We start from the raw sequence: 274,465 nt of genomic DNA on the forward strand, positions 1-274,465 counted from the left end.
GCCTGCTGGAGCCATCTCAGGAGGGCACATGGGAGCCCGCACCCCCGACGGTGCCCGCAGCCCCTCCAGAGCAACCCCAGCTTCAGCCCCTCTGCCCAAGACAATAGGAGTGACAGGTTGGAGATGGACTGGCCCAGCCAGGGGAGAGGAGGCTCGTGCTGGGAGCGGCCGGGCCGGGTAGGGTACACCCCGTGCTGGGGGGATGGAGAAGCACAGGCCCCAACTGTTGACGGACTGGGGCCGGGGCTGGCCCTGGGGACCGCAGCTCCTCCTGGGACCAAGGGCTTTCGACAGAGCGACTTTCTAGAGAAGGGGCTGTCGTCATGTCATTAAGTCATTGCAAAGGGTCTTAATCGAATCCCCGCCCGCCCGCAGGACCGCGTCAAAAAGACTTTGGAGAGGAAAGAAGGCTCGGACAATTGACTGGGGCCTTCCACCTCACTGGCGGCCCCGGGGTGGGGTCTGCAGGGCTCTGTCCCGCTCCCGCTCTTTCACCCCGAAGCCGGGCTGGTCTCCTCTCCAGGCCTCGGGGACCTCTGTCTCGTCCCCAGAGGGCCCGGGGAGACCAGTACTGCCCCGTTCCAGGGACAGGTCATGGGGAGAGAAGGCTCCTTCCCACTACTGCTGAAAGAAGTCTGAGAGACATCCCCCCAAGTCTCAACGGTGCAGCCCCGGAGAACCCCGCGTACGGGGCCAGACACAGAGGTCTGGGAAGCCATGCAGTGTGGGAGTGAGGTTCAGAGCTTCTGAAGCCAGGGAGCCCACATGCCTCTGTGCCAGCTTGCCCACCCACCCAAAGCCAATTGGGCAGAGTCCCCCCACGTGGATGGGAGGGGCTGCGAGTGGAGCCAGGCAGGGCTGCAGCGGGACGTTCCTGGGCACCCCACAGCAACTGCGCAGGCCCGTGTTCCCAGGGGTCCCCACCTGTCAGAGTCCCACTGTGCCCCCGCTCCTCCTCCTTCGACTTGTCTTTTTCAAGATGCAGATTTAAAAACATCCTCGTTGTCTTGCCCAACAACCTATGCCGGGGGCTGGAGGAGAGCAAGCCCATACCCCCCACACCACACCCTCCCAGGGTCTCCAGCAGCCCCAGCGAGCAGCACCCCAGGGCCCAGTCCCATGTGCAGGGCGCAGGCTGTGGCACACGGCGGCCGCTGACCCTCGGAGCTGGGCTGTCCCTCCCAGGGCCAGAGGACCCTGTTCAGAGGGGGCTTCCTGGCCTCGCCGTCTCCAGGGAGCCTCGACGTGCACCTGCAGGACCGTGATCAGCTCCCCCTCAAAGGGACATTCACTTGTGTCCAGGGTGTGGTCACTAAGGGCCTAATGGGGACACCCACACCCACCTGCAGAGCCAAACCGCTTTCCTGGAGCTGCTCCCTGAAGCCCTAACTCTGCTCCTGGTCGCCCTCGGAGCAGGCTGGCCCCAGAGCCCCAGAAAGACCTGCAGGCTTGTGGGAGGAAGCCATAGCTCAGAGGGCACCTCCTCATGTGCTCTAAGGCCCAGGCACACCCTCCAACCTGGCCGGCCGCACCCCAGGCCACCAGGTGGATGCACCCAGGTGGGCAGAACAAATGGGCAAATGAATGAGTCAGCTGGAAACATTGCCAAGGACAGACACAGACACCCCACTGTTCTGGCTCTGACTCCCCGCCCCCTCACCACTCAGAGCACCGCCGCCCCCTCAAACTGAGCGGTGGGGGCGGGGGTGCTGAGCTGCTATGGGAGGCAAGAGGCCAGCGGGCGGTCAGTGTGGTTCCCTGGCACCCACCAACACACTCCTCCCTACCCGCCTGCCCCGCTGCCACCACCAGCCTCAAGGTGAAGCAGGAAGAGCCATGCCCTGAAAATTCTCCACAAAACCCTGCGTGTGTCCACGCGGCTTCGGTTACCGGCGCCTGACTGGCCGGCCTCCCGCAAGTCCTGCCAAGGCCTGGCACCGTGGCCCCAGCCGCCCCACTCCCTGCCAGCGAGCCTGGGGCCTGAGGGCGCGGGCAGATTGCTTTCCCATTGCCAGCTCAGCTCTGTGCCCCCCAGGAAAAGGCCTCATTGTTTCCCTCCATCCCCGCCTGGCTCGGAGACACCAGGGCTCCGGGTTTCGAGGTCACCCGGCCTCGCAGAATCCACCTGCAGCCGCACCAGCTTCCAGGAAACCGAATCCCAGCGGCAGATGACAGCCGCAGGCAAGAGGACAGAGCGCCCATTCAGCCTCCACTGGAGCTGCCCGGCCCGACCTGGCGGCCGCCTGCCCCACCTGGGCCCCCCCTTGCTGGTGCCACCCCCACGCCTGGGCACTGGCCTCCCAGAGCCAGCGCTACCCAGAGGCATGCCTGGGGGCCACAGCCCAGGACAGAGGGCTTGGGTGTGCCCCCCCTGGGGGCCCGGGACAGGCGTGATGGTGGGTGGGGACAGTGGGGTTGGGCCCAGGACCCCACAGACAGCAGGTAGCCCGGGACGGGCTGTGGGGGCCTGTCTAAGCCAAATGTCAGGGAAACAGTCCCCCCACCGGGGCCCAACACAAGTCGGTCCGGTCTCGCCCACTTCTCTGAGGGAGACCCGACCAGCGTGTCTGCCACCCAGGCTGTCCTCGTCCACCCGGGGACGCCCTCTGAGTGAGCAGCCAGAGGTGGAGGCCAGGGCCGAGCTTTAGCCTGTGGGGAGGCAGGTGGGCCAGAGAGCCTGGGAGCAGAGGGCAGAGGACAGAGGGCAGAGGGCAGCCTCCAGCCCCAGACCCGCTTCCTGGGGGCCCGCGGAGGGGACAATCCAGGAGGCCAGGTGATGCATGCGCGGCACTGAGACAGAAGGCGCCCGCCCCTCCCCTTGTCGGCACCCTGCGGGGGTCACCCAGAGTGAGTTGGGGTCCTGAGGCCACCAGCAGCCCCAGAATGTCTTTCTGGGCTGCCCCTCGTCACCCACCCCCACCCCCAGCCCCAGCGCCAGCCCCAACCCTGGCCTCCCCACGTGAGTACAGCCACAGGCCCCAGGCCAGGCCAGGCTTGACCCCCAGGCCAAAGGATGCCACCTCCCCTCTAGCAGGTCTGCAGTTCTGTCCCCCGCCTGGAGTCCTTCGTGTGGGCCAGGTAAGAAGAGGATGGTGGGACAGGCAGGGGAGCAGAGGCAGCCTCCAGGCAGTGCCGACCCACATGGCAGTGCAGGGCACAGCCAGGCTCCCCAGCTGGGACCCGGGTCCCAGGCTGCTCCCAGGCCGGCCCACACACGTTCTGGAGCCTCAGGCCCTGGCCTGCACTCGGCCCAGCCCCAGGGCTCGCCGAAGGCCAGCCCATGCTGCCCGTCACCCAGCTCTTCTGCCTGGCTGGTCACCCTGAAAGGAACACCCTGTGGCCGGGAGGCATGGGTCCCAGCCCTGAGCCAGCACGGAAAGCAGGGATGGAAACCCAGGTAGAAGGAAGCCCGTCTCCAGGCCCAGCCCCCCACTTTCCCACCTGCCCCCCCAGCAGCTACCCCACCCCCTCCCAATCACCAACCCTGGCAGGGCCACCGCCACCTCTGCCACCCGCCATCGGCTGAGTGGGCCCCCTTCTTCCCCAACTCCAGTTAGCCAACTCCTACTCATCCCACAAAGCTCCAGGCCAGGGGCCCCTCCTCCATGAAGTCTTCCTGAAGAGCCAGCCTAACGTCGCCCAGGCTCTGCCCTCACAGCCCGAGGCACCCACTGCAGACCCTGTCTGAGCCCTTCCCAGCCGGTCTCCGCCGCAGGCAGGACCAGCCCAACCGCCTGCTCACTGGTCCACTGCTGGCGGCCGCCTCGGACCTGACCCTGGAAGCAGCATTCGATCCCGCCGAGGACCGTGGAGGACAGGGAGGGGCACTCTGCCACCGGCACCCTGTCCCCATGGACCAGCTGTATCACAGTCCCGCAGGAGCCCCCGAGGTCCACCCCAGATGCGCACCCACCCTGCAGGCCCAGCCAGCCTGCGACGGCACATGTTGAAGGCAACCTCGGGACCCGGGTCTCCCCATCTCCCCGAGCCCCCCCTGCTCCTCTGGGGCCGTGCCTGCGGGTGTTGGGAGAAGCTCGTGCTCGGCCCAAAGGAAGACCCAGCGTGCCCGTTGGCACGACTGTCCCCGCTTTGCTCTCGAGGCATCTCAAACGGAGCAGGCTGTGCTCCGCCCCATTGAGCACACCTGTCCAAGGGACTCAGTGTCAAACGCTGGTCCCCGGACCCCCAATCTCCAAGAAAGGCAGGTGGCAGACCGCGTTTCACTGGAGCGTATCGACTACTCGGCTTCCAGCTGGCTGTGTCTGAGAGCGAATTAGCGCCCCAGAAGGAAGAGCCTGAAGACCTCCTCTGGGAGCCCAGGCATCGACTTCCGGGGCAATTTTAGAGATCGGGTCCCTGCCCAGGGGACATCTGAGGGCCCCACAAATCCCCACTCCGCCCAACACAGCCTTAGGACCTGGTGCCGACCTGTGTCTCCAGTGAAACTAGACGGAATCCCAGACGCCCCCCGCCCAGCTGACCCCAAGATGAGCAATGGTCCCCCTCGTCCCCCTCGCCTCCCTCCGCCTCGTTCAGGACTTAGCCCCGCCTGCCTCCCCCAGAAAGCCTCGCCGGCTCTGTCAGGCTGGGTCAGGGTCCCCTTGCCCCACACACTGCCCCTTCGGATATGCCAGGAGCTGGTGACGAAGGGCGAGGAGGGACGGCAACCAGCAGGGCCGTCAGGCTGAACAGGATCACCAAGACCCTTGTTTCTCCACCTGGGGAAACTGAGGCCCGGAGGTAGCCATGTATGGCTGTCTCACACTGTCACCCCAGGCCTTTGGGGGTGTCCAGAGCCTGAGCAATGATGCTGAAGAGGCCCAGGCATCTGTCTCAGGGACCCCAGTCCCGCCTCCCACATCCAGGGGCCTCAGGCCTCTGAGGACCTCGAAGGCTGCCCTCGCCCACTCGGAATTTGGGGAGGGCCTGGCCCTAAGCGAGGGACGGAAGACCCTCCACCATGTGGACAAGCAGCCCAGGAGGGGAGTCTCAGCAGCCTTGCCCAGGAAGTGCGTAGGGTAGTAAAAGGCCCAGGGGGGCGGGGCCCACACCCAGGGGCCTGAAGGCCGGCCACAGGGTACCCAAGGCCTGGGTACAGGGCTTGGTAGCTCCGGGTCTTGGAGGCCCTCATCCTGCACAGCAGAGCAGAGCCCAGGCCTCCGGGTGCTCAGGGGGCCGGCAGGCCTGGGCCGCAGAGGCCGAGGGTCATGCTGGCGAGGGCGGGGCCAGGTCGGGGGTCCAGCCAGCTTTAATGTGCTGACAAAGCCTCATTTGCAGGTCAATGCGGCGGCACACTCGCCTCTCCCCGCGCCCCGCGCCCTTTGTCCGGCCGCGCCTGCTCCTCTCGCCAGATGGCCGCGGAAATGCTAATTTCGGCAGCCCCCTCCCGTCCCCCCCCACCCTGGCGTTTAATTGCGCCTTTGCAGATGGGCCTCGAGTGTGCGCTTCATGCAGATGAGCAGGGCCTGGCCACCGCTGAGCCCGCAGGCCGCCCTGGGACCCTGGGCCACGGCCCTGCGTGGGGGCGGGGAGGGCCGAGGGAAGGGGTGCCGGCACCTGCCCCCCAGCGCACCGCTGGGCACGAGCGGGCACCCAGCGGGCCAGGCTCGGGGAGCACGCTTTTCTCTTTTCATTTCTCCAAAATGGGATCTTAAGTGATTCTGAATGAAAACAAATTGGTTGCTTTCTTCTCCAAACAGACGTGCCCGGCATGGTGGGGGCTGCCAGAGAGGGGACAGGAACCGAGCGGGGAGGGTGGCCACAGGACCCCTGCCCAGGCCAGGACCCTGGCCCTGGCGGGCACGGAGCTGCCGGGAACAACCAGGACGCCAGTGTCAAGCCAGACACAGACGTCCAGGCCGACAGGCAGGGAGGCGGGCAGGTCCCCGCCTCTGCTACTACCTGTCTGCAGCACCAGCGGGAGCCGAGGCCCCCCGTGCCCGCACCCAGCCTCTGGCCCCAAGGAGGGGGCATTCTCTGCCGCCAGGTTCCCACACAGGGGGCAGGAGCAGGCCGGGCCAGCAGCAGGACTGAGCTCAGTGTCTGGTTGGAAGGAAGGAAGGAATGAATGGGGGAATGGATGGGGGAATGAATGAATCAATCAATGGGGGAGTGATGGAGAAGGTTGCTCTGTGACCTTCAGTGTTCGAGCAGCAAACCTAAAGCCCTGTGCCTTGGGAGGGGTGGCCCGGCTCCCCGCCAGCTGTGAAGCAGGGAGAGGGCCGCTTCCCAGGCCCGCAAATTGTCCAGACACAGAACTCAGGCCCAGTGGCCGTTGCAACGAAAAGGACCCGCTTGTCCTCAGATGTTGCTGTATTCCCGCGAGCTGCTCAGACAGAGCACGGCCTTCAGCCCGGGGCTGGGGTTGGCCGGCCTAGTGGAGCGGCCCAGCTGCCACCAGCCCAGGCCCTGGCACCAGGCTGCAAGCCCCCTGCCTGGGGCACCCTCCCTATCCCTCTGCCTGCTCCTCCCCCAGGACACCTGGGGGCCGATAGATCCCTGGGCTGCTCGGCCTGATGGTTCCGAGCCCCGGTCACCTGGCTCCCCAGCCTGGCTGGCACCCCACTGGCCTCAGGGCCCGTCCCGGGGGCACCACAGGGCTTACACTGCGACAGACACCCAGGCCAGGACCAGAGGGCCCAGCCGACCCCCAATACCTGGCCTGCTGGCCCTGGATCTGTGCCAACCCAGTGACAGACCATGGGCAGGGGACAGTGGCTGGGGGACGCACAGCCAGGAAGCACCGTGGAAGTTTCCATGGATGGAGACCACTTCCTATCAGTGTGGAAATGAGGAAGAGGTGTCCCCCCACCTCCCCTTTCGTTTCTTTCCAGGAAATGACATTTACACACCCCTGCGACACAAACACGGTTGGGCCCGAACCCGCCGCCCTCGCTGCGTTAACCAGAGACGCCCACCCTCCCCCTGGGCAGCTGAACCCCCTCCGCCTCCACCCGTGGGCGGTCCCAGGGCGGCAGCCTGGCCCACCTCAGCGGCCACCCGCTCTGTGCTCAGGGACAGCTTCTCCAGGGCGCCTGCCCGTGTCCCCTCCTCCTCTCGCAGCCCCTGCAACAGCAGCAGCCGCGACCCTGAACCCGGGAGAGCCCGGCCCTTCCTCACTCGTGCAGAGCTGCCAGAGTGGTCTGCACACCTCGCATCCCGGCTAAATGTTTTCAAGTTAAAACACCACAGGGACACACACGTGACCATTCTAAGGCTTTAAAATAGGTACCAAGTGTGCGCTTCAGGCCCAAAATGTAGTGTGGGCCCCCAAATTGTGCTGAGCCCCAAACTGCCACCCCCGCTCCCCTCCGGGCCGGAGAGTCTAGCTGTGGGAACTTTCACGTTCTTTCCCCGTGTTTGTCTGTTTCTGGTCCTCCCCGGAGGACAGTTGCACCGATTTCGGAGAGAGGGCAGCCAGGGAAACGGCGATGTGAGAGAGAAACGTGGATTGGCGGCCTCCTCCACGCGCCCCGACCGGGGACAGAACCCCAAACCTTTTGGTGTGGGGGACGACACTCCAACCACTGGGCCAACCACGTGACCTGAGGAAACAGTGACGCAGCCGCCAGTGGCTGCCTGAGGGGTCCGGGGCCGGAGTCCTATGGGCACCTCAGTCACGACCCCCGGCCGGGGCCAGGGCAGGCCCACCCCGTGCCGCATTCCACTCCAGCCTCCTCTCAGTTCCAGCAAAATTCCAAAGTATATTGTTGTTATTGTTATTATTTTGCAATTATGTGACATTTTTTAAATGCCTGGAGTGTTTTTTCGGCCATGTGCGTTAGCTCCTTCTCACTCTGTCGCCAGGCCGGTCAGCATGGCCCGGCCAAGACTCCGAGAGGCCCAAACCCAAGTCTGAGCCACACAGCATGGGGGGGCGGAGCTCCGGCCCTGGGTCGCCCTGCAGCATCTCAGCTGCAGCCCCCCACCACCAGGCTTTTATTTGGATTTAGGGATGTGTTGGGGGGTGAGAAGGAAAAGCAGAGATATGATGAGAGAGAAAAAAAGGAAAGGAAAGCCAGTCAGGCCCCAGAGGTGGCAGTAAGGACAAGCAGTTCCGAGGGGCACGGGCCTGGCAGAGTGGCCCTGCGGAGGCCCTGGCAGCCGCTCCCCCTCCCCCTGCACCCCAGGTTCTCAAGGAGCCTAGGCCTCCATTCTCAGGGTGCATGGGGGCTAGGCCTGAGACAGCACCTGGCTCCAGAGCCCCATTCCCAGGAGACCATCCCGGACTGTCTTGGGTGGGCGGGGGTCCCCAGGCACTGCTGGAGGCCTTCCTGAAGTGTGGGAGGCCCTGGGGCCTGAATTAGTCATGAGCCTCCGTCCCCAAGCCCACCCCCAGCCTCAGAAGCAGGCCCCGCGGCCCTGCCAGCACCCTCACTCAGAGCCAAGCCCGGAGAGGGTACCTGGGTAGCCCTGCGGCCGGCCCCACCTGGAAGCCCAGCGTGGTGATGGGTTGAACTGTGTCTCCCTAAAAGTTGAATGTGGGAACCCTAAAACCCAGTGCTTCAGAATGCGACCTCGTTTGGACAGAGGGCCTTTGCAGAGGTGATGAAGTTGAAATGAAGTTATATGGGTGGACGTGTTCTTACAAGAGGAGATCAGGACGCAGACACACACACGGAGGGACCCCCATGTGGGGACACAGGGAGGGGACAGCCGTCCGCACGCCCAGGAGAGAGGCCTCGGGGGGACCAGCCCCATGAACACTGGGTCTTGGCTTCCAGCCTCCTGTACGGGGGCGGGGGGGGGGGGGGGGGCAGTGAATTGTTGTTTAAGATCCCGTGTGTGGGACTCAGTTATAGCAGACCCAGCAAACTGATACACCAGCGTCCCACCCACCCCAACGGAACAGAGGGGACATGCCTGTCCTGTCTGGACCCGGGGTGGACAGCGACCTCACCTAGACCTGCGGAGCAACCTCCTGTGCCCATGGCAGCGCTGAGGCCTCTCTGGCCCAGGGCTCTCAGCTGCCTCCCGGCGCTGTTATCCAGTAGCGCGGTCCCCACACCCCGGGGCCCATCATGAACAGGAGAGTCCCCCAAAATGCGTCTTCCAGAGCCAAGACAAAGAAAGCCACATGCAGGGTGGGTGGCTGTGTGCCCTTCGTGCAAAGTGATGACAGAGGGCGTTTGTGGGTGGCTGGAGAAGCTGGGTGCCCTGGAGGGCGGGGTCTGCGGGGGCCGGGGCCACGCCCCCACTCCAGGCCTCTTCCAGGCCCACTGAGTCAGCTGGTTAACCCACTCGCGTGGCACCGGGAGTCTCCGTATCTGTTTCCCACCAGTACGTGTTCAATTAAATGCTGCTTGGGTGCCAGCGAGGCCTCGGAAGGGTGCGTTTCGGGGGAGTTTTTCCATGTTCCTTCCTGTCCTCAAAACCAAAGGCAGTCAGCGCGTTTCCGAAGACACCCTCCTGGTCTGGGGTGGAAGAAAAAGGAAAGAGCACAGCACCACGCAACAAAAGCGTAAGAGACAAAAGGGAGGTCCCCGGGGCCTTTGTACGGCATCCTGCCTCCCGCCCGCATGGGGACGACTCACCCCGAGTGAACCGGCCGGCCCCATTGTGGGGGCCGGGACGGGCTCCGCGCTGGGCAGAAATGCAAATCCCCCTTCCCCCTTTGATTCCAATATTTAAATTGTCAAATATATATGTGCGGCCATTGAATGGCGGCTGACCTCCCTTATTTTCATAGCAGCGACGCGGAAGCCACGGGCGGCGGTTAATCTAGCTGGCAGGGGCCCCCACGGGCTTGGGGGGCGGGGAATAATCCTTTTATTCAGACATTTGGCTTAAAAGAATAACAAGGAGAAAAAGCTGGACCATAATTGCATTGCCTGGAAAACAGAGAGGTTTCCTCTCGCTCGCCCGCTCTCTAACGAGCTTTCTTGTTCCTTCCTCAGAGAACCGAGGCTCCAGGCCAGATGCTTTTTCCCAGCACAGAAGTCAGGAGAGCGCTCCTTCGCTGTGGCCCCCACTCCTCCCCCACCCCACCTCCCAGGGGATTTTCCGAGTGCGGTGGCCCATTCATTCATTCACTCACTCATTCATTCCGTAAACTCCACGGGAAGACCCACTACAGCCCAGCTTGGCCAGGTGCAGGCTCGGCCTGTGCGACCTGTGCGACCAGACGCCCCAACTGCAGCAGGCTTCCAGAACCTTCCATCAGGGCAAAATGGAGTCCTGATGGCCTTTGGGGGCACCAGAAAACACCACGCCCCACCCGTGCGTTTGGGGGTCCCTCTGCACCTCCCTGCGGGGCCCCAGGCGATGTGCACCTGGGAAGGGGGCTGAGGAGGGGGGACTTCTCCCTGGGCCAGCAGGGCCGGGTCTGAGACCCTCGCCTGGTGCTAAGTCCTGCTCCTGGGCCCCGGGCTCCCAGAGGGCCCTGGCCCAGCCCATCAGCGGGGCTGGGTCTTTAACATTTAAAGAGCTCCCCGGACGTTTCAAGAACTGCCCGACACGGTTTCCTGTGATGCGCGTGCTGTGGGGACATCTGTCCTGTGCGCCGATAATAAAGTCGCCGGGCTCAGAATGAACTCCTCGGCTCGGCTTTGAATCAGGGCTCACATATGGTTGGTAATTAGCTGGCTATCTCTCGGAGTTAAATGATTTTTTTCCCTCCCCCATTCGCATCCATAATAGACGCGAACAGAGTTGTTATTGTCCTCTGTTGCGGGACATTCTGCGCCTGAATGAGCGGGGGCTGCTGTGTCGTCGCGGATTTGCCATATGGTTGCGCGGAGCCGGGAAGAATGGGCCACTGTGTGTTCGCCCGGGACGCCGCGGCGCGGGCCGTGCCAGCCGGGCGGAGCCGGGTGCCCGACAGCGCAGGAGGAGCGGGCGCCACGGCCGCCCGCGGGCGCACCGTTGCGGCGCCGGAAACCCGTGGGCCGGGCGGGCAGCGCGTGCGCAGGGACCGGCGCCGAGCGTGCAGGGTCTGCTCCCCGCGGAGGGCGCACGGAGGACGCGGGAGGCACGCGCCGACGGGCGCCCGGCGGACGGAGGCCCCGCGCCGCCTCGGGCCCTCGCGCCCGTGCGGGCCGCCGCGGGGGCCGGCACTGCGGCTGCAGCGGCCCCATTGTGAGCCCGGCGAGACAATGGGCGGCCCGAGGAGGCACCTGCTCGCCTGAAAGGCCCATAAATCGCCGCCGCGTCCAGCTGCCTTCCTGCCCCTCCCCGCGGACCAGCGAGCCCAGCGCGGCCGCGCCCGGAGGGGGAGGCTCCCGCCCGGGGCCGCCGCGCACAGCCGTCAGTCCGGCAGGGCAGCCTGGCACCAGGGCTCATTCCCTCCCGCCCTCGTGCCGCGCCCGGCTCCCAGCCCGCCTCGTCAGAGTCTTGCGCCCACGGCCACTGTCCCCTCGGATGGCCAGCACCCTCTCGCCTCGTGTGTCCTGCAGGACACCCAGGCACCCAGCGGTGCTCTCTCCAGCTTGCCTTTGACCCAGATTCTTGGGCTTTTGTTGTTAGTGTTGCCGCTGTTTATAATATTGGGAATCGGGGAAAGCGCCCTCCTGGGAGCACCAGGCTCCCAGCTGCTCCCCCAGGGCCGGCGGGAAAACATCCCCGCCGCTGCCCCCCAGGGCTGCTGCGCTGCCCCATTTCGCTAAACTGAAGTCCTGGCCCAGTTGGGGACTTGCTAGCCCTTAAATGCAGGGGCCCACACCCTCCCCCACCCGTCCTGGTTGCCAGGCCTGGGGGTCCTGCACTTCCCAACCACCGCCCTGCTAAGAAGCTGAGCTGAGGCCTCCAGCTGGGACACTGTCTGCATCTCCCCAGACGCTGCCTCAAACACCTTTGGTGCCGCAAACCTCCCTCCTGGGAGGCAGGAGGCTGTGGCTGAGGCAAGCAGGAAGTGGTCAGGGGCCACTGCTGGCGGTCATGCCGCCTGGGATGTGCCCAGAAGCCACCTGGGTGTGCCCAGGAGCAGGGAAGGCTCGCCTTGGGGCACAGGCCTGCTCCAGACAGCCAACTGGAGGCAGGCACTGGAGACGGGCCACCCCTGAGTAGAGGGCCCAGCCCGTGTGGCCCCTGGCCTTGGACAAGGGCGCTGAGGCCAGCTTCTTCCGCCTCGGGCAGTGTCCCCTCCCTGCGCTGGCCGGACATCCTGGCTGCCTCTGCAGGGGAGGAGCAGGACCTGGGCTCCCGGGTGTGTCCTTGGCACCACACAGCTCTCAGGGACCTCCAGGTGTGGGCACACGGGTTGGGCGGGGGTTTCCTTCCAGGAAAAGGCATCCAGTTCCCAGATCTCCAGCCAGGCCAGGCCTGTGCCAGCGGCTGGCACGGTGCACCCCGGCCACCGCCGCGTCCCTGGGCCTGGGGGAGCTGGCCGAGGTGGGTGCTGGCAGAGGGGCACACCTCCCGTCCCGCCCCCCGCTGTCCCCAGCTCTGGATTTTAATCATCTTGAAGTGGCAGCTAGTGCTGTCTCTCATCACCCTCCATCCCCTAACGAAGGGCCAGCACTTCCTGCTCCCTCTCCTCTCCCGACATGGGAAAAGAATGTTTTTCCACTTCCTTTGATGTCTTTTACAAGTTCATCTCATTTCCTGCCTGGGCATTTCTGACCTCGAGAGACTCCCACCAGCCAGGCTGCCCGGATGGTCCCCTCCTCGGTGCCCCGCCCAGACGGTCCCTCTCTGTGCAGTGGCCCAGCCAACTCAATTTCCTCCCACCTGCCCCACCTTCTTCCCAGGCCTCCGAGGGGGCAGCCCCCACTGGTCCTGCTCGAGTTCCCCAGGGAAGGCTTCTCGCTAGGGGTCCGTCTCCCCAAGGCAACTCGAAGAGACCTGCTTCCCCAGGGCCCGCGCTCTTCGCTCCCCTGCACCGCCCCTTTTGGGCAGGCCGGTTCTGTCCGGTTCTGTTCGTTTGGTCTGCTCAGTGGGGCGAACCAGGTGGAGGTGTGAGGGGGACATGGGCCACAGGGCCTCTTGTGCCCTGAACCCACAGGAGCCCCTCGAGCAAGCGTGGCAGCCCGGTAGAGCAGGAGGGCGGGGGCTGCCCCCAAACCTGGCTCCAGGAGCCCCCAAAGTGGCAGATGTAAAAGGAGAGCAAACCCCTGCGATGAGGCACCGGAAAGGAAACAAAGCAGGAAAAAACAAACAAGTCCTTTCACAGAATTCAAATGCTCTCCCTCTTGCTCTCTCTCTCCTTCCCCCCCAACCCCCAGGGCTCCAGACACCAGCAGAAGCTGTGTCTGTGGCACGAGCAGGACCCTGGGTGCTGGCGCCTAGACCCAGACGCTGCCCCTGGGGTGTGACAGGCTGCCGAGGGGCCTCCCAGCGCAGGAGCACATGAGCCGAGGACAGTTTGCACAGAGGACAGAGGAGACAGACCCTGCCATTGTCCGAGCCGTTCCCTTAGACCTGCGGGTTCAGGCCTTCCGAGACCCAGTCAAGGACGGCCTCGGGGGCCAGCTGGCCCGGAGCAGAGGGGCTGTTGGGGGCAGATTGTAAGCCATGGGTGGCTTCATGGGCTCAAAAGAACGTTGGATCTAGACCGGCCCTCAGAGACTCCCCAGTACACCACTCTCAGAGGGGAAACCGAGGCTCGGAGAGGGGAGAGGACTCATGCTTTGCTTCCCTCCGCACAGATGGACTCGAGGGGGCAGCAGGTGCCAGGCCCCGGCGAAGAGGGAGTCTCCAACCGGAGACAGCCAGGAAGACGCCCTCCTCCATCCCTGCTCCAAATGGCACTCCAAGAGGCAGGGCTGGTGCAACCCCCCTCCCAGTGTTGGCCACGTCAGCCACAAGGCAGCCAGCCTGACCCGAGGCCCTGCCCACGGGCCGGAGGACGGCCTCACCCCTACCCCCAAGGGGGATTCTGGGGGCAGCCCCTGACCATCACACCCAGGAAGTAGCTGAGGGCAGGTGGCAGTTTCCAGGAACACGGGGTGGTGTGTGTTCACAGACAGACAGCAGGGGAGACCCCATGTGCCCCTGGGGAGGTCAGTCCCCCGCAGATGTGCCTCCTGCTACCTGCGTGAGATGGTCTGCCTGTGGGATGGCACCATTTTGTCACAGCCGCGGTCACTGAAGAGGACCAATGGCTCCAAAGAGGTTCAGAAAAGCAGGGCCACGTCGACCAGCCTGGACTCCAGGGTGCACACGGAGCGTCCCCACCAGCAGGGACCGTCCAGCAAGCAGCGTGTGCCACGGTGCTGCCAGAAGGAAGCGAGGCCCACGGTGGGGGGCGGCGATGTGAGCGGGCATCCCTGGGCCGGTGCCCCAGGCAGCGTCTCTTGGGAAACTTGGTGTGGCAGTGGCAGCGGGCGGCCTGGGTCTTGTGTCGTTTCAAACAAAGCACAGGGCCTCCCCTGGGAGCGAGCAGCACTCTCCTAGAATAACGGGGCGGGGGGCTCTCCGGACACGCTGCCCTGAAGGTGGGGCCCTGGGGCACCTTCCAGGTTGACGCCGGCCCTAGTGGCAAGAATGGACCTGCCCGTGGGAGGAGCAGAGGTCTGAGGTCACTTTAAAAATAATAAATTAATTAAATTAAATTAAAATAAAATAAACATAAATAATAACAGTTGGGAGAGGGAAACAGACGGACCAGCTCAGGAGACCTTGGGATTCTGCTCCGCTCACTTTGGCTTTGCCACTTCCCGTAATTTTTTTAAAGGAGATACAAGAGATACTATTGCGAGTGCTGAGAAAAACATAAAAACAGCAACAGAGTTAACAGAAACAGAAATTATGTATCTGTCTGTGCACGTGTATGTTGTACATTACAATATACACAGAAGAAGGCAGAGAGGGCTGGCGCAGGTGCCCTTATCAGGCGTTGCCATGGCGCTGGCTCCAGAGCGGTGGGTGGGAGGAGGGGTCCGCGCTGTCCCGGCCTCTCCCTGGATCCAGCTCTGATGTCTGAGCAAGAAGCCATTCCTGGCGTTCGGTCCGTTCAAACACAAGAAGTGCTCCGCGACCTTCCTTTCTGTGTGTTCCTGACAATCCGTGCTAAAGGAAGACGAGCGTGGTTTTAACTTAGGTAGCGATCGCTTGGTGGGTCCTGAAGGCGAGCCCCGGAGATGTGCTGGGTCAGCGCTGGGCACTGCCCAGAAGGGTGTGTGGCCGGAGGGCCGCAAGCTCTTTGGGGAAGCCGGATGGATCCCCTTCCTTGGACGCCAGAGGGCTTGGTAGAGCAGCTGCTTAGCGGGAGGAGGCAGAGGCGGCTGGCACCTTCCCTTCCCAGGCTATGTGGTTAGAGATGTCGCAGCTCACCGGAACCCAGCCGCCATGCCAGGAGGAAGCCCAAGCGGCCTGTGGAGAAACCCCAGGAAAGGGACCAAGGCGCCAGCTGGTGCTGGTTGGTTCCCCAGGCGTGGGCCTGGGCCAGTTCAGAAGGCCGTCAAGCCTCCCTGACTGCCCCCGGCGGGTGGGGCCAAGCTCCCCCCACATTCCTGACTCAGCATCGCAGCACCGGCAGGGAAGGGGAGAAGCTGCGCTTCCGTCTCCCCCCCAACCCCCAGGGTCCTGGAACTGGGAGGGTCCCTCACAGCTGTATGTTCAAGGCAAGGGCCCGGGCTTTGTCCCGGAGCACCCCACGGTCCCTGGAGTCAGGTCACCGAGGAGAGGGTGTGCCTCTGCTTGCCCAAGCAGGTCCTGGAGGAAACTGGGCTGAGCCTTAGCCTCCCGCAGCCCTGCCTTGCCCTGCGGCTGGGACAGCCCGCCCCAGACAGCGGCCCATGGGCACAGTGACAGGTGAAGGAGAGGTGTAGGGGACACATGTCATTTCATTTGCCGGCCGCTAGTCACGGCACTTGTGCCTCAGGATGGTTCACCCCCAGGGCGGGATGGACAAACGGCCACCATGCCCGTCGGTGTGTCCAGGGTCAGGGTCACCACACACCAGCCACACGAGAAACGCTGGCTGCCCCGCTCTCTCCCCGGCCCCTGTGCTCTGCCCGCAGCCCGTGTCCCCGCCTCACCCTAGACACATTGGAAAGCCCCTGTGAACAGGACAGCAGACAGGAGAACGCCTGAGAGGGCGGGGCCCCGCACACCCAGCAGGACCCGGCTCCCAGCCCCTCGGCGGGCCGCCAGGTTCAGCACCTGTGGGGTGCTGACGCAGCGTCAGAGAGGGGGTCCCCCTCCTGGACACATGCCCAGTTTCCAGGACAACCCCAAGCAGTGAGGTGGGATCTTCAGAGAAAGCGTCTGGGTCAGCGCTGTTGACTTCATGCTGCGTAACAAAAACCCCATGGCTCCCAGCCACACGCAGAGCTCCCAGCGTGCAGGCCCCATCCTGGGGGACAGTCCCACCCCCACACAGCCGGGCCCCGCCGCACCGTGAAGGGACACCACACCCTAGCTCAGGTGGCTTCTGCTCCCCAGTGGCCCGTGTCACACCAACTACACATTGGCGGCCAGAGCGACCCACGCGGCCAAGTCCAATGACAACGGGTGGGAGCTGTGGCCCTCGGAGGTGGCCCGCCCCAGCCAGGTGGCAGGCAGGCCCTGAGCTACAGCCACTGACATCACCGTCCAGTTTTAAGGGTGCTTGTCCCTGTTGTGCCTGAATCCGAATGGGCCTCCTTTTTCTCTTAAACTCACTGAAAACTGGTGGTCGGTGCAGCGTGCGTGGGAGGAAAGTCCGAAAACCAGCGTCTCGGGACAGACCTCTCCCTCCCCTGGTGAGTCACCACAGAGGTCGGCGTGCTCCACCGTATGACCCAGCGCCGCCTGTCCCCACCCACGGAATACACAGCACCACGGGGCTCAGATAGACCTGTGTTAACCATGGATCTGATTTTTTTTAAGAAACAGTCCCCTCCAGACAGCACCGGGGAGGGCGGCTGGGCTGTGGGGCTGGTACTTTGCCAGTGAGTGACCCCCGGCCACCCGCCCTGCACTTCTGAGCCACTGACCTCGCCCAGTGCCGTGGCGGGGAGCACGCAGCCTGGCGGGCAGGAGGCCTGCAGAAACTAAACGTGTCCTGGGGCCTGCAGGGCCTGGCTGAGGGCGGAGGTCCGGGCGGGGTAGCCTGAATTATAACGTGTGTCCAAAGGGGGGGGGGCTTTGACCCTGGGCTCTCCCACTCCCTAGGGAGGGTTTCTCCGCTCAGGCTGGGAGAACGGCCCACATTCACACTTACAAGTGAACGGACTCCTCAGGGGCACCCCCACCCCACCCAGGCCATCAGAGAACCCTGCCAGGTCTCCCTCCCAGTACACTCACAGCTCTCCCGCCTCTCCAGCCCGCTGCCCACTGGAGTGCTACAGGCCTCAGGGCCTTTGCACCGGCTGCTCCCTCTGCCTGAGCCGATCTTCTCCCACTTCATCCTCACATGTCCCAGCCCTGCCTCAGCCAAGCTCAGCTGTCCCCTGCTGGGGCCACAGGGGCTTCCTGGCCTGGCCTGCTCTCATACCTGCCTGCTGCCCCTCACTGAGCAGGTGGTGTTCTGTCACCTGCCATGGCAGGGGCGGCTCCCATGGGCTGGGATCTGTGTCCCTCTCATTCCCTGCTGGGTCTCTGGTGCCCGAAGCAGTGGTTGGCACACTGGACGCAACTGGGTATTTGCCAAACTGGTATCTTGCCTGCATGGACGCAGGAGCCCCTCATTGGCCCCACGTCCCCACCACCCAGCAGCCTCGGCCTCTGTCACCCCTGCTTCGGTGCCTCCAGGCCCCCCCCCACTGCCTGCAGATGAAATCCGCCCTTTGGCCCCAGCCCATCAGACCCGGAAGGTCCAGCAGACCAGCGGGAAAGGGCGGGGGCGGGGAGCCTGACAGGCACACCGACAAGGCACCCTGTCAATGACTGATGTCTAGGCCACGTGCAGGTCCCACACCCACCTATGGCCAGGCAGATGGGGGTCCAGAGGACCTGGCCCCCGGGGAGACCCCCAGCAGCACCCCCGCCACACAGGGGCTCCCCCTTGGCCTTTGTCCTCGCTCAGTGCCAAGCCCCATCCTGCCTTTGTGCGCCCAGGCCTCGTGCCCGGCCCACTGCAGCCCAGGACAGCCCCTCCTCAGCCTCTGCCTGGCTGTCCCTGCTTTGTTGGTTTACAGGTCACAGTATCCATGGTTTGCCCTCCCGGCCGGGTCCCCAGGAAGCAGCCTCTCACTGGAGCCCAGCACTGGGCCCAGCCCCAGCGGCACTCCCTGCAGCCCACCCCGTGTGCTGGGCCTGCCCACCGGGCATCACAGGCACGAGCTCTGCTCTCTAGGGCCTGGCTCTTCTCCCTGCCCTGGGTCTGCCCTCCAAGGGACAGGAGAGAGCGGAGCTTCAGGCTGCAGAGCCCAGCAACTCAGCAGGGCAGAGGCCAGTGTGTCTCGGCCCTGCCCAAGGCAGCAGCTCGGCCTTGGACAGGTCACTCTCTGCCTCAGTTTCCTCCTTAGACAAGCGGGGACCAAGGTGGGGTCCCATGTTTGGCAGGGCCTCGCTGAAGGTGAACTGTGCTCAGCACTCGCCTGGCACAGAGCGAGGACCCAACGCGGGAAGCCCTCGCAGCTCCTCGTCCTGGTTGTCACGGTCACTGTCGTTATTATCCTCTCATGGGTCCCCGGTGGAGCAGGGCTCCGACATGACAGGGAGCAGACCCACCCCGGTGTGTGCCCTGGGGTCGGGCCAGGCCTGGAAACAGCCAGGAAAGGGCCCATCCGGGCAGCGGGGCACTCACAGACCAGCAAAGGGCCACCAGGTTCCCTCACCGGGGATGTCCGAGGCAGGACGCTGAGGCCCACAGAGGAAAAGGAGGGCTTGCCAGGGCCACCTGTGCCCAGAGTCACACGTGAGACTCACAACCCAGTGCTTTTTCCCTATGGGGCGACCTCTGGGTGCCCCTTGCCAGCTCCAGCCCCAGGAAGAAAGCTGCTCGGGAAAGAACACGGTGGTCACCTTCAGTCACGCAGCCCTCACGGTGCTGCAGAGACAGCCGCCCTTGAGGTGCCGCCCGAAGGAAGAGGCCTCTGTGGCCATTGTGTTTGGGGACTGCAGGGTGCCCACCCCTCCAGGTTCTGTAATCAGTAACACTTTTTAAATGGGGGGGTCCCCGCAGGTCCCCTCCCCACCTCCCCTGTCACACGGGGGGTCGGAGCAGGTCTGCGGGTCCGCTCCCCCAGCAGGGGCTTGGGCCTGAGTCAGGTCTGTGCCATCTGATTCCGCATTCCGGGGCAACCAGGCTGATTCCGAGCTGAAGGGGGCAGGGGCCCCACTCTCGTTGGGGGGTGGGGTGAGCCTCCTCCGCATCTGGCCCCAGCGGGGCCTCATGGCAGTTGCGGTGGGTTAACTACAAGGCCACGTGTGTCCGAAACCGACGGCTGCACCCAGCCTTTGTCCCTGACCATGGGGGACATCAGCCCCCAAACTGGTCACAGAGTACATGAGTCCTCCGCTTCTTCGGGCACCAGCAAAAATGCTGCTGGCCCTCTGTGTTTTGCTGTTTTACGTCACCCTCTCCATTGTAAGCCATAATTGTAAGAGGTTTGTAGGTCAGCTATTTTTTTTAAAAATGCCTCTCCTTTGTGATTGAAAGGAAGAACTTTGAAACCAGAAGGCTAGTGGGTGCCTGAGGTCCCCAAGTCCAAGGGTGGACGCAGCCTGGAGTTCTTCCACAGAAGTCTTGAAGGAGCCCACCAGCTTCCCCCTTGTCCTCCCCTCCCCTGCCCAGCAGGCCTGTGGGCCGCCCCTCCCCCAGTGCAGGGAACCCTTCAGGGGTCTCTGCAAACCCTGGAGCAGCTGGGGCTCCACTTTGTGTGGGTGGGTCCCTGGGGGACCACAGACAGGAGGGAGGTCTGCAATGGACCAGCTCCTGTGGGTGCCCATCTGAAGCCCACGCGGGCTCAGCACAGGGCAGCTGGGTGTGGCGGTTCCCTTGGAGTGAGCCCACGTCTCAGGGCTCACCCCACACCTGTGTGTGTGTGTTTGTGTGTTTGTGTGTGCAGAACGAACGCAGAGCCGGGCGGGGCCGCTCATCCCTAAATTAGGAGCCTGCAGCAGGTGGGCGCCAGCCAGCCTGCCTGGAGACCATCCCCCTCTTTGGGGCTGCCCCTGGGTGTTAATCTATCTCCCTAGCTTTTGGGGAGGCCGGGGGGGAAGCTGGAGTCAGCACAAGCACACACAGAGCTGAGATGCAGCATCTTTTGGCCTCTTTATTTAGAACCCGGCAGAAGAAGAGGGGCCGGGGCAGTGGTGCGGTCGGCTCAGGAACCGTTTTTAACAGAGTCGTCTTCAAGTTTAAAGTAACCCTAATAATAAAAGACACAGCGAAAGCGCGAAGAGACTGCAAGCTAGGTGGGCTGGTGCGGCAGGCAGGCAGCTACGGCTTGTGAGCGACCCCCCCAGAGCCCGCTACAAAAATAAATTTACATTTGTGTATAACCAGATGCGGGTGACGTGCCTTTGGCATAACCAATAACCCAGCTACCGCGTGGCAGAGCGGCCCACGCCTCGACATAAATAGAAAATATAAGTTAGTATAACTTTTTTTTTTTAAACTTTTTCTACAAATATACATGTTTTTTTCTTTTTTTTTCTTTTTTTCATTTTTTTGCACTGAGTTTCAGCAGAGATTAAACATTTTATATAAATGACTCTTAAAGCTTTACACCTTGGGACCAGTGTACTCTCCGTGCGGATACATTTAGATATAAGAGTTATTAATACATTGCACAGTATTCAAACTTTAAACGAAACCGAACGCCGCCGGTGGCAGCTGCCGCCGGTTGCTGCTACATGGACGGTCCCAGCCGAGGCCCAGCGCTCTTCTCCTGTCCGCTGCCCAGCGGGTTCCCTCAGGGCTCTTTGGGTGTGAGGCTGCGGAAGACAGGGAGACAGGCACCGTGAGGGGAGCGGGAGACCACAGTGACCGAGAGGGGACCCTCCCCGAGCCCCCAGCCGCCGCACTCACCTCATCGCAGCCGCTTGCGCGGGGTTTGCTCCGGGGAGCCCACGGCTGGAGCGCCGCCAGGAGCGTTGCATCCCGCGGGGACCTCGTTGGACGGCTTGGCCTCGGTTGCAGATCTCTTGCGCTTGGCAAAGAAATCTGCGGCGACAGCGCGCGCGGCGGGTCAGGGCGGGGCGGGCTGGAGAACCCAAGAGGGGGCCGGAGTGGGGGCGCCGTCCCCGCCCGCGCCAAGGTCCGCGGCGGGTCAGCTTTGTTTACGTCGCCGCGCGATGTGCTGTGTAAGCATTTCCCCTCGTCCCGCAGCCAAGCCCCCCGGGGCTGCCGCGCGCACTTAACCCCCTCCGCGCCGCGATGGCCACGCCCGGCCGCGCCCGGGGAGGGACCCCCGTGGCGGGGGACAGGACCGCGCTCTGAGAGGGCCGGAGCGCGCCGTCCCCTCCCTCCCGCTTTAGCGAGCGGCCCGAGAGCACAACAGGGCGGGGACCGCGGGCAGGCGCAGCCGCGCCCTTCGCGCCGCGGGCCCTTTAATGCCACGGGAGGAGGCGGGGACCCACCGAGGCCCCCAAGGGCCGGGGAGCACGGCCAGCTGGACAAAGCAAGGCCGGACCAGGCTGGGGCGGGGCGGGGCTGAGCGGGACTCACCAGAGATCAGAGGCCCCGGCAGCTTCTTGATCGCAGCGCCTCCGGCGGCGGCGGCGGCGGCCGCAGTGGTGGCAGTGGCCGCGGCGGTGGCTGCTGCGGCGGCGTTGGCCGCAGTGCCCGCCGCGGGGCGCCCCGAAATTCCTGAGTGCAGCGGCTCAGCCAGAGGCTCCTGGCTGCGCGGCGGCGGTCCCGCCTCCTGCTCAGCGCTCTCTGGCGGCGCAGCGGCCGGGGCCGGGGCCGGAGCCACGGCCGGGCCGCTGGCCGGAGCCGCCGGCGCCTCCTCCAGGCCGTCGAGGGGCTCGTCAGCCGACGGCCCAGGGGGCGGGTTAGCGCCCGCGCCCTCCGGGCGGGGCCGGGGTGCCAGGAACAGGCGGCAGCGCCCCACCTGCACCGTCTCGCGGTAGAAGGCGGGCACGGACTCGCTGTCCACCTCGGTCCACTGCAGGCGCCCGGGGCCCCGCAGCGGCACGTCCTGCTGGAAGTTGTAGTCCCAGCGGCGCTGGTCCTCGGCATTCAGCTCGGCGAGGCGCATCTGCAGCTCGCGGCTCAGCTCCTCGTGGTCCACCGGCCCAAAGAGGCTACGGCAGGCGCTGCTGCGCACTATCTGGGGATAGGCGCGGCGGGAGACAAGGCGCTCCATTGCCAATTCGCTGCAGAGATACACGTCGGACATGGCCAGGGGCCGCACGGGCCCCGGCCGCGGGAGAGGAGAGGAGAGGAGAGGAAGAGGAGGAGAAGGAGAAGAGGAGGGCGAAGGCCGGGCGCAAGGGAGACCCCGCGCACTCGGAGTCTGCATTTGCAAAGGGACGCGGCGGGCGCGGCGGCTACCTGGCTGTCGGGCCGTGGACGGCTCCGGAGTCTCGCTCGCTCAGTCGTTGGGCTGGCGGCCGCGCCCCCTCGATGCCTGTCCTCGCTCGCTCGAGTGGCTTTGGCCTGGTTGGCACAGACCGAGCGCAGAGCACTTGGCTGTGGAACGCCCAGCCCTCGCACGCCCCTTTATACTCGAGGGTCCCACGCCCACAACTCGCGGGCCCCGCCGCGATTAGCATAAAGTAGTATTTTCAGTTTCAACAACACGGCCTCGATTGGCCCGCGCCGCTCCCCCCACTCGGCCCGCGGCCCGGCCCCCGCGCGCCGCCCATTGGCCGCCAGCACACACCCACCCGGGGCGGGCGGGGCGAGCGGGCGGATTGGCGGGGCGCGGGCGCGGGGAGCGGGCTTGAGGGGCGGGGCCAGAGTTAAAGGGTGCTGCGGGCGGTAACGTGACACCGCGGCGCCCCGCCCCCTCGCCCCATTTTCCCCCGCCCCCCGTTGGCTCCTTTGTCTGCCCGCGGGGGCTGCGCCGCAGCAGTGGCTCGAGCGCCCCCCGTCGGCCGGTGCGCCCTCCCTGGCGCGGCGAACGACGGCCCTCGGCCGGCCCGGAGTCCGGCCAAGACCGACTCGCCCCTCGAGGGTACCCAACCCGCCGCCAGCTCTTGCCATTGGGCCAGCTGACAGGGCTCTAACCCGCCGCAGCCAACTCGCCCCTGGCTGGAGCGAGATGGGGTCTTCGGCTGCCCTCGCGCGGCCTGCTGCGCCCGGAGCTTGTGTCTCTTAGGGCTCCGCGCACCTGGAGACCTATCACACCTGCTGGCGCTAAAGCCCTGGAGCAGGAAGAAGGGGGCCAGAGGGAGGGGGTCAGCTCCCCTGTTTCACCGCGGCGGCGGCGAAGTGTGGGACACCTTGAGTCCTGGACCTCCTGGACCTGGAGCCCCAGTCCGAAGCCTGTAGCGCGTGGGGCCCTCCCAGCCCTGTCCTGCCACTGTCGGGCCGGCACCCTCAGGCCTGGGCCAGGCCGCTCCAGGCTGTGCGGGGCACGTCAGACAACTGCGCAGGCTGGTGGAGGCTGTCGCGCTGGGTGGGGTACTGCACAGGGCCCTGGAGGCTTCTCCGTTGGGGTGGGCCTTGCCTGGCTTGGCTAATCCTCTGTGCCAGCCTGGTCCCTTGTCACTTGGAGAGCACCCAACTGCCGTGGAGCCCTGCTCTGCTACATGAGCTGCACCTCTCCACTTTCATGCTGGGGGGTGGTAACCCCCCAGGCGTGCCCAGAAAATATTGGTTGTTGGGGAAAGACACCCCTAAGAATGAAGGGGCATACCACCCAAAAGGGTTGGGGAGGCTGACCCAGAGAGGGGGAGTGCCCGCCAGGGCCCATGGCCCTCTTCCCCACATAGTGCTCCTTGTCGCAGCCCCTGGTCCTCCCAGTGACCGTCCCCACCAGGCTGGGCTATGGAGGACCTTGACTTCCTGCTGCTTTCTCCTTGGCCCAGCCTGTCCTGGGGCCTAGAGCCAAGGACCCAAGGAGCGCCAAGCTGTCGGCCCCTTTCCACCGCAAGCCAGCCCAACCCCACCCAGCCTTCGGCTGCTGGGGCTGCAGGTGGCTTCCAGCACACCTGGATCGGACACCGTGAACGAGTGTGGTTGTGCTGCAGGACGGCTCGGGCAGTCGAGGCTTGAAGTGAGGGGGGCAAACAGGAGAGGGTACCGACCCAGGGGAGGGACAGGCGGGCTGCCACTCAGGGTTCTTGAAAGCAGAAACAAGGCGATTTGGGGTGTTGATTTCTTTATTTTCTGTGCACTGTGTTCTGATTTCCCTCGACAAGCCCGGGCGCCGCTGTTTTTCCGTCTTCAGGAAATGAGAGAAACTGACTACAGCTTGACCATGGCTGGCTCCCCAGGCCCATGGGCCTCTGGTGTCACCTGGCCTGGGGACAGAGGGAGGCAGGGCCTTCCCAGCCCATGCTCAGGGCCACAGAAGGCAGTGACCACAGAATACGGAAGTACACAGTCCCCCACATGGCCAGAGAGGTCAGGGTGCCCTGGTCCGCCGCCAGCCCAGGCCCATCCTCCAGGTCCTCTCCCGTCCTCAAGAAAGGAAGACACATGCTCTGGACCAGCACCCAGCCTGCCCCTGCGCTGATGGGCTGGGGACCACCGACCGCCCCCACCCAAACCCTCCATGACTGCCAGAGGTTCCAGCAGGAAGGCCCCAGGACCCCCCACAGCGAGAAGCCCAGCAGCATGTGACACTGAGTCCTGCCTCCAAGGACTGGAAGTGACACATTTCCACATGCCTCGTGTCACGCAATGTGGCCGTGGCTGGGCCTCACCTGTTTTACCGGAAAGGAGCTGAGGGGGCCCCACAGCAAAGTTGAGGCCGGACCCTCCCCCAGCTTCCCGGCTTCATCTTGTCTCTCCGGGGCCATGGGACCACCTCCTTCTGAGCAGAGGTGGCCTTCTCTGAGTCTGTGACCCTGAATTTAATCAGGAAGGGTACCCACTGGCTTACTGAACCTCGGGGTCCCAGGTCTGGGGCTGGGCCCCGCCCTCTCCCACCAGGGACACAGCTGGCGGAGGACAGCAGTGGGGCTGAGGGCTGGGAGCCGGAGGCCCCTTCCACCCCAAGGGGCCCAAGCAGGCCAACATCTGTGTGGATGCAACAACCAAGCTCCACGACTGTAATGAAAAATATTTCTGAGGGAAGAAAGGAAGCAAAAGAAACAATGTTTCTACCTGTTGCTTCAAACAGCTGGTCCCCAGGACCAGCCGGGATGGCCCCCGACTGCCGCAGTGCCCCAATTCCTGCATGCCTGGGCATGGGGGAGCCCTTTGTGGGGGTGTCAGAAGCAACCACCCCCCTGCTGGCCTCTTGCACGCACACTTGTGATTCTGACCCCCTCCAGCCAAGCGGTCCTGCGTTCACCCAAGCCGCTCTTTTCCTCCGGGCACGTGCACAGGCCTCCAGCCTTGGAGGCAAACTGGAGCCAGGGCTCTGCTCCGCAGCCCTCCCCTCTCCCCAAAGCTAACCAGTGGGGAGCGGGGGAAGGACACCTGAGACAGCAGAGCCCCGGGGGGCAGAAGCCCACGCAGAGCAGGGCCACCGACCAGCGCCCTCCACGCACCCGGCCGGCGGTGAGGCAGTGCGAAGCAAACGCTCGTTTGGTCCCAATCGGCTGGTGTGGGAGGTGTACTCCGAAGTCGGGCGTGGGAGTTTTCGAGATGGGGAAACGGAGGTTCGGGAAGGTGAGCGCTCAGTGGTCAGGACGGTGAGCCCACACCCAGCCCCTCACGGAGTTCAGCTCTCCCCGCAGGGCTGGATATCTGGGACCCTTTCACAGGTCCGGAGGCCGAGGCTGGATTCGCCGATTCTGGCCGCGGGGAGGCTGCCCCGTCCCCGGCCCCATGCTGCCCCCTGGTGTCCGGCGGCTGCAGCAGCGCCTCGCGGCTGCCCAACCCTCCTTTCTCCCCGGGAGCCCCACGGAGCTGCTCTGGAAACCCACTGCGGCAGCCTGCGTGGCGGGGCGGACCCCTCCAGTGCTCCCGGCACCCTGCAGGGGCGTCTGTGTCTGCGCCCCTCCGGCGGCCTCTCTGGCGCTGGCCAGGGCGGCGCCTACTGAGGGGCCGCAGGGGGAACGCAAACCAAGACAACGTCAGCCACCCCACGCCTGCCCCGCGTGGCCATGCTCCCGGCCTCACGAATCCTTCCAAGAGCCCGCAAAGGGGGGCATGTTGATGCCCGTTTTGTGAGGCAGGGACCCAAGACTCGGAGAGGATGTGCCCCAGCCCACCCAGCACTCGGTGGGGGCAGACCCGTGCCTGCCCCCAGCCCTGAGCCCTCCACGGGGCTTCGGCGGGGGGCTCGTGGGCACGGCAGCAGGGGCGGGGAAGGGAGTCCAGGGTCCCGGGGTTAACCTCCCGACAGCCCCCAAGTCCCGGAGCCAGGGCTGGGCCTCCGTGACAGCACAGCCCTGCACGCACGTCCCCCTCCACGGTGACCACGCTCCCGCCAGGCCCCTCTGCCTTCCCCTGGGCAGGGCTCGACCTGTCCCCCTCGCACCCCACCAGGGAAAAGCCCTCACTGCCTCATCCAACAGCCCCCCAGCATTCGAGGGGTGCCCACGCGGCCCTGGACCCTGGACAGACTTGGTGAGACTCCCTGGAAGGCCCCGGCCCCTGGGCCTCCCCTCTCCTCCTACGAGGGGCCTGGAGGCCCCGAGGGTGTGGGGAGTTACAGATTAACCAGCCAGCCCCCAGCGACAGGCGGAGGCCGGCTCTGCGCCCGAGCAGGGGGAGGCTTTCCGGCGCCTTGGCGGGGGCCCAGCTCCTGCGCCAGAACCTTCCTCCCGCACCGAGTTCCCGCGCTCCGCTCGCTCGCCCCGCCCCGGCCCCCCCAGCACGGGCTGTTCTCGCGGCGGCTGCCAGGCACGTCCTCCGCAGGTGCCGGCCTCCCTCCCGGGACGCGTCCGCAGGCCGCGCGGCGCGATTCGACAGCTCTGGTTGCAGGGCTGCCTTGTGCGCGCGGTCCCGGTCCGGTCCTCACGCCCCGGCATCGGTGGGCCGGGGGGAGGGGCGGCGGGAACAGGGAGCAGACCCAAACCCCACCCTGCCCAGGGCCGCTGGCCCTCGGGTCTCAAGCAGGGGGCCCCTCGGAACTGGTTCGGGAACTTTTCTGGTTTCGACACTGAGCATCCCAGGAGACCCCGGACCATTGGCCATCTCCGCTCCCGCCAGACCCTCCCAGGGCCGGAGTGGGGAGCAGGCGCGGGGCGGGGGGGGGGGGGCGGTCTCCGAGTGAGCAGGGACTTGCCTCAACCACTCTCTGTGGCCACGTCCGAGCCCCCTGGGGCTCCCTCCCCAGGCCCAGGCCCAGCACACAGCCTGGCCAGCGAAAGGAAACGGCACGAAAAACAAGTCCTGGAGGAGCAGACCCCTCCCCCCTGGACCGCATGCCCGCTGTGCGCGCCCCACCCCCGACTTGCTGCCTGGTCTTCCTGAGCTAGGAGGGACCCCCATGAGTCAACATCTTCTGCCTGTGGGTACACCAGGGACCCCCCCCCCCCGCCACGTGGTGTTCAGAGAAGCCAGAAGTGCCAGGGAGGAGAGGTGAGGGTCCCCGTGAACTGGGGTCCTTCCCCCACAGCTGGGGCCGGCCCTGCAGTTCTGGGGGAAGGAGAGGCAGACCTCCCCAGCCCCGGGCATCCTAGGCCTTGGCAGAGGCCTCGTTGTGGACGTCAGCTGAGCACCTACAAGTGGGCGGACACTGGGCAAGACCCCCGCCCCCACAGCAGGTCCCCGCGGTGAGCAGTGGGCCCCAGGCCTCTGCCTGTCCAGGGCCGGGGAGGAGGAGAGCCGCCCCCACTTCGTTCGCTCCCCCGTGCATTCACTCATCACGTCTTCCCAAGCCCTCCCAGCCGAGTTTACCAAACTAGGATAGGAGGTAAAAGAGGCCAGGGCTGCACAGAAATGGGGGCTCAGACGAAGGGGTGCCCATCCCCTCCCTCCCCCGACAGCCTGGGCACGGAGGGGTGGGGGCTGAGGCAGGGGCGGCAGTCCCTGGGCCGCTTGCCAGACCAGTCCGGCCACCTCCCCGCCCGCCAGCCTGCGCCAGGCTCTGGGGCGCAAAGCTGGGCGCCTGCTGCCCCCTGGTGTCCACAGACGGCATCGCCGCCAGCAGCCTATGGGCCCACGGGTGGGGGACTGGGAAAGAGAACCCCAACCCCACGCTGCCCCCTGCTCCCACCTCACTTGTCCGCACCACATGGGTGACTTGGGCAAGGGCCTCAGTCTCTGTGACCCCCAGTCTCCTTAAGTCTAAGATGGGGGCGTCTGCCCAGCACAGCCAGTCTCAGCTGTGTAGTGGGGAGCTTCATTTTCAAAAGAAAACCCTAACCTCCCTCGGTGTTGGGTGGGGGGCTGTCACTCACACCTTAGTGGGAAATAGCATCAGAGGGGCCGGGAGCCAGGGGGCCAAGGAGCAGGGAGGGGAGAAGGGGTAGATCCAGGCTGAAGAGAAGGCCGGCCCCTCCCCCTCCTTTTCCCCTCCCCTCCCCCCTCTTCCTCTCTCTTTCCCCCCTCCTCCCCTCCCGCCTTCCCCCCAGCGGCCCTCCAGCCCTCCGCCCCTTCCTCCTTCCCTCCCTCCTCCCCCAGCTCCTCCTCTTCCTCTTCCTGCCCTGTCCCCCTACAACTGCCGGCCTGCGAGCGCCCTCTGCCTTCCCTCGCTGTCAGTGCCGCTGGTCGAAGCCCCGACCCTGCAGAGCTGGGGCTGACGTGGCCCCCATTAGGCCCACACCCGCCCACCCCTGCTGGCCCCAGTCCTGCGGCCTGGGTGGCCACGAGAGGCACCCACTGGGACCCTGGGCTCCAGCTCCCTCGAACCCCCAAGACAGCTCCTGTGTCCAGGCAGGAGCAAGGCCCGGGGAGCAGCAGTGAGCCAACCGGCCTGAGGGGTGTGTGCGCGCCCCACAATGTCCATCCGCAGCCACACCCCCAAATAGACTACCACCCAAGGGAACCCTGGGGTCCCTCTCCAAGCCGCCCACAGCCAGGTACAAACTCGGAACCTTCACAGCTCCTGGGGTGACCCATACCAGGATGGCCCGGAGTGGGGAACAGCAGGAGCCCCCATCAGGGCCCACTCCAGGTTGGGGGGAAGAGGAGGAGCCCAGGCCTGGGTGGGGGCTGTCACAGCCAGTGGTGCTTGAGTTCCAGCGGGGCCTGGAGAGGCTGCAGGTCCCAGGAGCTGGTTGCCTCTGGAAATGCCAAGGGCTCCAGCTCGATCCCAGGGTCCTTTGATTGAGTCGTGCGGCCAGCAGAGGTTGGGAGGGAGGTGAGGTGGGCCTGGTGCCAGGGCTCGGGGGCCCTGGGATTCGGGGTTAGGATGGAGGACGGAGTGAGTGCTGGTGGGGGAAGACAGGCTGCGGTCCAGGGACGGGGGGCCGGTGCAGCCCACGCTCTCGTAGGGGACCGGGTTCTGGCTGGTGGCACCTGGCTTGTCCCTCCTGGCCGCTCCCTGCCAGCAGCATTCACTGGAGGGTGGGGAAGGGGCAGGGCAGGGCTGCCACCCGGCAACCCTGTGGGCTTTGGAGCTGGGCAGAGCGACTCCCTCTTCCCAGCTGTGTGACCTTGGGCAAGTGGCTTCCCCTCTCTGTGCCTCTGCTTCCTCATCTGTAGGGCTCCTGATGGGCTCAGAGGCCACGTCCTCTGGGTCCGGCCCAGGGCCCTCCCTTGGAGGAGGCCGCAGCACCACGCCACCCTCGGTCTCTCCCTGCAGCCCAGAGGGGCGGGCCGGGCGCAGCCCAGCACCAGAGACCACCCAGTTGCCCTAGTAATGAAAACTGGACTGTTGCGCCCTGGCCGTGCACTCACAGGTTAGAGCATCATCCCAATACACTCGGGGCTGCCGGTTCGATCCCCGTCAGGGCACGTACAGGGAGTTGATGTTTTTCTCTCCCTTCCTCTCTCTCTCTCAAATCAATAAATGAAAAACATTTAAAAAACTGGACAGTTGCTGAACCCGGGGTTATGGGCTGGCGGGGAGACTCCAACACCAACAAGGCACTGCCCCTCCCCCTTGACCTGCAGCCCCTAACAATGGCCTGACGGGAGGAAACATTATTTGCATAATAAGCAGCCTGGACAATGCTGGCAACAGCTGCCGCCCCCAGGGATCAGAGGAGTCTGGGGCACAGACTTCTAGGACTGAGGAGAGTGTCCCCACCGAGCAACCACCTCCCCCAGCTGCATGCATGGCGGGGGCGGCAGCTGCTGGCAGCCCCATGCCTCGCCCTTCTTGTGGGAATCATCTCGTGTGATCCTAGGCACCCCATGAGGCAGGGTTCCTCTTGTCCCCATTTCACAGGTGGGGAAATTGAGGCTTGAGAAGACGGGACCCTCGTCGAGGTGAGTCATGGAGAGGCCACCCGGCAGGGCTGACTGCAGAGCTGGTCCAGTCCTGGCTTGGCCCCTGCTGGCAGCGTGCCACTGGCCGCCCCTCACTGTCTGTCAGGTCAGGGCCTGGCCTGGGGGTGTCCGATCAGTGTCCTCGTCCGTGTCCACCTGCCCAGCCAGCAGACACGCATCTCCCCAGGACCTCGGGGTGCCCTTCCGTCCAGGGGCTCCAGGCCAGTGGGTGGAGGCAGAAATAGGTGAACAAACCAGGTTTCCTGGGCTGCCGGCCAGTGGCCCCATGAGGCAGGGGTCCAGGGTATGGTCAGGGCCGTGACTGGTGCCAAGTCCCGCAGGGCAGCTCCTGCTTCTCTGGTTTGCAAAGTGTGGGCAGGACCCTGCTGGCCTGGAGCCGAGCAGCAGACCCCAGGCCCTGGGGCAGGAGCCCCCCAGCACCCAGCAGCGGGGTCCCAGGCGCCCAGAGCAGAGCAGTAGGGAGGCTGGGCTGAACCTTCTGGAGATGCCCGTGTGGCTGTCCCCAGCAGAAACTAAGTGACTTGGCTCGCTGAAACTGCCACCCAGGCAGGAGGAGGTGACCAGAGGACAGTGGGTCGCTCTAGGATGCGAAGAGTGCATGGTTTCGCGTCCCCTCCTGGCTTCCGGAAGTCCTGCCTGCTTCTTTCTGGACTCGGCTGAGTCTCCAGTGGCTGGAGGTTCTGGAAGACACTGGGTGTGGGGTGGGAGCTCAGAGCACCAGGCGGTCCCTTCTAGCGGCCGCCTCACCTGCCTCGGTTTCCCCCAGCCCGGCCTGGCGAACAGGTGCATGGCTGCTCTCTGAGCCCAGCTTTCCTGTGACGTTCAAAGGCCACCCCTGCCAGACCCCAGGCTGCCTGTCCACACCGTCACGCCCGTCGGGGCCCTTGCCCCTCTGGCTCCCTGGACAGGCAGCCCTCCTTTGGAACTGCTGTTCCTACCCCCGTCCAGAAGCCCAGGGACAGCATCCCTGGAGGGGCCTGGAAGTGGGGCCCCAAGAACTTGTGCACCCCAAGCCTCTTCCCTTCCTCCAAGTCCAGAGGGACCCATGGGGAGCCCCACGTCCAGGAAATGCCACAGCCCCAGGCAAGCCAGGTTGGTGGTACCTGGGTGAGGGCCCTGCTCCCCTATCTTCTGGCTGCAGAAGGAAGGGGACGTGGCCACTCCGCAGTGTACCCAGCTGTCACCCGAGGGCCCCGAGCTCTGTCTGTAGGCCTGTCAGCCGGACGCAGCTCCCAGCAGCTTCCCCATCAAGGCTTCATTGCTGTCAGTTGTGGCCGTCAGCTGGCGTGAGCCCTGCAGGGCCCAGCGCTCGGAGGGTGCAAGGTGTGCCCTCGCCCATCCGCAACCCCAGGCCTCTGCCCTCCCTCCTGGACACGAGTGCCTGGACCCCTGGAGGCCGGTGGAGAAAGCCCCACTGGCTGGCAGAGCCTCCACCTGGGATGCGGCTGTGCAGGCTGAAGACGTCAGTGCCACAGACCCACCTGCAGGGTAAAATGGAAGTGATGCATAGCTGGGAAGGGCCAGTCCCCGCACCCTCCAAGAAGCCCCTGCCCAGGAGTCTTCACAGACCCCAGTTCTGGAAGGTTCCTCGGCACCTGCCAGCCCAGCCGTTAACCCCATCACCTCCGAGATGGAGCTGCACAGGTTGGGGCGTGCCGTGTAACTGTGACTTCAAGGACACCAAGCTGGAGTCGGACTGCCCAGGACCGGATCACCTGACGATGGGAAGCAGCAACCTGCTGCTGCTGTTGCTGCTGCCAGGGCCGACCGCCCCCTGCTGGCGGAGGCTTGAAACTGCACCTCACCGGGGCTCAGACGCTGCGGGGCCTGCAGGGGACCCACATCCCACCCTGCCACCTGCCCTGGCCCAGCCCCAGCCCCAACTTTGTTGGCACCCCTGAAGAGGTGATCTTTAAGGTGGCCCCCTGAGGAATATAAGAGTAACACGCGCTGTTCAAAGTACTTTCCTCGGGGCCCCTCCTCAACCCATGCAAGGGTCCATCTGCAGCCAGGGCCCTAAGTACTCTCCGCTCGCTCGGGCACTGAGCCCCAGCAGCTCCTGCCCAGAAGCCCTTCCCCCAGCCCCTGCTCAGCTGACGGCAGCTCCCCCGTGCAGGCCCACTCCCAACCTTCAGGACACCTGTCAGCCCTTCCTGCTGCAGAGCCCCACCCCTCACACCCTCCACTGCCACCTCCCATTCCTGTCCCCATCACCCCCGTTGGGGCCGCCCACCCCGATGAGCACATGGCCCAGGGGTTCCTTCCAGGACACAAGGCAAGCTCAGAGCCCAGCGACGGCTGCCCCGTGCACAGAGCAAGGCCGGCGTGCGGTTTCCTTCCATACCACATACGCCGGGTACCCCGGCCCTCTCCCACACACACGTGTGTGCGCGCACACACACACATGTGCGCACACAGGCACTCCAATGCTGGCCACACGAGGACAGTCCAACCTGTGGGCAAACTAGCCCAAGCACCTGGCCCAGAGCCGAGCACACAGTAGGTGCTCAATAAATCTGTGGGTTTCCGCAAGGCTGCCTGTGTTACAATCCGTCACCTGCTCAGACGTCCTCTGGCCCGGTGGATCCCGCAGCTCGGGGACGCCCCAGGGCCTTGCCGTGACCTGCAGGACACCCTGAGGCCTGGACCTCACCCAGACTCTGCACCCCCGAGCACACCGTTGTCCCCACCCCATCAGCAGTGCTCCACGTCTAAACACCCCAAGCTTGGGCTCCGTCCATGCCATTCCCTCCCGTGGCATTGCCCTCCCTCACTGGGGGTCTGCAGTCATAGGCTCTATGGAGGCGTCGCCTCCTCCAAGAAGCCCTCCTCCCCCCCCCACCTCAGGTTACTCCGGTCAGCCTGGAGTGGCCAGATCTGGCAGATTTTCTCCAAGGGGGCCCCAAGGCTGGGATGGCGTGGGGTGGGGGTTCTGGGGGCTGCAGGACCCCCCTTTTGTTGAGTAGCCCAGTGAGCAAGTCACCCATGCTGGCCCACAGCCAAAGCTGCTCGCTCTGGCGGAAGAGCACCTGTATGGCCAGGGTCCGGGTACTCCTCTGTGCTCGGCAGGCCACTTTCCCATACTTCCTCAGGGCCAGGAAGCTCCCGCCCTCACTGAGCCAGCCCACAGCACTCAGGCTGGATCTGATCCCTCTGCTTCAATTTCACACCACCCATGGGCCCCACTTGACGCAGGAGGAAGGAAGAGGTGAGTAACCAGTCCCTTCCTGCCCACCCCTCCAGGGCCCTGGCCTCCCCTGCCTGTCCCTGGACCAGCAGGAGACTCCTGCCCCCACCTCTGCCCCAGAAACCAGGAGGAGCCAAGTGAGGTCCAACTCCGGGCAAGGCCCGGAACTTGGTGACTTGTGGGCTCTGGAGCCTCCTGGGGACAGTCCCTGTCCCCTGGAGCATGGAGCCACAGGCTCCAACCGCCCCTCCCCAGGAGCCCTGAATCTGACATGCCCGCCTGAGACTGCTGTCTCCACCCGCTTCCCCGGGCCCTTCCAGCAGCGCCTGGCTGGCTCGCCTGCCCCACCCTGGGCTCCCTCGCTCTCGGCACCTCTGACACTGGCAGAGAACGGGATGCCCTGTCCTCAGATGCAAATACACCCCCATTGGCCCTGTTGGGACTGAAATCTTCCTCGAACATGGTCCACTATATAGAGAGGAGTGGAGCATGAGCCACCCCCACTCTGGACTTTGGCCAGCCCTCCCGCCCTCCCTGGGCACCGCAAGTGAAATGGGGGACGCAGACATCCCTGTCACCCCAGCAGCCTCCTGGTTTGTCAGGGCAGGTTCCCAAAAGCGCTTGTCTCCCTGCCCCTCCTCTGGATCTCTATGGCCCCTCCCTGCCCCCTCTTTTCCCTCCACTTCCTCTATCCCCTCCATCCCCTCCCCACCCCATGCCGGGCCTGGACGCCCAGGGCTGCTCAGAGGCCAAGTTCCTGCCTCGCACGCAGACCTGAGGGAAACAGAGCGCTTGCCAGTCCTGGGAGGGAGGGGCACGAACAGGAGGCGGGGACATGGGGTGGCGCCACGGGGCAGGCCCTCTGGGCGCATGTTGAACTCTCCTGAGTCCAGCAGGGAGGCCAGGCACAGTAGGGGGGGTGTCCCACGCATCTCCCCCAGAAGGTGGGTGTCTCCAGTCCCTCTGGGAGGACTGGAGTCTCGGGTCGCCCTGAGAGGGTGAGACCCAGAGCTGAGCCCCTGCCGGGCGAGGTCTCACCCAGATGGGCTCAGCCCACAGGACACAGGGCTGGTCGGGCGCCCAGGCTGAGCCCTGCCAAAGCAGGGACCTGAGGTCACCGGGGTGAGGGCGGCCCCCACCCTGCCCTCCACTCCCTGCACCCTGAGATGGCTGAGCATAAGCCAGGGACCCCTCCTTGCTGTCACCCTGCACCACGCCTCGGGGACGCGGCTCTGCAGGCCACCCCGGGGCCCCGCCGTGCAGCCCACTGTTCACTTGGCAGGGCTCTGCAGCGGGCTCCGTGAGGCCGCACATCGGGGTCCAGTGATGGGGCGGCGGGCAGAAAGGGCCCAGCTGCCGCAGATGAGGCAGAGCGGCCCTGCCGGGGGCGCCTGGAAGGCTGCGTGTATTCCCCCCGCCACCCCACCCCACGCCACTTTAGAAGCCCCTCGGGCTCTGGCTGGAGGAGCCAGGAAGGTAGGCCTTCCACTGAAAGCTGCTCCGGAGTGGTGGGGGTGCCCTATGGGCCTCGGAGCCCCTGGCCCTGGCACAGGGACCCACGCCGGCCCCGTGCCATCAGGAGCCACCAACCTGGGCTTCAGTCAGCACCCACTCCAGCCCTGGCTGGCTCTTCAAGTGGGGTGTGGAGGCCTTCCTGGGGGGCCTGTCTCCAGTCCCATGGGGGCTGTGCCCAGACACCAGAGGAGTCGGTTGTGGAGAGAGAGGGCCACCTGTCACCTTCCCCAGGAGCAAGCCTGGCCCAAGGTCACAGAGTGGGTGACTGGAGAGCCCAGGCAGGGGTCCCCCGGCACTGCGTCCTCCCTGGGCACCCCCGCCAGGCTGGGCACCAGCCGCCCCCACCGGCGACTCGGCACCCGCCCCCGCACAGCAGGACTTTTACCCCTGGGCAGGTCCGCCAGCCTCCCACTTGGACCCCGGCAGGGTCTCCAGCAGCACGTGCCCAGGATGCGGGGCCCATCTGCTGCTCAGGTGGGCGCCCTGGGCCGGCCCTGGGTCCTCCTCCTCACCTATGTGCTGGCCTCCGTGGAATTCAGCTGCCTGTTTATGCAGTTCTCCGTCCTGCCGGTGAGTGCCGCTCAGGCAGCCCGCCCCACGGGCCCTCTCAGTCCCTCTCAGTGTCCACCCGTGCCGGGGCAGGGGCGGGGGTGGGAGCCTGATGCTGCCGGCCCCTCCTGCTGGGAAGCCCTTGCCACACTGCAGCTGAGTGAGGGACCCAGGGACTGTGCCTCCTGACCCCTGACCCCCATCTACACGTTCTGGACACTGGCCGCTCGGCCCGCCCAGGGGAGGGGCTGTAGGGAGCCACATGTGCTCACTGCCCTCTGGCTCCCGGCCGCTAACTTTGCCCTATTGATACCCGCCCCCCTCACCTGCTTAGCTCACCTTCTAGCTGCACTCAGGCCTCTGCTGACACCTGCCACATACCTGCCGCCATGTCCCTCCATCCCTGGTCCCAGCTGGCCCAGGCTCGGGCAGCCAGCCTGCACCCCGCACAGGGCATCAGGTGGGGCCTGCCCCCGCCAGGGCGCCAGGGCAGCACCGTGCACCTCCTTCCTCTGCTGACCCCACACCTGGCCTGGGTGGGGCTGTGGCACTAGCCCCTGGGCACTTTCAGAAGTTTCTCCCGGGACCTGGGGGTCTGGTGGGGAAGGGGTGCCGCCTCTGTCACCAATTCCTGCATTGGCTGTGGCTCCAGGCCAACCGGTGGGCCCAACAGCCCACCCCAGGGCCCAGCACACTTTCACCGAATGGCCCGGTCCGAGCCACCTCCCCCCTCAGCAGCCCGGCAGCCTGGGCAGGCACCTTGATGTCCACGCCATGACAAGGGTCCCTCAGAGGGGCGGTGTGGGGAGTGATGGGTGAACAGTTAAAACCCTCAGAAGAGCTGGGCGCCCCGCGAGGCAGCCCCTGTGGGTGGGGGCGCCTGCGTTCATTTGTTCCGTGTTGCCCACTGGGCAGCCGCTAGGTGTGCCCTGTTCCTGGAACTCAGAACACAGCGGAGCACATCGGGGACTGGCTGGGCTGGCGGTCTGCCGAGCTGTGTCTGTGTGCGGTGGGGGCGGGGCGGTGATGCCTGCTCACACCCAGCGATGCCGGGTAGACTGTGCTATGGAAAAGGCAGGGGGGCCTGAGGGTGCGTGGCGAGCTTCGGGGAAGCAAAGGCTTAAAGGAGACAAGGTGTGAGCCTGGCCGGTGCAAAGGCCCGGGGGCAGCAGTGAGGTCGGTGGGGGGATGGACGGGAGGGAGCTGAGGCCGGAGAGGGGCGTGGGGTCTCCAGAGGGATGATGGAGGACGACAGAGTGCGGCAGGAGTCGGCCCAGTGGTCAGGGCTGAGCCCCAAGAGTTGCTAATGGACTGACGGGGGCCTGCACAGAAGAAGGATGTCAGGTGACGCCGGGGGTCTGGACCTGCACCCTTGGGAGGGAGACTAGCGCCCGTGCTGGAGGACACTGGGTGGAGAGCCAGCCGCAGTTCAGGACAGAGCTGCTGGGACAGGGGCCACTGTCTTCCCCAGCCTCCGCTGCACAGCCCGCAGGCTCGTGGGGATCACGGAACACGGTGTTCCCCAGGCTGGGCTCCCCTGGGGGAGCAGAGGCGGAGGTCAGAGGTCAGGTTCGCGGGAAAAACCAGGAGCGCCCAGAGCAGATGGGACCTTGGAGATGGGAGAAGAGGGATACGCTCGGGCGGTGGGGGAGGAGCAGGAGCCCCCAGGTGGATGGGGCAAGGGGGCAACGGTGAGCCTGGGCAGCCCTTCCTAGAGGCCCTGTGGCCAAAAGGAACAAGGGGAGGGGCGGAGAGTGGCAAAGAGAGAGCAGAGTCCCTCCTCGGACAGGAGAACGAAGCAGGAAGGGGAGATCTCCCAGAACCAGCCCTTGAGGGGGCCAGAGGCTGGGATGGGCTGGGGGAAGGGGTGGGCACAGTGGGCGCAGGACAGAGAACGGACTCGCCAGGGTCACACATGACTGACTGCACCCAGGACAGACAGACAGCCCGGCCAGGCTGCCCAGTGCGGGGAGGAGCAGACAGTGGTGGTGGGGACAGCCCAGGACCCTGGGACCGAGGAAGCTGCCCTGGGGGCGGGGGCACACGCGAGACAGAAAGCGTGCGGTGGCTGTCCCAGAGGGAGCTTAGGGAGGGCACAGGTGAGCTCGGGGACGCAGTGTCCTCATTTCCTGGGGCTGCTGTGACGAAGCCCCGAAACCCTGCCTGAGAGAGTCGGAAATCTACTGTCTCACCGTTCTGGGGGCCCGAAATCCAAACCCAGGCGCTGCTGGCCCGGAGTGAAGCCTGAGGGGGTTCCCCCCACCACCACGTCCAGCATCTGGTGGCAGCAGACGTCCCTGGCTGTGGCCGTGTGTCCAAGTCCCCCTCACACAGGACACAGTCGCACTGGATGGGGGCCCGCCCCAACGACCTTGCTGTAGCCGGGTCACCTCTGCGAAGACTCCTTCCAGAGGAGGCTCCCTTCTGTCTGAAGTGCTCAGGGCGAAAACCTCAGCAGAGCTATGGGGGAGGCCCACTCCAGCCCATTCTAAGTGGGGTCCCTGGAGGGAGGGGTCCAGAGCTCTGAGGTCTGCAGGGTAAGGAGCAGCTACAGGAGTGCTGAAGTCACACAGACCTGGTCCCCGCCTCCTCAGGTCCCCTGGAGGGACACTGGTCACTGCCTTTCACTCCCCAGACCGGCTTCCTGCAGGAGCAGGCCCGGGTCCTGCTGGGAAGCGGGCTGCCCCCCGGAGGTCATCGGGGCACTGCAGATGTCACCACGCAGCACTGAGTGAATGGAGCCCAAAGGGTGGGAGCTGGGTGCCCCCCCACCCACGTGAGCTCTACCCCACGGAGGGGAAGGGGGGCCGGCCACTGCCTTCACCAAACCTCCACACAGCCCTCCCCAGGCCCAGAGCCGGAGCCCCCACCGGCTTCCTGCTCTGAGATGAGCCCCTGAGTCCCCCCATCCCCAGGCCTACTGCCAGGCACTCAGGGACAAACCCACGGTTTCCTCCCAGCCTGTTCGGGGCCACCCCTCCCAGCCCCTGACCAGGGGCCACGCCTGTGTTTCAGTACCTGTCCCGGAGGCTGGGCCTGGACTCCGTCACCTTCGGCTACCTGCAGACCACCTTCGGCATGCTGCAGCTGCTGGGGGGGCCCGTGTTCGGCAGGTACCTGGGGCAGGGTCCTGCCAGGTCCCCGACCTCACGCCGGGCCCCCCAGGGTGACCACGGCAGCGCCTGTTTCACAGAGGGTCACGCTGAGGCGCAGAAGCGCTGGAGTCCCTTTTGGGCTGGGTGGGGTGTCCCCCGCCCGGGACTTCCACTAATTCTGGTTTGTGAGAGAGGGTTGGATGGGCCAGACTCCCCCGGCCCCAGTGAGCTGGGCTGACAAATGACTTTTCTGGAAAAGGCAATTCTGGGGACTAGGACTCTGACACCCCACCTCCCCGAACCACACACTGGTCGGGTCCTCCTGCGAAGGCCGCAGTGGACGGAGCAGCGGGGCAGGGTCCGACCCTCAGAACAACTGCAGAGCGAGCGGCACTCGGCCGGGAGGGGGGAGAGCGCGAAGGGAGAGCGGCTTTCCCACAACGCACGCGTCCTGCCCCTTCCCATCCTACAAGTCACCTCGCAGGGCGTGGGGTTGCCCGTCTGGGGCGGACACCCCGAGGTCACTGACAGCTGCCCCTTTGGAAGGGTGGGGGATCCGAAGCCCTGGCAGGAGGGAGGCCCAGCAGCCCACCAGGGGCGGGTGCCCAGGCCTTCCCCTGCCCACCCTCACAGCACGAGGATCTACCAGACCAACCTTGCGGGAGCCCGGCAGTCCCAGGGCTGGGCGTGGGCACCGAGAGGGGGACCTGCGCGACGTCCGTGAGGGTCACAGGTGTGGCGCCCCCCAGGTTTGCGGATCAGCGAGGGGCGCGGGCCGCGTTCACGGTCTCCTTCCTGGCGGCCTCCACGCTCTACCTGCTCCTGACGGCTGCCTGCAGCCCGGCCCTGCCCGGCGTGGCCTTGCTCTTCGCCTCGCGCCTGCCGGCCGTGTTCATCCACATGCTGCCAGGTAGGCCGGGCGGGGGCCTGCGGCGGGGACCCGGCCGGGGCGGCGTGGGGGCGTGGCGTGCGGCGGAGTGGGACAGGTCAGAGGGCAAGAGTGGTGTGGGGTGTGACTTGGCGGGTGGGGGGCAGGTCTGGGGTGCAGGAAGAGATTGGGGGCGTGGTCAATGGGGGCACGTCTGAGGTGCAAGGGGAGGTTGAGGGCGTGGCCTGGACGGTGGAGGGGCCATGTGGGGGCGTGGCCTAGGCCGCCCCGGGGTCCTCCGGGGGACCAGGCCGTTCAGCCCCTGCTTCACCCGCAGCGGCCCAGATGGTCGTCGCCGACCTGTCCGCGCCCGAAGAGCGGCCCGCGGCTCTGGGCCGGCTCGGCCTCTGCTTTGGCGTCGGCACCATCTTCGGCTCCCTGCTCGGCGGGACCCTGAGCGCGGCTTGCGGGTGAGTGGTGCGGCGGGAACCGGCCGGGGACGGTGGGGGTGCGGGTCCGGACGCCGAGGCTGGTCGCGCTCTGGGCCCGAGGCCGGGCCCCACAGCCGCCCGGGCCTCGGCTTCCCCACCTGCAAGACCCCCGGGCTGCGGCGGGCGGAGGGCGCCTCGCGCGGGGAAGGAGCCGGCAGGGGCGGGAGTGGCCAGCAGGGGGCGCCGCCGCCCCGCGCAGCCGCCCGGCCAGGTGCGGCAGGCCCAGTTCCCTTCAGGTCGCTGATCCCTGGGCGGTCCCAGGTTATTAAGGAACCTAATCTCCTAAAGGAAACCGAAAGGCAGGCCCTGGGGGCAACGTCCTGGGAAAACGGGACCGGCCCCTGGGGCCCTGCGATGGGGACGCTGGACCTCCAGCCTCTAGAGGGGGCGACAGCAGCTTGTGTGTGTGAATGAAGGCCTCCATCGCCCACACACACACACACACACACACACACACACAAGTCTGAGGTCTTCCCCTCCAGAAGTGGTGCCGCTGCGTGGAGCTGGCTGCGCCGCGGCCTGGGCACACCTGCCAGGAGAAGGGCTTCACCTTGGCCCCCGGAAACCTGGCCCTGGAGGGGCCCAGGGCCTCCCTTCCGCTGCTGGAGACCAGCACCCCTAGGCCGCCCCGCCCTCATTTACCCCTTCCCGGAAGCACCCCAGCACCCACTCAAAATCAACTTCTTCATGGGAGTGACCTTGCCCTTCACCTGCCTTCGGGCCCAAGTCTGTGGTTTGGACTGAGGGGCCATGGCTCCCCGGCCCTGTTGCGGGCACAGGGCGCTACCTGCTCCCTGACCGGAGGCCCTGTGCCAGCCGGTCACCCCGACCCGGCCCTCCCTGCGCAGGCCTGGGCGAGCTGAACTGGGACGGGGCTCAGGAGGGGAGCCCTCCTGGTGTGTGACCTCACAGACACGCACACACCTGCCGCACGGCGGGGCGGTGGGCCCGCCCTCTGTTGGCACCCAGTGCCCCCACCTTGGACTCTGTGCCAGCTGCTAGGCCTCTGGGGGGCGCAGTTTCCACAGGCTTCTGAGTGCCCCAGACGAGGCCCAACAGTGGTGGAGGCAGCTGGGTAACGGCCGAGCCCCAGGGATTGGGGGACAGACAGGCATGGTGGCTTTGTCACACGGTACCTCCCTGGAGGGAGGTCTCTGTGCCCACCCATGCCCCCCACCCTAGCATTTAAATCAGAGCCTGGGTCTCGGGACTCTCTCGGCTGAGCGCCTCGGGCAGGAGGGCAGGACCGTTTCGTGCCCGCTTCCTCGCCCATGTTTATTGAGCGCCTGCTAAGCGCCCCTGGGATGCTGGATTCTGGATGCAGTGGCGGACGCAACAGGCCGAGGTCTCAGATGAAATGAATCGGCCATGTCACCCCGTAGCGTCAGGGTGAGCTGCGAGGTGTAAGAACACAGCAGGATTGGGGCAGGTGGTCCCTCGACCTGGAGGGAGTGAGAGCGGAGGCAGGGAGGGGACGGAGGGGCAGGCAGGCCGTGAAGCCCTGGGCAGCACCAGCCAGCCGGTGTCACCCAGGTGCCGCGCTGCAAATGTGGGGGCTGGGGCCAGTGCAGGGGGCCCAGCGAGGTCGCTGGGGTGCTGGGCCAGGCTGGGCCAGGGCGGAGGGAGCGAGCAGAGGGAAGGTTCTGGCCCACTTGGTTTTGCTAGTGAGCGGGGTGCGCATGTGAACTCAGGGCTGAGCCAGTCTCGGACTGGCCCTGGGGCGCTGCTGTGGGCCTGGCTGGGGTGTCAGCGGCCCCGAATGCCAGCGGGAAGAGGCGGGGGTCTCCTCAGGCTAAGTCTGATGCCCCGTAGGGCTCCTTGAGGGGACAGGCTGCAGGGTGAGGGAGCCTGGGGGTTGGATAGAGCAGGGCTACATGTTCCTGGGATGTTTCTGAGCCCTGGAAGGTGGCTCAGATGGGGGTGGGAGAGCAGGTGTCCAAGAGGAGACACAGTGAGGACCAGAAGGAAAAGAGATCATGAGAACTTCCTGGAAGGCCAGGGGCATGTGGGTGGAGGAGGGGTGGGCCCTCCATGCCCACAGGGCCAAGAGTGAGCACAGATTCCGCCTGCACAGGTGCCGCCTGCCTTCTCGCTGGGCGGGGGCCGGAGGCTGGCTCCATAACCCAATGGACCCGGATTGGGGGAGAGGATCTACGTCTCCCAGGGAGAGAATAAAGATGGCTGGGCTGTGAGTGGGAAAGGGGCTTCAGAGGAGTGAAGACAGAGCGGGGGCGGGAGAGGCCCCCCACCCAGGGCAGAGGGGGCTTTCTCAGCCTCCCCGACTGGCACCTTCCCTCACCTCACCAGGGGTGCTCACCTGGGAAACAGGCCCTCAGAGCCTCGGCCTCCCCTCCCATCACCGCCTGCCTCCTTCTCCAGCCCAGCTGCTGACCCAGAGGTTACCACTTCTCTCTCCCTCCCAGCAGCTACCAAGACAGCCACCGCCCCTGCCCTCTCCTTCCAGAACATTCCATTAACTCCCTTCTTTCATCCCAAGATCTAAGGACCTTTACGTCCTTGGAATGTCCTTTGATGGGTGAGCGTACTGAGGCCCCCCAGGGTGGGGGGCATGGAGCTGCCTCTTTGTCCAAGGCCCAGGGGAAGGGGCTGCCGGTACCCCGTCTCCCTGACCTGCCTCCCCGATACCCCCGCCCTGTCCAGAAAGGCCCCAGCCATACCCCCTCCTGCATGGGGAGCAGGTGGAGGGAGGAAGTGGCCTTGGCAGCCCCATGCAGAGGCGCTGGTATAACTGGTTTGGGCCCCACCTGGAGCTGGGGCTGGGAAGCCTGGCTGGCTGTGGGGCGGGGGCAGCTCTGTGCCGGTGGCCCTGAGCCCAGCCCTCGCAGCCTGGAGCAGCTCTGTCACACTCGCCCACCAGGAGGGTGGTGTGGTGTATCTCACGGGTGGGCGGCACCAGCCTGCGAGCCTAGCTGACTCGGGTCCTGGGGGGCAGGTTCCAGGTATTCAAGGAAGTGGGGAGCCTCTTATCAGGGCTGCTGGTGGCCACCTGATTGTTGGGGGTCATTGGCTGGCCCCCCTGCTCCTCTGAGTGCTGAGGGGCTGCCCAGCTCCTCCTCAGGGCCCAGCCCTCCAGCCCCCTGCCCTCCCTCTCTGGGTGGGCAGGGCAGACCCTGGGCTTCCAAGGTCGCAGGTTCGGACTTGACCCCTGGATGGGTTCAAGGCTATACCCACCCTGGGCCTGGAGTTGGCGGGAAGGAGGGCCAAATCAGGCCAAGGAGGTACCCTAAGCTCAAAGCAAGCAGGGGTGGGGGCATCTGCGGCTCCCCAGTGTCAGGGCTAGGGGAGGCCGCCTGCCATCTCCGGGCCCCCAGCACGGCCCCACAGGAAGTCATGCGTACCACTTGCAGAGGCCTGGGACAGTGTGAGCGCTGGGCGGGATGAGGGTCCGGCCAGAACACCCTGCGGTCAGGCAGAGATGGGTCTCAGTGTCCGCACGGGCTGGCCCCCCAGCCCCAGGCACTAACTGGCTGCTGGGTCACTGGCTCTGACCCCCAGGGGGCCCTCCAGACTGAGCAGGTATTTATCAGGAAGCGAAACGGCCTCCCAAGACGGAGTCCTGGCCCTGGGTCTGAGACGGGGACCCTTATCAGCCAGTGCGGTGCTGATGGAAGGTTTCCGGCTGGTGACACAGCCGCTTCCTCTGCGAGTTAATGAGTAGGCTTCCGGGGCTGTCCCGAACGGCACTGGTGCAGGAGTGACTCACGACCTGTCAGGCCCGCCGCCCGCCCCGCCTGCAGCTCAGGTGGCTCACCGAGGCCGAGCAGCACCAGGCCAGCCCGGTGTCTGCCCCCCCAGCCCAGGGGTCACAGGCCCTGCAGGTGACCCGGGTGCAGGCGCTAGGAAGCACACACAGGGCTCCAGGCGAGGCTGGGGTCTCGGCCTCCACCTGAGACAGGAAGCCAGCCGTTGCAGGAGCGGCTGTGTCCCAGGCCGAGGGGAAGTCCGTGCAAAGGCCCGGGGGCAGGCAGGGGCTTGGGGCCTGCAGGAGGCCTGTGTGGTCAGGGGAGGGTCAGGTGCTTGGGGCACACAGAGGGCTGCCAAGAGCAAGGCTGGACACGGCTTTGGGGCATTTTTCTGGACCTGAAAGCCAGAGGGGGTCTGAACCAGGAGTGGCCCCACCAGCAGGAAACCCCAGTGGGTACGGTTCCCTTCTGTGGTCCTGGCCACAGTGTTCTAGGGTCCACCGTGCCACAGGGTCCTTCCCCTGGGGCAAGGTGGCTTCTCCACTCCAAGCCCCATGTGGACGTCCGGCGACATTCTACAGCCCCTCACATGCACGTGTCCCATGAAGCTGGGTCCCGGCTGCCCCAGCCTGTCAGACAGGAGAGGGGTGCTGGGAGGCCCTGGGCCCTCCCCACAGCCAGGCCAGGGGACCCCGCCTTCGTTCTGTCGCCTCTCGGAGCCTCAGGGCAGGTGGGGAAGGCAGCTCCAGCTCCAGGAGGAATGGACACAGGCACAGGGTCCTCGCTGGGTGGGCACACTCCAGGCCTCGAGGTCAGGGTGAACAGGGCGCCACAAGGGACCTCAGGACAGCCAGGTGCCCCAGGGACTCATGCAACCTTGGGGGTGTCCCGGGAGGGTGGCCCTCCTGTGCATCCTGAGGGAAGGAGGTCCCCCATCAAGATGACCACAGAGAAGGACTCGGGTGTCCTTTCATGGCGCCCCTGAGGCGGGCCGGCCAGCCTCCTGCCCATCCTTTCAACCCAAAATAAAAGGCCAGGAGGACGAAGGCGCCCGGCGCGGAGCCCAGCATGATCGGTGTTCAGTTTCTGCAGAGGGCCTGGTGAGCCCCAGCACCCCCCCCCCCCCGGTGACCTCGCTCTGCAAGGGTCCCCAGGGCAGGAGGCGCCCCAGCTGTGGACAGGAGGCTGGTGGGCACTCCAGGCAAGGAGACCCTCCATGCAGGGGCCTGAGCTGAAGCCGCCTCCCCCCAACCTGCCTCCCCCTGCCCCACCTTTGTCCCGCTCTCCTTGGCATTTTGTCCTAGGAGGGCCCTGAGCGGGGAGGACAGCCCCTACTCCTTCCCAGGGCCCTTGGGGTCCCTGAGCCCCTTCGGTCACTGGCCACTGCGCAAGGCCCCACCGAGATTCCCAGAGAAGCGGCCTGGCTCCACCTCTCGGTTGTCACCAGCCTCCCAAAATAGCCATCTAAGTGGCCGCCTCTGCTCCCCCACATTTCCGGGGCATCTGGCAGAGAAAGCAGCTTTTGTCCCCGTCGGCCCCAAGCAGTGACGTCTGGGCCTCGGAGGCCAGAGTCCTGAAGAAAGGTCCCTTCTCTCTGGGGCCAGCCGCTCGGCCCTGCTCACGTCACCGATCAGTTGCTGCCGGCCAGAGGAGGAGGCTGCGGGGCCACTCTGGGGTCCAGTGCCCACTGACCTTCCATCTGCCAGTCCACGACCTGCCAGTCCGCAGATTGGGGCCGTGCAGTGAGAAAGCCTTAACAGCCGGCCTCGGGGCGCTGGGCATTGGGGGTAGGGAGACAGAGACAGACCTGTGGGGTGGGGCCAGCAGTACACGCAGGCTGGACAAGTGCCAGCGCCACTGCTGAGTGAGTCCCGGCAGTTCCCGGCCTGAGAAACAAGGGCGGCCGGGGCACTGGGGCCACCGACATCCCCGGTCCCACAAGTGTGTGGCAGAGTCTTGCCCGCCCATGGCTCCCTAGGGGGCTCGGCGAGGATGTGCATGCACCGGCGCTGCACGGTTTGTGTGTGCATGTGTGTGCTGTATGTGTACCCGTGTGTGCGTGTGGTGCATGGTTTGTGTGCACGTGTGTGTACATGTGTGTGGTGTGCCGTGCGGTTGGTGTGTGCGCACACCTGTGCTCAGCGGGTCAGGAGCTGAGTTCCCGCCTGCAGCCTGTGCCGGAGACACTCCCCCAGGAGTGAGAGTGTGGGCTGGGGAGCAGGCGAGGGGCGGGGTGGGCACTGACGGACAGAGACACCAGGAGGGGGGGCGAACACACAACCCAACACGCAGAGGGTGCTGAGTAAAATTGCACACTTGAAACCGACATAATTGTATTAACCAGTGTCACCCGGTACACTCAATTAAAAATAATTCTAACTTAGCGAGGATTGAAAGTGGAGGGAACGGTCTGGGCCGCAGCCCTGGGTGGTGCTGGCAGGAGGGAAGTGCCCGAGGGAGGTGTCCTGGGTTTTGCTGGGCCAAACCCTCCCAAGGTCCAGCGCACTTGTCCCCCCAGGAAGGGGGAATGGGAAGGGGCCTCCTCGGCCCAGATGAGGCCACGTGGGCTCTGTGTGACCACGCCTGTCACCCCAGGATTCAGTGTCCACCCTTCGTGGCTTTTGTGGCCAACCTCCTGGGAGCGGTCCTCAGCTTTACCTGCATCCCCACCAGCACCAAAAGGGCCAGCGCCCACGGCCAGGCTGCCCCAGCAGGTGAGTCCCCCTGGGCACGGTGCTCCTGAAGCTCAGCCAGCACAGCATGAGGCTCCGGCCCTGCAGCCTGTGCCCTGGGCCTCCTACTGGGGCAGGGCTCCCTGGGGTGGGAGCTGCCCAGACCCTGGCCTGCCTGCACAGTGGCTTCCTGTTCCAGGAGCGGGGCTATGTGCCCCTCAGGGTGCTGACACCCTCGGAGCCAAGCCAGGTGTGGCCACAAAGGGGACCCTTGTCCAGGCAGCGTGGAGACTGAGGTCCAAGGCAGTGGAGGGTTACGAGAGGGCCCCGGGGGGTGCCAGGAGTGAGCACGGGCAGGGCGGGTGCCGAAGTGGCAGCAGGGCATTGCCAGGTCAGGGTGTGTGAGGTTCTAGGGGCCTCCCCTGGGGCAGAGGCGAGGGTGCTGCGGTGGGGAGGGGGCCCCCAGGGCGTCCCCAGCCTAACCCCTGCATGGAGGCACAGAGACAGACCGGTGCCCTGCCCCGTGACCGAGAGCACGTCTGGGACAGAGAGAGCTGCCCCCCGCCACCACCATGGGAACCGTCCTGAGACCGGCCTCCGGGGCAGCGGCTGGGATGGAAGAGGGTGGTGTGGGGACAGGGCTGGGGGCCTGGCCTACAAGGTGCAGAGGATCGGGTGACGTGAAGGAGGCCCAGGAGAACAGGCAGAGCCGGGCACGGCCAAGCTCCGCTGGGAGGCCAGTGACCCAGCGGTGCTCAAAAGTGTCCCCTGGGTGGCTCAGCACCGAGAGTGGCCCTACTCCCCAGGCAGGGGCTGCCTCACCGGTTTGTCACACCCTTGCCCAGGCATGGGTGAGGTCCCTCGGTGCCCAGGTCCAGGCCAGTTTGTCAGAGTGGAGGCACTGTGCTTTCTGAGCCCCTCCTGGAATCCCGGGATCCCCGGGCCAGTGGGGGCTGAGGGGCCTGTCCCGGGGGTGGGGTGAGCTGCCCAGGCTCCTGTTCCCATGAACAGGCATCCGAGGCCGCTGGGGAGAAACTGGGAGAGTTTGTGCCCGTGACGGGTGTGGGGAGAAGGCAGGGATGAGGGGCCACCCCCACCTCCTGGGCCTGGACCCCGGCATTTAGGCTGAGGGGGGCAAAGACCTACGGCGTGGGCCTGACAGGTCTCTCGGGTGTCCTAGGCGGCCCCCAGGCCAGTGTGTTTGACCTGAAGGCCATCAGTCGCCTGCTGCTTCAGCCTAGCGTCCTGCCGGTGTTCCTGGTCAAAGTGGTCTCCGGCTTCCCCTCCGGTGAGTCCTGGGCTGTCCCCGGGCAGCCCCGACGCAGGCCCCGAGGACAGAGGTCCGTGTCCAGGGCCTCGCCCCGCCCCTCGGCCTTGTGCTGCCTGCTCTGGCTCGCTCCCTTCAGGCCCCACCTGGGCCATATCCAGCCACATCTGTCCCAGAGGGGAAACAGTCCCGAGGCATGGAGGTGTGGAGGCTCCGTGTCCTCCGTGTCCTCCCCGTCCTGCAGCCACTCAGGCCCCCTTGAAGCCCCTGTCACTCTGTCCTGGCTGCCCAGCCTGTGACCTCCCGGTCCTCTCGGACAGTCTGAGAGATGGAGCCAGAGCTGATGACGAGCACATACGTGGCCCACTCCTGAGTCCTGGCCAGCTGGGGGGGGGGGGGGTGGACCCTGAGGAGTCCCTGGTGGCCATCGCGCCCCTGGCCCCTGCCCCGTGCCGCCACACAGAACGTTCGGTCTCCCGGCAACGCCGTGCTGAAGCTCCCAGGCCTACCGAGCCCACTGAGCTCCCTCCCGGCCCCAGGCCGGCCCGCTGGGGCTCAGGGACTGGACCATGTCACCAGTCTAGTGAAAGGGGCCTTTGGGGGCCCCTGGTGGGCCTGGGCCAGACCCTGTCCCACGTCAGCCCTGGGACCCCCCTCCATCAACTGCCCTCGCTGGGGTGCCACCCGTCTGGGGGTGCATCCAGCCCTTTCCTGCTGCCCATGCAACAGCCCCTAGGGGCAGCGTGTCCCAGCCGAACTCGAGGAAGGCTCCCTGATCCGGCGGGTGCCTGGCGCCTGCCCTGAAGCGGTCCCTGTGGTCAGGCCCCCGCACCCTGGCTGGCCAGCCCGGGCTGCCGGCCGGCCTTGACCCCACTGCCTCGCCCAGGGCTCTTCATGGTCATGTTCTCCATCATCTCCATGGACTTCTTCCAACTGGAGGCCGCCCAGGCCGGCTACCTCATGTCCTTCTTTGGGGTTCTCCTGATGGTGAGTGCGGGGCCCCAGGCATGGGCTGGGGGCCCCAGGCACGACTCAGTTTCCCTTGGCGCTGGGCTCTGCACTGTCATCCTCCTCTCCTGCCTCTCCGAGCCCCCTCCACACCCCCAGCGGGTCGCCTCTGCCCTCGGGCTCCCATGGCTCTGCACCCACTGTGGGCCCACCTGCCGGGGTCCCATCTTAGAGGGCAGCAGGGACTGGGGCACCCTTGGCCTGCGGTCGGCGGCGGCATGTCTGGGGACCCCAGTTCACTGAGTGCACCTCTGAGCGCCCGGCAGCAGACGGGACATGGAGATGGGTAGACCCAGTGGTGGGGTGCAAGGAAGGAGAATCGGGGCTGCCGGCCAGCCGTGTGCTGACAGGCCAGATCCCCCTGCGCCCTGTGTCCCCGAGTCCACGTTTCTGCGTCTGTCAGTGCGGGAGCCGTAGCCCTGCTGGCGGGGTCGGCGGGCTGAGTAGATGGGCTGACATGGCAAAGCGGTGGGCCAGCGCCGGGCACCCTGGGGGCCCCATCCAAGCAGCACTCTGGCTCGGACACTGCTGTCACCGTGCGTCACCCTGAGCTGGCTGCTCGGTGTCAAAAACCGCCCTAGAAGCAGTTTGCAGCGTCCTGTCTGCCAGCCCCCTGGACCCCCAGCTCCAGGCCCAGCCAAGCCCAGCTCCTCCTGGGCATCTGGGCCCAGCCCCGGGGCAGTGGGGACAGGTGGTGACGTGCTGCCACCACCCAGGATGTCTGCCTAACAGCCGGAGCGCAAAAGGGGCTGTGCTAGGTCCTACTGGGGCCGGGAGGGGCTCTCGGCCTCTCTGGAAGCACTCGGCATTCCTGCCACCTCCCAGCCTTCTGCTCCCCTTGCTCCTGGCCCAGGACTGGTGTAGACCCCGGTGCTGAAATAGCTCCCCGGGAGGGCCCAGCCCTAACCAGCCGTGGGCAGAGTGGGGAACTTGGAGGACAGGGAGAGAGAGAGAGAGAGAGAGAGAGAGAGAGAGAGAGAGAGAGAGAAGCAGGGGGAAGGAAAGAGAGGCTGGGGTTGCAGGGAAAAGAGAAAGAGAGGGAGAGAGAGAAAGAGAAAACATGGCCCTGGCTGGTGTGTGGCTCAGTGGACTGAGTGCCGGCCTGCAAACCACAGAGTCGCCGGTTCGATTCCCAGTCAGGGCACACACCTGCACTGTGGGCAGGTCCCCAGTGGGTGGTGTGCGAAAGGCAACCACACATTGATGTTTCCCTTCTCTTTCTCCCTCCCTTCCCCTCTGTCTAATCTTTCAAAAAGAAAACGCCCAAAATAATAATAAAATAGCAATAACATCCAACATAATAAAATTAAATATTAATAATAATAATATCGAATTAACATTATTGATTTTAATGATGTTGATATTATTTTAATATTATTAATGTTATTGTTTTAATATTAAAATAATATTAAACTTGAAAATAAATATTATTGTGGCCAATACTAAAATAGTAACAATAACACCCAAAATAATAAAATTAAATATTAATAATAATTAATAATATTAGTTTTAACAACATTAAAATTTTAATAATAAAAATAACGTTAATGTTTTAATATTAAAATGTTGAATTTAAAATAAATATTATTGTGGCCGATAATAAAATAGTAACAATAACACCCAAAGCTGGGTTCCCAGGCCTTGTTATGAACGTCTGCCTGGAGACCAAGCCTGTGCACGGAGGAAGGAGGGAGCCCAGTGGGGCCCAGTGTGCCAGAGCCCCAGGGTGGGGTGGGGGTGGGTGCCATGGAGGCCCCAAGCAGGGGTAGGGGTGGGGCAGGGGGCTGGGTTTTTTGTCTGCAGAGAAAGGCCTGAAGCCTCCTTCCTCAGGCAGCTTCTTGTGCACCCCCTGCACCCCTGCCACCTCTGCAGCCTGCCCAAGGAAGGGATGGTCCCCCGAGGGTCTGGAAAGGCCACCCATCTGGTCCCTTGCAGCTGGGCTCACACCTGCTGCTTCCTCCAGACCATTTCCTGCCCTACCCTGGGGGGCTGTCAGACCCCGAGGGGGCTACAGCAGCCCCTGCCCCCACTCCCTGTGTAGGTTGGGGGTGGGGGCTGGCGAGGCATGGTAGCCCAGGTAGTCCTAACATGAGGGGACAGCAAGCAGACCCCTCTCCCCAGTGGGCCTCTGGCCCTCTGTCCCTTGCAGGCCCTCCTGCAGGAGCTCCCCACTCAGCTCATCCGTGCCCCATACTCAGCCACCGTCAGGGTAACTAGCAGCTGGGAGGAAGACAGCAGGGGGCGCTGTGTGAGGTAAGGCCCTGGTGGGGGCCTTAGGGGAGCAAACTGCAGGTGAGAGAGCCTTGGGTCACAGAGGGGCTGCAAGTGCGCTGGCCCTCAGGTGGAAATACACTCTGGCTTGAAGGGAGAGACCCAGGCTCTGAAAACACTATAGGGGGTGGTCTGCACGCCAAGAACAACCGGATTTACTCGAGTGCAGTGGGGCCGCAGGAAGGGGACCCTCGGAGGTGGGCGGCGGGGTGACCTGGCAGGACAGGAGCTGTGGGGAGGGTCAGGAGGAAGGGAGACCTGGGCGCGTTTGCTGGCTGGACAAGTCCAGGCCTTTCTCAGTGGATACGTCAGGGGCTTGGTCTCTGGGTCTAGACGAAACGCTGAGGCCCAAATGCGGACAAGAAGGGAGGCAAAGCCGAGTGCAAAAGCAGGGATTTCTTCTCAGAAGGATGCTTATGGTTCTGATTTGAGGCAGTTTCGTTATGCCAGGCAGGCGGGCTGGTGCCTGCCATTCCACAGGGCTGGGCCGACCCAGGACCCCAGCCCAGGCCGGCGCTGCCCCCAGCCTGCCCGCCCCCTGGGGTGCGCTGCTCCAAGCCCAGAGTGCCGGAGCTTCCTGCCTGCCAGGTACAGGATGGGAAAGGCCCAGATGGAGACTTTGCTCGCCCGGGCCTGGGCGTGGCCTTGGGCCTGGGCCTGCCCTCTGAGTCACGTCCCTGGTGAATGTCCCTGGGAGAAGAGCTGCCACGGGCAGGAAGGGCAGCACAGAGAAAGTGTCCCCTCTTCAACCAGCTCCTGGGGCGCAGCAGGGAGTGAAGGGCTCAGGGACAGGGGGGCACAGCAGGTGGCCTCGGAGAGACTGCCCCCTGCCCCTGGGGACCTCGCCTGACCAGGCCCAGGACTGGCACTTGCTGATGGGTGCCCCGCCCCCTGCCCAGCTTGGGACCCTGAGCTGATGATGTCAGCCCTCTGGGCCTCAGTTTATCCAGTTGCAACTGGGGTGGTGACCTCGCAGGGTATGGGGAGGACACAGAGCTCCTGGCCCAGCATAGGCACGGCCCTCGGTAGACAGGACTGGGCCTCGGTCAGGCCAGATGGGCTCAGGATGCACCGGGCATGCGGGCACCGGGCTCAGCCCCCGTGCAACCACCCCTCCTCCGAGCTGCGGCTCCGCGCCGTGAGACGGGCGGGCCCTGCCGCCCCGGTGAGAAGACAAAGGTCTGAGGAAGCAAAGTTGGGGCGGGGACACATGGGGGCCAGGTGACACCAGAGGGGCCTTCACAGGACCACAGGGGTCCCCAGGCCGAGCATTTTCAAATGGTAAAGACAGATTTGCCCCACCCATGGTCCCCCAGCCCCCCAGCAGCCCCCTCAGCCCCCCAACACTAACATGTCTGTCATGACTGAGACTAAAGGGTGAGGCTGGTTCTGAACGCAAGAACTGGACCTGTGAGTAGCTGGCTGTGCATGCGTGTGGAAGCATGTGCATGCAGGAGCCACCCGGCCCCTCCCCCATCTCCCAGGGACTGGGCTGCAGACCTTGTGGTCCCCAGCGGGGGACGGGGCAGCCGCGGTCCAGACCCTCCTCTGTCCCCTCAGGTCGTCCAGGGCCTAGTCGTCGGGCGGCTAAGCAGCCGCTTCTCGGAGGCAGCGCTGCTCCGGGCCAGCGTGCTGGTGTTCAGCGTGGTGGGACTGGCCATGGTGAGAGCAGCCCCGCCCAGGGCCACCCTAACGGGACCTCAGGGAAGGGCCCTCCTGCCATAGTCCCAGGGGACCCCCGTCACCGTGGCCCCTGCCCTGTCCCGTGCCAGGCGATGATGTCCGACGTCTCCCACTTCTGCCTCCTGATGCCTGGCCTGGTCTTCAGCCTTTGTACCCTCAACGTGGTCACGGACAGCATGCTGACCAAGGCTGTCTCGGCATCGGACACAGGTGAGCGCAGCCGGGCCCTCTGAGAGGTGGCCTGCCCGGACCCCAGCCCTCCTCCCCGGGGAGCCTGCTGGCGGTCTCCAGCGGCATAGCTGTCTGGTTTGGGGCCGGGGCCGCCTGACCCCCTGGGCACTGCAGCCTAGTCTTAGTGAGCGGGGTGGGTGGGGTGGGCTGCAAGAGGGCTCAGGTGAGAATATAGCCACCAACCAGGCCAGCTGGGTCCAGCCAGCCCTGCACCCGGCCCTGCAGACCAGTCCAGGGCCAGACCTGGGGGCCAGAAAAAGGCTTCCTGCAGGCGGTGTTTGGCTGGGCTCTAAAGCCTGGGCTGGATCTCACCAGAAAGAAGGAGGGAAAGATGGCATTCCAGGTCCGCCCCAGCTATGCAAAGGAGTGGAGGCGTGCGTCTGAAAGGCTCTCACAGAAGCCGGTTAGGAAGAAAGCCCAGTGGGCAGGGCATGGGGCCCGAGGCGTGGGCTTCCTGCCACGCCAGAGCCCGCTCCAGCCTTCTCTTCCCTCCCAGAGCAGCACCCAGGGGCTCGTGGGTGCCTCCTGGGTGGGTGGACGAGTGAACAAATGGACAGCTACTTACGTCTAGGAAGCCGCAGGCCTCTGGGGGGACACGGGGGTCCCTGGGCTGACAGTGTCCAGGCTCCAGCCCCTACCCTCTCCGGGCCGTGGTGCAGGCCCAGTGCAGGGGCTCCCACAGGCTCCTATGGAGGCTTCCTTGGCAGCGGGGCTAGAGAGCCCAGTGGCCTGGCTGGCCCTCGGTCCACTCACCTGTCTGGCGGGTGGGGGCTGACGGAGGTCAGGTGGCCTGAGGGGAACAGGGGTGGCTGAGGAGAACCAGGCCTCTTCTCAGGGCAGCCTTGGGAGCCTCCAAAGCCTCTCAGACTGTGGCTGTGGGGTCTGGGAGGCCAGGCTGGGCCTGGAGGGCTTCCTGGAGGGGGTGGGCCAGCCCTTTGGAGAGGCCTGGAGGAACAGGCCCAGAGGATGAGGGTAGGGCCTGGCCTCTTGGTGCTGAGGCCCCGCCCTCCTCCCGGAAAGAGCCGGAGAGCTGGTTCCCAGTGCTAGCCTGGGAACCTCGACCACAGAGGGGGCGGTAAATTGCTCCCTGGTGTCTGTGGGCGATGGGAGAGGCTGCTCCTCCGTTTCCCCCAAGGCCCTGAGCTGGGGTGGGGCCTCGCCAGGCAGCTGCCCCCTCACCCAGCCAGGCTGTCCAGCTCCGGAGGCCTGGGCTCCGACCCTGCTGGAGCAGAACTGACAGCACCGGGCACAGTGGACAGAGGGGTGTGCAGATGGGGGTCAGGGAGTCAGGTGTGCAGGCAGCCAGCTGGACCTAGGACGTGGGGCCACAGGCAGGGGGGCCCCTCTTAAGACTCTGAAGGCCTTCCCAGCCCTGAGAGGTTCGTCCCCTCTAGTTCCTAGGGGGGTAGGTGGGCCGTGGCAGGACACTGGGGACATCATGGCCTGCTCTGCACCCCAGCCCCAGCCCTCACCCAGTGGCTCACCTTCTGCTGCCAGGCCCACATCCCCAGTATCTGCCATCTCCCTGGTGGCCTGGCCGGTGACGGTGACCAGTCCCGGCCCCTCCTGTGCCAGGGTACCTTCTGTGGCAGGGTGCAAGTGTCCAGGGGGGCCCCTCCATGGCTGAGCAGTCCATGGGGAGCCCCAGGCCTCTGGGGGGATGGGGGGTCCCGGGCTGACAGCGTCCATGGGGAGCACTCCCGCAGGCCCTGGGGGAGGGGCTGGGGAGACAGAGGAGGCCTCTGCCACATCCTGGAAGTGGGCGGCCGGGGTGGTGACGCTGAGGGACCCACCCAGGCCTGACTCACACCCCCCATCCCACAGGGACCATGCTGGGCCTCTGCGCCGCTGTGCAGCCACTGACCCGCACCCTGGGGCCCACCGTGGGTGGCCTGCTGTACCGCGCCTTCGGCGTCTCCATCTTCGGCTACGTGCAGTTTGCCGTCAACTTCCTCGTCCTCCTGGTACTCTGGAGGCAGCCGCTGCCCCGCCAGACGAACAAAGTCCAGTGACCTTGGCCCCTAGGCACAAATGGGCAATAAACTCCCAGGACCTCTTCCGGTCTCATTTCTGCAGGGGGCCGTCCAGGCCTGCCTGCAGCTGGCTGGGCAGGGCCTACGCAGCTGGAGATGGAGCCTGGGATGCGGGAGGGCTTCCTGGAGGAGGGGCCTGCTGCTGGGCCCCAGGGCTCTGGGGAGGGCAGAGTCACCCAAGTTTGTCCTTGTGAGAGAAGGGCCCTGCCCCCTGCATACCCTCAGCACGCCAGTGAGAGCTCCCCTGTACTGCTTCCCAGGCTTCCAGAGACGGGAGCCCTCTGCCCACAGGCCCTCAAAAGTTGTTCCTGTTCATGCAAGGAAATGTGTTCTAACTTTTTAATTGATTTGATGAGAGAGAGAGGCATTGGTTTTGTTCTTCCACTTATTGGTGCATCCATTGGCTGCTTCCTGCATGTGCCCTGACCGTGGATCGAACCGGAAACCTTGGCAGGTCGGCACGATGTTCTAACCAACTGAGCCACCTGGCCAGGGCTGTGGGGTGTTTTTTCCCTCATCCGTGTTGGGGAGCCCAGCAGGTGGACCCAGACAGCCAGGCCGGAGAACTGGGGCACACCATCAACCCCCTAACACCCCCACCCTGGCTCTCTGGAGAAGGGGCACTGGGCATGGGAGGCCAGCGGCTGCTGTGACCGGTGACTGGTGTGGAAAGACCCTGGGCGGGGCCTGCAGTGCCCCCAAGATGGTGCAGGCCACCCCTCCCCTCCCCACAGGCGAGCTCTACAGGAAACTGTCAGAGCTCAGAGCCCTCAACTTCAGAAGCCCACAGTCCCACCTGGAGGGGCCTCCAAGGGCCAGAGCGCACCTCCTGCTGGACCCTGAGGGCAGGACTCTCACCCCTGACCCGGGTCATCTGTCCAGTGAGCGGGAGAGGTCTCCCAGGTAGGGTGGCAACCAGTGGGGTCAGGGGGACCCTCCCCACAGGCACGGGGGCTTTCTAACTGGTCTTTCCAGAGACAATGCCTGGCACGGGACGGTTCCTTCTCCGGACCCGGCTCCCAGCCTCCCAGTGAAGGGGCAGCCGCGGGTGTGTCTGACCCTGGAGCCCAGCTCGGAGGCCTGTGGCAGCTGCCCCTCCCCAAGGGCAGGGCGGGCAACTACCATTGGGGCCCAGTTTTGGTCCTTCGTTCTCCCCCCTGCTGCCTCCCCTCCCAGCACCAGTCCACCAGGAAGATTCTGAAATGAAGGCCCCTCCCCAGCTGGAAACCTCAGCTCTGTGGCACCCCCTGGCCTGTTCCTCACCCATGCAGCTTCCGGGTGGGGGGGCACTGCCCCAAGCCCACCCCACCCCCAGACAGCAGGGTGGGAGGTCCCGCCCTCTCAGACTCCTCAAGCCTCTCCACACCAATGTCACAGTCCAGGGCCACTCAGACGCCTCAGCCTCCTGCCACATCACTGGAAATGCCACGGGCCTCCCCGAACCTTCCTGAACCTTGCTGGCCTGACCTTTAGGGCCTTGGCCAGTGGAGCCTGGGAGTGGGGCTGCCCAGGCTGGATGCGGCCCAGCCTGGACTGGGGTCAGGTGGGGGCGGGCACCAGAGGGCTGAGCCACCGGTGGTGGTGTGTGGGTGGGAGGGGGCAGCTGGAGCTGGAGGGGAGGTGTGGGCTGACCTCTGGGGGGGGCCTTTGTGACTGACCTCCCACCCCGAGCAAGCATTGCCAGCAGCCCTGCCACCCTACTCCCACCAGGATGGGAAGTTAGCCAGGCCGAGCGCCAAAGTGCTTCCTGCCTCGGGAGAGGCTGCTTGGCGAGGAGGGTGCCAACCTGGCCATCCGCCCATTCAAGCACGCCCCCTGCCCTTCAGACTGATTCGTGCCCCAGATGGGCGCCGGGCCGCAACCCAGCCATTCCCAGGAACGGCACTGCACCACGCGGGCGGGTAGAAAAAAGAACAGGTCCAGTAGTTTATTCGGAATGGCAGATGCAAAAAACAAAATATTAAGACACACAGTTTGACGACAAATAACCATCAAAATAAATACATAGATAATCCAATAATTTAACGCGCCCGCGCAGCGGGGCAGGGCTCCGAGAATCCCCAAGGGAAGGCCCCCTTTTGCGGGGCAGGGACACAGCCTGGCCTCAGTCCTTGCGGCGGCGGGTGGGTGGGTTCCGGCCATCCCCAGCACCTCCTGGGCTCCTGCCTGCGGCGCGGCCCCGCCCGACTCGTCCAGTGTGGGGCTCCTGTGGGCAGAGGTGGGGTCAGGGAGCTGTGCCCGAGTTGGAGCGGGCTGGGGCCCCCACTGCGGTTCCCCTGGGGGCCCAGACACGGCAGGTGCCAGCGACGCCTCTTGACACGTGTCCCCGAGCCCTCGCGACTGCGTGGCAGTCGGTCCCCTCTCCAAAGTGTCCCCCCTACCCTCGAGGGGCGGGACCTCCCTCCCCACCGCCATCTGCAGACCCGGGATGGCAGGGGGCGCGCGCCGGAGGCACTCACCGCGGCGGGCTCAGGGCGCACGGGCTGTCCGGGGCTCGGGGGCCGCGGCAGGGGTGGCGCGCTCCCGGCGGCTGCGGACGTCCTGCAGGGCGCGGCGGTTCTGGAAGTCGATGAGCGCCAGAGTGATGGCTGCGTTCCAGCAGCTCTCGCCCGCGCAGCGGAAGTCGATCTCCTTGCGGTCGGTGGTGACGATCGTGAAGTAGACGTACTTGCCAGTGCGCTCCACGCAGTCCACCTTGAGGATGGAGTGGAAGCGCAGCTCCTTGGGGCGCGCGCCTGGGCCGGCGGGGAAGAGGCTCAGGCAGTCCGTGGTGAGCACGCCGCGCTTCTTCTTCCACAGCTGGAAGAGGCTGTCACTGCGCTTCTCCAGCTCGCCCTCGCGCAGCACTTCGCCCGGGGTCTTCATGTCAGCGGAGCGGGGCGGGGCGGGGCAGGAAGCGTGCTCGGACGGCGGCGACAGGAGCTAAGCGCCGCAACCGGCCCGGCTCTGGCTTTATAGCAACCCCGCCCCGCCCCGCCCGGGCACGCCCCCTCGAGACCACGCCCCGGGTCCGCCTCGGCGCCCCGTTCCCCTGCGCCCACCCGTCCCTGGACCCCCCAAGCCTCGCCACCCTGGCTGCCCGCCGCATCCCCGCTTGCGGTCGCCCCTCCTTCGTGTCTGCAACTCGACAAACGCCCCTCCCGTGCTCCGGCATCCCGGTGCCCCAGACCCATGGGAGGACACGCGGTCCCCACCCCACCCCGGACGCCGGCCCCGTGGAGAAACGTCCGGCCCTGCCCGCGGTGACTCACCGCCCCGGAGCCCCGGGAAGCGCCCGCAGCCGGGGCCGGCCCAGGGCGGGGGACCGGGGGTGCCCAGACCCCCACCCTCCAGGCGCCCTGACGCTGAGCTCTGCCCCTGTAGCACTCTGGGGGCAGAAGGGGCCGCGGCCCCCCCACCCCAGTTCCTCCCACACCCTGGGGCCCTTCCCGGGGAGACCTTCCGATGTCTCCGCCACAACAAGCCTGGGCGCCCATCTCGCCCCCCCGCGGGCCTGGCCCACCCAGAGAGCAAATGCTCTGACCCCCACTTCTCTTGTCTGTGGGGTGCAGACAGGGGCACTTTCTGGAGGGTGCTAGAACAGCTCCTCGTGCTGCTCAATAAATGTGAGGGGTGGAGGCCGTTCCGGTCTCCCTCCCGGGGTTCTCCAACTCGGTGTCCTGACCGACCCGGGCAGCGCGAGATGGTGCGGGAGGCTCGGCCAGGGCCCCGCGGGCCAGCGGGGGCGGCTGAGTCATCGCCTGCCAGGCGGGGCACAGCCGTTTTTTCATTCACCCTCTTCCTTTAAAGGGTTTAACAGGAGCAGGAACTGATCGCTGACTCCTCCTGGTTCCCAGGGGTGGGGGTGGAGACGGCCAGGGGATTTTTGGGGTGCACAGCCACTCCAGGGCCAGCCTCCAACACCCACCGCAGCTGTGACCTGCCGGAGCAGCGCAGGGTGGGGGTGGAGAGGACCAGCCCACCTCCACGTGCAGGGTCCCTGCACAATAAAAACACGGGTCTCCTGGTTCCGCATTAAAAACTTCACAACGGTGAGAGACAGCAGAGTGTCCAACTAAGTGCGAGACCTCCTGGGTGCAGGCCAGTGAAGCTGGTCCTGGGACCAGCCCTGCCCCCCCTGCCCTCGCTGTACAGCCCCAGGCCAGTCCCCTGACCTCTTGGAGGGTCACCGTGAGAAATAAGGGGGCTTGCTTGGCTTGGAAAGGGGGCCAGGGCCAGGCCCGTGCGAGTGGCATCCAGGGGCGGCCACCCAGTGGTCCACCCGGCCCCCACCCTGGCCGTGTGGCCAGAGGACTGGTTGGGGGTTGGGAGAGCAGGACAGGACATCTGAGCGAGTTCCGATGGTGCCCAGGACTCTGACCTGTGGGGGGGAGGGGGCAGGACAAGCATGGGGGCCAGGGGGTCAACGTTCTGCCAAGACGGGAGAGGGCGAGCAAGTTTGGGGGCAGGAGACCAGCAACAGGCTGGGTGAGACTGCTGACACCCCACTCCTGGCACTTGGCCACTGAGGGGCCTGCGCTGGCCTGGGTGGTCGTGGGATGCTGAACAGTGACATCAGGTCCTCTGGGCAGGGGGACACCCAGAGTAGATAAGGGGGTGCTGCCTGACACTGCCCCTGGGGAGCCACCGTGAGCCCACCCCCAGGAGTCCACTGCCTGCCCTCCCCCGCTCGGGGGCCAGTGGACCCGGAGCTCTGGGCAGACGCTGCTTAGGCACCTGCTGTCCTACTGTGCGCCTGCGGGTCTGGCTGGTGCTAGAACTCCCAGGAGAGAGGGTCCCTGTGAGTATGCGGTGTGTGTGTGGGTGCTGGGGCCGTGGGACCAAGGAGACAGCTTGGAGGGATCTGTGGGGAGGAAGGGGCTCCTGAGGAGACAGGGTGAGCGAGGGGTCCTGAGAGTCGGTAGGGGTCCGTGCGCGGGCCTCTGCCCAGCCTCTCTGCATGGACCCAGAGGCCACCCCAGGGGACAGGCCCACCCCACAGGTGTAGCTGGGGAGGCCCCAGGGAAAGGGGACTGGGGGAAAGGTCGACAGTGGCAGAGCAGAGGCGGAGCCTGAAGTGGTTGGAGGAGGAGGCTGTGATGACTGGGAGGCTCACTCCCCCTGCCCTGCCTAGCACTGTTCTCTGCCCCTTGGCCTGGGCTCTCTGGGGAGGGTGGAGGGGACAGTGTCCTCTGGGTGGTGCCCTGACAGGTGGCATCAGCAGGAGCTGAGAGGACAGGTCGTGGTGGGATGGGAGGGGGCAGGGACCCCAGGGGGAGGGCTGGTGGGAATCTGCCAGGCCCTAGGGCCGAGGCCCACTGACCTGACCAGAGGCTGGGGAGGGGCGGCTGAGTCATCCCCCGCCTGGGCAGCTGCTCCCGCATCCCTGCTCCTGCCAGGGCCAGACCAGCAGGAACATTGGAGCCAGGGAGGGCCAGGTGCCCCCTACCCCACAGGCCCCTCCGAGACACAGCTGACCCCTGTGCCCACTTCTCCCGAGTCAGGGACAGGGCAGTGAGCTCAGAACACTGCCTGAGGAACTTTGTGGGGGCCCTCCTGGGGCCACCAGGATGGCTTCCCACCAGGGTCCCCACCCCACGGGGAGCTGCAGCCCAGGGGTCTGGGCCAGGTGGATGCTGGAAAAGCAGCCACTGGTGCTACGTCTCTGGGGCTGTGGCAAGCATTTTCAGAGAATGAGAAGGTCTGAGAGGAGGTAGCTGGCTGACACGCAGTCACCCAGATGGCCAGCAGGGGTCAAGGCCATTCCACGGCACCTCAAGGCCTGGGGAAGGAAATAGCCCCCCTCGCCCCCCAACAAGTGGCTGATTGGGGTTCTACGTTGGGACCTTTGGTGGCTGGTTCTCAGCATGGGGAGAGGGCTGTGCCAGGCTGCACCTCGTCGGGGGCACCAGGCAGCTGAGGTCAAGTTTACTAATATTTACCCACGGATGACGTCTGGAATGTGGGGGGCTCCCCCATGCCCCTGACAGAGGCTGGTCCTCAAACCTCTGGCCAGGGACACCTGCAGGGACCCCGTCCAGCTGGGAGAGGATGTCAGGCAGCCGGGAGGAAGGAGGGCACCTCTTCGAAACTCTGAGTGAGGTCATCCCGCAGCAGTGAGGAGCCAAGCCCCAAGGCCGAGACCCACCCAGCCCAGCAAAGGCCTGTGAGGGAGCTGTGTGTCGGAGTGGAGCGCCTGGGGCTCGATGCCACCCCTTCCGGGGTGGGGGAAGCTCAGAGCTCCCTAGCCTGACCCTCACCTCTGGCCTCCTCCAGGAAGCCCTCTCAGATTGCCAGCTCCCACCAACTGTGTAAACGCTGAGCCCTGGGGTCCCTGAGCCCAGGGAGGGCAGGGAAGGGGCCCAAGCTGCCTGGAACCAAAGCACCTGAGAAGCAGCCTGATGCCACCTGACCTGGGCCCGAGTGCCCACTGGCCACAGCCTGTGACTTGGGCCTGCCCTCTTCTAGAAGCAGCAACCTGGGAAAGCGAGAGGGCCCAGGGCTGGGCACGGGAGGCCTGCCCCCACCTGCTTTCCAGCTCTTACTGTCAGCCTGGCCTCAGCCCCTCAGGTTGTGTCCCTTGAGGCTCCCTGAGACCCTCAGCTGCACCTGAAGGGCAGCAGGGCCTCATGAGGCCCTGGGGGGTCTGATGAGAAAGTGGTGCCACGGGGCGCACACTCACCCGCCCCGGCTCCCTGGCAGGCTCCACTTGCCCCTCAGCACCCTGCTCCCAAGGCACTACCCACCCCTGGGATGCAGGGACAGTCTTGTTCTTTGGGGCCCTGCTCAGGAGGTGCTCTGGAAAGCAGCGGAACTAAAAGGTATCCAACTCGCTGCCTGAACACCCAACTCTGGTCGGAGCAGCCGAAGTGGCTGGAGACCTGTGCTCGTTGTTAAAACCTGAAGACTGGGGAGGGGCCTAGAGTAGGGGGCTGGGGCCAGGTGTTCCCGAAACCCAGCGGACTGCCAGGGCCCAGCTCGTGAGGACAGGGGACCTCCCTGGAAGACTGGAGGAAGGAGTGGACGAGTGGAGGAGTGACACGCAGGGAGAGGTGACCAAGTTGGGGCCCGGAACACCATCACATGCCTTGGAGACACTGAGCCGGGGCCACAGGATGCAGGGGCTGGAGTGACGCAGCACAGCCCAGCAACGCCTGGGCACTGTGCAGCTGGAAGAGGGGGCTGGGCTGGACTGGCCAGTCGAGGGAGCACAGCCCTGCTGACTCCTTGGTTTCTCAGATCCAGAGGCCACAGGTGACTTTCAGAGCTGGGTTTTTGAGGGTGAGCAGCAACTCTGCACGGTGCCCCCACCCTCCCGGGCACGGACGAGGAGGGACGTTCCGCATGTTCTGAGGACGTCTGGAAATGTGGGTGGAGATGCCACCCAGTCCAGGGGCACAGCCGGAGGCTGGGTCCCCCAGTCCTGGAGTCCTCAGTGGGAGTGGACCGGTGGGGGACAGCAGGAGTGGCCTCAGAACAGTGCCCCCGCAGGGCTCCCACTTGGAAGGCCAGAGGCCTGGGCAACCCCTCTCCCCGCCTCCTCTGCTATCACCTGGCCACCCCCCGCCCTGCCCGTCCACTGATCCTCCTGCCTGGGTATCCTAGCCATCTGCCTGAGTATCTTGGGGACGTGGTGACCAGTGACCACATGCTTGCTGGCTTCCGGAGGCCTGCAGGCCCACAGGTCTCTGGGGCTGCAGTCTGACGGTGTCCCCAGCTCTCTGTTGGATGCCCCTGGGCCTTGCCTAGGACCTCAGCAAGGCCCTCTGCCCCCAACCAGGACCCGGGTGGCTGTCTCATTTCCTTTCTTCTCAGAGCTCCCCCAGCCCTGCCCTCTGAGAGGACCCGAGGACCTGCCCTGGGGGTGCACCTGAGTCCACCACTCCTCCCCACTGCAGAGCTAAGGGAGGGGCCCAGGAGGGCAGGGCTTGTCCAGATCAGAGGGGAAGGGGCTGGACCCCGCCTGCTCCCAGGAGGCCCGGGGTCCTGACCCTGAGGAGAACAGCTCGAGGAACCCTGCTGGAATCTTCCAGCTGCAGTCAAAAGTGGGGTCTGGTTGAGACCCAGGTCCTCCCACACCCCACACCTCACAGTGGCCTAAGGCTGGGGAAGACCCCAGGCCTGGCCACTGCCTGCCCACACCCCAAAGGTCTGTCCCCCAGTGGGCAGGCTCCAGGGGGGGCTGGTGAAGGCAGCCAGCCTGTCCCTAGGGACTCTGGAGAGGATGGCAGCTCTGGCCCAGCACGTGCTGGTAGAACGGCCATGGGGTGCTGCTGGGCTCCCGGGCCCGCTTCTCCTGGGCCAGGTCCCCAGGAAGCAGGGCCGGCACAGCGGGCTCCTGTTGTCATGGCAAGTAACATCCGGCCACCGCCCACAGCACACTGAGTCAGCACTGCCGGGCTGGGCCAGTGATTGCTGACACCTGGGGCAGGTGGGGCTCTGCCTGTCTGCGGCAAGGCTGAAATTGAAAGGGCACTCCCGGGCCAGAGGCCGGCGGAACCCAGGCTTCCCTCGGAGCAGCTGTGTGACCCGAGGACAGAGTCCCAGGCAGACAAGGTGCCCGAGAACCACACCACATTCCAAGGAACTGAAGGCCGAGCCAGGACCAGCCCGAGGAGTCCCAGAGCCTGCGTTGCTGGGTACTGCCGTCTGCCAGCGTCTCCGGGGTCTGGGGTCTAAGCACCCCCGGCCCCGACTAGGCCCGAGGTTGAGGTGGGGAAGATGAGTCCGCCTCCAGAGGAAGGGAGCTGGGACGTCGTTCTGATTGGAAGGGGCCAAAGTCCAGGTGTGGCCAGGCTGACAGCTGGGTGGGCCAGCTGGCAGGGCGCCCAGGGCGGCCTGCGCTGGGGCAACGCTGCAGGAAATGACCTGGTGAGGGAGGACACTCCAGCTGCCCGCTCCCCGGGGGCTTCCTCAGTAGCCCATCCTGAGGGGAAAGGGATGGGACCTAGCAGGGGTGGACAGAGGTCAGCACCACCACCAAGCCTGGCCTGGCCGAAGCCGAGGGCCCCACCCCCCTCCCTAGCCCTCTCCTGGGCTCAGGGAGACTGCTGGGCGGCTGGAGGGGGTGGACACGCTGGGCCAAGAGCCAACACGGTAGACTGGCTGCCAGGGTGGAAGAGCCACCTGCTGAACTGCCTGCCCACGGCAGGTGTGGACAGAGGCCCCCTGCCAGGCTGTGGGTGGCCACAACTCCTGACTCAAGGGGAACACCAGAATTTTATGTGAACCACCCCAATTCGGGGCTTCTGAAAAATCAGCTCCATGGAGGTGTAATTCACACCCAGGAGCCACGTGTACCCACCTGAGGCAATTCCAGTGGACACACCTGTGCAACCACTTCCTTCTCCCAGACAGCACCCTGCCCCCAACAGGTACTGTGCAGATTATGAAGGTCACAGAAATCAGTCACCCACCTGCCCTCCCTCTCTGCAGGTGGGGCTCCTGCAGCTGGGATCACTCTGTTGTAGGATACACAGCACTGCTAGCTCCCCCCATCTCTAACTCCTGGCACCTGGCGGAAGCACCTACCCAGGGAGGTCCTGCTCCCAAGTCCCGCAGGTCTGGGGACAAAGCCGGGCGCCCCTCGGAAGTAAGTGCGGCTAGAAGGGGCTCAGAAAGGGCAATTGGGCCCAGGGCTAGTCTTAGGTGACAGCCAAGACCCAGGCCTGAGGAACAGGCACCAAAACAGGCCCCACAACCTCAAACAGAACAGGGTGGCTTGGAGAGTCACCCTGAGAATTGAGGGAGGGCGAGGGCAGCAGAGGCCAAAGGAGTGGGAAGTGGCCCTGGACACCTTCCTGGACCCTTGGAAGCAGCATGATGTCCAGGCCCAGAGCAGGGAGCTGGCGAGGCTGGGCCATCGACCCCCTGGCTCGGCTTACAGCAGCCCAGGGGTCATTGGGGACAGAGGAAGCAGCAGCCGGACGGGCAGGGTGGGGTCCTATAGTGGCTACAACTCCCAGGCAGAGCTGGCCCCAACTGGGCCAGGCTGGCACCCATCTGGAGCTGTGGCTAGTGCCACCCTCCTCACTGCCTGTGGCTGGGACTCTGGGCAAAGCTCTCGGGAGCTCCCTGACTTCCTAGCACAAATGGCAAGGCCCAGACCTGCCTCTGGAGGCTCCGCAGTGTCCCCGAGGCCCCAAGAGCCAGGAGGGGCCTGCCCCTGGACAGGTCCTGGGCTCCTGGCCACTGGAAGCCCACCTTCCCTTTCCCGTGACCACCCGAGAGGAGCAGATGTGGGCCAGGCGGAGGACGAGCTCGAGACAGGCCCGGGTGCGGCCTGGCAGAGCGCAGCCTCTCGGGGCTTCGGGCCTCCCTCCCAGTGCTGTCGCACAGCCCACGCCGTGTCCTCGCACACCCACCCCACAGGGGCCCCACGGGTTTGCCCAGGGCCCCAAACTCACCCAGAAGTGGCGTGGGCCTGGAGACCCACCAGCTGAACTAAACACAGCCTGGGAAACAAAACAGAAAACCCCAAACAGGAGTCCCGAATCTGCCCACACTCAGGCTCCAACCACATCTGTGAGCCCCACCCGCCTGCCCCAGGGCCCCCCACAGAGAGACTGCGCAGGCCCTGGGCCCATGTTTCACAACTTTAATAGAATATTCTAACTGTTCTGTACAAATTGAAAACGGAGTATTCAGTTACAAATGTATCTTGAGTAAGGCTGAGCGCTCTCCAGGCCTGGTCACAGTGTGGACCCGGCATCCTGGCTGCCAGGGACCGCGGCCACACACTCAGAAACCCCACACACCAGCCAAGGACAGGTCACGCTGAGCCCAGGGCTTTTAAGACAAGGTGGACGTGGGCGGGCAACTGGGAGCTGCTGAGACAAGACACTTACACAGGATGGCTGGCCCCACCCACAGCCCCACCCGGCTGAGGGTGCCCGCGGCAGGGGCAGGGAGACGGGCTCCGCCAGGGCAGAGGGTGGCAGGAGGAAACGAAGTGCGTTCTTCCACACAGGCCCCACTCCCAGGGAGCTGCCACCCTCCTGCCAGTCAGGTTACAGGGCTCCAGTCACAAACGCGGCTTCAGACACTCCAGGACAGGGGCCCGCAGCACAAAAGGACAAATAAATACGAGGATGACCACACAAGCTCTGCCTCAGCGCCGTGGGCACCACGGCCCCCGCCCCACCCCCACCCCGAGAAAAACGAGAACTGCAGAACGAACACACCAAGGAGAACGGACCCTGCTCTCCGGCTCCTCCAAGGCATCAGACACAGAAGACAGGTAGCTGGAAACGAAGCGTGTGGTATCTTCAAATGAGACAGGAGCAGAAGCTCCCCAGACGTCTGCCCTGGGCTCAGGCGACCTTCTACCCCACCCCCATGGTCTACGGGCCCTCAAGCCAGGCCTGGGAAAGTCTACGAGTTGCACCCAAGGCCGAGGAGGGTGCGGGCGTTAAACCTCCTACTTCTGAAATGCATTTAAGCTGCCACTGCACAGGTTAAGCAAAACCATAAGGACAAAGGGAGAGGGAGCGTGAACACCATGCACGAGGAGACAGGTCCGGTGCGGGCGCCGCCGGGACAGGGTCTCACTGCTGCTTGCACTCGGAGGGCTGGCCGGGCTCCTTCTGCCAAGACAGAGACCAGACTTCAGAGGACTGCCCGCCCCTGCCAAGCATCCCCCACCCACCAGGAAAACCCAGGGGCCACGGCTCAGTTAGTTCACTCTAACCGGAACAACGGTTACTGCAAGTCCACTTTTAAAACAGTAACAAAAGAGAAGCAAACTTCCCACCACCAACATCTCAGCTGCCTGCTGCTTTTGCTTACAAACACGCTCACGAGAGCCTCTTAACACGGCGGTGCAACAGGAGAGTCTCCGGCCAAAAGCAGCTCCTTGGGGCACAGGACCAACCAAGTCACAGGAGACCAGGTTCCAAGGCTGCAGAGCAGCCCAGACCTCTGGGGGCCCCACTGTGCCGACTGCCTGTGAGTCATTGGCACGCATTCCACATTCCACCCCCACCGCAGGACAGGACCAACACCTCCCCTGGAAGGGCCCCTGCTCAGCCCCCGACGCCCACAAGAGGGCCCCTTCCCCTGGGCCCGCTCGCCTGGCCAACATGGGGTGTCCCCAGATCTAGGCATCAGGACCTCTAGAGACAAGCCCCGCACCCCAAGTACCCTAGTGGAAATCCTATCTCCCCAGGAAAGGAACCAGGGGAGCCCACGACCCCAGAACCACTTCAGTGTGACCTCTCACATGCGCCCAGCACTGGCACGCAGTGTGGGGGCCCCCGCGGCAAGTCCCCACCCCCATCCGAGCTAAGTGCGCACCCCGGTGTGCCTGTGGGGTCTGAGAAGGACCCGCACTATGGGGCAGCAGGGAAACACCTGGGATTACACGACCGACCCCCCCCCCCCGCCCCCGGTGCCAGCCAGGGTGACAGCTCACTCTTTGGGAAACCCCACTTGAGAGACAAGACCGCACAAGCAAAGGGCGCACAGGGACAGAACAACAGTCCCGGAGTTCGGGGTGATGGACAGGGCACAGGACAAGCTGGCACCTACAGAGCTGGCCCTGGGGCTCTGCCAGCACTGGCCAGGGCCAACGGTGGGCCACTGTGGGACGGGGCCCAGGAAAGGTGCTCAGGGAAGGTCTGTGGGGCAACACGGGGGCCTGGGGCTCGTGTGCAGGACAGGAGAGACTTTCCATTCGACACCTCTACAGGAATGACACGTGCCACGTAACACAGTGCTGAGTCCTGTCACACGCAGCATGTGTCACCTTCTTGTCCAACATGAGACTGCAGAGGGACAGTTCTCAGTGAGACCAAGGACCAGGAGGGACTGTCGGGACACCGGTGGATTCTGGCCTGTGGCGCGGGACAAGACCCCAGTGCAAGCCGAACCCCAGTGCAAGCCGAACCCCGTTTCACATCACAAAGTCTAACGACAGCTGGGCCACTCAACGCTGGTCATCAAGGAAGGGGAGCTGGCGTCCCAAAGGCACACACTGAGAGCCCAAACCCTGCCTGTCCCGGGACCAGGAGCCCAGCCTGAGCACGCGCTCAGCCCCTGTCCCGAGGCCGGCTGGATGCTTCCTGATGCTCCAGAGTTACTGGCAGGTGCGGGAGTGGGCTTCGGGGACAGCCTGGCAGACAAAGGGTGGCAGCAATTTAAACACACAAGTAAAGGACCAGCCCCGACCCTTAAAGCATCAAAGAGCACTTCACCTAAGATGTACCTTCAGCCCAGACCTGTGCCCCGCATGGGGGAGGCAGGAGGACAATGCAGACAGACCCTCACAGGTGCTGGTCTGAGCGAGCGCCAGGACCAGGCTCCTTCCGAGCGAGTGGACACACGCGAAGTCCCAGCTTCCACAGGCACAGCTCTGAGGAACTGGCTGCCTTCTGGCCAAGGGGAGACCTGTCACTTCCCAGATACCCCACCTGTGCTAGTCTCTCAGCATCTGTTCCCAGGCCCCACCACTACACTCCCCGTCCCAGGAGCAATCCCCGCTCCCAGGAGCAAGCACTGACCACTCCATACCAAGAGGGGCCCAGCGGTCCGCAGGACCCACAGCTGGTGCTGACCATAGGGAAGCGGAACCTCGGCCAAGCCATCAGTGTGCACTAACGCTCACTCGGCCTGAGCCCGCAGCTGCACAGGTAAGAAATTCTGGCAGTCCAGTCACTCCTTCACTACCTACCGGTCTGCATGACGCCTAAATTCTACAGGATTAAACCATCAACAGGTGCATGTCCAGAAAAGTCACATCTCCTACTGCCAATTCCTACTGCCCCCCAGGGGTGGCAGGGGCACAAGGGCCAGCAGGGAGGGGCAAGGGCAGGGAGCCCAGGACCGCCGCCTCCAGGACTGCCGGTCCACTGGCTCATGGGTCCCCCGCCGGCTGCCCGCCCCCCCCAGAACCCCTTTCTCTTTGTGTCCTCTCCCCCGAGGGCAGCCTGTCATCAGGAAAAACACCACACCAGTGGCCCCTTGGCTGCACAGTCGACAAAGAACACTGGGCCCTGCAAGCAGGAGCCGGTGCGGCCCCCGTCAGTTGGCTCCAGAAGCACACACGACACCCCCGCACGTGTGCGCCGGCATGGCAGCGCCCTCTGTACCCACAGCCATGACGAGGCATCAGTATCAAGCACAGACTGACATTTGGAAGTTAGGAATGAATGGAGTTCCACCTTACCTAGAAACCCATGAATGATTAACAGATAAAAATTACACCTAAACGGGAAAAAAACGGAAAGGAGCTGTCAGCAGGGAAGAAAATGAGGGCACACGACCACACAGGGAGCAGCAGCGCCGCTCTCTCAAGGACCACAGGGCAGCGCCACGTGCACCGAGCGCAGCCGCCTGCACTCACCCCCGACTTCCCTCTTCTCCTTTGCAGGGCAGACTCCGCCAAGTCCCTCTGCAGAGTGTGCACCAAAGGACAGAGGTGTCACAGAGGACCAGCCCCGCGTCTCTGACTGCACGCGGCTGACAGTTCCAGCACTTGGCCCACTCCTACTCATTTCTCACCGGCTCCTGACAAAGCCACTGGGAGGGCCTCATGAAGGGTGGGGACCGACAGTCCTCTACCTCCTGCGGGTTATCTGTGACCACTCAGTGCAAACGCTCTCCCAGAAAAGAGACGTGAGGAAAGAGGACAGACACCAGGAGAAAGCAGGAACAGGAGCGAGGTGCCTGCTGCCAGTGAGATGCAGCCAGGGCAGACAGCGTTCCAAGTCCCAAGCACGTACAGCGCACTACCCTCGGCCCTACAGCCAACCACGGACGCTGCGGTGGCCCGAGGGCAGAGCAACAGCAGGGCCCACTCGCCTGGGACTCTGGCACGGCAGGGTGCGGTGTCATCACCACCCAGTTCTGTTAACTGACAGATACCCCTCACCTCTCATCCCCCAAGTGTGACCCACTCAGGCTGCACCACAGGTCTGTGTCACCCCGTGGCCCCTCACCAGCTGCCACTCAGAGGCGAGCACAGGTGTGCTTTCAGCAGTCACCCTGGGAGGGACAGGCCGACTCACAAAGGTGAGCATTGCTCTGAGCACATTTAACAAGTGTCCCCGCCCCCCTGCAGCAGGAACTTCCGTTAAGTGCGCGTGCAGACACATACACAGGGTGGCAGACAGACCCAGGACCAGGTCACTGCACGGACAGCTTGGGGTACAGCCCACTTTGTGCAAAGACGAGGAAACGCACAGGCCACATCCAGTTAACCAGACACACGCTCGGCAACACCAGGTGAGGTCAGTGTTCTGCAGCCCGCGAGAGCTAACCAGGAGGCAGGTGAGCTAGGAGGAGCCTTCTGCCGGCACGCCAGAGGGGCGGCTCTGCAGTCCGCGTGTGCGCCAAGCAGCGGAGCACCTCGAGTTAAGCTAACCTGAGACCAGGAGTAAAACTCGGACTCACAGGGAAAGTTAATGGGGCTACCCACTCGTTTTTGTCAGATTTTCTCCTTAAAGCTCCCAGTCTGTTTTAAATTATGAGACATCTAGAGATAATTTGTGATAGTTCTCAGCCCAAATACGATGGTAAATTATAGTTACAATTCCATCGTAGTCTCTTCATTTCAAAAACGGTAACAGCGCCCCCCCAAACCCCTCCTTTGCATCCTTCCAAAAATAAACACGCAAGAGTGCATGCCTGTCAGTTAACCCATCACCTTCAGAGAAGGAGAGCTGGGAAGGGCAAGGTCTGGAGCGAGGCTCCGCCCACGAGTGTGCCTGAGGAAGCGCCGGGCAGCCCTGCGCTGCCATCTGCACTGGGCACGCAGGCCGCACCAGGCGTTGAGCCCAGGGGCCCTCCGAGAAACCGCACTTCGGGACTAGAGTGGACATGTGCGCAGCCCTCACACCTGCAGTCTGGGCGGCCCCGGAACCACTCACCTTGGGGTTCACCTCAGCATCGTCCTCGTCTTCTCCCTCCTCATCTCCTTCTAGTTCCTGCAACAAGAGGAGCAAACAGGACCTCAGTTCTCGTGGACCCATGGGCCACAAGTTAAAGCGATACTTCAACTTAGAAGGAATCAATTATCATCTTCCACAAGGAATGAAGTCACTTCTTTGGATACTTAGTTTTTTCTGCGTATCTTTGCTTCATAGATAACCCTGAAATCAACATATTGGTAAAAAGTGGATTCTGCTGGTTAAATGACTATTTCCTAAGATCCTTTTCACCAGCTGAATACGGGGTCAAAACAGGACACTGCTGTGGCATTTGTCATCTCTCCCGAGTTTTCAGCAGGGCCCATGGCTCAAAGGCAACATCACACAAACACCATAACAAAGCCTTGGGGTCTGACACGCTGTCCGCTCCAGCAGAGGAAGCCGAAGGCAACCTTGGGGCAATGACGCTGCTGCATATGAGCTGGTCTTACCTCCTCTTCTCCTTCTTCACCTTCTTCAAACTGAAAAAGAAACACGTTACTAGGTTTTGAAAGCATGGCAGCAACCCAAGCCAGACACAATCCCTGTCTAGTCCCCCACTGGTCAGGACTAAGAAGACAGGAAGTCCAGCTGCCTGAGCAGAGGGCAGCGGGGCTCCGGGCCCAGTTCTCAGGGGCCGTCTGCTGCCGGGCAAGTCCAGGCACAGGGACACTGTGAGCCAGGTGGGGCCAGCACGGTAGGAACGCTGGCCCATGAGCCCTGCCTCGTTAATAGGAAGCAGGTGCCTGGAAACCAGTCAAAACAAGGACTAAGGATGGGGGTGAAGAAAGGAGACTGTGAGCCTGGGTGTGCCCCGGGTCCAACTAGGATGCTGGCTGATCTCAGCAAACCAGTAACTGGCGTGTCATTTCCTATCTCCAGCAAGGGGAAATCTTTATCAGAAATGCAATGCAACCTTGGTATTTAATCTGTAAGTCAGAACTGAAGTGCGCGTGGGCCACACTCCAGCACTGTAATTGGCTGGCCGTGAATGAGCGTCTCCCCCGTTCAAAGACATCACTCACTGGTGGGCTCTCACTCAAGCTCCGACCATCAGACTAAGACAAAGACCGCACCAAGGAGAGCAGCTCGAGCAGCACTGGCTGCATGACACACAGCGCGTGACCGTCTAGCAGGCTATTTCTGACGACGCTTCTCTTTGGAGCTCACCCAGCTCACCCAGACGGGACTTGGGCTAGTGCTGGGCGCCAGTGCTGCTCACTTCCAGTGCCGGGCCCAGCCTGCACACTCTCCGGGCCCGAGCAACACCCAAGATGGGGCGGATCTCGGTGTCCCTTCCTTCCACGGAGCCCAAGCAGCCCGACGGGGAAAGACCTTTCAGTGTCTTGTAGCCACAGGACCCCCACAGTGTGTCAGGTCAGGTCAGAAGCAGCTGAAACGGGCTTACGGGAGGGTTTTCTGAGGTTCTGGGCACACCGAGGCCCTGGGCCCCATGCAGGGCGCTCTGCAGGGCCTGTCTCAGACACGCGCCCCCTCGGGCAGAGCAGAGTACTGCGCAGCCCGAGGGAGGAGCAGCACGGCCCCAGGAGCCTGGCAGAAAAGCCAGAGCTCCTCTGTCCACTCCGATGTGCCACGGGCACTTCCTAAAGCTCAAGCCCCAGCAACTCCTGGAGCAGTGCAGTGACCCAACTCCGGGCCAAGCCCCAGTGCCCTCCAGCCCACCGGGACCTTCAGCCCAGGGGAGTGGGGGACGAGGCCTGCACAGTGACAGGCAAGGGGGCAGGATGGGCCCTCCCGGCACCTGATGCCCAGCAGACCCCGCGAGTAGGGAAACCCAGAGGCATCCAGGAGACCTCAGAGCTCTGAAAGCAGGGAGCAAACACCATCTGAAACACCCCTCCAGTAACATGCTACAAAACAAAACTTTGTCTCCATACACCAGGACCATTGAGCCTTGGTTCTGAAGGAACCTGCCTCAGGTGACAGCTACAGAACGTGTGGGCTGGGCCCATCTCCTCCAGCAGCCTTTCTGAGGAGCAGGGGCCTGAACCCCTTTGGGGCCACTGTGCCAAAGGCCAACATGAATTGGTTCTGCTGCTGCGGACAGCTTGCTGTGGCCAGACCTCCACGAATGGAGTCCCTCCTGCTGAGTAGTCACCCAAAGCTTAAAGGCCTTAAGCAGGATGCAGAAAACCCCAGGGGTCTTAAGGGCGCCCTGAAGTAAGCCAGCAGGCACACCTCACACAGGGACCGCTCGGGACACCTGCTGCCCCCGCTGCTGTGACCCTCTCCCTCTGTCTCCCCTGATGCCAGAACAGAGTGTGGTGTGTTGCACACGAGGCTGGGAGCTTTCCCAAGCACGTACATTGTCATCGTCCTCCACGGCCTCCCCCGTGAAGTACAGCACGGCCCTCGGGACTATCCGCTCACGGAAGAAGTGTCCGATCTCGAAGTCAGAGGCCAGCGTGAACTCAGAATCTTCATCCTGAGTGGGAGAGCCTCCGTGTTAGCCCGTCCACGGGGTGAACACCACGCTCTCCCCCGACACCTGGGAGCTTGACTGAAGTCCCCAAGGCCAGCAGTGCCAGATGACAGCTGTCATGAGGTCAAGCAGACTTAAAGGAACACCAGTGAGGTGGTGGGGAGGGCAGTGCACACAAACCCACCCCAGAGTTTTAGGGAATAGCAACAGGTGAAAAGAAAAGCAGGTAACTACTTAGGAAATAGACATAACAGCAACATAAGAGGGTTTCAGTAACAACACAAATCTTACCAGTGATTCTCCATCCCCAGAGGCTAGAAAAAAAGACAAAACATGTCCGTGTTACATTGACAAGCAGAAATATTCAACCCACACAGGAAGCTGATCTGATAGACGAAACGTTAACAGCCCACAGTGTGAAGCTGTCCCTGGAGAGCACCCAGGCTGGGTGCCCCCTGGTGGGCACCCATAGCACCTGCACCCCGCCTTGGAGGCCCAGCTGCTCACCAGCCCCAGGCGGACAAGGCCGCCCCGCAGAGCAGCTCGGACACCAGTGCCCACAGGAGCAGGTGGGAAGGGGCGTCGAGGGGCCCAGGCTGTGGCCACAGAGTGCACCAGTGCCCTAAGGGAAGCTCCAACTTGCATCTTGCAAAAGCATGCCCGACAGCCCAGTATACACGGGGGCCACCTTTGAGCTTCGGAGCCCTGAGGAGGTCAACATGGCGTCTCTGCCCGGAGGGGAGGCAGGAGAGGACCGAGCGCTGAAACCTCGCTAAGATGCGAAACGCGCCTGTGGGCAAGTGTCCCTCGTCTCAGCACCGCACTCAACAGGACAACACGTGACACAGCCAGTGGTGAACTGAGCGTGACGCCCAACACTGGGACTTAGGAAAACCCACACTCGGGGAAGCCCAGTGCCAGCCCAAGCCCTGACTCTGGAAATGCTGGGTCGAGGCCCTGTTGTCCCCCAGGGCTGCCCTCTGCGGGGACCCAAACGCTGGGGGTAGAAGCACGAGGCAGGGAACTCTAAGCCTTGGCCCAAAGCACCCCATAGGCTCTTCAAGACTCAGGTTTGGGGGCCCTGGCCTGGGGGTCAGGGGTCAGCACAAAGACCTTCTCACAGGACTTCAGGACCTTTTCTGTGGGTTTAAGGACAAAGACGCAGCTGGATGAGCCACCTCATGTCTCCTTCACATCAGAAATCATTTCATCAGCTGTGACGGGCTGCTCGGCCACCACGTCACCACCTCCCACTGTCACCCTCTGCTCATCTTCACAGAGCTTCTCATGGAAGCTGACCCCACTTAATTCTTTAGAAGTAGCCGGCCCAGCCAGGAGGCTTGGCTGGTGGGTACGTCCTCCTGCACACTAAAGAGCTGTGGGTCCAGCCCTCAGGCAGGACAGGAGGGAAGGGATCGTGTGTCTCCCTCACATGGATGTTCCTCTCTGTTGCTCTGCCCGCGCTTCCTCCCTCCTGAATCAGTAAGCATGTCCTTGGGTGAGGATTAAAAAATAAATTAAAAAGCTCTACAGAGTGGGAATGTGCGTGCCATGAAGCCCGCCTCCCTCGGCGTGCAGCCCACCAGAGCCTGGCACACTGTCAGTGCCGCGCAGCCGCCACAACCCTCACGGTGTTGGACACGCTCTGAAACAATGAAAGCAAACATCAGTCCCCACTTACGTCCATTTCACTTTATCAAGGACTTAAAATGCTGTTTTAAGGAAACTTCCCAAACATCAAAGTGTCTCTACATCATGAATTCACACAGGCACCCTCCCAAAGGCCACGCAAGGCTCCAAAAGGGATCTTCCCTGAAAAGGAAACGGACGGACAAAATTTATGGCTGTTCTCACCCCCAAACCAGCACATGCTTCCGTCTTCCAGGCTCAGAGACAAGTCGCAGAGAACAGCCACAACAGGAGACTGGACTGTGGGGTGAGGTGGAGCTGGATTGGGGGTGGGGGGGGGGGCGGGTGCAGCACTGGGCTCCAACCCGAAGGTGGAGCCGCCCGGCAGTCCCAGGACAGAAAGCCTGGAAGCGCTACCGTACCCTGGCAGGGCCAGCAGTTCTTCATCTTACGGAACGTGGAGCCAGTGCTTGTTCCTCACACCCGTATTTTCACGTGGCCAACTGCTCTGCCTGCTCGTTCTCTTAGGGGGACCACAATGAAAGAGAAGCTCCTAGCTACGTGTCTGCCCCAAGTCTCTCAAAGTGGAAGTCCAGATCCTTGCTCATCACAATGTATAAATTTCCACCCCGCCCCCCCACCCCGGGCCCCATCAAGCCACACAGGAGAGCGAGCGCCCAGTCTGCGGCGCAGGGGCTGCCAGGGAGGCCTGTGCGGGCACTCTGAGCTCCCTCAGAATGGAGCCCGGGGCCACCTCTGCTCCCCTTCCCGCCCCCCACCCCGTGCGCACAGGGCCCCGGAGGCTCACAAGCTCTTTCAGCCCAGCACAGGACCCCCTGCTGTCTGACAGCAGGGCCCTTCTCTGGGCCCTTTCGTGAGCCGAAAGGAGTAAAGTGAAGCAGCAGTTACCACTCACTTCATGGAAAATTCTGAGTGTGCCCAGAACTGAAACCCAACCTACAAAACCACACCAAACACACAAGCCTAGAACAGCACTGGCATGCAGTGCGAGCAGGGACGGAGTGACAAGGACACGCAGCTCTCTGCACACTCAAGTGACACCTCCCGCTCTGCCCCTACCGGGTGCCAACTGAGTCACCTCTCTGCCACTGGCAGGACCAAGCTGCCGTCTCCCTGCCTGTACACAGGACGGACGGTGTGTGCAGGGGAGTTCAACACACATACTTTGCCTGCATGTCGCTCACGACAACCAGAATCGTACGCAGCCCTCAGTGGAGCACAGCGCCCTCCCAGCTCTCGGGCTGCCCCAGCTCAGGGCGCATCCCGCTACCAGATGCATGAGCTCAGTGCGGACAAGGCCGGGAAGTGAGTGGCCCTGAGGGCCGTCATCGCCGCAGGGCTGGGGCTGAGGTGCTGGGCGGGGTCCCAGGGAAGGTGCTGGGCGGGGCCGATCGCGCTGCTTGGGGTGGGTGCTGCCGCCACTGTCACAGCTTGTGGGAAACAAACACTGAACCCGATGGCCGCTTTTCGCCTTTTTTCATAAAAACAAAACCCTCTTTGGGTGTTTTTTGGTTACTGAAAATAGGTACTAACGTAGATCTTTTGTGAAAGCGAAGTGGCGGAACACGGACTTCCAGAAAGTGGGGGACCCGACTCTGTCAACCCGCACTCGCGCCCCACTCACCTTTGAGCGGACTGAAGAAGTTGAAAAAGGAGTCGTTGGGGACCTGCTTGGTGATGGTTCGGACGGTGCCGCGGCCCTTGTGCTTCTGCTTTTTCTTGATTGTTTTGACTGTGACGTTTTTCCCTTTCTTCCAGTCAATGGTGCACCTGCCGGGACAGGACGGCCATCACGATGCGCCCGCCAAGAGAAACGCCCCTCACTGACGCAAGCAGCAGGCACACCGCGGCCTAACCTGGACGTGTGGTAAAACCCACCTGCAAGCCACGTGCTCCAGGCCCACGAGGTGCCCGGGGGTCAGCGGCAGAGGAGCGCTGGCCCGCCCCCACCAAGTGCAGCAGGGTCCCAAGGGGCAATGGCTTCACTTCTCCACGACTGCGCAGACCCTGGAGTGTGTTTTCTGTAACCAGCCCCAATCGGGGCGGGCAAAGGTGCCTCAAGAGTCTGTCACCCACTGCCCCTGGACTGCCCCCAGAGATCACCTGACGTCAACACACACACATCCAAATTCTCAAGACAACCAAGCGAGTGGGACGAGCTGCGGAAAGAAAGCAGGTGGCCACCCCCCCATATCGACAACCAGTACAGAACACACAGGGTCCAGGGGCGCTGAGCAGCCCCTGGGGGGCCAACCGCAACACGCCTTTAACTCTTCCAATCGCCTCGGACCAACACGACACCTGGCAGCACCTGACGGAAAGCCAGGCCTACTTCTCCCACGATGCCTTGGGCGACGGCCCTGTTGAAGTCACTCTCGTGGACGAGTGCAACGGGGTGCAGTAAAGGTGGGGGCTGCCCACAGGGGGAGGTTCACGAGGACAAGTGCTTGGGGTTCCACTGAATAAAAATGACTGTTTCAATTCAAGAGAAACAACGTTCCAAACCATCTCAAAGACCAAGAGGAATGAACTCAAATTACATTCACCCCTTGGCGACCCAGAGCGACATCACCAAGGTGCCCGACCACGAGCAGAAAGGCATTTCAAGTGCCCCGCCAACTGGCGCGGCAAGCAGTGACCCTCACCCAGTGCGCCGCCTCGTCCACCACTGGCGCCCTGTGCTGGGGGAAGGAGCACAGCTTCGGTGCCAGTGACCAAAGAACCCCATCCCCCATTCCAACGGGGACGCCGGGCCCTTGACCCACACCATTCCCACGTCGCCAGGGAACACATCTCCCAGCACTGGCCCTCATATCCCTGAACAGAAAGACAGTTCGATGTAAATCTCTGTCACTGGGCTTTTAGGCAGGTTAACACCTTCCTGCTTTATTTCTAATATCCATCTTACTTGTAAAGCTCTACAATCATCTCCTAGTTTTGCTCCAGAAAAAGAAGTCGAAACGGCACTCCTTACCCATCACAGTCGACGATCTCAGGCCCTTCGAAGGAAAAGGGGTCAGCCTTGTCTGGCTCCGACTTCATCTTGTACGTCTTCGTCAGGACCGTATTGGTGAAGTAGTCGTTGGGCCCAAAGTGGAACTCTAACACAAAGGACTGAAAACCAAACTCAGTGTCAGCACCACCCAAAACCAACAGATACTCAGTGACGGATTTTTATCAGCCCCACAGAACTTACTGGAAACCAGCCGCTCCCTAAACAGGACACCACAGGCAGAAGTCACACTTTAAAGGGTAACAATGTGGCTACATCACAAGAAAAACTTCGTGGCAAAAAACAGTCACAAAGTTAAAACACAAAGGACAGGCGGGGGTGGGGAAGGGGGGCAGGGGGTCGGGTTCCTGTTGTCTTTGGTCCTCAGAGGCAGGTGGGGTGGAGGGTCTGGAGGAGACATGGGGGCCGATAGCCAGCCCCCCTTCTCCTCTCTCTCCTGGACAGACACAGCTTTCTCTGCCCTACAGGGGGAGTGGCAGACCTGTGGGGGGCAGAAAAGCAAGCACAGCCCACGGCATTGAGAAGCCCCTTCTTCCATGGCAAAGCGCTCCACAACCTGCAGAGACAGACACTGGAGAGCCTCACAGGAAAAATGGACAAAGATGTACCAAGTGGCCATCACAAATAAAACCCAATGGCCAGCAGAAAAGATACTCACGCTCACGACTATCAAAAGAATGAGATGCCCCCTTCTTGGACAAAACGCATCAACCACATAATGTACTGATGACAAGTGTTTGAGAAACCGGGGGCTCTCATACTGAAATAGCTTTTTGAAGGACAACTTGGCAATTATCTGAATGAATGCGTGAACGGGTGAATGAGTGAGGAATGGAATGAAAAGCACCACTCTGTGCCCCACTACCAGTCTGAGAATCCGCCCTACTCGAGGAAGGGAAGCACGGGCACACACACGCAGCCACCACACTCCCAGGTCACGAAGGCCCAAAGACAATCTCAGCTAGGAAACAACGGTGTGTGTGCGAGGGCTGACTATGGGCTCAGACCACCTGGGTTCCAATTCCTCTCTGCAGGCAGCGCTATGCGACTTGGGGGAGTTACCCAGAGCCGCCACGCTCCCCTCACCTGCAACGTAAACATAACTGGCCCCAGCCCGAGCTGAACTGGAGAGGAAACCATGGGAGCAGCACTTGGCGCTCGAAGGGGGAGTGAAAACAGGGCTCTCCAAAGGGGGGTGAAGAGAGAGAAAGGCCACGAGGGCTCAGGAGCACAGACCCAGGTGATCAGAGGCTCAAGGGATCGTCCTGCTGGTTTCCAGAAGGGACAGCAGCAGGGTCTAGCCGGGAACCGCAGCGCAGGCGGTGTGCTACTCCTGTGCTCGGTACGCCTATTCTGTACAGGGAGAGGTCGTCACTTTCTCTGTCCCCCCGTGCCCCGCCCCTTCTCCACACCAAGTGAACTTTCTTCCTGTTTCCCGATTTCTTCCTTCCCCTAGGCCTCTGTTTATGAAGAGTAACCCAAACACACTGGGGGTGAAGTCACATGTTTGATGGACCAACAAAAAGGGCCCCAAGATGAACCCGCCTCATCCACATCCCCCACCCACCAAGAATGAGGTGTGACAGTGAATCTCCTCTCTGCCCAGAAAGCCAACTTGGCAGCCACCGTCTTTGCCAATACTGACCCTGAGGAGACAAGGACAGGCCCCCACCCCAAGGCTCCCAGGGCCGAGGCGGACAGCGGGCGCGGTTCTCTGTGCTCTGCTCTAAGCTTACATTATTGCAAACGGAGACTCCGTTACTTTGTAGTAAAGGTTCCTATTTCAGAAGTGAAGCATGGAGAAACACTTTCTCCCACAGGAGGGCACACTCTGGGCCTCACAAACGTTCAGCTCTACTGACCCGGTCAGCCCACACGAAGGAATTGTCAGAAATTTAAACACAGACTTGTGTTCAAGGGTGCCGATTGCAACGTAACACCTCAGAATGGGGTGCAGGTGGCGGCGTGTGAGGGGAACGTTAGAGAAACCACTTCAGGGCCAACAGACGTGCTGAGAGCTGTGTCCTGCCCAGCAGAGCCCGTGAGGCACAGAGAGAACAGTGTGGAGGCGTCTGCGCTGCACCCCGCCCGCTGGTGTGTGGGGGCACTGGCCCCAGAGAGGGAGCCGGTGGGGGCAGGCCCCGCTGCGCGCTGGAGCTGGGCGGCCATGCCCTCCCTGTGCAGTCTCAGCATTTTCGGTATTTCGCAATGGTTGTACGAGGGCAAGGGCAAGGACAGTGGGCAGTGATGGTCACTGCTGGAAGCTGGAGGCCGCTTAGAGTTTCCTAGGTTCTCTCACCACGGAGGAGGACTCCAGCCTTCTGGGAGCCACACGGGATGGATGGGCGGGAAGCAGACAGGCCCAGGGAATCTCAGACAGTGCCCGAAAAGAACAAAGGAAGAAGAAGGGAAATGGACCCAAGAAGGAAACATCAAGAAACCGAATCTAGATGGATGACTGGTGAGAACAGAGTGAGGGAAAAATTCAGATTCTTAAATGTGCATTCACATGCGGGAAAGAGGATTCATCCATCTCAGCAGATGAGGCCCCAGGACCACAGGCGACCTGGAGGGGCGTGCGTAATGACGGCAAGGCCTCCGCTTACTGGGAAGAGGGGACTAGAGGGGACACTGGGATCCCAGGGTGCTGCAGTAGGAAAGGAGGGGTCCCCACTGCCTGGGAGCAGGCATCACTCTGGCTCATGCCCGCACCCCACTTGCAGAGGGATGGCGATGCCAGTCACCTCCCACAGTGCAGCAGACAGGAAAGGGGGAGGACGCACACTGCTGTGTCCCCCTGCCCCAGCCAGCAGAAAGTGCCACCTGCAGGACTAAGGAGCGAAATCCCACTCACACCAGCCCTCACCCCCTACCTGGCGCTCTGCAATAGGGAGGGGAGAAGAGCCGGGCCAGGTCCCCACCAAGATCCCTCACCCACAGCCCCCAGGGGCTTGTCTCCAAGATCTGAAACTGAGAGCCACCGGCCAGGCGCTCAGTCATGTGTCACTGGAACTGCTATAGCACTGGAATGGAACCCGTCAGTCACGGCAGGTTGATGGGTCACGAACAGTGCTCCTGGGACACCTGGCTCAGCCAGGAGGCATGCACCACCCAACACGACACACAGCCGCGAGTGTTTTGGGAAGATGGGTTTTGTCACAAACCAAAGAGCAGGGAAGCGCCTTTCCGTCTCCTGCACCTGCAGTCGCTTTTCCGAACAGACACCCAGCAGGCTGTTCCATTACTGCCTTGGGTTGTACCCACTGTCCTTTTAAACAGACTGTACGTACCACGCCCTTGAAAACATAGGGGACGCTAAGGAAGAGAATGGTACAGGGACAAACTAGCCAAGAGACAATAGCGTGCCACAGGGGACACCACGTGGGCCCAAGAGTCCAATCCCATGTCTGACTCCTGCACCTGCCACCAGGCAACAAGTGGCCTAAGTTATCTGCCAGGCTGCCCTGACCCTCAGGGAGCATCTGGCTCCAATCACATGTGAGCAGTGGGTCTGATGTCTTGCCCTGGCCCCAAACCCCTGACCCTCAGTGTCCTGATGCCCCCTGATGCCAGCCACAGGCTCAAACGGTCATACTCACCATAGGCTGTCCAGGCTCTGAAAACTTTACTTGAATATCCTGCAGATGTTTCAAGATTGGCTCATCGTACTCCTAAAGACAAAGAGGAACAAAGGAACCTCCAGTGAGCTTTTAAAAATGACAGGTGTGTCCTCACTGAGTCGCTGGTGCGTCACTCCTGGATGCTGGACAATGGGCCCCAGTGGAGTCCTATCTTTGTCAAGTACTGACTCCCAGGAAGCCACCCAACCCATTCCCCAACAACCGTTGGAGGGGATGGCAGAGGGATGCCACATTGCTGGCAGTCACCAGAGCCAGGCACCGAGCACAGCGCCTTCGAGGCCGGGACGGGAGTCCCAACTGCTCCCGCACCACAGCTCCCTGTGCCCGTGGCAGAGGTGCCGCCAGCAGCAAACGGTCCAGAGCATCCCCAGAGAGACAGTCACAAGGCAGGCCTAGGTCAGTTAGGACGTTGGCAGCCACTGCCCCCGCACTGGCCTGTGGCAATAAATACGCAAAACCCACCACACAGTCACTGCCAGTCCAGAGCACTTGCCAGGCGTGGCTGAGACCTCCTGGCAGGCACCAGAGTGCCCAACACCAGCTCCAGGCTTTTCACAGACGCTCACCAACACTGTCATTCCAGAAAGTCCAAGAGACAGAAGGGAAGACAAGACTCGAATCCCAGAGACCACCCCCAGCAGGGGTTCACCTGTAAAACAGTTACTCCTTTATGCCTGCTGTGTGGGGGCTGAATGAGAAGGGTTCTTGAGGTTCCACTAAGTCTAAGAATTGAGTCTAATGATTACACCAACTTCCCAATTTTAAGAACAAAACAAAAAACAGCCAACAGCACAGATACACAGCAAGTCTCTAGATGAAAAGTAACATCAGTCTGAGGGTCAAGGCCCTGAGACCTCACATCACTGACAGCGCCTGTGCCTCGTCCTAAACGCTCAGGTGAACGTCATCACTGGTTTGTCCCCAACTCCATGGCACCAGGTCTTCAAATGCATCCCCTCGACCCAGCAGTGCCCACTGGCATTTTTCCACATCCATGAAACAAGCACTGTGTCCTGCCCATCCCTTGAGGCAAGAAGTTCGCGAGGCCGAAGCACAGTGCTGTCTCAGGACAAAGGGCCCAAAGGCATGGCCCTTGGGCACCAAGGGGAGCACTGAAGCCGCTCTCCCCGATTTTCTACACTCTTCTTGCAGCCATCCACTCCGGCCACCCCACACAGAAGACTCAGGTGGAGCCCGTCTTCGGGCCCTAACAATCGACCAGACAGAACCTCCGACCATCACCTGCCACACCTGCCATCAGGTTCCCGTGCCAATGACATCTCACCGCCCCCTGCACAGATGAGCAGCTAGAAAGGCCAGCATGTATTTTCACAGCTTTAGCACAGAAAGCAGCAGGACTCTGCAGCTTAAAAACCGAAGCGTGCCACCAATACAGAGGTATGGGGAGAACAAGAGACACCTCAGTGAAGGGTGCCCAAGGGTACTGCTGCCCTCAAGACCAAGGAGACGCAGGGGCGAAGCGCCACGGCCACCCCTGGGTTACTAACAAGGGCTGGTCGCCCCAGTAAGTCACCTGCTGGCACCAATAAGCCCCGTCACTGGAAGCCACCACCGTGCACTGTGGGCCCCAACCTGCAGCACAGGCGTCACCCGGGGACGTCAGAAACAGACCCCACCAGGCCCGCGGACTCAGAGCCTACGTGTCCCCGGGAAGGGTACTCCTACTGAGGTGTGGGACAGACCGTCCTGAGTCTGTCCATCTGCTCTGCTGCGTGGGGACTTCCCACCCCTGGGGCACACCAGAACCCTGGCTCTTCTACGCCACGTGCTTTAGACGCGGCCCCAGTTTGGAAGGAGATCGAGACCACTCCTGAGTGGGGATCACAGCGAGAGCCTCTCCCCCCGCAGGGCCGGAGAGCAGGACGCAGCGGCTGTGAGAGCGCGCCCTGCCACCCAGGGCGGTGTGCTCACCTGGACCAGCTCGCTCAGCATGTCCACGTTTCTGAATATGGTGAACCAGAACTCCGGGATGCCTTTGGGGCTGGGCTCCTCTGTTGCTGCGGCCTCATTGTCTGCTATGACCACTTTACTTTTCATGTCTCCCTAAAGATGAGAGATGAGGAACAGAACACTTACCACAAAGTAACACGGTGGCAGTCCAGCGGCTTAACCCGGCGCCCATTTCAGAATCCCACACAGACTGTGCTGCCGCAAACCCGGGACCGTGGAATCTGCAGCTCCAGGGCCACTGAGCAGCTCACGATTTCAAATGTTTCTGGAGACAAGACACTCAAGGCACCCCGCTCCAGATGCAATCTCATGATGTAATTTAAACTGGCGGTAAAGCTGAGAGGTGGTCCGAGGGACGGCTGTGCAGAGCTGGATCTGTGAGGCGTCCATCTGGGGACCGCTGCACCCAAACGCTTGTCCAACTACAGGATGGCAGCCCAATCATCCCACCAGACAGAAACACCATGCGAACATGAGGGTGGTGACAGGAAGGCTTGGTGGCAACGTAGAGATACCAGGGCCCCAGGTAAGGCCAGCACTGCACGGGGGCCACGGGACAGTGCGCATGCTTCATCACAGGGGACCTTGCGAGGAAGCACGCCCCGCGGGCTGTGTAAACCAGCAGAGGCAGACTGTCCTTGAGCAGTAAGGATCTGGTTCACAACCACAATGACCCGTGGTCATGGCTTCAGCTAGCCCAAGCTCTACATATTTGCTAGATCAAAAACACATGGCTACCAAAAATAACGTATACTTCAAGAAAACCCCTAAAATTTAGTTTCACAGGACAGAAGCTCATCATCTCCCAAAAACAAAATCAGGCTGACAAACTGAACTTGCTGGCATGCTGGGACGTTCTGTGGCACTGGAATGGGCCCCGTCACCAGAAAAAGCTGTTAAGAGGTGATGGACAGGTCGTGTCACCAAAAGGACCCCTAACTCATTAACAAGTGGTGACAGGCACTCTGGCAGAACGTTTCCAACAAACCCCCTCCCCACAACCACACTGGCTGGCGACCATCGATCAGACACGTGACTGAGACTCCCACGGCCCCACACCTCACCGTACACCGTGCAGAGGCGCTCTGGAGGGCCGAGTGGGCCGGGGTGCCCGGCTCACTGCGTTAACTGACACACGCAGTGAGGCGCCAGGCCCACCGGCTGCTCAGTACACGCCCACAAAGACACCTAAACACCCGACCTGGGGGGCAGCGCCTACTGCCGTCAGCTCTTTTCTCTGTAAAGCGTGTTGCTCATTAAGAGACATCTCTTACTTCTACCGCTATTGAAACAGAACACAAGTTGCACTCGTTAAAACAAGCAAACAAACAACATGTCAACTTACAGCCAATTTGTCCTCCTCTTCGTTCTCACTGTGCCATTCCGATTCTGAGTCTGTTGGCTCGACGTCGCCAGTGACGAACTCCCTTCTCTAAGTGAGAGCGAGACCTCCTTAGAGTTACATCATTTGGCAAGTCAGGAGCCAAGGCCACAGGTCTGTGAATGTCTATGAAAGGACTGTGAACGCTGGGGGCTCCTGTAACTTACTCTAAGACTCAAAGTCAAGAAGGGCTTAAGGAATAGCATGCACCGATTTACTGGGTAAGCCTGGACGCTTCACCTCAAGGACGGCTGGGGAGGAGCGACCCAGGGCACCAGCAGCGCTGCCCACCTTGTCGAAGAGAGGCTGGTACAGCGCCGCGTACTTCCTCTCCAGGTCGTGGACCTCTTCGTAGAACTTGGCCTCTATGTGAGCGCACCTCACCTGAAGCTGTTTCAGTGCATCAACTCTTCTCTTCACTGCCTTAGGTAGACTAAGGAGGGAGTAAAAAAAGCCACGTTTCATTAAAACAGACGAAGGCTAACACAGAATTGACACCCTTACTATGAAAAAGAGCTAACCCTTAAGAAATGGACACGTGCTCCAACAGGCGAAAAATGGTGGGGGGAGGACGCCGAGGAGACGGCTCACAAATAAAAATAAACATGAAGAAAGGGTCACGTCATAAATCGCCCACAAGAACGTAAGTCAGAAGAACTCCCGTCTTTCCTTATTTCCTTACCAAGTGAGCAACTAAAACAGGGGCCAGCCCGGCCTGGCAAGGCAGAGAGCAGGGCAGCCCAGGGGCCCAGCTCCCTTAGGGGCGGTGAGTAGAGGAAGACAGTCCCCAGGCCCCATCATGCCCCCTCTGAAGACACACCCTCAGGGAACCACCAGGCGTTTGTGTGAAGTGTCCACTGGGTCTTATCTGCGAGAGGGAACACCAGGCTGGGCAGGCACGACCTGCCCCGGAGCATCCTGTGCCCTGGGGGGCTCTGGCAGACACCCCAAGGGAGCCCGAGGAACGGGTCACTCTCTTCTACTGTCAGGCAACTGGGGGCCTCCCTGCCTTCCCATACTCTCCTAGGCTCTAAAATCCCTGTAGTTTGTGAGCGTCACTTCTGTAAATCAGAAGGAAAAAACCTTTCGGCCTTTGCTCACAATTGAGAAGGCAGAGCAGATCCTCAGGCTTTGCCACAGACCCCACCCCACCAAGCAGCCCGGTCCTGCCCTCTGAGCCCTCCACCACCTGGGCTGAGTCTTTGGGGCAGAGCTCGCCAGTGTCCGCACACCTAGCCTGTCTGTTTACAAAGGGATGGAGACAGTCCCTGTGCTGGGTTTGTCACACCCACGGCCACCTCAGGGTGAACACGGTTAACCAGACCCCAACAGCCACCTCCTGGGACTCGGGCAGGGGGAGAGAACACAGAAGCAGCAGAGTTAAGAACTCAACAAAACGGTGACATGCCGGCACCTGCGCTGCTTCTCTGCACTAGTCACACGCTTTGAAACTTTTTAAAAAGTTTTTTCAAGTCTTCCTAGTAGAGTACAAGTACGAAACGGTTCTAAGCAAACTAGACGTGGCTGTGCCCCGTCCATCCTGAGTCAGTGACAGTCACAACGCTGTCTCCTTTGACAGGCACTTCACTGGCAGTGTGCCCACCCCCACAAACCCAGGCCCAGCCCACCGCCCAGCTTCTGAAGCAGAGACCTGGAACAGCTGCCACCGGCGCCACAGCCGACACGTCACAAGTCACCTCCCAGAGAGCCCTCCATCCGGGCAAAGCAGACCCCAACTGTCCCCTCCCCACCGTAACGGCCTTGGAACACACAGAGCCCCACATGGGGAAGCATGGAGAGGGGGGACGTTCAGAGACTGAGCTGCACCAACTGCTGGGGGAGGCCCAGCAACAGCCCCTCCCTTACAGAAGGAGGACAGCCAGGACACACAAGGGCCGTCCTACAGCCTGCTCGCTGGGCAGCACTCACAGGCCCCACGGGGAAATCATGGGGGAGGGGCTCTCAGCTGGCCCAGAGCCACCAAGAAGAAAAAGCGCTTCCCCCTCCCCTGCCAACTCCTCCCTGTGCCAACCGACTCGCAGGCTGGGCAAGGTCCTCTCATACGGCCACCAGATGGCACTGTGCGCTCATCTGCCAGGGAGCCCCACCCGCTGCCTTCTCCCCACAGGTCTGGGTCCCTCCACCAGACTCCGAACCCAAGCAAGCTGTCTGGAACCCAGTGCCCGGCTCAACGGGGAGCGCTGCTGAATGAAAAACACACTGTTTCTATTCTAAGGCACAGGGAAGTAGGTTTTTCTTCTTTGTTCCTTGAAGTTGCACCACGTCTCACCCACAGCACACTCACGTCTCGATGTAGCTGGAAGGAGTGTGGGAGACACTGTCGAGCCGCTCCTGCAAGGCTGCCAGGACCTGAGGGTTCTGCATCACCTGGTCCGTGAGCGTCTCTGTTCAGGGTTTAAAAAAAAGGCGGGATGCTGTCAGATGTGCCCGCCCCAGAGCAGCACAGAGCTGGCATCACCAACTCACAACAACTCAGCCATGCTCACCTACTTTCACTTCTAGATATAGCAAAGTGGCTTGTAAAGACATGTTTTAAAAAATATTTAAAATGCATTTTACAGGCATGGGATATTCCATTAATCACCTGTGTGGGTGGTTAGAATTGAGTGAAAAGTGCCAAGACTTCTGGGTCTCACCTTGGCTGTTTCAGCCCCAAACCTCCTGAGGACACCATCACTTCCTATCACCGTACCCCTCTCCCCCGGCCCCATGGTGGGGCCCAGAAGGTGAGCACAGGGTAAAAAGACAGTCTCTCGGAGTCGGTGCCCACTTGGGCCCCAGCACTCAGCCCGGAAAGCCTGGCTCTCACCAGTTCCCTGGTGGCCAGACTTCCAATTGCCCTATGGTCCACCTCCACCTACAACATCTTCCTGCCCAAACTCATCTCCTACACAGGATGTGTCCTGCCCAGCCCCTCACAGAGGTCGTGTGTCTCCTCCGCCACACTGCCTATACAGCCCACACTGAAGAACCAGCAGAAAGTGCATGTCCCTCCACCCCTCTCTCACCAGGGAGCTAGCAGCATGGACTCAGTGTCTGCAGGCTGGTCCCCTCTCCCTGCCCCGCAGAGACCCAGACTCAAAGGCAGCCCGGACCTGGCACCGGCAAGCACTCATTTTAACTAGGTGCGACCGCCGCAGTGAGGCACCGTGTGAATTGTATGCAAGCGGCACACATGGCACTAGGTCCTATGCGCCACACTCACCCCCTCTGGCTGTGGCCCCTGCAAGGCCTAAAAGCAACGGCACCAGCACCTATGCTTTGGTTTTCAACTCTCTGCACCAGCAAACACAGGCCCCTTTGATAACTAAGAGCACGGTACGGGGCAAGGCAAGTTCAAGGGGAGAAAGTGGAGGGTCACTTGTGCCACAACGCTACTCAGAAAGGCATGGAGAACTGACGGGGCAAAAGGGCAGAGGCCAGCCCAGAGGGCCCCCACAGGCCAGACGGGACAATTCGCACACCAGAAAGAGTAAGGATGGCCACGGATAAGTAAGTAACCCATGCCTCCATAGCAACACTGAAAGGGGGAGGTCTTTAACAGTGGCCACACGTGGCAGGGCTGTCAGAATCAGAATGGCCCCCTCTGTACCCACCAGGGTCACTACTGGCTCAGCAAGGACCGTCAGTGGGCACTGAGCCATTGAGAGGGAGTCTGATGGAGGACAGCAGAGTCCCAGGGTGCTGAGATTATTTAGTCAGGATGGAGAAGTCTGGCAGACACAGTCCTAACCAAGTCATCAAGCCCAGGGCCCGTCACGGGCCTAACGGCACTTCCCACTGCACCGGGTCGCCTGCGTGGTGGACTCGCAAAGTGTTTACCCAGAATCTAACAAGGAAACCACTGGACCCGCCCCACCTGCGGATGTTGCACACAAGAGCTGGGCAGGTGGCCTGCTGACTGAAGGCGGGGGTGGCTGTCCCATACAGGAGACAGAACCACACGCAATGCACAACCACCGCTAGTCCTGGATTTGGGTGTGGGGCCCGCTGCCGGCCTGCTGAGAAAAGGGGCAACACGAGCAGGGCTGCACGCGCGACCGCACTCAGAGGGTCAGACTTCTTGGCGGCGGCTGTGAGGGTTCACCTCAGTCTCAGAAATTCACACCGCACTGTTGCGGGGCTCTTTTAGCTGGTGCACGCACAGCTTACTCTCAGAGAGTCCAGAGCATGAACAGCACGGACTTGAAAATGGGGGGAAAGCACACCCGTGGACCGACAAGGCACTATGCCACTGGGACGTGGCTCAGCACAGTCGGGGGAAGAGAAGGCACCGACGACAGGACTGGTCACTGGAGGTCATGCGGACGCCGAGTGACCACAGGCACTTTCCTTCTGCAGAGTCTGCGTTTCCCATAATAAAACATTGCAGCCCCGGCTGGGCGGCTCAGTGGATTGCGCAGAAGCCTGCGAACCAAAGGGTCACCGGTTTGATGCCCCGTCAGGGCACTGGCCTGGGCTGTGGGCCGCGTCCCCAGTTGAGGGTGCACGAGAGGCAACCACACGTGGATGTTTCTCTCCCGGTCTCCCTCCCTTCCCCTCTCTCTAAAAATAAATAAAACTTAAAAAAAAATAAAACGAATTACTGATTTTAATTAATCTAGCTTTTCCTCAAATCTTTTCATTCTTTGGTACTGTAATCAACGGCTCCAGAGGAGGAGACGCCGCCCTGCACATAAATGCTCCGACCGTTACCTCCCCTTGTGCAGGGAGCTGACCTGCAGCACTGGCATCTCTCCCAGCTTCCAAGGAATCTGAGGGAACTCCATCTGCACAGCTGAAACAACGTTAAACGAAAGTATTACTGAAAAGAAAGCTCCAAGGACAAACAGCTCAAGGCATTCTTATTCACCCCGTTAGGAGGTGTCTCAACACTGACTCCACATGTTACATATGAGAAACTTTGTTATTAAAACACTTGACCATTTAAAAACAACCCCATCATCCCCCCACCCCCAAGCCACTCTTTACAATTTTCATTTTCAACCTGGAGCCCTGGCTGGTGTGGCTCAGTGGGCTGAGTGCCGCCCCTGTGAACCGAGGAGTTGACGGCCTGATTCCCAGCCAGGGCACATGCCTGGGTGGGTGACCAGGTCCCCAGCTGGGGGCACGGGAGGCAACTGACTGATGTTCCCCTCTCACACTGTTTCTTCTCTCTTTCTCCTTCCCTTCCGCTCTAAAAGAACTAAAATCTTTTTAAAATAAAACCAATAATTTCTACCTGTGTATTTCTACAACTTCTTGCCTCAAAAAAAAAAAAAATATGCTCCCGGCTCTCAAACCAAACCCACCAACCCACCAACCAGCACAGGAGGACTGATGGCGTGGAGGGCTACCAACCACAGCAAAGTCAACCTCCCTCAGTGGGGGACAGCGTGCACAGCAGCCCTGTGAGCCGGCCGCACAGCCTTGCAACCAACTCCCCCTCACGAGCAGCCTCCACTCGCAGAGGCCCAGACACGCCGCCCGCACCCACAGCACTTGAACACTGCCCTCCGCGACCCCGGGGCCCTCGGCACGGGCCGCAGGGGCACAGAACGTTAGGTGGTGTCGGGTCAGTGACAGGGCTTCACCCAGGGGTGCTCCAGCCAGAGGAGCGAGAGGACCACTTCCCACTGAGGTTTCAGCCACAGTGTCTGAGACGCGACCCTGCGGGAGCAGCTCTTTAATGGGCTCCAGTACACAGGGGAAGAGAGGAGGGGAGAGTGCCGCTGGCTAAAGCATCTAAGATGTTTGTAAAATGAAGCTTACCCGTTGCTCATCAACTAAAATTAAAACTCCAATAAACAAAGTCCATTTGGCTTACCTGTTATCTGCCATCTGAATGTTTTTATCTCCTAGAAATTAAAGAAGAGTTGTCACAATTAACATTACTAAACATTTACAAACAGAAATCAACGGGCAAATGCATTCTTTTACCAGCCCCCCCCCCCCCCCCCCCCCCCCCCACGGACGTGATCTACCTACTAGGAGGGGCGGGGGGAACTTTCTGGGGCAATGGGAATATCAGAGACTGCGAAGTTGCTTACCTGGATGCACACACCTGTCAAAACTCATCAAATTGCACACTTAGGATATGTACACTTCAGTGTGAGTACACTTTACTCATAAAAAAGTTCTCGTGTTGGTACTAAAATGACAAGACTTAAATAAAAACCACCCATTCTAATTTGCCTCATCTCTAAATTTTAGTAACAGGATATGTATTTAAGCAAGGCCAGTTATTTTAGAGCGATTCAAAGCACTCACTGGTAGGCGCATTGTAGGCTTATGCTTATTCTGCATCTTCCTTCGACATGGAACGTTCGTACGTGAGAACAAGTGGCACACCCCGTGTGACCCTCTTTCACAAGACAGGTAGTTAGCTCCAGCTTAGGCGACTTACACCTATGAATGTTAAAGCCAGGTTCTGGAACGTACACTTCTTAAAAAGAACTTGATAATAAAATTTCAAAACCCCATCTAAATGTATAGAGCCCTTAAATGAAAAATGGAACGAAGCCTTCATAACGAAGGTTCTTAATCTCAGACACAGCAAACACACCTCAGAGTCCCTCTGAAGGTTCGTTCCAGGCTGACCGCCAGTCAGTCTCATTTGAGGGTACTTGAGTGCCACCCAAATCCCTCAATCACAATCAGATAAAACAAAAACCCTTCATGTTTAATAAAAACAGCTTCCACTGGAAATGGTCTGCAACTGTCTTGTATTTAACTCAACCACATCTTCCTTAGGTAATTTTGTTTCAAAATAAAACACGAAAATTGTTTTTAAAGTTCAAAACACTGCATTAATTGTTACACTATCTTTTTTCAGAAAGCTAAATGAGTTAAGGGAGCAGATGAAAGCCATCTGGTCAAAAATAATACGAGGAATACTACAGCGGCAGGGCTGGCCATGCCCAGCACCGGCCAAGTTAGAGCAGGGCCCTAACAGGCTTTCCAGGGTCCCTGCGCCTCCCCCACTCCAGGCTCCCCCCAGGAACCCCAAGCCCCACACCTTCTGGCTCTGCCTGCCCCACGCTTACTCCCAGCTCACGCTACTCCGCAGGCTGCAGAGACATGCACAGACCTGCAATCACAGGATTCCCAAGCATGGGGTCTGCTCTTCCACATTACAAATGCAGAGTGTAAGGTAATTTGATGATGTGCGTAGAGCGAACACACTTGCCACTGACCAGCCATTAAATACTGAGGGTTTCCCCCTGATGATGTCTACGTCACCCCAAGTCACTCTTATTTATGACGACGGCAGGACTGCTGGGTCAGAGGTATGGGTATTTACACACCAGCCCCAGCTACGACTGATCACCTAATTAGGGCTCTCCACAGTCTACCACAGGGGTCCCGGAGCCTGGGGCCCTGGACCAGTACCAGTCTATGGCCTGTGAGGAACCAGCCGCACAGCAGGAGGTCAGCAGCAGCAAAGACACTTCCCTCAAATTACTACCTTCTGTACAACAAACCCCCCGTCCGTGGAAAACTTGACTTCCCAGAAACCGATCCAGGTGCCACAAAGGCGGGCGGGGGGCGGCGCTGTCTCACACACCCACCTGCTGCCCCCCCCAGCCCCCCCCCCCCCACTGACTGCTGGGAGAAGGTGCCTGCTCTCTAGAGGCAATGTTACTGCCCACTTAATGGACAGAATCCAGAGTTCACCACCCAACCAACAACCATCAAACCACACACCTAATCCCACCACCTCCTGTGCCAGCAAGGGGCCTCTGTGACGGCACCTGCCCACACTTTACACTCAGCCGCTCACCCATGGAGCGAGCGCCCCCAGAGCACAGGAGAGGACCCAGAGGCTGGGAAAGAGGAGCCACCGGAGCCAAGGTCACCTGGCCAAGTGAGACGCAAATGTGGGTTTCTGCCAACCGAAAACAACAGTGGCAAACAGAGGTGCGCCCGCGTTCCCAGAGACAGAGTACATTGGGGAACAGCAGAGGAGCTGCAATTTGGGACAGGCAATCGGGTTAGACCACGGGGTTGGTCTGTTTTTTGTAAGATTTTATATTTTATTTATTTTTAGACAGAGAAAGGGAGGGAGAAATAGAGGGGGAGAGACATCATTGCGTGGTTGCCTCACACGCCCAACCCCCACCCCCACCCCGGGACCTGGCCCACAACCCAGGTGTGTGCCCTGACTGGGAATCGAACTGGTGACCCTTGGTTCACAGGCTGATACCCAATCCACTGAGCCACCCAGCCAGGGAAAGGACCACTGCTTTGATGGGCAGAGTGTGAAAGGAGCACACCCAAGCAGGGGCCACGTGGCAAGTCCACCGGCTCACAGGAGGGGAGAGGCTCTGGGCGGTGCTCACTGGTCAGAGGATGTCTCCATCTTCTGTAAACCAGGCCCTCACGAGACACGTCTCAGTCGGTCCAAGTTTCATTTTTCTGAGTGTGCACGCGTGAGACCCTCCATTTCACACCCCCGCTCCTCTTTAGACTAAAATCCGCACATTTCACACCCAGACCCCCTGACCTTCCCCTGCCACCACCACCCCTTGACCCCCTGCAGCCATTTCCACCTGCTCCACTCAGGACCGGGGACAACGGCTGACATCCCCGATCTCCGTCAGGGCCAGGCCAGGATCCTGCAGTTCAGCGGCGCCTTGGACACCCGCTGCTGAGAAGTAGCGTGCAAACGCTCCTTCCAGCCTGTGCCTGGGGTGGTCCAGGGCCTGAAACAGTGTTGGCACAACAAATATCTGCCAAATGACTCAACACCCTGCGGCAAGTCCCAGGCCAAAGAGGTTCGCTGGCCTTCCCTTGTGCGGACACCACCCCACCCAGCAGACCCCTCACTACCTTGGCCCACTAATTAATCTCCGTCCTTCCGTGTGAAGGCATGTGCTATTCCTTAATCCCATTGTTGGTGCCATTACGGCAAACAATGAAATTAGTTCAGATACAACATTCTCAAAAAAAAAAAAGCTAAATCAAGGATAGAGAAGAACAAGATAATGAGTTTAGAGAAGGGGAAAGCAGCAGCAAGCCTGACACTCGCTGTCTCACTGGCTGGAATGGAGCAGCTCCACAATAAATGACCTGCTTGTGAATGGGCTTCAGTCCTGTCCCCGTGATCTCTCAGGCGTGTGGCCTCGGGTCGGTGTCCACGAACTACAGACAGAGTGACACGCGTAGCGCACCGTGCGTGCCCAGGGCACGGCCCATCTGGGTCTCTCCCCCGCTCGTAACTGCAATACGCTGCTCACACAGCGTCCCCTCTGTCGTTTCACGTGAACCCGCCAACCGACTCACCTCACCCCGCTCCCTGCACCTACGGAAAAAGAGCGTAGTGATAACACTACCAACGAGACGCAGTCCTCTCAGGCAAGTTTCAGCAAGGGGGGGGGGTGGTGAAAGAGGCAATCAAGTTAAAATATGAAAGGCACAGTGGGCAAAAGAGTATTCTAAAATTTTCGGAGGCAGCGGCAGGCTCCCGCACGAGCCCACAGCTCCAAGTGTTCACTGGCACGCACGCGTGCAGGCCTGCAGACGCACGCTTTGCCTTCGCTTATACGAGACAACTCACAATCCTACGTACAGTTAACTGCTTTTACTCCATCTTTTTTTACTCTTCTCACGGGGAAAATTTTTTAATTTTTGCAGCAAATTATCCAACGTAACATTAAATTCTTAGTTTTAAACTGACAACTTGTAGTCTACAGCTAGAGTAATCGTATTGCTTCAAAGTGGGCCACTTTTGAAAGAAGCTGTGAGCTGGGGAACACAACCAAAACATTCATGCCTGTATCGTATCTCAACTCAAAGGTCCTCAATGCCATGAGACAAGCGACTGATGAAGGTAAATGGAACCCAGGTTTCCCTGAGAGTTGAGAATCCCGTTAGGGTCTGTAATTCTGAGCAGTTAGGGTGGGGTCACGTAAACCCTGCAGCGTAACCTCTGGGTTCAGTCTGAAGGATGGCGCTCCCACCCTAGCTACCCGAGCAGTCTCAGCAGTCCCAGAGTCCAGGTCCAAACCTCCAGCAGCACCGCCCAGGTCAGCTGAGGACCACGTCACAAGGGACAGGGGAGTCACCCGTTTTAAGAAGGAGCCAGGATCCCCCCAGAGGACGACCCACGCCTCCACCCAGAAACCCTGGCCGACCCACACAGCCCTGGGGCAGCCCCGCCGCATCTGTATCGCTCTCACCAGCAGACCCTTCATCCGCCCCATCGCCGCATTCCTCAGCGTTAGAAGATCACCGGGCGGAAATCAACGTGCCAGAAGGTGAGTGAAAACAAGTCTGAAGAACCAAATCACTTACACAAGTTCCCAAGGCATCGCTGAACAACATACCCTTCATTCACACCTGTAATCTCTTACCAACTAAACAAAGAGGGGCCCAGGTGCTAGACTCACACGGAGTCTTGAAATTACCTTCACACTGATTTCGATCACATGTAAGGACTGATAATCTATAGCGCCTCCTTCTTTAGGCATTTATCAAAAATTTTAATTTAGCCCTGGCGGGTGTGGCTCAGTGGACTGAGCACCAGCCTGTGAACCAAAAGGTCACCACCGGTTCGATTCCCAGTCAGGGCACATGCCCGGGTTGTGGGCCAGGTCTGCAGCAAGGGGTGAGTGAGAGGCAACCACACACTGATGTTTTCCTCCCTCCCTTCTCTCTCTAAAAATAAATAAATCTTTTAAAAAATTATAATAAAAACACCACACGCATGCTTACAGATGAAGTCAGACTGGCAGCCAGTTAATCGACGCAGCCGTGCGTTCGGCACGGGGCACTCGTCTTGTCTCTGTGGACGGCTGCTCACGAGTTCAGAGGAGGACGGGCGACTGGCGGCGCTTGTCTTACCCCTGAAGTGCAAGCCCCACTAGGGCAGGGACCTGTGTACGTGCCCAGCACGGGCTCACGTCCTCGCTCCTCTGTTCCTCCGCGCGCGGACGCCCAGCGAGTGCCGGCCTGCGTGCTACCTGTGCGCGACTGGGCTTCTCCAAGCAGTTTTAAGACACAGAGGAAGCTGCCCCTGCTTACAAGACCAAGCTGCTAGCAGACAAGAGTGGGCAGTCTTTTCAGAACCCTGCTAGAGGCCACGCCCTGTTTTCAGGAAGAAAGTAAGAAACGATTTCCTTTCCTCAACCAAAACACTATTTTTGCTGAAGGCACAGCGGGTCTTCATCAGCTACAGCTCCAACTTCCTCCTCTGCTGCCTGCAACTCACTAGCACACGAATGATAAGGCAAACACTTCGAGTTTTTCTTAATACAGGCAGGAGTTCAAGACCTTGCCGCCCGTCTGCACGGCTTTCCCCTCTCCGCCCCATTTACAACTGCAGCCCCAACCCCTACTACTTTCCTCTACTTTTCCTCTCAAAGGCACCTACACCATCCAGCCTGGCCGTCTCTCGCTGTGGAGGGGAAGGTCCTCTGTCTCACGCAGCGTGACAGCTCAGCGCCTAGAACTAGCACATGGAGGCGCTAGGGACTGACTGCCTGCTTGGCTGTAACCGGAGAAACGACTGCATTCTTATAATGTCCACAAAACTACTTAAAGTGTAAAGACGACGTTTCCACCATAAACCTATTAAAGAAACGTCATCTTGTTTCGGGCTTTTGGGGGATGATGATGATAATAAAGTGCACGCCGCAGCTGACAGCGTACTTGTGAGAAGAAATTTAAGGCCGCACACGGCCAGGACCACAAGCTGAAGATCACGAAGTGACCCTCAGCAGTTCTCTCACCAGAGAAACGCGCTGCCTCTCCAGCCACTGACCGCTCACAGAACTTAAAACTCAACGGCCGACAGAGAACAGCGGCCCAGCCTTCCCGGGAGGGGGCCGGGTAGAAGACCTACGGCCCCAGGGGAAAAACGTAAAAGTCCACGCCCCCACAAGCCACTCCCTGAATGTGTGTGACCGTCAAACAACAGTTCCGCTGCCCACCCCGAAGGCTGTCCCCGGTGGGTGTGCTCGTGGACAGGTCTCGCCGCTGCAGTGCACGCAGGCGAGTCACAGCGAGCGAAGGCCCCCACGGGCGGCCCCTGCTGCGGGAGTCACCCGCGGACGCCCGCCTTCCGCCCCAGGCCCGCCCGCTCCTCCTCGCCGCGCAGTTCACGCGCCGGCCGGCAGCGGGCGCCCGCGCGCCTGCTCCACGTGCAGCCAGGGCCGCCCGCTCCGCACAGCTGACGGCCCCGCAACCCCACTCGCAGTACGCGTCTCGGGAAAATCAGGGCCCGCCCCCGCAGACAGAGTGTCCGAACTCAGCGGCCCGCAGAAGAGCCCGACAGTCCGGCCGGGGCGCAAGCCGCGATGCCTGCACGCTGCAGAGGCCGCCAACGCCGCAAGTACCCTTTCCAGAGTTGTGTTACTGAGGCTGTCAAAGCAAACGCGACAAACTCCGTTCCTGAAAACAACGAACGTCATTTCTCCAATCACTGTTCTGCACTTGTTTTGAAAAACAAGACAAGACTCAGAAAAGCGTCTAGATGTTGAGATGCGGAGGCACAGGTGACCACCCGCAGGCATTCGACCACGAGACCGCAAACCCACGCGCAGGAGCAGGCGCTTCAGCCCGCACCGCAGCGCTGGGATGACGAGCACCTCGCGCAGTTAGAAGCCGCTGTGCTGAGAACCACCATGGCCGTCACACCTTGAAGAGAGACCTTAACATTCGCAGGAAAAGGCCCGAAGGAAACGCGGGAAGGCCCCAGCTCCTACACCTCCTTTCTCTACACAACGAGGCTCCTTTGTCCCCCCAGCTCGTTAACAAACTGAGTCTTGAAGTCGCACGCACATGTAACCACCAAGGTCTCATCCTCACCGGTGTTTCCAAACCTCCCACAGGACGAACGACTGGCCCTCGAAGAAGAAACGCAGCTCAGCAGCGGGGAAAGCTCGTTTCGGGGGTCTCCGCCCCGGCCCCGCCGGCCCCGTTTCCAAGAGTCCACGGCTGGGACGTTCGGCGGAACCACGGGAGGACGAGCTGGACACCCCCGGCCCGCCCCGGCGCGTTCACGAGCGGAACTCCACTCGACGGGCAGACTTTCATCCTCTCCCGGGAGGCGGCAGGAGGCGGAGTTCGGCCGCCGGTTGGCCCCCCCGCCCCGCCGCAGGAGGGGCAGTGACCCCAGGAGACGGGCCAACCCCGGACCAGAGAACCTCCACTAGCCCGGTTTTCAGGGCCGCGCAGGACGCCCCACTCGGACCCGCGGCGCTGGGCCGGAACGGCCCCAGGGGGCTGCCGCCGCCGCCTCCGAACCGGAAGACACGCAGGAAACTTCCCCCCCGGAACCTGCTCGAGCAACTCACGCCGCCTCTGGGGCAGGCGCTACTTCTGTCCCCGGGGGGCTGGAGGCGGCGGCGCAGCGGCCCCGCCGGCCGGCGCTCCGAGTGCGCCCTGCGGGGTCCTCCCTCCACGGCCCCCGACGGCAGCCAGGAGGCACGCGCGGGCTCCGTCTCCTCGTAAACAAACCAACCCCGGCCCGACGGACGTCCGGAGCCGAGCCGCCGAGGTCGCGCCCCGCTCCCGCCCCCACGCCCGGGACAGCGCCAGCTCCGAAGACAAAGGCCCGCAAGCGGCTCCGCGCTCCCCCGCGAGTGGAGGCCAACCCGCCGGCCCCGGCCCGCTCGAGCGGCACGGCAGGGCTCGGCCGGCGACCTTAACCTTCCCGGGGACGCCGCGCGCGAACAAAGCTGCTCCTGACCTTCAGGGCCGCGCCGGGGGCGGGCGGAACGGGGAGGGACACCCGCCGCCCGCCGGGCCTCGCCGCGAGCCCGCCGCTGCCTGCCCGGCCTCGCCGCCGGCCCGCCGCCGCCGCTGTTCCCGGCTCCGCCCTTGCCCCCGTGGCCTCCGGAGGTGTCCCCCAGCCCCCGACTCCCGGTCCCGCCGGCCACCCCAGGGCGCCGTTACCCGGCTGAGATCCCGCGCCGTACCTCACGCCTCCTGCGGCAGTGGCGGCGGCAGTGGCTTCGCTAGCTCCTGGGACTGCGCCGCCGTGGCTTCCAACAACGCTGTTTCCCATTGGTCGAGCCCTTTGTCTCCGCCCTCCTCGAGGAAGGTGGGCTGCGATTGGGCTGGTTCGGCGCAAGTCAACTACGCTTCGGCGCCGTGGGCGACGACCAATCAGAGGCTGCGCCGCGCTCAGACTCCGGAGCCGTCTGCAAATACTTTGAGCGGTGCCCGCGGAGGCGCGCGTTCGCCTGCCAGAGAGCCTTCCTCTTCTTGAAGGGGTGGGGTCCACGTGGAGAGCAACCCACCCGAGCCCCCTCTTTCCGATCCCGCGTGGGACCCCGCGCCCTTCCCACCCTTCCACTTCGGTTTCACCCCAGTAGCGCGCCGCGCTAGCTCCGCGGGCTCCTCCCGCCTCCAGGGCTGTGCCCGTGGGGTCCTCTCTCTCACCCCCGGCACCCCCGCACGCAGGGTCTTCCCCCCGGCAGCGCCAGCCCTGCGCCTCTCAGCGTCGCCGAGGCATCTGGGATGTGAGGGCTGCCGATGCTGGGGCTCCAGGCATCTGGGAGTGAGGGCTGCACCCGTCCCTGGGGGCCGCCGTCTGCCTCCGTGAGGTCGGTGGTCAGGTGTCCTGGCCAGCGGGCCACACAGCGGAGAGCAGCGTGAGGGTGCAGGTGCCCCAGGGCTCTACCGACTCTAGCTGGGTGGCCCTGGCCAAGAGCCTGTGCCTCCATCGCCCCACCTGTAACTTGGGGGCCTGCTTAGTGGGGCTGGGGGAGAGTTGGAAGAGCCCTGGACCAGCAGCCAGCTTGGTGCAGGTGTCAGCTGTTGTGACCTCCCCACCAGCACGGTGAGGGGAGGGGACTAAGTGCCTGAGGACACAGGTCGGGGAGGGGGTCTTAGAGCTGAAGCCCAGGCCTGTCCTTTAGTCCCTGTCCCCCAGTCCCCAGGATGTCCCCAGGAGTCTGTCCCATGTGCAGCTCAGCTTGCATGCTACCCCAGATGGCACCTGCTGCTCACTGGCCCTAGTGCTCAGGGCGACTGGCAGCAGCCACCACGGGGCCTATACGCTGAGCCCAGGGCTGCTCTGGGCCGGAGGGCTAACTCCCGGGTCCACCTGTGGCCCAGATGCCGCCTGGAGAGAGGCCAGGCCTGGGAAGGTAGAGTCCACACTGCCTGGCCTTCCCCTTTGGGGATCTTGTGGGTTTGGCAGGAGACCCCTTTCGGGGGATCGTGGGTAAGATGGCAGGTGATGCCTGGGGCAGGCTGTGCTTTCCGGCAAGTGGAGGTGATGGTGGGGGAGGGCGCCAGGCACAGTGACACCAACGTTGCCATCCCAAGCAGTCCTCCTGGGCCTGACACTCCCTCAGACCTCGGGCACAGGGTCTTGGACTCCCTGGCAGAAATGGGAGTAAGGGCCCCATGTGGCCGGCTGTGTATGGAGCGGTGCTTCGGGACCTGCAAAGTGGCCCATTTCTGTCTCAGGGAATGAGGACGCAGTCCTCACCCACCTATGCTGTGACTGTTTTCAACCTGTGCCACAGCCTTGAATAGATGTATTTAAATGAAGACTTAAGCCATCAAATATGTTTCTGTTAAAGAGAGTAAAACACAAGAATTGATATCTCTGTGGGTCCTCTGAGGCGGCCACACCACGTCCCAGTAACGAGGCAGCTCCATCCAGAAGGGTGTTCTCCCCAGTCTGGATCCAGGTGTCCCAGGGCCACCTCCCTCTGGAGGCTCCAGAGGAGTGTCAGGCCTCCCCCGTCCAGCTTCTGGGGCTCCAGGTGTCCCTCCAGCCTCTGCCTTTGTCATCACTTGGCCTCCTTGTGCGTGTGTCTCCTTACAAAGACCCCAGTCGTGTGGACTTAGGGCTCAGTCTACTCCAGTGTGACCCCTTCTTAACCTAACCACAGCTGCAGGGACCCTGCTGCCAAATAAGTCACATTGCAGGGGACAGTCTTCACCCCAGTGCGAAGCTGGTCTGGGAAATCTCAGGAGTGGCTGCTGCAGGGGGTCTCCCTCCAGAGTGCGGGCGGAACACCGGCCCCCAGCCTGGGTTTCCGGAGCCTCCACGATGAGGTTGGCCCAGCACCAGGGGATGCCTCCCACTCGGGCTGGCTCTTGCTCTCCTAGATCCTGGCAATGTGCCCAGCCACCTGGGGCGAGACGCCCAGCACCAGCAGCAGCTCCACTGGCTGCCGGGGGACGTGGGCTCCCATTGTCTGGGAACTTGTGCATGAAGGTGTCACCCCACCCTGGACCACAGGCTTTGGGGATCCGCTGAGAGGCTACGGCAGAGCCCCACACAACAAAGCTGGTCCCCATTTCGCACGACGCCCGGAAGGCAGGAGCAGGCTCCTGTCCCACCCTCAATACACTTTCACTCTGAACGGCATCCTCGCCTCTGCCCCAGATCCGTCCACACACGCCGAGCTTCTCCTGCCTGGGGGGCGTCCCCCACCACCCGCATCCTCCACGCTGTCCACCAGCACGCAGGCCCGCTTTGACCAAGCCACTCGGCTGCTCCACTCTCTCATAGCCCCTGCTGCCCGTGCGTGAGTTCAGAGGGGGCAGGTGGGGCAGATCAGTTTGTTGGTGAGTCCGCAGACAGTGTTGCTAAGTGCAACTGGGGCTGAGCAGCACTGGGATCAGAACCCCCGGGGCAGGGGTCCCCAAGGCCTCTGGGCACCATAAGTTTTGTCTTTCCAGCATCCTCACTGCCTCCATCTGGCTCTGAGGCCCTGCCCACAGGCCACAGTCATTCTGTGTGTGTGCTCTGCAGCCTCGCCTGCCGGCTGGCGCATCCAGGCCACCCTGCCCTCGCTCACTGCTCCTTGGCCCGCCTCCCTCGGTGGCTGTGCCCCTAGACTGAGCCCAGGAGGACGGGTGTGTCCTCCTCCCCACTCCGAGGGACTGTGCCTTATCTCCGCATCACTGAGTAATGGTACTGCCCCAGCCCATCAGTGTTCTGGGTAGACCATCGTCCCCACCCCCAGAGGAGGAAATGGAAACCCAGGATGGGTAACTTCCTGAGTCCCACAGTGTAGAAACAGCCAGACCCAACCAACTGGCCTGCAGCATAGCAGCTTGCTGAGCGGTCCCCACAGCTGGCAGAAGAGAGGTGGTCCCCTCAACATCCCTCCACTGGGTGGTGGCACCCAGATTACAAGGCACTCACAAAACAGGCACGTGGAGACGCTCAGGACTGAGCAGATCCGCAGCGGGCTGGTGCACAGAAACATCACCAGAGTTCCCTGCAGGGGTGCACAACCCCGAATGGATCTGCAAACCTCACACCCTGGGAAGGGAGGAGTCCAGAGGCATCCCCAAACTGTGACAGGCTCTCAGATGGCCTTGCAGGGACACTGTCTCTATCCCAGGAGTTTTCTGCATGAGTTGATTTTTCAGTGATGAACCTGGTATTTTTATAGTGAAACACCAAAGACTTCTCTTCGGGAGAAGCAGGAGGACAAGCCTCGCTTCTGCCTGGGAAGAGGCTTCACGCACACGGAAACACCTTGCACAGGTGAGCTGATATCAGTGATGGAAACATTCGCTCTGCCTGCTGGGGGGTGGTCACCCTGCCCCATCCCCACCGGAATCCCTGGAGGCCACTAATGTGCCAGCCCCAGCTGTGGAATCCTGAGAATGTTGTCTAGAGGGAATCACACAGGTCATCAGCACTTCCACGTGGCCCAGTGCCCTCTGACGTGGCCAGCGGTTGTGTCACGTTTGTCCCTGTCCTTGTGTTCCAACCCCATTTGTCTGAAAGTGTCCCTTGCGGGCACCTGATGGTCCAGGGTCCCATGCTGCTGCAGTGGGCCGGCTCTCGGACACGCAGGGACCAGGGCTGTCCCCACAGTCTCCACAGCCAAAAACGCCTGTGGTTCAAACACCAAGTGCCGGCCCATGTGGTTTCTCCAGTTAATGCGTGACGGCGCAGCGGTTTTCCTTAAGGTCTCCGATTTCACTCTCAGAACAGGCCCCACTAAAGACGCACAGCACAGCGGCGAGCTCTTTGAAGGAGCTGTTTCTCTGCAACTTTACAGCCCTGTGGCAACAGCACTTGTTCACACAGTGGCAGTGGCGTGTCTGGGCCCTCGCCACTCCCCTCTGCTGAGGAGACTCCACATCAACCCATTGAGCTTGGGGGCGCCTCCAGGAGGACCCTGGAATCCCACACTGTGGCCTCTGGGCCCAGACCCCCCACAGGGTGTGCAGCGTGTATCCCTAGGGACAGGCACCTGTGGAGCTACAGACCACCCCTGGGGGGGGCAGGCTGGTGGCCACCCCCAGGGCCAGGGGCCTCGTGTGGACGATCTGGGTGGGAGCAGCTGACCGGCACCGCCAGTGGGCCCGAACGTGACCGTGCTGTTCCAGCCACGATGGCTCTGGTGGCTTGTCATGTTGCAGGGGGTGGCTGGAACGGGTTGGCGTCACTGTTCTGGGGGACTGTTTTTCTTACGGGTTCACACTGAGCCAGTCCTGCTGCCTCCCAGCCACCGCGCCCCGTGGGACTGTGGGTGCTCCCAAGCGGCGCCGAGTGCTGCCAGGCAGACTAGTCACATCGCACCGGGCAGCGGCGCCTCCGGGACAGTGCCCTGCCAGCGGGGCCCGCAGCGGCCAGGGGCGCACGCGTTACTGCAGGGCCCTGCCACGCCCGCCCGCAGGGCTGTTGCCACACCCGCGCCCGCCACCTGGATGGCCACCCCACCCGGACGACGTAGCTGTCTGCCTCAGGGGAACTGATGGAGGGGGGCTCGGCCAGCCCCCTCCTCGGTGGGGGATCGGGACAGCGAAGCCTGCTACAGCCCAGGGGGTCACGCTTAGCCCTAGTGAGCAAGAATGCGCGAGCAGCTGGTCAAGGCCTGGTGACCCCGGCTGGGCTGCTGTGTGCAGACCACCCCCTTCTGGACCCGGGACGCACTGCCACCGTGACCGCTGTGCTGGGTGGCGGCCCGAGGCGGGTGGTGGTGGCAGTTTGTTTACTCCTCACGACAAGAGGCCGACCAAACAGGCTCGGTGTGGGGCGTCCTTGGGTCTGGCGGTCTGACCCGCCTTTTCCTGCTCCAGGCCTCCCCAGGCACCCACACAGCCATCAGCTGACAGCAACCTGCCGGGCGGGAGGGTAGGGCATGGCTGGCTGCGGCAGCTCAGCTGACAGAGCCCCTTTGTGGTGACCCACTGAGCGTGTGGGTGAGCACAGAAAGAGCCTCGGCCTTGCCATGGGGAGGACTTTATTCCTGCCGTCCGTGAGCCGGGGCGGCACGGCCCGGTGAACAGACTCCAGGGCGGAGGGCCCGGTGAACACGCTCGGAGCACAGGCACTGCCCCTGCGGGGGCAGGGAGCATGAGGTCCAGGCTCGGGCTGCAGGCTCGGGCTCGGGCTGCAGGCTCGGTCCCGGCCTGGTCACTGGACGCTCCCGTTCTGAACCATCTGCAGGTACTCCGTGTGGAGCTTTTCCTGAGCTTCAAAGAGTTTCTTCAGCTTCTTGGCCTGTCCTTTGCTCAGCTCCTTGCCGTCCGCGTCGTGTGTGGGCAGGCCCTGGAGTGGCAAGAGCACAAACGTCACCGAGGGCGCTGACCCCTCCGAGCGCAGGCTCCTGGACCACCGTGGCCACTGGGCACCCGCTGACCGCGACGCTCTGGGCCCGGGGCTCGGCTTTGAATATCTGTCCCAGCCACTAAGACTGGCTGGGCTAGGGCAGCCTTCAGCCTGGGCTGAGGGCCGTGCCCCCAGCAGTTCTGACGTGGCCGGCTCAGCAGCGTGGAGCAAGGGTGCCCAGGCATCTCAGACAAAGTGAACGGCCGAGTGGAGAGCCCGGGCAGTGGGTACATACGCCCAACCAGCGTGGGAGGGAAAGACCTGCAAATTCAGGGGCAGTCGAGCTCCGCTCGGCTGCGGTGGTGGAGGGAGGCGGCCCTGGGCCTAAAACAGGCGCCCAAAGACACTGCCTCCCTTCCAGCTGCTCCCCAGACAGAAAATCCGCTCCCTGAGGTGACAGGGGCCGTCACCCAATGTAATGGGTCTTAGCTCGGAAGAGAAAACGGGTTCTTACGTTTTCATCAAACCTGGAGTATTTGCCCCGTTCCGACAAGAACAGCTCACTGGGTGGGATCCTCATCTTGGCCAGCTTGGCTGCCTGGAGCACAGACACGCTGTCAGCGCACGGGTCCCACGCGGGTCCCCCCGGGACCGACCGCACGCCCTCTCCCAGCCCAGCCCCTGGACTCAGGACCCAGAGGCTGCCCGACAAAGGGAGTGAGGGGACAACTGAACCCTCAGTTGGTGCTTTCCTAAGGGGACACTGGGCTGGTCCCAACGGGAAGTCTACAGATGTCACCCGGGAGCTTGTGCCCAGCACAGGGCAGCTCCCTCGGCGGGGCTGCTGTCCCATGGGGTGTATGGGGCATGTGAGGAGGGCCTGGGAGGGCGCCCTGGGGGGCGGAGGCACAGACAGCAGAGGGCACAGGGCTGAACCCCCCTCGCACATGTGCATTACCTCTTGTTCTTGCTTTTTCCTGGCGGCCTCCTCTTTCTTCTTCCTCCTTTCCTCCTCGACCTAGGGGACAGAGCACAGCCCCTGACCGGGTCTGCTCCAGACCCCTCTGGGTGGGAGGGGGGCAAACAAGGCCCCGGGCCAAGGCTGGGCCACCTGGTGCAGGGAGATGACCCAGCGCGTGAGGACGGGCTCGACTGGTGCCTGGGGCCCCTGGTCTGCACAAAGGGTGCAGGCTGGGAGGCCCAGCTCACAGCCAGAGGGAGAGCTGGCCAGGGAGGGGCGCTGTCGGCGGGCAACCAGAGCAGCACGCGAGGGCCTGGGGCGGACGGGACAGGAGGACAGAGGTCAGCAGGGACCAGGTAAGGAGCCTGGATTAATTCATAGGTGACGGGGTGGGGGGCGGTGCTGCAGGAGTGGCTGGAGGTCCACTTCCCAGCCGGCAGGCCAGGTGGCATCCCAGGAGTGAGCCAGGAGCCGGCAGGGCTGGGTGCCCATGGTGGGGGGTGGGTGCCAAAGTTGCCTCGGGACGTTTGTCCTGCGCTGCTGCATGAACAGACACGCAGCCACCAACAGGAAGCAGAGACTGGTTTGGGGAGTCGAAACCACATGCTCCCTGTCGGACACCTTGGGGCTCAGGTGCTTCCTGGCCCGGCGGAGCTCTCAGGTAGGTAGCTGGACACAGGAGTCCGGGCACAGGCACACTTGGGACCGGGGAGAGCCCTGAGAGAGCTGACAGGGGCTGTGGTTGCGGGTGGAGACTGGCCTGCTGGGTGGGAAGTGGGCTGGCAGGAAGGCTGCAGGTGGGAGACTGGGGGGCTTCGCTCTCCCAGGAACAGGGTGTGTTTGTTTATCTGCTGGGGGGTGTCTGGGGTGTGGTGACAAGGTGCCAGAGAGGCCTGGAGCTGCTAGGGCTTTGGGTGCTCTCACTGCCTGCAGCCAGGTCACCCGGCAGGGGCCACATCCTGGGGACTTCCTTGGGCTGCTGAGCTACTGGCAGGAAGGCTCAGCTGCCAAGGCGATGCTCCCTGCAAGGCCCTGGGCCCTGGGAGGGCCTGCAGGGAGAGGCACATGGCGGGGCGGGCGGGGCAAGTGCAGAAGCTGTGTGTGTGCTTTGTAGGGGGTACAGCCTGTGGCCCCACATCCCCTCCACAGCAGGGTCCCAGCAGGCCTCACGCTGTGGCACCCAGGGAGAGGCAAGAGCCCAACACAAAACTGGGGTGACCGAATGTGACAGAAATGGGGACAGTCACATGGGCAGGCCCCAGCCCCTCAACCCTTCCAGCACAGGGGCTGTGCAGGCGGGTCTCAGGTTGCACTCGGTCCAGAGCGTCCCTGGTGCCCCAGCCCCTCGCTCCATCGCCTCTCACCCAGCTCCTCTCCGCCCACGCCTGCCTGGCCAGCCCCTCAGCTCCACTGTCTGAACGCCCCCCAGGGCCTGTCCTGGTCTCCCACACTCGCTCTTCACGGTGCCCCCTCCCATGGTGCCGGTCCCCTACTTCCTGCGGGGCAGGGGGCCAGGGGCCTCTGTTCCTGCCATCTGCGTCCCCACGGGCGCCACACGAGCTGCGCCCCGCAGTTCTGACACATCCGGTTGCGTATTCCTGTCTCCCCTCAAAGGGACACCAAGGGCTCGGAGGGCAGGGGCTGTCCTGATCCACGGTGGGCGGTGGCCACCGGCTGACCCTGCACACGGCTCCGTCCAGGTGACAAAGGAGCCACACTTCAGGCAGGAGCAGGGAGTGACCGAGCATGTGGGCTCCACAGTTGACTCAAAGTGACTAATCTTCCCTTAAAGCTTGAGAGTTAGTTCTTAAAAAGAGGTCATTCATTAGAAAGTAGGCCTTTTTGTTGTTACCAAGTTGCCAACTAGTTACCTATCTTGTTATTGTTAATTTTTCCTTCTGACATTTACAAATCCTGGGGTTTTAGTACAAGTATAAAGCCGACCCTTGCCCTGGCCGGGCGGCTCAGTGGGTTGAGCGATGATGTCCTGTGCAGTACAAGGTCACGGGTTCAATTCCTGGTCAGGGCACATGCCCAGGTTGTGGGTTCAACCCTGGTGGGGGTGCGTGCAAGAGGCAAGGGATTGATGTTCCTCACATGGATGTTTCTCCCCACCCCCAAAATAATACACACCTTCTCAAGTATCCTATCAAAACAGCAAAAAACCAAAACCAAACCCCCAAATCAAACCCTTACACGGCAAAGTCCGCAAACCCTGGTGGGTTCCCCATTTTCAGGAATTATCGGCGCAGCCCAGGCGGGTTGTGCTCACCCGTTTCTTCTCTTCTCTCTCTCTCAGCAAGGTTTCTCTGTCCACCAGCTTGACCACGGTCGGCAGTCCTAAAAAGCAGGCGTCCGGGAGGGAGGCTGCAGCCCAGTCTCTGTCCGTCCATCCTGCCCCCCTGCTGGCCCCGCAGGTGCCCGCCGGGCTCAGCACACCCTCCACCCCGGCCGCCGCACCCAAGGGCCCATGAGGAAAAGCAAGGTGGGGCCCCTTTCTTGCTGCTCCTGACAGAAAGCCAGGAAGTCATCAAGTGAGACGCGTCATCCGAATCTTTTAAAACCTGATCATTGTCTTTGCAAAGCCAAAAAACAAGCTGTGACCCTCGCTGACAATTGTGTGACACAGGCTGTCTCCCAAGCAACAGGTCCTAAGAAAAGGTGGCCGGTGGCCCAGCATGAGCAACGGCCTTCAGGCCGCAGAAAGGGACGCCAAGAAGCCTTCACACAGAGGAGGCGCTGGCGAGGACCAGGACCGTGGGAGGATGAAGGTGCAGGGCCGCCCCTCCCAGAGAGCCCGGCAGCTCTGGGACCCCTCAATGCGGAACAAACACTGCGGCCTGGGACCCCACGCTGGGACCTCCTCCTCCCGCTAGCATCCCTCCCAGCCCCTGCAGTCGCTGTGGACGCTCCCCGCTGCGAGCCGCCAGGAACCGCTGAGCAGACCCACCTTCGTGATCCTCCAGCCGCACTCCAAGCTCGGGCAGGACATCATCCCGCAGGGCGTCACTGAGCTGCAGGACCTCGGGGACTGGGGGCAAAGCGAGCGATTCAGGGGCAGCTGGGACCCACAGGATGTGAGCATCCCCGAGCCTCAGGAGGGAGCTGAGCCGCTCGACCCGCTGCAGGAGGCCGGGAAATCCAGAGCTGCCACCCCCGCCTGGGTCTCACCCCCAGCACAGCCCTGTCTTAGAACTCCGCTCGGAGGGTGCGTGACTGGTCCTGGGATTCCCAGCAGGAACGGCTGGTGGGGGGGCTGCGCACTAGGCACGCCCACGGAGACTCGACTCTGCTGTGTGGAAGCAAGGCTCAGCATGCACCCACGTTCCAGCCCAGGACCCAGATGCCCCAGGCACACTGGTGGTGGGCCTGCACCCTGAGGTCACCCAAAAGTCCTGGAAGGGCCCCTCCCTTCACACTGCTCTGGGCCACCTGTCCCAGGAGTACCACGGCTCCCAGCAGCCGCTGGCTGGAGAGAGCCAGAACTGGGCTGGAGTGAAGGAGGTGGTCTTCTGGGGACAGACACAGCTCTGGGGGTTGAGGTGACCCCCAAGGTGCCAGCATCTCTCACCAAGAGACCCTGGTCCAGCGAGGGTTATGGACAGGCCAGAGGCTCAGGGGCAGGGGTGGGTCACATGCCCCACATCAGTGACATTCACTGGCTCCACTTTGGCCAGGCTTTGCCCACTGCCGAGCGAGGTGGCTTGAGAGGGCCAGGATGGGTCGCTGAGGCTGCCTGGGGACAGTAGCTGGACCAGGGCCTGCACAACCTAAGTCCCAGAGGTGCCCAGGACATCCCCACAAGAGAGAAGGACCGGCCTGAATGTCGACGGGGCCAACCATGTGAGCGCCCCTCAGGGCCTAAAAGCCAGCGCGGAGGCGCAGGCCCTCGGGGCCCAGGCGGGGCTCACCTTTCTTGTCCCGGGCGATCTTGCGCACGCCCTCCCTGAAGTCCGACAGCACCTGCAGGTACGGCATGACCGTGCTCTCGAGCTGTGGAGAGAGGGTTTCCTTCCTGAGGGGCCCCCCACGCATTTCTCACACCCGAGTCCAGCACACGCACGGCACGGCCAGTGGGTCGCCAGCAGGCGCGGGGGGCGGGCCCGAGAAAGCAGGGAGGCTTCCCGTGCTGTCCAGTGGGAGGGGTGCCACACGCCTTCCTGCGAGGGCAGTTCCTTACAGGCCGGATGCTGCTCCTCCGGGGCGTGGCCTCGTCCACACTGGGGCCGGCACCTGGGCGCTGCCTGGCCCCCACAACTGTGTCCTTGCCCCGCCTGCCATCCACGTGCATGCTCTCCCTGCTGGCCCACGAACCAGGGGCAGACACGGGATGGCCACAGAGTGCAAAGCCTGCCGGGGCAGCACCACCAGAAGGGGTGGAAGCCAAGCCGCAGAAGGAAGAGCTTTCGAAAAACCTTTCTGTTACATCTGCCGTGTTTTCCATTCGGCCTTTGAGCCAGGTCTCCCCAGCCTCTCACGTCACTCGACAGCTCCGTAACCAAAACAACAATAAGTAAACGCAAAAGCCGGCAAGGCCGACGAGCCTTCAGGACGGCCTGCACCTCCCTGGGCTGACCCTGCACGTGGAGCGGAGGCGTGGCCCTGCAGGGCGAGACCTGGGCTACCGGGGTCTTGGCCCTTTCTCTGCACCCACGCAGGGAGACGGGGTGGGGACCCCAGTACAGGGAGGGACGGCGGCTCTCACGGCACGGCTGTGGCCTTGGCCAGTGGTCCAGCTGACCACGCCGGCACTGTGGACCACTCGATGCTGAGCTGCTTCAAGACTCGGGAGCTGCCTCCCCTGCTCCTGGACCAGTTGGGTCTGGAAGTGAACCCTTGAGCTTCAAATGGCGTGGACTGTGCGGCTCCCTCAGGCCCAGCAGGCTCACCTAGCGAGATCCTGTGGCCCAAGGAGTTCCTGGGGACCCGTGGCCACAGCCGGCTGCAGGCTGCACCCCACCCCTACGGCAGTGAACGTGAAGAGAAGGGGGTTCCCACAGGACCCAGCCCAGGAAAGCCCGTGGCAATGAGCTCCAAGGCCAAGAGAAGCCATGGTAACACGGGCGTGGGGCTGGCCGCACTTCTGACAACATGCGGCTGCTCCCTCCTGAAGCTGCCACTTGGGGGCGCCTGTGAGACCCACTGCAGGCCTTCCAGCCCCACAGGCTGTGTTCCCCTCCTGTGAGTGCCGGAGTGACAGCTGACCCGCTTAAGAATTTACATCACTCCAATCACTCTAGTCACTTAGTGACAGACATCCCTGGCTGGGGAAGGCGGAAGCGTGCCCAGACAATCCGAAGGTGCCTTGGTCATGTGACGGCTGTGGGGAGGGGGGGGGCGCGCGTGTGGGTCTGCACCCATGCACAAAGGCGAGTGAGTGAGCGTCCATGCCACCACGGGCTGCGGCCTGAGCCGGGCCTGAGCTATGCCCTCTGGTCTGGCCACCCGGGACCCAGCTCTGACAGACAGCGCAGCAGCGCAGGTCCCGACTGGTGGCCCGTGAGGAAGGCCGACCCCCTCACGTGGGAGGCACGCCACTTAGCTCCCCAGCCAGGTCTGGGGAGTCCCATGCGGGTGGTCTCCACCTGTGCACAGGTGTGACCCAGCACGGGAACAAGGAATGGGGGGAGCAAGCGTGGGAGGCAGGAGGGTGTCCCCCCAAGGGGGCACCGGTTCCCAGGGGACAGGCGGCAGGGACTCGGGCCCAGTGGGCGCACTCACATTCTGGCTGCCTGCAGGGCCTCCGACAGGGAAGCCCAGGGGGCTGTCCTCCTCTATGGCCCCGAAGACCTGGGAGAAGAAACAAGCGTGTGGGGGAAGCGGTCCCGAGAGCTGGCTCCCGTTGGCCAGTCTGCACCGCAGGCTGCCACACAGGACGAGGCGGCAGGTCACCCTCAGGCCTGCCCGTGGCAGGGACCCCAGACCTGGCTGGCAAGCAGGTGCACGGGGCCGCACCAGGCGGGCTCCGAGCCAGGGCCGCTTGTTCTGCTTTCCAAACCTGAAAGGGGGGGTGGGGGTGGGGGGCGGACCGAGGCATGAAGGTGTGGTCGCTCAGAGCGGGGACCGCACGCACCCACCTTCAGCATGTGCGTGAGGTACAGTGCGATGCTCTCCAGCAGAGCCCTGTTGGGCTGCCTCCTCGCGGCCTTCCGGGTGGCCACGTACAGGTTGCACTGGCCGACCAGAGCCCGCATCTCCTCCAGAACCGTGCGCGTGTCGACGTTGTCACAGAGGGCTTCGTGCACCGCCGTCTTCCTGCTGTAAAAGCTGAGCGAGAGGAGGAAGGCGCAGGGACGTCAGCCACCACAGCCGAGGTGGGCCCGCTGGCCGGGCAGCGGAGGTCAGGGCATGGGTCAAGGCATGGGTCGGCGCACCTGCGACCCCAGAGGAGGCTCCACCTCACCTCTCGTTCAGCTCTGCTTCCTCCTTCTCCCACTTTTCGAACTGGCCAGTGATGTCTACGGGAGCACGGAGGATGTCTTTCACATTTAAGAAAAACTCCTGAAGTCAGAGAACTCTGCTTAGCAGCACGTGGACAGCCCGCCCATCTGAGGCCCTGCCGACGAAGCGCGGCTGTGCGGACGGGCTCTCGCTGGGGCACAGGCTGGGTGCACACACACCACCCGCCCAGCAGCGAGAGATGGGGCCCCTTTACTCTAGCAGGGGCTGGAACCTGCCGCTGGAGGACAGTGGCCGGAGCGGGCTCCTCCCATGCGCAGGCCTCCGCCCGCGCCCCGTTCTGGTCAGAGCGCGGCGCCACCAGCTCAGGGGACTCACGTTCATGAACCTCTCGTACTGCAGGGCGGACTCCATGGTGTTGCTCGAGTAGTCCAGGGTGTCCTTCCACGCGTGCATGAGGAAGGCCAGGCGCAGCTGCCTCGCTGCGGAGGGAGCAGCAGCAGTCCCTTAGTCCCCCAGAGCCCCCGTCACCGGCCCCTCGCATCCAAGAAAGCAGCTCCTGCCCTTCGGGAGTGGCCAGTGCGTACCCGAGTGCTTCTTCAAGGCGTCTTTGATGGTGACAAAGTTTTTGAGTGACTTGGACATTTTGCAGCCCGCGATCGTCAGGTGGCCTGTGTGCAGGAAGTACCGGACCCAGCAGTCGTTCTCAAAGTAGGCCTGGGCGCAGAGAGACGGGCGCGCAGGTGCTGAGCCCGCGCTCCGGGGCTGGGGCCTCCCCGCCCACGCCGTGCAGGTGGGAGCAGTGGGCCCTGGGGCTCAGAGGGGTGCCTGGGCCCACCAGCCGGGAGACAGCCCTGGCTCTCGTCTGGCCTGTCTACTGCCAAAGACCAGGCTGTTGGTGTGGGAAATCGGCCTAGGTAATCAGGGCTCGGCTCTCCTACTGACAGGTGGATCCCTGATGGGGGGGCCAGGCTGTATGCAGACAGCTGCCCCCTCCCTCCAGCTGATAGCCCCAGTGTTGCCCAACCGGGGTGGGGTGCCAGGCCCGCCCACAGCACACCTACCTCCGACTGTGCCAGTTCGTTGTCATGGTGGGGGAACCGGAGGTCAAAGCCCCCTCCGTGAATATCCATCGAGGCTCCCAGGAGGGTGCCCGCCATGGCGGAACATTCGATGTGCCACCCCGGACGGCCCTAGGAATGAAGCGGCCCAGTGACCGGCCGGCCTAACGCCCCTCCACTCCCCCCAGTGTTCGGACCCTCAAGCCTCTGTGCTTTCCTGGGACAGCTGTATGCTGCAGCTCCCCACGTGTCACTTCCCGATGCCTCCACCCACAGCTCTGGGCCGCGGGGACCCTGTCACAGGGCACGCCACAGTGGGCTCAGCCCCAGGAGCCCGTAGAGCTCAGAGGTAAAGCCCAACGGGACGCAGGGGCCTCCGAGGTGGTCCCGCAGCCCACAACCCCTGCTGCAAGATGGACAGAAAGAGGGCCCGAGGGGAAGCAACCTGCCCACGGGCCCATGCAGCCCCGTGGCCCTGGGACCTGGAGCGGGGCAGCTGTGCGAGGCACTAGCGAAGGTCTCTGCCCATGGCACCCTGCCCCCCGCCCTCTCGGTGCTCACCTTGCCCCACGGGCAGGGCCAGGACGGCTCCCCTGGCTTAGAGGCCTTCCACAGGGCGAAGTCGTTGGGGGACCGCTTCTCGCTCAGGCGGTCTGCTGAGACACTCAGGTCACCTGAGGACGACAGGAGGGGCGGGGCCGCTTAGCAAGCCCCGTGGGCATGACCAACTGACTGCAAGGCCAGCTGAAAGCAGCTGTTTCTACCCCCACCCTCGGGCACTGTTTTCACTGCGCGTTAAGTGAGAGGAAGAGACAGAGAAACGCGGACCGGCTGCGTCCCATACGCTCCGACCGGGGATCGAACCCACGACCTTTCAGTGCAGGGGACGAGGCTCCAACCAACTGAGCCCACCAGCCAGGGCTCCAGGCCAGGGCTGTGCCGGCCGGTCGGTCCCCTGACTACTGGCCGTTTGGGAACGTGGTCAAGTGTGACCCATGTCACTCTCCCTGGACAGGGTGCCACCCGGTGTCCGGGTTTACAGAGCCCATTCATACGCTCGGGAGTTGCTCACCCTCTCACAGGCCCGTGACAACGGGTCTGGCCCCTTCCTCACCTGCCTTTCCTCGGATGCTTGTCCTGCTGCCCCCACAGCCTATGGTAAGTGACGGGCTCTGGTCTAAGGAGAGGTGATGTCACGGTGGCAGCCTGTGGGCACGCCTCGGGGCCCTGGCTTGGCAGGGGTCTCATGTTAATGGCCTGCCTGGCTCAGCTGTGGGCCAGGGTGGCACTTGGGGGCGTGAAGCCTCTGTGTGCAGCTTCCCAGGCCTGGAGGTGGCCCGTCGGGACACTCAGTGACCCTCCTGTGTTCACAGACGGAGCTGACAGGCGACGGGGAGGAGGCCACAGGCCCCAGAGGGCAGATAAGCCAGTCACCCAGAAGAGGGTGCACAGTCAGCACAGGGGACTTGCAGGCCTCGAGTCAGGCCCACGGGGCCCTCCGGTGCTGCACGCACGGAACCCTGCCTGGAGGCCCCGCCTGCTCACAGAGAATCCCGGGGTCACGGGGAAGAGCTGGGTGAGCAGGACTGTGCCAGCGCCGTGGGAAGGGGTCTGGCCAGGCCCTTTCCTGGGCGCTCTCGCCCCCTTGTGGAAGACTCCGGAACAGGAAAGGCGCTGCTGGTGCCGGCTGCAGGTGCAGCTCGACCTCCTGAATGCCCCCTTCTGACTTCAGGAAGGCAGGTGCAGGGCACTGCGGGCGTTTCTCCAACTTCACAGTTAGAAGACCCTCTAAACACAGAGCGCTCGGCAGACACGAGGAAGGATCTGGAGAAACGGCAGGGTCGTCCGCGCAGGGACGGGCACGCTCCTCACTTTGGGGTGATGATGGGCAGCTCTGTGGTTTCCTAAAACCTAAACACGCAGGACGCAGACGCAGCTGGCACTCGGGACGCACACCGCCCCAGGTTCCTGTCGACTTCCTCACATCTCCGCGCTCCGGCAGGAACCACTCGCCAGCGCCGCTGTGGCCCCGTGACGCTCCCTCTCAGCCAGGTGACGGACACTCGGGTCTTCGACTTTGCGTCGTAGGGGATGCAGCCACTCGCGAAGGCTCCTGACTGTTACAATTTACTGTGGAAGCTTCCGCGGCAGAGAGAAGCGGGCCTCGCTCTGCACACCGCGCCCCTTCACCAACTGTCGCTGTGCCGTGACAGGGTGACTTGCCGAGACTCTTGTGAGAAAAGTCACATGGCCCTTTCCCTCTCCCTCCGGTGTCACTCTGGCCGGAGGGCCTGTTGCCGCCCCCCAAGCTCCCTGCTGCACTCAGAGGAGTCAGCAGGCTGGCCTGGCGCCAGCACCCATTCCCCACTGGAGCCCCAATGTGTAGATGGAAGGGGACACTTCCTTGCTGTGGGGTGTCACGTGGCCGAGTGCCTCCACTGGGTGGAAGTGGAAATAAATGTCCACTTAGGAGAGGAGGGGTGCATCCCCGTCATCCCTGTTTGCTGCTGAAGTCCCCCCTCTCTGGCCCACCAGGGTCTGATGGTGGGGCTTACCACGCAGCTACCTGTGCTCCCCGCTCCGGAAGGTTCCTTGTGCATGTGACCTTCGGAGGCCGGGCCACCTCCCTCAGCTTTGCCCATCTGCTCCTGCCCCTAAGTCTCGAAGGTCCGCAGTCCGGCGCGCTTGGTCCTCGTGCATCCGGAACCCTCTCCTCTACTCCTCGGTCTCACTGCAAGTCTCTGTGAAGACTCGGCTGTTTCCCTCTCATTGCTCTGCTCTTTCCTCCCTCTCCCGGGACCGCTGCTCTGCTTCCAGCTTTTGGACGGAGCCCCTGGCACGCAGGTTTCTCACCCTTTCTGGTCTTCATCCCTGAGTCCCAGTCCAGGGGCAACGCAGCCCTTGGCCACCACTGGTGCAGACACCGCATCCCGCCCACACGGCTTCCTCCTGCGGCTAGTCGGGAGAATGGCTTCCCACGGGGTTGCAGGGGCCTTTTTTCCTTTTCATGGTGAACCAGTTTCACATTTAGATCAGCCGGCCGGACTCAGTTTAGGTGGCCGCAGGCACACAGAAGCCTTCCTCTCTGCAGGAGGCCTGACCAGGCGTTGACCTTGGCCGCAGCCTCCCCCCGGTGGCCTGGAGCTCGCTGGCCCTGACGCCCAGGCGGACACTGCATTGCCGTCTTCTGTCTTCCTCACGTGAGGCTGCCCTGGCAGTCAGGGAGCTTGACCGCAGCGGAGTGGTCGGCCCGTTTCTCCCGGGCGTGCACACCTGTCGCCAGAGGCGGGGCCACCCGTCAGTTCTGCCCCCCCTCCCCTGCCCCCAGGCCTGGAGCCTTGGCTGTGGCTTTGGCAGGGCCAGGGCCCTCCTCCTCCATGTTCAGTGCCGGGTCCACGCAAGGACCAGGCCGATCAGTTCCTTGTGTCCCGTCAGCGCTGACAGTAACCCATTCCCTGTCTGTGGTCAGACTGTGCGGTCCTGTGGGTGGCGCTTCAAGCAGAGAACAGTCCGAAGGCCCGGAGGTGACGCTCTGGTGTTAAGACCGTGGCCAACACCATGCATTTCAACCCCATCCCCGCCGTGCGTCCGTGTCCAGAAGTGTGTCAGCCCGTTACAGGTGTGGGTGTGTCCGCTTCCGGGCGCCAGGGACGGGGCCCTGCCGTTTGGTCCCGTGTCCTGGACGGGCCCCCTGGGGGATGGGGGCCTGAGCATCTCGAACTCGCCTCCTCTCCTCTGACGAACGTCTAGCGTGAGGCCGCCAGTCTCACATTAATGCTAATACACTGACTCGATCTCCTCCGAATGTTTCATGTCTGGTCCTGGTGTTTCTTTAAGACAGAGCCCTAGAGGTGACGTTACTGACCACAAGGTATTTCAAAGGCCGAGCTGCCTTCCTGAAACATGGGCAGGAAAAGCACCCTGTGTGCCCACCCCGAGGGAGCCACCCCTGCCCTGCCCCACAGACCATTCGGCGACGGACGGGGATGGAGAAAACACGACGGAAGATAAACAAGACTCGACCTGGAGCAGCAAACCCTACGTCTGCGTCTAAAACATCTAGAGCCAGAGGGGCAGGGGTTGCTGTCGCGTGCGTGCCACTCACCGGGACGAGGGGACAGCTGCATGGAGCTGCCCCCGGGCATCGTTCCCGTGACAACTGGCTGGCCCCCAGGGCTGGACATGTGGAGAAGGACCTGCACTTGGATTTCAGCCTCAAGTTCCCTCCTTGCCTTTCCCAGGACACCTCCTGAAGCTGCCGCTCAGAGCAGAGCCCAGAACACCCTCGACCTCCTCCACCCCCGCCCAGCCACCTCAGCAGAGCGGGCGCCACGCCGTGCTGCTGGCTCTGCTCGCTCCTGCCCAGGCCCGGGACGGCTGGCACCGCCCCCGCTCACTGTGCCTCCATCATGAACCTGCAAGGAACGAGCTAGTGACCCCACATTCTCATCTCCATCGACAGGGCCCTGGGTCTTGTTCACTTCCCCAAACGGGGCGCTCAGGTGCCGAGGTCAGCTGACCCCTAGGGCTGGCCTGCACCTCCTCACTCAGGCTGACAGCCTGCCTCTTCTTAACCACCAGTGCCAGGTTCCCCAGCATGTGCACACAGTGCTCCCACCCCAACCTGAGGATCGCCGGTTCAATTCCCAGTCAAGGCATAAGCCTGGGTTGTGGGCCAGGTCACCAGCAGGGGGCACGTGAGAGGCAACCACACACTGACACTGATGTTTCTCTCCCTCTCTTTCTCCCTTCCCCTGTCTAAAAATAAATAAATAAAATCTTTAAAAAGTCACAAGGAAAATACTCATAGTATTTATTGAAAACGACCCCAGCATAATGTACCCACGCAGTTCAGAACTGTGTCGTTTGAGGGTCAGCTGTATTTATTTGCTCGCTTTTTAAAAAATAATACATTTTACAGGGCTAGTGTAGGAAACGCCTAAAATCTCTTTTAGGTGAAAAAGCGTGGTCCTGGGAATCTCGGTGCTAGCCTGACCCACCACCACACACACCCACCTGCCCCACCTGCCCCCCACTTACCTTCCCCCTCCTGTAGGGCTTTCTGGTCCCCCACGGCCTCGGGCACCAGCTTCCCGTACGAGTGTCCCTCACTGGAAGCAAACTTCACTGTATCAAAGTAGACGGACCCGTTTGAAACATAGCTGGAAAACGAATCGGAAGTTGGAGAGTGTGCTGGCCCAGAGTCAGCCCCAGGCCACCGTGGGGCCACGCCCCGAAAGCCCACAGGGTAGCCGGCTGCAGCCCGCCCGCCGCCCAGCTCTGGGGCATGACTGCCAAAGCCACGGCGCTGTGTGGGCCGAGCGGGCGGGATGCGGACACGCCACACGGCAGAGGCAGCGTGTCCCTCCGCACGGACCCCTGCCCCGTGCCCTGTGAGCATGCAGCTCCCGCCCCGGCCCTGCCTCGGTGACAACCACATCCTGGGTGACAAACCCTTGCCTCTCTGCCCACATCCCAGGAGCCCGAGATGACCTGTCCTCTCTGGCCTGGGCCTGGCGTACGCACACTGCCCCGTGCGCACACGCCTCGCGCTGCCCTGCAGTGACCGTGCAGGCGGGCAGAGGGGCGGTGTCCTCTCTGCTGGAGACCCCGTGCTGCCCTGGGCCCACGCCCACAGGGCTGTGTCTAACTCTGAAGAGGCCACTCAGGTGAGCCCAGTGGCCGGGGTGGGCCCCGATGCAGTAAGACCGGTGTGTCCTTACGGGAGAGGACGGGGCCGAAGAGGAGACGTGGGGCCCACATGGACTGAGCCACCTGCAGACGCAGCGGTGGGCAGCCATCCATGGCCAGGGCGGGAGCTTGTGACAGGCCCCTCTTTCCTCACGGCCCAAGGGGCTGGCCAGCCGACACCGTGGCCTCGGGCACCTGCCTCTGTGATGGCAGGCCACCACATGGTGCTGCGGCCCAGAAAGCCCTCCCGGGGGTGCTTTCTGGGCTCACCCGTAGCCATTGTCCACGATCCTCTGGACGAAGTTCACGATCTCCGGCACGTACTCGCTGACCCGGGTCAGGGCGTCGGGAGGGAGGACCTGCGGAGGCAGAGATGTCCGGTGCCCCTCTGACCCACGCACGCCCCTCGCCCGGCCCCGGCGGCAGGGAGCCCGGCGACACTCACGTTCAGGGCTTGCATGTCCCTGTGGAACTCCGCTTCCCAGAACTTGGGCAGCTCGGAGAAAAGGGAGTTGTCCGTCACCTCGCTGCCGAGCGCGGAGTCCAGCCAGTCGGAGAGCACGTCCCTGGCTTCTTCCAGCAGCACCTGCGGGGGAGGCGGAGACGGTCCGCCCATGAGCACCGGGGTGACAGGGTCACCTCAGGGGAGCCGACCCACGCTGGTCAAAGGGGTACGAGCACAGCCCTGACCCATGCAGCTGCCACCTCCCGGAGCCGGCGACGCGCACACACGGCTCAGCACTGACACGACGTCGGTCCCACGAGCGGGGGGCTCAGAGGCGCCCCGTGTGCCGGAGCTGCCACCTCTGTGACAGGGGGCCGGGGTGGCCACAGGCTGGGGCAGGGGTGCACGTGGGCCTGGACGATCGCACGTGCACACAAGGGTTCCCAGGGGGAGACGGCCGGGGGCTAGGGGACGGGTAGCACCCCGTCCTGGAGGCAGGTCTCAGGCCCACGTCGCCTGACTTATTAGACAGCGTGTGGAGTTTTGCACCAAAACCATCACAAAGTCAGAATCTTCTGAACACAAGATGACGCCTCCCAAAGTGGGCGCGCTGGGGGCCATGCCCCAGGTCTCCCCGGGGGTGGCAGTGGGGGGAGGCCAAGTTCTTGGGCCTTCGTTACTCGGGGAAAGACACTCAGGTGAAAAACACTGTCTTTTTGGAAATTAGAAGCACACTTTTCAGTGTTTTTCTGGACTTAAAAAGGAACTACCAACAGAGGTGGCAAACTGTTTGGCCGTGCGCGCTGTCGGAACGCAGAGAAGCAGCAAAAGCGACAGGTGGAGGAGGACTCGGGGCCGCAGTGCCCGACCCAGAGCACGAGCGAAGCCCGAGATGGGAGACCGACCGAGCAGAGGGCACCCGAAGAGCACGAAGAGGAACAGGGGCCGGCAACAATGAGGACACGGGGCCTTCTGGTTCCCACATCCCCGTGCAGAGCGCATGGGAGTCGCCACTGTCCCAGCAGGATGGGAAAGGCCGCCCCGCAGGTGTGCTCAGTGGATTGAGCGCCGGCCTGCGAACTGAAAAGTCACCGGTTCCACTCCAGGTCACAGCACACGCCTGGGTTGTGGGTTCCGTGCCCAGTCAGGACGCATATGAGAGGCAACCAATCTAATGCTCGATCCCAGTCAGAGACCCCTCCACGCTCCGCCCTCAGCATGGGATGGGCAGCAGCAGGAGCTCCCACCACTGCCCACCTGCTGGCTATGCTGCACGCCTGCGGACTTGACCCGACAGCAGGCAGCGTGCACAGGCCCCAGCTTGCAGGTATGCTCGGCGGGACCAGCCGCAGGTGGGCCCCAAAGCACAGCCGAACGAAGAAAGGACGGCAGTCGCCAGTGTCACCATCGGGCCAGGTGGGACTAACCCGGAAATGACCGCAGAGACGTGACTGCGAAGTCCCCAAGGTGTGGACACTGAGCCACACATGCCAAATGGCACTGGCCGCCAGAACTCACCCAAGATAACGGACACAACCTGAAGAAGTCGGTCAGAGAAACTGAACCAATAATTAATGACCTCCCAAACTGGAAGGCGCCAGGCGCAGGTGCACTGGTGAGGGCCTCCAAACGTCCAGGAGAGGAATGACACCAGCTCCCCACAGCCTCTTGCCGGGGACAGGGGCGCGGAGCATGCTCCCTTGCCCGCCCAGGGAGGCCAAAGGCAGAGAAAGCACAGGAAAGCCAACACCAACGTGCCGCGTGACAGACACGCCGACAGAGGCCAGCCATCCGCACTCACGACAGCGGCGGAGGCGTCCTGCGCCCCGCGCGGGTGGGGTCTGCCCCGGGCACGCGAGGCCGCTGCGGCCCCGTAAAGCAAATCCACGTGAGCCATCGCTCCGACGGGCGCAGGAAAACGCCACAGTCACATCGACAGACACGAACAGCCCGCACCTCACGGGGAAACCGCTCACTGGTGTGGGAAGGGGGGGACCTCCCTGATGCACGGAGAACGTCTGCAGGACCCCGCGGAGGACACCACGCTGCACGAGCCGTGAGGTGTCCGGCTACGATCGGGCCAGGGCACAGCTGCCCTCTCTCAGCGCCCCTTCTCAGCGCCGGACTGGACGCCCCGCCAGCACAACCAGACGGGAAAGGAGAGAGAGGCGTGCTGCCTGGGAAGGGAGACGTGAGACCACGTGCCGACACACAGGTGGGGCTGGACACTAAAACCACGTTGCCATCTACGTCAGCGTCCCAAAAACAGACACTGAGGAGACACAGAGGTTCACGGAACTCCACACGGAGCCCAGAAACAGAGCCACGCAGACACAGTGGCCGGTCTTTGCCGTGGGGGCAAAGCCAGTGCGACGGAGCGGTCTGCCTGACAGACGGCGCGGGAGCGGCCTGGCAGCCACGTGCACTCGGGGGGGACCACGGACCGAAGCATAACATGCAAACCGGTGACCCCGAGAAGACACCACAGGAGACGACCGAGGTGGCCTCGGGTTTGGCAGCGATTTCTTAGTGGCAACCCCAAAGGCAGGACCCCCGAAAGGAAGGAACCGACAAACTGGACGCCACCGAAAGGGCCAATTTCTGCCCTGGGGAGGCCGCGTCACGAGCACGAACAGCCCGGCCGCCGACGGGGAGCAGAGGTCTGTGACAGACACGTCCCCACTGACGCTGCACCATCAGCCTCGACGGGGGTTGAAGACTTGAACGGGGGCAACGGGCACCACTGAGGAACCTGTGGGGAAAGGGTGGGAGCACATCTTTGGGTTTGGGGGGGAAGATTTCCAAAGACACAAAAATGATAAGTGCAGAAAAAAAGACACACAATTGATTGCATTAAAGTTAAGACCCTCTGATATTTAAAAGTGAGGGAAGAGAAAAGCCACAAACTGGGAGAAAGTGTCTGCAACGCACTGAGATAGCCACAGGTCGGTGGCAGGCAGACCTGGGGTGGCCACAACCTGCGGGGAAAGGCACAGAGAGGACCGGAGAGGGGCAGGCACCAGCAAGGCCAGCCAACTGAGACCACAGGAGAGCTTGTCCCTTCACAGCCCACCGGTAAGAAGGGCGGTGTGGCTACAGGAAGTGCGGGTTACGTGAAAATTAACAGAACACTAGGGGCCTGCAGTCAGTGGGATTTTTAAAAACAGCTATGAGTGAAACAACTGGGAAAAATCCGCAGCGGCCTGTGGTGACCAGCGAGCGGGAGGAGGGTGAAGCGGGGCCTTGCTGTCCGTAGCTAAGAGGGCGGCCTGCCCCCTGTGGCCGCCTCTCAGGGCTCACTGGAGGGAAAGTGCTCCTCTGGAGACGCCAGGCGCCCAACCCTTTTCCTACAGGTCAGGAGGAGCACACTCGAGCCACCTGCCACATGTGGACACCAGGGGGCGCTGGCGTAAAGGGGAAGGGCCATTGGGAAGCTCTGGCCAACAGCAGGGTGACAGGTGGGCAGGGTGACAGGGCAGGGCTGCAGCCCTGTGTGGCATGGGAGAGGCGGGCAGAAGAGGCCTAGGCCCCCGGGTGGTCGTGCCCCAACTCTGTCTGTAGGGAGGCCTCTCCGGAGGTGGACGCACTGGCCCAGGAGTGCCTGCGTGCCCTGCCTCTCTTGGCCACTTCGGTCTCTCGCGCCTCTTTCTCCAGGTGCTGCCCTTAAGAAAGGCCGGGGAGTCCACCGGACCCTCATGGGGTAATTTCAAGGGAGGGCTGCTCCCCACACATTCCAGGGGCGCCTCCTGTTTGTCCGAGGGGAGATGGGAAGGGGGGCCAGCCCAGGTCTCACTCCAGGAAGTGGGGCAGGAGGACAGGTTCGGGGGTCAGGCGGAGCTGGGATGCAGGATCAGACCCCAGTGGCGAGCCCTGCGGGGCCAGAGCCTGGCCAGGCCCCCGGCTCACCTGTGCATGGCTATCCACGTCCTCCGAGGCCAGGCCGACCTGCAGCCCTCTCTCCAGCGGCTCCACGGCGAGCCGTACCGCCTGCAGGGTGCGCTCCAGCATCTGTCTCTTGTCAGGATCCGTGGTCTCGCTGAGTCTCACCGAGAACGGCTGCAACCAAAAGGAGAAGGTAAGCCTGTGAGCCCTGGTCCCCAACCCCGGCCACAAGGGCACTCGGCCCGGGAGGACCAGTCTCCCCTGCTGCCTGTGTCCCCCAGATCATCGTCCCAGCTTCCCCCAGAGCAGGCAGGGTGGGAGCAGGGAGTCTGAGGCCCAGGCCCAGGCAGTCCTGGGGCTGCTGTGCCCCACAGACCTTGGGCCGCGCTCCACCCCGCGACTCTGTGTGCCCGACGTGGAATGGGCGTGAAAGCACATCACCTAAGGCTGTGCTGGGCACGACGCAGGCGTCACCTAGGGACACAGGAGGTTCTACCAGCCACCTCATCACGAAGGTGCCCACAGCCGAGTGGGCCTTCCCCTCGTCGGCCTGAAAGACCGCTAAGCTCTACTTTCACTCCACTTCTTTTCCCAGAATGAAACGCCACAAGCGCACCAGCAATCGTGACTGCGATTAGTGACAGCAGTGACTCTTAGAGAGGGTAAAACGACCTACGCCAACCCCCCCCCCACCCCCCGCAACGCAACGCGTGCAACACTGCTTGCTCCAAACGGGGTGTCAGAGAGAGAGCAGCCCTGCAGAGCCCCAGCAATACAGTTGGGGAGCCCGGCCGGCCCCTGCCTCTCGGCCGGAGCAGTTGATGGGCTGTGACCAGGCGGGGAGGGTCCGGCAGCAACAGCAGAAGCCGTTTACAAGGAAGGAGGTGTAGGCGGTGGCACGCTGGTGCATCCCCACATCTCCCACCTGTGGCAGCACGGCCACCTATGCCACACCCCATCTACGTGCATCTGTCCTGGCGACCAAGTCTGCTGACCCCACAAACCTGGCTCCCATGCCATGCACGAGGACAGCCCTGCTTGAGGCCAGCGGCTCGCAGACGGCCGCGGGCCCTGCCCAGGCACAGGCAGACCCACCTGCAGGGCCGCACGCACGTCCTCCAGGAGCCGGGTTGCACGTGGCCGCTCCTCCCGATACCGCTCGAACAGGTGGTTCTGCCGGGCCCTCCTGATGATCTGGAACGAGAGCAGGAGCACCTGCTGAGCCCCGGGCGTCGCTGCGCAGCAGGAGCTCGCTGCCTGGGGACAACTGTGCCCCAGGGCCTGCCACCCAGAACGCGCACACGCTCTCCGCCTCCCAACTGGCTGTGCCGGGCCTGGGCCAAGGTGACCTCTCCGCTGCCAAGAAAAGCAGCAGACCCCAGCGCCGCACCCCCCCGCCCCGCCCGCGCCACGCACGAGGCCCTCCACCATCATGTGATCAGCTGGGCACGCCGCTTCAACCAGCATTGACACGTCTGAATACAGGGTGCCGTCGTCTGCACGAACTGGGACCCACCTATCAAGGGGCTTGGATTCTCATCTCCGGGGTGAGCCTGAGCCGGCCAGCTTCCCCAAATTTGTTTACCAATCCCAAGGTCATTCCTTTCCTTTTGTTTTTGTAAGGATTTTATTTATTTATTTGAGGGGAAGGGAGAGAGAAATACAAGGACAGAAGCATCAGTGTGTGGCTACCTCTCACACGCCCCCCACCGGGGACCTGGCCTGCAACCCAGGCCTGTGCCCTGACTGCGGATCAAACCAGTGACCCCTTGGTCCGCAGGCCGGTGCTCAATCCACTGAGCCACACCAGCCAGGGCCCAAAGTCATTTCTTCAAAGTGCCATCCTGGAAGCCCCCCTACCTTGTCATCGATGTCCGTGATGTTCATGCAATAAAAGACGTCGAACTTGAAGTAGTCCCTCAGCACTCTCCTCAGGATGTCGAAGGAGATGTAGGACCTAGAGGCGGGAAAAGGGAAGGGAAGGGAAGAGAGGGCAGACCTCGCCACCGGCGTGGCACACACTGTCCTCGGCAGCCTGCCACTGCCCCACGCCATACCCTGCGGCTGTCGTGGGCCCCCTGGGCGCAGGCCCGGGTGTCAGGGGCACGGGGCGCCTGCCCCCCCCCCCCCCCCGCCCGCAGAGCTGCGCACTTCGGGGAGCCCCTGGGGTGCATGGAAACGCTGCCCGGGCGTCGCTCAGGCCTCAGGCCGAGGGGCGTTTCTGTTTGCGGGACCAGGGCGCTCTGGTGTTTCCAGGACGACTGCTGCTAATGGAAAGAGAGCTTTCATCTAAGAACACAAGGAGGGAGTTCTGGGCTGATTCTCCTCTCACACGTCAGGCGCTGGCAGCAGACCAGGGGCCGCTCGCTGCGCAGCTGGGAGGCTCCCGGGGGGCCCCCATCCAGCGCCCTCAGTGGGTCCTACCTGGCGTGTCCCATGTGGGAGGCATCGTACACGGTGGGCCCACAGCAGTACCACGTCACTCTCCTCCCGTTTTGGGGAACAAACACGTCCTTTGTGAGAAATGAGGCGACAGTCACGAGAAATGTGCGGCGTGCAGGACCCCCCGAGGCAGCGACGCCCAGCCCGCCACCGTTTGTTGGCTCTAAGCCAAATTCAGCGAGGACCGTGTTGCCTGAAAAGGTGACAAAGCATGGGTGGGGAAGAGTCCACTGGACTCTCGAAGGCAATGTTCCAGAAACCGATGAGCCCTGGGTGCCCAGGCTTCCTCCTCCCTGGATTCCATGCGTCCCTGGAGGCGGGTGGTAGAGCAACCAAACTCTTGTCTCCTGCTGAAAGGCTGCTTCTGTGCCCACGTGGCTAGCGAGTATGGAGTGCCCGCTGCGTGCCCGGCCTGTGCCGAGGCTCTGATGGACCTGGGTCTGCCCCCAGAAACAATCTGCTGCGCTGCCCTCCCGCCCCCAGCATGGTCCCACAGTCACAGACCAGCTCAGGGGCCGCCGTCACCCACAGGGCCCACCAGGGAGCCCCGTCTGCTAAGTGTGCTCACTGACGGAAACCCCACCAGCCTGCACCGCTGGCCACTGGCCAAGCTGAGCAAACCACCTCTGGTCTCCCGACAGCACCTCTCGCCTCACTCTGAGCGTCTGGCCGGGCACACGCCGGGACATCTGCTGCCTCCGTGGGCCCTGTTTGAAAGTGGGCCAAGGACACTCGCCTCGGCCCTGAGTGACCGCAAGTGCTTATGCTGGGGCAGGGCCCAAGAGCTACTCGGGGACCCCACAGCAACGGGCTGATGGGCAGGCAGGCCTGGCAGGCGGGCCTCGCATCTCCTGGGTTTCAGACACAGCTCTGCCAGGGCCACACACACAGAGCTCACGGGGGGCAGCTCAGGGGCTCGCCCTGGGGCCCGACAGAGCCAAGAGACGACAGCTCTGCGCTTTGGCAGGGCCCTGGGGCTCCTGCAGAGCTGGCTCTGCCCTACCCCGGGGACCCCTCCTGACCTTGTTCCGGGTGAGGCTGTTGTACAGGCGCAGCTTGCAGGGCTCGGGCCTGGCCGGAGGGGACCACGTGGGCTGCACCCGCCGGCCTCTACCTGCAGGGCAGAGAGAGCAGCTGGGTCACTCGGCCGGCTGGAGGCCTCGCTCTCACATGGAGACGTGGTGCTGAAGAGGACCCCCTGGAGAAGAACGAGCCTGCTGGCACTCCCACGCCTGACCCACCGGCAGCTTCTCCATTCAGCTTCGCTCGCCATCTGGGCCGCAATGAACCCCACGGCCACCCCAACATCCAGTAGGGCCGGGACACCCGTCCGTCCCACTGCCTTCCACACATGTGTCCTCCTGCTCACACATGTCAGCACCCGACACGGCTCATGGGTCAGAAAGAGGCGTGGGCACCGCAAACACACGGGTCACACACCAGACTGCAGCGCAGTCTGTGGGAGCGCCCTCCCCGCCCCAGGAGAGGACAGTCCCCCTTGGACACTTGTGGGGATAGCGCCAGCAGTGGAGGCCAGGCCAGGACAGTCCAGCTGCTGGCCTGTGGCCACGGGGATGCCACTAGTGAGGACGGCGGCCGGCCTTTGCCTCTGTCGGAGGTGGACAAGCGGGCAGCGGCTCCACTCGATCCTGTGACGTGGGCGCTTGTGGCTTCCAGCTCTTGCGGGGTCCTGACCGCCATGGGGCCAGTCCAGGGCCGTCCCTGAGCCGGGGCTCATGGAGGCGCACCCAGTGCAGCCCCGCTCTCCACCGCCGTCCCCTCCTTCCCAGCGTCCTGGGCCAGGCTTAGGCAGCCCCACTGCTCATTGGCCCACTCCCCACGCATCTGCACTCTGAGAGCCTCAAGGGACCCCACTCAGCGGGCCAGGAGTTACTTACTCACACAGCGAGGGCGCCTGGTGACATCCAACCACCTCCCCCGGCCCCTCAGTCCTCCACCCCACAGCCGGCTCTGGGCCTGCTCCTTCGTGCATGCGGCTGCCCTGGGCAACTCCGGGCACTACCTGTCCCGTCTTCCCAACCAGGCCTTCTGCGGCCACCAAACAGCTTCTTCCCATCCCCTGCCTCTGCTTGTCTTGGCAAAGGACTCTCTCAGGTCACCAGCCTGCCAACAGCGACGCCGCACAGGCCTCCCTGGAATGAACACGGGGAGGCCAACGGGCCACCACAGGCGGCTTCCCCCGGGAGCCCCAGAGAAGCCAGTCCCGGCCCAGCACCTGCCCGTGGTCACGTCAGCCACACAGGACCACAGCAGTGCCAGGTGAGGGGAGAGGAGGAAGGCAGCACTGTGCATGGGTGCACACGGGCGGGGAGAGGAGCGAGCAGCCACGGAGATGAACAGACAGACAGACAGCACTAAGCAGGAGCTCCTCACCCTGGTGGGTGGCAGCGAGCTCACAGGTGCCGCAGGTTCCAGGGCACGGAGGAGCCTGCATGCCCGCCAGAGCTGCGGTTGCTCGGAGGGCATCTCCTTGGTCACTGAAAACAGCCGGGCCCGCGTGGCCGCACTGTGGCTCCAGCTTCCCGGTGGCGGTGGCCCCCTCACTTTCGCCCTGTCAGTCCCAGAACGCCTGTGAGGACTGGGGGCCCGCGGCGGCCGGCAAAGGCCCTGCTAAGCAGGAAGGGCTGGGGTTCCCAGGACTGGGGGCTCCCCAGAGAAGACTCAACTGCTGGTGACGGGACACAGCTGCGGGCACAGCCCAGGGACCCCAGCCAGCGAGGGGGACACCGGGTCACACCTGGCATTCGACACACCAACTCCTACCCTGGGCTGTCCCACAGACATCTCCATCGGCGTCCCCTTACTGCAAGGACGGGACGGCAACCCACACACCTGTGCTGTGGCGCTGTCTGTGGGGGAGGGTCCAAACAAGAACAGTGTGGCTTCTTCAGCTCTAGCCGGCTGTCAGTCACTTCCCCCACTGCCCCCAGGCAAACCAGGCCCTTCTGGTGGATGGGTTCGTGTACGTTCTAGGCCCCTGTGGGTCTCTCCAATGAGCTTTCCTGTGACGCTGGGAGTGTCTCCCGCTGCCCCCCTTTCTCAGTGCCACTGCTGAGGAGGCCTGACAACTGGGACACATGTCTCTTCCACCCCACGTGTCTCCCGGGGACCTGAAGCCACCGCTCTGAAGCAGCACCTGTGGGGGGACAGGCTGTGCCATCTCTGGGAGGACAGAATCCCACCTTCCGGGACCAGCAGCTGCCCAACTGTCTGGCCACAATGCCAGGACACTCGCCAGCCCCCTTCGACCCCACCTCCTGCCCGTCATCCCCGCCAGTGCCCTCCGCACAGGCCGGGTGGCACTCGGCTCTTCTCTGCTGTCTCAGCTACTCGGGAAAGCCCGTCCTCGCCACGCTCACGCCCGGCACGGTGCACCTCGGCGTGGGCCGCTGGGGACCGGGCACAGGCCCCGTGGCGGAGGGGGGGAACCTGTTGGAGCTGCCCCGGGGCCTGGGGAGTAACCCAGCCCGGCCCCTTTCCCACGGTTCTGTCAGAGCTCAAGGAACTACCGGCAGGACCAGGCCTCCACACCGCGCGGCGGCCGTTCTGGATGCGCAGTCGCGCGAGCTGTGACCTGCCTCCCGTCCGTCCCCGCTCAGGGTCTCTGCAGCAAGCTCGTGGGCCAAAGGCTGGAAGTGCCAGAGGCGTCCAGCACTGAGGAAATCGTGGGGGGAAGCTGCTCAGGGACACCCACGAGGCTGGCCTCTCTCCTCGTGGGGGGCGGGGGCAGGCTCCCGACAACCCGTGCCTCCTAGAGCGGGGAGCGTGAGCACCGGGACACTCACTAGTGTCTGGGGCTGGCTGGCTGTGACCGGCAGCACTATCACCCCCGCTCCGTCCTGTCCGCAGCACCGCATTCGGCCCGGAGGGTCACCACGGGGATACAGCCCAGGTCCCCACTGTCTGCGGCAGCCCGGGCCAGCCCCTGGGACGAAGGCCAGGCTGGGGGCGTGGGCCACAGGGAGCTGCGCGACAGGCCCGGGAGGAGAGGCAGACAGGCCGGGGGTAACTGCAGTCGCTGCACCTGGCACATCTTGAGGGACCGGATGGAAACAGGGCAGCTTTCCAGCACTCGCAGGTGTGGGTCAGGCGACCCGCCCGTCAAGCCGAGGTCACACAAGAGGCTCCCGAGCCAGGACTTATCTGCAGTGGCCCCCGCCGCTGAGCCCCACAGCAAACTCCTGCTGGGCCACTGGAAGGGATATCCACACAGCTGGTCCACTGGCATTTCTGTCCGGAAACACGTCACAGGACGGCCGCCTTCTGATGGCGGGAACACCCTAAACGCAGCCGTGCCACCTGCTCAGAGAGCCGAACTCTGCACAGACCACAGACTGAACACACAAGGACGCAGGGACGAGGGTGTCCCTCAGCAGAAGCGCCAAACCAAACTCACCCCACCCCTGCCCTGAGCCCAGACAGGCTCCCCGCGCCCCTCCCCCTGTCCCCTCAGCACTGAACCCTGCGCGCCTCCGCCTTCCGCCCCCACCACCTGGGCGCACAGTCCTCCTGTCTCCCTGCCCCCCCCCACTCAGGAGGGTCCCAGAGCCCCAGCAGCAGGGGAGCCCGGGAGGCGCCCTGGCAGTACCATCCCTGCCCACCCCCTCACCTCCCATGTTCCCCCAGCTCCCCTGGCCCCTGCTGTCTTCTGCCGCTGCCCCTACTGGGGGCCCTCAGCCCCCGGGCTCCCTGTGCAGGGGCCCTACATGCCCAGGTGGCTGGCTCTCCCAAAGGTGCTGGGGAAGGCTTCCACAGTGCACCCCAGAGGGTGCGGGCACCCTGCTCTCCACCCGCTGGGCAATGCCGCCCCTCTGGGACCCAGGGCCTCCCCACAGGCTCCCTCCTCCCAGCACCCCCTCTAGCCCCCACCTCCCTCCTGAGCACCAGCCCTAAGTCTACCTGTCACTTGTCCACAGGGTGTCCCCAGGCATCATGTCTCAGTCCAAACCTGCGCACCAGGGAATGGATGGCTGCCTTCCCCCCTGGGGCTGAAGCCAGAACCTCCATTTCTTACCCCCTTCTCGAACCCAGCACCAGCCCCAGTTCTCCCAGCCTGCCCACTGTTGCCCCGGCTCCGGCCACCGCCGCTGTGGGTCCTCCCTGGCCTTCCTACCTCAGACCCGTCCCCTCCCTCCCACCCTCATTTTAGGGGAGAGGCGGATGACCCTTCCAACACTCGAGGCAAGCCCAAAATCCCGTAAACGGGCTTCAGGCCCTGCGGACGCCGCGCCCAGGCCCATCTGCAGCCCCCCTGCAGCCCCCGACTCCCGGAGTGCAGAGTGCTGGCAGGGGGGCAGGGGGGAGGGCAGGAGGGGAGTCCCAGACAAGGTCCTCTCTCTCTGGCTCCTGTCTCGGGACGGGGATGGTCAGCAGGCCCACCACCCACAGAGCTCCCTCGAGACCCCAGCACCGCATCCTGCCCAGGGATGACCGGCAGGCCAGGACCCCGTGGGGCCACGGGGAAGGGGCCTGTTCTCTGAACCACCTGGCTGGACCTGGCCCGCCCAGCAGCATGCACACTGGGGAGTGAGTGACCAGATGGAGGTGCTTGGGTGACCCTTGACCTGAGGCTCTGGGGCTCTCTGTCCCGGCGTGAACCCACCCTGACAGGCAGACCTAGCTCGCCCTTCACTGTCCTTGCCTGGCCCCCGGCCCCACCCCAGACAGCTGCACGGGATCGTCGGGGTCCGTCCGGGGCCTGGCAGTGTCTGGTGAAGCCCGAGTTCAGTGCTCGATTACTGAGCAGTGAGTGAAGGAAAGTGACAGATGCCCCTAAGCAGCCGCTCCGTGGCGGTGTCCCAGTGAGGCAGGGGGTGACGCTGCCACCCGGGGTTTTTCCTTCCTGGCGCCTCGCACTCACCCGTGCTGAAGTGAAGACCCCACTCCTTCTCAGCCCGCTGCCCTGCGACAAGTGGACAATGGGAGGGCAGCAGTGACACTGCGTGGGAGGGGCCGAGTGGGCCGGGAGGGGGCTTCGCGCCCACCCCAAGAGCACCCTCTGCTCTGACACTCAGGGGGACACCCGGGACACACGAGTTCACAGCCGCGCTCTACAAACACGGGCACTTCCTCTTCAGGAAACTCAGCCACCCTGCCTGCTGCCCCCGCTGCCTCCCACCCTGGAGGGGCCACGCTGTCGCTTTGCACACAATCCCCAAAGGCCACTGGGCAGTGGCTGGGCTCCCTGCCACAGGCGACCGGCCCGGGCTGGCAGCCTGGCCCCCCATAGCCAGCTGTGGCCTTGGCCACGTCACCGAGCTTCTCTGACCCCCAGGCATCCCGCTCCGCTGTCCAGGAGGACGAGGGCAGCACCCCCACAGAGGGCTGCTCGGAGGGTCACAGGCCACAACAGGTGTCGTGTCCTGGACCCGCCACACACTCGTGCTGCAGGGTTCCTGTGACGACCCTCGGAGGGAAACTGTGCCAGAAATGAAGCTGTGAGCCTGACCTAAGCGGCAGCCCCCCAACAGGGCCCCGAGGCTGCAGGGCAAGGCCTTGCAGAGGCACTCGGTCCCCCTGGACAGCTGCGCACTCCTTCAACTCAGTGTGCGCGATGTCATCACTGGGGACCAGACACCCTGAGTCAGGACAGTGACCTGAAACGGGACGACTGTTCTAGATGAGGGCCTCCCAGGAAAGTCTGCGGAGACGGTCACTTTGGGAACCAGCAGCCTTCGTAAACTGGGTGCCAAGACCCTCCAGAACCCTGGTGGCTCTATGCAGCCTGTCCCATCTCCCTGGAGCTCCCGTCGTCCACGGGGGATGGGGATGCAGGGGGACAGGGAGTGTGGGTGGTGGAAGGGAAGAGCCTGCGGGCTGTGTCCTGGGAACTGCCATGGGGCCAGGAGACGCCCCAAGGTGAAGGGTCGGGACAGGGAACTCCTGGGTGTCAAGTCCCACCACAGGCCTCATGGTCCAAAACAGGGCGCTTCTCACCAAGGCTCGGAAAAGCTCACGTTCTGAAGCCACGAAAAGGAACGAAACAACACGGCAACGTCGTTCATGGTAACACACGAACCACGAACACACTTCACTGCAGAGACCAGAGGAACTGAGGTGCCCTCTTCCACCTGCACAGCCTGTCCCAGGCCTCGCCCCCTCAGCCTTTCCATCCACTGCCGCCAGGACCCAGCCCAGCCGGCCTGCTCCCGAAGCCGGCTGTGAGCCCAGGCTGTGGGTGGGTGTCTGAGGCCTGCTGGGTGGGGACGGCGCTGGCATCCAGGCACCCGTGTTGGTGGTGTGCCGGACGCCCTGACCGTGGGTGCTGGCGTGGCTCAGCAGCCTGTCACCTGGGTGTCTCCCAAGACAGTGAGCTCCCCACCTGGAGGCTCAGCACGCCCTCAGGAGCAAGGGGACCACAGGGGCCAAGGGCCTTGCACAGCCTGAACTGCGGGCGCTGGGGGCGACTGGGAAGACTGGCATCTCATTTCCGCCAGCCAAGGGAACACACCCACGCGCAGCGTTGGTCCTGAGCAGTTTGCTCCAGACTCAGGAATCAGCGGGTCCTGGGGAACCAGCCTGCGGAGGCCCGAGTCTACCCCAGTGACGCCAGTGACTCGGTGGGCAGGGCCGCCGAAGCTGCTCCCCGGACCTTCCAGGCCAATAAAAGGGGTCATGACGCCCTGGTCCGGCCGGACCCAAAGGCCGCCGCAGTTTGCCGGACGCGAGGAACGCCGTCATAAAACCCCGGTCCTTTCATGTGAGCCGCGTCTCCCAGCTTCCGCAGCCCCATTTTCCTAAGTGCCAAGCTCGGGGGCCCTCCCCCCCCCCATGATGCCCGGCCCCACGGAAACTCAAGCACTCCTTGGGCTTGGCCTGTCCACAAAGTCCAGCTGGGGCAGCAAGGCGATGCCCGGCTGGGGACACGCAAGTCCATCTCGGGTGTGGGGCGCAAGAGGACCCCGGCACAGCCCAAAGGGGGACTGACGCTGGGCAAGGGGTGGCCTCGCGGGACTGGGGCCTGGGGCCAGTGTCTGTAGGGTGTCACGAGCTCAGGCCCATCCCGCTGGGGTCCCGCGCTCTCCTCTCCGCCCCTTAGGCAAGAGTCCCCCAGGAATTTCGGGGCCCGCCCGGCCGGGAAGATCATCCCTCAAAACCGGGTACTCAGACCCCTCAGGTGCGACATCATCCCTATCTGACCCGGGAACGAGCCCTCCAGCCGGGGTCGCCCCCTCGAGCGCCCCATCGCGAGCACTCACCCTGTTCCTCAGAGGAAGCCGCCATGCTAGGAATCCCGGACCCGCAACCACTGCGACTCCTTCCCAGAATCTGATGCAACCGCCCGCCCGGAAGTCCCGCCCCATCTCGCCCCACGCCTGGTGACCTACCGGAAACGCCTGGTCGCTAGGCAACCGCCGCCGGCCCTTAGGATGCTGGGAGCTGTAGTCTTTCCGTGGCGGCGGACGGGAACTGGAGCATCTTCCCCAGGACCACGTTCTGTGCTGGGAAGGACAGTCCCAGGATGAGGCCCCACACCAGGAGGGGAGGAGCCCCAGCCAAATGGTCAGAGAGGACGCCCTGGGGCTGCAATTTGCTGGCCTGGACAGACAAGTTCCAAGGAGGCTTAGAAGGAAGGGATTGGGGATGGACCTGGCGTGCATTCCAGGCAGAGTGGACTGTCCTGAGAATGACCCCAGGAGAAGGCAAGCTGCTGACAAATTCAGTGTGACCACAGGACCCGCACAGCAAGAGATTGGGACTTGAGGTGAGGGCTGGGGCTGGTGGTTCTCCTGAACGAATCAGGAATGGCCAAGACCCTCCCCAGGGTTTGAGGGGGGGGGCGGGGGAGGGTGGCAGCCGAATCTGTGCTCTGAAGCCCCGGCCAGCTGCTAGTGGAGGGAAGCCAGAAGGGAGCCAGAGTGGACAGAAGCTGAGTCAATTCCCGGCAGCAGTGTAAACAGAGGCGGGGCCTAGGGGGCTGGGCACACAGATCTGGGGCGGGGGGGGGGGGGGGGGGGGGGGGGGGGCATGGACCATCACCCCCTGGGGTGAGGGGGACAAGGGAGGAGATGCCCCTGGGGATGACACCCAAGGTCCTGGACGGGAGAGGCTGGCTGGTGTGGCACCGACTTTTCGGATGCACTCGTGGGAACTGAGGGTGCTGGGAGCCCCACGGGAGTGCGGGGCCCACATGTGGACACCTCCAAGGACCGGTGTTGTCCCCGATGAGGGAGAGAAGGCGCAGGGCGGGCGCACTCTCAGTGGAGCACTGGACGGACGGTGCTGTCATTCCCAGGGACAGAGGCCCCGGGGACACCAGAAAACAGTCAAGAGACCACTCCAGCCTCTGGTGCCCGTTCCGGGGCCCCTGCACCCACAAACCACACCCGCAACTCCCGTGACTCTGCACGGAGTCACCTTACAAGGACAACACACCCAAAGCTGTCCACACAACAAGAATGACAGAAAACATCATTTAGAATACAAATTTTACTGGTTGAAAAAAATTTGTACAAACATATAAAAACACTATGTAAGAAATTTTAACACAAATTAGTAAAAGTACGTATGATTAAACGTTTAAAGTAAAAAGGCCTCTATAGCTGGCATGTGACAGTAGCTGTCCCCATGCCCCATCACAGCTAACCTAGTGACAGCTGAGAGTGGCTACTGGTTTGTCTGTCACGGACTGACTTATAAGTGTCACCCAAGCATGGCACTCCCAGGTGGAAGCCAGGGGACATCGCGGTGCCTGAGATCGAGGAGCGAGCTGCTGGGGTTACACACGACCAGCCAGCCTTCCTGGCCTCTGTCTGGGAGAAGACCATGGCTCGTGGGCCCACAGAGCAGCTCAGGGTCCCCAGAGTCCCCTGAGGGGTAGCCTGTCCCTGGCAGAGAGCCCCCTAGCTGCACAGGCCTCCCCACTGGAAGCTTCCCGTAGAACCTACTTGGACACAGAAGGGGCTCCATCCATCTGGGATCTGTGAAGGCGCCCACGGGAAGGGACCTGGGAAAGGTCAGGCCCTAGAATACTGCTAAGTCACAATCGTTGCCGAAAAGGCTGACTCTAGTTTGGGGGCTCTGCTTCCTTAATACCTAAGATATTTTCTGCAACCAGTTTGTTTATAATATTTTCCAGACATTCCCGCAGCTGCATCCTACCGAGGGCCGCCAAGAGCCTGAAGGGGGATGCAGCGCGCCCCAGCTTGCTCTGCCAGCGCAGCAGCATCCTATGGTGCTGCTCCATCAGGTTCCCTGGGTTCTCGTGCTCACAAATGACAATGTCATTTTCCTCCAGTCCCGCGAACCTCATGAACATCCTCCAGTTACTTCGGGGCACCTCCTGCCCGAATTCAAAGTAGATCCTGTTCATAGCTGAAAAAAGAAAATCGAGGCGGGAGACTTGGCTTCGTTCCTGGAAGGCAGGTGTGGTGGCGCTGTGACTGTCCCAGCCTGCAACGGGGAGGCCCTGGGCACCCAGGCTGACCTTGCAGAAGGGACCAGCCTCGGGCACAGGAGAGTGCAGAGAGCCATGACCTGGCCAGGCTCCTGACAGGCCTGATGCTCATTCATATGGAGCCAGTGAGCTTGGCAGAAGGGCCCGTGGGGCCCGAGAGTGATGGGTCCACTTAGGCAGTCCCCTCCTGTGCAGCGGGACCACAGGGATCTGGGGCGAGGTCTGTAACCTCACTGGGCTCCCGAATGCCTGACCTTTGAGTCTGGCACGTGGGTGGTCTCACTGAGCTGTCAGAGAATGAAGCGTAAGCAGCACCTGGCCGTCACCCTCATCCCACTGACAGCGGCGAGCAGCCACTGGGGCCTCACCAGGCCAGGGTCACCCTGGCCTTCCTAGCAGCCTCTCACGCTCCTGCTTAAACTCGCGGATGCGCTGTGACACAGGGCCGCCTGCATCTGTCCTCACAGGCCGAACTGATACTGGACCGAGGCCCGTGTTCCCTGATGCCGGCAGTGAGTGCTGGACCGCGTGAGTCTGACGGCCACAGGACGTCCCTGAGCTTCTTGTGGGCTCAGGGTCCCACTTTGCAGAAGGGAGGACACTGGGTCTTGACATCAGGCCTGAACAGTCACTATACAGGAGGACTCGGGCAACTTACCCTCAGGGGACTCGTCCTTTAAAACATACTTCTCTTCGTATTGCTGTGGAGAAAAGAGAATAAAATTATTCCAGAAGACACCAGGGTGGCCCCCTGGTGGAATCTTGTGGAAACAGAGCCACCCGAGTTGAGTGGGAGTGGCAGGCGGGGGCAGCCAGGCCTCCACAGCACCGCCCACAGTCAGCGTCTGGGGGCGTCGCTTGTCCTCTCAGAAGGAGCAGAGAGCTCACAGCCCACCTGCCCTCTGGGTCACACTCCCCCAGGACACTGCCTGGGCTGGGGCAACACTGGGTTTCCTGCTGCCCTGCCCTGGAGGGCAGGACTGCAACAGGTGAAGGATGTCACCTGGGGGTGACCTGTCGGGCTGTGGACACTACTAAGGGAGAGGACACCTATCCACAGAAGGCCCTGTGAGAACAGTTTTCCAGTTCAGGGACGCCGGACAGGCTCGCACCCCTCTGGGGCAGTGCACACACCGTCCCCACTTCCCTCATAAAGGTCCTCCACCCCAGGGTCACATAGGGAACGCCTGCTCATCTTCTCAAATCCTACTCAGGTGTCACAGCCTCGTCACAGCCCCACGATGGAAGGACGACACAGTCAGTCTCTGGCTGGCAAGGCTTCGCGGTCACCCGGGAAACTCAGACAGAAGTTTGAGACACAGGGCAGCACCACGCGGGCCCTGCACGCACGCGGCACGTGCTCCACACGCGCAGCCGTCCCCGCTGTCAGACCAGCCCAGACGCCCCTCACCTGCTCCAGAGCGTGGACGGGGGGAGCTGCCCCAGCCTGGTCTGGGCCCCCAGGGGCCACGGGAGCCTGGATCTGCAGCACCTGCTCCGGGGCGGCCCCGGCCCCTGGGGCCACCACTGCCTGCGGCTGGGCCCCTCCCTCAGGGTCCTCAGGGGGCACCACGGCTGAGCCCTGGCGCTCCAACAGCGGTGTGTGGTCCGTGCCGGCGGCTGGCGGGCTGTGCTCCACGTCCCTGGGCAGCAGAATCACCGTGTGCTGGGTGCCTCCCTGTGACTGAAGAACAAAGCCGTGACTCTTGGTGGCAGGGGCCTGTAGCGTGGCCCTCCCCAACCACTTCTGGGAGAAATGCCACGTCATCTGACAGCTCAGCCGGGCCCTGTGGTAGCAGAGAGAAGTACTTTGTGGGGTCAGGTGCAGGCTCGGCCTCCAATTCTGTGGGGCGCCCTAGGTAAGTGGGCTGTGTTTGAACCCAGCAAGACAGGTCCGCATCCAGACCCCTGGGACCCGAGAATGAGACCTTGTTGTACATGGGGTCTTTGCAGATGAGGGAGCTGTACTGGATGAGAGTGGGCCCTACGTCCAGTGCCCACTGAGGGTCATCAGGAGACACACCCATGGGGAGGAGGCCGGCACTGACTGATGGGCACCCACGCCAAGGAGCACCCAGGACAGCTGGCCACCACAGATGAGGTGACTGCAAGGGCGGGAAGGACCTGCCCCCAGGGCCTCAGAGGAAGCTGGCCCCCCTACCCCGCACCTGACACCTGGATCAAGACTTCTGGCCTCCACATCTGGGAGACAGACAGTTCCTCCTTCTTTCAGCCCCAAGTTTGGGAAGATGTGTTGCGGCAGCCCCGGGAAGCTGTACAAAGCCCTGTGCCCTCTGCGCCTCCGTGGTCGACCCAACAGAGTAGAGTGTCCTGCAGCACGGCCACTCCAGGCTCTAGTGGGGGGAGCGGATACTGCCCGAAACGCTGAGCTGTGCACTCTGGGCTGGGGGCCTGGTCTAGTCTGCCTTGTGCCCACCCTGGGTGTCCCCTCTGTCCCCAAGGCCTGCAGCTGCCACTGGGAAACCCCTGGGCGGTACTTACGGGGTCGCCTGAGTCCCTGGACTCGTCTGAAATCAAAGAGAAGGAAGTGAACACACAGCCATGCACCTCGTGTGAAGGCCTCACTAGGTGACAAGCCCCACTCAGGACGGTGGTCCCTGCAGACGGTGATGGAGCCGAGGCACCACCATCTGCCCAACACGGTCCTGTCACAGGGCAACAGCACACCGCAGGTGCCGATGTGGACCAAGCTGCCATGTGGCAGTCGTGTGGAAATGTGGCAGACTCAGCTCTGGGTGGCACATCCCCACAGTTGGCCACGAGCCCGTGAGCTCCGGGGTGCGTGCTCCCTGCTCTGCGCTGCCACGGGGTGCAAGGCATGCTGGTTCTGCTTATGGCCAAGTGCGGGGGCAGCAGTCAGGACATGCTTGTGGGGGCCGTAGACACACGCTCCCCACGTTGCTGACTGTGTCACTACCCCTCCAGCCTGATTTCACCCCAGTCTGGTTTAGTCACATGCTGTGCAGGTGGGTAGCCCGGGAGCAGCAGGCTTCACCCCACAGCCCAGGTGTGTGGTGGGCCCCACCCTCCAGGTGCATGCACACCCTGTGATGTCTGCTTGACAGGAAACTGCCCAGGGACGCCTGTCTCGGAGCCTGTCCCTTCTGTCACGTGGCATGTGATCACAGCTGACCTTCCCTGGACAAGGACCTGTGTGAGGCCCAGGCCTGGAGATTGTAACAAAGTGTACTCACGTTTCAACCAGCTCAACCAGCGGACCAGCAGGGGGCGGAGCTGCACACCTGTAAACAAGTGGGATGTGAGTGCCCGCAGGGTGCCCACCTGCCCCAGGGCCCTGGGCGGGAGCACCACCGTCTCCCTGCCCCCAGCCGAGGGCACCCAAGGCCCCATCTCCACCCACTGCCGGGGACTCTGGTCTGCAGCCCTGCACCCGGTTGGGGACCCACAGTGCCCGCCCAGGTACAGGGGGGCCGCGTTAGAATGTGAGCGCAGGTGCATTTACAGCAAAAGACACCAGGTCGAGAGCCGGGCCCAGGCCCCCAGTAGGAGCTCCTGACGTGGTGGCAGGACAGCTCTACCTCACCTTGTCTTCTCCAGCAGGTGGCGATGGCGGCAATGGCGACGATGACCACTAGGGCCCAAACCCAACCATAGGAGTCGGCATGGAATCTGGGTGGGTCTCCTGGAAAGGGCAGAGAGTGCAACAGCCCAGTAAGCACGTCCCCTCACCTGACGGCCATGCTACAGAAGGCTGGTGCCCGATCCTAGATGGAGGGCAGCTTCCTGTCTCTAGGCCCCAAACGCTCTCCCAGGGGAGGCAAGACAGGCTCAGGGGGGCCCTAGGAGGTGACTGTCCTCTCAGAAGAGCAGCCAAGGCCCCAGGAAGGGGCTCTGGTCTGAGTGGTCACTTACTCCCGGGCCAGCAAGAAGAAAAGCCTGGAGGCCAAGAGGACCGAGAGGACAGCCTGTCCTGGCCGGAGCAAAGCCTGCCCAAGGTAGCCCAAGGGATAGGGCAGAGTCACCCTCAGGAAAGGCCTGTTGGCAGCACTCGGGGGACCTATTCTCCCCCTCGTGATATCACAGCACCAACAGGGAGCAAGATACACAGACATGGGGCGGCGCAGGCACCTCGGAGCCACGAGTGCTCGGCTCCTGGGATGGAGGGACACAGACGGCCCCCCAAGCGATGCCGCTGCTGCCCTGAGGGCTCCTCTTCACTCTGTTGAGGCCCCGGTCTCTGCTCTTCGGGGCATTAAAATGTTCTGCGGTGTCAGTGCAGTTGAGTCCAGCCTTAGCGGAAACTGACAGGGTCACTCTGGACAGGAAACCAATACCCCACATCTGCGAGCAGCCCTGACAGTGCTGAGAAAAATGGGGGACAGGCCCCAGGACGGCGTACCATCCCCGACACACACAGGCACAGGACTCTCAGCCACGTGACGCTCACACGGGAAGGCTCGCTGTTCCTCATGACGTGCCGGGGCGCTGGCGTGTGTGGGAAGACCGCCCTGAACCATGACCCTGCCTCACCCCAGAAAACGCAACTCCAGGCACACTGGCGAAGGAAACGCGACAGCTTCCGGCGGGTCACCTGACTACCCTCTGGGACAAGCGTGGGTTTCACACAGGGACTCAAGACAGCGCCGCACACAGGACAATGCTGACAGACTGGCCACCTTCCTACAAGGACCCGTCGTGGAGACTCCCCACTGGCGGAGCACAAAGGCACCTCGCCTCTGGCAAGCACGGGCTCTAGAGCAAAGGGCCTGCGTCCTGAGTCTGCCGCAGTTACCAGGGTTGATGAATCACACAAAAACTAGAAGCCACCCAGATGGAAACCCCGAGCCCGAGGGGAAAACGGGCTGCAACCCTGCACAGGCTCCACACAGGAGTCCGACGGCCTTGGGCATCAGACCCGGGACCAGGCAAGGCCGCGGGGACTACGTGACAGAGGACGGAGAACATGGGTCGAGTGTGCAGAACAGAGGAGAGGCCCACAGGCCTCCTGGAAACAGCCCCTCGGCACCCCACGGTGGCCCCTGGAATGTGAGGCAGGACGGCGGCAGTAGGCGACCACGTCTCTCTGGCAGGCGACCACATCTCTCTGGCAGGCTGAGCCTGAGCCTCGCAGAGCCACAACTCAGGGAGCAAGGACGGGGAAGTCACAGCTAGTCCCCAAGGGCTTCATTTATGTACTGTAGCAGGGGACTCTGAATCCCACCCACTGCCCAGCACCCTGTGCACCTGCTGTCCCCGCTGGGTTACTCCAGCAGCAGAGCTGAGTACCGACAAAGCACAGCCCACAAGCCCAAACCATTCACCTGTTTGCCCATCCAGATCAGACAGGTGGGATCGGCTTCTTACCTGGCTTTGCATTTCCCTCGGTGGCACAAATGGTGTCCCGTGTGGCATTGCATGTCTCCAGGGTGAGGCCGTCACACCTGGGAGGGAAGAATGAAGAAACCCAAGCATCACTTCCCTGCCCAGCCCCACCCTGGTCCCAGGACGGCCCCCAGCTCTGAGCCACCTGTGCCTGGCATTTCGTAGGTTACGTGGCCCACCGTGGTTCAGGGAGAGTGGAGCTTGGGACTCTCTGATGTCTGGGGAAGGGCGCCCCCCCGGCCTGTCCCTGAGCCTGTCCCTGAGCAGGCTGTGCGTGGCTCTCAGGACGGGGCCTTCCGTAGCCATCTCTGTCAAGAGGGAGGCCAACCCCAAGATGAAGCCCACGGAGACGGGGACAGCAAGCGAGGCGAGAGGAGCCAGAGCCCTGATCTAACTTGTCAGGTATGAGAGCTGACAGTTCAATGAGATCAGAGCTGTACTGAAGAGCCCCCCAATCGGCCTCACAAAAGGGAGCTATTTTGCAAGAAGCGTTACCACTGTAATGTCCCCCAGAAGAGGCCCCCCAAACCCATGCCCACCCAGAACCTCAGAAGGAAACCATGTTTGGAAACACGGACTCTGTGGGTGAAATCACGTTAAGGGGAGGTCGTACCGGAGTGGGCAGGCCTTCATCGGCGACCCCGTCCCACAGGAGGGAAATCTGTGCGCAGAGGAGGCGGGACAGACACACCGACAGACGCAGAAGGTGGTTTGCGGACAGGAGGAAAGGCTGCAGCAATGTGCCTACAAGCCAAGGAGCGCTGGCCACCACCCAAAGCTGCACAGGCAGGAAGCATTGTCCCCAGAGCCTTCCCAGGGGGCGTGGCTGTGCCGACACCTTGATGTGCGACTTCCAGTCTCCAGAACTGCAAAAGGACCCATTTCTGTGTCATTTAAAGCCAGCTCGTGCTGGTGCCTTGTGACAGCAGAGCCCAGCACAAAGGCAGTGACAGGGGTCATTCAGATGTCCCAGGACATGGTACTCACTGCTCTTCCCTCTGCCTAGAGCTCCCATCCTCCAGAACTTTCTATGGCTCCCATCTGCTCTCCCTCAGGGCCTCTGCTCCAGAGACCCGCCTACAAAAGCCCCCAACGCACTCTAGCCCTCAGCAATCCAGCACTGTCAATGAGCTGTGACTGTCCCCGGCACTAGGGGGGTTGAGGCCTATGGCTCTACCTGCAGACCTGCAGACCGCCACAGGCTCAGTCACTGTGGAAGGAACAGGTCCCTGACTAGGGAGGAACTGAGCATGGGCCTGGGGCAGCCACAGGTGGAAACGGCCAGGCCATTTGTTTGAATCTTCAGAGCCTGGACGTGGCAGGTGGTGCCGTTTCACAGACGGGAAAACTGAGGGGGCAGCTCCTTAAGTGGCCAGAGCAGACAAGCAGTGGGCAGGGAGCAGGGGCCCGGCCCAGCCGCGCCCCGAGACCACACCTGGTGCAGCGGTAGCAGGTCTCCACGCAGTCCCCGGAGTCGCAGTAGAAGCTCCCCGCCTTGCACTGGCACCGCCGGTTGCTGGCCCGGGTGCAGTCGGAAACCAGCTCCTGATCTGCTAGGTGGAAGGCTGGGGGTCAGGCACCAGGGCTGAGGCCCTGTCCCCTCCCACGCTGGCCACCTCCGGCCACTCAGTCGCAGGCATCGGACCTGCTCCCTCCCCCTCCATTCTCACATTCAGAGAGGACGAGGGAACTACCAGACCTTAGTTCCTGCAATCGGGGCATCTGTGCAGGGGCCAGAGCCCACTCCACGGAAACACCCTCAAACTGCTCCTTCCATCTCGTCTGCCCCCAAAAGAAAGATCAGCACCACTGGGTGTTCCTGTCAGGAGCCCACCCCAGAGGACAGAGCACAGAGAAGCCCTCCCACTGCCACCTGCTGGTGGAGCCCTGTGGTCACACGGAGGACACCCTGTGCAAGGCCCCTGGGTGCTGTAGCCTCCCTGGGGCAGACCCCTTTACGGAGGGGGGTGGGTTTCAAAACCGCCAGCCCAGCGGCCCAGTCTCCCCTCCTCACCCACTGAAATACTATGAACTATACGTGAGCTAAAAATAAAAATCACGTGGGACCATCGCACCTGCTGGAGACCAAAATGGTCACCCACACGCAGAAGTCCCCAGACCCCACAGCTCCAGGTGAGTGATCGGGGCCTTCACCCACCAACCCCGGGCTCAGCATGGCCCAGTCAGATATGCCACGCGCACCGTTCTGGGGCATACTTTGGGGCTCACTCCTATGTCGGGGTACAGTCTCACTGGGGGACAGTGTGAGGCCACACGATGCTTTATACCCGCTTTTCTGTCCATGCTCACAGTGACGCCACTGCACACAGTCCCCAGCTCTCACCACACACAGCGAAGAGGGGCCCAGGTCGAGCCAGGGGCAGGTGTGGGTGGGTGGGGCTGGCGGAGGCTCCCACATACTCTCCTAACTGCGCCCAAGCTGCCTGTCAAAGTGCCAGCCCTGACGCCCCCCCTGAGTGCTGGTCTGAGTCCTCACTGCCCCACGACCCACGACATGTGGCACGAACTCCTGGGACAGGTCTGTCATCGGATACAAAAAGGCACAGGTCTTCCCGTGCCAAGGTGTCTGAAGGCCCACTGGTCCTCTGTGCTACACCCCCTGGGATGTCCGTCCCGCTCTACTGAAATCCTTTCACACCTGCTCAGGGTAGGCTGACAGGACCCTCACACGCCCTGGGTACTAATTCTGCGTGTTGTCTGCATCGTAACAACACTCTCCACATCACGGGTTAACCTGTCACCTTTGGGCACCGTTGAGAGACAGGAGTCTGTCAACTTTAACAGCCACACTGTCCACCTTACTCTTGCTATGAGCCTTTTTATAACCGACGGGAAGTACTTCCCACGCCCCTGCAGTCACCGGCACCCTTTCTCTTTCCTTCTCACGCTCTCCTTGCCACGTGGGGCCCTCATGCACCAGGAACTGTTACGTGGATGGTGACACGGAGCACCGGCACTCTGCCAGGTCCTGGGACGTTTCCTGGGAGTCAGGCAGCGATCCACCCAGCAGCGTCTGAGGATCCGGCTGTGTGGGGGCCCGCTCTCCTGGCCACACCCCCGTGGCTCATCTGTGGGGCCCTCTGCTCCCCCCCCCCCTGTGGCTGTGCTGTGCGCCCCAATGTGACAGCGAGCTGAGCTCCGCTCACTGTCTGTCTGTACAAACCCCTAACAGGCGGGGGAGCCAGGAGCCGGATGCATTTCGTGCTCATCAGCGTGTCCAGGTTCGTGAAAATCCCACTGGGGTTTTTTAAAATGAAAAACTGCTTGTGTGGAGGAGCACAGCACGGGCTGACCAATGTCCCCGGGATTCCCAGGGACACCAACCTCTGACCCTCTCCGTGGAGAACTGCTGTCTTGAAAACAAGACTCTTCTTCCTTAGCTTCTTGTCCCGATGCTCCGCACGCTGGGATTTCCTTAAAAGTCTGTTCACCTAAGCACTTCGCACACCCTTCACTAGATTCATGGCCAAGGGCCTTATCTTTGTTTTTGCTGATGCAAATGGTGCCTTTTTTCTAAAGCTACATTTTTTAAAACGCTCTGTTGATGGCATGTAGAACCTGGGGTGACCCTGTGTATGTTCCTCTCGAGGACAGCAGCTCTGAGTCTCGGAGACCTCAGGTGTACCCTTTCACACAGACTCCGTGTCATGCTGGTAGACACTTGTCCTGGCCGACCTGACATCCTGTTCACCTGTGACACCTGCCTTTGGGGTGATTCCTACCAGCTGGGTCGACGCGGGGTGGGCTGTGGAAACCAAAGGGCCCCCGAGCCTCACTGCGCCCACTCACCCTCCCGGCACTCCGCACACGGCAGGCACACGGTCTCCTGGTTGCGGTGGGCCGTGAAGAAGCCAGGCTCGCACGGGCTGCACTCCGTGACACGGTCCACATCGCAGACTCTGCTGACGTAGGAGCCTGAGGGAGGGGTGGGACAGAAGTGAGGTAGGGCCCAGGCCACAGACCGGACCTCGTCCCTGAGGCCTCTGTGCGAGGAGGTGCCACAGCACTTGGCGGCCTGTCCCCAGCACAGCACCAACCCTCACTTCATGTCCCCTTGGAACCTTCTGGACTGATTCCCAGCTCCGTGTGTCCCAGGGACTGGGGACCTGACTCACCCTTGGCTCTTCCCGACATGCTGAAGCTCGGGGAAGAGGGGTGCTGAGTGTGCCCCCTGGGGCCGCTCCGCAGCATGTGGGCCTGTGCTCAGGGCAGCCCTGGTCCTCCAGGAAGAGGCCCCCGCCCCGCCCAGCGTCCTCCATGGGGGAGGACTGTGCTGAGGCTGTAACAACCCGCACTCTGCACACGCGCCGAGAGCTTGCGTGGCTTCACTTTGGACTGCTCGTGTCTGCTCATTCCTGAATGTGGTGCGTGCAGGTGTGTGTGCACTTGGGTGTGTGTGCGAGTGAGCACGCGTTTGTGCACATGTGGGGTATATCTACAGGTGTGAGTGGTCCAGGAGTAGGGGAGGGGCCAGTGCCTGAGCTGGGAGCCCCACGAAGCCTCGGGCTCATGGTTGAACGGAGGTGCGTGAGGGTGGGGGCGGGGTCAGAGGTGATGGTGCAGCTGTGGGGCTGGTCCCTTCAAAGAGGAGACCCCGGAAGGCAGGGTCCTGGACCACGTGCACACACCTGTCCGTGTGCAGACACAGGGGTGCTGGTGTGGGGGCCGAGGGCCTGACCAGGTTCCCCAGAGGGCCCAGGTGCCTGGTGGGGACTGGCCCTGAGGGGCGTGGTTGGAGGGTGGGCCAAGCAGGCCCTTGGGGCCCGCAGCTCCAGCTGCTTTATGGGTGTGTTCAGGGCTTCTTCACAAAGGAAGGAGCCTAAGTGGAGCTGCTGGCCAGGGCAGCGGCAGCAGCGGCCGCGGCCTCCCCAGGAGCTTCCTCCTCTGGAGTCTGCACCGGCACCTGAAGGGGCCGGGCTCCTTCAGGAGGGTCCGTGGGCGTGCCCTGCCCAGGCTCACACCCCATGCTCGTCCTCCAGGTGTTGTGAATGCGCCTCCCCCACCTCAAAGGAAGCACAGGTGCCCTCTGTTCCCTGGGAGCTGGAGGAGGGTGCAGGGTCAGGGGTGGGGGCTTGGGGGGGGGTACCTGCCAGGGAGAGGCCCACCCACCAGGCCCACCCACAGCTCTGATCCAGGGGCTAAGCACCGCCATCCCCTGGGTCAGGTGGACAAGGCTTGAGGGGGATGTCCTGACACTCACCAGCTGGGCAGAGGTCGCAGCAGAGGCCGTGCAGCTCATACTGGTCAGATTTGCACGGGCTCTCACGGGGCACCACGGCCACCTGCAGTGACAAGGGAGACTGGCTTTATCCACAGAGGCCTCTGCTCCCCACGGATGTCCGCGCCTTCTGCATGGACACGTGCAAGTGAGGGTGGACGGCCACTGGCCCAGCACTGTGCCCCTTGCTTGGGGGCTCTGGTGCGGCCACAATCAGAAAGGTGTCCTACATGTCAGCTGCGGCCAGCTGTCGTAAATGACATTTTATGGGAACCGGGTGGGAGGCCAGGGTGTGAAGCCGGGGGGCAGGGTCAGGCTGCGGGCAGGCTCATGTTCTGTCTTTACTTAAAACACTTCTAAGTTTTTCACCGTGCTTTTTTTTTTTGCATGATTTTTTCATTTAAAAACACTGCATCAAAATGTTTTCATTTTATTAAATGTATTGGGGTGACATTGATTAATAAAGCTGTATTGGTTTCTAGTATACAGTCCTAAGTACTGCTTCAGAATATTATTTCTCTTGTTTGCTGAGTTCTCGTGGTGCCCCTGTAACTTTTACACTAGACGTGAGCACCCAAAGCACCTCCCGCAGCTGCTCCCTTGCAGATGACCAAGCGTCCCCCACCTTCCCACCCACCGCCAACCTCGCCTGCCTTCCCAGGGGGTGCACCCAGCAGGGTCTCCCTCCTGGCCCAGCAGCCTGTGCTCTCCACACACCCCCAGCTCTTTCCACCGGCCAGTCGGGCTGAGAGGTCCCTGCCAGCCCCTCCTTCCTTAGGAAGGCCCTAAGGGGTCATCCGCCCATCCCCCAGTGCCCTGTGGGAATCACAGCCCCTGGCGTGTGGAATCCTGGGAGGCCCCGCTGAGGAAGCCCTGGGGAGCCTGGAGGAAGCTGAGGACTGAAGTGACCAAGACGGTGCCACCTCCCTGACCTTGGCCTCTCTCTTAAAAAAAAAAAAGAAAGAAAAAAACAAAACCTAAACCCATCAATCCCCTACTGTGACCCTGTAATTGTGGAAACGGTGACACTTGAAACAGTATCTGCAGGCAACCGCTTCTGAACCAAAACTAGATGGTTAAAAAACGGCTGAGCTGATTTTTAGACAATAAAAGGCCGTTCTTATTGAAATAAAAATCTCCGCCCCATCCGCGGACGGTGGGGGTTTGGCCGTGGAATTCCTCCCCCCTCCGAAACCAACACCCGCCAGCACCCTAAGTCCTGGCCACAGCGCCGGGACCGCGGTACCGGTAGGGAGTCCGCCCGCCGGGTCCACGGAGGCCTGGGCGGAAGGTGGACAGTTTCCATCCATCCCCCGTAGAAAACTGGGGGCCCGCGCGGGGCGACGGAGCCCAGACGCGGGGGCCCGGGGCCCTCGACTCTGCCGCAGGAGGCGGTCCCGGGATGTTCGCCCCGGGCCGGGGACCGTTACCGCTCCGGGCGGGCTACCAACCCGGCCTCGAGCGAAGCTGGCCGGAGCTCGCCTCCTGCCCCGCCCCTCCCGCAGAGAAACCGGTCCCTGGTCCGAAGAGGCTGAGGACCGCTGCCCGAATGCCCTGAGGCCGCCCGGTTCGCGCTCGTCCCGGCGGCCGACGGCTGGGACCCGGCAGGAGTGGGAAGGTAGGGGTCGGGGCCCCCGCCCTGGGCCGGGACTCTCCTCAGGCTTCGCCGGGGCCGCCCCCGGGCCTCCCGCGCCGCCCCCGGGGCCACAAATCTACTTACCGGGGCAGCGAGGAGCAGGACCCGCAGCCACCAAGACATCGCGAAAAGATGGCGAAGGCGCCTCCGTGCGCCGGATTTGCGGGGCCCGCGGACGCCTGGGGGCGGGGCTAGTGACGTCACGGGCGTGCGCCCTTCCGTACCCGGCGTCCTCTGCCGCCAGCGGCGGGATCTGATCCGCAGGCACCTCGCGGCGGCGAACGCGTGGGCGGGGCCCCATCCGTTTAGTTGGGAAGGTGGTGACAATTATCTAAAACTGTCCTCAGCCGGGGCCGTGGGGCTCCGCGGGGTGGATTACCGGGCAGGGCGCGCGCCCAGAGCGGGTTCCTCCGGGTCGGGCGCGTTCGGGAGACAGGCAGTGGGTGCTTCCCTCCCTCTCCATCTCTCTCACCGATGTTGCTCCACCTCCCTTCCTTTATGAAAGCAATGAAAAAATGTCCTCGGGTGAGGATAAAAACAGAAAAAAATTGTTTTTCTAATTATATTTTATCGATTATGCTCTTGCCCTGATTTTTCACCTTTGCCCCCCAAGAAATTCGTTACAGATGAAGGTGACGAGGCAGCGCCGGCAGCTGAAACAACAGGCACTGACCGCCCCACAGTCCTAGAGGCCGGGGAGTCCGAGTCCTGGGTGTGGGCAGGTGGGCCCTCTGGGCCCTGGACGAGGTCGGGCACAAACCTCTGTCCAGCTGCTGGCGCACCTTGGCCTTCCTTAGAGAGCACAGGCCTCACCCCCGCCCCCCCCCCCCCCCCCCCCCCCCCCCCCCCGTCCCACTGCATCTCCCCGTCTGTGCCTAAATGTCCCCTAGCCCTAAGTACACCAGCCACACTGAACTAGAGACACCCTAGTCCTCTATGACCTCATTGTTTTCCCCCCAATAGAATGTTCATTTATTCCCTTCAAGAATGTACCCCAGCTGGTGTGGTTCAGTGGATTGAATGCCAGCCTTCAAACTAAAAGGTCGCCTGTTCAATTCCCAGGCAGGGCACATGCGTGGGCTGTGGGCCAGGTCCCGGGTTGGCAGTGTGTGATGGATCAGTTTCTCTGGCCCATCGGGGTCATCTGCAAACCAAAACTTCGATGGTTTAGATTCCTGGTCAGGGAATCAACATGCCTGGGCTGAATATCGATGTTTCCCTCTCTCCCTCCCTTCCCCTCTCCCTAAAAATAAATAAAATCTTTAAAAAACAAAAAGTATGTAATAACAATCTGAACAAGATCTGATGTCTCGGCTAAGGGAACCAAGATGGCGGCGTAGGTGGACACACTGCGCCTCCTCGCACAACCAGAACTGACAGAGAATTGAACAGCAAGGGGGACCGACACCAAGGAAATAGAAAATAAACATTCATCCAGACCGGTAGGAGGGGCGGCGACTGGCACCGGGGTGGAGAGGACTCGAGTGGCTGTGGCAGGACTGAGACTGGCGGAGTGTGGGACAAACGGCTCAGGCAGTCTGACCACTAGCAGACCCTGCGGCCCCACATTCGCACAGATAAACCCAGAGGGCCGGACTCAGAGTGGCGGAGAGTGGGGCAGGCAGAGTGGCGGGTAGCACCCTATGGCACCACATTCGCCCACAGATAAACCGGACGAACGGCGGGCAGAGAAGCAGACCGTGCAACCCAGGGCTCCAGCTCGGGGAAATAAAGCCTCAAACCTCTGATTGAAAGCGCCCCTGGGGGTTGGGGCGGCAGCAGGAGAGACTCCCAGCCTCACAGGAGAGGTTGTTGGAGAGACCCACGGGGGCCTAGAGTGTGCACAGGCCCACTTACTCGGGAACCAGCACCAGAGTGGCCCAGTTTGATTGTAGGTATCGGAGTGAAAGATTGAAAGCCGGAGGAGAGTGAGGCGGGCGCCATTGCTCCCACTCGGCCCCTCCCCCACGTACAGCGTCACAGCGCAGCGACCAGCATTACCCCGCCCCGGTGAACACCTAAGGCTCTGCCCCTTAAAGTAACAGATGCGCCAAGACAAACAAACAAACAAACAAAAAAATGGCCCAAATGACAGAACACTTCAAAGCTCCAGAAAAAAATACAACTAAGCGACGAAGAGATAGCCAACCTATCGGATGCACAGTTCAAAGCACTGGTTATCAATATGCTCACAGACTTGGTTGAATCTGTTCGAAAAACAGATGAAAAAATGAAGCCTATGCTAAGAGAAACAAAGGAAAATGTACAGGGAACCAATAGTGATGAGAAGGAAACTGGGACTCAAATCAGTGGTATGGACCAGAAGGAAGAAAGAAACAAGAACTTGGAAAAATGAGGAGAGGCTTAGGAACCTCCAGGACACCTTGAAACGTTCCAACATCCAAATTATAGGGGTGTCAGAAGGAAGGAGAAGAGGAAGAACAAAAAATTGAAAACTTATTTGAACAAATACTGAAGGAGAGCTTCCCTAATCTGGCAAAGGAAATAGACTTCCGGGAAGTCCAGAAAGCTCAGAGAGTCCCAAAGAAGCTGGACCCAAGGAGGAACACAACAAGGCACATCATAATTACATTACCCAAGATTAAACGCAAGGACCTACATCCAGGATTATTGTATCCAGCAAAGCTATCATTTAGAATGGAAGGGCAGATAAAGTGCTTCTCAGATAAGGGCAAGTTAAAGAAGCTCATCATCACCAAGCCCTTATTATATGAAATGTTAAAGGGAGTTACCTAAGAAAAAGAAGATCAAAAATAGGAACAGTAAAAATGACAGCAAACTCACAGTTATTAACAACCACACATAAAACAAAAACGAGAGCAAACTAGGCAAACAATTAGAACATGAGGGTTGTCAATAAGGGAGTGGGAGGGGGAGAGGGGGGAAAGGTACAGAGAATAAGTAGCATAGATGATAGGTGGAAAATAGACAGGGGGAGGGTAAAAATAGTGTAGGAAATGTAGAAGCCAAAGAACTTAGAAGTATGACCCATGGACATGAACCATGGGGGGGAATGTGGGAGGGAGGGGGTGGGCAGGATGGAGTGGAGTGGGGGGGGAATGGGACAACTGTAATAGCATAATCAATAAATATATTTAAAATAAAAGATCTGATGTCACGTAGGACAGAAGTGCTTTTCAGTTTTTTATCTTTAATACTGTTAAAGTTTGTCCTTATTTCTCTTTCCATGTTTTTGGAGATTTTCCAATTTTTCATCCATTAAGGCAGCAATTTCTTCTGCATCTCTGGCATCAGTTGGCTCTCCCCACGTTTCCCTTTGCTCTTTCCAAGAAATAGACTGAGCACTGGACCGGCCAGGACCAGCTCCGAGGCCTGCCTGAGGGCAAGCCTGGCAGGCTGCTCTTCCTTCCTTCCGTCATCCAAGCCAAGAACTCAGAGCCTGGGGCGCGGCTTCGACAAGGTCCCCACCGAGCTGTCAGCCCCGATGGATCTTCCCTGTACTGATTTAAAAAGAGGTTTGATTTATGTACTTCTAGAGACAGGGGAAGGGAGAGAGACAGACAAGGAGAGAAAATCCATCGGTTGCCTCTAGCAGGTGCCCCGACCTGAGATCGAACCCGCAATGCAGGCACGTGCCCTGACCAGCAAGTCGAACTGCCTGCCGACCCTTCCCTTTGTGGAATGATGCCCAAGCAGCTGAGCCACACCGGCCAGGGCTCTGTAAGCCTCTTCCATGCCAGTTGACATTTCCATAAAATGTGTCCATTTCATCTTGGTTTCAAAGTTCATGGGCACAGTTGTTTGCAATGTGTCCTGGGATTTTAACCATCTCTGCCGTCTGGAGCTGCCTTCCACATTGCCGCTGGGGCCTGTGCTTTGATAAGCAGCCGCAGAGGCTCTGCTTCTAAGTTAAATTAAACTTGCCCTGGCTGGTGTGGCTCGGGGGACTGAGTGCCACCCTGTGAACTGAAGGGTCGCCAGTTCCATTCCCAGTCAGGGCACTTGCCTGGGTTGTGGGCCAGGTCCCCAGAAGGGGGCGCGTGAGAGGCAACCACACATTGGTATTTCCCTCCCTCTCTTTCTCTCCCTTGCCCTCTAAAAATAAATAGACAAAATCTTTAAAAAAATAAGTTAAATTAATTTACTGAAGCCCAGTGAGCCCCCAGGAGGACTTCCTAGTAGGTGTGTTTCTTCTTTCAGCAGGATTCACAGACCCTGCACTGGGCTGAAGAGTGTCCCCCAAGTTCATGTCCACTGAAACCTCAGAGTGTGGCTGTATTTGGAATTAGGGCCTTGAAGATGTCATCTGGGGGAGCTGAGGTCACTCTGCAGTAGCTTGGGCCCTAAGCTCACATGACCGTGACCTCGTACACAGAGGACAGCCACGCCGAGGAGGGGCGCTACGACCACAGAGGCCTGGGACAGGAACTTCCCTGAGCCTCTGCAGAGAGTGCAGCCCCGTGGCACCGTCTTCTTGGCCTCCCGGCCTCCATACTGTGAGAAAACAAACGGCTGTAGTCATTCTTCCAAGTGGCCACAGGAAGCTGACTCCCCTCCCTCGTCCCCCCACCCCCCCCCCCACAGGGGACGCTCCTCCCAGATTCTCCCAGTATCCTCCAGGGGAAGAGACCCCTTCTACCAGGGGGTGATAGGCACAGCTCTGGCACAGCAGTGAGGAGCTCGACCCCCTTAATCTGAGAACCCTCGTCCAAGGACCCCTCACTCAGGCCCACAGCCTGTGAGAGGGAGGGAACCGCAGCTGCTAGCTGGGTCCAAACAGAGCAGGAAAGTTGTCATGTTTTGGCTCCTCAAGCTGGCAAAGGCCACTGAAAAGTCTGTGTCCCCAGAACTGCAATTTCCTGCCACTGGTCCCTACCCTGGGGAGGAATTCTCCGCACAGCATCCAGCTATTCAGCCCCACAGACACCCTAAGGGCCGGACCGTTGGGGGTTCCTGAGTGGGGAGTGGGGTGGGAGGCCCAGCTCTAGCCCCCACATTGTTCTGGAGAATCACCACCAGCACCCAGAAACCCTGGTAGCCCCCTCTCTGGGCGGGTCCACCTGCCTTCCTGTCCTGTTGAGTGAGAACAGATCTCTGCACTCACACCAAGGACAGAAAAACCTGTGCAGAGGACCCCAGGCTGCAGGACAAGGGACGAGGGTTCCTGAGTCAGTGGCATGGGGGGTGGTGAGGACCACTCTGGCTCTGAAAGGACCCAGCTTGCTGTCCAGAGCAGTCCACCCTGTACCCAAGTGCAGAAACTGCCCCCCGCAGGGCACCCATGCTCCAGGAGGGCCCGCTGACCTCCGGGTCAGAGTGCGGTCTGCCTAAGGCTGCCCCTGCCTGCCCCTGTTAGGCCCCAGTCCCAGCCCCTTCCTGTCCTGGGCCTTGGGGGCCCAGATAGAGAGGCCGGGAGATGTCTTGGGGCCCCAGGGGTCCTCCTGTGCCCTGCCCCCCCTTTCCTGCTTGTCCCTCCTCCTTCCTGAGCTGTGAGCTTGGGGCCACAGCCTCCCTCTGCAGCGGGCTGTGGGGTCTGTGACAGCTGCCCCACCCTCCTTCTCCGGCACCCTGGGCAGTCCTAGCAAAGGGAGGCCACCCACTCTGGCCCTGGTGACTGAGTACTAGGGATGGTGGTCCCAGAGGAACCATAGCAGGAGGTGGGCCGGGCTGGGGGTAGCAGGGCAGGGAGGGGGCAGTCGGTGGGGGGAAGGGACCAGGCAAAATCAGCCTGGGGGCCACCCAGGCCCGGGGGCTCCCTGGAGGACCGGTGAACAGTGCCAGTCTGTGTCCTTAGCTGGCTCATTGGACCCCTGCCGCCTGCACGGGCTTCACAGGGTGGGCCTGCTTCTCACCGTTCCCTGCAAACTGCGCCCACCTGCCCAGGGGCCCCCTCCATCCTCATGATCTCAGACCCCTGCCCTGGGCCCTCCAGCCCCAGACAGCCCCCTGTTGGTATGGAGTCTCTGCCCAGGAAGACGCCCCTCCTTTCCAGAACTCCCCCAAGAAGACAACAGCCAATGGGTGTATTCCTTTATTTCAGGGAATGGAGCACAGACCTGTCCCCACACTGGGGCGGGGAGGGCAGGGAGGGCAGGACATGGGCACAAAAACCAGAAAATGTGGCATCAGCCCGGAGGCCATGGCCACAGCAGAGTTCAGGCTCCGTGTGCACCTATGCGTGTGGGCGCTCACACACGTGCACACATGGCATTGGGCACGGAGCAGAGGGCAGACGCTGCCCGCTGCCCTCTGCCCACCTATGGTATTGCTGAAGCGTTTATCCAGCAAGGGTGGGGGGAAGAGTGCAGGCCCCACTGGGCCCAGGGCAGCTGTGTTCCCCCCTTGCTAGTGTTGCAGGACAGCCAGGTGCCCACGCAGCTGCAATCACAGGTGCCCACCCCCCCCCCCCAGGGCTGGGCTGTGGGGACCAGGCAGGTTCCTTACTTCTAAGTAGGCTTCTTCCAAACAGCACGGTGGCAGAGCGACTCCAGGGGCCCTCTCAGGGCCGTCCCAGTGTCCCACCCGAGGCCACACCAGAGTGACAGGGGCAAGGTCTCAGGAGGGACAGCCTGTGCGTCAGGACCAAGGCAGCCCTGGGGACCCCTGGCTTGCTCCTCCCTCCCCTACACTCAGCTGGGGAGCAGATGTCCAGTGCTGAGGGACCCTCCTACTCCCTGCCTGCGTTGACCCCTCGTGGCAGCGGGGGTGGGAGCTGGACCAGGAGAGAGAGGCCAGATGACTACGGTGTGCATTGCATGACGAAGTGGCATTTGGCTTGAGCATTAAGGCCAGTGCTGGGTGAGGGCCCTTTAGAGAGGCCAGCGCCTCCCCGAGAGGAGCCGGGCGGCCCCAGGTCCCTCCTGCTGTCCTCCTGCCGCCAGGGCCTCTCTGTCCACAGGGGCCAGGCTCACAGTGTCCCTCCGCCTCCCTGGGCTGGTTTAAAGTGCTGGGTGCCTGGGAGGGAGGGCGGCAGCAGCCGAGTTCCGCAGGTGGTGGCCACACCGCCCCAAAGGACGCTCACGTGAGGATGAGGTTCAGCAGCAGCTGGCAGGCCAGGAGCACACAGAGCAGACACCAGGCACGGGGGCTCTGCAGGGGGCCTGTGGCCACTGCCTGCCGGGCCCTGGCCGTGGAGCTCAGCATGGCCGAGAGCTGCCTGCAAGGGGAAGGCACAGCGGCTCAGCCAGGCCAGCCAGGACAGGGGAGATGTCCCACTCTCCAGGGACGTGGGTCCTGGCGGGCATCGGGGGAGGGCACCCAGGGCACAGGGGTGGCCCTGGGCTCTTGGGCACCCATTCCAGGGAGCGAGGTCAGGGCTGGGGGAGCAGAGCGCCACCCCCTCTGCTCTGCTGGTGAGTTGTGTCCCACCTCCTGCCACCCACCAAAGTCACAGGCTGGAGCCCTGACCCCCAGGACCTCAGAATGTGACAGTACTCAGAGAAAGAGCTTTGAAATAGGGGATGAAGGGAAGATGAGGTCACTGGGGAGGGGTCTTAATGCTGTGACTAGTGTCCTTATGAGAGGGGATCAGGACACACACACAGAGGGATGGCCATGCGGGGACACAAAGGGAGGACAGCCGGGCCATCTGCATGCCCAAGACAGAGGCCTCAGGGGAGACCAGCCCTGGGACACCTGGTCTTGGACTCCCGCCTCCAGGACAGGGACGCGAGTGTCTGTGGTTTAAGCCGCATGTCTGTGGGACTTTGTTATGTGGCCCAAGGACACTCGCACCCTGCCCGACTCGTGGGTTCACCCTTTTCCCAGCGCGGGTCCTCCTGTGGTCCCACCACTCTCAGTAGTGACTTCTGCTCTCCCTCTTCCAGCTCTTCCCCGGCCACCTGCATCTTCCTCCAGGAAGCCCTCCCTGACCACACAGGTGGCATTCTTCCAAGGTGCCAGCCTGCCTTCTCTCTGTGCCTCCCGAAGCCTCCCGAGGAGCAGGCTGGCATTGCAGTGAGGCATAGGAGAGTTCCAGGGGAGGGCCGGGCTTTGAGGCGTGCCGCTGCTCGACCCTGGGTTCCCAGGGTAGGCAGGAGCTGGGTACCGGGCAGAGTCCAGCCCCCTGTACCATCTTCGTCCCAGCCCAGGGACACAGGGGGGAACTGAGGCATGGGCAGCCCAAGGTCCCACAGCCAGGGAATCAGTACTGAGCCAGGAGCCTGGCCTTGGAGCGGAGCTGGAAGCTGTGGCTCTGCACCCTCTCTGGGGAGTTTGCTCACAGAAGGGCCCACGTGGCCAGGGCGGCCCCTACCCACCATAGTCACTGAGCAGGCCTCACTCACCCTCCCACCTGAGTGTCTGCCGTGAGGGCTGCTGGGAACACAGCAGCGAACCCTGAGATGCCCATCTGGGGCCACGGCTCTGACTCACTGGGGGCCCCTCCCAGCCCACGGCCACTGCATCCTCCTCGGACCTCCTTGCTCTGCCCAGCTTGCTGTTCACTGTATCCGGCTCGCCATTCCCCCGCATCTGGCTCAGCTGCTCCCCCAGGACTCCCTGCTGGCCGCCCTCTCTGCCCTCACTGGCACCTGACCCTTGGGGCTGCAGCTTGCAGTGACCTGTCTGACAGGGGTTCGGGGGGCCTACCTGTGCAGTTCCTGCTGCGCCTCCTGGAGGGACAGGGTGGCCTCATGCAGGGCCTGCAGCCGCCGGGCCTCCTTCCCACACCGCCGGCATGGGCTCTCGCTGCCTGGGAGGACAGGCCACCAGTTGCAGGGCCAGGGACAAGGGGACACGGGAGGGGAGAGGAGGGGAGACCAGAAGAGGACCTGGGATGTTGGGGAGCCAGCGTGCAGTCCTGGGACGTGCCCAGCTGGAGGCCCTGCCATGCACCACAGGAGCATTCAGGGCAAAGCTAATGGTGCCGAGAGACAGGGAGGGGCATCTCAGGAGGGACCCCATGCTCAGCTGGCCCCTAGCAAGCGCTGGGACACAGGAGTGGCCAAGTGTGGCCCACCACTGCAGAGGGGGGGACCAAGTTGGGAGGCACAGGCACTCGGGATTATAAGGGTAATGGAAAGAGAGGTGGGGGTGCAGTGGGACCAGAGGGTCACAGACAAAGGAACACTGTGTGGCCACATTCCCACCAGGCAAGGGAGGTGCCCCCTTTTGAGCCCAGGGTTGGGGAGCCCGGTCCCTGCCCCACAGTTTCCACGCACCCTGGGCTCAGGGAGGCCCTTGGAGGACCCCTGGGAGGACGGCCAGGTGGGGGTGGAGCTTCCTCCCAGGACAGGGCCACTGGACCACCCGGGGAGGGCATGTCCCTGGCCTCCCCACCTGCAGAAGGGCCTGCTCGGGAGTGCTCACCAGGGACAAAGTCTCCATCACCGTCCCCATCTGAGAGCTCTGGGCAGGACTCGGGCATGGAGCCACTGCTCTCGGTGGCCTGGCTGTGGCCAGAGGGCTGGTCACTGGCCTTGCGAAGCCGCCGGTCCGGGCCAGGCCCCTGTGGAGAAACTGAGGCACTGGGCAGGAGCCCACCCACAGCCAGGCCTCCCTCAGAGAGCGCGGCCCCTTCTGGCCGCCCTTGGAGGCCTGGTGTCCGTGTGACAGCTGTCCCCTCCGCTGCCACCCAGCCAGGCCCTGGCTCCCCTGAGCCTCAGCTGCCTTGTTGGGTGCAAGGGGATCAGGTGCTGACACCAGGGAGGGTGGCTCCGGGAGCAGGGCGCTGGGACCCGTCCAAGGCATGGAGACTGCACACAAAGTCCCTGCAAGTCCAGGTGCCTCGGGCCCCATGCTGGGGAAGGCAGGGCAGGGGATGAGGCGCGGGGCCCCAGGAGGCCCTGCTTGGGGTGGGGGGGCGGATGTGATGGCAGGGGACAGAGAGGAAGAGGCCCCGCCGGTGGGAGGGAGGCACATCTGCAGCCGGACTGCCCCTCCCACGGCTGAGGACCCTGGCAGGGGCCCTGGGGTGCTGACCTGGCACCCAGGCCCTGGGCTGGCCTCCACGCGGGTGTGGGGGCTCGGGCTCTCCCGCTGCAGGGTGTGCAGCACCCCATCTTGCTCAAACTGGGCGATGTCCCTCAGGGGGTCCCAGGGGCTGTGGCTGGAGGTCCAGAGGATGTCCATTGGCGGGGGCAGTGAGCCTCGGGGGAAGAGGACACCATCCCAGCCAGAGCCCCACCAGAGTGACCGCTGTCTACACGCATGTGCAGGGTCCGCATGGAGGGCAGGCCAGAGCAGCCCCGACATGACCGCCCCCGCAGCACTTGCTCTCAGGGGGAGTAGGAGCCCCGCACGTTTCTCAGGCCCAGGGCCCAGAGGGGCTGAGGGCAGTCTGCTGGCCCCTGCCACCACTCACTTCTCGAATCGGTAGTGCCACTCCTGGGTGGTGGGGTCCAGGTGGAACAGCCGGGGTGTCCAGGGTGTGAGGCTCTGCTGGAGCTCACGGGCCCGCTGCCGCTGCGCCTCCTCCAGTAAAAACTTCTCCTGCGTGGCCCTGTGCTGGTCACCGTCCCTAATGGCCCTGGTGACGTGCTGCCAGAGCCTGTGGGCGGGTACCACCTGCTCTGAGCTGGGGGACCTGGGCAGCCACGCCCTCTCAGCATCAGAGGGGAGGCTTAGAGCAACCTCCACTTGATTGCCCCCAGGGACAGGGAGCTCACTGCCTCTCAGGGTGCCTGTGTCTCCCAGGATGCTGTTTATTCAACATGAGATGGTTCTTTCCTACGTTGAGCTCACACCTCTTGCCAGCAGGGCCCTTCCTGCAGGCTGCTGGTCACCTGCTGGCAGGGACAGGCCCCAGGCCTCAGTCCCTCTCCCTCCAGCTGACCCCACCCCCCCAGCACATCTCAGCTATCACAGGGTCCACTCTGAGGTCCACCCTCCCTCCTAGGAAGTCCTGGTGACTTCTCTGAAGCCCTGTCCTGAAGCCCTGCGCCAGACGGGGATCCCTGGGGTCCCTCGGGGGGTTGGGAGGCCTCACCTCTCCGACTCCAGTTCAGCCTGTTCCTCGAGGAGCACCGTGCGCCGCCGCAGCCTCCGCCCGCGCACCTCCCCGCTGGGGTTCCAGAAGAGCTCGGCACTTCCCCGCCCCTCCTCCTGGATAAACACTTCCCTGTCCTGCAGCAGACGGCCAGGCAGGGTCAGCAGCGCTGGCCTGTGGCTGCCCCAGTGCCCGGGGGCCCGAGGGCGGCCTCTCACCCAGTGCCCGGAGAGATGCGCCAGGACCTCCTCTCCCGACGTGATCCTGCCCGAGATCTGGTTTATGCTCGTGCTGCCCCCAAAGAAAGGCTGAGGGGACACGCCCGAGACGGACACCCGTGAGCATGACGGCCTGTCTGCAGACCCGTGCACCCCTGGTGAGCCGGGGGGAGGAGGCCCCTGCCAGAGGCCCATCCTTGTTGGACAAGGAGGCTCGGACCCCCTGTGCCCGGGAGGCCAGCCGGGACGGGACCTGAGCTTCAGGATGCAGGGGCCCTTCTGGGTCTCCCAGCCCCACCGTGGGCCCGTCCTGGCTCTGTATGTGGCATGCGGGCACCCCCTTCCCATCTCTGGGCCCCGGATGTACCGTGGGGGTGCCAGGAGCTGCTCCCCCGGGTGCCTGTGCTTAGGAAACCATCCCTGGGCCCAAAAAGCACAGGAGGGGGGTCCGCAAGGCCCCGAGGCCCTCCGGGTGGCTGGAGGTACTGCGGCCAGTGCTACCTTGAGCTTGAACTCCAGCTCAGCTCGGAAGTCGTTCTTCTGACACTCGATGGTCACGCTGCCGCCCAGCTCCATGGTCATGGGGCCATACAGGATTCCTGAAACACAGCCAGGGTCGGGGTCAGTGGCCAGGCCCCTGCTGTGCCCTGACCCAGCAAGGGGACCCCAGGCACTGTATGACCCCAGGAGGGCACGAAGGGAGAGGGGAGAGGGCGGGAGTGGCCAGGCAGAGCCATGGGGATGGGAGGCGCTCATGGGGGGAGCAGAGTCAGGGCTGAGCCCAGCTCCTCGGGGACCCTCTGACCCAGGGAATGGGGTCTCTACCACAGCTGCTCAGGCCAGGGGTCCGTCCAGGGGATTCCCCGTCCTTGGCTGTGTCACCTGCATTTGATGGCACAGGGCCTGCCCCAGGTGGGCTCCAAGGGGCAGACCTAGTCCCTGCTGACAGCTGCGCCCAGGACAAACTCAGCTGATGATTGTCATTTAACTACTACGTGTATAATTGAGTCAATGAAGGAAAGAACCGATCTCCCACCCCTGCCGCAGAAAGCCTCCGCCTCCTTAGAGAAAGGAGGCAATGTCCCTCTAAATCCCTCAGAAATGTGTGCTGACAGTGTCTCTCTCCCAAAGGTACAGGCAAGCGCGTCAGCAGACGGCGGCAAAGACTCCACGTCCCGCTGCACAGAGGATGGAAAGGCCGGGGTGGGGGCCCTGTGCTGCCAGGGGTCCCCAGGGTGCCCCGACCAGGGAGAGGGCCGCTGGGGGGTCTGAGAGAGACCCCTGCCTTCTTCTGCTGTGCCTCCTTTAAGAGTATTGATTTTGGAGTGAGCGAAGCGCCTAGGAATCGGACGGGAATGAAAGAGACGGACTGAAGCCGGTGCCCCCTGGGAGGCCCAGCCTCGGAGGAAACGGTCCAGAGGACCGTCCTTGTCCCAGGGGCACACACCGGGGACAGGGACAACCGCAGAAATCAAGCCACGCACCCTTTCGGCCACTGCCCTGTGGGAACCAGGGTTAGGCCGGCATCCCAAGTCACAGGGCGGGGCGGGGGACGACACAGCGTCATCGTGGGGCTGGCACTCGGTGTGGGGGACAGTGGGTTCAGAGGTCAGCTCGCTGGGCAGACAGAGCCCTGCGGAAGGGTCGTGTGACCTCCTGACCTGCCTCAGTTGTCACTTCGTCACTGGCCCTTTCGACCAAGGGCCAAGAAAAAAGATGTCTCCGTTCAGCCCCGTGGAAAGGTCCAGACACAACGAGAAAACCACTCTCGAGACACAGATCGGGCCCTGGCCGGGTTGCCGCATCGTGCCGCACACCAGAAGTTGATGGGTTCAATCCCCGGGCGGGGCGTGTACAGGAGGCAGACGGTTGGTGTTTCTCTCATCAATATCTCTCTCTCTCCCTATGCCTGTCTCTCTAAAATCGATAAACATATCCTTGGGTGAAGATTTAAAAAGCAAGGCAAAGCAAAGGAAAAAAAGCGTTCTCATATGCAGACCGTGGTCTCTATTTTCCCCTTATGTTGAGGATAAAAAACAAAAATGCAGACCCGATGGAGTGGACGTTGGGGAGCGGACAGGGTTCCCTCCGTGATTGACGGCAGGGGCCGATGGGAACCAGAAGCTCCAGGGAATTGAAAGATATATTTATGGTCATACATTTATATAGCCACACTATGCATGAGCCCCAGAGACTCGGGAGTCTCAAGCACTCGGGTCCCTCGTGGGGGTGGAAGGTGGCCCCCGCCCGCCCCGCGTCCTTTGAGAGGCCTCTAGGCGGGGTCCCAGTGAGCCTGGAGAGCGTTCTGCAGCCGCTCCCCCACGAGGCTGAGCGCCGGGCCTGGCCCAGGGACCCAGGGTCTCTGCTTCAAGCCTCCCGCCCACCAGAAATGATGGACTCCCAGGGTGTTTTTCTTTAACTTAAATGGGCGGTGCCTGTACACCCCCCTCCACTGGGAGAAAGGGTCCCAGTGCCTAGCTACCCACCCACCCCCCAAACACACACAGACTGTGGCCTCTAAATCCCACTTCCTGCTGGGAGGAACCGGAGGCTCCCTGGGGACAGGGCTGGTCAGAGGTATAGAGGTCCCGTGGTGTCCCACCCATGTATAAAGGGCCTGGGAGCCAACCCGACGGCTCCCACTGGCCATGGGGCACCACGAGCAGGCAGGACGGAGGGACTTGGCCTGGAGCAACAAGGGCGCGACATTTCCGGAAGGTGGAGGGGAAGGATGGACAGGCGAACTCATCTATTCGGGTGGGAACGGCAACCCAGTGCCTTTGTCCGAACCCACAGAGCGCAGGACACACTGGGGCCCCGGCGCCACCTGTGGACTGGACTTGGTAACAGCACGCCAGCCTTGGCCCTCGCTGTGAGGTGTCCACAAAAGGGGACCCTCGAGTGTGGGGGGTGCTATGTGAACCCTTGGTATTTCCTCCTCCATTTTTTTGTAAACCTAAAACTGCTAAAAAAAACCCTGAAACGAAGTCCTTTAACTAAAAAATAAAACAAGTCCAAACCCTAACACTCTGTAGTGAGGCTGCAGGAGACCCCAGCCAGCAGCTTGAGTCGCTACAAATGTAACAAGTGCGCTCCCAGCCTCTGGTCCCAACCACAGCGGAAGCCCGAAGCCATACAATGTTTCCAAAGAGGAGAGAAGAGGAACAATCCGCCTGGAATTCTGTCCCCACCTGGGAAGTCACTGAAGAGCGAGGATGAAAGAAGATGCCTTCCAACTACCCAGGACCAGGCTCAGTGCCCCTATACCCTCCCGGAGCAGACAGCCTGCTCTGCCCTCCGGGTGGGGGCCTGGAGGACTCTCACCTTTGCAGTGGGCGTAGGGCATGGTGAGGGTGTAATCCTCCGCCCGCCTCAGGAAGGTGAGCCTGGCCTTGCCATCCAGCAGCGCTGACAGTGAGTTCCCTGCGGAGATGGGCGGGGAGCAGTGAGTGGAGCCAACACTCGGATCCCTGGGTCCCACCCCTAAATCACAGTCTTGGCGCTTCCTGCCACAGGTGGGAGGAGGCCCCAGCTGTGTGCCTGTAGGCGGGTCACTCGGCCTCTCTGAGCCTCAGATTCTGGAAAAGCCCCGTCAGGTCCCTCGTGCCCCGGGTCCTGAGGAGGTACTGCACTTGTGGTTTATTCCTCACTGAGGCAGATGTGTGGCGGGGGAAGGCTGCGACCTAACTGCCCTGAGCCCCTGCTTGCATTTGAGTCACCCTGAGCCACCATGCGGGGGACTGTGGGTGGAGGGTCGCTGCCACAGTGGCGGGAGTGCAGGGTGGGAAGGTGGCAGAACCCAAGCCTCCTCTGTAGGCTGCGGGGCATGCAGAGGTGCAGGTAACGCGCTCACCAAGGACATGGGAGGGAGGGATAACCCACAGAAAAGTGGCATCAAAGCTTCTCTGAGCACCCACAGTTCCAGGCTCTAGGGTGACACTGCCCGACGGCACTTTCTGTGATGACAGAAACCCCCGTCCTGGGCCATTGGACGTGGCAGCCACCAGCCACACGTGGTCTCTGCCCTTTGTGGTGTGCTGCCGCGGTGGAGGAGCTGCCCCTGGGGTTTTATTTCACTTTAATCAATTAAAACACAGAGTGCTGTGGCTGGTGGTGCAGAGCAGGCAGCTCAGCTCCCCACAGCGCCCTGCAGGCAGGTTCTTTCTCAAGGCCTCCAGCGCTCTGCACGTGTCTGCGTGGCTGCGTGGCTGCGGGATGGCACTCCTGGGCTCCGCCTGACTCCAGGTTCCGAGCACTTTCCCACCCACACCCATGTGGTCCCTAGGCAGGAGAGGCGGGAGGACATGCACACAGCCTCCACCCCATGAGGTCTTGGGGACCACGGAATCCAGGAGCCCAGTCCCTCCCCCAACTCCCCAGGCCCGGGGCAGAGCTCAGGGGAGCCCCTCACCGTAGAACCGGGACTTGGCCGTGACGCTGCCGCTAACGCAGAAGCCATCTTTCCGGTTGCTGACGTGGAAGGCGGACACGGGCGGGTGATGTGACACCTGTGGGCACAGAGGTGGCTCCTGGAATGGCCCCAGCAGTGGGCGGCCCCATGTCGGCGGGAGCCCCGCTTCCTTGCCCCCTTCCACCCCACACCCTTGCACCCCTCCTGCATTCAGGGCCCTCGATGTGCTTCCCAGGGAAGCAGGGCTGAGTCCTGGGCCCCGGAGCAGACTGGAATCCAGCATCAGCCCAGAGTGCCCTGGGGACATAGGCTGCTCCGTCCCCCTCCCTAAGGACTGCTGTCCTAGTCTGCTTGTCTCAGAAGGGTCTGGTTAGAGGAAATGAGCCCTGGAGCGCCCCCACCAGGCAGAGATGGGGCCACCAGGAATCGTGCCCTGGGGTCAGAGTCCCTGCCCTCCGCATCCCAGCCCAGTGCTGCCCGCAGCCCTTGCCTGCTCCGCCACGTAGAAGGTGAGGCTGTTGGTCTGGGGGTGGAACCAGCCGCAGCGGAAGGTCTCCCCCAGGATCGGGTTGTAGGGCTTCTTGATCCCCTGCAGGCGACCGACAGAGAGCCCGTGTGGGGACCGGAGGAGCTCTGTCACACTGGGAGCGGCTGGACCCAGGGACAAGCCCGGGGGCAGGTCTCTAGAGGGGCCGCCTGGTTTGCCGGCAGCATCGGGGAGCAGCATGTGTCCTGCTCTGGGGGCTCTACGCTTGGCCCCTGGTTTATGTTGTGGGGAGGCAGCCACAAGGTGTCTACTTCTCAGTCCCCAGGGGGACCCGAGACCCTGACCAGGTCACCCTCTCCCAGGACTCTGGGCTTCAATCCCCTGGCCCTGCCCTCCACCTTTTGTGGCCACCTCTCTGCTCCCCAAACAGCCCAAGTTCAGGGGGAGCCTTTCCCAGGCTAGAGAGCCCTCCTCCCGGGTGTCCAGGTGGGCTAGCTCAGCTGCCCTGATGTGATGGGAAGTGGCCAGGCCACACCCTTCACACCTCCCCCTGTCACTTCCAGCTGTCCACCCTGTGGCAGTGGCCTGCAGAGCGCCCTACACTGCCTCCCACCAGTCCCTCCTCCGCCAGGCTTCCCACAACCACCTCTGAACTGGCCCTGTGTTACCCGGCTGTCCTGTCCCAGACAGCCTTACAGGTGGAGCCTCCTCCTCCGGGAAGTCCCCCTGAGTGCCCCCGCTGCCCTGACAGCCCATGTGCCCCGGGCTGCTAAGTGTGCCCACGCCTGGTGCTGCCAGGGACCATGGGCCCATCTCTGAGGAGCCCCCAGGCACAGCCAGGAGACCTGGTTCTCCCAACCTTCTGTGTCACTCTGGGGCTGTCCCTTGCCCTCCCTGAGCCTCAGTTTCCCCATCTGCACAGTGAATTGTGGAGCCAGAGTTGTGGCTTCAAGCTGTGTCCCAGGGCAGCCCACGGCTCTGTGGTGGGGCTGAGCCGGGGCAGGGATGCAGGACCCCCATCACTGCAGGAGCAGCCCGGTGCCCACCTGGCCCTGGACTTGGGGCTCTGAAACGGGGCTCCAGGGCTGAAAACCATGGGTCCCAAGGGTACCCCAAGGCCCAAGGCTGGAAGTCCCTTTGTTGCCCCACATGTGTGGCAGCTGATTCCTTGAGGATGAGGAGCACCCTTGGGGGCCCCATCAGGCGGGGGCAGGGGGCTCTGAAAGAAGCCTGAGTGCCCGGGGCCGCGTGGGGGTGAGAGGACCCTTCAAGGCCCTGCGGGGTCGGGGACGGCCCAGGGACAGGGGGTGGGGGCCCGGGGACCTCCCTCAGGGCCGCAGCCCCGCCATGGCTCACCCTGGGCTTCTTGTAGAAGCCAGACAGGTACCACCGCAGCACGAGCTTCATGCGGCTGTAGGCGTCCTCCTCCAGGGCGGCCCTGCACAGATGGACGGAGGGACAGATGGACAGACAGACAGGGGCCCTGGGTCACCCTCTTCCCTGCCCCCAATGCTCCCGCCCCCGCCCAGCTCCCTCTGTGTGGGCTCCTCAAAGCCTGCGGTGCAGCTCAGGGCGCCAGCACCAGGCAGAGCACTCGGGGTGCAGAAGGTGCTCGGGGTGGCCCCAGCCGTGCTCCCCCTGACAGCTCCTGCCCTGCCCAGGCCTGGAGCCGCCCCACCCTCCCTCCCCACCAGCTCCTCCTGGGGCTGCTCTGGGAGACTGGGTCCCCTCGGAGGCTGAGCCAGCAGGGACAGTGGACTAAGCTCAGCCTTGGCAGGGAGGACCCTCCAGAAACCTGGGGACGGCGGGCAGAGCCGGGGTGGGGGCGGGGGGCCGGGCTCCCTGGGCGCACACAGAGCGTGCTCGCTCACCTGGAGAGCAGGTCGGCATGGTAGTAGTGGTCGGAGAGCTTGTCCAGGAAGGAGCGGGGCTCCAGGACAAAGGTGGGCAGTGCCACGCGGGACAGGTCCATGCCGGGCCGCAGCTGCTTCAGCAGCACCCACACCAGGCTCTTGTTCTTCTCCGACACCGTCTCCACCTGGGACGCCTCCCCCAGCTGTCGGCAGAGGTGCGGTGGTCAGGCCCCCAGCACAGAGCTGCCCAGGAGAGCTGGGAGGGAAGGGCGGGGCACCGGCAGGGCCTCTGGCTGGAGGGGCCATGATGGGAGGTGGGGAGGCTGTACCTCACCCCCCCCTCCCTGGCCCTGCCTGACCCCTGCCCTTTCCAGCAGAGTCTCCACATAGCTGGCCCACATCTCTTCCTTGCCCACCTGGGCCCACCCCCCACTCTCAGGGTCCAAGGTGGAGCCTCCCCCATCCTGGCTGCTGAAACCCATCTGGGGACTTTTCACGCCTCTGCGCCTGTGGCGGGAAGTGTCACCTGCACAGGACAACCACTCTCCAGCTCTCAACCCTCATGACTGCTGGCTGACTCAGGTGACAGGGTGACACAGATGCTTCCAGCTTTCGCTTTCTTTACTAAGGGGTCCTCAGTTGTCCAGGGCCCCATGGCTAGAGGTGGGGGCCACCCCGGACCCTCCTGTCTTTCCTGAGATGCTGCTTCCCACTCCCCACCACCCAGCAGAGCCTCGGGAGGGCACGGGGACTTTGGGAAGAGCCACTGAGGCGGGGCCTCCTCTGAGGGCTGCTCACCAGACAGGAAGCCCCAGCCAACCGCACTGCCTGGCCCAACACCCAGCCCCTGTCACCTCCTGGGCCCTCACAGTCTTCCTGCCAGCGCCGCTGGGGGCCTCTGGGGCTCCAACATCTGGCCTGGGGTGCAGCTGCCCCTGGTGGTGCCCCCCTGAGTCCCTGGAGGCCCCAGGCTGCGAGTGCACCCCTTCCTTCTTCCTAGACCTCCCGAGACACCACGCCCGGTCATCCTGCTTTACAGAGGAGCCAGGTGACTGGCGTGAGGGCATCTGATGCAGGGCCCCAGGCGGCAGCCACACGCGGGCAGCAGCGGAACAGAGCCACCACCCTGCCGGGCTGCCTCAGACAAGTCGCTTTGCCTCCCTGTCTGCTCATGCACGGTTGTGGCTGAGGCAGGAGCACTCGACTGAACAGCATCCCCGGGCATCTAGGGGACAGGGAGGCCCTAGACAAAGGGCCACACCCGATGCCCAGAGGCTTTGGGTCCCTGGCCTGAATTTGCAGGCCATCTTTGGGGCTCACGAGGCAGCAACCCCAGCTGAGAACCCTGCGCCCAATTCCCATCAGCCCCGCCCTCTCCACCCCACCCATAGCGCCCTGGTGACATCACCACCACCTGCGAGGTCGTCCTCTCTCCTGCTCCACCTCTCTGCATAGCTTCCCCTGCGCCCCCTGCACCCCCTGCACCCCCTGCACCCTGGTTCCCTTCCACCTCCCTGGGCCCCTCGTGGAGCCTCTGCTCAGCCTCTGAAGACTGGGGTGCCCAGGCTCCATGCCCAAATGTCCAGACTGGTGTCTCCCCCTGAAGTTCCCTGCCTTAGCTCTTTCCCCAGAGCACTGGTCCAAGTCTGCCTGGGACCTGCCGCCACCCCCAGATGTGTCCTGGAGCCCCACTTCTCCCTTCTCACGGCTACCAGCCCTTGGACCTCAGTGCCTGGGCTTTCTCTGGGCAACAGCCGCTCCCCTGCACCCCTAGCTTCCGCCTTGGCCTCTAGGCCCTCACCTGGACCCCGCAGGCCCCCAGCCCACACCCCCAGCCCAAGCTCTCATGGCTCTTGGCCAGCTCCCCTGTGTCCTGTTCCTGGGGGCCCAGCAAGGGCCCTGTAAAGTAGCCCTGGGGGACACCAGGCATGGCCAGGGCTGCTTCAGCGGGTGGGGATGAGGTAGAGGGTGACGGGTCACAGACTGGGCAGGGTCTCACCTCCCACAACTCCTCCTGGACCTGCTCCACGTAGGTGGTCCCTCGGGGCACTGGGCCCCCAGGGACCTCTGACTGGTCACTCCCGCTCTCATTGGTCTTCCGGCTGTGGTCCTGGGTCTCGCTGTCTGACTCCTCCGCGACCTCTCTCTCCGACTTGTCTGAGAAAGCGTCATTCTCCAGGGAGGACCCATTCAGTCTGGAAGGCACCCGTGGGTCCCCGGTCACAGGTGAGGCCCGGCACCCCTACCTCTGGGCACTGCCCCACCCAGGTACATCCCCCCAGGCGCCCCTCAGTGGGCCTAATCCTCTGTGCAACTGGCATTCACACTATTAGCCTAGTTTACAGACGGAGAAACTGAGGCTCCTGGGTCCACCGTGCAGTGAAGGAGGTTGGGGTGCCCAGTGGCACACCATTATGGCGTTAGTTCCCCTCCCCATACTAGGACACCCCGTGTTAGTGTCAGTGAGAGCCAGGGTCCCTAGCGGCAGGAGCCGGGACTCCTGGGAGGGGCCAACGCCGCTCGCCGCACCCCACTCACGGGAACAGGTCCTGGTCCTGCGTGGCGGCAGAGGGCGGCAGCCCACAGAGCGAGGAGGGCGAAGCGTCTGGCGAGGACCCAGGCTCCCGGTCACCGCCCTGCTTGCACGTGCTGAGACGCAGGAGGCTGGAGCAGCGCAGTGCCAGCTCCAGGGCGTCCAGCCAGCAGCGGCCTGAGTGGGGGACGCTGTGTGAGCCACAGGGGGGGTGTGGTCCCCACTGCTCAGCTTCCATCCCCCCATCCCACTGGGAGCCCAGTCCCACCCACCTAGACAACCACCCTTGTCCCAGAGAGTGTCCCGCCCCCACTCCATCACTGCCAGAGGGAGCCCAGGCTCCCCAGGGACCTGGACACCTGTCCCCTGCCCTAGAGGGCGTCCTTTCCCCATTTCCTGAAGCCCTACCCTCTGCACCTCTAAGCCGGGGGCTCACCCTTTGCCTCCGCCTGTGCTCACCAAAGAGTGCCCTAGTCTCCCCAACAGGAAGCTTCCCGCTTGTCCTTGCCCTTGTCCTTCAGGGTTCCCCGACCTCCAAGCCGGGGAACCTGCGGTCCTTTACCGCTGGCCCATCCCCCTAGGGACGCAGCCCTTGCCCTTCCCCTCCGGGTCAACAGCGATCCCCCTTGTGTGCCAGCTCCCTACTCGTCCCCTTGTCCCGCCCCCGCCAACCAGACTTCAGGCTCCGGAGAGCATGGCTTCCCTGACGATCCCCGGCACACGCGGAGCCCCGAGCTGAGTGGGGGGCTAGGAAATGAGGGTGGACTTCTCGCATGGGGGCGTGGAAGCAGCATCTGACCACCAGGGGGCGCCGTGGTACCAGCAGGTCCGTCGCTGGCCCCAAGCACCCATCCGGAGGTCCGGAGCCCAGTGGTCAGGCCAGGCTGCCCTGCGCGCAGGGCCCAGCCCATCCTAGACCGTTGGTGGGCTGGGAGCCCTACAGCCCATCTCCCAAGGAGGTGCCAGCCCTTAGGGCTGGGTCAGGGTTGTGGGGGAGAGCGGCAGCCGCTTTACTCAGAGAAGCCACTGGAGGGCGCTCCAACAACGTGCAATGCATTGGGGAGGAGGCAATTGGGATTCCTAACCCGGCCCGCTCCGTTTCCTGCTGGGATTTCCCCCTGCCTCCTGGGTCAAAGGTGGGTGATAGCAGTGGAATCTGTTGATTCGGTGGTTGCCTGGCACGTGGTTGGGGCCCGGTAACTGTTACCTGGCTGCTTTGTATGAGGTTATCAAACGCTCACAACAACTGGGAGACAGGTGCTATTATTCACGTTCTGACCAAGGGGAAACTGAGGCCCCGAGAGGTCGGTACTAGTGAGTGGCAGTCCTGCCGAGCGCCAGGCTTGTCCCGGGATAGGGGGTACTGCTTCGGGGGGGGGGTCACTGTAGAGAAGGGCAGAGCAGGTGGGGACTCACCGTCGGACTCTGAGGCAGCCCGGAAGATCAGGTAGCTGCTGGGGAGGGGCTGTGTGATGGAGCCCACACTCTCTCCTTTGGGGCCCTGGAGGGCAAGACACCCGACATCACCCCCAAGGACACACGGGGACAGGTGCAAACACAGGCGATGCAGCCACGCACAGGCACTTCTGGGGCCACAGGGTCTCCAGGCGGCGTCAGGCACCCACCACGCACCCAGGCCGGGCAGCAGGAGGGGAGCGCGGGCAGGGAGCTCTCCGTCCCCTCCTTGGCTGGTGGCTTTCCAGCTCCGAGCCCCCCCCCCGCCCCCCAGGCAATGCAGGGTGGCCAGAGTCAGGATGTGCAAATCCAGGATGCCCAATTAAATTAGAGTCTCAGAAAAATAATAAAAAGGCTTTTTTTAAAAGCCTAAATGTATTCCATGCAATATTTGGGACACACTTATACTAAAACATCTGTTTGATGTCCCTCTGACACCCAGCTCTCACTGGGCCTTCTGGATTTGATCTGGCGACCTGGCCGCAGCAGGCCCTGGGCTGGGCAGCCCCGGGGAGGAGGGCTGAGATCACAGCTCGGAGCAGCCAGCCACCCACAGGGCCCTACTCCCCTGCCTCAAGACAGGTGGGATGTTGACCCCACGGTGCCCCTGAGCCCTGAGCCACACCCTGTGCTCCACCTGGAGGGCCAGGGACCACAGCCAGCTGGCGGGCCCATGTGGCACAGACAGCCCTCTCCTACACCCGCCGACAAGCCTCCCGACCACCCGGCAGTGCCTGTCTCCTGCCCAGCTCCGCGCGGGCCTCCCCTAGCGGTACCTTCACGGCCCAGACGGACTGGTCGAGCGGGTGGAAGAGCTTGAAGCAGAAGCCATCCTTCTTGGAGGGCCGCTCGATGAGCTCGCAGCAGTGCAGGAGGACGGTGCCCACCCAGTGGCCCACCGTGGGCGTCTTGTAGATGAGCAGCATGCCTGGCTTCAGCACGCACCACAGCTTGGTCCAGCTCTTCAGGGTCCCTCGGATCTGCGTGGAGGGGCAGGGGCGTTGGTGCCTGGGTCTGGGAGGCCGATGCCCTGGGGGGCCGGGCAGGGTGGGGCTCTGGGCTGCAGGCACAGGTCTCTTTTCGTTTTTCAAAGAGGCTCATAAATTAGAGTGAATCCAAAGAAGACACCACAGCCAGGACCGGTCCACTGGAGTTCATGCAGCTCAGGTTCAAGTCCGAGCTCAGGTTCAAGGCCCTCCCACAGCAATGGACCGTGACGGTTGTCATTGTCAGCTTTGTAAATTTTGATATCTATCACTTCTTCTCCCATTGTAAACACATACTCACTTTTGCACCTGATTTTTTACTCCCAGATCTGCAGACTCACACAGAAGGGTTAGCTGGGGCTCTGCAGATGGCCAGAATCCTCTCACACTTGTCTGGTTTGCTGTTCAAGCCCCCCACTCCCCCCACCGGTGTATGGAGGGGGACACCGAGGCTGGGGGCTGAGGGAACCACCCACTGCCTCTGTGAGGTCTGAACACGGGCCTCCGACCACAGTCCTGGTCCTCTCCCACAAAGCCCGAGTTTTCTCCCACGCCCCTGTGCTGTGTGCAAAGGGCTCCACGGGCACCTGGGACCCCCACCAGCAGGGCCTCACCCCCTTCTTAGTGGGACACAGGGTCTGTGCAGATGTGGCTGCAGGGAGTAGGGCGGGCTCCGACCCAGGACTCATCCCTAGAAGGGACTAGTCTCAGAGGCAGGGGGAGGGGCCTGTAAAGATGGAGGCAGAGAGTGGAGGGAGCTGCCCAAGCCCAGGACCCGGGGAGCCCCAGGAACTGGGACAGGCAGGCAGGGTCCTCCCCTGGAGTCTTGGGAGCATGGCCCCGCCGGCGCCTTAGTTCCGGACTTTGGCCTCTGGCCTGGGAGAGAATAAATTCCTCTGGTTTGAAGCTGCTGGCTCGCGGTGGTTCATCAGGGCAGCCCCAGCGCAGGGGCCCAGATTTGCCGTAACAGGTTCTCTGACCTGTCTGCTGAGTGGCTGGCGACTTTGCAAGGCCCCTGCGGGGGCCTCCCGAGTGAGCCGCGTGGACACACATGCCCGTCACGCCTACCTTCAGGCTGTCGGCCATGATGACCACCCGGGGGTCCGTCAGGGCACTGAGCAGCTGCTTGGTGGCGCGCTTCTTCTCCTGCCGGTAGTTCTCCTTCTGCACCTGTGTGGGGCACCCAGCGGGCGTGTCAGAGGGCAAGGTCCCGGCCCACCATGCCGGCTCCTCCAATCGCTGTGGCCACTGGGACCTCCATCATGGGGCCTCTATGGTCCAGCGGGCAGGGAGCAGAGAGGAGGGGGAGGGCATGGAGGTGGCTGGGACGCCGTCTGTCTCCTGTCCCTTGGGGATCTGTGGGGGGGGGGGTGGCCTCACTGGCCCAGGTGCCCATTCACCCTACAAAGAACACCCAGGCCCCTCCCCAGGCCCCTGCCCACCTTGAGAGTTTCCTTCTTGGTGACCTTGGCCGTCGGGGACACACACTCCTTGTCGGACCCATTGCATGGCCGGCAGTCTGCCTGCAAGAGAGCCCGGTGCGGGGAGAAGGGGCATGGGTGCGGGGCCTGGGGCTGCAGAGGGCTCAGAGCCGCTGCCCCCTGCACCAGCACGTCCAAGGAGCCGAAAGCAGGGACCCTAAAAAGCAGGAGCTGGGTGGGTTAACAAACGTGTGTGCACACACACGTTCCCGGCAGCAAGGTCCACAATAGTCGAGACGTGGACGCGGCTCGAATGCGCACCCACCGGTGATGAGTGGACACACCGCCACTCGTGGGATGAATGGTGCACCCACGCACGGGAGTGTTCCTCAGCCCTGGGAGGGGCCCAGGTGCTGACACGCCGTAACACGTGTGGGTCTCAAAACCCTGTGCCCCGCGACAGAGGCCGACACAGAGCCGCGTGCTGTGACTCCGCTGCAGGACTGTCCCGAGCTGGCAGGGCGTGGGGCTGGGAGGTGGTGCGGGGCTGCCGGAAGCGGGGGCGGGGGAGAGTGGGGACTGACTGCTGGTGGGCGTGGGTTTCTGTGTGGGGCGGTGAGAACATTCTGGAACAAGGCAGAGGTGGTGGTTGCACCAAATGCCACTGAACTGTTCACTTAAAATGGCTAAAGGTGTTTGTTTCACCTCATTGAAACATATGCACACACATGTGCACACGCGTACACGTTTACACTGACATACACACAGGCACATACGGGGGGGGGGTTGCGTCTCCCCCAGCCGAGCAGCCCCAAGCGACCTGGGGGTGGACAGAGCCTCGGCCGCGTCGCCGGCCCGCCCTCTGGGGCGCGAGCTCGGGGCAGCAGGGACTTTGTGCTGCCCGGGACCCCACCCCAGCATCCCAGCCGCGGGGGCCTGCGCGGACAAGACGCTCAGAAAGTGCCCGCTGGCCGAGTGAATGGCGTCTGCCACGCGAAGCAAGCTGAGCACGTCCGCAGGCCGTCTTATCCGGCTGTAGAAGGTCAAAGCCGTGTTGTCGGGGTTTGGGCGCAATACATGCGTATCTTAAAAACCAGGTGACTCCAGCGTTCCTCGATGGATAAATGGACGCGCAAAGCATGGTCGGTCCACACGGTGGACGGTGACTGGGCCTTAAAGAGGGAGGACGTTCGGACCCCCGCTGCGGCGTGGGTGGGCCTGCAGGACGCTGTGCCGAGGGGGTGAGCCAGACGCAGTCGGACAGGTGCTGTGTGACCCACTCACGGGAGGTGCCCAGAGGGGTCAGATTCATAGACAGGGAGGAGGGTGGTGGGCGCAGGGGGCTGGAGGAGGGGTGGGGACTGAGGGTCTCGTGGGGACAGAGCGCCAGTGGGAAAGCCGGAAAGTTCTGGAGGTGATGGGTGACGGCCGCGCAGCTGTGAGTGTTTAAGGCCCCTGAGCGGTGCGCTGAGACACGGGCAAGGTGGGAAATTTTACGTTGTCTCTATTTTTCTGCAACTAAAATTTTTCAAAAAATTACTTAACATGTGTGAATATATGTATTTGAGTGTGATTGTGTGTGAGTGAGTGTGAGGGAATGTGAGTGTATGTATTTGAGTGTGAATGTGTGTGAAATGTGAGTGAGTGTGAATGTGGGTGTGAGGGAGTGTGAGTGTATGTATTTGAGTGTGATTGTGTGTGAAATGTATTTGAGTGTGAATGTGGGTGTGAGTTAGTGTGAGTGTGCGTGTTTGAGTGTGGTTGTATGTGAATGTATTTGAGTGTGAATGTGGGTGTGAGTTAGTGTGAGTGTGCGTGTTTGAGTGTGGTTGTATGTGAATGTATTTGAGTGTGAATGTGGGTGTGAGTGTGGTTGTGTGTGAGTGTGTGAATGTATTTGAGTGTGAAGTGTGGGAGCGAGCATGAGTTAGTGTGAGTGTGGGATTTGAGTGTGAATATGTGTGAGCGTATGTACTTGTGTGTGAGTATGAATGCATGTGTGAGTGTGTGTGAGTGTGTGAGTGAGTGTGTACACACACTTCTCCAGAGCCCAGCGTCCCCTGCAGAGGGTGGCCCTGGCAGCGGGGGCTGCACAGGCAAGGGCTGAGGGAGGACAGGCTCATGTCACCCAGGGTTTCACTACGACAGACAAAGGGGCTCCTTCTACCATGATTTTCTGTCCCCGAATGCCACCTCCCAGCCCACACCCTGCCAGCCCGCCCGTCCCATGTCACACCCAGCGGGTGTTTCTCATAAACGAGGGAGTGGAGCTGTGTGCGGGCGGCAGGCAGCCTTCCCTGGGTTCCGAGCCTGGGAGAGCCTGGGATTCCGAGCGGACCCCGTGCAATGGGCTGGAAGGACCGGCTCGCTGATGCCCCGGCACCCCTTCCTCTGGCCACTTCCCCTGGTCCCCTAGGCGGGCTCTCGGCCCTGGGATCCTCTGGTGGCCAGGCTCTTACCGGTGGCAACTTGGTGGCGGAGCCAGGGGTCGGGGGCCCTTCATCCCGTGGCAGCGACAGGCCATTTGGCTCCATGTCCTTCCCTGCAAGAGAGCTCTGCAGTGAGGCGCAGGGCGGGCACCCAGCCGCTCAGCTGGCTGCCCTCCTGTGGCGGGCGGCCTGGGTGGGGCCGGAAGCCAGTCGGAAGCAGCTGTAGGACACTGCCTAAGAGATCTAATCAACACCAGCTAGCGTGTCACTGTGTCACCGTTAATGCTGGGAGGAGTGTCTCCCCTGGGAGGGACCCAGAGCTCCGGCCCAGCCTCTGCAACCTGCAGGGAGGAGCCTCGCAGCCTCGGGCACTGTGCCGGGCACGCCCTTTGTGGGTGTGTAAAGGTGGCAAACGCAGAGTCAGGCTGGGAGGCACATGCGGGTTCAGGGCCCCCCTAGGGCTGTGCCCGGTCTCCTCCCACGCCCTGAATCCCCTTCCCGAATTCCATTGCCCCCAGAGCTAGACCCTGGGAGGGAGACGGAGAACAGGGTTCCTGCGTGCACCCCGCAGATGCCTGGTCCCTCATGAGGACGGAGGGAGGGCAGGAACCTGACTTGTCAGCTGCCCTTCCCCCACCCTATTTGTCACAAAGAGGGTTCCCAGAGCAAGGGTTTATGGGCAGGAGGAAGTCCCTCCGCTGGGCTGAGAAGTGGAGGTGGGAACCCTGGGGGTAGAGCCACCCTGGTGGGCTGTGAGGACCTGCACCCTGAGAACCACACGGGCAGGCCTGGGAAGGGGCTGGGGGGCTGGGACCAGGGAGCAGAGCAGCCAGCATGAGCACCTGAGGAAGTGCCCCCGTCCTGCAGGTCCCACGCTCACCTCGGGGGAAGGGCCCCGGAGCAGCACCACCTCCCACACCCCTGACCCAAAGGCCCCACTGAGCAAGACAGGGGCCGTCTCTGCCTGCAAGGGGCTCTTTCCTGCTTGCGGCTTCCCCGTGGGCTGCTGCCTGCTGGGTGGGGAGGGCTGGGGGCCCCCAGAGCACCTGAGAGACAGGGGTGCCAGTTCCCCCCAAGTCTGGGGGCCTATCCTCTCCCCACCCCTCCTGTGAGGGCGTGGCGACAGAGAATAAACGTGGGATTTACTTTCCCAGGCACCCTGCACCCCCCACCTGCTGTGTACATCCATGAGGCCCCCCCTTGCAGCCTCGTTTACCTATATACTTGGTGAGACTCTGGATGGGACGGGCCCAGAAGCCCAGTGCTAAGAGCCTGTGGGCCTGATACTCCAAGTCTCCCTGGGGGCCCAATGACTAGGAAGGGGCTCCTCTCTCCCTCCTCCTGCCCAGAGTGGGCAGTGGGGAGCAATGGGCAGACTGGTGGGGGCTAGGCCCGGGCACTGGAGTGGGGAGGCAGGAGGTCTCTGGGGGCAGGCGGAGCCCCTCCTCCCACCCCCCATGGGGGCACCAGGAAGGAAGGGCTGGGCTCCCAGGTATAGTCACCGCCCCACTCTCCTGGGTGGGGCTTTGGAGAATAAGGTGAGGTGGCAGTGGGGTGACCCCATGTCCTGTGTGCCCAGCGCTTTGCCCACAAGCTGCGCGAGAGCACCCCGCTCTGACCATCCCCTCTCGAAGCCTGGGACTCGTTTGAGGCCAGGAGCAGACACCGATGTCACCTCCATTTTACAGACAAGGAAATTGAGGCCAGAGAGGTTCTGCTGCTGGCCCAGCATCACCGTCCCCTGGCCAGGAGAGCTGGGGTGGGGACTCAGGCCCCTGCCTGGCAGCCACTGCACCACACCGTCTCTCCGAGGGTGCTGGGCTGGCCCCAGAGCCTGGACTGGGAGTCCCTGCTGGACCTCCAAGGCCACCTGGGCTTCACCTGGCCCCTGGGTCATGGCGCTCAGTCCCCAGCACGGGGTTGGGGGGGTGAGCAAGGCTGGGGCCCTCACTGGCCCAGAAGGCACAGAGGAGGGAAGGGACCTGCTAAGTCATGTAGCAGGGCTGCAGAGCTGGGGGGCTGGGCTGGGCCGGGCCGGGCACTGACCGGGGCTGAGAGGGTCCAGCTCACTCTCTCCGCCAAGGAGCAGGTTCCGGGCGAGTCTCCGGGGGTCGGCCTTCTGAGGGGTGCAGGACGGCGGGCACAGGGAGAAGCGGCGGCGCAGGAAGGCTTCTTCCTTCATGGTGTGGGCGCTGGGGGGCTTCTGCAAGCAAGGAAGCAGAGCATGGGGTCACTCCCTCCACAAGACCAGGGGTAGCGTTGGGGGCCAAGCCGGGGGTGACCTCCTCCCATCCCGGCAGGTCAGGCTGAGCGGCAGGGGCCCCCCCGTCTCACACCCAGCCCCCCCCCCGACAGGGTCTCAGACAGGGACCTGCCCTTCAGCAGGGGCGGCCGGCTGGGGGCTGCACAGCCGAGCTTGGACCTGCCAGGGCCAGCGAAGGGGCATGGTGACAGCCGAGCCCCAGCACAGCCTGCCACAGGAGAGCCCCCCCACCCCAGCCTCAGCTCCACATTGGCTCTAGGACCCCAGCCCCAGCCGAGTGGCCCTGCGGTGGCCACTGACCCAAACTGGACCACCAGACTTTCCTTCCCTGGCGACGGAACTCCACGTTGGGGGGACAGCCATCGACACATGCAGGGAGGCAGCCCAGAGAGAGGGGACACAGGCAGGCTAGTCCAGTGACTCAGGCCACTAGGGGGAGGCTGGCAGGCTCTGTACCTTCCAGGAGACCGGCCCGGCCCGCTGCCCTCCTTCAGCCTCGTGGCCCCTGCTTGCTCGGACCTGCGATGCCCGAACACGGAGGGGCACAGGTGCGCCCACTGAGGACCCCACCGCTGCACGGGTTTCCTTCAGCCTCCCAGCCCTGCCGACGCAGCACCCCCTCCCGTCCCACAGCACGGTTGCCACCGCTGCCCCTAGCAGCCCACGACAGCCCTACCTGCCCCCACCCCAGGGCTGGGGCCCACAGCTGACAGTCCACGGTACCGTGCCCCTGACCTCAGCCCGTTGTCCAGATGAGACAACGTGGCTCCCCGCACGACGAAGGCCCTGCCCTGCGGTCTCGGCCTGTAGGTGTCAGGGGAGCGGGGCTCCAGCCCCGTCCTGACGTCTGTCCCCTCCCAAGCACGCGCTCCAGGAGCACAGACGGACACGCTCTCCTCAGGCCCAGGGCTGCCGCCTGCCACCCTCTGGTGGGCCAGCAGCCTCCTGCCCAGCCCAGGACAATGGCCGCAGTTTCTCCCAGGGCCCTGGACCTTCCTGGGTGGGGCATGCACCCACAGGGCCCTACCTGCTGTGTCAGGGTGGGTGGGCGGACGGGGAGGGGCTTCAGGAGTGGCAGGGAGGCACTGGGCATCTGTGGCCTGGGGCTCCCTTCAGCAGCCCCCAAACCTCCTCTGTGTGCCCACCGCCGGGGGCTGGGTCAGGGGGCAGGGCCCAAGGCGGCAGCTGGGCTGGGCCAGCCCTGCTACCCCTCTCTCTCCAATCACCATCCTGCCACCTGGCCGAGCTGTTACCTTTGCCATTTTACAGGTTGGGGAACTACGGTTTTGGCCCAAGGTCATACAGCTAATTGGCAATGCCTGTGGTTGAGCTGAGCTGGACTGATTATAAAACCATCCACCCACCCATCTATCATCTGTCCACCATCCCTCCCCCACCTGACTATCCATCTACCCACCCTCCAGGCCACCCACCCTCTATCTGCCCACCCCTTCACCTGCCCACCACCCACCCACCCATCCATGCATTCGTCCACTATCCACCATCCACCACCTATCCATCCATCCACCCGTTCATCCAACAGCCGCCCCCCTCCCATCTGCCTGTGTTCCATCCCGTCTACCAATCAATCACCGGCACCCCAGGACTCTTTCTCGCCAGTCCCCCCCACCCCCAGCAGCCTGCTTTGCCTCTTCGCTCCCCTCTTCCTTCCTACTCACCCAGCAGACGCATCAGAAGTGACATTGGAATGACTGAACTGACGGTGTGGGACCCCCACCGATTCAAACGCAGCCCCGTGTGTATGGTGAATGTCCCCTCTGTGCCCTGTCACCCCAAGACCAGGGCCCCTGCCAGCCATCGGCTCAGAAGGGGGGTGTGGCACCTCTTACTTGGCGGCTTCAGGGTCCACCCAGCTCTCCTGAGACACACGTCCCTGGTCCCCAGCGCCCACCCCTGGCTGCTGTTGAGGGCCGCCCATGCCCGCCGGGCGGGTTATCTCGGGGGGTCAAGAGGGAAACTTTCTGGTCACTGCCGAGGTAAACCCAGGCCACGTCGCCCCGGTGGCTCCTCACTGCTCCAGAGCACAGGCTGGCCTCAGTGTCCTGTGGTTTTGTGGGCTCTCCACCACCCAGCGCCCTCCTCCCACCTCGTACCTGCCTCACTCTCTCACCCTCTCCGACAGGCTCACTCCTCCCCAGGGGCCTCTGCTCAGGAACTCTCTGCCCCCACGCTCTTGCTCACATCTCCAGCGGCTGGGCCCTTCTCGATTCCACGATTCCACGCTGAGCTTAAATGTCACCTCCCAGGGGGTGGCCCCTTGTCTCTCACACGGTGTGAGTCCCCCACGGCTTTCATGATTCTCTGTCAGCTCTTCCCCCATAGGAGGCAGGCTCTGGGGAAGGGAGCCGTGTCTGTCTGTCTGTCTGTCCCCTGCGTCTCCCCATCACAGTGAGCGGGGTGTGCAGCAGGTGTGAGTGGCCCCGGGCGTCAGAGCAGAGGCCCTGGGCTTCCTTCCTCATTGTCTGTGGGTCAGGGAGGGTCCTCAGAGAGGTGGCCAGGGCTGGGGTGGGGGCTGATTTCCCACACCACCCTGGTGAGGTTCCTGCGTGGCCACCCGCCACCCCCACACCAGGTTCCCGGTGCTGCCGAGGAAGGAGGCCTGGCCGCTAGGCCCTGGCAGAAGGCAGGGGGATCTGAGGGTTTGTAGCCCTGGGGAAGCTGTGGGGTGGGAGGGCGGGTGACTGCTGCCCTGGGGCAGGCTGCCACCCACAGCCCCGCAGGAGCCGGTCCTTGAGGGCAGGGCAGGCGGGACCCAGTAATAGGCCCCTTGCTGAGCTAGCAGCCACCCAGACTGAGGTTCCTGGGCCATCCGGATGTCGAGGGGCGACAAGGGCAGAGCACGGGAGAGAGTTGGCTCTGACCCCAGCTTTCCCCTCTCCCGCTGTGGGCTGAGCACCCCAACCTCAGTGGGCGGTGGGTCCAGGTGGTGCTGGCTCGGAGCAGGGGTGCAGGTCAGGCCGGGGCCCCTGCCAAGCCGGCGCCCGCCCCCCCAATGCCCCGTCCCTGAGTTCGAGTGCTTGTTTGAGACTTGGCAGGTGACAAGCTCTCTGATCCAATGCCAAGGCCAACTGGCCAAGAGCAAGGCCTGGAGAGAAGACAGGAAGCCTAGGCCAGCCCCATTCCAGGGGCCACACTGCTGCCCTTCCCCCACGGGGAGCTGTCTGCCGGGTGGCCCCTCCTGCCACCCAAACACCCACCTTCGGGCCAGAATAATGGGATCCTTGTAAAGAAAGGTCACCCTGTCTCAGGTCCGGGCTGCACAGGCAGACGAGGCATCTGGGAATGAAGTCAGCAGGCCTCGGTCTCCGAGGGAGGGGCTAAGGTTCAGGAGGAGTCACATCCCACCTGCAGGGTGGGGTGGGGGGATGATTCCGACCACTTCCCTCCCGTCACCATTGCAGTCCCTCAAAGGTCTGGGGGGGACCACACAGTGCTGGGGAAAGCAGCCAGCCCTGACTCGGGTGGCTGTGTGGCCTCAGCTGGCCACGCTTGTCTCTGTCCCTCTTTGTAAGCAGGGGTTTGCTCTGAGGGCGGGCAGAGTCTGGGGAGGGCCCCTGCTGAGGCAGAGACAGGGAACAAAGTGCGAGCCCACAGGGGCCCAGGGTGACAGATGGGGCCCCTGCATGGCAGGGAAGGTGAACTCGGGTCCCCGGGCAGCGGCGATGTGGCTTGGGCCCCCAGCACGACACCCGGTCCTGCCACCACTACCCAGGCGCCCGCACGCACCCAGCTGCCTGGTCAGGCGGATTCGATGAGGACTCGGGGGAACGGCTGCGAAGTCACAGAGGAGCTCCGGGGTGAGGCAGCATAAGCCCCCCTGCTTGGCCCCGTCTGCACTCCCTGGAGAGGTGGGCGGGTCCCAGGGCAGGACAGCAGCTACCACGTCGATACCGCACAGAGCACTTGGACGTGGGGTCTCTTTTGTGTTCCAGACACTTGCTTGGGCCCTAAGGCCAGTGACCACAAGGGCAGAGAGCACCGCCCAGGTCTCCAGGGCCACCCGAGGAGGCCACACCTGCCCCCAGGAGCAGACCAGCCTGGGTCTTGGGACCTGGCTGGGGCCTGTCCAGTCCCCGGTGCTGATGGACCCTTGGTGCCCCAGGCCCTTCAGGGTGTTCTTCCCCATCTGACACGATCCTGTGACACCCGCATGTGAGGGGGAGTGGACCTCGTCCCCCATTTCACAGAGGCAGAAAGCAAGGCCCCAAGGCGGGAAGAGACCAGCCTGAGGTCTCGTGACTCAAGCCATGGCCAGGTCCCCCGGAGGAGGCGCAGCTCCAAGCCCCCAGGGCCCTGTGCCCCGAGGAGATGGCCGATGGCAGGGACAGAAAGAAGGGCATTGGGCCAGGCTCCGGGCTGTGGCAGGGGAGGGGTCGGGCCTCCCCAGAGGGCCATTTCCCAGGCATGGCAGCTGAGTGGCTGAACCCTGGGGAGAGGAGCAGGAAGGGGCTTACCCGGCGCAGGGGAGAGTGAGGGCCACAGCTCGAGGTTCTCTGGCTGACTGAGCCAGGTCACGTGGCCCCCGGCACCCGCCTGCCTGGCCTCCTGACCCACACTGGGCCAACGGCAAGCTCAGTGCCACGGTCAGCCAGTCCGGGCACCGCCCACTGGCCACTTCCTCTGCAGCCAGCCACTCCCGTCCCCGGGCTAGGCAGCACCAGCCAGGCGGCCGGGCGGGGTGTGGCCCCACTGCAGGGCTGACCCACCACGTCCCACGCAGGCCCAGCTGCCGTCCCCAGCGGAAGGAGAGTTGGCTGTTTGGATGCGAATATCGGCCAGCAGGAGTACGGGGAAATGGGGAGAGGGGTGTTGGGAGCCCAGCCAGGAGACTGGGGACCCTGCCCATTCCAGACCAGCATGGAGCCTCACGTCACCTCTGAAACAGGATGGGGGATTCAGCCCCAGAGGGACCCCATGCTCTCTTCTAGAAAAGATGTTCAGCCCCCTGCCGTGGGCTGGCTTCTGTTCTGGAGCCCTTGACATGCCCAGGCGACCCTCCTGGGGTGCAAATGTCACCCAGGTGCCTCCTCGCCCAGCTCTCCCACTGGGGCACCTGCTCATGTGCCCCCCCCCCAGGGAGGTGGCCCCACAGGCCAACAATTTGGGGGCTGCATCAGGGAGGACTGGACCCCGGACGCCCACCTTCCCCAGTACAGGGTGCCCCCCTTGTCCCTGCGTCCCCCTCACCCCTCACAGCAGGGCTTCCAGGGGGTGGAGCGCCTTATGTGGCACCAGGGATGGGGCTCCCCAAGCTCTTCAGGAAGCAGGTTTTGGGGCTTTCATCGCAACCTGAGTTGCACAGAGGGGCAGGAAGGGTTGCTGGCGTCCCTGATGTCGAGGGTGGCTCTTGTATAAACTGAAAAGCGCCCCGCACTCCAGGGGTCCCAGCTCTCACACAGCAGCAGCCCCCCGCCCTGTGTGCACCCTCCCTGGCCAGACACAGAATGAGCCCACAGGCGGGTGGCAGGAAGGCGATGCCCCCTCCTCCCCCTCCTGTCTGCCCCCCGCCCCGCCCCAGTCCAGGGGCTGGGAGAACCCTAAATGTGGGAAGCAGAAGAGACCCCCGGCATTCAAATACTGTTTCCTGTCTTCACTTCACAGATCCGGGAGCTGAGGCGGAGAGAGAACTGGCTCCCCGGGGCCCCGCAGTCCAGTTCACGCCTAGCACCCTGACCCCCAGCGCGCCAGGGCAGGTCCTGGCCCCCTGCACTGCCCCTCAGTGAGGGGGTGGCCCATGTCTGCGGAGGCTGTCCTGAGAGGCCGGATGGGGATGTATACTGGGCTGTGGTCCCCACACTGGGAAGCCCACGGCCTCCTTGCCTCAGCCCCGGCTCCCCCTGCCGGCCCCTGAGAGCCCAGGACCCCTCCGGGTGGATGGGCCCTCCACCCGCCCCCCCAGGTCCCAGGCTGTCAGAACCCGCTGTGGCCGACCCTGCAGCCGGGCCCACAGGTTGTCCCCCGTCAGCGGAGGGCCGCCTGCACCACCAGCCGAGGCCTTAGTCCCCTGGGACTGGGCCGTGCTGGCCCGTGGGCAGGAGCCTGCCTTCCGGACCCGCTGGGACAGCAGGTGGCGACCCGTGTCAGGCTGCGGGCGGCCCACAGCCACAGCCACAGCCCCCGCCTGGCCCCCCAAGGGCATTACGGGGAGACGGGTCCTGCAGAAGTCTGGCAGAGAAAGCGGCCCTGCCGGTCGGGCAGGACGAGCCTGGCGCTGTGCCCAGCACGCCCTCCCCGTCCTGCCATGGGGGGAGAGTCCGGGAAGGTGCCTGACACCTGGGTGGGGTCACCAAGCCCGCAGGCCCCCAGGCGCAGCCAAGGGCCCTCTGTGCTCAGCGGACCTCGAGCCGCCTGTCCTGGCCCCGAGCAAAACCCCACACGAAGGTGCCCAGCTTCCTGCCGAGAAAGCATCAGTGTGACATCATCCTGCCCCAGGAGACTTGGGGGCCGCGTGGAGGCCCCCAGAGACCAACACAGAAACGGGGAACAGAAACACACCGAAGGGAAGCACAGACACTTGCATGCAGCAGCCCATGTCCCTCGGCTGTGGCTGGCTGCGTGTCCACACAGGGGACACCGCTCGGCAGAAGGACTCAAGGACCGAAACTGCAAACAGCAAACGTCTAGAAGGCCACACGCAGAAGTGCCAGCAGCGGTGACTTTAGGTGACAGGTGCTGTTTCTTAACAAGAAAGTCACGTTTCCACCACTTTCAACGTTTTCACTGATCATAACCACAGCAGCCAGCGCCGTGGCCTTGACCCACGACCTCTGACACCTGACCCCATTTACAGAGACGGAGGCAGCCGCTTGCCACCTGTGAGGTGCCTGGTGGTGTCACAGAGCTGTGCAGAAGGGTTCCCCTGAGCTGTCAGGGGACAGGGGAGAGAGCGGGCTCATTCTCCAAGTTCCGTGACACGCTGGTCACACCAGGAAGTGACAGGTTCCAGGTGGGAAGCACCAGCGGGTGCCTTGTGAGCAGCAGGTGATAGCGCACAGTAATGGGAGGCCTAGGGACGGCTGGGAGGCTGGCCCTGGGTCACAACTGGCCCTGACAGCCCGACACCCCTTTGTCTATGCCCGCCTTTGGGGACTCCCCGGGAAACCTAGCTGGCCTGTAGGCACATCCCTAGGCGCCCTGGCCCAGCTCTCCTTTTTAAATCCTTACCCGAGGGAATGTCACTGATTTTAGAGAGAGGGGCCGGGAGCGGGGGAGAGGGAGAGAAACACCGATGGGAAAGAGAAGCACCGATTGGCCTCTTGCACGTGCCCCAACTGGGGACCAAACACAACCCAGGCATGTGCCCTGACTGGGAATCAAACCTGTGACCATTCAGTTTACAGGATGACACTCCTTGCAACCGGCTAGGGCCACCCTTATCAGTCTTAAAATCTCCCCTCTGTTTCAAGGGACAGGCCATCCCATCCCCGGCTGAGTGGGGCCCAAGGGGACTTCCCAGTGGCTCCTGGGTCCCCCGTGGGGTCAGACCCCGGGGTCACTGGTGTGTGGGAGAGGCCTGTGTCTCAAAGCCACATGCCACCCCCTCCAGGCTGTCCCCTCTGACTGGGGCAGAGCCAGTGAAGGCAAACCCAGGGAGACAGACTTGCCCAGCTCCAAAGCAGAAGGAGGAACCGAGGATCACAGGGAAGGTGGCTTTCAAGCCACTGCCGACGGGCACAGGTGACCAGCCACATGATTCACCCAGGCCCAAGGGCACCGCTGTGCATGGGAGTCCGCCATGGTACTGAGCCTTGGGCTGCCAGCCTAGGGGTGGGGGCTGCACAGGGCCTTGAGGGGCCCTGGTGAGCCTGGCAGAGGCCCCAGGGGTAGGGGCCCTCGGGTTGGATGTAACTTACACTCTGTGTCCCCAAAGGGCCTGGTGTGGGGCGGACACGGCTCCCATCGGCAGGTCAACCTGACCTGACCCTGCGCTGCCCAGGCCCTGCGGCCAGAGCCGGAGGCCCACTGGTCAGGGGAGGCACCCTGCTTTCTGGCTTCGCCCTGTGCCCTGGGGTCAGCCTGGCGGGCATCCTGGGGGCGATCAGCCCTGTGGTGGGCGTGGGCGGGGCCTGTGGAGGGATGAGGGGAGGAGGGTGGTTTGTGAACGTCAACCAAAACGTCCAGCGTGTGCATCCTTTCAGCCGATGGCCTGATTTCTGGAAGTTTCCTACCAGGGAACAAAACCCTGTGAGCCCAAAGGCGTGTGGACAGACCCACGAGGGATGAGTTGGGCGGCAGCGGCATTCACGGGACAGAAGTCCCCGTCGGCAGGTGGGTGCGGGTGCAGTGCGGCGGTGGCCATGCCAAGGGCTCGGGCGCTCCGAGGGGCCGAGTGCCGGCTGAGGGCCTGGGTGGAAAGGCCGGGTCTCTGAGTGAGAGCCAGAGCGTGCGGCCAGGGGCCACCCCGGCCCCGTCCGAGTCTCTGAGACCACCGTGCACTCCCGTTACTGCTGGAAGACAACCCCCAGAGCCATCCCCAGGCTGAAATCAGTGAGGAGGGAGGGGCGCTGTACCCCGTGGGGCACAAAAGGAGCTCTCCCCTGGGGGCCCAGCAACCGAGGGACAAGGGACAGGTGGTCTGAGGGGACGGGGTGCTGGGAGAGGCCCCCAGTGCCCAGTCACTAGTCAGCAAACAGAAGGTGCTAATGAGGACCCCGGGGGCCTGACCACAGACTCACCCTCTCTCACCCTCTCTCTGCCCGTGTGCCGGCCTGAGTGGCTGAGAACAGATGGGGGCACCAAGCAGGGAGGGGACAGTCCCTGGGAGGGCGGGTTCTATCCCGCCCGGAGCTCCGCAATGTCACAAGGGGTGTCAGGGTGCGAACTTCCAGAACCTTCCCCACTGCCTTCTGCACACCGGCCATGGTGTGGGTGGTCACGTGGCCCATGCCTGGGACCCCACACACCCCTGGAGGGGAACCCTGTCCCTCTCCTCCGGATGCCTCCGGGCCAGCAGTTACAAAGGCCGGTGACAAAGGAGGACAAATGAGGGGGGAGGTGAGCACAGGGGTCTATTTTAAACCAGAGTCCAAGGAGAAAAGACTCAGCCCTGTCGGTCTGGCTTTGATGACAGTGGGGTGTCGGGGTGTCGAGGGGCCTTGGTCCCGTTGTCCTCTTTGCTTTTGTGTATGTGTGTGTGACATTTTCCGTGTCACAGAGAGAAAAAGGAGCCACTTAACACTTCTCCTGAAGGCCCAAAGGGAGGATTTCACAAAAGCCTTAAAGCAGCCGCCGATCTCACCCACGAGTCCCGTCCCCCCAAAGAAGGCTCGGAGTTTGAAAGGCTGAGGACAGGCGAGGTGCCTCTGAGGACAGGCGACATGGCCGCCAGCTTGACCTGGGGCTCTGGCAGTGAGGGGGCAGAGGACAGAGAGAGACGGGGAAGGCTGCAGGTGCGAGTGACTCGGACCCTGGGTTCACAGGGAAGGGCGCTGAGGGGAGCCAGGTATCCCCATGGCCTGACCCTGGGGGGTTGCAGCCTCCCAAACTCTGGACCCCCACCCACTGGGGTCCCAGCCGGGCCACGGTCCGCCACTGCAGAGCCACACGTGGAGCCCTCCAGCTCTGCGTCCCGCGGCCTAGGACAGGCTGTTCCCGCCGCCCCGGGCGTACTTACCCCACAGCAGCCCCCGCAGACGGACAGTGCCTGCCGGAGGCCCTGGCCCCAGTGCCGCCCTCAGCTCCCACAGGCATGGGCTGGCGGCTGCCCTCTTGGACACCACCCCTTCCTGCGTCCTACCCTGCTGGGCGCCCCCGGAGGGGACACAGTGGGGTGCGGGTGGGGCTTCGGCCAATACACACCCTGACTGTGGCCACTTGTTACCCTCCACCCCACCATCACCATGGCTGCCTCCCGCTCACCTCTCCACCCGCCGCATGGCCAGTCCCCAAGCTAAACGCCCCTGCAGGCCTTGGGGACTGTTCGTGGTCAAACAGCAGGAGGCATTTTCCCCCATTTTGGGGGTATGCGTGGTGGCCTCACCCAGGCCCAAGTTTCTCCCCCTCTGACCTCCCAGGAGGCAGCCCCATCAACAAGGGGGTGTTGCCCAGGGCTGCCCACCCTCAGGTTGCTGGGCCCCACGACCCCCACTCAGCACCCAACAATGTTCCCCGTGAGGCGGGGGCGGCTGCTGCCCCCTCTTTCTTCCTCTTTGATCATCAAAACCACCCACCTCTTGCTGATGTGTCCACCGGCGGTCACTGCCCTGGCCAGGCGCCTGGCAGCTTGGGCACGGGGCCAGCCGGTCCCCGGGCACGGCCGAGGGTGCCTGAGTGCCAGGTGCTGGCCCCGACTGCGCTGGGTCTGTCAGGGAGAGGCCTCAGGGCTGCAGAGGGGGCTCCCAGAACAGCTCCCACCGGACAGGCAGTGCTGAGTTGCTCTCAGGAGCCCGAGTCCCAAGGCCCCGGGGAGAGACGACGGAGTTTGTCAGCCCCCCTTCCTCCAGACACTCTTTTTAAAGAATGTTTTTGGTTTCCAGGTAAACACGTATGATGCAATCTAGCTGCTGTCTCCCCAGGTTCCCTCCTCAGGACTCAGAGAGCCCCGCAGCCCAGGGAGGAACCAGAGGCTGAGGGCGGAGCCATGACCCTGCCTGGTGTGAGCACCTCCAGGCCAGTCCCCTGCCCTGTCCCAAGGAGTGGGGGCGTGGGGGAGGGGGGAGCAGGGTGCAGCTGAGCACACGTCCCAGCACAAATCGACAGAGAAAACCGGCCACTTTTCAGAGAACAGCCCACAACTCAGCAGATGCCAGCCCGTCCCCTGGGGAGGGGTCTCCAGGCAACACTGCCCCGGGCCCCAGGCAGCCCTGTGGCTGTGGTCACACTCTGAGAGGCTGGCTGTCTGTCCCGCTCCACCCGCTGCTGGAGAGGGGCTGCTCGCCAAGCCCTTGGAGCCCGCCACTGAGGCCGCCCCCTCAGCCTCCAGGCTGTGCCGGAAATGTGCGCGTCACCCAAGTGTCCCGACCCTGGGCGCCCCGGGACCATGCTGGGTGACACAGGGCGGCTTTAACCACCATCGACCTCTTCTACGTTCTCTTCCCAGCGCTGGCGGGTGCCACCCTGATGCACTAAGGGGGCAGGTTTGACACCCAGTTGTGTCCCCGGCACAGACAAGAAGCAACCGATGAAGGCTGAAATAGGCAGAGCACCAAATCAGTGCTTCTCTCTCTTTTTCTCACATCTACAAAGATAAAAATAAAAACAGTTCTCTTCCCAGCCTCCCGATTGTGAGAGGTGAGAGGCCGGGCCGTCTCCGGGCCCCGTCTCTGCTCCCAGAGGTCCAGCGGCCCGGGACGCAGAGCTGAGGCGGACATCTGGTCCCAGTGTCCTGCTCCCTGGGCTTATTTTCGTGGCTACCTGCTACTTACTGCACACGGGCACGGCGTTCTGACTGTAGCCACCGGGTCAAGTTCCTCTCACGGGTAAATGTGCTGTGAAAACAAGCGTGTGGATTTAAGGAACCGTGTTTAGAGTAACAGAGAGGTGGCACGGGACATGGCAAAACCGCCAAGGCCGTCTGTGAGCGCCGGAAGCTGCTCCCAGGTGGCCCCGTCCTGGCCTGGGGTGAGGGGGAGTTGGGGGGACTGCTCCATTCCCAGGCCTTGGCTGTCCAGGTCCCCGCTCCGGGGGTCCCAAGACTTCGTTTATTGTAAAGTAAAATGTATACACAGAAGACCACGCAGACACCTGGCTTCATGAGCTTTTCTAGAGAAACGCTCTGTAACCACCCCCCAGGTCGGAGACTGGAGCGGCCCTGCCACCCCAGAGGCCCATCAGGGGCGCATCCAGTCCCCGAGGACCCCCGAACGCCCTCAACCCTCATTCCTGATCCTCACTCCTCACTGTCCGCACTGCACCCCCAGGGTCTTGCCTGCATCCAGCCCACGGCACACGGGTGACCTTAGATCTCTCAGTCCGCAGCCCGCTCCTTCCCTTCCTTTTCCAGGCAGTTCATCCCTGGAAGGCATTTCGGGATGAAAGCCGGGCTCCGGGCGGTCAGGCTCGGGCCTGCGGGGATGTCCACTGGCTTCCGCTCAAGGACGCGGACCGCGGCCAGGAGCGCGGGAGGGACAGAGCCTCTGCCCAGTGGAGCCAGGCACCCCATGACCCTCCTTCCGCGCTGGCTCGCGGCTCCCCCACGGAGTGGGGCCCTCCTCTGGCACCAGCATCCTCTCCCTGTTGGTTTGCTCCCATTTCTAACCGGCTCCTCCCCCTGGAGTCCCAGACGGATGCGGACGAGAAGCAGAAATAGTTTTTAGGATGAGAAATGACTGACCCGCAGTCCAGCAAGAGGTGCAGGAAAGTGACCTTAGGGTTGGGATGCACAGCCCCGCGGGGTGGGGTGGGGGCAGCACCCCTGCAGGGCACTGGGCTGTGCCGGCAGCATCACCAGTGGGGACGGTGTGTGGAGCCCGTCTGAGCCGCAGGGCCCCCGTCTGTGGGGGCTGATAACAGAGCTTTGCCGCAGAGGGCCCTTGTTAAATGTTACTCACTGATTTTACGGCGGGAGTACCACTTACTGACGTGGTGATTGGTTGACGCTTGTCTGTGCCCTGACCAGGGATCGAACCCTCAACCTCGGCGCATCAGGACGGACGACGCTCTAACTCACTGAGCTACTAGGCTGCTTTAAGGATTCAAGAGAATAAGTCATGTTATGTCTCATTTTACGTCAAGGAAACAGGTCATTTTCGTAATAACTTTACTAAAATGTTAATCATTATGAAAATTAATCGTGATGGCCCCAGGCCCCAGGAAAAAGGTTATTTATCACTGACACTTAAGGTTGGCGGGTGTCCTGTGTGACGCACTTTAGAAAGATTTCTACTGAACCCGGTGAGGTTCTTCGGGGTCTGGTGCTTCGCAGAGTACGCGGCCCAGGCGTGACCGCCCCCCAGGGCGGAAGCTGGGGGCTCCCCGGGGCCACGTGCCCCATGGGGCTGTTCCTGCCCCAGTAGGCTGGTGGGGGCCGGGCCAGTGGCTTGGGGCTCCAGGCCCAGCCGGGAGTGAGGAGTGGCCGCATCGGGGAGACAGGCGCACCCGAGATAAACAGCACGCTCCTTGTGCTTTCGATATTTAAAAATAAACGGAAAAGTGGACACATTTAAAAATAACGCACTGGGCAGAGCAGTCGTTTGCCTGTGTGCCTTCACCCCATCGTCTCTGAAACCGCGGATTGGACTCCGGCGGGCGGCAGCATGGAGCTCACAGGGCCCCGGCAGGGCTGCGGTGGCCCGAGTGGGGGTGCTCCCTTTGGGGGACCCTCTGACAACACCGAGAGTGAGGGACGGACGTCCATTCTGCATGGGCACAGTCTTTCCCCCCTTTTTGCTGCATTTGGAGTTCTCAGGGGTTCTTAGGGTAGTGGGGGCTCCATGTACGGACCCACATATAACCTCAGCCAGCCTGGTTCCCCGGGCTCCCCCTCTTCCTGCCGTGCAAACTGCATGGCCGGAACTGCTCCACCTCCTCCTTGTCCCGGCACAGGACATCTCCGTGTGCCCCATGCCACCTAGCCAAGGACGGCCCACAGTGGGTACCGTCAGGTCTGCCAACCAGGAGGGTCCGGAGAGCCCTGGGGAAGACTCTGGCAGTCATTCCGGAGCTGGGGGAGGCGGGGAGGGAGAACCCACATGCAGCTGCCAGCACAGAGAGGGCTGGGAGCAAGGAGCAAGTGGCCTCCTGGGCGGCGTCCCCTCCGTCCAGCGGCCTGGAGGTCTCTAAGGAGCCACTACAGAAGGGCCATTTGCTAAACTGGACCAGGGCGCAGTGGTGATGGGGAAGCGGCCTGGGACTGGGATGCTGGACTGAGAGGCAACAGCCCTGTGGCGTGGAGGCCAGCGAATGGCGGGGCCTGGCGGCAGGAGGGCGGCTTGCCGGATCGGACTTGCCGCCCACAGTGGAGGGACGCAGGCCCAGGGCAGCCAGGCTGTGGGGCCGTGTGAGCCCCGCAGGGTCTGGCTTGAGGCTCCATTGCAGGCCCAGCGCAGGGAACACTGGCTGAGCCAGTGCACCTGGGTCCCCATCCAGTGGCACTGGGGTCCTTATGAGAAGAGATCGGACGCAGAGACATGTGGAGGACGACCGTGTGGGGACATGGGGACACGGAGAGGGGACGGCCATCTGCACGCCCAGGAGAGAGGCCTCAGGGGGACCAGCCCTGTGACATCAGGTACCGGACTCCCGCCTCCAGGATGGGGACCGTGAGGGTCTGTGGTTTAAGCTGGCGTCTGGGGGACTGTGTCACAGCAGCGGGCAGATGCACCCACACAACTGGGCCTCCTGGAGATAGACGGGGTGGCACTGAGCACCCTTTGCAGAAGGGGACATCTCCCTGGTCTCTCTCGGAGGGGTGGGGGAGACGCCCAGCACAGGGGCTCACATCCGACCTGGGCCCCTTCCTGGCTGGGTGGCTGTGGGTGCTCCCAGGGTGACCCACCTCATCAGGGTGCTCTGCACTGCGCTCCGGGAGCCCAGACAACCGGGCAGCTGTCTCCCTCCAACAGCTCGGCTTCTATCCGGGGACCGCGTGGAAATGCCTCGGTCTGGGACTTGCCTCCGCGGGCCACTCGGCCTGTCTTTGGCCGGGCGGCTGTGCGTGTTTTTAGCCCGGGCCTCTGTGCTGTAACTGCTGGGCTGGCCAAGACGTCCGTGTGTTTTTTTCCGTAAAAGAAAAGACACATTTTTCATTTTCAACAATAGCTTTACTGATTTGGGTATTTTGAGTATGTCAGCTATCTCTCACATGCTGTAATGTCGATTGTTCTCAATTAATTTGATCGCTGTCAACTTCAGATGTCGTATACGACCCTGGAGCTTCATCCAGCGAGAAACCTCCAGCACGAGACTTCGCAGACCACTGGTGACACGTTCGATCCGTCACGGCGCCTTCTCCGCACACGGCACAGATCTTTTTGTGTGTTTCAGTTGCGTTTACCTTTCTCGAAATAACAAAGCATAATATGCCAAAAAGGTTGCGTATTTTCTTCCACCTTCAATACTAAAGTGGCTGCACATTCACCAATTTTGATGTTTTTTTTAAATGCACGCTGATATGACAGCTGTCACAATACAATCTAACAAAATTGTTTCAAATGAAGTTAAAGACATTGAAGCGTCATTAGAGCCATCTTATGGGAAAAAAACGAACGAACATTTTGGCCAACCCAATAGTTCCCGGCAGAACCTGCAGAAGTGGCAGCAGAGCCCACCTGGGACCCCCGCCACCTCAGGAGCAGTGACGTTTTCTCAGCTTGATCGAGGAGTTCTTGACGAGTGAACTGTAACATAGTCGAGGTGTGTGCAGGGTGCGAATTGGATACACCTGACCCGTGGAAGGGTGCTCCCCGTCTGGGTAATTCACATGGCCATGGCCTCTCCCAGTCACTTTTTGGTTCTTATTGCCCTACTCTCTTAGTGTATTTCACTGACACGATACTGTGTTACCAACTATAGTCCCCGTGTTACATACGCTTTCCCTTTCTCATTCACAAAATGTGCTAGTCACTAAGAGACCCCTGGGGGCCCTGGTGAGCATGCCCCTCAGCGTGCGTGTTCAGCCTGCAGCCCTGAGAGATCTCTCCCTCGAGGGCGGGGGTGGGGGTAAGCCCATGATCTTCCCAGAGGGCAGAGGCGCAGATGGGACCCCGAGCCCAGGAAACTCAATGCCCTTGCCACGAAGGTGCGTCTTGACCGCAGACGGCGCCTGGAGCCCAGGACCCTCGCCCTACCAGGAGGCTCGGCCCCTGCCCCCTGGCCCCCCCCTCCGCCCCCGCCCAGCGGGTGCCTGGGAAGAAACTCCTGTGCACGCAGCTTTGTTATTCAAGCTCCGGGATTCGCTGTGTGTCCTTCCGCATTTGCTCAGGGAGAGGCCACTCCCCATGCCCCACCCCCCAAAACGTGTGCCAGGCGTGGACCGCAGCCACTGGAACCCCAACACCCCATTCCATGCTGATGCCCCAGAGGAGCTGCCGAACACAGACGCCCCCCCCGGGATGACATGTCCCTATGGGAGAATGTCCCTACGGGAGAATGGACATAAACAGTGACTTGTTTATATAAAGCAAGGGACACGAGTGGGGAACTGGCCCTTGGAACTTCACAGCTCAAGAAAGTGGCAACTGGTTTCGGACGTCGCGGCAACTCCGAAATCACGAGGCACAAGAAGCAACAGGAGGGCCACGGGCAGGCGGGTCACATCTGTGATGGAGCCAAGGAGCCTGTGCTTGTTTGTGGCTCCGTCCATATATAGTAAAACCACAGGACACGCCCGGGAACCAGCTCGGAGCTCCTCGGGGAAGGCGGGTGGGGAGAGGGGGAGGTGCTGGGCTGGAGCCTGCGGCTAGCACAGCCAGACCTCGGGACCTGAGAAAGTGGGATCGGCTCCATTCTGTGAGCTTCCAGGGTCTGAACCTTCCAGTCACTAATCATTAATACAACTCCTTGCTAGTGACAAAGCGAGGGCCCCTCCCTGCTCCCGGAGCTCAGCGGCATGGCGGAGCCTTACTTAGGCCGCTGGCCGGTGGGGTCCAGCATGCACCGGGCCGGCTCTGCGAGGGCCCATTTCCCAGGTGAGGAAGCTGAGGCCTGGAGTTTAAGGGACTCGCCCAGGGCCCTTGGCTAGTGGGGTGCTGGAGTTGGGGGGATTCCCATCCGGTTGGCAGACCACTGCGCCCATGGTCCAACCACCACCGCGCAACATCCCTGTGGTCAGACCCGCACTGTGTGGGGTCCCCCCAGAGGTCAGGAGCGCCTTTCATGGTGCGGGGGGTCCCTGTTTACGGAGCAGGGTGTCCGACTTCGTGAGCCCCGGCAAACCTGACACGTAAACAGGGCCCTCACACCCAAGGAGCAGCAGCAGCAGCTCACTGACCGGCCCGGACAAACCAGTGGCATGTCCCTAGCAAGTGGGAAAGGCAGGTTGTCAGCAGCAGGAGACCCCACCCACAGGAGAGGGCTGAGGTGGGCTCTGGCGAGGTCGCCCTGGAGAGACAGGCCCCACAGAGCAGATGCTGAGCTGGGAGGGAGCACCCCAGGTGCTGGTGCCCCCCGTACACCGCTGTGCGCGGCCCCTACTATGGTGCCCGGTCAGCAGCCAGCGCGCCCGGCAGCCCTACAGGGAGGGCATCCTAGGCAAGGGAACAGTGTATGTGAAGGGAGACAGGGGCAGACCAAGCTCGGGTGGGTAGCTTCCACCCTTTGCACCCCGAGGGTCATAGCAGAGTGTGCGGCCCCCAAGCTGGGAGAGCAGAGAACAGAGCAGAGGCTGGGCCCTGGCCCGGCACAAAGAGACTCACTCCCCTCTGATCAGATGAAGGGAAAACCAGCCCGGCTTACAGACCTGGAGGCAGCTGGAAGGTCCACCTACAGGCCAGGTGTGGGCTGTGCTGCTGGGTGCCCCTGCCCCGCGGTGTCTGCCTTGGAAAAAAGCTGACGGCGGGGAGGCCAGCGGCTGCCCGGCCTTGGGCCTAGGCATGGGCTGTGCTCCTGGGCAGGTGCCTTTGCAGGGGGGGAGGCCCAGCCCAGCTGGGCTGGAGCCGTGAGGCCCCCTATGCAGTGGGCCGCTCTCCCCCTCTGCTCGAGGACAACAGGGCCGAGGATGCCATGAGGCAGCACGCGGTCCCACAAGGCACCGGGGGCTTCTGCTGGGCTGGTGCAGGAGGGCGGCCTGCTTTGGGGTCTGGAAAACCCTCTCCTGTCCCCAACCGGGACCCCAGGAAGGCGGGGTGAAGGAAAGCCCCACATACCAGGCACCAGGGAAGCGGATGAGGCTGGGTCCGGGGTGGGAGCCTGAGGGGAGAGGGAGGAGGGACACAGGTGTGACTCTCAAACTTTTAAAAATTGGTGGGAGCGTGTTCCGTGTTTCCATAGGAAGCGGGACGTGTATCTTCAGGTGCTGGCCCCCATCCCTCTGCAGAGCCCTGGCCTCAGGCGGAGAGTCAGGGTCCCCTGGGCACTGGCCCAAGGCTCTCAGTCCTGGGGAGGCCCTCATTGTGTCTGTGGCTCATGTTTGGGCTTCCATGCAAAGTCCCAGTCCTCACCCCTCCCCAGCATCCCTGAGGCCCTACTGTGTGCCTCTGGCTCCTCACCCACGAGGAGCCACATCAGTGTCGCCAACATGCGCCTGTGAGAGACCAGCTCGTGACTTCTCATGGACGGCAGTGCTGGAATCACAGACTGGGAAGCGGAGGTTCCGGAGGTAAGGAGACCGCTGGTCCCAGTGCTGGGTTTGAGAATCCCTGAGCCGCCTTCCTTGGCCAGGCCTTCAGATCCACTGGGACCCCTGACACCATCAATCCCTCGGACCCTGGCCCAGCCTCTCCCCTGCCCCACCAGGTCTGTCCTAGGTCACTGGGGGCCTGCATCTCGCCGCCTCGCTGCCCAGCTCAGGCCCGGCCTGGCCGGCAGGGACCCCGGGCTCTCCTCTGGGAGCAGGGGGACACAGGAGAGCCCGTCCTGTCCCTTCGGGGCACAGCCGAGTGTGAACCTAGAGACCTCAGGAAGGGCCTCGTCCACAGGACTGTGGCAGACGTGGAAACAGGCCTCCTGCGTGGGCAAGGGCTCTCCCATGCCCCCCGGCCCTGCTCTCGGGACCCTGCACCACTCGGCCACACTGGCCTTTAGGGTCCGACGGGGAGGGTGGGGCTCCACTAGCCCTGTCTCCCAGGGTTGGGGTGAGGACCCCACAGCCCCATGGCCCAGGGGAGGGCCGGGCTGCCACGGCCCCCAGGCCCTGGTTGTCACCCACGGGTGACTGAGAACTGGTGGCAAAGGAGGGAACGTGATGCGCACCCCCGCCCCATCCAATCCGATCCAGCGCTGGCTCTCTCATCTCCCTGCCCAGCCACCCCCAGACACAGCAATAAGCAGTCCCAGGGACCTCGGACAGGGAATGTCCGGCCGGTTCCCCTGGTGATGGCCCCAGTCCTCCAGCCTGCGGAGCTCAGCCCCTCTCTGGCCTGCGTCTCCCGGCAAGTGCATGGCTCCTGACTGGGGGTGGGGTGGGGCCCTGGCCTTCCCATCCCCCCTGCTCAGTCACCCACTGGTCACCCCTCGGCCCCCTCCTCTGGCCTCCTGGGGCAGGGGCTCTCCCACGATGGGAGGAGGCAGGGCACAGGGCCACCAGAGCCGCCCCTGCTGGCCCAGTGCGGAGACCTGGGCCCTTTATGTGACTCCCCTGTACTCATCCCAATAGATGGGCAGGCACGTCCCCACCAGGGCCCTGACCAATTCGCCCCGACAGGCAGGCACACCGATGCCACCCCCTCCCCTACACCGAGTGCTCCTGCCCCTCAGCAGCGAGGACTGCCCTTCCCCGGGTGTGTGGACGTGGCTGTGATTCAGGCCCTGGCTGCTGACCCAGCCGGCTAGGGAAGGGGTCAGAAGCCAGGGCAGGGACAGTGGCATCGGCCGCCCCTGCCCCCTGGAAGAGGAGGCCAGGAGGCCAGGAGTCCTCACGCCTTCCTGGCTCTGGGCCTGGCCCAGCGCACCCTTGCCAGGCCCTCACTGACCTCTCCCTTCCCGGGGACTTGCCTGTCGCCTGGGTTCCAAATTCCCCCTGCCTTGAACAAGGGAAGTGATCCCCCTGGCTGGTCACAGAGCAGCCTGGCCCGTGGCCTGTGGGCTGGGCTGTCCCCACGTAGAACCTGTGTGAGTGGGCAGGACGGTGTTCCGCTGGGCCTCAACCTCCCCTCGAGCCCTTCATCCCCCGGGTCAGAGGGGCCAGGCAGGCCAGCCCCTCCACGTGCCGAGTAAATAATGCCAGGCCCTCCTCCCAGGCTAGCCCCTCTGCACACTGTACTTCCAATTCAGGAAGGCCAGCACCCTGGGGTGGGGGGAGGCAGGCTGGGTCCCCCGCCCTGGGGACGGGAGGGAGTAAGCTGGTGAGGAGGAGGGACTGGGGGTGGGAGATGCAGGAAGGGCGTCCGGGTCCAGCCATCAGCTTCCCTGGGCAAAAACAGGTCTAGGGCTCCCCAGGAACATGGCACCTACTGCGTGCCAGGCCCTGGGAAGAGAGCCGGGGCAGGCATTCAGGCAACACGGAAACCGGGGCCACGTGTGTGGACAGCGCTGAGGCGGGCCTGGCTCAGCCTGCGCCGGCTCCACGTCAGCCAATCAATCACCCCAACGCCGACGGAGATCACTTCGGGTGGGGGCGCCTGCTACCAGAACACCAACCACGGCCACCTCAGAAAGGGTGCTCCAGTCGGTGGGGGGCACTGCCTGGCAATTCTCTGATGGCCGGCTAGTTCCAAGGCCCCTCCCTGGGGTCATCAAGCCTGTCTCCCCACATCTCGCAGGTCTGTGGTCCCGCTTACAGAAGTTCTTCTCCTTGGGGGTCCCAGGAGCCCTTGGAAGCTACCCGACGTCTCAGTCCCATTACCTCCCTTACCTCGGACGGCTTGTCCCCAGCCTCTTGGCTGGACAGAGCTGTAAGCCAGGGGGAGCCACTGTTGTGTCTGCCGCACCCAAGCCCTGGCCTCAACCAGGCAGGTCCTGAGTGCACAGCTGTCCCCTCCCCGGACCCCTCCGCGGCACAGGCACCGGTGCCACCAGCCTCACACCCTGAACACGTGCTGTGGGGCCCTGGCCCAGAACACCTGTGATGCTCAGCGAACACTCGGCTGCGGCCTAAAGCCCAAGCTCTTTGTGCCTCACCGACCGCACCCCATCCCTGGGGAAGGACCTCGGTCTGCTCCCAGAGCTCCCAGTGATCAGCCCTCACGAGGGGGGTGCGCGACGAGGAGGGCGCTCGCCGAGGCCGGTGCAAACCGTCCACGGGCTCGCCCTGCCCTGGTCCCTCACCTGCTGCAGGTCATGGGCCGTGGGGCGCTCCGCATGCAGCAGTGTTCTGGCCTGTGCCGGCAGTGAATGGCGCAGGCGCCCCCTAGGGCAGCACGCTGGTGGCCTTCGGAAGGTTGAAGCCTGTCCTGCACCACCCAACACATGATGGCACCTGCAGGGCTCCAGCACCCCTACACCCAGCCAACAGTGGGCCCCACACAGGGAGCTGTGCCTGACAGCGGCCTGCCCCTTGAAATGACTGGGGTCCTACTGCGCGCACTGGGCACGCCTGAGCTGGGTGCGCACGGTTTCTCAGCTGTGGCCGGATGCCAGTCCCCAGAAGGACGCACGAGACGGGGTGGGCAAGCTCCAGTCACCTTGGGGCCCCGGCTCCACGGGCACACGGTGTGAGTCTGCACTGAGTGTGCATTGCTGGCCGGCCCAAGCACGGAATCAGCGCCCGCACAAGTCTCTGAAACAGCTGCCGAAGACACGGGGCGGTCTTCACACCACTGCCTGGTCTCGGAGTTTCTGCTCCCTCCTCAAGTGTAGCATGTCGGATTACTATCGCTGCACAGGAGGCTTCCAGGAAGCGAATTTCAGGGGAGAAATTGATCCCAGACTCGCTCAGCATAGTGACCGCCATCCAGTGGCTGGGGTGGGGGGTGGGGGTGGGAGCTGCGGGTTGCGGGGGACGCCTGCAGTCAGCATTCTGCGCGACCTGATTCTGAAGGGCTCCACCAATTCAGGGCCCAGCACCTGCACAGCAGGGTCCCCAAGACGAAGCCCTCACCGGGCCCCTCTGCTTTGTCACCTTTTCCGCCCACAGCCTGGCCTGCAGAGCAGACAGACGCTTGGCGCCGCTCCCTGGCACCCTGGCCCTGCCCCACACTCATGCGGGCAGACAATGGGATCCACAGCTCTGGAGTCTGAAGCCCGCAGGGGGGGAACAGACACCCCTGAACTGCCTGCTGCCTGCAAAGCCTGTCAAGTTCAAGGAGCATCCAGGGCCCCCTCAGCCAAGGGAGTGGGGAAAACAGCAGCAACAGGCCCACAGCCCGCAATTGTGCGGGCAGGGTCCCTGCCGTCTGGGACCTGGATCCACCCCAGCACACAGATCCAAGGGCGGACACGCCCATACTGAAGGCTGGGCCCACATCCCTGGCTCTGACAGCCGGTGCCTGTCCCTGGTCTGGTGGCTGGACCCAGGGGACGGTCACCAAGGTGCATCTGTAAAAGGCACCTTGAAGGGGCTCAGGCGGACAGACAGACGTGTGTGAATTACTCCTCGTGCAGGCAGGGGGGAGGAGCTCCCGCCAGTGGCTCTGCCTGGCCCAGCTCAAGGATGGCAGAGGGGCAGGGAACCCACCTCCTTCCTGCAGGACCTGTCCCCGCCCCCAGGAGCCACCCGGACCCTCACTCCTGCCAGCTGCATGAGGACGGCAGGCAGCCCTGCTGAGAGCGGGACGTGGGGGCACTGCCTGGGAGCCCAGGCTGGTGAGTGGTCCCCAGGGGCTTCTGACAGCCCTCAAACCCCATGCCCCACCCACCTCAGGCCCCCAGCAGCCTCCTGTAGACTCATGCCCCCAGAGCAATTTTTGAAGCTCAGAATCTTTAGGGGGTCCGTGGCCTAGAGGTGGAGCCTATGGCTGCTGGGTGAGCAGGCAGCCCCTCACTGGGGACCAGACAGAGCGGCCCTGGGAACCGAGCCCAGAGCTGGGACGCCAGACACGGGTCCCAGAGCCAGTCCAAGCGCAGCACCATCCCCGCCCCCCACCCCACCCACACACCCGCCCCCTCTGGACCAAGTCGGCCCGCTGGGGGCACAGACCCAGTTCCTGGAGACAGGCAGACTCAGCCCCTTGCCTCCCCGACCCGCTTCCCTCAAGCCACACCAAGTGGGGAGCAGGGCTGCCCATGCCACTCCCACGCCCTGGCCCCACCGCGCCCCAACCCGCCCACACCTGGTCCCGGCCGAGCCACTCAAGGCTCCTGGTGAGACAGGCCAGGGTGGGTCTCTGCGGCGCGGGCCACTGTGGGGTCCGTGGGGCTGCGCCTCAGTCCCCAGAGCCCAGGCGCTGCGACTCGGGGCTCCTCCACCCCCAAGGTTGGCTGCCGGCGGCCCACTGGAAGCTCCAGGCCCTCTGTGCTTCGGCCTCTCGGGACCCCTCCCCGGACCCCCGGCCGGATCCCTCCCGGGCCCCTCGAGGCCCCCTCCCGGCCCGATCCCGCAGCTCGCTGCCCCGCTCCTGCGCTCCTACCGTGTGTGGAGAGCTCGGGGTGCTGGGACAGGCGCGCGGGGTCTCAGCTGGCGGCGCGGCCCGGCTGCAGGAAATGCCAGAAGACGGATCCCAGCGCATTTGGGGAGGGAGAGGGGGAGGAGGAGAGGAGCGAGCGGCTGCAAAACCCGGGCGGGATCGGCCGCACTGGAGCGGGTGCCAGGGACCCCAGTCCCCGCGGGCTCTCTGCCTCTCCTGGGCCCCTCTCCCTGGCACGCTCTGGGGCTCATGCTACCTGAGAAGGTCCTTCAGAGGTTGGACTGAATACGCCCCCGAAAATGGACAGGAGGCTGGGAGGGGTGAGGAGGTGGCCAGCGGGATCAGCCTCTAGGGCTTCTTGCATGTCGGGGTGTGGGGGAGCACCATGGTCAGGGATGTGTGCCCCTCACCCACCCACCATAGCCAGAGGGTGGGGTGCCCCCCACTGAAGCCACCAGAACACAAGAGGGACACCAGAAAGCTGACCCCCTGTCCCACACGTGTCCCTCCAGGCCCCTCGTCACCTTTTTCTCAGGGTTTTCCAGCTAAAAGCCCACCCTGCGACTTCCTGCTGGATGTCCCCCTCACCCCTTCTATCTGCAGACACCATCTGAGATCCTGGAAGTCCTCCCGTGTGGAAAAAACCTTCTGGTCTGACTGGCAACCCCTGGCAGATGCAAGGGGGCGAGGGGTCTCCTGTCCCCAGCAGGGCCCCACCCCCCTCCGGAAGCACTGTGAGCTCCCGGCTGGTCTTCAAACCCTGCATGTCCCCTGAGGCCAGGACTCTTCCCAGCATTCCCGGCCAGGTAGGGTGCTGGGTGCTGAGGGCGAGGGCGGCTTTTCCCAAACAGAACCTCTCAGCCGGTTCTCTCCTTCCCTGTCAGGTCTGCTGGTGGTCAGCTGCATGTCCCTGTGTTCCCTTCCCGTTGGGCTGAGAGCCTGGGGGCAGCCCCGAAGCCCCCCTGGTCAGGGCACAGTAAGACCAGCAGGCAGGGCAGAGGGGAGGGCACCCTGTGCAGCCCTGGGGTTGCAGCGTGTCCTTGGAGGGGAGCAAGGGCAGGGTTGCCTCCTTAGCTCTGCCCTACACAGCCAGCCAGGGCACCTCGGCCACATCCTTTCCCTTCGTCCTGGGCCACGGCACCCCGCCTGCCCTCCCCGTTAGGCCAGGTGTGGATTTCCGCAGGCCCAGGAGCACCAGCCTGCCGTGCTTATTAGGGGGGCCAGGGCTTAAGGGGGGCCTGCTCTGAGCATCCCCAGGACAGCCTGGTCTGCCCCCCCTCCCCGGCCAGAGTCACCTTGTGAGGCCTCTGGATGCAGAAGTGCCCAGACAAGATGCTCAGGGCCATGGGGGCCTGCTGCCCGAGGTCCGGGGTGGTGGTCCTGCGTAGCCTGGGGCCAGTGGTGACGGAGACTGGCCGGCTGCTCTCGAAGCCTTGCTCGAAGCTGGGGTGAGGTCGCATGCTGGTTGCCGGGCCAGTCCACAGGCAGTCGAGGAGACAAGCAGTTCCTGTCCTCTGGGCGGACGTCTCAGGGACCGGGACGGGGGAGGCTTCCGGTCACCGATGAAGCAGGCTGTTTGGGGCCAGCTTGGTTTCATGAAATGGCACTGCTGAGGGCAGAGGGCAGAGGGCATCTGGCCTAGTGTAGTGTTGGGGCAGGGAGGACCCAGAGAACGACCAAGGCCTGGTGGGAGGGTGGAGGCACCAGATGGTCTTGTGGAAAGCGAGGGACCTGCCACCTGCCAGACACAGCGCTAGGTGTCCGGTGCCCTGTCCAGAAAGCTCCCTTCCAGCTTCTCGCTGGTTTTGGAGAGGCGGTGTGAAGCCAGGGGCCTCGGCCTCCCCACCTGTCACCCGGAGTGTGTGGCAGGAAGCGTGGGACCGGAGAGCGTGGAAAGGCCCAGATGTGGGCCCGGCAGGTGTTGACCTCCGGGCTTCGGGGACACACCCGGGGGGCTTCACAGTCAGGAGCTGCCGCAGCTCAGGCAAGTTCGTGCAGCTCTGTGCCTCGGTGTCCTCACCTGCAACCGGGGCAAGACCAGCTCGCCCGTGAGCCCCTGTGAGTCCCGGGGAGGGGACTGAACCCCCACAAAGACTGGCTTTGTACTCAGCTCCGGACTGACGACTGTGAGATTTTTAAGAACAACTTTGCAAGTATGGAGGACTTCGCTGTAGCACACATGGGGGCGGAGCGTTTCGCCTCCCCTCTCGAGGTCCCCTCGTGGGCGATGTCTGCAGACACCCTTGGTGGTCACATCTGGGGTGGGGGTGCTGCTAGCACCTGATAGGTAGAGGCTGCTGAACACCTGTCACCATTCAGGATGGTCCACCCCCGCCCTCCACGAGAAGGGAACGGTCCGGCCCTGAATGTCGGTCGCGCCGAGGCTGAGGACCCTGCCCTGGAACACTCTGAACTGTTGGGTCCCCAGCCCATCCCAGGTTCTTTGCTGGGGGCTGTACACACACTGACTCGGAACCCCCAACAACCCTCTGAGGCAGGTCACAATAGGCTCCATTTAGCAGATGGAGAAACTGAGGCATGGGGCAAGGAAGAAGCCCCAAGGTTCTCACCCCGAATGAGGGCTCACTCCCCAGCTGGGCTCTGAGCACAGGGCTGCTGGGGGTGCACGGTGGACCAGGCAGGGGGCCCAGTGCTCTCACACCCATTATCTCAGCAGCGCTTTCTGTGCCAGCAGGGGGAGCAAGGATGATTTCTCCCCATTTCCCAGGTGAGGAAACCGAGGCCTCAGCAGAGAATGGGCCAGCTGAACCCAGGCCGGACCCCAGACACCTGGCTGAGTGCTGGCCCTGCTACTCCGGGCAGCTATGGGGTGACTCAGGGCTTTGGCCAGGGTGGGTGAGGCTGGTCCTGCCACCCCCAGGGCAAGTTCATCCCAGGGATGAGGCCGGCAGAATTTGCTAGACACTCAGGGGCAGCTCTGGAAACCTCGAAGCTGTGTGCCCCTCGCCCCCTTACCTGGGCAGTGGGGCTGAGCTCACGCCCGCAAGGCCCCACGGTGGCCTCCGGAACACAACTCAGTAGCTCATCATAAAAATGGCTGTGGAATGTACCAGTCGCTCGGTACGTGCCCGGCACCATGTTCCCATTTCCACGCACGGCCGCTTGCGTCCCCTCCTCTACCCGGAGGCGGTCCCCATTCTCCCCATCTCCTTGAGGCTCAGTGACCAGCTCCAGGCCAGGCAGCTGGACAGTGTCCCAGGCAGGACCCCATGCCGGCTGGAGCTCTACCCAGGGGAGCCCCGGCCCTCCAGCCTGGCCCCCGGGGTCTCAGCCCCCACAGTGAAGCAGGAGGGCATGTGTGGGGACAAGCAGCGAGGCACCGTGTCCCCACACATCCTCAGACGTGTCCCTGCCCCGACCCCCGGGAGACGCCGTGTGCCGGTATCTTCCAGGCCTGAGTCGCCAGGTCAGGTGTGGGCACCGAGAAATGATGCTTTCTGTTCTCTCAGGCAACCTGTGACATTCAGCTTCACTGTCTCCCTCGGGGCCCCTGGGTGGCTCTGGCACCGTGCACGGGCTTCCTGAACAGGCTGCTGCCGGCGGCCCTGCCTCTCTGTCCTTCTGTCTGTCTGTCTGTCTCCTCCGTCCCTCTCTCACGCACACAGGTTCTATGGATTCACACAGCTCGGCCCCTGACCCAGGCTGAGACTGACGATGAACAGCCACATGACGAAGTGGAATGTCTCGTCTCTCCTGGTGACAGTCCCTGTCCTCCTACCTGGGAGGACAAGGAGGCGCTGTTCATAGGACAAGGCGGTGGGACTGTCGGGAGGCTGGAAGGCGCGTGGGCCTGTGGGGAGCATGCAGTGCTGAGTCCCGTGGGGGGGCGGGGGTGCTGGGCTCAGACCAGCTCACGGTTACAGTCAGTTCTTGGAGTGGAGGTCCGGGGGCAGCAGATTCTGCGTCCGGCTCTCCTGCGTGGGGTCACTGTCCACCGCACTTGGCACTGAGGAGCGAGCAGGGTCAAGGGGGGCATTGCCAGGAGGTGGGGTGATGCACCCGGGAACCCGTTGTGGTAACGAAGAAATGCCCAGCAGCTGGACAGTGCCCGGAGGAGCCGGTTGGCCACTCTGCAGGAGGCTGCGGTTCCCCCGGCATCAGGCTCCCGCAGGGCCACCCGGAGCAGAGCTACATTGCCCACTGCCTCTTCTGGGGCCAGAGCAGCCTCAGACTCAGGAGCCGGGGCTCCGCTGGAGGAGGCGCTGGCGGTCCTTGGCCTGCTCGGGTTGTGGATGCATCCCTCCAATGGCTGCCTCCACCATCGCGGGGACTCGTCCCCTCTGTGAGTCTGCGTCCCCAATCTCCGTTTCCCTCCGCCGGGACCGCCGGAGTAACCTCCCGTGGAACTCCTCCGCTTGACTACATCTGCACAGGCCCAGGGTCCGATGGGGTCACACTGACAGGTGCCGGGGTTGGCTGTGGACACAGGTCACCCACCGCAGCGGGCGACCTCGGGGACCATGCAGCCACTTTCCCTCAGAGCGCCTGCGAGGCTGGGGCGCCAGCCCGTCCTCGGCACATTGAGCTTCTTCCCTGAGCTGAATGCCTGTGTTCGGGGTCTTCCTTTGAGGACGCAGACTCAGGGTCCTGAAAGGCACGGGCTAGAGCTGGCACAGGTCTGCCCGCCCCTTCCTGTCCTGGAACCTCAAGCCTGTCGCCTGCCCTCAGTCACAGGGGGTGGAGCGGGCAGTGGCGGCTTTGCCAGGAACAGCTGGACAAACCCATTACGTGAACTCGGATAACACACTATTTATAAAAGCCAGCCCTATTTTCCCAAATAAAGAACCCCGTGTGAGAAAGACGGGCTGTTTTGCATTTTCTGAGAGCCTCCGTCTCACTGGCCTTTGCTCTGTTGCAATATTAGGTGCACATGGCCTCGGGAACCGGCCGGAAGGCTGCAGTGTGCCCCTCACACTGCCGCCCAACAGAAAGGGGTATGTGGGAGCCCCGGGGCGCCCGCCAGGAAACAGGGTGTCCTCACTCATCCACCTGCTGGGGCAGAGGAGACAAAGTGGGCTGTCCAGGGTGGCTTCCGTGAGGGGCGGGCAGGCCTGGACCCCTCCTGGCTGCACACACGGCCAGGGCAGGCCCCCAGCTCCTATCTGGTCCTCCAGGGGCGGGACAGGGAAGGCCCCGCCCGGGCACCGCCGTGCCCGCCTCGCCCTCGGCTTGTGAACACTGGTGTTCCCCGAAGCCCGAGCCCTCCGTCCCACACAGTCGTCACTCCGCCTCCCAACAGCTGACCCCGGCTGCCTTGCTTTCTCTTGGAGGCCCTGCTCCTGCCGACTCGAGATGTTTACATTTCTACTTCGGGCCTCTGGCGAATTAAACCAGTCCAGACGGCACTGTTCAACGGAACTTTCTGGAATGATGGAAACGTTGGAACACCAATGTGGCCCGAAGCGGCCCGCCATTCATCTTGGTGGCGGCGGTGGGCTGGGCTTCGAAATCCACGAAAATGCCAACAAGCTGCCCCAGGCGACCATGAGCGCTGAGGCTGGAAATCCACGGTGAGCTCGGCTCCTGGAGGTGGTGGGCCCATGGCCACAGGATCCACACCCACGCTGCCTGGGCTCTCTCTCTCGCACCCCCTGTCCACCAGTGGTGGGGGGAACAGATGCCTCTATTTGCTGCTGGCTCTTCCTGGGGACCCCACCGCCTCTGAGAGCTGATGGGTGGTCACGTCCACGGGAGCGCCACAGCCCGGGAGGCAGGAAGGACAGGCTGCCGGTGGAGGGACAGGCCCCTGTGCAGAGCCATGTGGCTGTTTAAGTGGATGGTGGATTTATCGGGTTTCAGGCAAACCACACAGAATATTAGCCCATCTGCCATGCTCCTGGTTGAAGTCTGGCTTCAGCCATCAGGGGAGCAGGAGAGGGCCGGGCCCGTGGGCCGGGGGCTGGGCCGCCCCCTGTCCAACCAGACCAGCTCCGTCTTTATTCCTTGTCAAAAGTGCCATTGGTTCCGTGAGTTTTCCAGTGGAGGCAAAAGTCTGCCCCTCGGAAACGCAGGAGGGGGTCCTGGACCGCATTCCAGCCCCTGTGGGCGTGCCGGGCTCTGCGAACCCTGGAGACGGGTCCTCGCAGGGGCTGTGGGGAGAGGAGGTGTGTCTGTGTGCCGCCCTGGGCCTGGCTTCCTTGGAAGGGCTGCTGCTGGCCGGGCCCCAGCTACACTTGGCGAGGGGCTCGTCCCGCACGGGGTGCAGAGGTGGGGCCCTGGTTCCAAGGGTCCGAGCTACCACTTACAACCCCCAAGTGCAGGTTCCGAGGGCCGGGGAAGGGGGTACCCCCTGACTGCCGGAGGGGCCAGGTGCCGGCACTGTTATTTCCTGGGGCTATTTGATGGGTGCACCTTCAACCTAAGAAGCAGGGTTCCAGAGAGTGGCTGAGCCAGAGAAGGTTCTGGAAGGAGGGGGTGTGCGGTGGGGTGGCTCTGAGAGGAAGGGGCCAGGCCTGTGCAAGGGGACTAGCAGCTTCTAGGATGAAGCCAAGGGGAGTGAATGGGGAGCTCGCCAGAGCTTGACTGCACGAGGCCAAGAATACTTGGGGCGGTGTGCGGGGGGGGGGGGGGGGGGGGGGAGGATGAACAATGGAAAGGCGCCCCCTCAGCCTGGCATGCACTGGCGCCTCCTCCACAGGGTCACACTCTCCCCAGCCTGCACAGCTTCTGCTTGTAAACCCACTGGGTTTCATCTTTGGGCCCAGCCTCACCTCCTCCTGGAAGCCCTTTCAGATAGCCCCTGCTCATCAGCTCCCCCATTCCCCTGGGAGCTGAGTGGGCGTGGCCATGAGCCCTGGGGATGGGGCACCTCTGTCTGGGTTAGTCTGTCAGGGTCTGGGGAGGCTGGGGTGGTCAGCAGGGCTCAGCGGCCGGCAGACTCTGGGGAGATCTGTGAGTCGGAGGGGACTCTGATGCCCCTGGCCCTTGGATTGCTACCTCATTCCGCTCCAGTTGGGGAGGTTCTGGCCAGTCCCCCATGCCTGTTATGTGGGCGTGAGTCTGGTCTCTGTGGGTGGGCTGGCCTGAGCATTGCTGCCCAGGGATGCCCCCAGATGCAGGGCACCCCTCAGCACCTGCATCCTCCCGTCTCACCTCTGCCCTACGACCCTGCAGCCAGTGGGGTCTTGGGTCTTAAGCAAAGGGGCAAGAGCAGGTGGGGCAAGAGCAGGTGGGGCAAGAGCAGGTGGGACAGGGCAGGTGGCGACAGGCACCACGGCAGGGCAGGCGACCCACATGGGGACAGACGTGGCTGGCCCCCCAGGTCCTCGTGGTTGTTTCTGCCCCCTTCTCATTTCTGGCCTGCTTTCCAAGTGGGGTCACAGTGGCAGGTGCTCTGCACCCCCATTTCCTTGCAGAGCCCCTCCCTCTCCCTAACCTTCAGCCCCTCCACAAGCGAGCGGAGGGACCGGGAGATGCAGAGGCCTCCCTCCCAGCCTCGAATTCCTGTATCATCGGCAGGGGGCTGGAGGGGTCCGGCCTCAGGAGTTTCACTGGGTCCCCAGGAGATGCGTCCCTTGGGGCAGGCAGCCCCCAAGCCCTAGACACGGCAGGCAGGCCACCAATGACAGCTCCCACGGGCTCCTGGGCTGGCCAGGGCCCAGCAGGCCCAGTGGACAGGGCACAACAGTCAGGCTTTGGGGTGGGGTCTCCCCACCTCCGAAGGTTAGCTGGAGTTGGTGCAGCAGGGTCTGGCTCCTGGCCTTTCACCCCCCCCCACCCGGCCCCCACGCACAAACGCCTCCCTAATTCACAGATGGGTCACTGGGAGCAAAGCACTGGGAGTGGTGGCCTTCCAGCTCCGGGGTGGGGGAGGGTTTCAGGGAGGAGCAGGGGTCTCCTGCTGGGAGTCTGTCACTGCCCTGGACTCTCCAGGGGCAGCCTGCCAAGAAAGCAGCCTCAGTCTTGGGGACAAGGGGGGTGGCAGCTGGAAGGTGGCACTCCAGGCCTGTAGCCAGCTCCACCCTTTCCCGCCAGGCCTTTTGCTCTCTCTGGCTCTTTCTGGCCAGGGTAGGTCTTTAAGGGGACCTTGGGTGAGCTCCTTCCCAACAAACCGGAGGCTGAAGGAAAAGGGGAGGAGGCCTTGGAAATGTCACCCTTCCCTCCCTAAGTGAGGGGGCACAAAGGGCACCGCACCCCAGGATACCCCCACCCCAGTCCTGAGCACCGGCCTACCTGCCAGGCCTGGGCGGGGCCCACATGTGGGTAAGGGCCCTCCCTGAGCCCTGGTCTCCTGTTCCCTCTCCAGCCTGGCCCAGGGTGCTCCCCTCCCCCGAGACAGGGGCACAGGGAATACTCAGGGCAGAGCCATGGTGGCCGATCTGGCAGGCCTGCAGGCACTCCCTGGTCCCCTGGGGTCGGGGTTCAGGGTGGACACTCCTCTTTCTACAGGGCCACCCAGGCTTGTGCTGCCCTACCGGTGCTCTCTTGCAGACTGTACCCCTTTCTTAGCCCCCTGAAATCCCGGACGAGGTTCTCTGTTTATGCCACTGGCCCCTGGATACCCACGGCCCTGCACCCTACTCTCGTGCATGGGCCACAGGGGCGCCCCTCATTGATCTGGGGTGTGAGCGGTCGCCGGTCGCCGTAGCTGGTCCCCTCATTCACCAAGAAGCTTCACTCCTACGGGGAAGTGACACCTGAACCATCCTGATACCAAAGGGTGTCTGACGACCCTGCCCTCCCTCTGAGGCCACTGCAGAGCGAGGGTGGGGCCAGGCGGGGAGGGTTCACCCCGACCTGAGGCTGCAGCCTAGTCACAACTCCGCTGGTTGAATATCCTTACTGAGCCTCGGCCTCCCCCATCCGTAAAACGGGGGCTTCTGTAACAGGTCCTGCGTGGGTTTTTAGGGGGGCCGAGGACCGGAGGTCTGTGAGTGGCAGGGCCCTGCCTGGCTCCGGGGTACTGTGTTAGCCCCCCTGTCAGGATGGGTGGGCTTTGGTGCCGGGAGGCCCTGCTCCTGCACTGACCCACGTCAGTTCATCCATGGATGGAGTTGCCCAGCTCTCTGTCCCTGGGGCGTCACGCTGCGGACACGGGTGGCTTCTGGCTCTGGCTGCCTGGCGGGGCACAGCTGGGGTCTCAGCTGTCTCCCCATGGGCTTCTCCCCACGGGGTCCTCCGACCCCACGGGTTCCCAACACATTTGACAAATTCTCCAGCGTCTACCACAAACCCTTACCCCACAGTGACCCCTGCTGGGCAGAGAGGAAGTTGCTCTGGGGAGTAATGGGGAATCAGGAAAAACGGCATCCCATCCCCTGGGGCAAGAGCAGCCTGCCTGGCACCTGTCAGCTGGCCGGAGCCATGTGATGCCTCCACATGCCAAGGAACAGCAAAGGTGGCAGATGCACCACTGGATGCTGGGACAGGGCCTGGACCGCCTCCTCCCTCGCGGCCTCAGAGGGAACCAGCCCTGATCCCGGACTTCCAGCCCCCAGCCTGTGGTGCTTGTTAGGGCAACCCAGGAAACTCAGACACCCCCACCGTGTGGGCAGGGAGACCGAGGCCTCCCAGGGCCTTCACCTGACGAGGGTCTCAGCCGGGGGACGGGGCAGGGTGCTCACGAGAGGTGACAGGTGGAGAGCAGGTGTCCTGGGCACTGAGGCTGGGCAGTGATTGGCCAAACCAGGGGAGGCCCTTCCTGATGTCTCAGGTGCAGGAGGGGAGAGGGGCCGGGGGCTGGGCGGGGAGCCCACCAGCAGGGGACCTGGCCCAAGGATCTCTCCCCCTCCACCAGGGAGGCCTCCTGGCAGCTTCCCATCCATCCAGCTCTCTGGTGTTCTGGCTGCCCTAGGGCCCCCTCCAGACTGGAGTGGTGCCCGGGGCCTCCAGTCCCCCTTCCCCAATGTTTGGTGACGTGGGCACAAGGTTGGTTCCACCCTGTGCTCAGCGACAGCATCCATGGGAAACCCTTGCCTCGGGCCTGGCGCCGGGGGCCTCCTGCTGAAGTGGTGGGCACCACCTTTGTCCGCAGGCTCAGTGAGGGGGCTTCGGGAGTGGGGGGCCTTCTTGGGTTCCTCTGATGGGGGCCGCCCCTCCTGTACTGTGCCCTCTGGACACTGCGGAGCGCCCGCAGGGCAGAGAAAGCGCCTGCGCGGGAGGAGACGGAGGATGCGGAGGACAAGGAGGAGGGGGAGACAGGGCGGAGCTGCAATGTAAAGCAGCTGACAAGCCCCATCTGTGCCGGGAGCCGGCACCACCTGGCTTCTCCTTCACTCACCTGACAAGGATGGCTGTGGCTATAGCTGGTGGCTGGGTGTCGGCGGCAGGGGGCTCTGAGTTCTGTGGCCGTGGCCTCCTGACCAGGGCGTGGGGCGGCTGGCACTCAGGCCCACTCAGAGAGCAAGCCGAGAGCTCCCCTCCCCCCGCGCTGCTCCCACACCTGGGCAGCGTGACAGCTGGGCCCGTCTCTAGGCTCCGAGGCTCACTGGAGCCCAGGAGGAGGGGTCGCCAAGCGGCCCCTGGCCTGGCAGCCACATGTGGGTCTGGAGACGGGCACCAGGAGGAAGTCCCTCATGGCTCCCGGGGCGGGCAGGGGTCTGGCAGACCGACCTGCGTGGGGCAGCCAAGGACTGCCACCCAGAACATGCCAGCTCCTGACTCAGCCAGCCAGCTAAGGTGTGACACTTGCCAGCTGGGAATGAAGGCTTAGAAGAGCCACTGCGCACATCCTGGGTCACCCTGGCGCTGGGCACCGAGCAAGCATCTCTGGTTGGCAGCACCTGGGATGTCCTGGGCCCCCGCCCCCGTCTCACCCCGGGGAGTGTGAGGAGGAGGCAGGAACCTGCGTGAGCCCTGCTAGGTGTGGGGGACCCAGAGAGGCAGGAGGGTCTGGGGGCGGAGGGCATGCCCAAGGCTGGGGGAAGGGAGGGACGTACACGATGGCAGGCAGGTGTCCAAGCCCAGGGCTCCAGGGCGGTGAGGGCTCCTTAGGAAGGGAGGCAGGAGCTCAGCTCCCCTCATTCTGCCACCCCCATAAGCCCTGCTCCCCACCAAAGTATCTGAACTACATGCTCACAGCTTTCTCCAGGCTCCTGCCAGCTCCGGGGCCCCGCCCCACCCTGGCTCCACGGTTCCCTTTAGGAGAAGAGAGCCTGGCTAACCTCCCGGGGCAGTGGCTTCCACTGGCTCTGCCAGGACGTCTGGTGGCTCTGGGGGTCCTCCTCCAGGGGCGGGCCAGCCCCTGGGTCCTCAGTAGGAGCGGCAGGGCCCCAGGACCTTCCCCCTCGGCTGCTCGCCCCTCCTTTCCTGGCTCCAAGGGAAGGGCTGGGTTTGACATTCCTCTTGGCCCAATTAGTATTCCTCTCTCACCTGCTCCAGCCAGCCCGGTGGAGGAGCGAGGAGCCAGCAGGATGTCGAGGAACTGGAGTGGGGTCTCCTGAGGGGCAACGGTGGGATGCAGCCTGTGGACCAGCAGCCATCTTCTCCCGGGAAGGGGCCAACCCAGGGCTCCTGCAGGGCCACGGGGTGCTGAGCAGAGCCGATGTCCCCTGCCACGTCCAGGCTCCCATGGAAAGGGCTGGACACTTCCCTGCTAGCTACTGGTGGGGTGGGGCATCCTCTCTGCTGGGTGGGAGGGGGCTCAGACCCAGGGCTGGCTGCTGCGGAGCCTGGTGGGGCCCACCTGGTGGGGCCAGCTGCCCTGGGGGCTGAGCTGGGCATTCACCAGGCACCCACAGAGCCCACTGTGGCTGCGTTTGCAGAGCCCTTGACTGCGCATGGTAGTGCCCCGAGCCCCGAGCCCAGGGCCTTTCCCTACCTCGCCTGTGGGCACCCCTTCATGTGCCAACCAGCCTTTTGAGAGTCACCTACTTATCTGATACTCAAATTTGTTGGCTCTCAAAGATGAGCAGAAAACGCAACATCAGAACGAATGGATGTTCCATTAAATTTCTCGTGACAACAGCCAACACACCTGCAGCCTCGTGTCCTGATGGTGATGGTGGTGACGTGCTGAGCACCCCTCACCCGGGGGCTCATTTAATTCTCACGGAACCGGCAAGGTGGGCACGGTTACTGGTATCACCATCCCATCCCACAGACGGGGAAAGTGAGGCAGGGGGACGACGCAGGCACTTGCCCAGGGACATGCGGCTGGGGAAGGACTGAAGGACAGGGAAGGGGAACCCACACCCTTGACATAACCTTTGTCAGTGTGACCCACGGGACTGTGAAGGTGAAGGGTCCTGGGCTGGCTGCTGCTGCCCCCTGAGAGCCTCTCTCTCTCATGTCCCTGAACCAGCTTGTCCCTGGGGTGTGGGGGCCCGGAGGCCAACCTTCCACAGCACCAGCTCCTCCGAGATCCTATTTAGGGGTCACAGCCCTGGGGTTGCTTAAATTCCCTTTGTCATAGGAAGAGGCAGGATCTCAGAAAAGTGAGGAATTCACCCAAAGACACAGCGAGGATTTGCTCAGGGAGGATGCCTGCTCCCTCCCAGGCACCTGCCTGGACCCACTGCTCCCCACACTGACCCAAGGCACGGGCTGGGGGCTTGGGCCAGCCACGCTGCCCCTGCAGCGCCCTGCGGGGCAATCTAGAGCCTGGGCGCCGGCAGCCCCGGGGTCCTTTCTCCAGAGCCTTCAGTCCAAAGAGCTGCTGCTGCCCCTGCATGAGGCCAGGAACCCGCCTGGACCTCAGGTCGAAGGTCGGCTCCCCCCAAGACCTCAGGCATGCCCTCCGGGGCAGGGGTGGCAGGGCTGCACCCAGAGCTCTGGCCGCCCCTGCCCGGAGCCCAGAGCACCTCCCTCTCCGCTTTGTCCTCCATTCTGCTGCCAACGCCATTCTGCCAGAAATTATACAATCCCTTTTCAAGCCTGTTTTTCTTTTTCTTTTTTTTTAAGAAAAAAAAGTTCTGTGGGCAAAAGAAAGTGGACGTCCAGGCAGGTGAGGCTGAGAAAGTGCTTCGGACCCGGAAAAGGACAACCGTCTGCTTAAAAGTCCTAAAGCTCCTGTCCTGTCCCAGAGGGTCTCAGCGGTCCCCTCAAGGTGGCGCTGCGGGGCCGCCCAGGCGGAGGGACAGAGGGACTCCGGCGGGCTGTGGGTGCAATGCAGCGTGGGCCTGCGGGGCTCCACACGCCGCCCTGGCGCCCCGACCACTGCCTGCCGACCACTGCCTGCCGGGCCCCGCGGGCAGACCCCGACAGGGGCACGCGTGCCGGCCCCCGGGAACTCGGAGAAGTCAACCGAAAACGCAGCTCCTGCCTCTGCCGCTCCCCGGGCCCCTCCCCATGGGGTTCCGGACCCCCAGGTCCAGGGTCCACTGAGCCCACCACCACCGAGGCGGCAGTGTGGCCCTTCCTCCTGGGGACCCGGCGAGTCCCTCCCTGGGCGGGTGGCACTCACCGAGCAGCAGGGCATGAAGGCAAGGGCTGGGTTCCCTCCTGCTGGCGCCAGGGTGGGCTGTGAGCGGAGTGCCGCTCAGTCAATGCTGGACCAACAGGCAGCCTCAGCGCAGGCTCTTCCTGGGCGACCCTGCCCTTCTGAGCTGGCTGAGGGGCGCGGGGCGCGTGTAGGGGCCGCTGAGCGGGGCCCATGGGCAGGTGTTGCCCGGGCTGTGCAGTGAGTGAGGTGCAGGGGACAGTGGCTCCCAGGGGAGTGGGGGAGACCGGTGTCCCCGCGGGACTCGAAGCTGCCCTGAGCGCTTCTCCGGAGCCTGCAGCGTCCCCTCCAGCGGCCACCAGCTGGACCAGCTCTGCATCTGCCTCCGCCCCAGGGCACAGCAGACCCCGCCCCCCCCCGCCCCCCCAGGCCGAGTGTCTCTTCCGGGAGACGCCTGCCTCCCTTGGGCAGGTTTGCTTAGGGGGCACGGTGAGAGACAAACACCAGCAAGACCCTCCAGAGGAGGCACCCCAGGACCTCCTCTGGCCTCCCCCTCCAGGGGGAGTTGAGGCAGAGCCTGAGACACAGAGACGGTGGGCAGCAGGCCAGACCACACAGCCAATCAGGGGCGCAAGGGCTCAGCCTGTCTTCCCGCATTCCAGACTCACTCCCCACTCCCTTGGGGACCCAGCGCCCTCCCAGCACCTGCCCTGCCCAGCCCAGCCCTGCTCTTGCCCACTCTGCCCCGCCCTGCGAGGGGTGGGGTGAGGAGGGAGGGAGGGTTGCCAGCAGCACTGCAGGAGCCACAGTTGATGGCTCCTTCCTGGGGCGCTGGGCTGGAGAGCAGCGGGTCCCCCACCTAGAGGGGCTCCCTGTGGGGCCGTGGCCCACACTGTCCTGATCTGGAACGCGTTAGCCGTGCAGTCCCAGGTCCTCTGCTATGGGCGTCGCTGCCTCCCCGGGGCCAGCCTCTTCCTAACACACACAGCTTCACTGCCAGCTGGGGAGGCCCCCGACTGCGGCATTCGGGGCTGGGGGTGCTCCAAGGGGCGGCCTGGATGGCCCGCACGCTCCTGTCAGCATGGCCCGCAGACCCCTCCCTTGTCCCAACTTATCACATCAAGTGAAGGCAGAAAACCCTGAGGGTCCAGGGCCTGGGCTTTGTGGCCCGCTCCCTACCTCCACGCTGGGCAGGTCCGGCAGCCTCTCTGCACCTCAGTTGGCTGTGATCCCCGCCCCTCCCCTCCGGTTCTCTCCCCCTTCCCTTTTAATCAGCAGGACAGAGCACCTTGCAGTCCTGGGCCCAGTCCCGAGAGTACTCAGTGAGAAGCCCAGCGCCTGCTCACCTGGGCTGGCCGGCAGGTAAATGTACCTGCTGAGGGGGCTGGGGCCAGCTGGGGTTTAGAGACTGCAGAGGCCAAACCTGTGACCCTGGGAGGCCGGCTGGGGGTGTGAATGTGCTCATGGACAGGGGTTGGGGGGCTGGGGTGCATGGGGGCGTGAGCTGGCTCTCTGCCTCCCTCCCTCCCTCCCTCCTTCGCCTTTGCCAAGAAGTCGGTGAGGCCTTGAGGAGGAGGAGGGGTAATGGTGATGATGATGATGGCGATGAAGGTGGTGATGCTGGTGGTGATGATTGTGGTGGTGGTGATGGTGGTGGTGGTGGTGATGCTGGTGGTGATGGTGATGGTGATGGTGATGGTGGTGGTGATGCTGGTGGTGATGGTGATGGTGACGGTGAGGATGGTGATGGTGATGGTGATGGTGATGGTACTAGAACAACAGAAATGGGTGCTGTGCCAGGCAGCTGGCTCAAGGTGGCATCCCTGATCCTGGGCTCTCCTAGAAGCCTCGTGGGTCCCGCACTCCAGCTCAGTGTGGCAGCCAGAGCCGGAGCCAGGCTGAACCTGGCAGAGCCTCGCCCCCTCCTTCGTGGCTGTCGGCCGGCCCAGGAGCCCCTCTCCACTCTGCCATCTCCTGCTCTGATCTGCCACATCAGGTTACCCCCCTCACCCTCACAGCCTGATGCTCACGATGGATTTTCAGACCCTGCGAGGGACAGCGGAGGCTGTGTATTGGAGCAGAGTAACCCTGTCCTCAGATCCGCTCCAGACAGGCTGCCCTTCGAGTTGTTGGCCCTGTCCCTTCCAGCAGATGCCCGGCAGCCTCCTGATGGGCTGCTAATGAGGAGGAAGCCAGGCCAGGCCAGCCTCGCTGGATTCAGGGGGAGGGGGTGAGAGGCGGTGGGGACCTTTCCGTCTGTCTCCTGCGGGCTCCCTTGTTTCTCTGGCCAGCCTGCTTGGCTCCCCACCTGAAGCCGCCAAATGTTCTTAATTGTCTCCACAGCGTCTCCCCTCCTGCAGGCCAGCTCTGCCAGCCCATTTGCCCCACCTCGGGCCACCTGCGCGCCCTTGCTGGCCTCCCGGCTTGCCTGGGAGGCCGGGGGAAGTCAGAGCTGAGACAGGAGGTGCTTGTGGAGCCCCAGCATCCCCGATGGGCACACACACCTGTCCGAGGAGGCCCACCTCGCTGCTGCCACACTGTGTGACCCGAGGCTGCCCCCGCCCTGCCCCAGCCTCAGTTTCTCCATCTGTAGGATGACGGGGCTCTGTCAGGGCCGGAGGAGGTCTTACGAAGGCAGGGGAATTGGGTGCCACATCCGACTGTGAAAGGACACACGGTGTGTCCCCCAGAGACCGAGTTCTCGCATTCTTCCTTCAACTGGGCTCCCTGGGCCTGATTTTCTGTCTCTGTCTGTCTCTGTCTGTCTGTCTGTCTGTCTGTCTCTCTCTCTCTCTCTCACACACACACACACACACACAGGAGCAAAAGGACCCGTTCACGGTCCTTTTCCTTCTAGAAAACACAGTGCAATGCAGTGAGGGGCCCAGGGTGAGGGCAGACACGTCCTTGGGGAGCAAGGGGCACCATGCCTGTCCCCCCACCGTGACCAGGCGGCCCCTCGCTGCAGCTTGCCGGCCTGTGACGTTCAGAAGTCTGAATTCTGCAGTGAAATTTCCCAGTTAGTGAGTGCTGGCCACCGGTGGTAAAGGACTTACTCCTGGGGAACGCCAGCCGGGGTCCTGCCCGCAGGCCTCGGGTCTCAGGTCACCAGTGCCCGGGAGAGGAGCCTGCCCGGGCTCTGTGGCAGCTCTGGGCCGAGCAGGGCCCGACGCCCCCTAGAGAGGGGGCCGTGTGGCGGCTCCGCAGCACGTTGGTCTACGGCTCTAGATGGCGCCAGGAGTCGGGTCTCTGCCCAAAGCCCCGCCCTGGTGCCTGGGGCTGCCAGGGGGCCATCAAATGCGCACACACAGGTCCCCAGGAAGCTCTTTCTTTTGCTTACCGTGGCTGGAAAGGGGGAGGAGCCAGGACACCAGGCCGAGGGTGTCCCTGGACCCCGGGGCGGTGTTCCTCCAGGTCTGGAACCCTCTAGGGGTTGGCCTGCAGCCCTGAGTGGAGCGCAGAGCTGAGCTCGGCAGCAGCTTAGCAGCGTGCGGGGCGGGCAGAGGTCACCTAAGGCGCCCTGGGGCCGAAGAAACCAACTCCACAGCCGAGTCCAGTCCCCTGCTGGGTCCTGCCGGTCCCCCTAAGTCACAAACCGGGATCTCCCCCTCTCCCTCCGAGCCCGACCAACTGCACACAGAGTCCCAGGGTCAAAGCCCTACCCCCACCCCGTACGGAGGCACTAGGAGGAGGGACCTTCTGGGGTGACTCGGTCATGAGGTCCGGACGCGAGGCTCCTCGGGGACAGGGACAGGGCCACTCCGTTGTGCGTCCACACCTTGAGCTCCTGCCCAGGGCCCAGCGGGATGCGTGTTGGCCGAGAGGGAGTGGAGGGGCCTGGGCCGCACTCTGCTCTCCGCACTGAGCCCTGCCTCCCCGTCCACCATCCGGCTCAGGCTTCAGGGCCTCGGTCAGGACTTGGGCGGACGTGGTGCCCCCCTCACCCCCCACCAGGAAGTCCCCCGCGTCACCAGACGGACAGATACAAGGACAGACCCCAATGGCTGGGCAGCAGCTCGGCGGTGCGCCGAGCCAGGGCAGGCTGGGACAGCAGGGCTCTGCCCCAGGATGGCAGAAGTGTCACGGTTGGCCTTGTGGGTTGGGACTGGCCCACAGCACGGGCCACCCTCGGTCCCTCCTGGAACCCAGGAAGCAGGCGCTGCTTTGCCTCCTCCTGCAACCCGCTATAAGCTGTCCCATGGGCAACTTGCTGGGGGCTGCCCAGCTGGGGAGGGGCCAGCAGGTGGAGCCCTGTCCTGTGAGAGCCGTCTCTGCTGCGGGCCTCGCGAATCTCCAGGACCAGCGTGTGGGGCTCAGGCTGGCACCCCCACCCCAGCAGCGGGTTGAGAGGCTGAGGCCCTGAACACTCCATCTGTCTGGACGGGACTGTTTATCACGAGCCCCACATGTGGTCAGCTGCCTGGCTGCCCTTGTCCCTGCCCACCCCGCCCCAGATGGGCGGCCCCACAGCGGGCCCCGCGGCCATTTCCAGGGGGTGGGGAGGATGGGGCTGAACCCGTGGAGCTGAAAGTGTCCCCCAGCTCACCCTGGCCTGGCCTTCAGGAAGGGCTACGGAAGCACTGAAGGGACGGGAGGCCCCTCTGGCCCCACTTCCCAAAGCCAAGCCCCCCCTCCCCAGGGGCGGGGCCATCACTCACCTCCCTGGGCCACAGCAGGGCCCTTAGCCAGTCAGAGCCCTGGTGGAGTCGCCCGGGCCTGAGGGCATCGCCTGGGGGGACGGGGGTGGGGGTGGGGGATGGGGGGGTGGGGACCTCCATGTGGCCAGAGCCACCTGCGTCCCAGGGAGGGAGGGAACCCCGGGAAGGTGAGTGTCTCTGAATTGAAGTTTTTCTTCTTTCCACTTATTGTTTCCCAAATTCCCATAATTAACGCCCCCCAAACGACAACTTTAGAAAACAATTCTGTAGCTGCAAAATGCTTTCTTGTCACGTAGCACATGGGGTGTCTTCACTTGGGCAAAAATAGAAATTTCTGCGGGATCCTGCTTAAAAAATAAGCAGGACCGGAGGGCCCTGCCCCCAAATGTCTCCCCCTCCTGGGCCCGGAGGGTCTCGGTGATTTTCCGTATTTTCTGTGGGGCTTGAGCGTCTTCACAGCGACCGTGGACCGTCTTCCTTTTGAAATGACCGGAAAACACATGAAGTAATTTGCACTTTGAAACCTAAAATGTGTGGCTTCAGTCACGCCTCTCTGTCTGTCTGTGCGTCCGACTGTCTTTCTCCTGGAGGGGAGGCCCAGGACAAACACCAGCTGGGCAGGGTCAGCAGGGGCAGGCAGGGGTACGGGGAAGTTGGGGATAGGGGTTGGGGCAAGAGCACCTTCCAGGCAGCAGGGTGTCCAGGGCACTCGGTCCCTGGTGGGGCTGGAAGGGGCAGCGGGGAGGGCAAGTCCCTCGCTGGCTCCCAGAGCGAAGGGCCTTTGGGATGCGTTTGGTGGGGAAACAACGCCCTCTGGTGGCCAATGAGGAGCTTGCTGGGAAGGCTCTGGGTTGAGGCCACTGGGGGGTGGGGGGCCAGTTCTGGGACCTGCCGCCAGGCAGGGCAAGGTCCTCTGACTCCGTAGTGCAAGAATGGGCTTCAGGACCTCAGTGCGTGTGGTGCAAGGACACGCCCCCCACGCGGGCCTGGCAGTCACCTCTCTTCCCCCCACCCCCGCCCCTTTCCTGGAGAATCCCTTGCACTTCCCTCTTCCTCCACAGGCTCCCCGTGGGGGGTCAGGACCATGGCTGTCACTCTGTCCTCAGCCCTTGGGTCCCAGAGCACTGAGCTGGAGCGGGGTGGGGCCCACCACCGTCCCAGGGGCTCTTGGCCTGGGCGGGGCCCTGGACACCCCTATATGGCGCCCAGGGGCAGGGACAGTCCCCCGGCCCCCAGCTGGGCCCCGTCCCCCAGCGCCCTCTGGAGAACCACCCGCAGTGGCTGGCGCTTCCCCGGCCGCCGGCCGACTGTGAGGTAGATGAGCGGCTTGGCGCTGGCGTGGACACAGGCCAGGAGGGCGGCCAGCGGGGGGAACACGGGCAGCAGGAGGTTGAGGAGGGGCCTGAGGCTCCAGTAGAGGACGTAGGGCAGGCCACAGAGGAAGAGCAGCAGCCCGGAGCCCAGCACGACGCTGTAGAACCGGGGCCGTGGGCGCTGGGAGCAGCAGGCCACCCAGAGGGCCAGAACGAGGCTGGCCCCACAGGCCACGCAAGCCAGGGACAGCAGCCAGGTGATGCTGGCCGCGTGGTAGCGCACGCAGGCCCCCAGGCGCACGCTGCTGCGCAGCAGGCCGCAGGCGTTGGCGGGCAGCAGCACCGCCGGAAGGGTCAGGGCCCAGAGCAGGCCACACACCACGCCCGACGTGTGTCTGGGGCGGTGGCCCTCGTAGCAGGCGGGAAAGACCTCGGACAGGCAGAGCTCCAGGCCGAAGGCCGCCAGCAGCCAGAGCCCTGCGGCAAACCCCACAAAGGTGATGACGAAGTAGAGGGTGTCCTGGGAGCCAAGGGCGGCCTGGACGATGGAGAAGGCCACCTGGCAGCCGAGGAACAGGAAGTCCGCGGCGGCCAGGTGCAGGACATAGATGGAGAAGGGGCCCTTCTTGATGTGGAGGCCCAGGTGCCAGAGCACCAGCCCGTTGCCCACCAGGCCCCCGAGGCCAACGGCCAGGGTGATGTAGAAAACCACGTTGGTGAAGGTCCTCCAGAGCCCGAACATCCTGGCTGGCGGGGAGGTCAGCGGTGGGGCCTGGGAGGAAGTGACAAACACCTGTGCTGATGTCGTGCGCCTGCCATGGGCGAGTCAGGGGCATGGCCTGGATCGGCAGGGTGTCCTCCGGGTGCAGCCGGACAGAAATAGAACCAAGTCGAGGCCACTCTTCCCGGTGGGTTCCCAGCCCTCCCGCCTCACCAACCTCCTTGCAGGAGGACGATTCAGTAAGATGTGCCTGATGCTCCCCCACTCCCCCCACGCCCCCATCTGCTCCCTGGACACCCCCACCCCAGCGAGTTGGGTCCACGGTGCACCAAAGGTTTACAGGGCCCTGCACGGTGAGAGGTGGTGCCGCAGAGGCGATGATGGGGTGGGCAGTTCTCTGCAGACAAAGGGGACACCCACGGGGACCACATGTGTAGGGACCCTCTCCCTCCTCCATCAGGGGCCCTGCAGGGGGAGGGGCTTTGGTGACAGGCCTCAGGGCCCTGGATCCTCTGGGGAGAAAGCTAACATGAGGGTTTGCTGTCCTTGACTTCCAGGAGTGAGAGACCAGGGGTCCTGCTCTGGTCCCGGGGCCGTGGCCTCACTCGGAGCCATTCTTGGAGGGGAGAGAGAACGGCTCACAGGGAAGTCCAGCCGGGCAGAGGGCCACTCAGAGCAGCCCCTCCCCTAGGATCCACACTGGTCCTGGTTCTCAGCCAGTGGGGTTCAGTGGGGGGGCCATCAGGAGCTTGGTGCTGAGGTGAGGGGTGAGTGGTGGGGCGAGCCATGATGGGGCAGGGGGCGCAGAGAGACAGAGAGAGAGAGAGACAGAGAGAGGTAGAGATAGGGAGACAGACAGAGAGACAGACAGGGAGAGTCAGCCAGCCAGGCAGGGACAGAGAGACAGCGGTGGGCAGGGAATGGCAGTGGGAGAGGCCTGGAGACACAGACAGAGCCCACCTAGAGCATGCCTGGGGCCACCTGGCCACCTTTGCGGGGCTGTGCCCCACTGAGCACCCTGGTCCCCTCCCTGCTTACCTGGGTTCCTCCTTCTCTGAGGCCCTGGAACCCCCAATCTGGCTTCGAGCCCCCCGCCATGATCACACCCCGAGTGTCCTAGAAGCTCCTTTCCCTGGGGCCAGCTTGTCCCCAGGGGAGGCTCTCAGCTGGCTCCCGGGGGCCTTGACCGTGACCGGGGCCTGATTCTCCTCTCTTGGGGGCCCAGGGAACCAGGTCGGCCTCTGGTGTCATGGGGTGACTGCGCCGACCCTCCCCTCTCTGGGCCTCAGTTTCCCCAGTGTACACAGAGGGAGCTGCCCAGACTGCTGGGCTGTTCTGGGGGAAGCGGGGTGGGGGCCATGCTCCTGGAGCGAGGTGAGGGAGGAGTGGGGTGGGCTGGTGGTCATCAGAGCTGGCAGATGGGCACCCCAGTCCCTACACCCAAAGGAGGACCCAGAACCCTGGCTTTACAAACTGCCCCTCAGTCAGCTTCCCACCCCACAGCATCCTCCCAACGGACGCTAGCCCATGCCCAGTCGTGCCCAGGGCCCACCTGGGGTGCGTGGGGCGGCTCCTCGATGTGGGAGCAGGTGGGCTGCCGGAGGGGCGCTGGGCCTTCCCAACTGCTGCCGGGTGCTTCTCTTGGAGCAGCTGGGCAACTGCACTCACCACCTGGCCCTAAATCCTCTCGTGTCCCCTGGGCCCCAGCTGGCTGGACCGTGGGCCAGTTCCCTGGAAGTGGGAGGAGTGAGCTCCCTGTTCAGGGGATGAGCTCAGAAGAGCTGTCCTCAGTGTGGGCTGGCCCTTCCCTTCCTCCTCAGCTGTCCCACAGGACTACAGGCTCAGCATGCACGTGCCCCGCCCCCCCCCCCCCCCCCCCGCCCCGTTCACCGGGCGGGGCCACACCTTCAGCAAGGTCCTGCCACGGCTGTAGGCACAGTCTGCCCCTTTCTGGCTGTGTGGCCTTGAGAGAATTCCCTGACCCCTCTGGGCCTCAGTGTCCCCCCTCCCTGGACTGACCATTCAGGGACAGCTCAGCCCCTGGCTTGGGCCTGGACCCCGTGACGGGTCACGGGTCAGAGCTGCTGGGTGTGGTCTGCTGAGGCTGATGTTCCCTTCCCAAGAAGCCCTCCCCTCCTGTCCACCTGCCAACCTGCCTCACACCCTGGGGTCCCAGTGTCCAAGGGTCCTCGGGGGTTAACACGCTTTTCCAAATTTCGTTGTGCAGAGCCATGTACCCCAAATCGTCCTGACGAGGGGCTTGCCTTTCTGGGGGCTGCGTTGCATCATTCCTGGAGACCCTGGGGCTCACGCGCGCGGCAAGGGAGAGGTTATGTGCTGAAGATGCTGGCTCTCCTCACATGTGTCAGTGGGTTTGGCTTCAAAGTCGCTTCCCTGTTGCAGAGCTAGTGCCCTTCAGCACGGCGGAGACCCCGGGCTAAGGCCGCAGGCATCTCCGCACTTGACTGAAGAATGGGAAGAGCCTGCAAGTCCTCCAGGGCCATCCCGGCCCGCCCGAGCCTGCCGCTCCCTGCGCCCTTGTCCCAGCACTCGCCCCCTCACCGCACGTCGTCCGCTCACTGCTGGGAGGGGCCCTGTGCCCAGGCAGCTTGCACGCAACCTGGAGACAAGCAGCCGATCTCGGGGTGTCAGCAATATCGACAGCGGCCAGCAGCCGCGAGATGTGCCTCGTGGGCTGCATGGGGCCCCCAAAGGCACACCCAAGCCCAGTCCCCGGCACCTGGGGCAGTCCTGGGAGAAAGGGCCTTCGAGGAACAAGGTGAGGGTTCTGAGGTGAGGTCACCCGGGACTCCTAAACCCAATGATGAAATGATGAGCGACTTCGCGAGAGAGGAGAGGAGAGACTTGTGGAGGAGAGGCCATGTGACGACCAAGGCAGCAGCTGGAAGGACGCGGCCACCAGCCCAGGGGCCCCAGGAGCCCCTGCAGCTGGACGGGGCAGGGAGGGACCCCCTCCGAGTCCCCACAGGGAGCAAGCCCCACTGCAGGAAGTGCCTGGTGTTCCACTGCTTACAACCCACTGACGGGCAACAGCGCCCACTTCAGCCTGACCCCAGCTCGGTGGCCTCCGGCAGCTCAGCGTGCCCCTCTGGCCCTGAGGATCCCAGGCTGTAGGCGTGGGCAATGGCCTTGTCACACCTTGGGAGCGTTGTGGGGACTCAGGGGGAGCGCATGCTGAGGACTGAGGACACGTGGACAGGACGGGCGGGTCCGGGGTCCTCTCCTGCGTCCTCCCGTCCACACGGTTTCCGATCCTTGGCAAAATCGACCCGACTAGGAGCCCCAGAGTGGGGACCAGAGGGGGTGTCCCAGCGCCCTGACCATTCAGGGACAGCTCAGCCCTTGGCTTGGGCCTGGACCCCGTGACAGGTCACGGGTCAGAGGCACGGGCTTGTCTTTGGAGCGCTCACTGGAGAAGGGGTGTCCCCATGTCCAAGCTGTGCTGGGGAAAGGCAGAGCCACCCACCAGGGGACAAGGAGACAGAGCGCGACTCACAGTTCTCCAGAGGAGGGCGCCGCAGGGAAGCTGGGGCTGGGACGGAGGCAGAGGGGGGGGCTGGCGGGCAGGGGCCACCTCTGGTCTTGCAGGGAAGGAGCTGGCCCTGAGGCTGGTGAGCGGGCATAGGGTTGGCTGGTTTAAGTACTTTCAGGGGCTCTGGGTGGGGGGTAGGGCTGTCCCTGGTCATCTAGGTCCGGCCCAGGGGAACCGAATAAGGCAGCAGGAGGGGAGAGGGCTCTGCACTGGTTGGTTTGCTTCGGAAAAGCGTGTTCTGGGCTGTGGTTTTTCATCTCGAGGAACTGGTTCGCCCTGGAGGGCCGTGTGTCTCACCAGGCTCTGAGGGCGGGGCGTCAGGCCACAGAAAAGGAAAGAGGGGTGAATGCAGGCAGGTGCCTCCAACTGTTGGCAGGGAGCGAACCTGCTCTGAGGCTGTGGTCTCTGCCCCTGTTCCCCACTTCCCATTCTCTGCTGCCTCCGAGGGGGATCCTGGCCTCGGGTCTCTGGCCCCCGAAGTTCCCCCCCTGTGAGGTCGACGGGAGTCACACAGGCTGCATGTTTGCTCTCGTGCACCCCACGCAGGGAAGACTCGGCCCGTGTTGGCTTTTGTTACTTTGGTGTGGCTGTAAAGGCAGATTGAAAGAGCTGGGTTTTTCTGTAGAAATACCCCTTTCTGAAAGAGACCAAGCACAGCCCACTTGAAGGAGCTCACCTGGCGGATGGTGAGGCCAAAGCCGGCCGAGCGGGGCTCCGTTCCCCTGCCCACACCTCCCCCCACCCAGAGATGGAAGATTCCAGGGCCTCTGGGAGAACTGGGCAGCTCCGTGAAAGGAAGATAATGCCCGAGCAGGGGCCATGTTTCAGGCCGAATGTTTTCACTGTGTTTTTCCAGCTCTGAGATAATGAAATAGCTGAGGAGGGAGCGGGCGCACCCACTGGAAATAAACCGTGATTTACAGTTTGCAGCCCGCCGCGCTGGGAATGGAGGGCGTCCCCCTCGGTCCCTGGCCTGCATGGCGGCGCCTCGTGTCCGGAAGCAGGCCCAGCGCCCAGGCAGCATTTCCCACAGGTCCCCAGATGGTCCCACACCCTTCCCCGGAACCCTGGCTCCCAGGCAGTGCCAGCTTGTCCCTGGGAGCACAGTCTGGGCCGGAGCAGCCCTGGGCACCCTGGGGTCCTGGAGTGGGGCCTCAGGTGGGCACTGGCTCTGGCCCTCGGGAGGCCTCCTTGGACCCTGAGCTGCCTCCCTGGGCTAGATGAGGTCCCAGGAAGCGGCCACTTTGGAACAGTGAGGCCTCATCCATACCCGGTGAGGGCTTGGGGGCCGAAGCTGGCTGGGGTCCACGTGGGTCCCTTCCGCCTCTGGGAACAGAACAGGAGGTGCAGCCATGTGAGGCCGGGGTGCCGGCAGGCAGGGAGATGAGAAGTAAAGGCTGTTTGTCTGGGGGAGCCTGGCTCTGCTGTCCCCGCGGTCCCGGGGCTCCGGCTTGAGGACATCCCTCCCCACTTCCAGTGTCCTGGGGCCTCTGGGGCCTCTGGGGCCTCTGGGACCACGGGCCGGGCGGGGGCGGGGGGGTGCTCAGCAGGCAGATCTGTGCAGAGAGATCCCCACCCCTACCCGGCCACACACCTGCCTCCACTCTCCTTGGAACCCGGGGACCCTGTGTTTCTGAGGTGCTGCTCAGGGCTGGTAGGGGGAATTGAGGGGCCCCCACCCCTGAACCCCAAGGGAGGACCCTCTGGGAAGGAGCGGAGGGAGCGTGGTCCGGGGCTCATCCCCCCCGCTGCGGCCCCTCAGAGCCCCCATGTCCACTCTGTGAGGGGGAGCGGACCCACCTCACCAGAGGGCTCCCTGCGGGGTGTGCTAAGCTCTCCCTCGCTGTGGAGGAAGTTCTTGTCCAGGGGCTGGAAGTAGAACCTGAGGCCACTTCCCCTTCTGGGTCTCAGTTCCCTAGTCTGAGTAATTGAGGTTGACAATCCTGTCCTGGGGGCGGAGGGGGGAGGCCCTGGCAGGGCTTCCAGGGGTTCCTGCAGAGGGGTGCCCCAGGGCGGCTCAAGCCTGCTGATGCTGCAGGTGGCGGCTCGGCCCGCGTGCGGTGCTGGCCAGGGCCCCTCGTGCTGGGCCGGAGTCTGGACCCTTGCCCGTACTTGGGGGCGGGGGGGGCAGGTCCAGTCCTGGCATGGACGGGGACAGTGGGGGCTCGGAGTCAGAATTACCTTTGCTGAAGACACTGGGGAGAGCAGACGTTCTCAGGCCCCCGGTCTGTGGGTGACTCGTACAGTGGCTGCGGGGCGTTGGTGACATTATAGAGCTGGTTTCCGAGGCACCGGCCACGATTCCCAGCATGTCACACAGTAACTCGTCCAGCTGTCACATTGTCCTGCTGGCAAAAGGGACGGGCAGAGAGGCTGAGCTGCCGCCAGTGACACAGTGGTGGTGGTGGTGGGGGGGGGGGCGCTGGGATCCATCGCCCAGGCTCTTGGCCCCCTGTGTGCATGAGCAGATGCCCCTGGACGGGAGGGCTGTCACCGGGGGGTCAGTGCCGAGGCCTCTCCATGGCTGCTTCAGGGAGGCTCAGCCACGGGCCATGGGTGCTGTCCAGGTGAAGGGCGGGTGCAGGAGGCAGAGATGGGGTGGCTGAGCCCCCCCTCCCGTGACTATTCTGCCCACCCAGAGTGCTTCACCCTTTACTTCGGGGCCACCCGTGGGGGGCCAGACTCTCTGAGGCTGAGGGAAGCTCGCCCCGTCTAGGCCTGGGGAAGCATGTGGGAGCGCGGGGGTCCTGGGCGGGATCTGCCAGCAAATCGAGCCTCACAGCCTGGAACTGACGGTAACAACAGCCCCGTGGGCTTCTGGGAGCCTGTGTCTCGTCCTCTGCGAAGAAACGCTGACTGCGGAAAGACCGGCAGCCGTGCTGGGGGGCGGGGGGACCCAGTTCTGGACCAAGTGCAGTCTCGCTCTGAGACGCAGCATGTGAGCGGGCGTGTGACGTCACCCTATTTTCCTGCAGGGAACTCCCCATGACAATGGAATTAGCCGATGACAGGAGGCTGCTGGCCCCTGAGACAGTCTGCAGGGCAATAAGCTTTGGGCAGAGTCCCCGCCCCTGTGCAGAGAGTGGAACCCAGTGGTCACCGGCCCGTGGCGGAGCGGGCGTGGGGCCCGGGTCCCGCTCACCCCGTCTGCACCGAGCGTCCCATGGGCTGCTGGGAGCATGGCCATTGAACCTGAGTCCAGCAGTGCTCACGGTCCCACAGGAGCGGAGAGGGCACCCTCTGAACCCAGCTCCTCCCCAAGGGGGAAGCCCCTTCGGGTCTCAGGGAGCTGGGATGGGGCCTGGCTGGGCTCAGCCCAGAGGCTGCTCTGGGACCTTCCTGCCACCTGGGGACAGCCAGTCCTGGGAAGCTTGAGCTGTGGGGTGAGGGAGGGGTGGTGGCGGGTGCCCAGCAGAGACGCCGTGGCAGGTGTTAGTGGTTTGTTGATGCCTCTGGGTTGTGCTCACAATCTCTTGTGCCCCTCCCTTCGAGGGCAGGAAGGTCCCACCGCAATGTGTGTGGGGGGGGGTGATGGCCAGGGTGCGGGTCTTGCCCTCTCTGTTCAGCCCCTCAGTCCTCAGATGTCCCCTGTTTAACTAGTGTAAAATGTCAGGCCTGAAGCAATGTCCTACGGGAAAGTAGAGGTCCTGTTTACTTAGAATGTGTCACTGTGTTTTTCCAGCTCTGAGAGAAGGAGCTGAGGAGGGAGCGGGCGCACCCAGTGAAAACAAGCCGCATTTATAACCTGCAGCCAGAGTGGGTGGGGACGGAGGGCGTCCCCCTTGGCCCCTGGCCTGCACGACGGTGCCTCATGTCCTTAACCAGGCCCGGTGCCCAGGCAGCCTTCCTTGCAGGTCCCTGAGGAGGGAGCAGGGCCCCACACCCTTCCCAGGAATCCCAGCTGCCCAGGCAGTGCCGGCTTGTCCCTGGAACACAGTCCTGGCCGGGCACCCTGGGGTCCTGGAGTGGGGGCTCAGGTGGGCACTGGCTCTGGCCCTAGGGCTCTTCCCCTCTGACCTTTCTCAGGAGCCGGGCTGAGGTCGGAGGGGGTGCAGCCGCAGGAGGTTGGGGCTGCAGGCGGGCAGGAGGGGAGGTCAAGGCTGTCTTCATTCTGTGGAGCCTGGAAACTCAGCTGCCTGGTCCGTCCAGGGCGCCAGCCAGCTCAGAGGACAGCCGGTCCGGTCCTCCCGTCCTCCGCAGTTAAAAGCCCTTGTTGAGCTCTGCCCGGGACCCAGCAGGGGGTGCCCCAGGGCAGGTGACAGGTGAGCCGTGTGAATGAGGGAGATTTGGGCTGCCCTTGGGGAGGGGTGCAGGTAAGCAAGACTGGGCTTGGGTGGGCAGAGGAGAGGGAGCATAAGAGCCAGGTGGGGCCCAGGAGGGACGCCTGTGCCCACACTCCCTCTGCCTGGCTGGGCAAGACTGTGCCTGTGCCCCCAGCCCCGTACTGGTTGCCTGACCCCCCCACCCCAGCCCCCTCTGCCCTGCCTGGGGCACACCCAGGTCAGTGTCTGGGGTGGGTAGGAGGGAGCCTGTTCCTCCACCGGGTCGCTCAAGGCCCCTCTGCAGCGCTCCCTGTAGCTGCTGGGAGCGGACCTGCCCGAGCGTCATGGAGGGGCGGGGGAGGGGAACACGTGCTGAGCTGGAGTGCGCTCAGTCACGCTCACGTATGTCGGGCCCCATCTGGCGCCCCGGTGGGCGGGGTACGGGGTGACTGTAGCAGCAGCAGGTGTGACGCCCGGCGTGCCTGCCCCGGGCCGCCACCCTGAGCAGAGCTCACAGCAGGGCCCCGACTCCTCTGCGACTCTGAGGCGGGGGTGCCCGTTTCTGCTCTGACTGCTGCGGAAGTCCTCTTCCAGCCCATGCAGTCTGTCCCCGCCTTGACCTCCTGTCCCCGGCCACCCTGCCGACCACACAGCTTATCTCTTGTGTGTCTAGAAGGGCTGCCGAGCCAGACGGCGGGAGCCAGGCGACCCGGAGCAGAGGGGAACAGGCCTAGGGTCCGGCCGCCCTCCCCACTGGCCCCCCCGCCCCGGCGTGGCTGTCTCGTGGGTGGTTAGGTGGGCCTGTGGGCGGCCATGCGGGCGCTCGCTCTGCCCAGCTGGGCGTTCTGATGTTTTCACTGGTGCGAGCGTCGGCCGTCGGTTCCTTGTAACCATAGTCCAGAGTCCACGGTGAGACGGCGTCCCTCACGACTGACCCTTCTTCTTGCTGGTATATATTTTTCAGCTTTACTGTGTTTCATTCTAAGAAACCACAGCCTGAGGTGGTCCGCAGGGCCCTGGTGGGGTCTGGTCCCGGAGATGACACGGGAAGCTCCGTCCTTATCTGCAAGGTGGCACTTCTTGGCGGGGGGGAGGGGAAAGGTGTGAAGCAGGAATTAATTTAAAAATGCGAGATTTGACTTCGCCAAGGGATGGTTGGTGCGTGGGTACACGGCTGCCCGTAAAAACTGCTTTTCTGTGAGCTTGAAGTATGTCGTACTAAAAAGAACAGTGAAGCATTTCCAAATCAAAGGAATAACAGTATCTTGAACATTGTTGCCTGGCCGGGTGGCGCAGGCGGTTGGAGTGTCGTCCGTCCGGCACAATGACAAGGTTGGGGGTTTGAGTCCTGGTTGGGGCGCGTACAGGAGGCAACCAATCGATGCTTCTCTCTCCCCCTGCCTCTCTCTTTAAAAATCAATAAGCATTTTTTTAAAGTCCCACCCCATGTGAACTAGCAGGGGGTGGACATGCACGCTGGGGAAGGGCTTTTCCCTGGAATATTCGGGTGAGCTGGGCCAGGGGGATGAGTCCCGGGGACACTTCGCTGAGTGCAAACGACAACCAGCTTCCGAGGAACAAGCATATTCCGTTCCTGCTGCCTTTACATAGGACGTAACCTGCCCCTGGCCGAATACGGTGCGTTTACAGGCCCCTCCGTAGTGACCCCAGCCGCCCTGGTTCCCGCCTGGGCTCTCCCTACACCCAGTCCCGAGGCTGACAGCGGAGGATCGGACACCGACGGAGCTGCAGACTCGAGGGCGGGGCCGCCATTTGTTCTCGGTTCCAGGGCCCCTCGCAGTCACCCCCTAAGTCCCCTGGCACCAGCATTGTCCCTCCCAGGCACTGGGGGATGTGGCTCGTCCCGGCCTGTGGATGCTGCACGGGCTCTATCCCCACTGGGGAGAGCTGGGGTTTCTGGAGGCGGGCTTCTGGGGACACCCTTTCGTCCGCTGCTGTCCCTCCCCTGCGTGCCTGGCTCTTCTGCCTACTGCTCCTGCCTCCTGTCCCTCCCGGCTGGGCCTCACTGTGCTGTGGGTGTGACTTCGTGGGGAAGGAATAGGAGGCTGGTCGCTTCCCCTTTTGTGGTCACGAAATGAGGAGAGGTAGGTCCCGGTTAGACGTGATTTATAAACAAAGAAGAGTTTTTCCGAGAAAGACTGATTCATGGGCTCTGTTCCCTCAGGAGGCTGAGGGACATGGGCAATACGCAGTCAGCAATGTTTTCCTCTGTTCTACTGTGTCCCCGTCGTAGGGAACCGAAGGCCTCGTTGCCCAACGCTACGGGGGGGGGCGTGCTCCAGTGCAAGGCACCTCGGGGTGCTCCGGGGTCTGGCTGCCTCCTTCCCGATAGCAAAGCCCTTCTCCGTGATGGGAAGCACCCCCTACTCCCCAGAACAAAGACCCCGAGTGGAGGCCAGGCGGTTTGACAACTTGCGGCCCATTTCCGACACCTGTCCCATCTAGAGGTGAGGTGGAGTCCCCCTCCCTTTGAATCCAGGAGCCTTTGCCCCGTGGAGGATGGCAGTGGTGCCGCAGGACTGGTGAGGCTGGGACAAAAAGGTCTTGTCACCCCATGCCTGCTGTGACAGGCGCCCTTGGAGCCCTGCGCCATTCTCTGTGTGAGGAGTCCAGCCGCCCTGGGCATCCTCGCTGTGCCCAAGTCCAAGTCACCTGCAGAAGTCCCATGCGTGGTTGACTGTCCCAGCTGAGCCAAGCCCTCCAGCTGTCCCAGCCCAAGCTCCAGGCCAGTGCGTGCGAAGGCTTCTGGATGGTTCCAGCCCCTCGCTGAGGGCCGATTCCCTCGCTTGCAGCTTGAGCTTCCTCCCAGTGTGGCGGATTTGGTGTTCAAGCCCCTGAGTCTTTCCAGCAGAAGCCCTGGGCGTTGAGAACTGGGGACATTCTGTCTCTCCCGGGCTCTGTTTCCCCAAACAACGGGACTGATGAGCGGGAAAGGGGGGCTCAGTTGCCCATGCCGCTGTCTGGGTGTCTGTTGGGCAGCAGCAGGACACTGGGGCCGACGGATTGGGCACTGTGGTTACCGGGGCGGTATTTCTGGGCACGCTCTCGGCACCAGCGGTGGTGTATGCATGCCCTTGTCTGTACCTGGCCGCCCGCCAGGCTTCCCTGGGGACCTCAGCCTGCAGGGCTAGGATCCTCGGACCCTCCACACTTGTTATAAGTGTGGCTGTGGCAGGAAAGGACAAGGGACCGGTGGGGCAGGATGGCCGAGGGCAGACCCTGACATAAAGACAGAGGGGCCGGTGGGGCCGTGGCTGATCGGCAGACACAGGAAGGAGCATTCCGAGGATGACGATGGAACTCTTGGTTCTCCTTTGGGAAGCACATCCTCCACCTCTCCCTCACGCCACACACGCACCAGCTGCACCGCTGGCCAAGACACGGAAAGCAGAACTTAAACATTTTGTGGAAGAAAATATAACGGAGAATCTCCGTGTAGTCTCGTGAGAGGGAGGAGAGAGCCATTAGGCAGGCCACAAGAATAACAACCTATGAGGAAAAGACGACAGTGTGAACCCCATGAAAAACACACTTGCATTTGTCAAAAGCCCCCGTTAAAGATTAACAGTGAGTCAGGCGCCGGTGCGGGGGAGGAGATGCCCAATGACCATAGCTAACCAAGGGCAGCGAGTCTTCCTGGAGAGCAGGGAGGGAAATGGTATGTCGATGGACAGGGGGCCGGACAGGCAAGGCGCCCGCAGAACAGGGCGCCAAACCGTCAGCAGGTGTGAAGCAGGGCCCAGCTTCCCTGCAGCCTGGCAGCTGCAAATCACAGCCCGGTGATACACTTGCGGGTTCTGGAATCCAGACGTCAGATCCAAGCAGGTAAAGGTGTGGAGGACAGGAACCTCCGCACCGGATGGGGGGTCCTGGGTGTGAGCTGCAGGGGAGCAGCTGGCCGAGCCACGTCGAGCGGGACAGTGGGGGCTCCGGGCTCAGCGACCTCCCTTTCCCTTTGTACTGGGCAGGAAATTCGGGGCCGAGCCCTGAGGTGCTGGAGCAGGTTACCATGTTGGAAAAGCTGGTGCTCCAGCCCCAGTAGAGGCTGCGAGCCCAACGCCCCAGCGAGAGATGGTCCCACCCTCCTGGTCCTGAGCCCTGACATCGGTGAGCACAGAAACCACATGCCCTCTGTGGCTGCGGCTTGAGTGGGTCCAGTGGGTCCAGGAAGTTTCAGGAACAGGGACTCAGACCTGCAAGTCAACCAAGCCTCTACTTCAGGTCACAGCTAAGGGCTTGAAGGGGGCCCCCCAGAGCAGCTGATGGAGGGGGACCAGCCTGGTCTTGTTCACGGATAGGCTGAGGGCGCCCCCCCATGGCCAGGGGAGCACAAGTCCTCAGGGCTGCAGGCGCCCCAGGGCGGAGGGCCCGAACCAGCGCAGCCGAACTCTCAGGCTGTGGGGTGGGTCCTGGGCTGGGAGGCCTGAGGGACAGCCTGCAGCGACTGTGGCCGCTGGGCTCTGAGTCCTCCCGAGTGACGGTCTGGGTCCCCTCCCGGATGGGGGCCGGGCGGAGGGGAAGAGGGACCAGCAAGAGTGGCAGGCAGGCGAGGGAGACGGTGCATGCTTCTGTTGGCGGAGGGAGCCAGCGTCCCCTCCCCCGCAAGCTGAGTCTTCTGCAGAGCGTCCAGCTGGCTACTCCCACAAAGACTCGCTCATGGGTGGGGCGTCCTGACAGCTTCAGGGCCAAGCCCAGGCACTCCCACGCTGCCCTGACACTAGGGTGTGGGGAGCTGGCTGTGGCCCACGTGGCACAGGTGGGTGGCCTGCTGTGGCTACTACATCCTGGGACACCCGCATGTGAACGGGGGGCGGGGGGACTGGAGGCAGGGGAAATGCAAGCCCGTGCTTCAGTCCTTGGCAGGGACAAAGCTGGGAGGCACTCGTGTTCCTCAGAAGGTTCTGGTGGGCGCATCCCAGCCGCCCACAGTTCAGCGGCTCTCCCTGGTGTCAGCCCACTTGTTTCACCCTCCCCAGACTCTCCCCAGGCTCCCGGGACCACCCGCCATACACACCGCTTCCACCCAAATCCCGCTTCCAGGGTTTGTTTTGGGAGGAACCTGGGCAACACACACTGCTGGGGAGCACAGCCTTTCTGGGCCAGGCTGTGGGGTTTTGCTCCGGAAGGTGTGTCTGGGAGCTCAGCCAATGTTCTCTGGGTCCCAAGGGCCCTGGCCCCCTGTGGACTCAGCGATGTGGAATCCAGAGTGCGGGATTTGGCTTCGCCTCCGTCCTCAGCCCTAGCCCTCCAGCATCCCACAGGATTGGGGTGGTGTGGCTCAAAGAAACATGCGCGAGAAGGGACCAGAGGCCTTGGAGAGGGGGCGTCTCCACACTGGGGTCCCCACGACATGGTCCTCCCTCACGACACGTAAGACAAAAACTGTGGTGGACCTAAAGAGAGAGTTTGTCACCAGAGACAGGAGATGGGGCACTTGGTGCTGGAATGTTTTGAAGTGTTTCCAAAACTCTGGGGCCGACTTTCATTTCTGAAAACCATGCGCTGGGGGACCAGATGTGTCGAAGAAACACTTCGGAAATTCTTCGCGAGAAGCGACAAGCATCCTCTCAAGTACCAGGCTGTGTTTCCCGCCGTGTTTAGGGAACTCCAAGGGGCTGAGGCACAAAGAGGGAGCTTGAACCCAGAGAGAGTGTTCTGAGGGGGGTCGCCGCAGGCAGGGGGGGTCCCTCGGCCACACACACACACACACACACACACACACACACACACGGATTCCCACCCAGTCCGGGGGCCAGAGTCCAAAGTTAAGGTGCTGCCAGGGCCGCGCACCCTACACAGGCCCCCGTGGAGGCCCTCTGCTTTCCTTTCCTGCCCCTGGTGGCTTCCGGCCGTCGGCAGGGCACCTGGGCCTGGGGCCGCATCACTCCTACCCCGGCCTCGGGCCTCGCGCGGCCTCTGTCCTGTCCCCTGTCTCTTAGAAGACGCTCTTTACTGGCTTTGAGGCCAGACACCTCGACAGGGTCTCCCCCTCTTGACACCCTCAACCAGGCGCAGCTGCTAAGGCCGTATTCCCAAAGGAGGGCCCAGCCACAGGCCCAGGGCTCAGGACATGCTCTTGTCTGCTGAGGGCCACCACTCAGCCTTCCATGTCCGGGCTGCACACTCAGCCTGGGGCTGGGAGTGATGGAGCAGGGAGGGGTCCCGGGTGCTGCCCTGACCTGCCCAGGGAGAGGGGCTCGCTCGTGGGGACCCGGGGCCAGACCCTGGCTGAGAGGCGGGCTCCATTCCCGTGGTCAGGGTTGCGTGAGAATAGAAAACGGGGGGCTAGCAAAGGAAAGGGAGGCTCCCTGGGCAGCGTCCGAGCCCCCCCGCCCGGTGCAGCGCTGCGTCGCCACCTGTATCCATCACTGTCGGCATTATAACAACACTCGTGCCAGCCACGTTAATCAATATCATATTAATGACACTGGTAATTAACCCTTAACTTGTAATTTACAATTATGTAAACCATTTGAAAAATAATTTCTAAAAATGTTATTAAATGTAATTGTTATATTACTTATTAATCAATAGTTTATGTTATTTAGTAATTAACAATAATCTTATTCAATTATATTGTTTTAAATATAATCATGTTTTAGTTACATCAGTTACAATTATTTACGTCAGTTTACAACAACGATTCGCTACGATAACAATTTCACCATCGGCACTCGTTGTCCCCCGTGGGTCACAAACGTCATTGCTACACCAGGTCGCGAGGAAGTCTTGTGCCCCCCCACGCGTTACCTGACCTGCGTGCACAAGACCTCCAGGTGCTGACACAGAGGCCTGCTGGGGCACCGGGCAGGGCCGCCCCCGCAGCTGGGTGGGCGGCTCTGGGCCCCGAGGCCATCCCCTCTGAGGCCCTCGCCTCTGAGGCCCAGAGGGCGGCCCCGGCAGCCGCATCTCATACCGGCTCTGGGGCAAGTGCAGGTGAGACTCCCGAGAACTGGATGTGACATCGATGGAACCCTTCCTGCTGAGACGTGTGGAGGTGTGCCCACGGGCCAAGTCAGGGATTCGGACGTCCACTCCCGGATCAGCAGAGCAGGAAGACAGAGAAGGCAGTGACGGAAATTCAGGACTGGGCGGCATCTCTGAGGGACCCGAAGATGACAGCTTCTTCTCCTCTGGGGACCTCTGCATATTCAGGAAGAGAATTGAGGACCGGGCTGAACCCAGGAGGAGTATTTCTGTCGGAAAAGGAAGCCCAGCTCTGACATCACCTGCAGCTTCAGGGACAGGGGGAACCTGCAGGGGCGGCTCTCCCCCGAGTACTGGAGCCCTGGGGCTGCTGGTCCCCCAGAGCAGGGAAAGGGCAGACGACCCAGCAGGCAGTGGGAACCCCTGAGCCATCTCAGGGGCTCAGGACAGAACCCGACAGGGTGGTGTCAAGCACACCCCATCAAGAATTTGCTAGAATGGGAAGGGGAGAACAGAGACCTGGGCTGGGACCCCTGAGGGGTCACTCTGGCTTCCTCAGCACTGAGGACCCACGGGGAGGCCTGCCAGGCCCTGGTGCAGACCTAGGAGGGCCCCTCCGAAAGGGCAGGGTGGCCAAGGGGTGGGTCTTCCCCAAACTGCCCTCAGGACTGACCCGGCTCAAGTGCTCACAGCCTGCAAGGCCTCCGGGCTCAGGTGGGCGTTCCACTCAGTTCAGTTCTTACCACGCAGACTGTGCATCTACGAGCAGCCCGGCCAGGTCTCCAACCTGGGGCTCCAGCCCCTGCGGGCTGGGAGCACTGAAGGGGGTCGCACCAGCAGTCACAGGCACCACGTTCAGGGGTGAGATGACCAAGAACGGACGTCAGGGTGGGCGAGATGACACGAAGTAACTTCACGCCCAGGCCCAGCAAAAGCCGCAGGAATGAGGACTTTTCCCGAAGGTCCATGATAATGGACTAATGGGGCTCATGCAATATTAACCACCCGGAGCCGCCCCGTCACACAGAAGCAGCTCTCTGAGTCCAAGTGCATCTGCCCTGCATTCCCGTGTGGGCTTCAGGGCAGAGACCACGCGGTTCTCCCCACGTGGCCTCCTGGGAGCAGCCTCCTTCAGCTCTCAGTGCCATTAGGTGTCTCAGCCAAGGTGCGGCCTGTATAAAAGGGGGGCTGCACCCTGCATTCCCCGGGTCCCTCCTCAGCCTTACTCAAGGCTGTTGTGAGGATTTCATCCCCGCCAGCTGGGGTGACGACCACACGTGGGAGGGCCGGCACCCCTGTCCCCAGGATTGCTGCAGGGTCCACGAGGCGGCACAGGCTTCCCAGAAGGGAGAAGGTGGAAAGGTAAGGAATCGGCATCACCCTGCCTGTGCTTCTCTGTGCCCTGCCTGTCCACATGCCCTCCCTTCCCGTGCAGGGGACCCTCGCTCCCTGGGTGCTCCCTAGCCTGAGTCTCACGTTCTGAGGACCCATTGCCATGACCATGGACATTCGCCCACTGGGGCAGGGCTGTCCAGTCCCCGGGGAGACGGCTGAGGTGTGAGTGGTCTGGGTGGGCCTGGGACAGAGACCTGTTCTGGCTGGTTTCAGAATGAAGACCTGGGGGCTCCTGTCAGGGACACCTGGGAGGGGTAACTGAGTAATTTAGCACCGCTCTCTGGGTCTGCTTAGTTACAAAAGTCTTTATCCTCTCCCAAGGGCGTTTTCTAAATTTCTTTTTAAAAAGACAGGAAGGGAGAGAGAGGAAGGGAGATAAGCATCACTTGGCTGCCTCCGGCACATTCTCGGACCTGGGACCAGGAATCACACCCAGACCAGGGGTCAAACCCACAAACTAGGTAGGTGCCCCAGCCAGGGATCCCACGTGCAGCCTGTCGGCTCAGGAGGACACCCCAACAGCTGAGCCTCACCCGCCAGGGCCCGACCTGCACACTGACAGGGTCTGACGCTGCCCCTCCCCCTCCCTCAGAACAAGCCCCGCAGACACGGTGCTGCTCTGACCCTGCTGCCTGCTCGCCGTCCACACACCCTGCTCTGTGCCTGTCACCCTGTGCGCGCCAGCTGCCTCTTGTCCTTACAGACGTGCAGCTTCGGGATGTGGACATGTTATGGCGGGATGGGGAAATGATGCCGAGTTTTTCTGATGCACATTCTCCACGGGCGGTTACAGTGCCAAGGGGGCCAAAACTGGTTTTGGAGGTTGGGCCTAAACACTGACTCTTTTCTCTACAGGGAGCACAAAACGTACAACATGTGAAAACCCACACACACAGTACATGTCTGGTATTGTCATGTCCAATGAGTTCAGTTGGAAAGAGTCTAGAAAGGACCCCGGGTGGGCCACCAGCACCTCCACCTTCACCACCATCACCAACACCATCACCACTATCACCACCACCACCACCATCACTGTTAAAAAGCTTAAGAACCATGCTTCAGACTTAACTCCCAAGAGATCATGACCACGGGGTGACCTTCTTCAACCCTGACCCCCTCCTAGGTCCCCTCAGGGTCCACTGGTCTGTGGCCATTGGCTCCCCCGAGGGACTTGCACTGTGACACTCTCCTGAAGAAGGTTCCAGAGGTCCCAGGGCCATTTCTGTCTCTGTTGGAGCCACAGAGCTGCCACCTCCCAAGGTGAGTCTGGTGCCTCCCGTCCTGTCATGTCTGTCACTGAGAGTCCCGTGCACCCACCTGGGAAAAAGGACATTGTAGTGATAAACCAGGAGCTGCGTTACTCTGTACATCAGTGAGCAGACTTGCCCAGGAGCAGCTGCCACCAGACTGCCTCCTGGGCTCACTTCCCTTGTCACCTGCCCTCGAGGCCCCTCAGTCTCCCTGCAGGGCCACCTGGGGGCCCCGTGATGACAGATCCCCTCTCCAGCACAGGGGATGCTTCCGCTGTGTCTACTTACTTGTCACTGAGAGTGAGGAGGGCTCCATGCTCTGTGTGTCATCTCATGTCCCCGATCGTCCCAAGTCCACCCGAGGCAGGTGTGGCATGACGGGGTCCTGGCCCCAGGGAGGGTCCGGGGGACGGGGCGGCCTCTCTGCTCAGGCCCCAGTGGGACGTCACTGTCCCTGCCTCATTGCACTAAAGCCCCAATCCCCGGGCATCGTTTTCTATCTTCCCAATCACGTTGCAGAGACGCACCCCTGTTCCTCCTGTTTCCGGGTAAATCTCCCCCAGCTGTGCGTGACCCCCACCCAGTAGGATCCCTGTCCCTGTCACATGACTGTGGAGGCCTCCCAGTAGGTCATGGTCAGGGGTCGTTAAAGGCTCCTGCACATGCCACGGCCTCCTTCCCTGCCCTGTTGTGTGTTCCCGTGTTCGCCTATTCCACTGTCTGTGCCCTGAGAACCTGTGGTCCGGGAGCACGGGGCGTGTGAGCCTGTCTGCTTGCTCTGGGTCATCTGGCACTGTGCTGTCGCATAGAGGTTCTCTCCGCGGAATGCTAGATGAACACAGAGTGCAGGAGGGGAGGGAGGCAGGAGGAGAGGGAGGCAGGAGGAGCTGGGCCCATGCTCCCCTCATCTCCCGGGACTTGTGAGTTTGAATCTTTGCTTCACAGAAGGTCCTGGCTCTGCGCACGCCCTCAGCACGTAGCCGTGGCCACCATGGAAAACTATTCCACTTACGAGGACAACTACTACAATTTCTATCCGGAGACCACCCAGGTTCTGAAGGTCATCGCTCCGCTCGGCATCCTCATCTGCCTTGTGGGACTGGTGGGCAACGGCCTCGTTCTCGGCCTCCTCGGGTTCTCGGTCAAGTGGGGGGACTTCACCGTCTTCATCTTCCATTTGTCGTTGGCTGACTTCCTCTACCTTTCCTGTCAGACAGTGTTGTTCATCCAAATAATATTAGCTGCCTTTCATGACATCTGGTTTGATGTGAGCTACGTGCTTGGACTCACAGACATTTCCTACACGGTGGGGCTGTGGCTGCTGACCGCCATCAGCGTCACACACTGCCTGTCCGTCCTGCGCCCCATCTGGTGCAGACTGCACGCTCCCCGGCACGCGCCCGCTGTGGTGTGCGCCCTGATCTGGGTCAGCTCCGTCTCAGTGAATGTACACCGTTTCCTCGTCTGTAGGGTAGATGCATTCCATAACTGGCGTTCTTGTGACATGTACACGTTAGTATTTCCTGTGTGTTCCTGTGTTCTCTTCTCAGTAACAGTCATGTGCATTCTGATTGTGCTGTTCAAGGTCAGGAGCAGGGCCGAGCTCCATCCCCACCTCAAGCTGTACATCACCGTGCTGCTGACGGTCCTGTTTCTCCTGTTCGCCTTCCCCCTCGACATTTATGTGTTCTTCCTGCGTTACACTGAGGTCTTCTATTTGCCCAATATTCTGCTGCTGCTCACCTGTGTGAACAGCAGCACCCACCCTCTGGTCTATTACTTTGTCGGGAGAATCGGGGGGCCCAGGTGTGGGGAAAACTTACGGGAGGTTTTTCAGAAGGCTCTGGGGGAGGAGTCAGCCCTGAGAAGGGACAGTTCAGCGGAAGAGGAGGGACACAGTCAGCCCAGTGAAGTGGCCTGACTCTGCTCAGCAGGGGCTCTGCTCTTCCCCCTCCCGGCCCGGGAACCACCTTTCACTCACCTGTGATCCAGTGCTGGGGCTCCTGGTCCCTGGTGAGCCCTTCCCATCATCCCTCTGGGTGGTCTGCTCTCTTTCCCTCCATCCTTGGAAACTATTTATCTACACAATGAGGGCCACATCTCACCCAACGTGTGACAAGGTGACCAGGTCCCACATCCACAGGTGGATGGAGTGTGGGCGCTTGACTCAGATGCTTGCCTGCTGTTTGCTACAATCACCCCAGGCCCTCACATAACAAGCCGGTCCCTCCTCCACCCCCTGTGCTGAGGCTTCGCATATAGCTTTGAATAAACTCTGACAGGTGTCCTCTTCCCTCCTGTTGAGAGTGACATCAGAGGTGACAGGGAGGGAGAGGAGCACCTTTCAATGAGCAAGAGCTGAACGCTGGGGTGGGAGCCCAGCGCCCCTCCCCACTCAGTCCCTCTGCTGGGGGTGTCCTGGGTCCCCGTGGACGTGCAGGGCCTGCACCAGGGCAGAGGGCGGGGGCGGGGCCGGGCTGTGCGTGGTCTTGGGAACAAGGCCACTTGCCTTTCTGGACGTCAGATAAGGCTGTATCATCCGGTAACCTCCCTCTGCTCTGCAGTATCGGACACGGTTGTGGGACCACGAGGTTCATCCTGAGGAGGGGTGGAGGGGGTGGAGGGGAAGGACGTTGCCATGTTACTTCTGTAAATGTTTGAATGCAGAGTCTCTCTGTCTCAGGAAACAGAGATTCCCCTGATGTGTCTGCTCCTGGGACCCCATTTCTGAAATAAAGTCTAGAAATAATCACCCTTCTCACCGGCTCTCTGCCCTTCCTGGTCTGGGTGCCGTGGCCCGAACCCCCACATTCATGAGTGTGGGGCGGGGCTGAGGGCGGGTCCTGAGCCTGGAGACTCTGCTCTCAGGGAGGCCACGGGAATGAAGGGCCCATAAAGGACCATCATCACATCAGGACTCAGGGATGAGCACACTGGTCACGTGGGCCAATCCCAGGAGCCCTGTCCTCTCCCTGAGCTCAGTGCAGCGCCTCCTTGTGGGAGTCTGCTGGAAACACCGCAGCCAGGGCCTCAGTGACAGACCCTCACTGTCCCTGTCCTGGGGGCTGGTGCCCAATACCTGGTGTCTCAGGGCAGGTGTCCTCTGAGGCCCCTCTCCTGCTTGTGCACAAGGCCATCCCCTCCCTGCGTCCTCACACGGTCATCCCTCTGAGTCTCTGTGTCCTGATCTCTTCTGAGAAGGACCAGGCACTGCGGACTGGGCCCCACCCTGGGTACCTCATGTCCACCGGGTCACCTGCAGAGCCCTGGGTCCTGACGTGGCTTTGCTCACGGGCACAGAGCGCTCGGGACCAGTCTCAGTCAAGTTCACTCTGTGAGAATGTCAGACTCCGTGATCGACAGTGGGAGTGAGAGTCACGTATCCAGAAACCTGCGAGACGTGGACTCCAAGTCCCCAAAAGTGCCTGCTTTTGACAAATGTGGGCACAAAATATCTCACGTCATCAAGTCCCCTTTGGAGCCCACCTGAAGGACTAGACACCTAACAGTCTACCCGACCCTGAGCCTCCCTGCCAGGTCCTGCCCCCACAGAGGACCACGTCCCTCAGAAAGAAAGGGGGGAAGCATCTCAGCCCAGAGGGCCAAGGACACGCTGTGTACACAGCATTTCCAGTAACTGTCCCCGCGCCTGGAAAGGCTCCCGCCCCTCCCTGCTTGAGCCCGTGTCCGCCCAGCTCCAGCCAGAGGGAAGCGAGGGTGCGTCTGTCCCAATGGGACCAGTAAGGCGGCCGGTGAGAACCGGGGACTTGACTGTGAGTGGGGAGGAGGGGCTGGCTGTGCTCCAGGACCTTGTGGTCACTCCCCGAGATGGAGGCTGTGGGGGAGGCTGAAGCCCCTTATCTCCCCGTTATTCAGAAGGGAAGGGTACCCCAACCCAGGTTCCAGTGCGGGAAAGATAAATCTCCATGACGTCTGGGTGTAAAAGCAGGGGGACTGAGACTGGAGGACAGAAACTGCTGGATTCCCAGGCAGTTCCTCTTAAAGGGCCCATGCACAGACTTACTCAGAGTTACCTCCTCCCAGCTCCACAGCCAGGGCTGCCCAGTTGAAGGCACCAGGGAAACAGGTGGGGAGGAACTCAATGGTCCGGCATCAGGGCAAGAGCTGGGGGGCAGCTATGTTCCAGACAGAAGAGCTGGCAGAGGCCATGGGTCCTTTGCTGAGCCCTGCCCTGATATACTAGGCAGGCAGGTGCTGTGTCTGGGACTCCATCCACCTGGCTCTCACTCTTTGCCCCATCCTGGCAATTCCCTGAGGCCCTGCCCCCCCCCCCCCCCCAACATTCAGGCCCACCCAGCTGTTTCCAATTGCTCCAGGCCCAGCAGTAGCAGCAGCCAGCCTTGGCTCACAGTTTGGCCTGGCCTGGACCCCTCCAAGCCCAGCACAAGGGGCTGCCCTGTGCAGATCACTCTGTAGCCAGTGCTGTGTGACCCTGGGCAGAACACAGGTGGTGGCTGACTGTGGACCTGCCAGCAGCAATCAAGGCTAAACTACAACAGGAGGGGTACACAGCCCACACAGGGGTGCCCCTCGAGTATGCCACTTGGGTGATAGAGGAGGCCCTGCCACTGGACCCTACGGGACACCTAGTACAGTAAGCCACTCTATCAAGCCTGGGAGACGTAGCTGCTCCACCTAATACATAAAAACAGGCACAGGGAGGCTGCCAAATCTGGAGACAAGAACATGGCCCAAGTGAAAGAACAGAGGAAAACTCCGGAAAAAGATCTCACCAGAGGGGAGATAAGCAATCGATCAGATGCAGAGTTCGAAACACTGGTTACAAGGATGTTCAAGGAACTTAGGGAGGACCTCAGCAGCATGAAAAAGACATAGTCTGAAAGGAAGGAGACACTAATTGAAAGAGAAAACAATTTACAGGGAATCAAGTAGAGTGGAGGAAGCTGAGAATCAAATCAGCGATTGGGAACGTAAGGCAGTAAAACACAAAACAGCAGAGAAACAATAAGAGCAGCAGGAGAAAAAAAGAATTGAAATAAGGAGGGTAGTGTCAGCAGTCTGTGCTACAACTTCAGGCAAACCAGCACTCGCCTCATGGGGGCGCCAGAAGGAGAATAGAAAGAGCAAGAGAGTGGAAATGTAGTTGAAAACATAACGAAAGCCATCTTTCCTAAGGTGGTGAAGGAAATAGACGTGAGAGTCCAGGAAGCACAGAGTCCCACACAAGATGGACCAAAGAGGACCCACCCCCCCCCCCGACACATCATAATCAACATGCCAAAGGGTGAAGACAAAGAGAGAATCTTAAAAGCAGCGAGAGAAAAGCAGTTAATGACCTACAAGGGAGGCCCCAAAAGTCTGTCAGCTGATTTCTCAAGAGAAACTTTGTGGGCTAGGGGACTGACAGAAATATTGAAAGTGATCAAAAGTGAACACCACCCCCCCAAAGACCCCTCTACCCAGCAAAGCCATCACTCACAACTGCAGGCAGATGATGAGCTTCTCAGAGAAGAAGGAGCTGAAGGAGTCCATCCTCACCCAACCAGTGCCCTGTGAAACGGGAAAGGGTCTACTGTAGATCAAAACTAGGACCAATAGGGTGGCAATGTCATCCTAGCCATCAGCACCTGAACCCAAAAGACAAAGTAAACAAGCAGAACAGACAAAACCCATAGATGCAGAGGACGTTTCGATGGTCCACAGAAAGAGGGGTGGGAGGCAGGGGTGGGGGTGATGGGTGCAGAAGGGGAGGGAGGAGGAGAAAGAACTTGGCACTTACAGAACAACTGTGGGGAGAGAAAGAACGGCCGTGGGAACAGAGCAGCCGAAGAACGTGTGTGCAGGACCCACAGACACGGTCTAGGGTGCGGGGACAGCCTGAGGGAGTGGGGGCCACTGGTGGGGCGCAAAGGGGGACAAGGATAGTAGCATAAATACTAAAACATAACTAAAAGTAATTTAGAATTATTGTTAGATATTTCTAAAAATGTTATTTAAATGTAGTTGTTATATTTCTTATTCATCAAGTTTATGATATATAGTAATTATTAATAATCATCTATGATTACATTACATTTAATGTAATGATTTGTGAATTACCTAGTTATAATTACTGAATTCAGTTTAGATAATGAGTCACTCTGATAACAACACTATCATTGGCGTTAAATGTCCCCATTATGGATTACCAAGGTCATTGCCACACAAGTCACAAGGAAGTCTGGGTCCCTGCACATGTCCTGCCAGTGAGCATGTGGCTGTCCCAGGCGCTGACAGGAAGGCCCATCGGGGTGCCTGGCTGGGTCACCCCTGGCCAGAAAGAGGGCTCAGGGACCTGCATCTGCCCCTCTGTGACCAGAAGGGCGGCCTGGGCAGCTGCATGTCACATCGGGTCTTGGTGGGTCCAGGGCAGGTCCTGCTGCTGCAGGACACGTGGTGGTTGGTGACATCCTTCCAGGCTGAAAGGGCCCGAGGCTCCTGGGACAAGAGCCAGAGATCTGGGACCAGGTCCTCTGATCAGAAGTGGGAGTGGCCCCTTGGCCCTAAGATGCCACAGGTGCGGGTCTCAGTGACCAGGCCTTGGTGCTCCCAGCAGGGAGAGCCACTGAGGGACAGAAGGATGGGAGGACAGAGGGCAGGCAGAAACAAGGGGTGGCCAGGCTGCAGACCCCAAAAGAGGGCTTGTCACAGAGGGTGGTGCCCTTTTCCTCTCTGAAGCTCAGGGATGGTCCACAGGGACCCAGGCTCTTGGGGACCAGGGCTAGGCGGTGACAACCTGTCACTCACAAGGAGGCCCAGCAGGACGGAGGTGCCCAGGCGGCTGCGGGTCCGATGTCCATCCCTGGACAGGCAGGGACAGACACAGAGGGCGGCCACGTCTCCTGTGAGTGCCAGTCCCAGGGCCCTGGCTGGGCGGGGGCTGCAGTCTGAAAGTGAGTGATGCCGACCAGCACCTGTGGTCCCAGCAGTTTCAGCGCCCACAGCTGTGTCTGCAGGTTGGTCCCATAGAGAGTGTGCGTTCAAGAGGGACGAAGGTGTCTGCAGGCAGGACACAGACCTACTTTCTCCCAGACCCTGGGCCCTGGGACAGCAGGTCAATGACTCCCGGCCTCCGGTGGGGGGGCACAGCCAATTGTGTGAAGCTGTGTTTCCAGGATTCTGTGCATTTTCCACGTGACAGAGATGGAACCCGTGAATGGGTGGATTGGATTGTGTGAGAAGTTCATTCCCAGGAGGCTGTGGTTTCCTGGGCAGCTTTGAACTTGAGATGGTGTGGACACAGTGCAGGTCATTGTGAACCAAATGATCTCACTTTCCTCTCTTCTTGTTTGTTCAATATGTCGTACTGATTATGCTGTCACAGTTGTCTCATTTCTCCACGTCACTCCCCTCTGCCCTGCGCCTCCCTCTGAAGGGTAAGTGGAGGCAGGCTGGCTTCAGCACCCAGGTGTCTGGGTTCCCACATCCTGGGAGGGCCTGATAACCAGTGTTCTCAGCCTTGAGCCTGGGTCTGAAAACGGTTCCCATAGCGTGAAGTGGGCTCGCGTGCACACAACTGTGTTATGTAATTCCTGCATCTTGCTGGCTGTGTCCCCTCTAGCACTTAAAGAGGTAGGGACTCCTGCTGAGGGCGATGACGATGAGAGACACGCAAGGGGACAGGGGCCACGGTGGTGCCACGCTGGGGAGCAGGGGCCTCCACATGACACGTGCAGATAGAGGCAGGGCTGGCAGCGTGGGTGGTCGCCCACCCGTGAATGAAGGAGGCCAGACATCCCAACGTCTCCGTGAATATTTCCCGTCTGCACGAATGCCATGGGCCTGCCTGGCCTTGAACGACGGCCACACACCCTCCCAGCCGCATCCCCCTCCCCACTGCCTCAGTTCAAGTCCATGGGTCCCACATATAAGTTCCTTGGCTTCTCCATTTCCTATGCTATTCTTAAGCTCCCCCTTTTGGGAGTTTGGGGAGGGGCTGAGGAAGGAGACAGGGCTGTGTGGACCACAGACCAGGGTGCTGGTGAGGGACGCCCCACCTGCTGACACCTGCAGCTGCCCCCCCACCGAGTTTGCTGCCCACAGGTTTCTGACAGACCAGAAAGTCCAGTATCATATCCACTTGGGTTCCCATGGGTGGGGCCTCCGTCTCCCTGGGCCTCACACGGTTTAAGTTTCCCCAGAAAATCTCCAGGGTCCGAGGGTGGACCCCCACAGTGTCTGCCATTGTCCAGCCAGAGTCTAGCTGTCCTGTCACTAGCTGTGTGGGTGGACGGCCCCAGGACCCCCGTGTGCAGAGGCTCGTTCCTGAATGTCCCCCAGCGTCCACTGAGTCAGGAGCAGACCGTCCACCCCACTGCCAGCGGGTCCCTGTCCTCACCACAGATGACCCACCGCGGACGTGTCTGTGGGAAGCACCGAGTGCCCGGAACCACAGGGATGCGCTCCTTCCGTTAACAACCGTGTGGGTTCCGCCAAAAGAGTCACATAGTGACCGCAGCCATCAGCATGCAGATCACTCCTGTCTCTCCCCACCACCCCATGCTGCCCCTTGGGGGTCACCACTTGCCCACCCACACCCTGACACCGGTGAGTGTCCTCTAACAGTGGAACCTTGAACAATAGGGTTCACCTTTGCGTGCCTCAGTTTACCTACCCGTACAACACAAATAGGAAGAACACTGAGGTGGGTGGAACCGTTTCCCTCAGGAACGTGGGGACACGTCCTGACCCCCTCTGTCTGTGACTGTGGCCTCATGTGAAGCCGGTGCAATTACTACGTGAGGTCACACTGGGCAGGGGAGCCCCACAATCCCAGGCTGGCGTCCTTACAAGAAGATGAGAGACAGGGAGACACCGGAGCAGGGCTGTGGCACAGACTGGATGATGTCACAGAAACTGAGAAACTCCTGGGGCCCCCAGAAGCTGGAGGAGGCAGGGGGGACCCCCCCCAGAGCGTCTGGATGGAGCGCAGCCCTCACACCACCTGGATTTCCGACCCCGGGGCTCCAGACGGGAGAAAACCCATTCTGCTGTCTAAGTGGCCACTCTGTGGTTTCTGGTCGCGGCCGGCGCAGGAAACCAACAAAGCCACAGTGTCATCAGCGAGCGCAGGTGAGTAACAGAAGTCAAGTGCAAAGACAAGGCCGTGTTCCTGGCTGTTACTCTGATTGAAGCTTGAAGACTCCACAGGGGCAGCTGCGTGAATGTGCCAGCCCTCTTGGCCTGGGGGCTCCATATGCCCGTGGCCCCAGCAGAGCACTGGCTGCTTACGTGTAGGGGAGGGGCCACAGAGGAAGTCACAGGAAACTGCGGTCCCCAAAGCAAGGTCCCAAATGCCTCATTTCCTTTCACCCTCTAGAGTTGAACCCAGAAAGGGGCTTCGGGTCACTGGGCGCTGTCCTAGGCACAGCACTTGTCACAGGAGCTCTACAATCACGTGTGTCTGACAAAAGTGGGCCCAGAAACTGGTGCACGGGCAGCTCCCAGCACCATCCCTAACCGAGGAGTGGCTCCCAGGTCCTGGTGGTGATAAAGGTGCCAGAACAGCGGGGACCCCCAGCCCCGGGTGCCCAAAGCCCCTTGGTTTTGGCTCCAGTCGGGTGATGGGAGGCCCTGCCTCACCTGTGTTGAACTCACCTGGCTTTGCTCACACACGGGTTAGAACAGCAGTGAGGTGCAGGGAACAAGGGGTAGACCAGTGCCTACTATTGTAACTGCTGAGGTCCCCATGGCTGAGTCAGAGCTCAGCACTGTGGCCTCTCTGGTGCCCCCCTTGGGGAGGCTGGTGGCTTCATAGGGGAAGATGCTGGGACCCTGGACCAGCCTCAGGCAGGTGGGAAGAGCTGAGCCCTGACACTGGGGACCCTTCCTGGGTGCCCCCACCCTCAGACCTCACATCCACGTGGGGTGGCCCCCTGAGCAGTGATTGTCAGGACGTGGCCTTGAGACCCTGTCCAGGTTCGGGAGGTCAGCACCCCCCCATGACAATCACACGTGACTCCAATGAACGCATCAGTAAACTAGGTCCCGGGTGCTGAGCTGAGATTCCCACCACAGTAACTATGGAGGGCACAACCCACACCCCGGACGTTCCTTGGGAGGCTCCATCATTCTTAACCTGAGGGCAGCTGGGGTATGTGAAGCTGTGGCTCCCTGGTCCCCTCAGCCCTGCCTCCCAGGGGAGAGGGGATGGAGATGGGGAAGGTGGGAGAAGGGCCTTCTTCACGTGGGTACTACCTGCCCCCACAGCCCACTTACCTAATGAAAAGCCATCTCCAACCTCCGGCCAAGATGGAGGCCTAGGCAGACACATGGTGCCTCCTCGCACAACCGAAGAAGGACAACAGCAAATGTAAAAGCAAAACACCACCAGACCTGACAGAGAATCGAACTGCGTGGAAGTCTGACCACCAAGGAGTTAAAGGGAAACCCTCACCCAGACTGGCAGGAGGTGGGGACATGGGCAGCCGGGCGGAGAGGACTTGTGGTGGGTGGTGCCTAGAGGGCCAGATGGCCCACATTCCCATGCAGATAAAGTGGGGGGACAACTGGGGAGGGAGACAGACCACACAGCCCAGGGTCCCAGCAGGGAAATAAAGCCTCAAACCTCTGACTGAAAACACCTGTGGGGGTTGCAGCTGCAGCGGGAGAGACTCCCAGCCTCAAGGAGAGTTGGCGGGAGAGACCCACAGGGTCCTAGAATGTACACAAGCCCACCCACCTGGGAATCAGTAATAGAAGGGCCCAATTTGCCTGAGGGTAGCAGAGGAAGTGACTGAAAGCAGCCGAGAGCCAAGGAGGTGGCATTGTTCCCTCTCGGACTCCTCCCCCACATACAGTGCCACTACTGAGTGACATGGTGGCCCTGCCCTGGGGACAACCTAAGGCTCCAGCCCTTACTACTAACAGGTGCACTGAGACCAAAAAAATGGCCCAAATGAAAGAAAAGACCAAAGCTCTAGAAAAAATACAACTAAGTGATGAAGAGATAGCCAACCTATCAGATGCACAGTTCAAAACACTGGTAATCAGGATGCTCCCAGAAATGGTTGAGTATGGTCAGAAAATTGAGGAAAAAGTGAAGGTTATGAAAACTGAAATAGAGGAAAATGTACAAGGAACCAACAGTGAAGGGAAGGAAACCGGGACTCAAATCAACGGTTTGGACCAGAAGGAAGAAAAACACATTCAACCAGAACAGAATGAAGAACCAAGAATTCAAAAAAAACGAGGAGAGACTGAGGAGCCTCCAGGACAACTTTAAAGTGCTCCAACATCCCAATCATAGGGTGCCGCAAAGAGAAGAGGAAGAGTAAGGACTTGAAAACTTAGTTTAAAATATAGTGAAGGAGAACTTCCCCAAACTGGCAAAGGAAATAGACTTCCAGGAAGCCCAGGAAGCCCAGAGAGGCCCGAAGAAGCTGGACCCAAGGAGGCACACAGCAATGCACATCATCTCTAAATTACCCAAGATCAACCATAAGGAGGGAATCGTAAAAGCAGCAGGAGAAAAGGACAGAGTTACCTACAAAGGAGTTCCCACAAGAGCAGAAGACTGTCAGCTGGTTTCTCACCAGAAACCTCACAGGCAAGAAGGGGCTGGAAAGGAACATTCAAAGTCATGAAAGGACCTGCATCCAAGATGACTCTACCCAGCAAAGCTTTCATTTAGAATGGAAGGGCAGGTAAAGTGTTTCTCAGATTACGTCAGGTTAAAGGAGTTCATCATCACCAAGCCCTTATCATATGAGATGAAATGTTGAAGAGACTTATCTAAGAAAAAGAAGATGAAAAATATGAACAGTAAAATTATAACAAACACAACTATCAACAACCAAGCTTCAAAAAATGCAAAACACTCCCGAACTAAGCAAACAACTAGAACAGGAAGGGAATCACAGAAATGGAGATCACATGGAGGGTTACCAGTGGGGACGGGGAGGGAGGGAATGGAGGAAAAGGTACAGGGAATAAGGAGCATGAATGGTAGGTAGAAAACAGACAGTGGGGGTAAGAATAGTGTAGCAAATGGAGAAGCCAAAGAACTTGTATGTACGACCCATGGACATGGACTCGGGGGGCGGGGAATGCAAGTGGGAGGGGCTGTGCAGGGCAGAAGGGAATGGGGGGGATGGGACCATTATAATAGCATAATCAATAAAATATATTTTAAAAGATAGGAATGAATAAACACCATCCCCAAACAAGGAACTGACACTTACAGGGAATGACTTACATAGGAGATAAACATAAATGTAGAAGTTAAGCCGTTAACTGGGAGAAACCAAGAATCTAGTCCCAGAAGGTCAAGATCAAACCTTGGGGACACAGGGAGCTCAAATACTACCTGTGACAGAATGACACCAAAGTCCCCAGCCATGGGTATGGTCACAGGGTCCCCCATTGATCCCCCAGGGGAAGGTTGAAACTAGGTCCCCATTATGTCCTGTCCATCCCAGGGACCCCCCAGTACATGGCCTGAGGGTTTCAGTCCCAGCCACACACATCTCTGGGTAAGACGGTTTGGAGGCAGGAAGACCTTTGCTCTTCCTTGGGAGGTCTTCTTGGAATGACCAGTCCTTGAGGCCACTGTCCTGAAGAAGGTGTCCCTCCCTCTGGTTGGGGACGGCTCTAGCTGTTTCAGCTTTGAGCTGGTCGTGCTGAGAAAGAGTAAGCCAGGTCCCTGAGTCCCTTGGGTCTTCCCAAGGTCAGGTCAGGGCATGACATCTTTAAGACACTACCACCAGTTCACCTCATTCCTGGACAACACCCTGGGCTCTAAGGTTCTGTGGTAGCCGGGCTGGGACCTGCCCTGTGAGCCGACCCCTTGGCATCTGCTGTCTTCCTTTGGCCACAGACAGCCCATGGACACACCAGTCACCCTGAACAGGAAGTCCTGGTAGAGGTTGGCTTTCAGCTGGGACCCTAATGAGATAAAGTACCTTCACGTCCAGGGCCAGCCACAGCCCCGGGAAATTGGGCCTTTCACGAGGGTCCGTGGTGTGCACTAATGGGGCTCATGCAATATTAACCACCCGGAGCCGCCCCATCACACAGAAGCAGCTCTCTGAGTCCAAGTGCATCTGCCCTGCATTCCCGTGTGGGCTTCAGGGCAGAGACCACGCGGTTCTCCCCACGTGGCCTCCTGGGAGCAGCCTCCTTCAGCTCTCAGTGCCATTAGGTGTCTCAGCCAAGGTGCGGCCTGTATAAAAGGGGGGCTGCACCCTGCGAGTCCCCGGGTCCCTCCTCAGCCTTACTCAAGGCTGTTGTGAGGATTTCGTCCCTGCCAGCTGGGGTGACGGCCACACGTGGGAGGGCCTGCACCCCTGTCCCCAGGATTGCTGCAGGGTCCACCAGGCGGCACAGGCTTCCCAGAAGGGAGAAGGTGGGAAGGTAAGGAATCGGCATCACCCTGCCTGTGCTTCTCTGTGCCCTGCCTGTCCACATGCCCTCCCTTCCCGTGCAGGGGACCCTCGCTCCCTGGGTGCTCCCGAGCCTGAGTCTCGCGTTCTGAGGACCCATTGCCATGACCATGGACATTCGCCCACTGGGGCAGGGCTGTCCAGTCCCCGGGGAGACGGCTGAGGTGTGAGTGGTCTGGGTGGGCCTGGGACAGAGACCTGTTCTGGCTGGTTTCAGAATGAAGACCTGGGGGCTCCTGTCAGGGACACCTGGGAGGGGTAACTGAGTGATCTTAGCACCGCCCCCTGGGTCTGCTTAATTACAGAAAGTTCTTTTCCTCTCCCAAGGGCATTTTCTAAATATCTTTTGAAGAGACAGGAAGGGAGAGAAACATCACTTAGTTGCCTCCCGCACATTCTTGGACCCGAGACCAGGAATCTCACCCAGACCAGGGGTCGAACCCACAAACTAGGTAGGTGCCCCGACCAGGGATCCCACGTGCAGCCTGACGGCTTCAGGAGGACACCCCAACAGCTGAGCCTCACCCGCCATGAACAACTCTTCCACGTACATATACCACTACAATGACATAGGCTATGGCGACTACGACTACCACAGCTCCATCTATCTGCAGACCACCCAGGCTGTGAAGGTCATCGCCCCCCTCGGCGTCCTCATCTGCCTTGTGGGGCTGGTGGGCAACGGCCTCGTTCTCGGCCTCCTCGGGTTCTCGGTCAAGTGGGGGGAGTTCACCGTCTTCATCTTCCATTTGTCGTTGGCTGACTTCCTCTACCTTTCCTGTCAGACAGTGTTGTTCATCCAAATCATATTAGTTGCCTTTCACGACATCTGGTTTGATGTGAACTACGTGCTTGGGCTCACATACATTTCCTATTGGGTGGGGCTGGGTCTGCTGACCGCCATCAGCGTCGCACGCTGCCTGTCCGTCCTGCGCCCCATCTGGTGCAGACTGCACGCTCCCCGGCACGCGCCCGCTGTGGTGTGCGCCCTGATCTGGGTCTGCTCCGTCGCAATGAACGTACACCGTTACCTCGTCTGTTGGGTATATGAGTTCTTTAACTGGCGTCATTGTGATGTGCACATGTTTTTATGGCTTGTGTTTTCCTGTGTTCTTCTTTCTGTCACAGTGACGTGCATTGTGATTGTGCTGTTCAAGGTCAGGTGCAGCACCCAGCTCCGTCCTCCCCTCAGGTTTTACATCACCGTGCTGCTGACGGTCCTGTTTCTCCTGTGCGCCTTCCCCCTCGGCATTAATATGCACTTCCTGCATTACTCTCAGAGGTTCTACTGGCCGGATCTGCTCCTGCTGCTCGCCTCTGTGAACAGCAGCGCCAACCCTCTGGTCTACTACTTTGTGGGGAGAATCGGGGGGCGCAGGCGTGGGAAAAACTTACGGGAGGTTTTTCAGAAGGCCCTGGGGGAGGAGTCAGCCCTGAGAAGGGACAGTTCCAGTGGGGCTGTGAACAGTTCAGCGTGAGGAAGAGGAGGGACACAGTCAGCCCTGTGAAGTGGCCTCACTCTGCTCAGCAGGGGCTCTGCTCCTCCCCCTCCCAGCGCGGGAACCGCCTTTCACTCACCTGTGATCCAGTGCTGGGGCTCCAGGTCCCTGGTGAGCCCTTCCCATCATCCCTCTGGGTGGTCTGCTCTCTTTCCCTCCATCCTTGGAAGCTATTTATCTACACAATGAGGGCCACATCTCACCCAACGTGTGACAAGGTGACCAGGTCCCACATCCACAGGTGGATGGAGTGTGGGCACTTGACTCAGATGCTTGCCTGCTGTTTGCTACAATCACCCCAGGCCCTCACATAACAAGCCGGTCCCTCCCCTTCCCCCCTGTGCTGAGGCTCCACAATGTGAATAGACTCTGACAGGTGTCCTCATCCCTCCTGTTGAGAGTGACATCAGAGGTGACAGGGAGTGAGAGGACCACCTTTCAATGAGCAAGAGCTGAACGCTGGGGTGGGAGCCCAGCGCCCCTCCCCACTCAGTCCCTCTGCTGGGGGTGTCCTGGGTCCCCGTGGACGTGCAGGGCCTGCACCAGGGCAGAGGGCGGGGGCGGGGCCGGGCTGTGCGTGGTCTTGGGAACAAGGCCACTTGCCTTTCTGGACGTCAGATAAGGCTGTATCATCCGGTAACCTCCCTCTGCTCTGCAGTATCGGACACGGTTGTGGGACCACGAGGTTCATCCTGAGGAGGGGTGGAGGGGGTGGAGGGGAAGGACGTTGCCATGTTACTTCTGTAAATGTTTGAATGCAGAGTCTCTCTGTCTCAGGAAACAGAGATTCCCCTGATGTGTCTGCTCCTGGGACCCCATTTCTGAAATAAAGTCAAGAAATAATCACCCTTCTCACCGGCTCTCTGCCCTTCCTGGTCTGGGTGCCGTGGCCCGAACCCCCACATTCATGAGTGTGGGGCGGGGCTGAGGGCGGGTCCTGAGCCTGGAGACTCTGCTCTCAGGGAGGCCACGGGAATGAAGGGCCCATAAAGGACCATCATCACATCAGGACTCAGGGATGAGCACACTGGTCACGTGGGCCAATCCCAGGAGCCCTGTCCTCTCCCTGAGCTCAGTGCAGCGCCTCCTTGTGGGAGTCTGCTGGAAACACCGCAGCCAGGGCCTCAGTGACAGACCCTCACTGTCCCTGTCCTGGGGGCTGGTGCCCAATACCTGGTGTCTCAGGGCAGGTGTCCTCTGAGGCCCCTCTCCTGCTTGTGCACAAGGCCATCCCCTCCCTGCGTCCTCACACGGTCATCCCTCTGAGTCTCTGTGTCCTGATCTCTTCTGAGAAGGACCAGGCACTGCGGACTGGGCCCCACCCTGGGTACCTCATGTCCACCGGGTCACCTGCAGAGCCCTGGGTCCTGACGTGGCTTTGCTCACGGGCACAGAGCGCTCGGGACCTGTCTCAGTCAAGTTCACTCTGTGAGAATGTCAGACTCCATGATCGACAGTGGGAGTGAGAGTCACGTATCCAGAAACCTGCGAGACGTGGACTCCAAGTCCCCAATAGTGCCTGCTTTTGACAAATGTGGGCACAAAATATCTCACGTCATCAAGTCCCCTTTGGAGCCCACCTGAAGGACTAGACACCTAACAGTCTACCCGACCCTGAGCCTCTCTGCCAGGTCCTGCCCCCACAGAGGACCACGTCCCTCAGAAAGAAAGGGGGGAAGCATCTCAGCCCAGAGGGCCAAGGACACGCTGTGTACACAGCATTTCCAGTAACTGTCCCCGCGCCTGGAAAGGCTCCCGCCCCTCCCTGCTTGAGCCCGTGTCCGCCCAGCTCCAGCCAGAGGGAAGCGAGGGTGCGTCTGTCCCAATGGGACCAGTAAGGCGGCCGGTGAGAACCGGGGACTTGACTGTGAGTGGGGAGGAGGGGCTGGCTGTGCTCCAGGACCTTGTGGTCACTCCCCGAGATGGAGGCTGTGGGGGAGGCTGAAGCCCCTTATCTCCCCGTTATTCAGAAGGGAAGGGTACCCCAACCCAGGTTCCAGTGCGGGAAAGATAAATCTCCATGACGTCTGGGTGTAAAAGCAGGGGGACTGAGACTGGAGGACAGAAACTGCTGGATTCCCAGGCAGTTCCTCTTAAAGGGCCCATGCACAGACTTACTCAGAGTTACCTCCTCCCAGCTCCACAGCCAGGGCTGCCCAGTTGAAGGCACCAGGGAAACAGGTGGGGAGGAACTCAATGGTCCGGCATCAGGGCAAGAGCTGGGGGGCAGCTATGTTCCAGACAGAAGAGCTGGCAGAGGCCATGGGTCCTTTGCTGAGCCCTGCCCTGATATACTAGGCAGGCAGGTGCTGTGTCTGGGACTCCATCCACCTAGCTCTCACTCTTTGCCCCATCCTGGCAATTCCCTGAGGCCCTGCCCCCCCCCAACATTCAGGCCCACCCAGCTGTTTCCAATTGCTCCAGGCCCAGCAGTAGCAGCAGCCAGCCTTGGCTCACAGTTTGGCCTGGCCTGGACCCCTCCAAGCCCAGCACAAGGGGCTGCCCTGTGCAGATCACTCTGTAGCCAGTGCTGTGTGACCCTGGGCAGAACACAGGTGGTGGCTGACTGTGGACCTGCCAGCAGCAATCAAGGCTAAACTACAACAGGAGGGGTACACAGCCCACACAGGGGTGCCCCTCGAGTATGCCACTTGGGTGATAGAGGAGGCCCTGCCACTGGACCCTACGGGACACCTAGTACAGTAAGCCACTCTATCAAGCCTGGGAGACGTAGCTGCTCCACCTAATACATAAAAACAGGCACAGGGAGGCTGCCAAATCTGGAGACAAGAACACGGCCCAAGTGAAAGAACAGAGGAAAACTCCGGAAAAAGATCTCACCAGAGGGGAGATAAGCAATCGATCAGATGCAGAGTTCGAAACACTGGTTACAAGGATGCTCAAGGAACTTAGGGAGGACCTCAGCAGCATGAAAAAGACATAGTCTGAAAGGAAGGAGACACTAATTGAAAGAGAAAACAATTTACAGGGAATCAAGTAGAGTGGAGGAAGCTGAGAATCAAATCAGCGATGGGGAACGTAAGGAAGCAAAACACAAAACAGCAGAGAAACAATAAGAGCAGCAGGAGAAAAAAAGAATTGAAATAAGGAGGGTAGTGTCAGCAGTCTGTGCTACAACTTCAGGCAAACCAGCACTCACCTCATGGGGGCGCCAGAAGGAGAATAGAAAGAGCAAGAGAGTGGAAATGTAGTTGAAAACATAACGAAAGCCATCTTTCCTAAGGTGGTGAAGGATACAGACGTGAGAGTCCAGGAAGCACAGAGAGTCCCACCCAAGATGGACCAAAGGGGACCCACCCCCCCGACACATCATAATCAACATGCCAAAGGGTGAAGACAAAGAGAGAATCTTAAAAGCAGCGAGAGAAAAGCAGTTAATGACCTACAAGGGAGGCCCCAAAAGTCTTGTCAGCTGATTTCTCAAGAGAAACTTTGTGGGCTAGGGGATTGTCAGAAATATTGAAAGTGATCAAAAGTGAAGACCCCCCCCCACCAAGACCCCTCTACCCAGCAAAGCCATCACTCACAACTGCAGGCAGATGATGAGCTTCTCAGAGAAGAAGGAGCTGAAGGAGTCCATCCTCACCCAACCAGTGCCCTGTGAAACGGGAAAGGGTCTACTGTAGATCAAAACTAGGACCAATAAGGTGGCAATGTCATCCTAGCCATCAGCACCTGAACCCAAAAGACAAAGTAAACAAGCAGAACAGACAAAACCCATAGATGCAGAGGACGTTTCGATGGTCCACAGAAAGAGGGGTGGGAGGCAGGGGTGGGGGTGATGGGTGCAGAAGGGGAGGGAGGAGGAGAAAGAACTTGGCACTTACAGAACAACTGTGGGGAGAGAAAGAACGGCCGTGGGAACAGAGCAGCCGAAGAACGTGTGTGCAGGACCCACAGACACGGTCTAGGGTGCGGGGACAGCCTGAGGGAGTGGGGGCCACTGGTGGGGCGCAAAGGGGGACAAGGATAGTAGCATAAATACTAAAACATAACTAAAAGTAATTTAGAATTATTGTTAGATATTTCTAAAAATGTTATTTAAATGTAGTTGTTATATTTCTTATTCATCAAGTTTATGATATATAGTAATTATTAATAATCATCTATGATTACATTACATTTAATGTAATGATTTGTGAATTACCTAGTTATAATTACTGAATTCAGTTTAGATAATGAGTCACTCTGATAACAACACTATCATTGGCGTTAAATGTCCCCATTATGGATTACCAAGGTCATTGCCACACAAGTCACAAGGAAGTCTGGGTCCCTGCACATGTCCTGCCAGTGAGCATGTGGCTGTCCCAGGCGCTGACAGGAAGGCCCATCGGGGTGCCTGGCTGGGTCACCCCTGGCCAGAAAGAGGGCTCAGGGACCTGCATCTGCCCCTCTGTGACCAGAAGGGCGGCCTGGGCAGCTGCATGTCACATCGGGTCTTGGTGGGTCCAGGGCAGGTCCTGCTGCTGCAGGACACGTGGTGGTTGGTGACATCCTTCCAGGCTGAAAGGGCCCGAGGCTCCTGGGACAAGAGCCAGAGATCTGGGACCAGGTCCTCTGATCAGAAGTGGGAGTGGCCCCTTGGCCCTAAGATGCCACAGGTGCGGGTCTCAGTGACCAGGCCTTGGTGCTCCCAGCAGGGAGAGCCACTGAGGGACAGAAGGATGGGAGGACAGAGGGCAGGCAGAAACAAGGGGTGGCCAGGCTGCAGACCCCAAAAGAGGGCTTGTCACAGAGGGTGGTGCCCTTTTCCTCTCTGAAGCTCAGGGATGGTCCACAGGGACCCAGGCTCTTGGGGACCAGGGCTAGGCGGTGACAACCTGTCACTCACAAGGAGGCCCAGCAGGACGGAGGTGCCCAGGCGGCTGCGGGTCCGATGTCCATCCCTGGACAGGCAGGGACAGACACAGAGGGCGGCCACGTCTCCTGTGAGTGCCAGTCCCAGGGCCCTGGCTGGGCGGGGGCTGCAGTCTGAAAGTGAGTGATGCCGACCAGCACCTGTGGTCCCAGCAGTTTCAGCGCCCACAGCTGTGTCTGCAGGCTGGTCCCATAGAGAGTGTGCGTTCAAGAGGGACGAAGGTGTCTGCAGGCAGGACACAGACCTACTTTCTCCCAGACCCTGGGCCCTGGGACAGCAGGTCAATGACTCCCGGCCTCCGGTGGGGGGGCACAGCCAATTGTGTGAAGCTGTGTTTCCAGGATTCTGTGCATTTTCCACGTGACAGAGATGGAACCCGTGAATGGGTGGATTGGATTGTGTGAGAAGTTCATTCCCAGGAGGCTGTGGTTTCCTGGGCAGCTTTGAACTTGAGATGGTGTGGACACAGTGCAGGTCATTGTGAACCAAATGATCTCACTTTCCTCTCTTCTTGTTTGTTCAATATGTCGTACTGATTATGCTGTCACAGTTGTCTCATTTCTCCACGTCACTCCCCTCTGCCCTGCGCCTCCCTCTGAAGGGTAAGTGGAGGCAGGCTGGCTTCAGCACCCAGGTGTCTGGGTTCCCACATCCTGGGAGGGCCTGATAACCAGTGTTCTCAGCCTTGAGCCTGGGTCTGAAAACGGTTCCCATAGCGTGAAGTGGGCTCGCGTGCACACAACTGTGTTATGTAATTCCTGCATCTTGCTGGCTGTGTCCCCTCTAGCACTTAAAGAGGTAGGGACTCCTGCTGAGGGCGATGACGATGAGAGACACGCAAGGGGACAGGGGCCACGGTGGTGCCACGCTGGGGAGCAGGGGCCTCCACATGACACGTGCAGATAGAGGCAGGGCTGGCAGCGTGGGTGGTCGCCCACCCGTGAATGAAGGAGGCCAGACATCCCAACGTCTCCGTGAATATTTCCCGTCTGCACGAATGCCATGGGCCTGCCTGGCCTTGAACGACGGCCACACACCCTCCCAGCCGCATCCCCCTCCCCACTGCCTCAGTTCAAGTCCATGGGTCCCACATATAAGTTCCTTGGCTTCTCCATTTCCTATGCTATTCTTAAGCTCCCCCTTTTGGGAGTTTGGGGAGGGGCTGAGGAAGGAGACAGGGCTGTGTGGACCACAGACCAGGGTGCTGGTGAGGGACGCCCCACCTGCTGACACCTGCAGCTGCCCCCCCACCGAGTTTGCTGCCCACAGGTTTCTGACAGACCAGAAAGTCCAGTATCATATCCACTTGGGTTCCCATGGGTGGGGCCTCCGTCTCCCTGGGCCTCACACGGTTTAAGTTTCCCCAGAAAATCTCCAGGGTCCGAGGGTGGACCCCCACAGTGTCTGCCATTGTCCAGCCAGAGTCTAGCTGTCCTGTCACTAGCTGTGTGGGTGGACGGCCCCAGGACCCCCGTGTGCAGAGGCTCGTTCCTGAATGTCCCCCAGCGTCCACTGAGTCAGGAGCAGACCGTCCACCCCACTGCCAGCGGGTCCCTGTCCTCACCACAGATGACCCACCGCGGACGTGTCTGTGGGAAGCACCGAGTGCCCGGAACCACAGGGATGCGCTCCTTCCGTTAACAACCGTGTGGGTTCCGCCAAAAGAGTCACATAGTGACCGCAGCCATCAGCATGCAGATCACTCCTGTCTCTCCCCACCACCCCATGCTGCCCCTTGGGGGTCACCACTTGCCCACCCACACCCTGACACCGGTGAGTGTCCTCTAACAGTGGAACCTCGAACAATAGGGTTCACCTTTGCGTGCCTCAGTTTACCTACCCGTACAACACAAATAGGAAGAACACTGAGGTGGGTGGAACCGTTTCCCTCAGGAACGTGGGGACACGTCCTGACCCCCTCTGTCTGTGACTGTGGCCTCATGTGAAGCCGGTGCAATTACTACGTGAGGTCACACTGGGCAGGGGAGCCCCACAATCCCAGGCTGGCGTCCTTACAAGAAGATGAGAGACAGGGAGACACCGGAGCAGGGCTGTGGCACAGACTGGATGATGTCACAGAAACTGAGAAACTCCTGGGGCCCCCAGAAGCTGGAGGAGGCAGGGGGGACCCCCCCCAGAGCGTCTGGATGGAGCGCAGCCCTCACACCACCTGGATTTCCGACCCCGGGGCTCCAGACGGGAGAAAACCCATTCTGCTGTCTAAGTGGCCACTCTGTGGTTTCTGGTCGCGGCCGGCGCAGGAAACCAACAAAGCCACAGTGTCATCAGCGAGCGCAGGTGAGTAACAGAAGTCAAGTGCAAAGACAAGGCCGTGTTCCTGGCTGTTACTCTGATTGAAGCTTGAAGACTCCACAGGGGCAGCTGCGTGAATGTGCCAGCCCTCTTGGCCTGGGGGCTCCATATGCCCGTGGCCCCAGCAGAGCACTGGCTGCTTACGTGTAGGGGAGGGGCCACAGAGGAAGTCACAGGAAACTGCGGTCCCCAAAGCAAGGTCCCAAATGCCTCATTTCCTTTCACCCTCTAGAGTTGAACCCAGAAAGGGGCTTCGGGTCACTGGGCGCTGTCCTAGGCACAGCACTTGTCACAGGAGCTCTACAATCACGTGTGTCTGACAAAAGTGGGCCCAGAAACTGGTGCACGGGCAGCTCCCAGCACCATCCCTAACCGAGGAGTGGCTCCCAGGTCCTGGTGGTGATAAAGGTGCCAGAACAGCGGGGACCCCCAGCCCCGGGTGCCCAAAGCCCCTTGGTTTTGGCTCCAGTCGGGTGATGGGAGGCCCTGCCTCACCTGTGTTGAACTCACCTGGCTTTGCTCACACACGGGTTAGAACAGCAGTGAGGTGCAGGGAACAAGGGGTAGACCAGTGCCTACTATTGTAACTGCTGAGGTCCCCATGGCTGAGTCAGAGCTCAGCACTGTGGCCTCTCTGGTGCCCCCCTTGGGGAGGCTGGTGGCTTCATAGGGGAAGATGCTGGGACCCTGGACCAGCCTCAGGCAGGTGGGAAGAGCTGAGCCCTGACACTGGGGACCCTTCCTGGGTGCCCCCACCCTCAGACCTCACATCCACGTGGGGTGGCCCCCTGAGCAGTGATTGTCAGGACGTGGCCTTGAGACCCTGTCCAGGTTCGGGAGGTCAGCACCCCCCCATGACAATCACACGTGACTCCAATGAACGCATCAGTAAACTAGGTCCCGGGTGCTGAGCTGAGATTCCCACCACAGTAACTATGGAGGGCACAACCCACACCCCGGACGTTCCTTGGGAGGCTCCATCATTCTTAACCTGAGGGCAGCTGGGGTATGTGAAGCTGTGGCTCCCTGGTCCCCTCAGCCCTGCCTCCCAGGGGAGAGGGGATGGAGATGGGGAAGGTGGGAGAAGGGCCTTCTTCACGTGGGTACTACCTGCCCCCACAGCCCACTTACCTAATGAAAAGCCATCTCCAACCTCCGGCCAAGATGGAGGCCTAGGCAGACACATGGTGCCTCCTCGCACAACCGAAGAAGGACAACAGCAAATGTAAAAGCAAAACACCACCAGACCTGACAGAGAATCGAACTGCGTGGAAGTCTGACCACCAAGGAGTTAAAGGGAAACCCTCACCCAGACTGGCAGGAGGTGGGGACATGGGCAGCCGGGCGGAGAGGACTTGTGGTGGGTGGTGCCTAGAGGGCCAGATGGCCCACATTCCCATGCAGATAAAGTGGGGGGACAACTGGGGAGGGAGACAGACCACACAGCCCAGGGTCCCAGCAGGGAAATAAAGCCTCAAACCTCTGACTGAAAACACCTGTGGGGGTTGCAGCTGCAGCAGGAGAGACTCCCAGCCTCAAGGAGAGTTGGCGGGAGAGACCCACAGGGTCCTAGAATGTACACAAGCCCACCCACCTGGGAATCAGTAATAGAAGGGCCCAATTTGCCTGAGGGTAGCAGAGGAAGTGACTGAAAGCAGCCGAGAGCCAAGGAGGTGGCATTGTTCCCTCTCGGACTCCTCCCCCACATACAGTGCCACTACTGAGTGACATGGTGGCCCTGCCCTGGGGACAACCTAAGGCTCCAGCCCTTACTACTAACAGGTGCACTGAGACCAAAAAAATGGCCCAAATGAAAGAAAAGACCAAAGCTCTAGAAAAAATACAACTAAGTGATGAAGAGATAGCCAACCTATCAGATGCACAGTTCAAAACACTGGTAATCAGGATGCTCCCAGAAATGGTTGAGTATGGTCAGAAAATTGAGGAAAAAGTGAAGGTTATGAAAACTGAAATAGAGGAAAATGTACAAGGAACCAACAGTGAAGGGAAGGAAACCGGGACTCAAATCAATGGTTTGGACCAGAAGGAAGAAAAACACATTCAACCAGAACAGAATGAAGAACCAAGAATTCAAAAAAAACGAGGAGAGACTGAGGAGCCTCCAGGACAACTTTAAAGTGCTCCAACATCCCAATCATAGGGTGCCGCAAAGAGAAGAGGAAGAGTAAGGACTTGAAAACTTAGTTTAAAATATAGTGAAGGAGAACTTCCCCAAACTGGCAAAGGAAATAGACTTCCAGGAAGCCCAGGAAGCCCAGAGAGGCCCGAAGAAGCTGGACCCAAGGAGGCACACAGCAATGCACATCATCTCTAAATTACCCAAGATCAACCATAAGGAGGGAATCGTAAAAGCAGCAGGAGAAAAGGACAGAGTTACCTACAAAGGAGTTCCCACAAGAGCAGAAGACTGTCAGCTGGTTTCTCACCAGAAACCTCACAGGCAAGAAGGGGCTGGAAAGGAACATTCAAAGTCATGAAAGGACCTGCATCCAAGATGACTCTACCCAGCAAAGCTTTCATTTAGAATGGAAGGGCAGGTAAAGTGTTTCTCAGATTACGTCAGGTTAAAGGAGTTCATCATCACCAAGCCCTTATCATATGAGATGAAATGTTGAAGAGACTTATCTAAGAAAAAGAAGATGAAAAATATGAACAGTAAAATTATAACAAACACAACTATCAACAACCAAGCTTCAAAAAATGCAAAACACTCCCGAACTAAGCAAACAACTAGAACAGGAAGGGAATCACAGAAATGGAGATCACATGGAGGGTTACCAGTGGGGACGGGGAGGGAGGGAATGGAGGAAAAGGTACAGGGAATAAGGAGCATGAATGGTAGGTAGAAAACAGACAGTGGGGGTAAGAATAGTGTAGCAAATGGAGAAGCCAAAGAACTTGTATGTACGACCCATGGACATGGACTCGGGGGGCGGGGAATGCAAGTGGGAGGGGCTGTGCAGGGCAGAAGGGAATGGGGGGGGATGGGACCATTATAATAGCATAATCAATAAAATATATTTTAAAAGATAGGAATGAATAAACACCATCCCCAAACAAGGAACTGACACTTACAGGGAATGACTTACATAGGAGATAAACATAAATGTAGAAGTTAAGCCGTTAACTGGGAGAAACCAAGAATCTAGTCCCAGAAGGTCAAGATCAAACCTTGGGGACACAGGGAGCTCAAATACTACCTGTGACAGAATGACACCAAAGTCCCCAGCCATGGGTATGGTCACAGGGTCCCCCATTGATCCCCCAGGGGAAGGTTGAAACTAGGTCCCCATTATGTCCTGTCCATCCCAGGGACCCCCCAGTACATGGCCTGAGGGTTTCAGTCCCAGCCACACACATCTCTGGGTAAGACGGTTTGGAGGCAGGAAGACCTTTGCTCTTCCTTGGGAGGTCTTCTTGGAATGACCAGTCCTTGAGGCCACTGTCCTGAAGAAGGTGTCCCTCCCTCTGGTTGGGGACGGCTCTAGCTGTTTCAGCTTTGAGCTGGTCGTGCTGAGAAAGAGTAAGCCAGGTCCCTGAGTCCCTTGGGTCTTCCCAAGGTCAGGTCAGGGCATGACATCTTTAAGACACTACCACCAGTTCACCTCATTCCTGGACAACACCCTGGGCTCTAAGGTTCTGTGGTAGCCGGGCTGGGACCTGCCCTGTGAGCCGACCCCTTGGCATCTGCTGTCTTCCTTTGGCCACAGACAGCCCATGGACACACCAGTCACCCTGAACAGGAAGTCCTGGTAGAGGTTGGCTTTCAGCTGGGACCCTAATGAGATAAAGTACCTTCACGTCCAGGGCCAGCCACAGCCCCGGGAAATTGGGCCTTTCACGAGGGTCCGTGGTGTGCACTAATGGGGCTCATGCAATATTAACCACCCGGAGCCGCCCCATCACACAGAAGCAGCTCTCTGAGTCCAAGTGCATCTGCCCTGCATTCCCGTGTGGGCTTCAGGGCAGAGACCACGCGGTTCTCCCCACGTGGCCTCCTGGGAGCAGCCTCCTTCAGCTCTCAGTGCCATTAGGTGTCTCAGCCAAGGTGCGGCCTGTATAAAAGGGGGGCTGCACCCTGCGAGTCCCCGGGTCCCTCCTCAGCCTTACTCAAGGCTGTTGTGAGGATTTCGTCCCTGCCAGCTGGGGTGACGGCCACACGTGGGAGGGCCTGCACCCCTGTCCCCAGGATTGCTGCAGGGTCCACCAGGCGGCACAGGCTTCCCAGAAGGGAGAAGGTGGGAAGGTAAGGAATCGGCATCACCCTGCCTGTGCTTCTCTGTGCCCTGCCTGTCCACATGCCCTCCCTTCCCGTGCAGGGGACCCTCGCTCCCTGGGTGCTCCCGAGCCTGAGTCTCGCGTTCTGAGGACCCATTGCCATGACCATGGACATTCGCCCACTGGGGCAGGGCTGTCCAGTCCCCGGGGAGACGGCTGAGGTGTGAGTGGTCTGGGTGGGCCTGGGACAGAGACCTGTTCTGGCTGGTTTCAGAATGAAGACCTGGGGGCTCCTGTCAGGGACACCTGGGAGGGGTAACTGAGTGATCTTAGCACCGCCCCCTGGGTCTGCTTAATTACAGAAAGTTCTTTTCCTCTCCCAAGGGCATTTTCTAAATATCTTTTGAAGAGACAGGAAGGGAGAGAAACATCACTTAGTTGCCTCCCGCACATTCTTGGACCCGAGACCAGGAATCTCACCCAGACCAGGGGTCGAACCCACAAACTAGGTAGGTGCCCCGACCAGGGATCCCACGTGCAGCCTGACGGCTTCAGGAGGACACCCCAACAGCTGAGCCTCACCCGCCATGAACAACTCTTCCACGTACATATACCACTACAATGACATAGGCTATGGCGACTACGACTACCACAGCTCCATCTATCTGCAGACCACCCAGGCTGTGAAGGTCATCGCCCCCCTCGGCGTCCTCATCTGCCTTGTGGGGCTGGTGGGCAACGGCCTCGTTCTCGGCCTCCTCGGGTTCTCGGTCAAGTGGGGGGAGTTCACCGTCTTCATCTTCCATTTGTCGTTGGCTGACTTCCTCTACCTTTCCTGTCAGACAGTGTTGTTCATCCAAATCATATTAGTTGCCTTTCACGACATCTGGTTTGATGTGAACTACGTGCTTGGGCTCACATACATTTCCTATTGGGTGGGGCTGGGTCTGCTGACCGCCATCAGCGTCGCACGCTGCCTGTCCGTCCTGCGCCCCATCTGGTGCAGACTGCACGCTCCCCGGCACGCGCCCGCTGTGGTGTGCGCCCTGATCTGGGTCTGCTCCGTCGCAATGAACGTACACCGTTACCTCGTCTGTTGGGTATATGAGTTCTTTAACTGGCGTCATTGTGATGTGCACATGTTTTTATGGCTTGTGTTTTCCTGTGTTCTTCTTTCTGTCACAGTGACGTGCATTGTGATTGTGCTGTTCAAGGTCAGGTGCAGCACCCAGCTCCGTCCTCCCCTCAGGTTTTACATCACCGTGCTGCTGACGGTCCTGTTTCTCCTGTGCGCCTTCCCCCTCGGCATTAATATGCACTTCCTGCATTACTCTCAGAGGTTCTACTGGCCGGATCTGCTCCTGCTGCTCGCCTCTGTGAACAGCAGCGCCAACCCTCTGGTCTACTACTTTGTGGGGAGAATCGGGGGGCGCAGGCGTGGGAAAAACTTACGGGAGGTTTTTCAGAAGGCCCTGGGGGAGGAGTCAGCCCTGAGAAGGGACAGTTCCAGTGGGGCTGTGAACAGTTCAGCGTGAGGAAGAGGAGGGACACAGTCAGCCCTGTGAAGTGGCCTCACTCTGCTCAGCAGGGGCTCTGCTCCTCCCCCTCCCAGCCCAGGAACCGCCTTTCACTCACCTGTGATCCAGTGCTGGGGCTCCAGGTCCCGGGTGAGCCCTTCCCATCATCCCTCTGGGTGGTCTGCTCTCTTTCGCTCCATCCTTGGAAGCTATTTATCTACACAATGAGGGCCACATCTCACCCAACGTGTGACAAGGTGACCAGGTCCCACATCCACAGGTGGATGGAATGTGGGCGCTTCACTCAGATGCTTGCCTGCTGTTTGCTACAATCACCCCAGGCCCTCACATAACAAGCCGGTCCCTCCTCTACCCCCTGTGCCGAGGCTCCACAATGTGAATAGACTCTGACAGGTGTCCTCGTCCCTTCTGTTGAGAGTGACATGTGAGGTGACAGGGAGGGAGAGGAGCACCTTTCAATGAGCAAGAGCTGAACGCTGGGGTGGGAGCCCAGCGCCCCTCCCCACTGAGTCCCTCTGCTGGGGGTGTCCTGGGTCTCCGTGGATGTGCGGGGTCTGCACCAGGGCAGAGGGCGGGGGCGGGGCCGGGCTGTGCGTGGTCTTGGGAACAACACACACTTGCCTTTCTGCACGTCAGACAAGGCTGTATCATCGGGTAACCTCCCTCTGCTCTGCAGTACCGGACACGGCTGTGGGACCACGAGGCTCGTCCCGAGGAGGGGTGGAGGGGGTGGAGGGGATGTTGCCATGTTACTTCTGTAAACGTTTGAATGCAGAGTCTCTCTGTCTCAGGAAACAGAGATTCCCCTGATGCGTCTGCTCCTGGGACCCCATTTCTGAAATAAAGTCTAGAAATAATCACCCTTCTCACCGGCTCTCTGCCCTTCCTGGTCTGGGTACCGTGGCCCGAACCCCCACATTCATGAGTGTTGGGCGGGGCTGAGGGCGGGTCCTGAGCCTGGAGACTCTGCTCTCAGGGAGGCCACGGGAATGAAGGGCCCATAAAGGACCATCATCACATCAGGCCTCAGGGATGAGCACACTGGTCACGTGGGCCAATCCCAGGAGCCCTGTCCTCTCCCTGAGCTCAGTGCAGCGCCTCCTTGTGGGAGTCTGCTGGAAACACCGCAGCCAGGGCCTCAGTGACAGACCCTCACTGTCCCTGTCCTGGGGGCTGGTGCCCAATACCTGGTGTCTCAGGGCAGGTGTCCTCTGAGGCCCCTCTCCTGCTTGTGCACAAGGCCATCCCCTCCCTGCATCCTCACACGGTCATCCCTCTGAGTCTCTGTGTCCTGATCTCTTCTGAGAAGGACCAGGCACTGCGGACTGGGCCCCACCCTGGTACCTCATGTCCACCGGGTCACCTGCAGAGCCCTGGGTCCTGACGTGGCTTTGCTCATGGGCACAGAGCGCTCGGGACCAGTCTCAGTCAAGTTCACTCTGTGAGAATGTCAGACTCCATGATCGACAGTGGGAGTGAGAGTCACGTATCCAGAAACCTGCGAGAGGTGGACTCCAAGTCCCCAAAAGTGCCTGCTTTTGACAAATGTGGGCACAAAATATCTCACGTCATCAAGTCCCCTTTGGAGCCCACCTGAAGGACTAGACACCTAACAGTCTACCCGACCCTGAGCCTCCCTGCCAGGTCCTGCCCCCACAGAGGACCACGTCCCTCAGAAAGAAAGGGGGGAAGCATCTCAGCCCAGAGGGCCAAGGACACGCTGTGTACACAGCATTTCCAGTAACTGTCCCCCCACCTGGAAAGGCTCCCGCCCCTCCCTGCTTGAGCCCGTGTCCGCCCAGCTCCAGCCAGAGGGAAGCGAGGGTGCGTCTGTCCCAATGGGACCAGTAAGGCGGCCGGTGAGAACCGGGGACTTGACTGTGAGTGGGGCGGAGGGGCTGGCTGTGCTCCAGGACCTGGTGGTCACTCCCCGAGATGGAGGCTGTGGGGGAGGCTAGAGCCCCTTATCATCTCCATTATTCAGAAGTGAGGGGTCCTCAACCCATGTTCCAGTGCGGGAGAGATAAGTCTCCATGAGATGTGGGTGTAAAAGCAGGGGGACCGAGACTGTGGAGGACAGAAACTGCTGGATTCCCAGGCAGTTCCTCTTAAAGGGCCCATGCACAGACTTAGTCAGAGTCACCTCCTCCCAGCTCCACAGCCAGGGCTGCCCAGTTGAAGGCACCAGGGAAACAGGTGGGGAGGAACTCAATGGTCCGGCATCAGGGCAAGAGCTGGGGGGCAGCTATGTTCCAGACAGAAGAGCTGGCAGAGGCCATGGGTCCTTTGCTGAGCCCTGCCCTGATATACTAGGCAGGCAGGTGCTGTGTCTGGGACTCCATCCACCTGGCTCTCACTCTTTGCCCCATCCTGGCAATTCCCTGAGGCCCTGCCCCCCCAACATTCAGGCCCACCCAGCTGTTTCCAATTGCTCCAGGCCCAGCAGTAGCAGCAGCCAGCCTTGGCTCACAGTTTGGCCTGGCCTGGACCCCTCCAAGCCCAGCACAAGGGGCTGCCCTGTGCAGATCACTCTGTAGCCAGTGCTGTGTGACCCTGGGCAGAACACAGGTGGTGGCTGACTGTGGACCTGCCAGCAGCAATCAAGGCTAAACTACAACAGGAGGGGTACACAGCCCACACAGGGGTGCCCCTCGAGTATGCCACTTGGGTGATAGAGGAGGCCCTGCCACTGGACCCTACGGGACACCTAGTACAGTAAGCCACTCTATCAAGCCTGGGAGACGTAGCTGCTCCACCTAATACATAAAAACAGGCACAGGGAGGCTGCCAAATCTGGAGACAAGAACACGGCCCAAGTGAAAGAACAGAGGAAAACTCCGGAAAAAGATCTCACCAGAGGGGAGATAAGCAATCGATCAGATGCAGAGTTCGAAACACTGGTTACAAGGATGCTCAAGGAACTTAGGGAGGACCTCAGCAGCATGAAAAAGACATAGTCTGAAAGGAAGGAGACACTAATTGAAAGAGAAAACAATTTACAGGGAATCAAGTAGAGTGGAGGAAGCTGAGAATCAAATCAGCGATGGGGAACGTAAGGCAGTAAAACACAAAACAGCAGAGAAACAATAAGAGCAGCAGGAGAAAAAAAGAATTGAAATAAGGAGGGTAGTGTCAGCAGTCTGTGCTACAACTTCAGGCAAACCAGCACTCGCCTCATGGGGGCGCCAGAAGGAGAATAGAAAGAGCAAGAGATTGGAAATGTAGTTGAAAACATAACGAAAGCCATCTTTCCTAAGGTGGTGAAGGATACAGACGTGAGAGTCCAGGAAGCACAGAGAGTCCCACCCAAGATGGACCAAAGGGGACCCACCCCCCCGACACATCATAATCAACATGCCAAAGGGTGAAGACAAAGAGAGAATCTTAAAAGCAGCGAGAGAAAAGCAGTTAATGACCTACAAGGGAGGCCCCAAAAGTCTTGTCAGCTGATTTCTCAAGAGAAACTTTGTGGGCTAGGGGATTGTCAGAAATATTGAAAGTGATCAAAAGTGAAGACCCCCCCCCACCAAGACCCCTCTACCCAGCAAAGCCATCACTCACAACTGCAGGCAGATGATGAGCTTCTCAGAGAAGAAGGAGCTGAAGGAGTCCATCCTCACCCAACCAGTGCCCTGTGAAACGGGAAAGGGTCTACTGTAGATCAAAACTAGGACCAATAGGGTGGCAATGTCATCCTAGCCATCAGCACCTGAACCCAAAAGACAAAGTAAACAAGCAGAACAGACAAAACCCATAGATGCAGAGGACGTTTCGATGGTCCACAGAAAGAGGGGTGGGAGGCAGGGGTGGGGGTGATGGGTGCAGAAGGGGAGGGAGGAGGAGAAAGAACTTGGCACTTACAGAACAACTGTGGGGAGGGAAAGAACGGCCGTGGGAACAGAGCAGCCGAAGAACGTGTGTGCAGGACCCACAGACACGGTCTAGGGTGCGGGGACAGCCTGAGGGAGTGGGGGCCACTGGTGGGGCGCAAAGGGGGACAAGGATAGTAGCATAAATACTAAAACATAACTAAAAGTAATTTAGAATTATTGTTAGAAATTTCTAAAAATGTTATTTAAATGTAGTTGTTATATTTCTTATTCATCAAGTTTATGATATATAGTAATTATTAATAACAATCATCTATGATTACATTACATTTAATGTAATGATTTGTGAATTACCTAGTTATAATTACTGAAGTCAGTTTAGATAATGAGTCACTCTGATAACAACACTATCATTGGCGTTAAATGTCCCCATTATGGATTACCAAGGTCATTGCCACACAAGTCACAAGGAAGTCTGGGTCCCTGCACATGTCCTGCCAGTGAGCATGTGGCTGTCCCAGGCGCTGACAGGAAGGCCCATCGGGGTGCCTGGCTGGGTCACCCCTGGCCAGAAAGAGGGCTCAGGGACCTGGGTCTGCCCCTCTGTGACCAGAAGGGCGGCCTGGGCAGCTGCATGTCACATCGGGTCTTGGTGGGTCCAGGGCAGGTCCTGCTGCTGCAGGAGACGTTGTGGTTGGTGACGTCCTTCCAGGCTGAAAGGGCCCGGGGCTCCTGGGACAAGAGCCAGAGATCTGGGACCAGGTCCTCTGATCAGAAGGGGGAGTGGCCCCTTGGCCCTAAGATGCCACAGGTGCGGGTCTCAGTAACCAGGCCTTGGTGCTCCCAGCAGGGAGAGCCACTGAGGGACAGAAGGATGGGAGGACAGAGGGCAGGCAGAAACAAGGGGTGGCCAGGCTGCAGGCCCTAAAAGAGGGCTTGTCACAGAGGGTGGTGCCCTTTTCCTCTCTGAAGCTCAGGGATGGTCCACAGGGACCCAGGCTCTTGGGGAACAGGGCTAGGCGGTGACAACCTGTCACTCACAAGGAGGCCCAGCAGGACGGAGGTGCCCAGGCGGCTGCGGGTCCGATGTCCATCCCTGGACAGGCAGGGACAGACACAGAGGGCGGCCGCGTCTCCTGTGAGTGCCAGTCCGAGGACCCTGGCTGGGCGGGGGCTGCAGTGTGAAAGTGAGTGATGCCGACCAGCACCTGTGGTCCCAGCAGTTTCAGCGCCCACAGCTGTGTCTGCAGGCTGGTCCCATAGAGAGTGTGCGTTCAAGAGGGACGAAAGTGTCTGCAGGCAGGACACAGAGCTACTTTCTCCCAGACCCTGGGCCCTGGGACAGCCGGTGAATGACTCCCGGTCTCCGGGGTGAGGGGACCACAGCTGATTGTGTGAAGCTGTGTTCCCAGGATTCTGTGCATTTTCCACGTGACAGAGATGGAACCAGTGAATGGGTGGATTGGATTGTGTGAGAAGTTCATTCCCAGGAGGCTGTGGTTTCCTGGGCAGCTTTGAACTTGAGATGGTGTGGACACAGTGCAGGTCATTGTGAACCAAATGATCTCACTTTCCTCTCTTCTTGTTTGTTCAATATATCGTACTGATTATGCTGTCACGGTTGTTCCATTTCTCCACGTCACTCCCCTCTGCCCTGCGCCTCCCTCTGATGGGTAAGTGGAGGCAGGCTGGCTTCAGCACCCAGGTGTCTGGGTTCCCACAGCCTGGGAGGGCCTGATAACCAGTGTTCTCAGCCTTGAGCCTGGGTCTGAAAACGGTTCCCATAACGTGAAGTGGGCTCGCGTGCACACAACTGTGTTATGTAATTCCTGCATCTTGCCGGCTGTGTCCCCTCTAGCACTTAAAGAGGTAGGGCTCCTGCTGGGGGCGATGACGATGAGAGACACGCAAGGGGACAGGGGCCACGGTGGTGCCACGCTGGGGAGCAGGGGCCTCCACATGACACGTGCAGATAGAGGCAGGGCTGGCAGCGTGGGTGGTCGCCCACCCGTGAATGAAGGAGGCCAGACATCCCAACGTCTCCGTGAATATTTCCCGTCTGCACGTGGGCCTGCCTGGCCTTGAACGACGGCCACACACCCTCCCAGCCGCATCCCCCTTCCTGCTACCTCATTTAAGTCTATGGGTCTCACATATAAGTTCCTTGGCTTCTCCATTTCCTATGCTATTCTTAAGCTCCCCCTTTTGGGAGTTTGGGGAGGGGCTGAGGAAGGAGACAGGGCTGTGTGGACCACAGACCAGGGTGCTGGTGAGGGACGCCCCACCTGCTGACACCTGCAGCTGCCCCCCCACCGAGTTTGCTGCCCACAGGTTTCTGACAGACCAGAAAGTCCAGTATCATATCCACTTGGGTTCCCATGGGTGGGGCCTCCGTCTCCCTGGGCCTCACACGGTTTAAGTTTCCCCAGAAAATCTCCAGGGTCCGAGGGTGGCCCCCCACAGTGGCTGCCATTGTCCAGCCAGAGTCTAGCTGTCCTGTCACTAGTCGTGTGGGTAGACGGCCCCAGGACCCCCGTGTGCAGAGGCTCGTTCCTGAACGTCTCCCAGCGTCCACTGAGTCAGGAGCAGACCGTCCACCCCACTGCCAGCGGGTCTCTGTCCTCACCACAGATGACCCGCCGCGGACGTGTCTGTGGGAAGCACCGAGTGCCTGGAACCACAGGGATGCGCTCCTTCCGTTAACAACCGTGTGGGTTCCGCCAAAAGAGTCACATAGTGACCGCAGCCATCAGCATGCAGATCACTCCTGTCTCTCCCCACCACCCCATGCTGCCCCTTGGGGGTCACCACTTGCCCACCCACACCCTGACACCGGTGAGTGTCCTCTAACAGTGGAACCTCGAACAATAGGGTTCACCTTTGCGTGCCTCAGTTTACCTACCCGTACAACACAAATAGGAAGAACACTGAGGTGGGTGGGACTGTGTCCCTCAGGAACGTGGGGACACGTCCTGACCCCCTCTGTCTGTGACTGTGGCCTCATGTGAAGCCGGTGCAATTACTACGTGAGGTCACACTGGGCAGGGGAGCCCCACAATCCCAGGCTGGCGTCCTTACAAGAAGATGAGAGACAGGGAGACACCGGAGCAGGGCTGTGGCACAGACTGGATGATGTCACGTAAACTGAGAAACGCCTGGGGCCCCCAGAAGCTGGAGGCGGCAGGGGGGACCCCCCCAGAGCGTCTGGATGGAGTGCAGCCCTCACACCACCTGGATTTCCGACCCCGGGGCTCCAGACGGGAGAAAACCCTTCTGCTGTCTAAGTGGCCACTCTGTGGTTTCTGGTCGCGGCCGGCGCAGGAAACCAACAAAGCCACAGTGTCATCAGCGAGCGCAGGTGAGTAACACAGGCCAAGGGCCAAGTGCAAAGACAAGGCCGTGTTCCTGGCTGTTACTCTGATTGAAGCTTGAAGACTCCACAGGGGCAGCTGCGTGAACGTGCCAGCCCTCTTGGCCTGGGGGCTCCATATGCCCGTGGCCCCAGCAGAGCATTGGCTACTTACATGCAGGGGAGGGGCCACAGAGGAAGTCACAGGAAACTGCGGTCCCCAAAGCAAGGTCCCAAATGCCTCATTTCCTTTCACCCTCTACAGTTGAACCCAGAAAGGGGTCTCGGGTCACTGGGCGCTGTCCTAGGCATGGCACCTGTCACACGGGCTCTACAATCACGTGTGTCTGACAAAAGTGGGCCCAGAAACTGGTGCACGGGCAGCTCCCAGCACCATCCCTAACCGAGGAGCGGCTCCCAGGTCCTGGTGGTGATAAAGGTGCCAGAACATCTGGGACCCCCGGGCCGGGGTGCCCACCGCCCCTTGGTTTTGGCTCCAGTCGGGTGATGGGAGGCCCTGCCTCACCTGTGTTGAACTCACCTGGCTTTGCTCACACACGGGTTAGAACAGCACTGAGGTGCAGGGAACAAGGGGTAGACCAGTGCCTACTATTGTAACTGCTGAGGTCCCCATGGCTGAGTCAGAGCTCAGCACTGTGGCCTCTCTGGCGCCCCCTTGGGGAGGCTGGTGGCTTCACAGGGGAACTTGCTGGGACCCTGGATCAGCCTCAGGCAGGTGGGAAGAGCTGAGCCCTGACACTGGGGACCCTTCCTGGGTGCCCCCACCCTCAGACCTCACATCCACGTGGGGTGGCCCCCTGAGCAGTGATTGTCAGGACGTGGCCTTGAGACCCAGTCCAGGTTTGGGAGGTCAGCGCCACCCCCCATGACAATCACACGTGACTCCAATGAACTAATCAGTAAACGAGGTCCCGGGTGCTGAGCTGAGATTCCCACCACAGTAACTATGGAGGGCACAACCCACACCCCGGACGTTCCTTGGGAGGCTCCATCATTCTTAACCTGAGGGCAGCTGGGGTATGTGAAGCTGTGGCTCCCTGGTCCCCTCAGCCCTGCCTCCCAGGGGAGAGGGGATGGAGATGGGGAAGGTGGGAGAAGGGCCTTCTTCACGTGGGTACTACCTGCCCCCACAGCCCACTTACCTAATGAAAAGCCATCTCCAACCTCCGGCCAAGATGGAGGCCTAGGCAGACACATGGTGCCTCCTCGCACAACCGAAGAAGGACAACAGCAAATGTAAAAGCAAAACACCACCAGACCTGACAGAGAATCGAACTGCGTGGAAGTCTGACCACCAAGGAGTTAAAGGGAAACCCTCACCCAGACTGGCAGGAGGTGGGGACATGGGCAGCCGGGCGGAGAGGACTTGTGGTGGGTGGTGCCTAGAGGGCCAGATGGCCCACATTCCCATGCAGATAAAGTGGGGGGACAACTGGGGAGGGAGACAGACCACACAGCCCAGGGTCCCAGCAGGGAAATAAAGCCTCAAACCTCTGACTGAAAACACCTGTGGGGGATGCAGCTGCAGCAGGAGAGACTCCCAGCCTCAAGGAGAGTTGGCGGGAGAGACCCACAGGGTCCTAGAATGTACACAAGCCCACCCACCTGGGAATCAGTAATAGAAGGGCCCAATTTGCCTGAGGGTAGCAGAGGAAGTGACTGAAAGCAGCCGAGAGCCAAGGAGGTGGCATTGTTCCCTCTCGGACCCCCCCCACACATACAGTGCCACTACTGAGTGACATGGTGGCCCTGCCCTGGGGACAACCTAAGGCTCCAGCCCTTACTACTAACAGGTGCACTGAGACCAAAAAAATGGCCCAAATGAAAGAAAAGACCAAAGCTCTAGAAAAAATACAACTAAGTGATGAAGAGATAGCCAACCTATCAGATGCACAGTTCAAAACACTGGTAATCAGGATGCTCCCAGAAATGGTTGAGTATGGTCAGAAAATTGAGGAAAAAGTGAAGGTTATGAAAACTGAAATAGAGGAAAATGTACAAGGAACCAACAGTGAAGGGAAGGAAACCGGGACTCAAATCAATGGTTTGGACCAGAAGGAAGAAAAACACATTCAACCAGAACAGAATGAAGAACCAAGAATTCAAAAAAAACGAGGAGAGACTGAGGAGCCT

The 274,465-nt window shown here is 62.0% G+C and overlaps 9 protein-coding genes, 2 long non-coding RNA genes and 1 other non-coding gene across 21 annotated transcripts; 3 read left to right on the plus strand and 9 right to left on the minus strand.

Moving 5' to 3' along the window:
- Positions 1-20,056: 20,056 nt before the first annotated feature.
- Positions 20,057-22,567, minus strand: CDKN1C (cyclin dependent kinase inhibitor 1C). 2 transcript variants are annotated; one of them, XM_053924864.1, is made up of 4 exons: positions 22,307-22,567; positions 21,479-22,128; positions 20,840-21,014; positions 20,057-20,745 (listed from the first exon to the last, which is right to left on the minus strand). In XM_053924864.1, exons 1-4 carry the CDS (start codon positions 22,525-22,527, stop codon positions 20,724-20,726), a joined length of 1,068 nt encoding a protein of 355 aa, XP_053780839.1. In that variant the 5' UTR covers positions 22,528-22,567; the 3' UTR covers positions 20,057-20,723. The 2 variants fall into 2 exon arrangements, with proteins under 2 accessions (XP_053780839.1, XP_053780840.1); XM_053924865.2 differs by having other exon boundaries at positions 20,840-20,974; positions 22,307-22,564.
- A 5,903-nt stretch (positions 22,568-28,470) lies between these two features.
- Positions 28,471-35,645, minus strand: LOC139440904 (uncharacterized). Its single transcript, XR_011651180.1, has 3 exons — positions 35,432-35,645; positions 31,321-31,698; positions 28,471-30,907 (listed from the first exon to the last, which is right to left on the minus strand). It is a non-coding gene; the product is annotated as an uncharacterized lncRNA (long non-coding RNA).
- Positions 33,188-54,814, plus strand: SLC67A1 (solute carrier family 67 member 1). Of its 3 annotated transcripts, none has more exons than XM_071221370.1 (11): positions 33,312-33,425; positions 35,315-35,489; positions 38,484-38,581; positions 39,313-39,473; positions 39,769-39,901; positions 46,222-46,340; positions 47,479-47,586; positions 48,452-48,552; positions 52,405-52,506; positions 52,617-52,737; positions 54,583-54,814. In XM_071221370.1, the coding sequence occupies exons 2-11, from the start codon at positions 35,370-35,372 to the stop codon at positions 54,768-54,770; spliced, it is 1,251 nt and encodes a 416-aa protein (XP_071077471.1). In that variant the 5' UTR covers positions 33,312-33,425; positions 35,315-35,369; the 3' UTR covers positions 54,771-54,814. The 3 variants fall into 3 exon arrangements, with proteins under 3 accessions (XP_053780841.1, XP_071077471.1, XP_053780842.1); XM_053924867.2 differs by lacking the exon at positions 33,312-33,425 and adding an exon at positions 34,255-34,348; XM_053924866.2 differs by lacking the exon at positions 38,484-38,581 and having other exon boundaries at positions 33,188-33,425.
- A 1,877-nt stretch (positions 54,815-56,691) lies between these two features.
- PHLDA2 (pleckstrin homology like domain family A member 2) lies at positions 56,692-57,712 on the minus strand. The gene is made up of 2 exons (XM_024574421.3): positions 57,251-57,712; positions 56,692-56,997 (listed from the first exon to the last, which is right to left on the minus strand). The coding sequence occupies exon 1, from the start codon at positions 57,654-57,656 to the stop codon at positions 57,261-57,263; it is 396 nt and encodes a 131-aa protein (XP_024430189.1). The 5' UTR covers positions 57,657-57,712; the 3' UTR covers positions 56,692-56,997; positions 57,251-57,260.
- Positions 57,713-65,352: 7,640 nt separating this feature from the next.
- Positions 65,353-98,773, minus strand: NAP1L4 (nucleosome assembly protein 1 like 4). 5 transcript variants are annotated; one of them, XM_045183359.2, is made up of 16 exons: positions 98,674-98,768; positions 90,602-90,632; positions 89,514-89,572; positions 87,080-87,179; positions 85,066-85,207; positions 84,739-84,825; positions 83,355-83,486; positions 81,381-81,452; positions 77,743-77,882; positions 76,393-76,538; positions 73,410-73,432; positions 73,002-73,121; positions 71,128-71,157; positions 70,637-70,693; positions 68,935-68,972; positions 65,353-66,355 (listed from the first exon to the last, which is right to left on the minus strand). In XM_045183359.2, exons 2-15 carry the CDS (start codon positions 90,613-90,615, stop codon positions 68,967-68,969), a joined length of 1,128 nt encoding a protein of 375 aa, XP_045039294.2. In that variant the 5' UTR covers positions 90,616-90,632; positions 98,674-98,768; the 3' UTR covers positions 65,353-66,355; positions 68,935-68,966. The 5 variants fall into 5 exon arrangements, with proteins under 5 accessions (XP_045039294.2, XP_045039296.2, XP_045039293.2 ...); XM_045183361.2 differs by lacking the exon at positions 68,935-68,972 and having other exon boundaries at positions 98,697-98,773; XM_045183358.2 differs by lacking the exon at positions 68,935-68,972 and having other exon boundaries at positions 98,674-98,767.
- Positions 80,731-80,856, minus strand: LOC112317491 (small nucleolar RNA SNORA54). Its single transcript, XR_002976121.1, has one exon. It is a non-coding gene; the product is annotated as a small nucleolar RNA SNORA54 (small nucleolar RNA).
- Positions 98,774-103,934: 5,161 nt separating the features above from the next.
- CARS1 (cysteinyl-tRNA synthetase 1) lies at positions 103,935-133,454 on the minus strand. Of its 3 annotated transcripts, none has more exons than XM_024574197.3 (22): positions 133,361-133,454; positions 126,164-126,255; positions 125,124-125,212; positions 124,560-124,656; positions 123,795-123,893; positions 122,724-122,873; positions 118,818-118,958; positions 118,643-118,731; positions 117,722-117,843; positions 113,243-113,355; positions 112,685-112,813; positions 112,208-112,337; positions 111,999-112,102; positions 111,625-111,722; positions 111,299-111,488; positions 110,943-111,011; positions 109,133-109,214; positions 108,172-108,252; positions 107,494-107,561; positions 105,219-105,278; positions 104,775-104,858; positions 103,935-104,260 (listed from the first exon to the last, which is right to left on the minus strand). In XM_024574197.3, the coding sequence occupies exons 1-22, from the start codon at positions 133,383-133,385 to the stop codon at positions 104,126-104,128; spliced, it is 2,247 nt and encodes a 748-aa protein (XP_024429965.2). In that variant the 5' UTR covers positions 133,386-133,454; the 3' UTR covers positions 103,935-104,125. The 3 variants fall into 3 exon arrangements, with proteins under 3 accessions (XP_024429965.2, XP_045039276.2, XP_053779900.1); XM_045183341.3 differs by having other exon boundaries at positions 126,164-126,339; positions 133,361-133,445; XM_053923925.1 differs by lacking the exon at positions 133,361-133,454 and having other exon boundaries at positions 125,124-125,334; positions 126,164-126,250.
- A 1,140-nt stretch (positions 133,455-134,594) lies between these two features.
- Positions 134,595-147,968, minus strand: LOC112317424 (tumor necrosis factor receptor superfamily member 10B). The gene is made up of 11 exons (XM_053925541.1): positions 147,882-147,968; positions 146,144-146,225; positions 144,733-144,858; positions 142,358-142,472; positions 140,905-140,981; positions 139,124-139,222; positions 138,774-138,821; positions 138,061-138,086; positions 136,970-137,242; positions 136,217-136,259; positions 134,595-135,476 (listed from the first exon to the last, which is right to left on the minus strand). The coding sequence occupies exons 1-11, from the start codon at positions 147,918-147,920 to the stop codon at positions 135,169-135,171; spliced, it is 1,236 nt and encodes a 411-aa protein (XP_053781516.1). The 5' UTR covers positions 147,921-147,968; the 3' UTR covers positions 134,595-135,168.
- A 5,829-nt stretch (positions 147,969-153,797) lies between these two features.
- Positions 153,798-187,303, minus strand: OSBPL5 (oxysterol binding protein like 5). Its single transcript, XM_045183286.2, has 22 exons — positions 186,953-187,303; positions 176,546-176,702; positions 174,530-174,612; positions 172,092-172,172; positions 171,718-171,819; positions 170,440-170,643; positions 169,625-169,709; positions 168,214-168,385; positions 167,675-167,870; positions 165,694-165,878; positions 165,179-165,260; positions 163,826-163,924; positions 163,336-163,432; positions 162,249-162,347; positions 159,426-159,523; positions 158,925-159,014; positions 158,707-158,843; positions 158,083-158,268; positions 157,701-157,827; positions 157,089-157,227; positions 156,369-156,471; positions 153,798-154,935 (listed from the first exon to the last, which is right to left on the minus strand). Exons 2-22 carry the CDS (start codon positions 176,679-176,681, stop codon positions 154,797-154,799), a joined length of 2,640 nt encoding a protein of 879 aa, XP_045039221.2. The 5' UTR covers positions 176,682-176,702; positions 186,953-187,303; the 3' UTR covers positions 153,798-154,796.
- An 11,206-nt stretch (positions 187,304-198,509) lies between these two features.
- On the plus strand, positions 198,510-203,543 carry LOC139440905 (uncharacterized). The gene is made up of 3 exons (XR_011651181.1): positions 198,510-199,058; positions 200,423-200,625; positions 202,139-203,543. It is a non-coding gene; the product is annotated as an uncharacterized lncRNA (long non-coding RNA).
- Positions 203,544-219,010: 15,467 nt separating this feature from the next.
- Positions 219,011-219,871, minus strand: MRGPRG (MAS related GPR family member G). Its single transcript, XM_024574079.2, has one exon. The coding sequence runs from the start codon at positions 219,869-219,871 to the stop codon at positions 219,011-219,013; it is 861 nt and encodes a 286-aa protein (XP_024429847.2).
- Positions 219,872-237,184: 17,313 nt separating this feature from the next.
- On the plus strand, positions 237,185-239,547 carry LOC112317461 (mas-related G-protein coupled receptor member B8-like). The gene is made up of 2 exons (XM_053925177.2): positions 237,185-237,268; positions 238,204-239,547. Exon 2 carries the CDS (start codon positions 238,250-238,252, stop codon positions 239,177-239,179), a length of 930 nt encoding a protein of 309 aa, XP_053781152.1. The 5' UTR covers positions 237,185-237,268; positions 238,204-238,249; the 3' UTR covers positions 239,180-239,547.
- The last annotated feature ends 34,918 nt before the right edge of the window (positions 239,548-274,465 follow it).

This window comes from Desmodus rotundus, chromosome 5 (genome assembly GCF_022682495.2).
Source record: "Desmodus rotundus isolate HL8 chromosome 5, HLdesRot8A.1, whole genome shotgun sequence".
Taxonomy (NCBI): domain Eukaryota; kingdom Metazoa; phylum Chordata; class Mammalia; order Chiroptera; family Phyllostomidae; genus Desmodus; species Desmodus rotundus.

Excerpts from the sequence above, each read along its gene's own strand:
- CDKN1C (XM_053924864.1), bottom strand. The coding sequence starts at position 22,527 with ATGCTAATCGCGGCGGGGCCCGCGAGTTGTGGGCGTGGGACCCTCGAG. Across the intron at positions 22,129-22,306 it reads GTCCACGGCCCGACAGCCAG|CGAATTGGCAATGGAGCGCC; the intron begins GTAGCCGCCGCG and ends GTATCTCTGCAG. Across the intron at positions 20,746-20,839 it reads GCGCAAGCGGCTGCGATGAG|CCTCACACCCAAAGAGCCCT; the intron begins GTGAGTGCGGCG and ends TGTCTTCCGCAG.
- SLC67A1 (XM_053924866.2), top strand. The coding sequence starts at position 33,203 with ATGCTGGCCCACAGCCAAAGCTGCTCGCTCTGGCGGAAGAGCACCTGT. Across the intron at positions 33,426-35,314 it reads GACGCAGGAGGAAGGAAGAG|GTCCGCCAGCCTCCCACTTG; the intron begins GTGAGTAACCAG and ends ACCCCTGGGCAG. Across the intron at positions 35,490-39,312 it reads TGCAGTTCTCCGTCCTGCCG|GTTTGCGGATCAGCGAGGGG; the intron begins GTGAGTGCCGCT and ends GGCGCCCCCCAG.
- PHLDA2 (XM_024574421.3), bottom strand. The coding sequence starts at position 57,656 with ATGAAGACCCCGGGCGAAGTGCTGCGCGAGGGCGAGCTGGAGAAGCGC.
- NAP1L4 (XM_045183361.2), bottom strand. Across the intron at positions 85,208-87,079 it reads CCTTCCAGCTACATCGAGAC|TCTACCTAAGGCAGTGAAGA; the intron begins GTGAGTGTGCTG and ends CTCCCTCCTTAG. Across the intron at positions 73,433-76,392 it reads CTTCTTCAGTCCGCTCAAAG|CCTCTGGGGATGGAGAATCA; the intron begins GTGAGTGGGGCG and ends CTTTTTTTCTAG.
- CARS1 (XM_024574197.3), bottom strand. The coding sequence starts at position 133,385 with ATGGCGGCTTCCTCTGAGGAACAGG. Across the intron at positions 118,732-118,817 it reads GGGACATGCAAGCCCTGAAC|GTCCTCCCTCCCGACGCCCT; the intron begins GTGAGTGTCGCC and ends CTGCCTCCGCAG. Across the intron at positions 112,338-112,684 it reads ACGAACTGGCACAGTCGGAG|GCCTACTTTGAGAACGACTG; the intron begins GTAGGTGTGCTG and ends CTCTGCGCCCAG.
- LOC112317424 (XM_053925541.1), bottom strand. The coding sequence starts at position 147,920 with ATGTCTTGGTGGCTGCGGGTCCTGCTCCTCGCTGCCCCG. Across the intron at positions 139,223-140,904 it reads CGAGGGAAATGCAAAGCCAG|GAGACCCACCCAGATTCCAT; the intron begins GTAAGAAGCCGA and ends TGCCCTTTCCAG. Across the intron at positions 136,260-136,969 it reads CCGTCCACGCTCTGGAGCAG|CAATACGAAGAGAAGTATGT; the intron begins GTGAGGGGCGTC and ends TTTTCTCCACAG.
- OSBPL5 (XM_045183286.2), bottom strand. The coding sequence starts at position 176,681 with ATGAAGGAAGAAGCCTTCCTGCGCCGCCGCTTCTCCCTGTGCCCGCCG. Across the intron at positions 174,613-176,545 it reads GCTGGACCCTCTCAGCCCCG|GGAAGGACATGGAGCCAAAT; the intron begins GTCAGTGCCCGG and ends GCTCTCTTGCAG. Across the intron at positions 154,936-156,368 it reads GCGCAGCAGGAACTGCACAG|GCAGCTCTCGGCCATGCTGA; the intron begins GTAGGCCCCCCG and ends TTCCCCTTGCAG.
- MRGPRG (XM_024574079.2), bottom strand. The coding sequence starts at position 219,871 with ATGTTCGGGCTCTGGAGGACCTTCACCAACGTGGTTTTCTACATCACC.
- LOC112317461 (XM_053925177.2), top strand. The coding sequence starts at position 238,250 with ATGGAAAACTATTCCACTTACGAGGACAACTACTACAATTTCTATCCG.